This window comes from Sorex araneus, chromosome 3 (assembly GCF_027595985.1).
Source record: "Sorex araneus isolate mSorAra2 chromosome 3, mSorAra2.pri, whole genome shotgun sequence".
In the NCBI taxonomy this organism is placed as follows: Eukaryota; Metazoa; Chordata; class Mammalia; order Eulipotyphla; family Soricidae; genus Sorex; species Sorex araneus.
In genome coordinates this window covers 85,416,080-85,703,703 of record NC_073304.1, presented here as the reverse complement: position 1 = coordinate 85,703,703, position 287,624 = coordinate 85,416,080, and the positions used below count along the sequence as shown (strand labels likewise).

The window sequence follows — 287,624 nt, the reverse complement described above, 5'->3', positions numbered from 1 at the left end:
CTGGGGCTGAGCCCCTTATCATGAGAAGTGCCCAGATTTGAAAGACATTGCCCACATGATCTCTGATCTCAGAATTCTGTCCCAGGGGCCAGACTCCAAGAGATGGAGCATGTGCTTTTCAGGTGAGACCCGCCACCCCACCCATTCCCCACCATCCCTCCATTTTTCATCCCCAGCCCCATGCGGTCCTCCAAGCACTGCCAGGAGCAATGCTAAGCCCAGAGCCAGGAATAGCTCCCAGACCCACACCAAAACACTCTCACACATCTTCAAACAGGTAGGCAGAGCAAGCTGACCCCTGAAGGACCAATATCCCTCTACTGAAGCCCATTGAACCCCTCCACCCTAGGGCGATAGGAAAAAGCCAAAGCATTGCAAACAGGCAGAGAGCCCAGCTGGCGCTTTGCTCTCCGTGCCCCTGTCTTTCCTCATACCACAGCAGGCCCCTCCCGCCCATACACCCACCCTGCACACAGAGGTGTGCCAACTCGGTGCCTAATCAGTTGCCCGTGCTGCGTTTCTTGTGCCCCAGTGTCACTGTTGGTCCCTGTCAGTGCCTTGGAGAATTGGAGTGGGGACAACACCGGGGACCTTCGGCACTCACCTGCCCAGCCTGACAGCATGTATGTTCCCAGGTTCCCTCCACCGACTGCCCACCTTGTGCAACTTGAAGGGTGTCCATGAGCCTGGGGCCTTTGCATGCTCTGAGAGGCAGGGGGGCGCTGGGCAGTGTCAGGGGTCCCCCTCGCCGGCAGGGAGTCCGTAGGAAACCATCGGATGTTGAATGTCTAAGGGAATGTGGTTCGTGGCTGCCACCACCCAGCAGTCGTCCTGGGCAGAGGCCGGGCAGTCCTAGGCCCCTGATAAAAGGTGCTGGTTTTGCACCTGAGTGAGTCCCGGGTTCTGCCCCGTGATTCCATCTTTGAAGTGGAGCAGGTGCCGTGCCTAGTGGCAGCCTCATTCCTGACACATCATTACGTTGGCCAAGTGCCTTTGAGCACCCGGCACAAGTTTCATAGGTGCTACAAACACACGCACGTGTTGGTTTATTCATTATTTTTAGAAGGAATTCTTCTGGGGCTGGTGCAATAATACAGTGGGTAAGGTGCTTGCCCTGGGTTCAATATCTGGTGCCCTATATGGTCCCCCAAACCCACCAGGAATAATCCCTAAAGGCAGGGCCAGGAGTAAGCCCTGAGTATCATAGAGTGTAACCCCCGAACAAACAAAAATAATTTATTTGGGGGGCGTGGGGCACGGAGAGATAGAACAGGGATCAAGGCACTTGTCTTACATGCAATTGACCCCAACGCAAGCAGCACTGGGTATGACCCCCAAACACACACACACAAGAATTCTTGTTCGTTCTGGTGGTGGTGGTAGTGGTGGTGGCGTCTGGGGTCTCACTTGTGTGTTGCAGTGCTTGCACACTAGCAGTGCCCGCAGGGGCACACTTGCTCTGGTGCTGGGCATGTCACTTACAGCTTGACCCCTGAGCCACATCTTCAGAGCCTGACACTGGTTTTCATTTGTTTGTTTGTGGAGGCTACTCAAGAAATGCTACAGAAGTCCAGGACGAGTCCCAACCAATTCTCGGCCACCTGGGTGGGTGATTCAATGCAAAGGCCCAAGAATGTGGTGCTACTCAGGCCTTGTGCTGCTGGAGATCACTCTGATTGTCCTGGGGCCTCTGCGGTGACGCCACAGTGTTCTAGGGACCATATGGAGCAGACCTGGGTCGACCATACGCAATGCATGAGTCTTTTTGTGTGTGTGTGTGACACAGCCAGCAATTCTCACAGCACAGTGGGTAGGGCATTTGCCTTGCATGCTGCTGACCCAAGTTTGATTCCTCTCGGAGAGCCTAGCAAGCTGCCAAGAGTATCCCACCTGCACGGCAGAGCCTGGCAAGCTACCCGTGGCGTATTCGATATGCCAAAAACAGTAACAACAAATCTCACAATGGAGATGTTACTGGTGCCCCCTCAAGCAAATCAATGAACAATGTGATGACAGTGCTACAGTGCTACTCCTGGCTCTACATTGAGGAATTACTCCTGGCAGTGCTCGGAGGACCATAGTGAGTGCCAGGGATCCAACCCGAGTTGGTTGCGTGCAAGGCAAACATCCTGCCTGCTGTACTATAGCTCCAGCCCTATTTTCTTTCTTTTCTTTTCTCTTCTTTTTTCTTTTCTTTTCTTTTCCTTTTTTAAGAACCTAAGATCTACTTTATTTATTTATTTATAACCTTTTTTTTTTTTTTTTGCTTTTTGGGTCACACCTGGCGATGCACTGGGGTTACTCCTGGCTCTGCACTCAGGAATTACCCCTGGCGGTGCTCAGGGGACCATATGGGATGCTGGGATTTGAACCTGGGTCGGCCGCGTGCAAGGCAAACGCCCTACCCGCTGTGCTATCTCTCCAGCCCCTATTTATAACCTTTTAATGGAATCACTGTGAGATAGACCATTACAAAGCTGTTCATAATTGGATTTAAGTCATACAGTATTCCAACACCCATCCGTCCACCAGTGTACATTTCCCAGTACCAGTGTCCTCAGGTTCCCTCCCATCTACCCCCAGCCCCCCACCCCCTGCCTGCCTCTATGGCAGGTGCTTTTCTCTCTCTCTCTCTCTCTCTCTCTCTCTCTCTCTCTCTCTGCTCTCTCTGTTCTTTTCAGCCCTGTTTTCTTTTCTTTTTTCTTTTTTAAACGCATGAGTCTTAACCCTTGTATGGTCTCCTCTCACCCTACTCTGGAACCATTTCAAATATAAGTGGAAAACTGGAACTCAGAGGGTAGCTCAAAGGACTGGAGCTGCATGCTTTGTGTGTGGAAGCCCTGAGTGTCAGCCCCAGTATCTCTGGGGCGTGAACCGCCCAAAATATGTGATAGGAAGACTTCCAATATAACACTTGAGGGGGATGGATTGTCTGGTGAGCCAAACTCAGGGGCGCTGAGCTTCTTGCCTGAGCTCCAGGCCTTGGTTCTGTCTCTAGATATGAACAGCGTGTTGCCAGCCCGACGCAGACCCTTCGCAATCCAGAAATGATGAGATTTTGATATGGCAACACTGAGTCGCGCCTGTCAGTCTGGATTTCTTACACCACGTAGGACTACCTCTCACACTGGCAGTACCCATTTTCTTGGCCAATGGGCATTGGCAGGTGAACGACTCTGCACCTGCATCTACGATGGCAGGAATGCCAGTCTGCAGCAAAGAACTCGACGCTTGAGATCAGCTCCAAAATCGTCGTGGAAGGAAAGAGGGGCCACAAAGGACAGAAGAAAGGGATGAGGTGAATAAGGCGTACCCCCCCCCACACACACACACACCGAGTCTCTCTCTCTCTCAGCTTCTCCTGCAGTTCCCAAGGTCTAGGCTTTCAATGGCAAAATGAGCCTGATTTCCTTCGCTTCCTGGCCTAAGTCTGGGAAGTCAGACTTCTGCAGACTTTCAGGAAACGTGACTTGCTCCCTTCAGTAAAATCCAACCCAGCAATTCCTAGGCCATGGGGAAGGGTCTGGCCCTGGGGCAGGTGGGATTTGAGCCGTGCCGAATGGTGGGGCAGGCTGAGGGGCTGACTGCCTCGCTCAATGCTGGTTATGAGTAGTGCCCCAGCTTGCCAAGGGTCCCGGGACTCCGGGCAGCCGTGTGAGCAATGCTGCCAATGGGCTGCCATTGGCTGGGAGAGTGAACTTGGGGCGGCTGCCCGCCAGCTTCCCTGTGGCAGGGCTCTGCCAACCACTCCCCTCTTCCCTTGAGGAGGGACAAGAAAGGGAGAGATGTGGTGTCGGTTGCTTCGTTTCAGACATCCACGACTCAAAGTGGGAGGTGTAGGGGGGAGGGGACACAGCCACAGGGGCTAGGATCCAAGGAAGTTCTGTGTTCGGGGGCCACAGCTGGCAGTGCTCTCAGCATTTACTGCTGGCTCTGAGCTGAGGGATCATTCCTGATGGGTCTCGGGGGACCATGTAAGATGCCGGGGATCATACCCAGGTTGGCTGCGTGCAAGGCCAGGGCTTCACCGGCTATCCTATGGCTCCCGTCTTCCAAGGAAGCGCTACAGGATAATCCATCCTGGACAGCCCCTCCACGCCAGCTCCTGCTGGCAGTAGCTTTGGCTGCCTGTTCTCACACAGCCAGGACGTTGAGTGGTCCTCAGCTTATTTATTTACTTTTTTTTCTAAAGTCCGGAGTCACCAACAGAAGCTCTCCCCACAGGAAGCCTCGGGGCCTGACACAAAGAGTTAATCACTCCAGGGGTGTCCTATCAGACCCCTGGAACCTGTGTTAGCGCCTTCTCGCTCCCCCTGCCTTTCGCCTCGCCTCAGGACTGCCAATCGCTGGCTCCCGGCGCACAAAGGCTTCTCTGTTTCTGGCCGGGCTGGAGTCACATGCTTCCACTCTTAACCCCAGAGCTTTAAAACTAAACACCCACCCACTTTGGCCCCAGATGACCCTGTTTACGTCTGCCGAGCCAATTCCAAACAGCAACAGTAGTGAAAACTCGGGTCAGCAGAGACTGCTCGACTTTCGGTGTGAGAGAACAAATCTTTACTTAATATGATGTGAAGACTTATAGAAGTTTTGGGAAACGACCGAGAGAAGATTAAAAAAAAAAAAAAAGCAACACCACCAGGAAGCCTGAGTCTGTCCCAACTTCTCTATTTGCTGAAGTGTCTCTTACCAGAGACCCAGGGGCTCAGGATAAAGCTTGCAAGAAACAGAAAATGGTGAGCAAAAGTTTTCATGGCTAAAGGGAAGAATATTCTGGAGTTTCTTATCCTGATGCTACCTTTTATTTTTAACCCTTAAAGAAAAGGATAGTTTCTTACATTGTGAAAAAACAATTTTTTTTTTTAAACTGCAGACTGTTTCTTGGCCCCAAGTCACGGAAGGAAGGAAAGAAAGCTCCCTTCTTCAGAGAAGGGGGGTCATCTGTGAGGCTAAGAAGACACTTGGAGAGGAGACCAGGACCAGGACCGATGCTTTACAAAATTCTGGGTCACAAGGACTTAACTTTCTATTTGTTTTTTTCCCCCCCCTAAAGATTCCTTTTCTTTCAGTCTTGTGTTCACTCATGTTAGCTGTGAAGGAAGTCAGGTTTCCTTTGATTGTTCTTACCCTGATCAAAGTGGTAGAAGTTTAAGGAAAAAAAAAATGCCAGAGCCCCAAAGTGCGGGTAACATGGGAGGCCCGGATTAGGTATTTGTAAACTCTGCAGATAACAGAAATGGGCGAGAGTCTGCTGGCCAGAGGTCCACCCCCAAAGAAGGGAGTGGGGGGTGAAGCCTTACATGCATCAGGGATGAGTTCTCCAGGGAAGTTCTCCAGTCAGGGAAGGGCAGCACCCTGTCACTGTAGGGGTGACCCCAAGAAAATGATGGCTACCTAAGTGGGAAGGACTGCGACCCCGAGAGCAGAGCAGGAAAGGGCGCCGTGCCCGAGTTAGTTAGGCACAGGAAGTGGAAATGACGGCACGTACTTGCTGCTATCCTTGTCCTAGGCAAGCTCAGGAGGTCAGCTTATTGTAAATATATAAAGATAAGTTAAAACAAACAAGCAAAGCAAAAACAGACCATCCCAGAGAGGACATGTGAGCAGGAAGACAGAAGATGTAGTAGCTGTGGTAGAGATAGAGCTGCTCCCAAACTTTTGCATTCGGCCCACGGGACAAGTTCTAAGTAACAAAACAGAAAAAGAGGGATGGGAGAGTAAGTGCAGGGGTTAAGTCAGTTACCTTGCATGCAATCGGTCCTGGTTTGATTCCTGGCACTGCATATATAAATGTGGTCCCCTGAGCATCACCAGAAATGATCGCTGAGCACAGAGTCAGAAGTAAGCCCTGAATACAGCCGAGTGTGGCCCCAAACCAAACCAAACAAGGAAATAAGCAAATAAAACTTCCCCTAGCTTCTTCTTGTTCAATGTGGTGTGTGTGTGTGTGTGTGTGTGTGTGTGTGTGTGTGTGTGTGTGTTGTGTATATGTGTATATAGCTGGAGGTGGAACTCAGGGCCTCAGAGGCCAAAGCTTAGTTCTGGTACTAAGCTTTATCCCTGGCCTTATATTCTCTCTCTCTGTCTCTCTCTCTCTCTCTGTCTCTCTCTCTCTGTCTCTCTCTCTCTCTCTGTCTCTCTCTCCCCCCAACTTTTAAAATTCCTTCCCTATTCTCTTCATTGCAGTCAATGTTGTGAAGACAGGAGTTGCACATACTCCTGGCTGGGGTGTTCGCCAGGGGCTGTATACCAGGTTGGGAGACTCATGGAGGTTTGCTTCCCTTCAGTGGAGTGTGTGCCCATTTGCTTGCTGGGGGTTACACTCTTAGTTTTATTTGTGGTGCTCACTCCCATGCTTTCTGGGGGTTGTGCTACCCAGCAGTGATGCTCAGGAATCTTTCAAACTGTGGCACTCACAGCAGGGGAGGTCATGTCATACCTTTTTTGGTGGTACTTCCAAACAGGTGATTTTGGAAGGCTGGAAATCACTTGCTGTGCCCAGATCACAGACAGCAATGCTGCTGGGATCCTGCTTGGTTCATGTGGGACACTGGGGATTTGCACTCATGACCATGTGCTAGAAAGGTGCATGATCTAAGCCCCTTGTGCTATTCCTCCAGGCCTTCTTTTCTCTTCTTCTACCCATACTTCATATCACTGTTTCAAGAAATTAAAATAAAAAATAGAAAAAGCTAGAACCTTGAAAATTGACTCTGGTGTAACAAGAGAGTCATCAGTCCAGAAGATAAGATTTGAAGTTGGATTAAATTATGAAGAAAAATAAAACTATATGGGAAAGTAATTTGAAATTATAAGACGCTTATAAATAGAAATATGTATATAGACAATACACTGTCACTGTGGTCACTGTAGTCCTGTTGTTCATCGATTTGCTCGAGCGGGCACAAGTAATAACAGGTCTCCATTGTGAGACTTGCTGTTACTGTTTTTAGCATATCAAATACACCACGGTTAGCTTGCCAGGCTCTCCCAGAGGGATGGAGGAATAGAACGCGGGTCGACCGCATGCAAGGCAAACACTCTACCCACTGTGCTATGAGAACAATTGAGAACATACCCAGTGATAAACCCTCAGATATATGGTCAGTTACTTTGTGACAAAGGAGCTGGACTCATGAAATTGAATAGATACAGTCTTTTCAACAAATGGTGTTGGGAAAATTGGAGAGTTACTTGCAAACAAAAAGAAATTGGATCTGAATCTCATACCTTACACATAATTTGATTCAAATTGGATCGCAGAACTTGATAATGTACCAGATTTTATATATTTATTAAGTTTAAGAAACTGGTGTCAGGGATCAAACCCAGATCCTGAAACATGCTAAGTACACGCTCTACTACTAAGTTACATGCCTGGCCTACAAATACTGTATATTTTGTTTTTATTCATTTTACTATTATGTTTGAAGTGCCAGTAATTGAACCCAGGGCTTGTTCATACATGTAAGACAAGTGTTCTACCACCTCAGGCCCTCAGATAAAATATACTTCATTAACTCCTGGTCCTTTGCTCAGGTATCACTCCTGGCAGTGCTCAAAGGACCGTATGAGGTGTCAGAGAGATTGAACTAGGTTTGGCCACATACAAGGTAAGTCCCCTTTGTTATTTTCTGATCCTCCAAATATAGCATATTTTGTTTTATTTAGGGAGGGTGGTTTGGGGCCACACTTGGATATGCTCAAGCATACTCCTGGCTCGATACTCAGGGATTACTTCTAGCAGTGCTTGGAGGGCCGGGGGATCATATGTGATGCTAGGGATGAAATCTGGATCAGCCACTTGCAAGACAGCACATTATCCACTCTCCTATTTCTCTGGGCCTGAAAATATAGTTAAATTTTAAAAATAACTTCTGGTACTAGTCCTCGCTCTACCAATACTTCCATCACTGGCTGTGCCAGAAAAGATGAGGCAAAGAATCACTTCTGAAGAGGAGAGGAAACAACCTTCATAATTACGAAAACATACTGACGTTAGCGGACTTGGGCTGGACAATCTAGATATAAATGGTATTTACATATCAGAGGGTTTCTTAAGGATAAAAGGGCTGATTAGCACCCTATGGCAATGAACCAAGTATTTTCATGCCAGGATCTCTTGGCCAACCTCTTCCAAAATGTTTGTTCGCATGTTTCCCTTTACACTCTTATCAAACACGAGGTTTGTTGATCAATTCTGATTCTCAACTGCCCTTTCTCCTTAGTCCCTTCACAACTATTAGTATTGGTATTATTGTCCAATCTGTTCTCTCTCCTTTGCTGCCCTTCTCATTCCCATGTTTCAGAACTCTGCATGTATTCACAGCGTATAACCATTTAAGTTTTGGCTCATTGTTCTCAGGCTCTATAAATCTCTGTAGCTCTGATGATTTCTTGTTTTGTTTTGTTTTGTTCTGTTTTGGCGGGTTGTGGGGAGGTTTGGCCACACCTGACTGTATTTAGGGACTACTCCTGATTCTATGCTCAGGAGTAACTCTTGGCTGTGCTCTAGGGACCATATGTAGCATCAGGGATTCACATGGGGGTTGGTGGGATGCCAGGTAAGTACCTTACCTCTTGTATTCTCTCTCTTGCTCTCTGATGATTTCTTTAGGAAACATTCTTATAAGTGCAGTTCTTATATGCAGTTCCTCACAACTCCTCTGGGTCAGAGACGTAAGGAACACTAACTACTCTATCAAATAACCCCTCAAAATCTCAAAGGCACAATACAAAAACATTTGTTTCTCCCTCCCACATCTGTACAGGGGGTGCTTGGAGAGTGGCTTTTGCGTGGGGATTCTGAGGTCCAGGTTCCTTCTAGCTAGTTTGCCTTCAGCAGGCACCCTCGAAACCCACTAGTGATGGGGAGTGAGGCGGTGAGAAGGCACGCCTGGAAGTGACACATGCTTCTCCCACTCAATGCTAGTCACACAGCACCATGCAAGGAGCATTGTGGGGAATATGGTCCCTGCCTGAGCTGGGCGGCCTCTCACCAGCGTCAGAGGTCCACCAGAGGTTGCCCAGCTAACCACCTTGGACCACAAAGGAGATATTTCTCAGGATATCTTGATACCCCGATTGCCTGACAGAAGGTTCAGGGGTGGCTCAGGGGCAGTAGATGCCTTGCAGGGATGAGGCCACGAGTGGGATTCCAACCTGCCCAAGTGCCATTCCAGTGGTTTGTGACACAAAATCCTGGGGCCACAATGAAGTGTGACATTTCTGGCCCATTACAACCAAGTATGCAACCTCCAGCAAGCACCACAAACAAGCGTGTGTGACCCGACAAGAACAAGAGAAAGGGCAGGGAAGGGGAAGTAATAAACACCGTCCTTCGGTGTCTGCACCATTTATACTTTTGTTTATAGTTCAGTGAGATCCTATCTGGGACTTGGCAGTTCAAAATGAATAGTATTCATCTAGAACATTTACATTTTGCTAAATTTATAGGTGAAAGGGCACATTACATTGTTTTAGCTTATTCCTTCTTATTTTCTAAGAGTTAGAAATATTTGCATACTTCATTGCTATGACTTCTTCTGTAACTTATTATCTATTTGTGAGAGTGCTTTCTTTTTTCCTTTATTTTGATTATTGGGCCACACCTGGCAGTGCTCAAGGCTTATTCCTAGCTCTGTGCTCAGGGATTACTCCTGGTGGGCTGGGGGCACTGTATGGGATGGGTTCGAACCTGGGTCAGCTGCATGCAAGGCAAGAGCCCTATCGGCTGGATTATAGCTCTGATCCTTGTGAGAGTTCTTTATATATTGGTATTTGTCTTACAAGTTTATTTCACCTGAGTCAAAAATTTTTAACTTAAATTTTTTAAACTTTATTTGTGTGGAGGCCACATCCTCAGGGCTTCCTCCAGGCTTTGTGTTCAGAAATCACTCCTGACAGTATTTGGGGAACCAAATCCAGTGTCAGGGATTGGACCTGGGTTAGCAGTGTGAAAGGCAAATGCCTTACCTGCTGTACTATCTCTCTGATTCCATGTAATGAAATTTTCTAATTTTTAATTTTTGGGGTTTTTAGGTTTTTTTGTTTGTTTTTGGTGCCAGAATGAAACTTAGGGCCTCTTATATGGAAAGTAAGCATTCTAATGTTGAACTATATCCCCAACCCCTCAGCTTTTGGGATTTGTTTTTTGTCGTTGTTTTTGTTTTTTTGCTTTTTGGGTCACACCCGGCAATGCTCAGGGCTTACTCCTGGCTCTGCACTCAGGAATTTCTCCTGGAGGTGCTTGGGGGACCATATGGGATGCTGGGAATCGAACCTGGGTCAGCCGCGTGCAAGGCAAACTCCCTACCTACTGTGCTATTGCTCCAACTCCTTGCTTTTTTTTTTTTTAAAGTAATCAAATCAACTAAGCTTTTCCTTTGTGATTTCTGTTACTTTTATACTTATTAAAATTTTTACATAAAAATATTTCAATAAAAATTCAAACAGTTGGGGCTAGACAGATAGTATAGTTGGCAGGACTTGCACAGATTAGACAGTGGGTTTACCTTGCATGCGACTGATGTTTGATCTCCAACATCCCATATGGGCCTCTGAGCACCACCAGGATTCATTTCTGAATGCAGAGCCAAGAGTCATTCTTGAACCCAGAACCAGGAAGCACCCCTTAGCACCGCTGGGTATGGGTCCAAAACTTAAACAAATATCCTAACATTGACGAATACATTCTTCTAGTTTTTCTTTGGGGCTGGAGAGATAGTTCAAAGGGCTGAGCACATAATTTGCATGGGGCTCACCTCAGCATAGCATGGTCCCTTGAGCACTGCTGGGAGCAACTCCTGAGCACAGAGCCAGGAGTAGCTCCTGAGCACTATCAGATGTGTCTACAAAACCAAGGCAAGTGTCCTACTCCTGAGCCACATCTTTGGCCCCATGGATTGATTCCTGCCCTGCCCTGTGCTTCCTCTCCAAAACACCAGCTTTCAAGACGACCCTCGGGAATGAACCTTCCTTGGTGGAAAAGGGAGAAAGAAAGACGTCAGTTTCTTCAAGAGAGCCCGAGAGAAAGCGGCTCTGTCTGGAAAGGAAGCCAGAAAGGAAGAACAAGTCTCTTTGAGCCTCTCCCCCAGCTGACAGCTGACAGGTCAGGATGCTAACTAAGGGAGTGAGCAGGAAGCCTGGCTCCTTTGAAGGTTTCCCACTCTGCATCAGTCACAGCTTCTGTGGGGGACCCCGAAAACCTGGACCTCCCCCCCCCAGGCCCAACCTTGGGTAGAGAAATGTAGCTGTGTTGAGCTGGTGCTGGCCGGCCCGGACAGGAAAAACTCCAGGTGAGGAATGCAGGCCCTGAGGAGAGGAACTAAGAGTTAAGCAAGGGTGGACAAGGGGTTGTGGGATCCGGAGAGACTGAGCCAGCTGGTGAGGCCCAGTAATGGCCCAGAAGGACAGAGAAGGTCAGTGTTGGCTTTAGGCAGAGGCCCTGGCTGAGCGGTAACAGAGTCTGCCCTATCACGGGATGAGGGAGAACTAGTGCGAAAGAAAATTACGTCGTGCACTCATGGTTGTTAAAAACTCATAAAGAGCTTTAAGACAAGGAGAGCAGAGGATTTGAGCAGTCGGGGGCCCTCGAAGCCTGGGGCCTTGTGTGGCTGCGTAGGCCGCAGGCCTGGAAATCAGATTGGGTGGGAGGTGACCCAGGGCCAGGGGACAGCCAGCTCAGATGCCCGGAGGACGGGTCCAGACCTAGGTATGAAGGCCACTGGAGGACAGTAACTCCCTGTGGGGGGCTTTGGATTAAAACCAAAACAAAACAAAACAAAAGATAGAGGAAAAATATTCTCCTTTAACAACATGTTTTTCACTTGGCCTTCACCTCCCTCAAACCATATAACAAAGGTGACAATTTTATGAGCCAAGTTATGCATAGCACACTTTATGTTCCTAAACGACCTAAATGATTTTTGTAGGTCCTTAAAGAACATTTAAAAAGCAAGTGTAATTGGGGGGGGGGTGTGCAGGGCGGGAGGGAGAACTCTTTATGTTTCTGTTTCTCCATCAAATACCTGTATTTTTTGGCTAAGTCTCCCGTCCCCTCCATTCCTCCCTCATGTCCAAAGTGCTCAGGCATTTCTCATCTTGAATCCAGTTTCCTTCTTACCTGTCACTGGGTTGGCGTTCACAGGTAGGATACCACAGGTCCTTGCTGCTGCCAGAGCAATGTCTGGAGGTAACCCCATGAGCGTTCCAGGCCCCATGCCCACGGCCAGCCCACCCTTAGCAGGACCATCAACATACAGGTCCAGCTCCCTCTGTGGACAGAGTTCACAGGAAAGCGTGACACTGAGTCCTAGCACTGGAGATGGGAAGTAGCAGAGAGTGTTATTAAGAAGACAAACTCAGGTGATATAACACCCAAATGCTCCGTGTGTGTGTGTGTGTGTGTGTGTGTGTGTGTGTGTGTGTGTGTGTGTGAATGCTCTACCACTGAGCCACAATCATTCCTTGGCCCCTGGAGGTCTGTTTCCAACGCCTTTCTTCCAATTCAGAGGCCTTCTCTGAGTAATTCAGAGGGAGGGAGGGATCAGAGCTGCGTCCCAGGATGGGATGTGTCTGTCCAACGTAGCTCTGAAGTTAGAGGGTGGCCAGGCTCTGCCTTCCCTGGTGGCCTTGGGGCGCAGGGACTGTTGCTCTGGCCACAAGGCCAGGGCTTCCTCGCTTCAGTGATGTTTTCTGGACTGCTCAGGAGAGACCTGTACGGACCATTCTTTAAAACTCTTAAACTCTGCCCAGTGGAATGATCTGTCCCCTGGTGTCAGGCCAAATGAGCCAAATGTGTGCTCGGCAGCAAGGCCGTGACCCCACAGCTGTCCTCAGAGTAGTGTGAGGATCCCACTGGAGACGGGGCGCGGAGTGCTGAGACAGTGTGTGTACTAATGAACCGGCCGGGGCGCTACTCTGCCTCGCCGCTGAGGGGGAGAGAGCATTCAGACAGAGTCTGGAAGCTGGAGGTCACTCGAAGAAGCAAAGAATTTCCTTTCCACTCAGCCCTGCTTGTAAGCAGTGACACGAAAGAAGGCTTCTTAGCAGAACGGTTTATGGAGCCCTGGGGTTGGCCCCGGGCCACGTCCCTCCCCCCACTCCCTCTCCTGGGTGGGGTGGGAGGTGGAGCCCAGCCAAATGACCCCCTGCAGAGTTCTGAAGGGACAGCAAAGGAGGGAGCCTGCTTCACCTGCTCTGCCCACGAAGACACCAGCCAAGCTTAGCAACCTCCCGGGTTCTCATTCCTTGCCACTCCCCCCGCCCCCGCCCCCTCCAGGCCCGTGGGGCCACGGAGTGGCGGAACAGGAAGAGCAGGGCCGATCTCCTGGGGACGACCAAAGGTCAGGGCGAGGGGTCTGGGGGCTCAGCAGCTGGCCCTTCCCCGCCGGTGAGGACAGCCGGCTGCAGGAGCCTGGCCAGCGGGGTGGCCACGGACAGACGCCCCGGGGCCGGCCTCATGCCCCGGTGGCTAGGGTGAGTGAATCTGCCAGCTGTGGGCCTGCCCGTGCCAAGTCTGCCCTGGCTTCGTCTAGCCGTAATCGATGCTGGCGCTGGGCCAGGCCCCCTGCCAGCTCTGGTCACACTCGGCTAACACGAGAGGCCCAACCCATTAACTCCTCGCCAAGACCCATTGTCTGGGGCCCCCGCCAGTGGTTTATTTACTCCGGCCTGGCCGGCAGGGCTGGGAGGCTTGGCGGGCGGCCGGGCAGGAGGGCAGTGGGGAGAGGGGCCGAGGGCTGGCTGTGCCCTGTGGGCTGGGCTGACCCGTCCAGAGCCCCGGGGCAAGGCATGCTGGGGAGGGCTGGGTTTGTTTTGTTGGCTTTGCTCTTCTTCTTTTTCAAGCCACATCAAAATTCCCCGTAAAGGCTGAGCTGGACAATGTAACTCCCCAGTTCCTGAAGGGAGCAAGGCCCTGTGGACACTGGATCATAAGGACCACTGAGAGTGGCCTTCAGGAATTTGTTACATCAGCAGCCTCTTGTATATTTTACGGTGCCATTTGAAATACCTCTGTACAAGTTTAAATAGTTTCGTGGGTTTTTTTGTTTGTTTGTTTGTTTTGTTTTTTTGCTTTTTGGGTCATACCTGGCGATGCACAGGGGTTACTCCTGGCTCATGCACTCAGGAATTATTCCTGGCGGTGCTCAGGGGACCATATGGGATGCTGGGAATCGAACCCGGGTTGCTGTGTGCAAGGCAAATGCTCTACCCGCTGTGCTATTTCTCCAGCCCCTTAAATAGTTTTGAAGGGTATCCTTTCTAGCATTGTGTGACTACTGCTATTTTTTCCTCCTCCCTCCCTACATACCTTGATCGTTTATAGATCCATCATGAGGAAAATTCAAAGACAAATGAACATGATGCTTTTATAACTAAAATCTCAAAGTTTATTTTAAATGTTTGATGGGATCTAAATACTTTAGCAATTTGATATCCTCCACTATCAATTGGACTGGAGCGATAGCACAGCAGGTAGGGCGTTTGCTTTGCACACAGCCGACCTGGGTTCGATTCCACCTCCCTTTTGGAGAGCCCGGGAAGCTACCGAGAGTATCCCGCCCGCACGGCAGAGCCTGGCAAGCTACCTGTGGCGTATTCGATATGCCAAAAACAGTAACAACAAATCTCACAATGGCGACGTTACTGGTGCCCGCTCGAGCAAATCGATGAACAGTGGCATGGCAGTGTTACAGTGCTACAGTGCCACTATTTTTTGAGAATAGGGAAACTACAGGGGAGGGAGAGAGCACGGGGTTAGAGATGTGGGCTTGGGGGGGACCTGGCTCCGTCCCCAGCAGTTGGAGGTTCTGAGCAGAATCCAGCCTTGGCACTGAACTATGATTGGGAGTGCCCCCTCTGCCCTCTAAGCAATGCTTGGGAGGACCCCCAAAGTAAATAAAATAGAGATAAATTATTGCTTCCTTATTATGGGAGGAGGGGTGGGCCACACTGGCAGTGCCAGGGACTGCTTCAGGCTCTGTGCTCAGGGATCACTCCTAGCACTGCCAGGGATTGCAGGGGGTCATTCGCATGCAAGGCTAATACCTTAACCCCAGGACTATCTCTCCGAGGCGTGGACATGAATTCTTTCATGGTTGGAAATTCATGTTATCCCTGTCTATAAATGTGTAGCCTCATTCCATGGTGTTTCAGATTTTATCCTCAGGTAATACCTCTTTATCATTTAAAATCATGTATTGAGTAGTTTATCAATAGCATTTGGGGACAAGGGCGGTTTGGGTCATACCTGCAGTGCTCAGAGCTGACTCCTGGCTCTGTGCTTAGGAATCACTCTTGGTGGGGCTCAGGGAACCATATGTGGTGCTGGGGATTGAATCCAGGTGAACCGTGTGCAAGGCAAGTGCCCTACCCACTGTACTATCTCTCTAGCCTCCAAATGTTCAATTCTTTGAATTTCTTCCAAGTTCTATCTTTATGATCAAAATGGTTTTAATGAGTTGCTGACAATTTGATTGATTTCTCCTTCAATTTTGTTGAAAGCAGAAAAATGTGAATCACCTGACTTGCAGAGAGACATACAAGGTCTTTCTCTGTTACTTGGCTCCTTAGCACTCTCCCCAGACCGGGTCAGATCAACATGGAGCAGAGGTGCAGCTTTCTTTGGTAAAGCCCCTTTGTGTCCCACCACAGAAGGCCAAGCCTGGTCTTAAAATGGCACTTTTTAGAAAGGTCCCTTTTAGGAAAGCAAGCATAGGAAATTGAGGACCAGGAAATAGATTATTTTTCAACTCTCTTGATGGAAAGGACGAATAAAGAGAGGCAGTAAAGAGAGGCTTCTAAAATCTCAGGGCTAGGGGCTGGAGCAATAGCACAGCGGGTAGGGTGTTTGCCTTGCACGTGCCGACCTGAGTTTAATTCCCAGCATCCCATATGGTCCCCCAGCACCACCAGGAGTAATTCCTGAGTGTAGAGCCAGGAGTAACCCCTGTACATCACTGGGTGTGACCTGAAAAATAAATAAATAAAATCTCAGGGCTAGGACGAATGGAGACATTACTGAGACTGCTCAAGAAATTTGACAACCAATGGGATGATGATGATGATGATGATGATGATGATGATGATGATGATGATTGATGCACAAGCCTCTGGAGCAGGCCTGGGATTTGATACCCCGATTTTATGACTAAGACTGAAGATTCACTCAAGGGCCAGAAATTAAGTTCTGACTCCTGAACTTAGAAGGATCTTCAAAATTGGTCTGGTGGAAACACACAGACACTTGCACCAAAGCTCTGAGTCTTCACAGCCCTCAGACTACCCTGAATATCCTGATTTGCTTTCCTTTAGGACTCCTCCATCCTAGACCTGCAACCTGGGGTCATTCATTATTATTTATGGAGGCTCCCCTGAACTGAGGGAATAAATGGTTAAAGACTGGAAGAAACCCTTTTCTTGAGAGAGCCATCATTCTATCTCGGGGCCTGAAGACTGGCAAAAAAAATTGAGAGGAGCACACCAAAATATTTGCATATTTATAAATTGTGTGCACATATGCCATGGGCCATTCATCTCTTAGGTAGATGAAACTTCTGGGTTCTTTAAAAAGTAAAGACAAAATTTATTTTGCCTCCTCCCCTGATGGAATGTCTTGTGAAATGATTTTTAATCCATTAATCTAGATTAAAACTGTTCATTCAAGGCTGTTCTCAAAGACCCAGAGAGCATGTGGGGGAAGGGAGGAGAAGTGGCTGGAACTTTGACCTTCTCGAAGGCTGGCGCTCTGGTCCTTCAGCCAATATTTACTAAGTGATGTGCCAGGCACTGTGCTGGCTTCTGAGAACACAACATGACACAATCGCCTGTTGCACAACAGCATGAGTATAGTTCACACTACCAAAGTACACATTTAACGGCGAAGAGAAATTTTTTTGCCGGGGAACCACACCCGGCTGTGCACAGGGGTTACTCCTGGCTCTGAGTTCAGGGATCCCTCCTGGGGGCCACAAGGGGTGCTGGGGATCGAACCTAGGTCAAGCTGCGTGCAAGGCAAGCACCTTATCCGCCGTCCTATCACGCTGGCCCCAGGAAGAGGGAACATTTTAAGACATGTACTTTCTACCACATTCAAAGACAGCCTCTGCTGCTAAGGAGATTGCAGAGTCATGAGGGAAGCGGAGAATTCACTCCTTTGTTTCTCTGGAAACTTGGAATTAATAGAGAACCAAGCACGTTCCAGGTTGTGTGGAAGGGCTGGGGAGAGGCCAAGAAGCGAAGCCCAGGCCAGGCAGGATGAGCAGCAGGTATTACTGGCCACGTGTGGCTGTTTACATTTCAATTAGGCAAAATGAAGCCAAGTAGAAAACGCAGGCCCCAGCCTCGCCAGTCCAAGAGCTCCCAAGCCTCACGCTGCCAGGCTGGAGAGCGAGTTTTACCCTCTTTGCAGACAGATCTAAGGCATCAAAGTGTGGCTGCTGCAAGCAACAGGATGAGCCAGATCAAGCAGGGAACTTGTCAGTTCTGCCCGCTCCTTGGTAGGAGTTTGAAGAAGGTTTTTCCTTTGAGTGGACGCAGCCACATTGTCGGGACAGGCTGGTGAACTAGAGTTCTAGGCCAGAGAGAGATCAGTCAGGAGAGCTGAAGGGTCATGAGAGAAACTGGTCCCTCGCAGTGATGACGGGGGAGCTAAAGTATGGCCAGCGTCTCCTGCTGTCACCTCACTCAAGTACTTGTTATCTTCTTAGCCCAGATCCTTCCTGCAGCCTGAACCAACTATTCCCTTTTAGACCTGGAGATAGCACCCCTTCTCTCCTCCCCAAACCTCTCCATTGTCCTTGATGAGGCTATTTAACATGCATTAAGCACCTAGTACATTTGTGGGGGCCTGAGCTGGAGCAAGAGTATAGCGGGTAGGGTGATTGCCTTGCACCTTGCCTACTGGGTTTGAGCCCTGGCACCCCATATGGTGCTCTAAGCCCACCAGGAGAGATCCTTGAGTGCAGAGCCAGGAGTAAGTCCTGAGCGTAGCTGAGGGTGGTAAAGCACACACAGACACACATGCAGACACAGACACACAGAGATACAGACAGACACAGACACACAGACAGACACACACAAACACACACACACACACACAAAACAAAACCATTTTGTGCTCTTGGGCAGTGGTGGCGAGGCCACAAGGTAGAGCTGGGCTCTTAGACCAAATGCGAGTGGTTCTAACCCCCAGACCACATCAGCCCTACCTCACCTGCCGAAAGACTCACCTTTATCAGCTCAGAGCCATCTGGAGACCCTGCTAGTCCTTCTCCTAACATGTGACTTCTGGAGCTACCTTGAAACATCTTCGTCTCTACCTCCTGCTTCATGTTACACACAAAAGACTCCAGAAAATAATGCCTTGGAGTACTGTCTCAATTATCCAACCTGAGAAATGGTAACACTCACCCTTACCAGCTGACACTGACTTAAAGGTCCAAACAGATGCTCCAGAATATTTCATGAGTCAGGTTGTGATTGACTAGAATTCAATCCCCAGCACTTCATACAGTCTCCTGAGCACTGCCAGGAGTGATCCTTGAGCACGGAGCCAGGAGAAAACCCTGAGTACTGCCAGGTATGGCCCCCAAACAAAAAAATCCAAATAAACAAAATGAGACTGGAAAATAAATAGCCACTTACTGGTATCGCTGAGTCGGTGTCACTGAGGACAGTGATGTGGGCAGGTCTCTGCTCTCTAAGCATCAGAAAACCCGCCTCCTTGGTATGAGCATCTACAGAAAGGGAGATTGTTGCTGGGATTCAGAGCGATGCTTCCTCCGGCATCGGGCCTCAGCTGCCTCTCAGTCCAGACAGTGACTTCTCCTGTGTTCCTTCCTGGGCCTTGTGCAGGGCAGGCTGAAGACTCAGCATGCTGATGCTCCCGGAGGAGGGCAGGGTGAAAAGGACCAGCTTTTTTTTTTTTTAATTAAAATTTAAAAAAAATTATAAGTTAGCTCACAATATTTGATTACATTTAATATCCAAACACCAATCCCACCACCACTACACCTTCCCACCACCAAATTCGGGATGTTTCCATCCCAAGCCTCAAGCCCCGCCCCAAAACACAACCAAAAGAATATATTTTGTATTGTCTGTTATGAAGAACTGCTGAACATGCTTACAAAAAAAGTGTCCATATAGGAAAGAGTGTGAAGGTTGTTCTACTTTGGCACGCGCCATTAAGACATTTTATGGGTATCACTAACATGTTGTTAAAGTTTGGGTGATGTGAGCTTTGATATATACCTATCTGAAAATATGTATATATGCATATATACATATATATCACTTGTATCACTTGTCATCCCATTGATCTTCGATTTGCTCAAGCGGACGCCAGTAACGTCTCCATTTGTCCCTGTCGCATGCTAGTGCAGTCCAATGATATCTGCTTGCTCCAGGCACACGAAGAGCCTCAAATCATTCATTCAGGGATTTGACGAAGAAATCTGACCATCTAGTTGGTGGGCGGCCACGAGGTCTTCTGACGTCCCGTGGAATCCAGTCGGTAAATATATATACATATATATTTTATATATATTTATATATAAATATATATATATATTTCCCTCTATGATTTGTTGCTCACTGCCTGAACCCCATCAAATATGGTGTGGTAATTATGGAGAATGGGCAGGGAGTGTCTTATGATGTATCACGCGGCTGCAAAAGTGGCTGCGCGATCCAGGAATATGTTCACTCATATGTGAGGCTTGGCCCGAGCATGTGGGGAGCATGGCGGCGGTTGGGTAGTGGAGTTCAGCTGCTGGGGCTGGTCCCTTGGGGCGAGGAGGGCTCTCACACGCCCCTTTCTGGTGCACCCTGAGTGAAAACAGCCTGGCTCGGAGTCCGGTGGCATGGCTAAAGGGGTCTCATGTTATGCTCCCTTTCAGGAGAAGCAGCTATGTGATCCGTCGGTGGCTGATGACGAGATTATCTGGCGCCAGGAGGTGGCTTATGGGAGTGGCCCCTGGGTCTCTGGAGACGGGAAAACAGGCAGAGGATCTCTGCTCCGGGTTCGTTGAGCCTAGAGAGAGGACCAGCTTTGAAGGAGTGTCTAGATTCAAATCCTGCATCTTCCCCCCAGCACTGTGTCCTACAATCCTGAGCAAACAACTCATCTGAACTCACTTCCAGAATTTATTTTTTTGCAGGGGTGGGGTGGGGGGAGATGATTGGATCACACCTAGCCATGCTCAGGGCTTACCTCTGGCTCTGCACTTAGGAACTACTCCTGGTGGGCTCGGGGGTGGGGGGGGGGGACCATGCGGGGTGCTAGTGATGGATCCTGGGTCAGCTGTGTATAAGACAACCCTACCCCACTGTACCATGGGCCCCTCACTTCCAGGTTTGAGGGTGACAGTTTTATCTGATTGCTGAAAAAATAAAATGATGGTGAGCCGCTGCTGAATGGTTCAGAGCTGGAGGTTCCAGCTGGGGCGGCAGTGTAGTTCGAGAGTGGTTCAAGTAGCAGAACACCCGTCCTTGCCTGTGTGTAGCCCTGGATTTGAGCCCCGCACCTCATGCCCTCCCACTGGCACCCTGAGGAGTGACCCTGGTAGCCCCTAAGCACTGATGAGTGTGTGGCTCCTATAGCAAAGAGGAGAAAAAAAAATTTTTTTTTTTAATTATGGCTTTTTTTAAAAAAAATCTTTTTTTAAAATTTTATTGAATCACTGTGAGATAGTTACAAGCTTTCATGTTTGGGTTACAATCTCACAGTGATCAAACACCCATCCCTCCACCAGTGCACATTCCCCACCACCAATATCCCGGGTATACTCCCCCTTCTTCACCCTCCCCCTGCCTCCATGGCAGACAATATTCCCCATACTCTCTCTCTACTTTTGGGCATTATGGCTTGCAACACAGACACTAAGAAGTCATCATGTTTGTTCTGTTATCTACTTTCAGCATGCATCTCCCATCCTAGCTGGTTCCTCCAGCCATCATTTTCTTAGTGATCCCTTCTCTGTTCCATCTGCCTTCTCCCCTCCACTCATGAAGCAGTCTTCCAGCTATGGGGCAATCTCCCTGGCCCTTGTATCTACTGTCCTTGGGTGTCAGCCTCATGTGATGTTATTCTATACTCCACAAATGAGTGCAGGCCTTCTATGTCTGTTCCTCTCTTTCTGACTCATTTCACTTAGCATAATATAAAATTCTGGCTTTGTTATTGACTGGGAAACTTTATCTTTTTGTTTGTGTGATTTTTAGGCCAGACCCCACTGTACACAGGGCTTACTCCTGACTGTGCTCAGGATCACTCCCGGCAGTCCTTGGGGAACCATATGGGATGCTGGGATTCAAACCAGGGTTAACCTAACGCAAGGCAACAGAGAATCATTATAGAGACTAATTTATTGATTTGCTTATATATTATTATTATTATTTTTTTCCCAACCTGGCAATGTTGTGGACTACTTCCAGATGAGGGGGTGGGTGGGTGTGGACCATGCAGTGCTGGGGATGGAGCCTGGGGCTTCTGCATCCTTTAGAAGGTCTGTGAGGATGACTTGTCCGTTTAGCGAGTGGTAGGCACAGGGACTGGGGAAAACTTGACTCTTCCATGAGAGACAACAGGCAAGTGGGCTACTTATCACTGTCCCTTCCCTAAGTGTGGCAGGGGAGAAGGTCCTATACTTGCTCTTGTGGAGCCTGAATGAGAATCCACTGAACTCCCCCCATTTTCCATATATCCCTATGTCCCCCCTCCCCCATCTCCCTTCCCATCAAGCTCTTGATTCAGACCTGGTGCTTGCAGGGCCAGCCTTAGGGTTGCTGGAGCTGGTACAAGGTGAGCTGCCCTGTCCGGAGGAGGGTCGGAGGCCCAGGGAGTCTGTCCCTGTTAGTCAGTGACTGTCACTCGTCGCTGTAGGAACCTTTGCCAGTGGCTTCACCTCTGTCCCCAGACTGTTTGGCATGGACGGTACCAGGAATACTCTGGAGTGGGGTGAAGAGCAGGCTTGGGCTCCCTCTTGGCTCTCCTGACACCAGAGACGAGAGAAGCCTTTGCTATGTGGGGGTGGCTTCGGGGACAGGTGTCAAAGGAAGGAGAGCGAGACCACAGTGCAGAGCTGGGGGGACCCGCCTCTCCGACTTCCTGGTCAGAAGACTGGGGCTGAGAGCAGTTCTCTGAGTGCCTGGCCCGCTTTCCATCCGTCACTTCTGCTCTCACTGCTTGCTCTCAACAGTGGGCATCTGGCAAGATTTTCTCTTATGCAACCCCAACATCGGGCCCTCACTGTTGTATACCATCCCAGGCCCCTAGGGCAGGAGATCGCCCCCCACCCAACTCCATGTCAGTAGGAGGCCAATGAGGTTTGATCCCAGAGCACACCATATGTACCAAGTGGACGTGACCCCTAGTCTCCAGGAAAACAAGGGACAGAAGTAAGGGCAGGGGAGGGGAAGGAAGGGGAGAGACAGGGGCAGGAGTGTGTCATTTTGCTCTGCACTCAGCCTCAGGACCTCAGTCAGCCTCGTGGCCCTGGTGTTCACCCGCACAGAGCCCTGTAACCCCCTCATCAGACACAACCCCCAAGTCCTTTCACTTTGTTCTCTGAAACTCTGAAATCTCCCCTAATGCTCAATCTCCTCTCAGAACCTTTCTTCACCGTCAAAACTTCCCTGACCCCCACCAAACACTGCTTCCTGCTTGCTTTTCTGTGGTAACTTCTGACGTTCGCCGAACAAAATGCTTAGTGGTGGGGAGTTTTCCTCCTTTTCATTTTTTTTTTTCCTTTTTGGGTCACACCCGGTGATGCACAGGGGTTTCTCCTGGCTCTGCACTCAGGAATTACTCCTGGCGGTGCTCAGGGGACCATATGAGATGCTGGGAATTGAACCTGGGTCAGCTGCGTGCAAGGCAAACGCCACCCCCACCCCCCCGCTGTGCTATCGCCCCAGCCCCTCCTTTTCATTTTGTGATTTTGGGGCGATATCTGGTGGTGGTCTGTCTATTCCTGGCTCTGTGCACAGGAGTGCTCCCTGATAACTTGGCACTCCTGGGCACCCTTCCTCTGCTCATTTCTCCTGTGCTTAGCTTGTACTAGTATCTTCACTCCTCATCTCTTTGGGTCCTCCACTCCACGGACCTCTTGCCTATTCTTCCATTGGTCTCCTAATCTCCCCTTCCTTCCCAGCTTGAGTTTCTTGTCTGGGTCAAATGTGTTCTTCTGAGGAGCAGAGATCGCTCTATGGGCTGAACACAGGCTTTACATGCCAGAGGCCCAGGTGTGATCCCAGGCTCCACATGGTTCCCCCAGCACTGCCAGATGTGACCCCCAATAGCTCCTGGGCATCACTGGCTATGACAAATTGCCTTTGCACAAGCCCTCCCTTCTCTTGGCCTCTCCCTTTAGTTGACCTTTCCTGCCACACTCTGACCCTATGTAACCCCAATGCCCTGTTTGCTGTGCACCTGCACGGAGGCACTGAATGGTACAGGGTCGGGGGGAAACTTACAGCCATGCTGAGTAAGCCGCACTTTACATTTCTGACCACAAACCTCAAGTGGGCACTCAGCTTGCCCAGTAACCCTGCCGGGTCTCTATCAAACTCACTGCCCGCTTTAGAGATGAGAGTTCCATATCTCCTCTCGTCTCCGGCCCTCAGCAACTCCTCTTTGTTCCCAATGCTCGAATGCTCAGTGCTCACTCATGACCTCACTCCCTATTTCCAAGATGTAATAGATACAATCCCGTCCAAACTACCAGTTGATCCCATCGCAGCATCACCAAAGGTCTGCCTTTCTCTCTCACACTGGACAGTAACTCTAGCATTCCAGGCTCCCCACATTCTTATTGCTCCCTGACCGGTGGCCTTTGCTCTAAGTGAGCCTTCTCCTTATCAGTACCGCATCCCCACCCCACCAGCCAAGTCATTCTCCCAGCATATAAATGTGCAGTGATCTTTCACATTTTAAAAATTTTATTTATTTATATATATATTTTGCTTTTTGGGTAACACCCGGCGATGCACAGGGGTTACTCCTAGCTCTTCACTCAGGAATCACCCTTGGCGGTGCTCAGGGGACCATATGGGAGGATGCTGGGAATTGAACCCGGTCAGCCTCGTGCAAGGCAAGCGCCCTTCCCACTGTGCTATTGCTCCAGCCCCTTAATTTTTTTTTTTAATTCTATTTGGGCCACACCCAGTGATGCTCAGGGGTTACTACTGGCTCTGCACGCAGGGATCACTCCTGGTGGTGCTTGGGGGGAGGGGGGACGTGCTTTGGATCGCACCCGGTTGGTGTGTGCAAGGCAAACGCCCTGCCTGCTGTGCTATCCCTCTGCCACAATCTCTCACATCTTAAAAACAAATTCTCCCACCTGCAGAGATGAGGCCTTGGGTTCGATCCCCAGTACCACAAAACAAACTCACACAAACCCTCCCTGACCTTCTACCCTTTCTGGCTCCTGCTCCATTTCCTGCCTCCCCACATCCCCATCCTCATTCCCCCCTTAACTCATTGCTGCCAAGCCTTTGTCTGCTCCTCTATTGAAACTGCTCTTGCCAAGTTACCGGTGACCTCCTGCTGGCACGTCTGAAGGTCAGTTCCCGTCATCTATCTCAGCCTCTCGGCAGCATTTGCATGGCAGAGAAATTGCTTCCTCCTGGAACTCTGAATTCCCTGCAGTCCGGGACCCCAAGCTGCTCTGGTTCCCTCCCATCGCCGTACAACCTTTCCCAGCCTCCTCACCCTGCCCCCTCTTCCCCACCTCTACAGATCAACATGGTATTTATGGTCTTTCTGATTGGGCACTAGCTGGACCTGTGCCTTATTTGTTTCTCCTTTCTCACCAGGCAGTGTTCAATGACTACTCTTGACTCGGTGCTCAGGAGAAATCCCTGGTCGTTGTTGGTGAGCTAGATATGGTGTTGGGGATTTGAACTGGGGTCAGTGAGATGTAAGGCTACCCCCTCTCCTAGCCTCGCCGACCCACGGGACTTGTGTACTTAAATGCCATCTAGAGGAGCCGAAGAGCTAGTACAGGCATTCAGGCTGACCCTGGTGGGGTCCCTGGTACCACCTAATGGTCCTCCAAGCACCACCAGGAGTCATCCCTAGCTGCAGAGACAGGAATAAGCTCTGAACATCACTGGGAGTAGTTAAAAAACCTAGAAGCAAGCACAAAATCCCAGCATCCTCTCAACCCCGAAAGCTGTCCAGAGGGCTGGAGAGTCTGCCCAAGGGCTGAACCAGGCTTCACAATGGGGGCACAGGGGCTGAGGTGCTTGCCTTGCAAACAGCCGACCCCATTCCCGAGTAGTTCCCTAGCATGCCATGGTCTCCTGAAACCAGCAGGACTGAGTCCAAACCCAGAGCCAGGAGGAATCCCTGAGCACTGCCAGGGGTGGTGCGCCCCCCGTCCCCCTCAAACAAGAAATAAATGCCACGTAAATGTTGAGGGCTAGCAAGAGGGCTCGAAGAACTGCAGCAAGGCTTTGTTGGTGGGTTCAATCCCTGGCACTCTGTACAGTGGTCCACTAAGCACCTCTGGGGCATGACCCTTCCCACCAGGAGTGGCCCCCAAACCCCAAACCCAAAACAAGAAATTCTATCTGAGAGCTGCCATGTGGATTAAAGTGAGTGGAGCAGCAGGTCCTGGCAGACCGGAAGCCCTTCACTGTCCCATGGGCTGTGAATGTGACTCTTAAACTCCCCTCTGTGCCCCAGTGAGAAGGGCCCGTCAGTGGTCATCCGAGAGCCGACCTGAGACAGACTTAACTGTGAAGACTTTACTGGGGAACAGGAGGCAGGGAGTAGGGGGGACAGGGTGAGGTGGAGGAAGAGCGAATCGGGAACAAGCTGGGCCCTCTGTTTGAGAGTGCTTGCATCCTCAGGGCCTTCTGAGAAGCCTCATGGCTTGCTGGAGGAAGGGGTGCAGCTATCCATGGGTTCTGGTCAGGGTCCCCGTGGAATGCCAATTAATGCACCTGCACCTCTGTGTTTGGTGAGATTCCATTCTGCCAGGGAGGTGGGGCAATGGAAGGGGTTTGGGGGCTACACTCAGTCATGCTCAAGGCTAACTCTTGGCTGGATGCTCAGGGATCACTCCTTTTTTTTTTTTCTTTTTGGGTCACACCCAGTGATGCACAGGGGTTATTCCTGGTTTTGCACTCAGGAATTACCCCTGACAGTGCTCAGGGGACCATATGGGATGCTGGGAATCAAACCCAGGTCAGCTGCGTGCAAGGCAAACGCCCTACCCACTGTGCTATTGCTCCAGCCCCCGGTATCACTCCTTTTTTTTTTTTTTTTTTGCTTTTTGGGTCACACCTGGCGATGCACAGGGGTTACTCCTGGCTCTGCACTCAGGAATTACCCCTGACCGTGCTCAGGGGACCATATGGGATGCTGGGATTTGAACCCGGGTCGGCTGCGTGCAAGGCAAACGCCCTACCCGCTGTGCTATCTCTCCAGCCCCATCACTCCTTTTTTAAAAAGGCATTTAGGATATCCATTCTTTCTTTCTTAAAAAATCTTATTATTATTTTTTAATTGAATCACCGTGAGATGTGTTTGCAAAGCTGTTCATGGTCGGATTTCAGTCATACAATGTTCCAATAGCCATCCCTTCACCAGTGTACATTTCCCACCACCAATGTCCTCTGTATCCTCCTGCCATCACTCTACTATTCCTCACCCCTCCCCCCCAACCTGCCTCTATAGCAGGCACTTTTCTCTTTTCTTCTCTCTCTCTCTCTCTCTCTCTCTCTCTCTCTCTCTCTCTCTCTCTCTCTCCTTTTGGGCATTATTATTTGCAGTAGAGATACTGAGAAGCCATCATGTTTGGTACTTTGCCCACATTCAGCACACATCTCCCATCCAGAGCGATCCCTTCTAACCATCACTGTCATAATGGTTCCTTCTCTATCCCAACTACCTTCTCCCCCAGCCCTTGAGGCAGGATTCCAATTGTGGACCAATCCTCTGGTCCTTGTTTCTACTGTCCTTGGGTGTTAGTCTCATGCTGTATATATATATATATATATATATATATATATATATATATGTATATATATATATCCCACAAATGAGTGCAGTCATTCTATGTCTGTCCCCCTCCTTCTCACTTATTTCATTCATCATACTTTCCACATCCATCCATTTATAAGCAAATTTCATGACTTCATTTTTCCTAACAGCTGTATAGTATTCCAAGTGTAGATGTACCAAAGTTTCTTTAACCTATTGCCTGCTCTTGGGCACTCAGGTTGTTTCTAGATTCTGGTTATTGTGAATAGTGTTGCAATGAGCATACAAATGCAGGTGTCATTTCTGCTGTGTGTTTTTGCACTCCTGGGGTATGTTCCCAGAGTGGTATTACTGGGTCATATGGAAGTTCATTTTTCTAGTTTTTTGAGGAATGCCCATATTGTTTTCCAAAAAGGCTGGACCAGTTGGCATTCCCACCAACAGTGAAGGAGAATCCCTTCCCCTCCCCCAATCTGTGCCAGCACTGGTTGTTCTTATCCTTTTTGATGTGTGCCAGTCTCTGTGGTGTAAGGTGATAACGCATTGTGGTTTTGATTTGCATCTCTCAGGGATCACTCCTGGTGGTGCTTAAGGGATCATAGGGGGTGCTGGGGATTCAATCCAGCTCAGCTGCATACAAGGCAACCGCCTTAGCAGGGAGAGCTCTATATCTCTGGTCTTTGTTTTTATTTGGGAGGCACACCCAACAGTGCCCAGGGCTGTTCCTGGCTTAGTGTTTGGGGATCACTCCTGGCAGTGCTCCAAAGAACGTTTGGTGTTAGGGATTGGACTCAGGCCCTCTGTAGATCAAGTGTGTGCTCAGTCCCTTGAGCTGTCTCCCTGACCCCAATACCTCTGCACTCAGTGTCAACGCCCAGTGGAGTTCTCCTTTCCATAGTGTCGGGAGGTGGGAGGCCCATGGAGGGACACATGCCAAGTTATGTTTGTGGGCACTGGCTGAGGCCTCTGCAGAGCTGGGCATGATAGCTGTGGTTGGAAGCAGGAAGGGCTCCGGGATTGCTGAAGCCATGCACAAGAGGAGCCTCATAGAGGTGGGGTCATAGAGACCCCCTCCTAAGAATGCCTGGAGCTACTGTCCGCCTCCTGCCTGGCCATGACTCTGGCCCTGCCAGGGACACATCTTGGAGGCCTGTCCCTTCTCCATCCTACTCTCTCCCTCCAGTCCACTGCACAGCGAGAAACGGTGGTTATCATCGCCCCCTTCCCACACCCAACCCACCACAAGCTCTCCTTTCTTTCTTCGGTTTTTAGGCCACACCCAGCAGTGCTCAGGGGTCACTCCTGGTTCTGCACTTAGGAACTATTCCTGGATGTGCTCAGGGGACCATATGGGGTGCCGGGGATTGAACCCAAGTCTGCCATGTGCAAGGAAAGCACCCTACCTGCCGTACTCTCTCCCCACAAGCTTTCCTTTCAAGAGAGATCCCAACCTGGCATCCCCGTTTATTTCCATCATGAAGTGCCTGGCCCGGACCAAGTAGAACCCGCCCCCCACCCCCCACTTTGACCAACCTGGCACAGGGCCTCCTCCCTCTGCTCTTGCTCCTGTTCTGTCTCCCCCAGCAGCTGAGTGAGAAAGTTACTCCTTCTCCCCATTAAAGCAGACATCCCACAGCTTCCCATGATTATTTTTATAACAGCTTTATTGAAATATAATTCACAAACCATGTCATTTTCCCATTCCGACTGTACGAGTCAATGGTTCTTTAGTGGATGCGCCAGGCTGTGCAGACTTCCCCACAATCTCAGCACCTTTTCATCACTGCCCTGGGGGAAGTCCCAGCGCCTTTAACATTCATTGCCCAGATCCCTCCCACACCCCAGTCCCGGGCTAATCCACTTCAGAGACAAATCTACTCTCTGTCTCTGTGGATTTGATAATTTTGGACATTTTACATAAATAGAATCCTGTGGTATGTATCTTGGTGACCGGTTTCTTTTTTCCTGTTATTCTTCAGCTAAGATCCACTCTTTTAGGATCCCAGTGATAGCCCTGGGATAGACACCTGCCCCACAGGCATGTGGGCTCGGGGTAACCCTCTGCCCTGTTTCTCATGTCGCCCACGATCCAGATCCCTGAGGCATTGCTGTTTGTGAACCCTGGCATCACTGTCACCTTAGTTCAACACAAAGCAAAGAGAAGGGAATGGAGAGGTAAATCAATCAATTGATCCATTGCCACCTGCTTGCTGTGAAGGCCCTTGGACTCTCACCCAAGGCTCACCCACTTATTTCAGCTCCACACCTCATTCTTGTGCCTTCAGGATCTCAACCCCATGTTGTCTTGTGCCTACTCTCCCAGACGTATAAACTATGACATCTGCTCAAGGGGGTCCAGCCAGTGTCCTCTCTTCAGAAAGGACTTCCCTCTTTCCCTCCCCAGCCCCACAATCTCTTCCTCTTCCAGGCTGGCTGTTTACTTACTGACTGACTCTCTTCCTTGACCTCTCCATGAGACAGGAATTGTCCTGTCCACTCGATTCCTGGTCACCTGGAACAGTGCCCACACACAATTGGTGCTGAATACTTGCTTCTTTGATGCCTGGAAAATGCATGTACAAATCCATCTAAGAGTCTCCATGGTTTCTTTTTTGGGGTTACACCCGAGGATGCACAGGGGTTACTCCTGGCTCTGCACTCAGGAATTACCCTGGCGGTGTTCAGGGGACCATAGGGGATGCTGGGAATCGAACCTAGGTTGGCTGCATGCAAGGCAAACACCCTACCCGCTGTGCTATTGCTCCAGCCCTGAGTCTCATGATTTCTTGCACCCTTGAATTAGTGTGACATGCCTTTGGAGCTCTAACTTCATCCCTCCACTGAATGGAAATCCACCATGTCGTAGTTTAGATTCATTTCTGACTCTGCTGGGTGGTGGGGTTCTGAGTCATACAGACCACCGCAAATGCCCCAGCCCACCCCACTCTGCTAAACTGATTTCCCTCTGGCTCTCCTCATGTTGTTTTCCTGTAATAATCCCTTAGTCCCCTAGTGAAAAATATCCCAGGTCTCAGCTATGAAGGTTCCCACAAATGCCAATAAAACCTCATGGTCTGAAGACCCCTGTCTCCACTGTCCAGGCACCCGCCTCCCTTCCCACAACCCCAGTCACAAGCTCCAGGCTTGTGCTCTGCCTGACATTTTTTTTCTTTTTCTTTTTTTGGGTCACACCTGGCTATGCACAGGGGTTACTCCTGGCTTTGCACTCAGGAATTACTCCTGGCGGTGCTCGGGGGACCATATCGGATGCTGGGAATTGAACCCCAGTCAGCCACGTGCAAGGCAAATGCCCTTCCCGCTGTGCTATTGCTCCAGCCCCTCTGCCCAACTTCTTTGACGGAGGTAGATACTGCCTCTGGCCTTTCTCTCAGAAATTCTCAATCCTGATGAAAGAGCAGGCCTCCTCAGACGCTGCTGGTGAGAATGAAAATGGCACAGGCTTTCGGGAGGACAGTTTGTGATACCTGTCTCAATGATAAACCCAAGAACTTGAACCCTGACTAACCCCTGTTCCTTTGAAAGGACACATCTGCTCTGTCTGACAGCAAGAGATTGGAGATGACAAATGGAGACTCACGATCAGGCCATCAATGAAGAACTAGAAGATTCTGAGGCTCTAAGGAAAAATTAGGACAGGCTGGGGAGAAGGGCAAAGGGCCTGCTGCGTCCATTGCTGCCATGGCAGATCCCCTGAGCACCTCTGGGAGTGGCCCCTGATTACCCACTTGTTTGGGTAGCAGTGCTTACGCACATACCAACTGGGGGCCACTCTCTTTAGCTGTCCTATGATGTGCTGTGTGAGCTATGTGCTATGTGCTATGGTGTGGGGCGTAGGGGGTGGGTATGCCAAACAGCTAGCCTTAGGCTCAAACATCTTTTGGCTGTGGTCTTTACAGTGTGAGTGGGGTGGTGGTGGGCTACCCTTGTAATGCTCACACACACATACACACACACACACACACACACACACACACACACACACACACACACACACACACACTGAGCAGGCTGCCGTGTGCTCAGGAGTTGATTGTGACACCCAGGATCACAGATGCCAGGTACAAATATCAGAACAGCCAGGATTATATTTGGCATAGGCACAGCACCGGAGACTGAGTTAATGATCTTATATGTGCAAGGCAAGCACTTTAACTGCTAAACCACTCCTGGCTCCCTTCACTGAGATTTCTGGGTCATTTTTTATATTTGTGCCATGTGACTGTATTACACAACTTAAAATTACTTAAGGGGGCCAGAGAGATAGTACAGAGGGTAAGGTCATTCACATGCATCAGACAACCTGCATTTGATCACTGACATTGCATATGGTCCTCTGAACTCTGCCAGGAGTGATCCCTGAGCACAGAGCCAGGAGTGAGCCCTTAAGCACCACTGGATGTGGCCCCCAAACAAAAAGCAATAAAAAATAAAATTAGCTCAGCTAGGGATTTGGCTCTACGGTAGAGGGCATGCCTTGCAAATAGAAGGGCTTGGGTCTGATCGCCAGGCCCATGCACAAAATAAACCCCCAAAACAAATAAACAAAACACCTCAGTGAAGAAAAAATAATAAAATTATATTGAAATAAATCAGGGTGTTTTTTTTTTGGGGGGGGTGATTATCATCTAACCATTAGAAGATTTTTGTGGCAGTAAAAGTGTGCATAGTCGCAGTTGAGTGTGGAGGGTGAGGGCCTACAGTGTTTCTGGACATCTGTGGTCAATACCAAGAATACCAAGAAATACATGAGTGATTCCTTACTCAGTACTAGGATGAAGTATTGGCGAAAGGGCCCCCTGCATCATCAGAATGTGACAGTCTGCCCAAGGAGGAAGTATCAGGGCTGCCAGAGCTTCCTGGCATGATTCCTGTCTGGTGGAGGGGTCAAGGGAAAAGGGTCAGTCAATAAACAAACGGGGGCCTGGAGTGATAGCACAGCCGGTAGGGTGTTTGTCTTGCATGCGGCCGACCTGGGTTCGATTCCCAGCATCCCACATGGTCCCCCAAGCACCGCCAGGAGTAATTCCTGAGTGCGTGAGCTAGGAGTAACCCCGTGCATCGCCAGGTGTGACCCAAAACACAAAATAAATAAATAAATAAATAAACAAACAAACAAAGGGATCGATGTTTGCCACTGCTGTCTCCTTCCTAGGTTTCCTGGGAGTCTTTCCTTTCTTACATATTTCTTTCTCTCTCTCTCAGTTTCTGTCTCTCTTTCATTTCGGTCTTTGGGATATACCCGAAGATTCTTGGTACCATTTTCCCAGTAGTTCGGGGTTGGGGGGCAAGAACCAAGCACCTGGGCCTGGGGATCAACATTCAGCGAACTCCTGCACGCAAAGAAGGCTCTCTAGCAGCCCCAGCCCTGGAAGTGTCTTGATCCATAGATTCTGGACCGCTATAATGGGCAAATGCTGAATTAATTCGGTGTGATGAACAGCGATGAATGCAGGCACGCGTGAATAAGTCACCCACAGGAGTCAGGATCAGCTTGGGCCGGGCCTTCTCATCTAGGCCCTGTTCTCGGAACTCAAAATTCTCTCTCAGGGCTTTGCCTGCACGCACCTGAGGGCAAACCGTAACCGGCAGCCGGCTCCCGGCCAGAAGGCTCTGCTTGTAGCCACGTGGCACTCCTGTGAGTGGGCCAAGCACAAGTCTGGAGCACACAGTGGACTCCTGGTACCGGCAGGGGAGGTTGGCATCGCTTCTACCCCCTCAGGAGTGTCAGGTTACTCCGGAGCCAAGACTGGCGCTTGCCTGGAACCCACACGCCCGGCCCCTTTGCCACCTTGCAGCTGGCCTCTTCCTGAGGCAGGCGAGAACGGACCGACTTGTGGCTTCTGCCGGGCCCTCTCGCGCTCCCCTGCCCACATCTGACTCAGGAGTTTCTGCAGATGGGTAGCTCTGTTTCCTTTCAGGCCTCCTTTGCCAAACTGCCCTCCCTCTTCCTATCCTGGGTGGGGGAGTTTCTGGAGGGGGAGCTGGACTTTCTCTGCAGACTGGAAGCCACCGAAGCCTTGAGGCACGGGGCCCTCACGGGGAAAGTGTTGAACTGAAGCAATTTGCTCAGAGCTGAAAGTGAGCTAAGCCAGACCCCGGGCCCTGTCACCGCCAGGGCCTGACAGATTCCTACCTTCCCATCGCTCTGTCTCCCGAGCCTTGGCTCCAGACCCGAGCGAACATCCCTAGACTGTGACCTGGGCCAGGACACCTCTTACGGTCCCTGCCCCACGACCCCTGGGAGTCGAATGTCCGCTCCGCAGCTGGGAGCCGGGCAGGGGCTGGGCACTCGGCAGTGGGCTGGAAACCCTTGGGGGTTCTGTTCTGAGCCCAGGAACGGTTCCAGCAGTGCTGCCCTGCTCCGCAGAGTCCCTCGGGCACATGTGTCTGGCCCAGATTACAGCTGGGACATGCCCAGGCGCAGCGGCGTCCTGCCCTTTCCCAAGCTAGACGGGACGTGGAGCGTCCCAGCATGCTCGGCCCCATGGGTTCCGGCCTTCCTGACCGCCAGAGCCGTGGTCCTGCCAAATCTCGCTTCCCTCGTTCCTTCCCGCTCCCTTCTCTCCACCTCTCCACGCCTGTCTTTCAGGAACCTCCCTTCCTGCTGCCTCCAGATTGCCAAACCCGCATGAATAGGCCCACAGCTTCTTCCTGAAGCAAAGCCGGTGAGTGGGAGCCAACCACGGGGGTCCCCCCTGGCCATATTCTAACTGGAACCTTTGCCTCGGGCCGGGTGGGAAGCCCCCGGCCCTGCTCACTGCCCGGGCCACGCCGCCAGGGCGTTCCTGGTGTCAGGTCTGGGTCAGAGGGCAGCAAGTCCCTTCCGTGCCATCCCGGCAGCTGGACCCAGGATGAGGAGCCCCTACCAGGCGCCCCAGCCTCGGGCCTCTCAGGTTCCCGGGGCGGGAGGGGTGCCGAGGAGCCAGCTGCAGCTGTGGGAAACCACACACCGCAGCCTGCAGGTGCAAGGGGCCTGGGGGAAGGGGGGACGATTAACTATTTCTTGGGAGCAGAACTTCCCCATGCCCCCTATTCCCAAACAGCGGGCGGCTTCCCTGAAATCCTGGTCCCTGTGCACGAGCCGGCTGGCTGGCGAGGCACTCACGGAGAATCTGATGCATGCAGGAGGCAGCTGACGATGGCCCCCTCAGCCTCCAGGTCTGCAGAGAGGCCACCACTCAGTCGCCCTGGCCGGCCTCAGAGGCCACAGAGAAACTGTGGGCGGGTGTCCCCATGTCACCTTTCATGTCTGACTACCCATCCCCCCAGTGCGTCCCTGTCCCAAGACACCCGCCTCTCCTCCCACTCTGCCTCTGCGCCTTGAGGGACCCTCAGAGCTGCCTCTGAGGGAAGGAGGCCTGGACTCCTGACAACCACCAGAGTGGAGTCACCAGGGGCTGGAACGCGGAGCTCCTGGGGTTGTTGGAGGGAGTCTAGGGGGAAGAAAATGCTCGCGCCATTCCCAGGAGTGCGCCTTTGGGTCCCGCCCGTGCCCAGCGGTCTGCGGGCACTGCCACCCGCCCGCTGGAAGCCTCCGGCCAGAGTGTTCTTCTGGACTCTGTTTTATCAGCCCACCCCCCACCCCCCGCCTCATTCTTCTCGGTATCACTCAGCCTCTGCTCTCTTGATCTTTCCTGAAAGTGAGAAAGCTGAGTTTCTAGGAGGAACTAAATTCACGTGCCTCGGCGCCCTGCTCGCCCGCCTGCGCCAAGGTTTGGAATGTGTGCATCTTCTGTTGAGCCGGAGGAGCTTGGTCCGGGGAGCAAACACCCACACTCTACTCAGAGAGGCTGGGCTCTCCAGGGGAAGGCACCCAGATATTCACACACGGAGGAGGCCTCGACGATGATGCTGGAGAGAACTCACAATTCACCCCTTTGTATGCTCACAGGTGGCATACATTCAAGGGCAGACAGTCGCTTTGAAGGAAGTCAATGGCTAAGGCAAGATTCCTAGGATCAAACTGAGGAAAGATGAGGGCAGAAGAATGGCAAGTGCCTGTTCTGCAAGCATGAGGTCCGGAGTTTGATCCCCAATGCAACCCACATGATGTGAGGGTGAGGTAGCCGGAGGGAGACCCAGAGGTTCTCCTGTTTGAGATCCCCAGGGCTAAGACAGAACGTGAAAACTTTGGCACGCAACCAGATGTGTACAAGGATCACAACTCAGGTGTGCTTCCCCAACGAGCCGGTATGTATATAAGCACCACAACTGAAGTGTCCGACCATTGGCCAGCCCTAAAACCAGAATGCATACGAGCAAAGTATATGGGCACCAGAACCAATGCATGCACACAACCTCCCAGTCATCATAGCAGCAACAGCCAAAGAGGAATTCTTTAAAAATTATTGAGATAGGGGCTGGAGCAATAGTAGAGCGGGTAGGGCGTTTGCCTTGCACGTGGCCAACCCGGGTTCGATTCCCAGCATCCCATATGGTTCCCTGAGCACCGCCAGGGGTGATTCCTGAGTGCAGAGCCAGGAGTAACCCCTGTGCATTGTCAGGTGTGACTCATAAAGCAAAAAAAAAAAAGATAAAAATTATTGAGATAAAAAAATTATTGAGATAAAAATTATGAGTCATGTGCTGGGGATGTGGCTCAGTGGCAGAGCACTTGTTTTGTCTGTGTGAGACCCTGGGTTCAATTCCCAGCACCACCACCAAAAAATTTTCTATGTGTATGATTCGAAATAAAGGCTAATAATGACTGACCCAAGGGACTTTTGGAGTCAGATCAGGGGGTCACTTCCTACTGGGAAATTAGGGCTGGTTTCCAAAGGAGGCAAACTTCTTGGTTTTGTTTTTCTTTTTATTTTTTTGTCACACCCAGTGATGCACAGGAACTACTCCTGGCTCTGCACTCAGGAATTACTCCTGGCGGTGCTCGGGGGACCATATGGGATGCTGGGAATCCAACCCAGGTAGGCTGTGTGCAAGGCAAAAATGCCCTACCCGCTGTGCTATTGCTCCAACCTCGAAGGCTACCTTTAAGCTGAGTTGGGAGAAAGATGATGAGCGGGACTGTGAGAAGGGGTGATTTGTGGCCTGAGAATCTCATGCTTAGCTTAATCCCACCTCCAGGAGACCAGAGTGCATGGAGATTGGGCTCAACTCCCTGGTCAGTGATTCACTCTATTGCACCTATGGATAAAACCCCATGGAAAAACTGGTCATTCAGGGCTGGAGCATAGTACTACAGCGGGCAGAGCACTTGCCTTACATGTGGCCAGCCCAAGTTGGACCCTCAGCATCCCATACGGCTCCCCAAGTGATTCCTGAGTGCAGAGCCGGGGGTAAGCCCTGGCTTACAAATTGTAGACAAGATCGGGCACGTTCAGGGTGGTATGGCCGTAGACATTGTTTTGGTGGTGGAATATGTGCACTGGTGAAGGGATGGTTGTTTGACCATTGTAAAACTGAGACTTAAGTCTGAAAGCTTTGTAATTTTCCACATGGTGATTCAATAAAAATATTAATTAAAAAAAAAGCATTCAGCAGGAAAAAAAATTGTAGAGATACCAGTCCGCATGGTGGCAGAGGACCAGGGCTGTCCCTCCTCAGACCCCCACCCACCCAGAAGACTGGCTCTCATGCCCACAATTTGCCTCTAGATGCCGTCTTATCACACCTACAGCCCTGGCCCAGAGACTCCCAATTGAATCCCAAAATGAATTAGTGCCATATAGAGATGTCTCTGGAACCCAACCATTTACAATCTAGAAATTTACATTTACAAATGCAGTGTGCGAGCTCTCATGATATTCAAAATGAGCAATGGAAAATAAATTATCTAGCGTCTGCCCCTGGCAGGTAGGCTTGAATGGTGGTGGGGAAATTCAAGCAAAACATAATGCCCCAAATTAGAGAGAGATATTGGGGAAATTGTCTCCCATAGGGGACATGGGTGGTGGAAAATGTGCACCAGTGGAGGGATGAGTGTTCCATCATTGTATGGCTGAATCTCAAACATGAAAGCTTTGTAACTCTTTCTCACGGTGATATAATAAAATAAAAAAGTAATATGGGGTTCATGCCCAATTCAATCAGCTTAATCAATGGCTGAACAAAGAGCAGTATTCCTACATTACTAAAAAGAAAATTGTAGAGATAAAAATTTTGAGTCATGGGCTGGGGATGTGGCTCAGTGGCAGAGTATAGCCACGGATAGCACCCCCAACTAAACCCAAATCAAACCAAACGAAACCAAACTCTCTCAAAACTCTGGACACTGAAACCAGAGAGATGGCTCATAGGCAAGGTGCTTGCCTTGCTTGTGGTTGACCCAGGTTAGATCCCCAGCACCATGTATGATTCCCTGAACCCTCCCAGGAGTGATCCCTGAGTTCAGAGCCAGGAGTAAGCCCTGAGCACCAGATGTGACCCTCCCCACTTTAAAAAAAAAAAAAAAGATCTGGACGATCTGGACACTAAGCACAGAGGGTTTCCTAGTTGGTGAGCACACAGGTGTGCTGGGGTAGACACACCTGAGTACCTCAAGCCCCCAAGCCCCACGCCCACATCCCAGACTCTTCCTGTAGCCAGTTCCCTTTGGCTGTTCCAGAGTTGCTTTATTTGATAATAAAACTCTAATTGTAAGCTGAGTATTATCATTAATAAAGTATGTATTTCGTCAGAAGACCAAAAGGTATATATATTTTTTATACGTATTTTGGTGTCATTTTTTTTCAGGAGGGGGGGCATTTTGGGTCATGCCCAGCCTTCTCCAGGGCTCCTCCTGGTGGGACCACCTGTGGTGCCAGGGCGGCCCATGCACAGGTACCTTAACCCCAGCACCTTCTCTCCCAGGCTCCCTCTCTATATTTGTCTTTCTCCACCGTTCCTGACTCACCACTACCAACCTCTGGAAATTTTCTACGTGTTCAGAGGGATCAGAGTGTTTCTTGTGATGTTAATGAAGTGGCTATAGGAAAGCCCCCAGGCCAGTGACCAGAGAGGTGGAATGTGGAATGAAGCTTTGTAATGAAGCTTCCAGAGAAAGCTTTGTAATGAAGCTTTGTAATGAAGCTTCCAGAGAAAGCAAGAGGGGGCTCTGGAGACCTTTTGACTGGGGACCACTTGGGGACAAACCATACTTTCTAAGAGGTCTCGGCCATTCTGTGCCCCTTCCCCACACCTTGTTCTATGCAGCTTTTCTTTTCTTTCTTTTTTTTTCTTTTTGGGTCACACCCGGCGATGCTCAGGGGCTACTCCTGGCTCTGCACTCAGGAATCACCCCTGGCGGTGCTCAGGGAACCATATGGGATGCTGGGAATTGAACCCGGGTCGGCCGCATGCAAGGCAAACACTCTACCCACTGTACTATCGCTCCAGCCCCTCTATGCAGCTTTTCCATCTGGCTGTTCCTGGGCTACATTCTTTGTAATAAATTAATAATCTAATGAGTAGATGTGTTTCTGAGTGGTGAGCTAGTTGTCAATGGGTTTCCTGAGTTCTGTGAAAAATTAATCGAAGACAGGGATAGTATCCAGGATCCTCAGTGGTGCTGGGGATCAGACCTGGGTAGCGGGTAGGGCATTTGCCTTGCATGCAGCCAACTTGGGTTCGATTCCCAGCATCCCATATGGTCCCCTGAGCACCGCCAGGAGTGATTCCTGAGTGCATGAGCCAGGAGTAACCCCTGTGTATCGCCAGGTGTGACCCAAAAAGCAAAAAAAAAAAAAAAAAAAGATGCAGAGGAAGGCAATGATGGGGTATTGAGTCCTTTTCCTGTGATATCCTATGCCCTCTCCTGAAATAGAGTCAAATAGAGTCAGAACCTAGCTGAGGTCCCCACCCCCTGGGAGTGTCAGAGAGTTGCTTGTGGCTTGCAGCAGCTTCCAAGCCTCACATGGTAGAGGCTGTGTCCCCGACTCCAGCTGTGGACGCAGCACACATTCGGCCAGCTCTGTAAGTCATTCTAGCAAACTATCCAGCCTGAAGGGGGCTACTGGGAACCTTTGAATTTGCAGCCAAGTCAGAAGTGTGGGTGGCCTGGAAACGCCCCCATATCTAGAGCATGACAGTCCTCTTGAGGACCTTGCTCTTTCATTTGTGGGATTGGACTCAAATTCTGGTTTATGTCAGAACTGACATGAGAGCAGTACAAATAGTATAGTAGGCAAGGTACCTGCCTTGCACATGGCTGACCGGGGTTCAATAAATGCCACCCAATGATCCCCTGAGCACCACTAGGAGTGATCCTTTAGCTCAGAGTCAGGAGTTAGCTCTGTGCAATGTCGGGTGTGGCCCCCAAACAAGCAAGACAAGAACTGACACAGAATTAAGTGTAAGACACCAGAGGGTCAGAGATGTGTCAGAATCCACAACCCAGGGGGCCTCTGGTATAACACCCTCTCAAAAACCACGTGCCTCCCCCAACTCCTTCCTGCCACAAATGTCACAGACCGCCCACCTGCTCTGGTCCAGTTGTTCGACATCCTTTCTTGCCTTCAAAGTCCACCTCCTTAGTTGCTGGGCAGCAGCGGTGCCATCCTGCAGCTCTCCCTTACAAATACAAAATGGATCCTGCAGAGCGCAAGTGCTTTGAATAGAGGCTCCTGGTGTTTGGGGGTTAGCGGGTGGATACCTGTGCAAGTCTCCTGAGAAATAAGGAGGCCCTATGTTGGGGTGAGGGAGGCTGTTGGCCAAGCTGAGCAGTCTGTTTGGTTTTTACTTTACTTTATTTTATTTTGCTTTTTGGGTCACACCTGGTGATGCACAGGGATTACTCCTGGCTCTGCACTCAGGAATTATTCCTGGCGGTGCTCAGGGAACCATATGGGATGCTGGGAATCGAACCCGGGTCGGCCACGTGCAAGGAAAATGCCCTGCCCACTGTGCTATCGCTCCAACCCACTGTTTGGGTTTTTTGTTGTGTTTTTTTTTGGTGGGGGGTCACCCATACCTGTTGGTGTTCAGGGTTTACTCCTGGCTCTGCACTCACTTGTAGCAGTGCTCTGGGACTGTGTAGGATGCCAGAGACCAGACCTGGGGTGGCTGAGTGCAAGGCAAGCACCCTACCTTTTGTGCTATTACTTTGCCCCACCGCCCACCCCCAACACGGCCTTTTTTTTTTTTTTTTGCCATAGGGATTACTGGTCTCTGGGCTCTGTACTAAGGGATTACTCTTGGTGGTCTTGGGAGAACCATATGGGTGCCTGGAATTGAATCCGGGTCTGGTGTGTGCAAGGCAAACGCCCTCCCAGCTGTACTGTCTCTCCATCCCCTGGTATTCTTGCAGATGAAACTTTCCCTGCATCTCTCCCCTGCCCTCTTTCCTCTTTGCTGTGACTTGGACAGGGCAGGGGCCACACACGACTCAGATGGCCACTACAGTTGGGGCAGTTTCTGTATTGGTGTGTGTGTTTTTTTGTGTGTGTGTTGGGGGGCATCACACCCGGCAATGCTTAGAGAGTTACTGCTGGCTACTCCTGACCCTGCACTCAGGAATTATTCCTGTCGATGGGGGAGGGGGGGACACACACGACCATACAGGATACGGGATGATGACCTTTGAACCCGGGTCTGCTGCACGCAAGGCAAACGCGCAACTCGCTGCACTGTCACTCTGGCCGGGCTTCTGTATTGTAGCTAGCATCACTCATGCAGGTCAGCAAATGCTCCCGCGCGCATAGGCGCGTGAGTGTGTGCGCATGTGCGTGAGCAACGGGAGCGGGGCAAGCCCACGTGGGCGCTGCCCTGTGCCACATTTGAGAAGTGCCACACATCTGACACCTCCGGTGGGTCCCCCTCTGGCCAGGCCCCTCCTCTCTCGCTTGGCTTCTGCCAGCGCAGGTCTTGGCAGAGCACAGCCCTGCAGGCGAAGGGCCAGCCGACACCAGCACGTCTCTTGTGGCCTGCCTTCCACTCTGCACACTTCACCGCCACTGGACTGCCTCGCAGAGCCTGAGGCAGGCTCAGAGTCTAAATCTCGGGTTCTCCGGGCCTCCCCCCTGTCCCACAGGGAAGATGAGTGGAAGGAGAAGAGGGAAAGTGCAGATGAGGCCAACGCAGAAAGTTTCAGGTGAACCAGAAGACAGATGAGAATCCCAACATCTGCTGCTTTCCCGCCCACAAGGAATTGGTCTGAGATGGGAGCAGAGCTCTGGCTCCATAGCAAACACAGCTCCTGGGATATTGGGACCTTCCTCTGCACCCTCCCATGGGTGCCCTCACCCGCTCACAGCCTCCTCCAGCACATTCCAGGGCCCTGAAAGGTGGCGGCATAGCCACTTATGCCACTGTGGGAATTTAGCTGCCTGGGTCCAATTTTAGCGGGGGTGCTGCTGCAGCAGAACTTGAACCCCTGCTGAGGTAATTTTGGGGAGCAGCTTATGTGAGGAAGAGCACTGGGGTACAGCCTGAGATCTCCCTTTCCTGTCTTACTTCGCAGCACCCCACTTTTTTTCCCCTCTCAAGTGTGTCCCTTCTTCCAGCTTGTATCAAATTGGGAGGTCTGGGCTGTGACAAGGAGAAGCCTCCAAGTATTTGGAAAGACAAAAGTAGAGAGTAAGAGGGAAATTGTCTGCCATAGAGGTAGGGGGAGGGGTGGAAGTGGGGGAGGGATAGTGGGGACATTGGTGGTGGAAAATGTACACTGGTGGAGGGATGAAACGCAAACATGAAAGCTTTCTCACGGTGATTCAATAAAAAACAAAAAAGAAAAAATGATGATACCCCCCCAATAAGTTAACTTTAGAAAAGTATCTGAAAAGATTCTCTCTCTCTCTCTCCCTCTGTCTCTCTTGCTCACTCGCTTGCTCTCTTGCTCTCTCACTCTCTCTCCCAGTCTCTCTGCATGTCTCTCTCTGTCTCTCTCACCCCCCCCACCCCTATGATTTTTGGGCCACACCTGGTGGATCTCAGGATTTACTCCTGACTCTCTGCTCAGTGATCGATCCCGGTAGGGTTCAGGGACCATACATGCTGCCAGAGATTGAACCCAGGTTGCCCATGTGCAAGGTGGGTGCGCAGCCTACCTGCTGTACTATTTCTTCTTATTCTTTTTTTTTTTTTTTTTTTTTTGCCTTTTGGGTCACACCCGGTGATGCACAGGGGTTATTCCTGGCTCATGCACTCAGAAATTACCCCTGGTGGTGCTCAGGGGACCATATGGGATGCTGGGAATTGAACCTGGGTCAGCCGCATGCAAGGCAAACGCCCTACCCACTGTGCTATCGCTCCAGTCCCAAGTACTATTTCTTCTTGCTAGTTGATGGGGAAGCCTCTATCAAACGCCCGCTGGCTGAGGCTTTCCTCAGCTAACAGACTCTCTGCATCATGGGTATCTGGGGAAACAAGACCCCAACTGACTCCGGACCTAAATGAAATTCACTGCTATCTATCCAGACCTCAAATTCACCTCATTTCTTTTCTCTTTTTCTTTTCTGACTTGCAAGGCTATTCCTGCAAGCATGCAGGGATGGCTCCCAGCTGTGCTCAGGCCTCCAGCTCGAAGAGGCTGCTCGCCAGCCCTCCATCTCCTCATTCCTTCCAGGTACCTTGGCCCCAGTTTTGCAGCAACCCCAAAGCTCTCTCGGCACCTCACATCTCACATCTTTACATTGAAAGTCACCCTAGGTCTCCTCCATTCGAACTCCCAAAGAGAAGAAGACTGAAGTCCAGTAGGGGACAGTGGCTTGTCTGAGGGGACAGAGCGATTTAGTGACAGCATCCCGATTAATCTGCTTAAAATATCCAGCCCAGGGGCTGGAGCAATAGCACAGCGGGTAGGGCGTTTGCCTTGCACGCGGCCGACCCGGGTTTGATTCCCAGCATCCCATATGGTCCCCCGAGCACCGCCAGGAGTAATTCCTGAGTGCATGAGCCAGGAGTAACCCCTGTGCATTGCCGGGTGTGACCCAAAAAGCAAAAAAAAAAAAAAAAAATCCAGCCCAGCGTTCTTCCTGTGAAGCCACATCCCTTAGAGTCCCCTCTCAGACCGGAGTTTGAGCCTGGAGGTGGGTCCTATTGCTACTATTATTTCTTCTTGTTTATTTTTATTCAGGCTATGCCCAGTGGAGTTTGGGGGTGCCCAGAGATACCCTGGGTGATGCTGATTCCTGGCATCGCAGACCTGACTCTGGCCTTTGGGACCAGGGGTGATGCAGAGTCCAGGGTGCTCTGGGGCCCTGTGGTGCCAGGGACTGAACTCGGTCCTGGCGCATGCCTCATGCGCTCTCCCATTTCCGAGCTCGCTCGGGTCTGTCTGTTACTAGAGATGACACGGAAGAAGTCACAGGATGAGATCTGAGTGAAGAATCGGTCCCCATCACCCCCCATCCCTCCCACCAGACCTGCGCCAGCAGGGGCCTGTCCAAACCGACCTGGGGAGCAGGTGTGGGCCCTCTGTCCCCAGAGCTTCTCTGGGAAGAACAGTTTGTTCTGCCGGGGTTGCAGCGGGGGTGGAAGGCAGTGACAGACACCAGCGTAGCCCTGGGCCTGCTGCAGCTGCTTCCTGTTGTTAGAGGGCTTGCTACCGCTGCCGCCACCCACCCGCCGGCTGGGCTCCTGGCACACCCACACCCTGCCAAGCTCGCCATGTGCTCACCTGCCGTGCAGGCCGGAGACTTCCATGGTTCTGGAGAGACAGCTCTGTTCAAGGACGTGAGGCCAGGACAGGCACCTTGCAAGCAGGACCGTCCCCAAGGAAGCACGTCCCCTCAGCCCCTGTGCTTTTCCCGCCTGGAAATACTTCCCATCCCCATCTGGAAAAAGCTTCTCCCCACACTCTGGCTTCCTTCCCCCCGCAGCCCCCTTGGACAGTCCAGTCTGAGAACACGGATCCCCACCTTGTGCTGCTTCGTGGTGTGGTTTGACATTTCACCTGGGGTTCTTTTCATCTCCTCTTCAAGGCTTAAAGATCGGAGGTTCTGGGTCCCTCACCACGGCCTCTGACTTCAAACGAACTCCCTCTCTGGGCCCAGCACAGATGAAAAGGCCCCAGACGTGACATCCTCTCCAAACGCCCCAGTGCCGGCGGTCTTGGTTTCTACCTGAGTGTCGGTCGCCCAGCCTGGACGGAGAAGGAAGACAACTTGGACTTCTCTCTCCAGAAATTTCTGCCTGGTAGTCATGTTGCCTCATTACAGGAAGCTGACCCAGGCCTGGTCCCTCTCCAAGCTGGCTTCCAAGTTCCCCTCTGACAAATAGTGGGAGTGTAATGGGGCTGGCCTGCACAGGCCATTTCCTGTTCTACAGAGGATTTCCCCAGTGTGAGTGTTTGTAGGCAGAAGGCGAGGAAAGAGAAGAGAGTGGGCACCACGGGCGCTGCCTCATGCCTAACTCCTGGCATCAGTCACCAATACTCCCAGTGCAGCTCTGCAGAGCTTTCTTTCTTGCTTTTTTCTTGCTTTCTCTCTCTCTCTCTCTCCCTCCTTTCCTCCCTCTCTTTCTCACTATCCCTGCTTCTCTCCCTTCTTCCCTCCCTCCCTCCCTTCCCCCTCTTTCTCTCCTTCCTTTCTTTCTTTCTTTCTTTCTTTCTTTCTTTCTTTCTTTCTTTCTTTCTTTCTTTCTTTCTTTCTTTCTTTCTTTCTTTCTTTCTTTCTTTCTTTCTTTCTTTCTTTCTTTCTTTCTTTCTTTCTTTCTTTCTTTCTTTCTTTCTTTCTTTCTTTCTTTCTTTCTTTCTTTCTTCCCAGGGGATCATATGTGGTACTAGGAGCTGAACCCAGATCAGCTATGTGCAAAGCAACTGCCCTACCCGCTACACTGTATCTCCAGCCCCTCTTCTCTATTTTTTCCTTCTGAGCCACATGCAGCTGTGAACAGGGGCTATTCCTGCCTGGCCCTCAGGAACCATGAGGTGCTGGGAATTGAACCGGAACTTCCTGCATGCACAGCACGTACTCCAACCTGTTGCGTTCTCTCTCCAGCCCAGATTCCTTCGTTCTCTCCCCCAACTCTCAGGCAGAGACCAGCTCATTTTCCTCGGTGGGGGGGGGGGGGAAAGAGGGGGTGGTGGTGTTCTGAGATGGCCCGGGCAGGAGTGGAGTGTGCAGTAACCCAGACTCTCAGCCCAGCACTCTTCCCCCCATTGTGAAATGGCCTTGGCTGGGGGCCAAGCAGGAAGCGCCTCCTATAGCCTCTGATGCTGGGCCTGGAGCCTAGAGTGTGAGACGGGCCCCAGGCTCTCTAGAGGGAGGGCTCAGTAGGGTAACACACCGCCCCCTGCTGGGGGCAGCCTGAGCCTCCCCCTGAGGGTCCCAGCACCCCCGAGGGGGTGGTGGGGATATGCTGTGCTGAAAGGAGCTGCGATGAGTCTGGGCCTGGCTCAGGGTGGTTGGCCTCATTCCGGCACTGCCAAGCTTTGAGGCCTCGGGGAGGTGCCTGCACACCGGGCCTCTCTCCGTGTTCCTGCTTGCGAGTAACTAGAAGGGGAAGAAGATTGGAGACTGGAAAGCTCTCAGGCTGCTGGCTGTTAATGCCGTGGCTCACTGCAGCCGGTGACTCATTGATGTTATTACCAGGGCCTGGCTCTGCGCTGCTGGGGAGCCTGCTCACCGTGTCTGTCTAGGTTTTCCCCGTAAATATCCGCATCTGTGGGTCTCCCCGCACCCTCGGGGATGGATGATGACAGAGGCCAAGAGATGAACAGCGCCCGTTTCTTTGGGGAGTTGGGACACCTGGGCAATTTGTGCAGAAACTCTGGCTCTATAATTTCCTGTCCTTGACTCCGAGGCAGGAAATTTAAAAATTGGGACCCCTAATCATGATGAATAAAGGGGCTCTTCCTCTGCTCGTGAAACCCATCAAAGTGAGAGGAGTAGGGGACAGGGTTCATCCTATCCCAGACGTGCAGTCTAGCAGGGACAGCTGAAGCAAGAGCCAGAGGAGTTTTCTTGGCCTCAGTTTCCCCTTGCACAAGAAAAGGCATGGCAGCCCTCCCCTTGGTGAGCTTCAGTAGGAAGGAAATCATGACTGAGAAGGGGTGAGCTTGCTTTTGGGGTATAGGTTGGGCCATACCTGGGGGTGCTCAGGGGCTACTCCTGGCAGCATGTTCAGGAGTGACCCCCCCAGCAATAATTGGGGGACCATATGCAGTCTCTAGAATTGGCCCCAGCAAGCAATGCAGGCAAGCACCATGTCCCTGTACTCCAGCCCTTGAGAAGGCAAGCTTGCTAAAGACAAGGTAGACTTCATGAGTGTCACCCTCTGCCCTGCATATGCAGGCATGCAGGGCCAGGACTGTCTCCAGGATGCAGTCTGTGGGAAATGCAGTACTCTCTCTCCAGTGCCCTAGTAACCTGAAATTTCACCATGGGTCTTTTCTTTGTTTAACATCATTGGTTTCCTCCAAAAACCAAAATGTCTGTCTAGGGCTTAACCGTTTGTCGTGATCATGCTACCATGGCTTAGCTGAGGGATGCACAGCTCGTTGAGGTTGGTGTGAGTCTGGGGTTCTGAGGGGGCAAGGGAGGCTGGCAGGAGGGTGTTTTGAATGACGGCATATTTGTACTCAGGTCATTGAAGGGGGAAATAATCATGAGACCTGGCCTTTCTCTCAGGCCATCTCACTTATAAAGTGTTTTTCATTTTTCCCCATTTATTGTCATTTATTTCACTTACTGTAGCAGTGCAAGGAAGACGCTCCCTCCAGAGGGGAGGAGATGGAGGTGCAAAGTGCCCGAAGAAGTGACTTTCCTTCAGGGACACAGGGCCTACGCTCTAAGGGTGGAGGCGGGATCTGGGAGACGAATGTGGACAGGAGCATGGGGGTAGGAAAGAGGAAAAGGATGCGTTAAATTCTAGAGGTTTTTTTTTTTTTTTTTCCCCTCTGTCAGAGGCTGACCAGAAAGCTGTGCTGGGCTGTGCCCATTTGCTTTTATCTGCCCCGGAGATGGAGCTGTCTGGGCGCTGCCTGTGAAGTCAGTGGGCCCGGGTTCAAATATCTTCGCAGGGGACCAGAGAGATAGTGCAGCAGGTAAGGCGTTGGCCTGGGGGGTTGAGGCCAGATACCCATACAGTCTCCTGAACCCCACCAGGAGTGACCCCTGAGTGCAGAGGTGGGAATAAACCTGAGAACAGCTGGGTGTGGTTCCCTCCTCCAAATCAAAGCAAGCAACCAAACAAGGCCCCCCAAGTTTGACTTCACTTTTTACTAGTTAGGTGACCCCAGGACTGGAGTGATAGCACAGCAGGTAGGGCGTTTGCCTTGCACGCGGCCGACCGAGGTTCGATTCCTCCATCCCTCTCGGAGATCCTGGCAAGCTACTGAGAGTATCCCGCCTGCACGCAGAGCCTGGCAAGCTCCCCATGTCATATTCGATATGCCAAAAACTTGTAACAACAAGTCTCACAATGGAGACATTACTGGTGCCCGCTCGAGCAAATCTATGAACAACAGGACAACAGTGCTACAGGTGACCTCCGGCTGATCATTCCATCTGAGAGGTGGGATGGAGGGGTGTCTCATGGTCTTCAGGCAAAACAGAATAAAACCTTACAGGATCGTGGAAAGGGGTCCAGGATCCATTTTTAAGGCTTCTATAAGGGAACCAGACACTTTTTATATTCTCCATAAATGTTGGGGGTTGTTTCCAGAAGGGAAAAAAATGTTTCTGAGTTTCTTTCTTTATTTCTTTTTTTTTATAATGTAGGAGCACTGCTATTTATTCATCCATTGATTAAGCTGATTGAATTGGGCACGAACTCCTCTGTTTCTGAGTTTCTTAAGTGAAACTCAGTCGGCTTTCTGAGCCCCACACCTAGAATAGTTCCTGACACCAGCTGTTGCTTATTTTGTCTTTGTAACGGTTGGACAGACGCTAATATTCGCTGCTTAGAAATCTCTAACCTCAGCAGAAGTAATTTTGAAAAATAATGACCGCAACGTTGGATATTCTTGTCTAGGAAACATTTAGGAAGGCAGGGGAGGAGGGGAGGCCGCCCGTGGCTGCGCCGTCCGACAGGGTCAGGGCGTCTCCTGCCGGTCTTCGGGAGAACTGCAGGCAGTGCCCAGAGTGCAGGGAGTGTGACTTTTCTTTCTCCTGGGGCTCAAGAAACTTACCCGGTCCCCCAAAAGGGGAGGCAGTGGAAATGATAGCGATCCAGTTTAAGTCCTTAAGAAATATGGGGAAATTTTAAAAAAATATAGCTATTGGGTGCCTACGAGAGCCTTTACATGGATCATCTCCCTGTCATCTCCCTGAAACTTGTTATTTGGCGGGTGTTTTGCGGGGTCGGGGCGGGGGGTGTGGGGTGGGGGGGAGGGGCGGAGGGGAGAGGGGGAGAGAAGGGGAGAGGGAAGCATGTCGCAGGGGTTACTTCTGGCTCTGAGCTGTGGAATCACTCCTGGTGGTTCTGGGGGTAGGGGGACCACATAGGGTGCCGGGTATCAAACCCAAGACGCTTGCGTTGCAAGGCAAGCACCCTACCCCCTGGACTTCCATTCTGGCCCTCTCCCTGAAACTTGAAAACAGCCCCCTGGGGGCGGGGGGCTGTGCAGATGATTCTGCAAAGAAGAACATTTACTCAAGACACTACACAAAGTGAGGGCCTCTGGGAAACCAACCCCCATGCACCCCCAGACCAGTGCCTCTCCAGGTCACGGGCCTCTTTCCCAATTCAGGGCTTGGTCCTGGGGGCTGGCAGAGGTGGGGCCAGAAGGCTTCAGAATCGGGACTCTAGCCCCGAGCAGCAGCTCTGAGTGCGGGACTGAGGGAAGGAACTGGAGAAGGGGATGTGGCTCAGCATCCTCCTTGGGAACAGGGTCGATGTTGGGGTAGAAGAACCTGGGGTGAGTCCTAGCCCTGGGAGGAAAATAAACAAACAAACAAACAAACAAACAAACAAGTAGCTTTAAGTAACCTGGGAGATTCAGACCAAGCGAGTGTTGTCAACTTCAGGAAAATGCCTCTCTCCCGTTTTGAGACACACCCTGGGCTTCCTCTGGCCTTCTCTAGGGGGGACCCTGTCCACCAGAGATGACCCCCTCTCCTCCCAGAAGGTATCCCGGTCTTAGGACCACACTCCTATCACCGTGAATCCAAATACCCCCAATGCCTTTCCCTACTCTCCTCTACCTCCATCTGTAAAGTCAGCCAGCACACTGAGGTGAAGGGGTAGCTCTCTGCGTACTGTCCAATGCTACATCTGGCAGGGTGGACACAAATCCACGCTTGGCATCCTGACCACGTGCTTCCAGTAAGAACACACCCTACTGGTTCTTAGCCAAATGGCCGAGAAATCCCTGCTGACGAACAGGAAGGGGGAACGGTCAACATCCTTCTCCGGGACAGGCGTGTGACTAGGCACCCCCAGCTCGCTCCCTTCTCCCTAATAGGCTGTGACCTGCACCTTCAGAACAGCCCCGTTTTCCAGATGAAGACACTGAGATGCAAAAGGGACTTCTTAGCTAAGTTTGGAGTAAGCAGAAAGGATCAGCAGGCATCCCCCAGGGGATGCCTTCTACCCCGTTGGCACACCTCATTTGGTCCAAGACTTTCCCCTCCCTTTGCTCTAGTTTGTTCCTCTGTAGGAGGTGGGCAATGGACAGTTCCCGAAGCAAGGGAAGCAATGGGCGTGCAAAGGAGTTCTGTCCTCCAAGTCCCCCTGTGGAAAATTCTATTTTGCTTCTACTTATGAATTCATTTCAATATCCCAGTCTATGCATGTGCGACCTGTGTGCTTTCTCAGGCTTCACCTTCAAACCTAACCTGGTTTCCTAATTAACAAGGTAAGTGGGTTTTGAATATATGTATGTGGGGTGTGTGTGTGTGTGTGTCTGTGTGTGTGTGTGTGTGTGTGTGTGTATGTGCATGTGTGGTGGGTATATATATACCCCACCCCTCTGGTTCTTCTCTAAATAGCATCCGGTAGGTTAACAAAGGGGAAAATCAGGCTCATGACCTGCACAAGAGGGAGGAGCAATGAATGATTGGAGAAAGTTGGAGAAAGGGCTATAAATCTTGAAGTAAGGGACCCAGAGCCTCAGGGAGGAGGCGGGACATCACAGGGTCAGGGGAGTATGACTCTGGGTAAAGAAACTGGATGTAGACTCTGCCTCAGACCTATCTTTCTCTGAGAAAGCTCGTTTCTGAGAGAGCCCTACACCTAGGCATTGTGTATCCTGAGGGCGTGGCAACCATTTCTTCGAGTGCCTCTTAGTTTCACATTCTAAAGCGACGTGCTCTGGACTCAGCCTGCTCTGGAGACCTTAGGGGAAGCCGAGCCTTCTAGCTGAGTCCTTTTATGGGCGCTGATCCCAGAAAGTCATTAATTTTACCCTCATGGGGGGTGATTGGACCACATCCAGGGGGACTCAGGGGCTATTCCTGACTCTGTGTTCAGGGGCTTAAGGGATCGTATGGTGCTGGGATCCAGCTGGGGTCGACTGCATGCAAAGCGAGCAACTTAGCCCCGGTGCTCTCTCTCCAGCCCATTGATTTCACCTTTTCTTCTCTCTCTTATTTATCTATCTATCTATCTATCTATCTATCTATCTATCTATCTATCTATCTGTCTGTCTGTCTGTCTGTCTGTCTGTCTGTCTGTCTATTTATTTATTTATTTATTTATTTTGCTTTTTGGGTCACACCTGGTGATACACAAGGGTTACTCCTGGCTCATGCACTCAGGAATGACTCCTGGTGGTGCTCGGGGGACCATATGGGATGCTGGGAATCGAACCCGGGTCAGCCGCGTGCAAGGCAAACACCCTACTCCTGTGCTATTGCTCCAGCCCCATCTCTCTTTCTCTTTTTTTTTTTTTGCTTTTTGGGTCACACCCGGCGATGCACAGGGGTCACTCCTGGCTCATGCACTCAGGAATCACCCCTGGCGGTGCTCAGGGGACCATATGGGATGCTGGGATTCGAACCCGGGTCGGCCGCGTGCAAGGCAAATGCCCTACCCGCTGTGCTATCACTCCAGCCCCTCTCTTTCTCTTTTTAAATGATCTTTTTATGGGGATCATGTCATACTTGAGAGGCAGTGAAAGCTGAGGAACACCAAAGAAGCTCTGTGTTGTGCTTGCGCCAAAGCTTTTCCTGCAGTCCCAGGATGTGGAAAGGGATCAGGATCCGTTTCCATTTTTTAGCGCTTCGGGAAGAAGCTGCAGGAAGGTGTCTGGCCAAGGGGAGCTGAGACAACAACCCAGTCCCCTGCTTCTAATTTGCCTTTGCCACAAAGGCCAAAAGCCACCAACCTCTATTACACTTTAAAATTATACTTTGATTAATGTTATATCCCCCTGCCCCTCCCGCATATAATTACAAGTTAGAATTTTGGGTGCCTGACAACATTAAAGTTTGACCATGCCATATTTTCATAGGCTCAATTTTATTGTTTACTGAACTTCTTTATTCCTGGCTGATCATGAACAATTTCTTTTTTTCTTGTGAAATTTATTTTCCAGGGCTGGAGAGATAGCACAGCGGGTAAGGCGTTTGCCTTGCACGCGGCCGACCCAGGTTCAAATCCCAGCATCCCATATGGTCCCCTGAGCACAGCCAGGGGTAATTCCTGAGTGCAGAGCCAGGAGTAATCCCTGTGCATCGCCAGGTGTGACCCAAAAAGCAAAAAAAAAAAAAAAAAAAAAAAAAAAAAGAAATTTATTTTCCACATTGAAAAAGTAATTGATTCACTATGTTATTGCCCTGTTTTCTTGTTTAACATTTTTTAAATCTAAATAAAATAAAAAAATTAAAAATTTAATTGGTGGGGAGAGGTTGGGGGCCACCTTCAGGGGTGCTGGAGAGCTGCTTCTGGCTCTGTGTTGTGGGCATCACTCCTAACTCTGCCAGGGACACCATCTCAGCAGGCCTACCCTAAATATTTTAATTGAGCCATGTGTGTGTGTGTGTGTGTGTGTGTGTGTGTGTGTGTGTGTGTGTTTTAGTACTTTCCTCATTTCTCTGAGTGCTTGTTTCGGAGTTATGCCCTGCCAGGCTGAGGGGGCATGTTACTCCTGTCTGATTCCCAATCCCAACTTTTTACTTTTGGTAAATGATACTGGTTTTCCATTCATGATAATGATATTAAATACAATTTTTTATGGATAACATGCTCATGTGTTCAAAATAGCAATCTTGTCTACACAAACATAACATAAGAGTTTTCATAAGAAAGAAAGGAGGGATTATAGCCCACATCCCAGCCAGTGGCCAGGTGCTGTAGCTACAGAATGAATAAAATCCCCTCATGGGCTGGTCTCCTGAGACAAACTCTACCTTATTTGTAAATTTGAACAAAGTAATGGATTAGACTTTCAGGGGAGGGTAAACTAAGGATTATCTCTAGGCTTTGAGGTGAGGCCCATTGTCCCTGTCTATACTGATTGGCCCAGTTTCACTATCATGGGTGACAAGGTAGCAGCCACCCAGGAATCCTCATGTCCACTGTTATATTCTTTCTCTTCCCAAACCACATTTCTGCAAGTCAGAACTAAAGCCAGAACCAGCCTCCCAAATCCCCTCATCCGACATCAGCTGTGCTGGTGGCGTCCTGCAGTGGGTTCCAACTCGGGGTCTGGGGATGCTGGCCCAGTCTTCTGAGCAGCCCTCAGATATGGACAGAGGGCAGAGAATTCAGGCCAGTTCTGACACTATCTACCTGGAGATTCTCTGGGTTAAGGGCTCCGGCTCTAAAGAGGGTCCTCCTCTTCAGCTGCAAAGAGCACCAGACCCAGCTGTTACTGGGGCTTCATGAACTGGTTGTAGATCAGAAGGTCCCACAATCCCCTCTTCTGATTATTCAACCAATTTGCTAGAACAGTTCACTGGATTCAGAAAACCTCTTCACTCCCTCAGTACCAAAGGGCGTGTCTCAGGAAGCACGAACATGAGCAGACTTGAGCTATCGGCTACGGCAAGCCGATGGAAGAGAAGCAGAAGGCAATGTATGGAGACAAGGCTGAAGGCCCCAAACCCTCTCCAGGCTCACTCTTCCCAAGGAGCCACATACTCACCAGCCCAGAACTTGAATCCCTCCTTGAGGGGCTGAGAAAAAGGAAATAGAGGCTGGGGAAATTGTACAATGGGTAGGGCACTCACACAGCAGGTAGGGCAATTTTCTCACATACAGCTGAACTGGGTTCAATCCCCAGCCTAGCATTTGATTCCCTGAGCCCCCTCTAGGAGCTATCTCTGCGTACCCAGCCAAGAGATGCTGGGTGTGGCCCCCAAACAAACAAACAAACAAACAACAACAATAAAAAACAAAAAAAGGAAACTAAAATAGATTGACCTGAAGCCTGCAGTATCAAAGGTGTGACAATCTCTTGCTGGGAGAAACCACCTTGGTCTAATTTGTTCATTAATTATAGCTATATGGTGGTGGTTTTCTAGCATCCACTGATATTACAGGGTTGGGGCTTTATGCTGATAAGGGCCCCAGGGCCCTGTCTGGATAGTGCTTGTCAGTGGACTCATGGGAAACAAGAGTGACAGGTTTCTGAGACCCGAAAGACCATTAAGAGCTCAATCTAGACTTCCTTAATAAAAAATTCCAGCAAAGTAAATTTAAATAATCTTTTTTTTTTTTTTGCGTCACACACAGCGACACACAGGGATTACTACTGGCTCTCCACTCAGGAATTACTCACTCCTTGCAGTGCTCAGGGGACCATATGGGGTGCTGGGAATGGAACCCTGGCTGACTGCGTGCAAGACAGATGCTCTACCCGCTGTGCTATCCCTCCAGCCCCCAAATTTAAATAATCTATATAATGAATTACTTGGTAGAATAAGCGTGAAGGTAGAGAGAAAAATATGTTTCAGTAATATGTTTTTTTTGTAAACATTAGATTCTAATCCTTTATGTATTTTTTGTAGCTTTTCCCAAAGACCTTTCAAAACGGAGATAAAGAGCCTGATATAGACTACAGAGAGATCACTACAATTATTATGCTTAGATAAACCTCATGTTGCTTTTATGCAGGACAAGATTCTTGGAAAAACATTGTTTCTCTCCTTCTTACCGCCAAGGGGGCCGGCTCTGTGGGGATGGGTGGAGCGGGGGAGGGAAGCCCTTCTTAGCTGTCACAGCACTTATGCCCTCTCTGAATATTAGTGTCAACACGGGGGAAGTCTCAAGCAAAGAATCAGTTCCTTACACTTGACAACACTCATTATCTTTTTATTGAGAATTAATGAGCCCCCGGTGGCCTAATGGAAGTCTTGGGGAAACTAAAGTACAGGACACTGAACCAATCTTTTGCCCCTTGTCATCTGGGCTGAAAGCCAAGGTCAACTCTGGACTACATCCTGCACGATAACCCCGAGATGAGAACAGAAACATAACTGAGGTGTTTTGCTAATCTTTATGCACAAGATAGCAGATCTGTCCCTCTGCTCTTTCTCAAGACTGTGTTGCAAGGAGTTATCTTTTGTTTTGCCGCTGATCTGTATTGTATATAAAATATATACAGATAAGGTGACAATTTGTATTGCAACTGTAGCTTCCAGATAACAGTTATCAGAACAAGAAACTAACAGAGACTTATCTCCCTCTTTCCTGTCTCTACCTTATTCTTCTGGCTCTGACTTAAACTTTAACCCTTTTGGGGGGAAAGATTTGGCTTTTGGGTTACACCTAGTTGTGTTCAGGGCTTACTCCTGTCTCTGTGCTCATGGATTGCTTCTGGGGGTGATCAGGGGACTATGTGTAGTGCCAGGGATAGAACTGGGGTCAGACACATGCAAGGCAAATGCCTGACCTCCTGTCCTACTCCCAGCCCTCAAACCCAAGCCTTTTGAGGAAAATGGCAAGACAGAGCCTGTGTGACAGCATCAGACTCAAACTGAAGGGACTCTAAAGCTTGGTGACTGGATTGCCACTCTCGATGGCAGCTTAATCTGTCGTCTGGGTTTCCCTGTTTGAACATCCTCTTTTGGTTTGGAGAAACACATGCACTTTCATATGCCCCAGTCCTGTTGTGTGACAAGGAGCCACAAGTTTGAAAGTTAACATAACTGTTACCATAACCAATCATGTTCCCCCCCCCCCCCCCCCGCCCCCGCCACCAAAGCCTTGTTGACTATTCACAGGTAAAATAGATTAAGCCTAGGCTGGAGTGATAGCACAGCTGGTAGGGCATTTGCCTTGCATGCAGCCGACCAGGGTTCGATTCCCAGCATTCCATATGGTCCCCTGAGCACTGCCAGGAGTAATTTCTGAGTGCAGAGCCAGGAGTAACCCCTGTGCATCGCAAGGTGTGACCCAAAAATAAAAAAAAAAGAAAGAAAAAATAATAGGTTAAGCCAGGATGGAGCAATAGTGCAACAGGGAGGGCACTTGCCTTGCAGGTGGCCAATCCAGGTTCAGTTTCCTGCACCTCGTATGATTCCCTGAGCCCTGCCAAGAGTGATCCCTAAGAGGCTTACTCCTGGCTCTGCGCCGAGGGATCACTTTAGGCAGGGCTTGGGGGAAACATAATGGGGTGTTGGCGATCAAACTGGGTTGGGCTCTAACAAGGCAAGCCTCTTACTCTCTCTCTGCCCTTCTTGCAATATTAATTGATATACATAGTGTGGGTTAAAACTTGGGTAGAGAAAAATTTGGTAGGTTTTTCTTTTCTTTTTTAGGTTAACCTTAAAGGGGGTGGGAGGAGGGAAACAAACTTTTTTTAGTTAACCTTAAGGGGGGTGGGCGGAAATAACAGGGCTTTGGGCTTAAAGCCCTGTGGTGTTCCTGCTAAGACCATCAGACCATCTTTTTTGGGAGTAGGATGGGGGGGCTTTCTGGGTCATACCCAGCAATACTCAGGGGCGACTCCTGGCTCTGCACTCAGGAATTACTCCGATGGTGCTTGGGGGAGCATATGGGGTGCCCTGGATCGAACCTGGATTGGCCATGTGCAAGGCAACCATCCTACCCAATTATCACTCTAGCGCCACCTGCTGAGACCATCTTTTTAAAAATTTTTTTTAAAATTTTATTGAATCACCATGAGATAGTTACAAGCTTTCATGTTTGGGTTACAATCTCACAATGATCAAACACCCATCCCTCCACCAGTGCACATTCCCCACCACCAATATCTCGGGTATACCACCCCTTTCCCACCCTCCCCCTGTCTCTAAGGCAGACAATATTCCCCATACTCTCTCTCTACTTTTGGGCATTATGGCTTGCAACACAGACACTGAGAAGTCATCATGTTTGGTCCATTATCTACTTTTGGCATGCATCTCCCATCCCAACTGGTTCCTCCAGCCATCATTTTCTTAGTGATCCCTTCTCTATTCCATCTGCCTTCTCCCCTCCGCTCATGAAGCAGTCTTCCAGCTATGAGCAATCCCCCTGGCCCTTGTATCTACAGTCCTTGGGTGTCAGTCTCATGTGATGCTACCCCACACTCCACAAGTGAGTGCAGTCCTTCTATGTCTGTCCCTCTCTTTCTGACTCATTTCACTTAGCATGATACTCTCCATGTTTATCCATTTGTAAGCAAATTTCATGACTTCATCTCTCCTAACAGCTGCATAGTATTCCATTGTGTAGATGTACCAAAGTTTCTTTAACTAGTCATCTGTTCTCGGGCATGCGGGTTGTTTCCAGATTCTGGCTATTGTGAACAGTGCTGCAATGAATATATAGGTACAGATGTCATTTCTACTGTGCTCTTTTGAATCCTTGGGATATATTCCCAGAAGTGGTATTGCGGGGTCATGTGGAAGCTCAATTTTAAGATAGATACACTACACAGCGCCGGTAAAGCCTGGCCAGGCATCCACCTGAGAAACACTCCTTGTTTTGTTGGGTTACGCTTGGAAGTGCTCTGGGGCTACTCCTGGATCTATGCTCAGGGATCATACCTGGTGGTGCTGGGTATACAGATAGAACAACAGATGGCTACATGCACGGCCAACATCCTACCCTTTATCTCTCCAGCCCTAAACAACTTGTCTGAGAACTGTGATCTCTTGGCTTACACTGCCTCCCAGCAAGACTATTTCCTGCCTCAGGTTCAAATGCATTCCCCCACTTTTCCATCCAGTTCTTAACTGCCAGGTGCCTGTCTAAAAACAAGTGCCGTCTCTTCTAACTCTTCAAATATACATTGTTCCTCTGTTGAGAATGAAACCCCACATGTCTAGACAGTAAATAAACCTCAATTTGTACGGGGTGGGGGGATGGGAAGCAGCTACACAGAACCCTCTGTTGACTCCTTCCTCCGGGGAGTCCTGAACTTTAACCTCTGAAAAACAAAAGTTCTGCTGTCATCAATGCATCTGTGGTGTTTTATTATAGTGAACAATGGGAACCAGTAATGCTGTCCGGTCCCACACAGTGTGAAAGTGAAGCTTGAGTGACTGTAGGGGCAGTCACTCTAGTGCAGTGACCCTCTGGGAGCATAGGCAGGGACTGGAGACAAGAGCCAGAGGGACCCTCCCAGCGACAATTCTTCGTATTTGGTTGTTGTTTTGTTTCAACAACAATAGCTCATCGTCAGGGGCTACTCCTGACTCTGTGCTGGCGGTTGTTCCCAGGGGTGTTTGGGGAACCCTGTGGTGTTGGGCTTGAGCCCTGGGTTCCTGCATGCCAAGATGGACTCTGGTACATTGAGTCACTGCCCCAGCCTGAACTGTGAGGACTTTGGACTGGAGACTTTGAACTCTCTTCTGGGAATGACAAGCCTGAGTGGTCTAACTCTGAAAAAATATGCTATACTGATGAATTGGGCAGTTACTAATCACAGATCTGTATCATTTGAATTTCATGGTTGCTTGCTATTAGACAGCTATTTTCAAAGGCCAAGGGGTAGACTGTGATATTGTGATTGATAAGAAATATGTATTTGGTGATTCAGATAACCCAATTTTTTCCCTTTTTTGGTGAAATAGTTGATCTTCACACACAGTTGCTTGCTCTCTAGAGCCTTGGAATTTCCTGTGTTCAGAATGGTTTATTATGTTTCTTGTTATATCAATTAAGGTAATTTTTGGATAGAGGGGAGCTGGTTACCAGGGAAACCATGTGATCAGAGGTTGGGACTTGTCCCACTCAGACCTCTGGGGAGAGATGTGAGAGTCTCACGCTGAACCAATCACCAGTGGCCAGTGACTTAATCAGTCATGCCTTGGTAATGATGTTAGGATTGGGTCTGAAAGCTCTTTTCAGATGGTTATTAGGATAATGACAGAAATCAAGATAGCGGTATCCAAATGATAGAGGATGGCTGAGAAATAAATATCACAGTTCATTACTGTTTATTGAATACTCATTAGATGTGCTGTCCATGGTAGCGCTGTCCAACAGAATCTGTGATGATGGAAATTATATATGCACCATTCAAGCCAATAACACATATATTCAGTTCTTATTTTCTTTTTAAACCCAGTTTGGCTGCATGTTAGGCAAGCAACTTACCTGCTGTGCTAACTTCAGCCCCCTGATTTTTTTTCTATAATTACACTTAGATATGTGATGGGCACTTCAGATATTTCAGGAACAATACAAAATTTTCATCTTTTTATAAAACCTTTTATTTCCCAAATCTTTCCTATTTTTAGTAAATGGCACCACCATCTACCTAGTTGCTGGAATAAAAAATATGAGTCATCCCTAATTCCTCCTACTATTCATATCCAATGTATCTTTTTGACTCTAAGATACCCTAATCTGATTCCAAAAGTGGTCGTACCTGAACTTCTACCATAACCTTTGATATACACTAGAAAGATGCCCCCCAACATGTCTATGTCCTAACACCCAAGATCTGTAAGTATGTTCTTATGTGATGTGCATAAAGACATTTGCAGGTAGGATTAACTTTGGATCTTCAGGTGAGACTATTATCCTGAATGATTCAAATGGACACAATATAATCACAGGTCTTTAAAAGAGGTAGGCAGGAGGATTTAAATTACTAGTAGGAGATGTGACATGTGACTAAGAGGCTGCACTGATGAGAGAAATAGACCATGAGCTGAAGAATAAAGGTAAAAGACTTCCACAAAGACAGGGAATAGATTATTTCCCCCTGAAGCTTCCGGATGATATAGAGTCCTAATTTTAGACTTCTGCCATTCAAGTCTATTAAAGAATGAATTCATGTTGTCTTTTTTTTTTTTTTGGTTTTTGGGTCACACCTGGAGATGCACAGGGGTTACTCCTGGCTCTGCACTCAGGAATTACTCCTGGCGGTGCTCAGGGGACCATATGGGATGCTGGGATTTGAACCCGGGTCGGCCGCGTGCAAGGCAAATGCCCTACCCGCTGTGCTATCACTCCAGCCAATCATGTTGTCTTTAAGCTACAAGGGCTATGGCGATTTGTCATAGTAGCTTTTGAGAGTTAATATGATACTCTTAATTGCTTTTGTTACAGCAGAAGTGAAGGAGGGCGGTGCCTCTCTATATATTCCATACAGGTGGTACCTGTAAGAGGCGATCTAACTGGTCTTATCAGGATGATCTGATTGGTTGTTTTGTATAACTGATGGACTGGTATACCTGATAACATTTTATAATTGATGGACTGGAGTGATAGCACATCGGGTAGGGCATTTGTCTTGCATGCAACCCACCCGGGTTCGATTCCTCCATCCCTCTCGGAGAGCCCAGCAAGCTACTGAGAGTATCCCACCCACACGGCAGAGCCTGGCAAGCTCCCCGTGGCATATTCGATATGCCAAAAACAGTAACAACAAGTCTCACAATGGAGACGTTACTGGTGCCTGCTTGAGCAAATCGATGAACAGTGGGACAACAGTGCTATAGTGCTACAGATCAGATGGGTTTTGACACCTTGTTAATATTGGGCATAATCAATCGGAAAACAGGCATATGTAAAGTATATAATCACAGGTTGAGCACAGTTGGCAATTGTGGTTCTGTTAAAGAAATGATTGTGGGGGAGCTGGTAGAGAGAAGCTGCTGCCTTGGGAAGCCACTGAAGGAGCTACTGCTGAAAGGGAGCTACTGGGGTCCCTGGGTTTTGTTTTGTTCCTTCTTTTGTACCTGGCGGTGGTCAGGGCTTACTCCTGGCTCTGTGCCCAGGGATCACTCCTGACAGGGCTCAGGAGACCATATGTGGTGTTAGGGATAGAATCTGGATCGGCCGTGTGCAAGGCAAGCATCCTACCCTCTGTACTATTGCTCTGGCCCCTGGGGTCTCTGTTTTTTTAATCTTTTTAAAATTGAATCACCACGAGATACACAGCTGCTGTTCTTTCACCAGTGCATATTCCCTCCCCTCCACCAATGTCCCCAGTTTCCCTCCTGCTAACCCTTCCTCCCCACCCCTAGTAGCCTGCCTCTGTGGCAGGCATTTTTCTTCTCTCTCTCTCTGCTTTTCTATCTCTGCCTGTCTGTCTCTATGTCTCTGTCTCTGTCTTTCCTTCTGGGTATTATGGTTTGCAATATAGGTGCTGAAAGGTTATTGTGTATATCCCTTTTTTTTTTATTGATTCACCATGTGGAAAGTTACAAAGCTCTCAGGTTTAAGTCTCAGTTATACAATGCTCAAACACCCATCCCTTCACCAGCGCACATATTCCACCACCAAGAATCACGATATGTGTATATCCCTTGCACTTGTTCTTGTCCAGGGTGATCATTTCCAGCTACCATTGTCATAATGGTCCCTTCTCTGTTCTAACTGCCACCCCCCTGCCTTTGTGGCAAGCTTCCAACAGTTTCCTATCTTAAACAGAGTTGCTGTTGATGTTTTGTAGCCTGTAACACTGAAGACAAATAGTGTTTGATGTTCTTACTTGCCATCTTCCAGTACTCAGAAGCTGAATGTTAGCTGTCTTACCCTTCTGCATTGTAATAGTTTACCTAGTATTGCCTATGCCTGAAAAAGTGTCCCAAAATTTTGGAATGTCTTTTGCTTTCTTTTCAAAGTTCTTCCCAGAGGGAATTTGCTCAATCCCACCCTAAAAATATATATATTTTATCACATTCCTTTGTGTCACCCTATTTTATTGTCTCACAACACTATTTCCCTTCCTTCCTTCCTTCCTTCCTTCCTTCCTTCCTTCCTTCCTTCCTTCCTTCCTTCCTTCCTTCCTTCCTTCCTTCCTTCCTTCCTTCCTTCCTTCCTTCTCTTTCTTTCTTTCTTTCTTTCTTTCTTTCTTTCTTTCTTTCTTTCTTTCTTTCTTTCTTTCTTTCTTTCTTTCTTTCTTTCTTTTTTTTTTGCTTTTTTGGGTCACACCCAGCGATGCTCAGGGGTTACTCCTGGCTTTGCACTCAGGAATTACTCCTGGCAGTGCTTGGGGGACCATATGGGATGCCGGGGATTGAACCCGGGTCAGCCGCGTGCAAGGCAGACGCCCTACCCGCTGTGCTATCGCTCCGGCCCCTCTTTCTTTCTTTCTTTCTTTCTTTCTTTCTTTCTTTCTTTCTTTCTTTCTTTCTTTCTTTCTTTCTTTCTTTCTTTCTTTCTTTCTTTCTTTCTTTCTTTCTTTCTTTCTTTCTTTCTTTCTTTCTTTCTTTCCGGTCATATCTGGTGATGCTCAGGGGTTACTCCTGGCTCTACACTCAGGAATTACTTCTGGTAGTGATCAGGGGACCATACAGGATGCCCGGGATCAAATCTGGGTTGGCAGCATGCAGTGCAAACACCCTACCCAATGTACTATCATTTTGGCCCCAATATTTTGTACTTATTCACTCCCTTCTCTCTTAACCCAATGTTCAGGAAACCAGGACAATAGCTTGTCTAACCTTCTTCTATATCCCAACCCCAGTAATTCTGGGGACCTAAAGGCCTTCAGTAAAAACCCATTGCATGGTTGAAGGGTTGACTTTATAAAAGGTCTTGGGTTCAAGTTGGCTATGGGATACTAGGGCCTAGAATCCAGGTCTGCTGACCGAATCCCAAAGTGACAACAAAGGCTGACTCTCATCCCTCCTCAGGGAAGGCTTTTATTGGTGTCCACCTTAGTCAGAGAAAAGGGAGAGTTCAGAGGCCTTCCATGGGAATTTAGGAAAACGATCATGAAAACCACAGTAGTGACAGCTAACGTACACTGAGAACCTTCTCTGTGCCAGGCACTGTTCTAGGTGTTTCATAGAGATTCATTGACTCATCACAACCACACTATGGGTGCCGTTATTGTCCTCACTTTAGTGTTTTTTTGAGGGGGTTGGTCGGGGGACGGTGGGAGGAGGCACACCCTGCTGTGCTTGGAGCTTACTCCAGACTCTGAGCTCAGGGATCACCACAATGAGTCCTTGTAGTGCCGGGGATCCAACCAAGGTAAGCCACCTGCAAGGCAAGCGCCTCAAGCCCTGTTGCTATCTCTGTGACCCAAGAGCCTCACTTTAAAGATGCTGAAGGGAGGCACACTGGACTGCCAGGTATCTGGCCCAATCTAGCTGAATGATACACAACTATCGGTTTCTATCGAATCTTTCGTGCTCGCTCCCTCGCTCACGGTGATTGGGGTGAGTGGATTTCTGGTTGATGAAACTGGGGCAGCCAAGGACCTTCAGGTTCCTCCCCAGCCCCTCCTCCGACAGGCGCGGGAGTCCTGCAGCGCAGGAGCAGGCTGGCCGGCTGCTAGAGAAGGCGGCGGCGGGGATTGGTGGAAACGCGGCCGACCTAGGAGCGGAAGTCCCGCCCACCGTGGGCGGGCCTTCCGGCGGCGAGTGCTGACTGCGGGAGGCCAGCCATGGTGCTGCTGGAGAGCGAGCAGGTGAGGGCGCGGGGGCCGGGCCGAGCGGGAGGCTCTGGGGTCGGACCCGCGGGGACCGGGCGTCGTCTCACCGGCCTGGTCTGTTTCGTTGCAGTTCCTGACGGAGCTGACCAGGCTCTTCCAGAAGTGCCGCTTGTCGGGCAGCGTGTTCATCACCCTGAAGAAGTGTAAGCAGCTGGCGCCCGGCCGGCCTCAGCGACGCGGGGCCGGGGGACCGGACGGGGCCGGGCCGGGTCGGGCCGGGCCGGGGAGACGCCGACGGGGCCGGGCCGAGTCCGGGACAGGGTCTGGGCCCGGGCCGGGGAGACGCCGGACGGGGCCGGGGCCGGAGCCGGGGCAGGGGCAGGGGCAGGGGCAGGGTCAGGGTCAGGGTCAGGGTCAGGGTCTGGGGCCGGGGCCGGGGCCGGGTCTGGGTCTGGGTCTGGGTCTGGGTCTGGGTTTGGGACCGGGACCGGGGCCGGAGCAGGGTCGGGGCGGAGCCGGGGAGACTCTGGACCGTGCCAGGGCGGGGCCGCGGCCGGGGCCGGGGCCGTGCAGGGCCAGGGCCAGGGTCAGGGTCGAGGCCGGGCCGGGGCCAGGGAAACGCCGGACGGGCCCGGGGCCGGGTCTGGATCCGGGGTTAGGTCTAGGGGCTGAGATGTGGTCCGGGCTGGGTCTGGGTCTGAGGCCGGGACTGTTGCTGGCTCTGGGTCTGGATCTGGGGCTGGGGCCGGGATCAGGATCATTTTTGGGGCTGGGACCGGGCCATGTGCTGGGACCCTTTTGGATCTGGGTCTGAGGCCATTGCTGGTACCGGGACTGGGACTTAGGCCAGGGCTGGGACCGGAACCGGAGCTGGGACTAGGACCCGTCCCCGGACCAGGGCTAGAGCCGTGGCCCTGCTGGCTCCACTGCCTAAACCGATCCCCACTGCGGGGGGGGGGGGGGGGGGGCGGGGGAGGCCCAGGCGTGGCTGGGCTTTGATTCTGTGGCCACGCCTCCAGCCCCTGACCTCTGAGTGGGCGTCACCTGCCCCTCCTGGTGTTCCCCTAGTTTGTGAGAGCCAGGGCTTATGGGGATGTAGCTCAGGGAACTGGGTTTCAGGGCCGCTTTGTAGTCTCGTGACCTCTCTCTCAGGTCCACCTGTCAGTGGCGACCACTTTTGACCGGGACAAATTTTCTTTTCACCCACAGACGACGGTCGCACCAAGCCCATCCCAAGAAAGGGGTCCGTGGAGGGGTTTGAGCCCTCCGACAACAAGTGTCTGTTAAGAGCCACCGATGGGAAGAGGAAGATCAGCACCGTGGTGAGTTGGGATTCAACCACCGCAGTTTTGCTGGGGTTGAGTTAAAGACTAGTAGAATCGCAGGCTGGGACGTTTGGGAACCTGGATTTTGACCCAGTTTCCTTGGGAGACAATGGGGTTACATCTCTGTGGCGTGCCTTGAGTAGTGGTGGAATGGTTTGATTCCTACAGATTTTGCAGTGCTGACTGTAACGGGCTCAGCCAACAGTCAACCTCCCTGGAAGAGATTTTTAACCAAAGAAACAAAAACATTTACCCTTCTTAGAAGAACTCTTTGCCTATTCCAGTAGGTCTGACCACAGAGTTTGGTGTAATCGTCAGGTTATTTATTATGTACGAATGAATCAAACCTTGAATGGTGATGGCACCATTCAAGGCATGATGTTGCTCCTTACGTCGTTGGGGTATGGGCCTCTGTTTGCTTGGGACCCTCCACCTTCAGTCCCTCCACCTCCTGCCACTCCACCTCTCATAACCAGGAGGCTCATTTTTTTCCCCCCAGGAGTTTGATTTTTGTTTTTAGATCCCACCTTAAACTGAGATCATGCAGGATTTGTCTTTTTCTGACATTTCTTTTAGCATAATGCCCTCTAGTTCTGTCTGTACTGTCATGAGTGGTAGGATTTCTCGCTTTCCACGGGTGCACAAAATACACGTGCACCATAGCTTCATCCATTCGTCCTTCCACACAAGTTGTTTGTATATCTTGGCCACTGTGCAAAGTGCTGCTATGAGCATGGGGTGCAGATATCTTTTTGAGTTAGTATCTTTGTTTCCTTTGGAGAGTGTCCCAGATTTGGAGTTGATGGATCATATAGTAGTTGTTCTCTTTTTAATTTTTTTGAGGATCCGTCATACTTTTTGCCACAGTGGTAATGTCAATATATATTCCCCCCCCCCCTTTTGGGCCACACTCAGTGGTGCTCAGGGCTTACTCCTGGCAGGGCTGCAGGGACCATATGTAGGGTGTGGGCAGATCAGTGCCAGCTTTGTGCAAGGCAAGTGCCTTACTTGCTGAACTATCTCTCTGGTCCCCTCTTTAGGATTTTCTACATGTAAAATTATGTCATTTGAAAATAGATATTCCCCCGTGCACTGCTAGAAATCCCTGAGCATTTCCAAGTGTGGCCCAAAGGCAAAAACAACCAAAACATTTGGAATTGCACAGATAATATAGGCCTACCCAGATTTGATTGCCAGCACCACTTATGATGCCCTAAGTACTGCCGAGCAGAGCCAGGAATAAACTCTGCGGACTGCCAGGCATGGCACACCAACTCCTTTTTCCCCTAATAAAAACGAAATACTCAGTATGTTGCTCTCCAGGCCCTATTTTGGGATTGGTACCTTCAGTAGTAGAAACTTCAAGAGTAAAATTTAAATGGAGGAAATAGAAGTCATATTTGTTAGTTCACCTGATATTTTTGGAGGTAAAATAAACATATTGGGGACCAGCATCCCATATGGTCTACTGAACACTGCCAGGAGTAACGCCTGTGCATCTCTGGGTGTACAAGGAAAAAAAAAAAGACTGAATTTCAAAATGTCTTTATTATATTGAGGTAGAACCTAATTACTCTTTAATCACATCAGCATAGGATATTCATGAGAGTGAAGGTCATAACTAGCCAATGAGTCTCTTTTTGGTAGTTACCTTGAGAGCACTTTTACAGTAAAGCAAGCTTATGTGGTTTTTAAAGTTGGGTATCATGAAATATGAAAACCTAAGGCTTCTTCAGAGGTAGAATTTTTTTCGATGTTATAGTTGTATTTTGCTTAAGTAGGCTTATACAATGTAGAGGGTAGATTTAAAATAGGATTAGGGATAGGTGAAGAGGGAGTCATTTAAAAGTATCTTACACAAAACGCTGATACTGAAAGTCCTTTGACACCTCCCAGGATCCAGAGGGGGGAACCTCCATGCCATGTGTGGAAGAGCAAGGAGGTGGGAAGAAGAGCTTCTTCGTCCAAGCCCACTTCTGCCTCTGTCCCATCTTGGTGTGGTGCTCATGTGAAAACATGCAGAGCTACTTGCATGTTTCAACAGTGGAGGAAAACGGAATAGGGAAAAATGGCCTTTACAGTACAATTGGGAAGAATTTTTTTTTTTTTCTTTTTGGGTCACACTCGGCAATGCACAGGGGTCACTCCTGGCTCAGCACTCAGGAATTACTCCTGGCAGTACTTGGGGGACCATGTGGGATGCTGGGAATCGAACCCGGGTCTGCCGCATGCAAGGTAAACGCCCTACCCACTGTGCTATTACTCCAGCCCCGGGAAGAAATATTTTTGAGGTCAGGGTGTGAGTATGAGCTTTTCAGTTACACCTGGGCAGATGATTCCTACCTGCGTAGATAATAAGGATGACATTTTTGCCTCCCTTTCCAGGTGAGCTCCAAAGAAGTGAATAAGTTTCAGATGGTGAGTTTCTGGTATTCCTTGTATCTCCTTTCTCCAGGCAAGCAAGATTCAGCATAATATTCAACACTGGGTCCAGACTGACATGAGTAATGCTCTACTATGTTTTAAAATATTTCTTGAATAAAAGTTGGCTGCCTCAATTTTACTTTCAAAACTGATAATGTCTTTAGATTTTGAAGCTGTTTTTGTCTGAGGCTGTAGACATGCTCGGCCTATAGAGTATTTGAATAAAACGGTGGCAACAGTATTTTCCTTTTTCGCTTGTCGAACGAGGTGCGGTGCACTGCGGGCGTGTTCCTCTTTGGGCATTTTTTCGTCCGATGTGGTTTTTGTTGTCAGAAAGGCTTTCTGATTTTGGCTGTCCCAAATCAAGGAAATAATGTAGCTGCTAACCTACTGGAAACTTCCCACTAAGTTTCTGCTCTTTTCCTTTTAGGCTTACTCAAACCTATTGAGAGCTAACATGGACGGTCTGAAGAAGAGGGACAAAAAGAGCAAGAGTAAGAAGAGCAAAGCAGCACAGTGAGGGACCCGGGAGCTCCTGCTTCCCCCAGCCACAGAGTTGCTATTTTTTCCTTTTTTTAACTTTTCACCACATAGTTAGGTATTTGGTTCCCCTATAATAACTGTTCTCATGGAGATTGCATCATTTTGGATGGAAAAACAACTGTATTTACGGGGTAGTTGTAAGAACCCAGTTTATTTTAAGTTGCCAACTGGCCTGTGTTCCATAGTTGTAAATGTCTGAATTATAGTGTAAGGTCTCAGACCATGTGTGTGAACAGCAGTGTATCATTAAACCTGTATTTATCAGCACTGATGGTCTCTGTTCTTTTCCCCACCCTATATTAAGTTTCTGGCAGTGACTACTAATTTTGGAATGATGGGATTCTGAGTAGATATTTTAGCTTGTGTAGGTTATTGTAATTGAAACATGATAATTTTACAAAAAGTTGTGTGCATTTTATGGGCACTATCCTCAGGTGGGTGTATAATTTTATCATCATGGGTCCTTTGACAAATATGAATGAATTCTGGTTAAGCAAACAAAAGAGTTTGGGGTATGTCTATTGCACAATCATAAAAGAATGAAGATTCCAAGTTAATGATATTTGGTTTCTTTTTGTAGTGCCAGGGATCAAACCTAGGTTCTCACACAAGTATAAGTGAGGCTGGTATTCTACCACTGAGCCAGATGCCAGCACAGTGGTCTTTTATGCCCTTTATTTTTAAATTTTGGGGAACTCTGAGACAAATCTGGCCATACTTAGGGGTTATTCTTCGCTCAGTGCTCAGAAGTGTTCCCTGGAGGTATTCAGGGGACTGTAGATGGTACTAGGGTTTGAACTAGAGTCAGGGCCACTGTAGCCTCATGAAGAGCAAGTTCCTGGCCCTCTTCCTGGCCCCCTTGGAAATTTCCTTGTACAGAGTTAGCAGGACTAGTGGCAGAACAAGATTGTTTTTTCTTTCAGTTCCATAACACTTTCAGGGTTTAATCACTTACAATGAAAAGGCAGCAGATATATGAAAGCATTATATTTAAAAAGATAATTTTATAATATATTACACATGAAAAACTGACAAAGCCCAGCTTTGTAGGCAGCTGCTTAGAATGTAGTTAACTTAGAATTCTAATGAATGTACAACATTTCATAGTATCAGCTCCTATCTGAACAGGATTAAAATAGGATTCTGTAGTAGTCATCTCTGTAGCTGTATAGGAATAGCACCGATACCCTGCAAAAGAGAACAGGTAAGCTCAGCATAATTTCTAAAGGACAGAGTACAATTATATTGTTAATTTTAATAGGAACTCAACCCAGAATTGCTGGGGGGACCCAGGCCATCAGGACTAATGATATTGAATGGGCAATGTGGTGCTGGGGATTGAACTTGAGCTTGTAGAGCTAAGCATCCAAGTTACATCCTTCACCCCAAAGGAACCTCTGGCCCTTGTTTCAGGAATCAAACACTGAAACAAGTATGGCAGGCACACACTCTGCCACTGAGTTACATATGCTGACCTCCAAATTATTCATTTTTCTTATTTTGATAGCACCAGGGATTAAACCCAGAGCCTCATGCATGCAAGGCATATAAGCTCTACCGCTGAGCCAGGTCCTTGGCCCTAAATAATTATTTTTAGAATATTGAAAAAACTGTAGAAGTTCTGTTTCATGTAAAACCAGATGCAAGGCTATTCACTAACAAATGATCTAACTGATAAAGTTCTGCTGTGTAAGGCCCACATGAAAAGACCATTGTTCACTTCACAAGGCTTCATTTCTGTCTTTTTCACACGGGGTTGTAAAAGAACCGGAGCACGGAACAAAGCAGTCTCAGCTAGTTTCTTTCATTCAAGCGTTTCTAGTAGAGATCTACAAAACTTAAACTTACAATGGGGACAACAGCGCCAGGACTGCCCCGAGTTACTGACAAGCTCCTTAAAGATCTCACAGTCTGGAGTGAGATTTCCTTGTTGCCAGCTGCAGTTCTGACATAAGGGCCACATTTCAGACAATTAAGTGTTGTTCACTCTCAAACCCCTCCCTGGGTTTTAACCCGTGGGAAGCCTATGATACCTGGCAACTTACTTTTTTTCTACTTTGATGTTAAAAATTTCATCACAGACTAGTTTGAGGTATCTTTGCTTTGGCAGACGTGACAGCAGCTGCTTCACAGTTGTGTTGAATGCCTGTTCATCACCATCCCACTAGGGAAAAAATAGGCATGATTTAAAACAGGACTGTTAACTGGCTTTTTCTGGGTCACGATGAAATACACGCCAATGCTTGTCCCCCTTCAAGTATATCAGGCAGAATGAGAGGGGAGAGCCCATCCTCTCCCTCCTCCCCCCAACTGTTCGTTTGCAGCACTGGTTTTCCTTAAAAAAGACCAGTTTGCCAGAGCCTGGCTAGCAGTGGTGCAGGCTCAGTATGCTAATGTGACTTCAGACTGGTTATTTCTGTCCACTGTTTATTTTGTATGAATCAGAGATAGCGCTTCGGCTGAACATCATTTAAGCAGATCATAAAGTAGTACAATTTGTGGACAGTGGCATACACTTATAAGACAACAGAAAAGCGTAGTACAAGATGTTCCTGGGGCACAGTAGTATTTAATCTGAGGATAGAGAAAAAAAAAATCTTGTCACACAAAAGGGACAAGTTGCTAAATTTCCTGGCATTGCCAGTAATCATTACTAAGAAAATGTCATTTCAGTATTCTGAAAAATTGTCAACAGAGCCTTGGGATATTTACTGGATTTTGGGCCACACTGGGAGGCACTCAGGGACCAATCACTCTTGGGGGACCATCGGGGATGCTGGGGATCAAACCTGGATCAACTGAAGCAAATGGCTAGTGCCTAACGTGCTGTACCATCTGGCCCCGGCTTTCGGATTTTAAGATTAAGGATCTCAAAATACAGAAGAGTTCATCTTACCTCCAAGGACAAAAACTGTAAGATGGTTTCTTTGGGTAGATCCACCTATTGGAAACAGAAATGTCTGTCATGTCCAGGGAAACTGAGGCAGCGCATATTGGCTTGTGACTATGGTGTTACCTAGGATGGGGCAGCGGGAATAGACTGGTAGGGCCTGGCATGGCGGAAGTGGTAATATCTCAGCACTGGGAGCTGATACTTGCAGTATCCACACCTGGCACTGTCAAAGTCCAACATGACATAGTTCAGGCTTAGTGAGGCAAAGGCTGAACCATGAAGCAAACAACACCAGTGTTCTTTCTCTCCCTTCCCCTCTCAGACTCACAGATATGGGGCACACCTAGAGGAACGAGAGGCCTGCATCTCAGTATGGACACCCTGACCTTGATGGAACCGACTTTCAAAGCTGAGACAGAAAGTCAGTGCTCAACATGTTCACCGAGAGCCACTTACAGCCAAAATTTCTATCTCACTGCTTTTCTGATGTAAGTTGGCAAGTGAGGTCTGAAGTCGGGTTTGCACCTGGCAAGAAGAAAACATGAGAATTTAGACATGTCAAAACAGCCATTTTTTTTTTTTTGTCATTTTATTAAAAAAGCCAGAAGACAGTCATAGATGACAAACCCAAACGTTGGAGGGACCCCAAAGAGCTAAGGATTTGCTCTTAATAGACCTCAGAGAGATCAAGGTCTAACATATTTTAATCACAGGAGCAGTGAGACCTACTAAATAATCTGCGTATTTCTTTTTTTTTGATATTCCACCTCATGAAAGCCCAGGGAAATGGTGCATTGCAAGCAGGAGGTTTTGAAGCCTGAATTTACAAAAAGACAAGGTGTCAGCAATAAGTATGGACTGAGATATGGCAGGTGATGGAGCAGGAGAGCGAGGTGAAAAATGTGTTTCTACCCAACATCCCGAGGAATAGGAGCGTTTCTAATGGTAAGGGGCTCTCCTTTTGTGTTTCTGCCGAACAACATTTCAAAATAAATATATTATTCTTAACACTCAGCCGCTTCTCTCGATGCAGGTGTCCTGATGGTGCTTGTTGGCATTCATTGTACTGCTTTCCTGTTCTCCCTCTTGTGGGAATTCCCTTATCGCTGCCTATTTGATCAAATTCTTCAGGAAACATCTCTCCTTGCGAAGCTTCCCCCCCCCTTTTTTTAAAAAAATCAAATCACCATGAGATACAGTTACAAAACCACCTATCTCTCCACCAGTATACATTTCCCACCACCAATACCCCCCTAACCCTGCTGTCCGCCCCCCTGCCCACCTCAATGGCAGGTACTTTGTTTCTGTCTCTGCTCTTTCCCTATTTCTTTCTGTCTCCTCTCTTGCCACCCTTTTCTCTCTCTCTCTCCCTGCCCCCCCAAGGGATTATGGTTGGTAATACGGATACTGAGAGGTCATCGCCATCATGTTTGGTCCTTTACCCACTTTCAGCACATATTTCCCATCCAGAGTGACCCCTTCCAACCATCATTGTCATAATGGTCTCTTAGGAAGTCTATCTTGATCATCTGTGCAAGCACGAGTCTTTCTCTCTCATGGAGACAGCGCACCCATTCTTAGGGAAGTGGAAAGACGTTTCCAAGAAACTCTGTCTTATTACTGTCTCCTGTTTCCTTCCTTCCTCCCTAGCCCACCTTGGAAGCCCAGAGAATGGACCAGTACCTGCATCTCATACCGCCTCCGAGTGCTGGCCGACAGCTTCTCTGGGGCTATCACGCTCACGATGGGAACAACTGTGGCTCCGTGGATTTCAAACAAGCCTGAAACAAAGAATTTCAGAGTTCCTGGCCTTAGCTACTTCTTAGCTTTCTCATAACACTCCAGGGGAGTGCTGGTGATTAGAGGATCCACTCTGGTGTGATTCCAAGTGCTAGATTATGTCTTCTCTTATATATTTTTGTTTTTATGGCCATGCAAGGCCATGCCCAGCACCTGGCTCAGAGGGTTGCTCCTGCCAATACTCCAGAGACTGGCGGATGCGGGTCACCCAGGCCTCCCACATGCAAAGCATGCATGCAGCCCCTTGAGCTTTCTCACCAGCTCCCATGCCTGTTTTCTTTATCCGCAACTGCCTAAGAGGAGCTCAGAACCCCAACATCCTGTGGATTTGCTGCTCTGTCCGGACCACCAGCCTTATCTGGTGGGTGTGGAGATGGTTTTTCTTTTTTTTTGCTTTTTGGGTTACACCCGGCACTGCACAGGGGTTACTCCTGACTCTGCACTCAGGAATCACTCCTGGTGGTGCTCAGGAGACCATATGGGATTCTGGGAATCGAACCCGGGTTGGCTGCATGCAAGGCAAACGCCCTACCCGCTGTGCTATCACTCCAGCCCCAAGGTGGGTGTGGAGATGGGGGTGACAGTGATGAGTCGCCAAGATCTCATGCACCCAGAGCACCTCAATTCCTCTTTTGAATCTTAAATTCCTAAAGTATCTGAAATTGCTAGTGGCAGAAAGGGAATGCTAATGGAAATAAATAAACAAGGGCTACATTCTTTTTTTTTTTTTCTTTTTAGGGCCACTTTCTTTTAAACATCCATTATATCTTCTTGTGGACTGAATTCAGACACTTCTGTTTCAGTCAGGCTGATGGATGGGATCAAAGAAGAGCCTTAATTACTCCACTCTTTGCTCTTGGCTTTTAGGAAAACAAAATGCATGCATGTTGTCTACATACTTGATTTTGCATGCAGGAGGCCTGTGTTCAACTGCCAGCAGGGCACATCCCAGCAGCACCAGTAGTGACTCCGACGGCTCCTGGAGTAGCCCTCTTGGGTGTGGCCCCCAAACCACAACCGAATAAATCTAAAATAAAATCTACATCATGGAGTCAGAGAGACAGTAAAGGGAGTAATTTGCCTTGTCTGGCCAGCTCCAATTCAAACCCTCAGTACCACATATGATTCCAGGAGTGACTCAGAGCACTGAGGCAGGAGTAAACCCTGAGCACTATTGGGTGTGGGACTCCCTTCCCCCAACCTATATATAAACACATACATATATATGTATGTATATACATACATATAATGTATATATATACATATATAATAAATTGAGTTGAAGGAAAATCAAAGCACTTGTGAAAAAAGATCAAGATGTCCCAGGATCAAAAGAGCCACCAAATCCTAGTTATTTTATTATTTTTGAGGAGTTTCACAGCACAGGGTGCAATGAATTGTGTATAAGTTACTTTAAATATACATTTCTGGGCCAGAGAGTAACTCAGAAGGGCTGGAGAGCATGCTTTGCTTACAGGAAACCTGGGTTAGGTCCCTGACATCACGTGGTCCCGAGTACTACTGAGTATGTTCTTAAAAAATAACTATAATAACTATATATATGGGTGTGTGTATATATGTATACATATACATATATATATATAATAAATTGAGTTGAAGGAAGATCAAAGCACTTGTGGAAATAAGATCAAGATGTCCCAGGATCAAAAGAGCCACCAAATATATATACACACACATATACACATATATACGTATTTCAGGCTCTGTTAAGCTGTCTCAAAGGCCAAAGTGCATGCTTTGCATGTGGGGGCTCCAAAAATTAACCCAGGTAGCTCTGGTGCCCCCCACATTCCCTTCCCCAAGTATCACAGGCTGGAGAACCAGGCCTTCAGGCCTGCCCAGAATTCCTGGGAGTGGTCCATGGGCACCAGCTCATTTCCAGGGAGGTCCCCAACCCCAAAGTGTATATATACATACACTTTTATACACACACACACACACACACACACATATACATACAGCATGTGTACATCTCTGATATAACAGTTGGTCACAGCCCTGAGTGCTTAGAGCAAACACCACACACGTAACCCTCCAGCTTTATGTTCAGATTATAATTAGTACCTGAAGCATTAGAAAATGACCCCTTCAGATTTTGTACTGCAAGATTATCGGAAGCTTCTCTAAAAACAAGCAAATAAAAACAATTAAAAAAACCCAGTAATGCAAAAGCAACACAACCGATAGCGAATTATTTTTAAAATTAAATATAAGGATATTTAATAAACGTTGGCTAGTAGGGTAGGAAAAACAACAAAAATTTGCACTTAATTTTGCTTCTGGTCCAGAGCAAGCAAAAATGACAAGGACTGTCATTTCAAGTTAACAAATGTCTGATGACAACGTTATGATTTATTCAGGTGGGTCTGAAATTCTGGCTCAACAGAGGAAGCTAATTTCAATGAGATGTAGCGGGTGTTCCTTCCGCTCCCCTCACAATACGAGGAAATGTCAACAAGAGCCTGTCCCACCTTCGTGATGGCCACAACCTTGGCTCACCCTAGGGAGAATATTTGGTAAATATGGAGAGTCTTTCAAATGCTGTGAATCTTCTTTCAAAGACTATGAATTAATAGCATTGTATCTGGGGAAAACAGGGAACTAATTCAAGGAGGGGTTTGAATCCTTCCTCATTCCCTTTCTCTACCCTCCAACCCCATCCCCCGCCTGCCTTCCTTTTCGTGACTGTGCTGAGGACTTACTCTGGTTCTGCACTCAGAGATTACTCTTGGCAGGGCTTAGGGGATCATATGGGGTGCAGGGGATTGAACTCGTGTCAGGCAAGTGTCCTTCCCTGTCTAGATACCTGCAGCTATTATATTCCTATCATGAATATATGAGATCTTTCTCCAGAATACACCTTGCAAAAATACAAAATACCACCAAAATCCACTGAGTAACAGACCCAGTAAGATAATGGCAGACAGATATTGATTCTTCTTGCCTTTCAAAGTGACGAAACATTTTGTGACATGAAGAACCAACGTTAATAATAGTAAGCTGCCTAGTCATATAGAGGGTGATAGAAGCTGCTGAATTATTCAGAAGCAACAGACGGGTTAAATGAAAGTTATCCAGGGCCAGGGCAATAGTATGGTGGGGCTTAACTTGCATGTGGCCAACCAGGGTTCGATCCCTGGCACCTAACATGGTTCTCCAAGCCCATCAGGAGAGAACCAGGCGGAAGTCCTGAGCACTGCTGGGCATGACCCCAAAACAACAACAACAAAGTTATTCAGGTCTATATTTCCAAAAGAATATCCCCCTTCTTTTGGCAGGTGTGGGAGGTGGGGGTGGAGGGGAATCTTATGCCTTCTAAGCACTGCTTAGGGGGCCCTGGGGCCACTCCTGTAGATACTTGGCCAGCAGGGCTGGGCCACTCAATGGTTGGGCCTGGTGCTGTGATGTTGCTCCAGCCCAGGGGTTCTGGGGGTCACTATGACTATACCTACTGGTGCTGAAAAATAAAACTCAGGGACTCAGCATGCAAAGCATGCATTTGGAATTATGTCTGGGTGCCTCTAACTGTTGTTTTATTTTGGTTTTGTTTGGGGGCCACACCTGGCGATGCTCAGGGGTTCCTCCTGGCTCTGCACTCAGGAATCACTCCTGGTGGTGCTTGGGCAACCATATGGGATTCTGGGAACTGAATCGAGCTCAGCTACATTCAAGGCAAATGCCTTACCCACTTGTACTATCGCTCCAGTCCCTCAAACTGACTTCTCGGTAAGTATACAACTTGTGGGCAAGTTTCCTGATAGTTTGGGGCTTTTGTTACCTGGCACCAGTCCTTTCATCACTGACTTTGTTTCTCAGTTTCTGCATAACATGCTCTACCAGATCAGATTCCAGCACACGTTTTTCTGTTTGCCTTTCCTTCTCAAAAGATTTAACCTTAAAGAGAGAAACAACCATCATTTTTAAGATCTACAGGTTGAATCAGTACCTCAGTCACCCAACTGCACAGTTTAGGCTTATGTCTTTTTTTTTGCTTTTGGGCCATGCATACATACATACTCAGGAGACCATGAAGTACTAGCAATTGAATGTGGAGCTCCTGCATGCCAAGTATACATACTCAGGAGACCATGAAGTACTAGCAATTGAATGTGGAGCTCCTGCATGCCAAGTATACATTTCTGCCCTTCATGCTATCTTCTCAACTCCCAAGCTTTTTGGAGTTAGTTTTTTTTTTTTTACTTTTGCTCCCCAAAGGGTATGTGGCAATGTTTGGCAACATTTTTGGTTATGACAACTGAAAGGGGAGCTACTGGCTTGTCACGGGATGAATAAAGTGGTATTTGGGCCTTTAAAGATGAAAATGGTGCGACTGGCTCACTGTTTAACAGAGACAGAGGCAAGAGTCAGAATAGCTGGGAAAGCCAAACCAATGAACCAACAGGAACAAGATCACATCCACCAGAGATGAATGTGGCATCCTGGAACTAAGACCTCACTGCAGAAGGTCGGCCTGGCAAGGTGGGGACTGTGGGTGTTATTCATTGAAGAGCTGCAAAATGCTATGAGGGGAAAAAAAAAACAACTAAAAGAAACTAAATCCACAGATACAGCTGGAGATTTTAGCACTTTGCTCTATGAATAATAGAATAAGTAGGCAAAAATGATTTTTAAAGAAAGGTAGAGAAGACTTTAGTAAGGAAACTAATATGACCTAACTGATATTTATTACTCATCTAATAGGAGTGTCTAATAAGTATATTATTAACCCTTATGACTTAGGTGTGGACGTGCTTAAGGGGCTACCCCTGGCTCTGAGCTCAGGAGTCAGGAGCGGTTCTGGTGGTATTTGGGGTCCATATGGTGCTGGGGCTTAAGCTCAGGCCTCCTGCACAAAAAGTCTGTGCTCGGTCCTTGAACTCATTTCCCAGCCCCACTCTTTTTTCTCTTTTTCGGTCACACCCAGCGATGCACAGGGGTTACTCCTGGCTTTGCACTCAGGAATTACTCCTGGCAGCTGGGGATCGAACCCAGATCAGCTGCGTGCAAGGCAAACGCCTTATCCGCTGTACTATCGCTCCAGCCTCTCTTCTTTTAAACAAAGAGGCAACAATGATTTGTAACTCACATACCATTAAAAAAAAATAGACTATACTTTCTTAGTGAAATTTGGCCTATAGGCTGTTCATTGTCAATTCCTGACTGAAAATTCCATCTTAAAAAACTAGGGAAAAAAACCCAAAAATACACCCAGAAGTCAGAAAACAATAAAGAACATAAACCAATAAAATAGAAAATGAAAAAAAAAAGAAAGAGAAAAATCTGTAGCATCAGTAACTACTTCTCTGAAAAGACAAAATTTATAAATTTCTCAGCAGTATTAGGGATAAAAGAGAGCATGCTATAACAGATTCACAGAGTATAAAAGGGAATGCTTGAAAACTGAGATGAAGTGAAAATATTCTGGGAAAGAATAACATTGTCTACCAAAACTCATCTAGGAGGAAAGCAGCTACATAAACCACGCTGCTCTTAGGTGTTGTGGTTTTACCTGTGAGTTTGACAAAACATGTGGCTAATATAAAAAAAACTGCACAAAAAAACTTGCAGAAAACAGAAGCAAGGACATGATCCCATTCCATTACAGGGTGCCAGCATTACCATGACGTCATAATCAGACAAAGATATTCTGAGAAAAAGGAAGAAGAAAATGTTGATATAGCTCCCCCTTTGACTATACAAATCAAAGTGGTGAGGATGCACGTTTGCGAGCATTTTTAATGAAAACCGGTAAGAAGCTGCCAGAGGACATGCCTGTCAGCAGGTGTCAGCCCTTGGATTCCGAGTTTCTTGGAAGGATAGAGGAGTAAGAGGTGAAAAGTAGAGGAAAACTCTTGTCATCTCTTTCTCATCTTTTTTTTTTTTTTGGCTTTTTGGGTCACACCTGGCGATGCACAGGGGTTACTCCTAGTTCTTTCAGGAATTACCCCTGGCGGTGCTCAGGGGACCATATGGGTTGCTGGGATTTGAACCCGGGTCGGCGGCGTGCAAGGCAAACGCCCTACCCGCTGTGCTATCACTCCAGCCCCTCTCTCTCTCATCGTAAGGTTAAGATGAAAAAGGATGCCTTCCCCTATGCTCTTCAGATACCTGCTTGCTTCCTATGCCCTGGAGCTCAGGGAGAGAGCAAAGGCGTGGATTCCCACCCACATCCGATGGGGCAATCGAATGGTCCTGGGACAAGCTTTCGAGGGGCTTTACCTTGACGTGGTTTCCTTCTTTGTCGGAGACGAGGGCCACATAGGTGATTTCGTGATGCCGGCAGTACTCTTGCAATTCCTCCTGGGACTGAAACATACACACATACGGCTAGGTGACAGAGTCTGGGGAGCAGCGCCTGGGGGAAGCGCTGCACACAGCAGCATTTCAGGGTGAAATTCTAAACACGCTGACTCCAGGGGCTGTAAATATTAAGCAGAGAATTCAAGGGAGGAGAAAGTCCTCGCTGGCTTTCCTTACTCTCACTATTGTTTGCGGCCATGGACAAGACAACGCGTGGGCAGGACAACAAGGCTTTTGAGAGCTTCACCCTGAATGGAAGGTGCCCCGAATTATACAATATGCAAACGTACACATATGTGCACACATGGACACGCATGCAGTGAAAGGGTCTTCAAGGGAAAGCGAAGATGCACGAAAGGCAGGAAGTGTATGTAGGATGGACCACAGTCACTTTGGGGGCCAGAGAGGTAGTATAGTGGGTAGTGCGTTTGCCTTGCATGTGGCCCACCTAAGTTTGAGTCTTGGCATCCCAGAGGGTCCCCTGAGCCCCCAACGGGAGTGATTCCGGAGCAGAGCCTGGTGCGGCCCCCAAACAAACACATGGACAAGGAGTCTGCTCTGGCTGAGCCATTTGTTGTGAGTCTCAGAATAATTCTGAGATGCAGGAACACCAATGTGGGACAGCAGTGGGAGGGTGGGGAGGGTCCTGTCTCCCTGCTGCACCTCTTCGTGTTCCGGGTACCCTAGAGGACCCCGTGAGCTGCCAGTGCAGCTGATAAAAGTCTGTTCTTGAAGGTGGGGACTCGAGACACTGCTTTCCTCACTGCTCCACCCAGAGCAGTGTCAGGCTTGCGGGGGTGGGGTGGGGGGGAACAGAGGGAGGAGCAGGCCACAAATGGTACACAGGAGGCCTCGGGCCAGTGTGCCAGGCTAGACAGCATCTTCATCCCTACCACAGGGAGCGTGAGGCCTGCCCCGGGAAAGTGACTCTGCAGACAGGGCGCCAGGGGGAGGATAGAGAAGCTGTAGCCCGTGACACACTATGGACCTGGCTGCAAGCAAAGACGAAATCCTGCAGTTTGCTGTGACACGGACAGGACTTGAGGGTGCTGTGCAGGGTGAAGGGGGTGTGAGAAGGACCACACAGAATGAGCTTGCTCAGTCTCTGGAGCGTAAAGAAAAGCCTGGAGGGAATGTAAAACTAGTGGCCAGCGGCAACAGCGTCGGCCTATGGAACGGAGTTTGCTGAAGGGGTGGCAGAGGGCGGACCTGTTGACAGTGGTGGACATTTAATGACTAAATGACCCCTGAGGGGCTGGAGTGATAGCACAGCAGGTAGGGCGTTTGCCTTGCAAGCGTCCAACCCGGGTTCGATTCCCATCAACCCATATGGTCCCCTGAGCACCGCCAGGGGTGACTCCTAAGTGCAGAGCCAGGAGAGTAACCCCAGTGCATCTCAAGGTGTGACCCCCCCCAAGGTGTAGCCCCAGTTAGGAGGCGGCTATGGTATAACAACACTACATGCCTGAAACCACACCCTAAACAGTGCTGGAAATCAGGGCGCCAAAATGAAAACAGAAGCAAATCACACAAATGACAACAAAGTCAAGGATCTTGAGATGGAAGGTCATTCTGGACTGCCCTAGGGGGGTGGGCACTGCATTCACAAGCAACCTGGTAAGAGGGAGATGGGAAGGGTGAGGGAGGAAGAAGACGCTCTGCTCCTGAGTTGGGGCATAGAGGAAGGGACCAGAGAGCCGGGGAGGAGGAGCTGAAAAGAAGAGGAAATGGATTCCCCTCCAGGAGGACCCAGCCTGTCAACACCTGGATTTTAGCATAGTAAAAATTGATTTTGAGCTTCTTTTTAATTTTCTTTTCTTTTTCTTCTTTTTGAGGGGGATAACTTGAGTGGGGGGTCTCATGTTTGGACCGTATCTGGCAGTATTCAAGGGCTACTCCAGCACTGTGTTTGGGGGTCTGTCCCGGCGATGCTCAGAGAACTATGGCCTGTTGGGGAAGAAGTTTGGGTCCCCGGATGGAAAGCCTGCACTTGTGCCCGCTGGGCTATGCCTCTGCCCTCACTCTGGAGTTCTAAACTCCAGAAATACAAGATAATACCACATCTCACTGCATGATCGTTGCCTGCCCATATCATTACATCTTGTTTTAATACTGACACTGTATCACTGTCACTGTCATCGCGCTGCTCATCGATTTGCTTGAGTGGGCACCAGTAACGTCTCCATTATGAGACTTGTTACTGTTTTTGGCATATTGAATACGCCCCGGGGAGCTTGCCAGGCTCTGCCGTGTGGGCCAGATACTCTCGGTAGCTTGCCGGGCTCTCTGAGAGGGGCGGAGGAACTGAACCCTGGTCAGCTGTGTGGAAGGCAAACTCCCTACCACTGTGTTATCTCTCCAGCCCAATACTAACGCAATGATAAAAAAAAAAAAGCTTCACATCTCACTTTTTTTTTGCAAACAAAACAAAACAAAACAAAATCTCACTTTTTTTTTTTTTTGCAAAGAAACAAAACAAAACAAAAGTCCAACTGGCACATAATCCACAATGATTCCTCAGTGAAATGCCATAGGCTTATGCAATTTTAAACTGAGGTTTGTGGTAAATTGCTAGGAGACAAATCAGAAGAGAATAACAAAGTTTCGACAGGAGCAGAGAGAGTGGGAGCTGAGCCTCAGAGCGCTTCCCTGCTGATGTACCCGCCACTCAGGTGCTTGGTGTTGCCTTACCTGCGACCAGTCGTACATGATTTCCGCTGTGATTCCCGCTGTCCAGAGTTTCTGGGTTAAGTTGATGGCTCTGGACATGGACATCTGGCCAACACTGACCACCAGGAGGTCACAAGAGCTTATTGTAACCTGGATGGGAAACAGAGTGGCTGCTTTTAGAGGAGGAAGACGGGGCTGCAGCCCCCGCGGGGAGGCAAAGGTCTCTACTTGGAGAACCCAAAAGATATGACGTAGTGAAAAATGACCTCTACTGTTAATTTTTTTAGTTTGAGGGTACATTCAGTGGTACCCGGGGGTCACTCCTGGCAGTATTTGGGGGACCAGGCAGTTCTAGGGATCACAGCCAGGGCTCCTGCATGTGGAGCATGTGCCCTCTGAGCATCTCCCCGGTACCTAGTCATTTTTGGGGGGGTGGGTTGGGAAACACCCGGCGGTGCTCAGGGCCATTCCTGCTCTGGGCTCAGGAATGACTCCCATAGTGCTCAGGAGCCCTTAGGCAGTACTGGCAGATCCAACAGGGGGTGACAGGATGCAAGGCAAGTGCCTTCGCCCCTGTACTATCTCTCCACCCCCTACAGCCATCTCTTATAGCAGAAATTATGGCAGCTGCCCAAGACCATTAGAATGACATTCTTCTGGGAAAACTAATCTTGCCAGGGGAAACAGAAGGGACAAAGCACTATTTTTAGCTCTATCTGAGGAAAAGGGCCTCTGATGACAACTACAAAAATCTCTCATTTACACAGAGCGTGACAGATGAGTCAAGTGAGGCTAGGGATGGAGGTGGACGGTCTCCCAGGCTCAGGGTGGAAATTCCATGACCGACACCAAGACCTTGTCTGCCATGGCAAAGAAAATCCCCCAACTGCCAGTCTCTAGCTGCTGCGACAGGGACTCCGTGGACCACATGAAAGACACAGCGCCCTGGCGAGCAGCTGCACTCACAGGTTCTTCCATGCTGAGGACGGCGGCAGAGATCTTCTCGATAGCGATGCTGACTCCGATGGCAACAGGAACTGGCCCCAGCGCCTGGGGGCCTCTGAACTGGGGGACCTGTGGGCACACACACAGCTCTGGTTAGGAAATGCAGAAGCCACAGAGAGTATGGGTGTCAACAAGGAGAGGGCACACAATGCTGGCAACTTAGCCACGGGCTCAGTGAGGAGCCATGTGGACACGTGTGAGAAGTAAGCTGGTACATGTAGGGAAGGGAGCTGGACAGCCATGAGCCACGAGCCACGTGGCTGGAATGTTTGAATGAAGGTCACTGTGAATCAATACATCGAATCAGCGCTGGCTGCAAAGATGCCAAATGCAAAAGTGAAGATAACAACAGTTTGAATGACATGTTGATATAGTTTCGTGGGTATACCAAATTAGATGAGACACTGGATCAAAGTTAATTTCATCTGTCTCTTTATAGTCAATATTACTCGACACAATTATGGGTGTTCTGGTTCTGTACCAAAATTCACAATTCTCCCTATTTCTTGTACTAAGGGCAGCGAACAATCTTGGCCACTGGGTGTAAGCCAAGCTGAGATGGAAGTGAAGAGAAGCGGAAAGGCAGGGGGATTAGTGGGTAGGGACCATGCCATATGAAGGGACATGCTCCCTGGGGCGTGGACATGTTCCCAGAGAACCCAGAGAATGGTGGCTGGAGAAATCTGCCCAGAAATGCCAAGAACCAGTGAAAGAGTCTCAAGAAAAGCCTGGTCTCTGGTGAAAGACCAAGAAAGGGGCAACCACGCAGGGCAGAAGACTGTTCGGCATCCAGTGCTGGACAGAGGCTGAGTGCGGTGACACAGTCACCCAATGTATAGAGGCCTCCTAGCAAGTGGCATCCCAGATTAAGTGGGGATACCTGGCCATGTCATCCCACTCCACCCCGCAAGGTAAGCGGGGTCTGGGTTCCAGACTTGCACACTCACGCAGGCAGTAACTCCTCATCCTCCCCATGAAGGATGCCGAAAAGGCTGAGAGCCTCCAGATTCCTCTGTCCCTCTCGGACAGCCCGGCAAGCTACTGAGAATATTCTGCCCGCCCGGCAGAGCCTGGCAAGCCACCCGTGGCATATTCGATATGCCAAAAACAGTAACGACAAGTCTCACAATGGAGACGTTACTGGTGCCCGCTTGAGCAAATTGATGAACAACAGGACAACAGTGTTACAGTGCTGTGAGTCTGAGTGTGCAGAAAAGAATTATTTAAGACCACTGTACTATAAATAAAATAAATGGAAATGAGGTGGGATAACGTAGGGAGGTAACTTTCTATATCATTTAATTTGGTGTTTTTGCTAGAAATTGAGCTTCCAAATGAAACAGCAATACCACTTCTGGAAATATGTCCTGAGGGTGCAAAAAAGCACAGTAGAAAAGACATCTGCACCTGTATGTTCATTGCAGCACTGTTCACAATAGCCAGAATCTGGAAACAACCCGCGTGCCCGAGAACAGATGACTAGTTAAAGAAACCTTGGTACATCTACACAATGAAATACTATGCAGCTGTTAGGAAAGATGAAGTCATGAAATTTATAAATTGCTTATAAGTGGACGGTCATAAAGAGTATCATGCTAAGTGAAATGAGTAAGAAAGAGAGGGACAGACATAGAATGACTGCACACATTTGTGGAATATAAAATATCATAATCTGAGACTAACACCCAAGGACAGTAGAGACAGGTCCAGGAAGATTACTCCATGGTTGGAAGCCATCTTATGAGCTGGGGGAAAAGGAAGCTGAATAGAGAAGGAATCACTAAGTCAATGAAGGTTGGAGGGATCGCTCGGGATGGGAGATGTGTGCTGAAAGTAGATAAAGGACCAAACATGATGGCCTCTGAGTATCTGTATTGCAAACCATAATGTCCCAAAGTAGAGACAGAGTAAGAGGGAAACTGTCTGCCATGGAGGCAGGGGGAGAGGTGGAAAGGGGGTGGGTGGGTTGTGGGGTTGGGATACTGGGGACATTGGTGGTAGAAAATGTGCACTGGTGGAGGGATGGGTGTTCGATCATTGTATGACTGAAATGCAAACATGAAAGTTTTATAAGTGTAGCTCATGGGGATTCAATTAAAAAAAAAAGAAAAAAATGGGCATTTTTATTGTTTTTTGGGGGGTGGGAGGGTAGGTTTTGAGTGACACCTGCAGGTTTTCAGGTGTCACTCCTGGCAGTGCTCAGGGAACCAGGTGCTGGAGTAAACTGGGGCTGGCTGCTTGCAAGGCAAGCACCTTTACCCTTACATGGTCTTTGGCTCCGCCATTCTATGCCATTTGAACCAGAAAATATCAACACAAGCCGATCTCTATGATGAACAAAAAGCTCTGAGTTTGGCTGGCAGTTATGAGGGAATCCACATGCATACTCAATGGTGTATCAAAGTCCTCTGCCTGTTCTCATATGTAGTTATGCCAGGCTTAATCAATGGAGGAAACGGAATGAAGTGTGTATAAGATCTCTCTGTACACCTTTGCAGCTTCCTGTAACCCTTTTATTTATTTATTTATTTTTTTTTGAGGGGGTTGCCATGCCTAGCAGTGCTCAAGGGACCATGTTGTACTGGGGATAGAACCTGGGTCTCCCACATGTAAAGCATGCACTCAGCTCATGGAGCCCTTTTTGACTGAACCTTTATTCTCGGGGGGCAGGGGTGGTGTGTGTGTGTGTGTGTGTGCACGTGTGTGTGTGTGAGACCCAGCAGTGCTCAGGGGCTACTCCTGGCTTTGTGCTCAAGGGTCACTCCTGTGTGTGCTTGGGGATCTTTTGTGACTGGCAAGATGCAAGGCAAGTGCCATCACCTCTATACTCTCTCTCCCACAGAATTCTTTATTTCGAAAGAAGTTAAGGGGCCAGAGGAGAGCCCTGTGGGCAGAGCACCTGTGCCTAAGGGGCACAATGCTGAATTCCCCAGCACGGCCCCACACGCCGAGCACAGCCGTGGTGGTTCTGCCCTCTGTGGTCCCTGGGGCCACAAGCATACCACGACCGAGTGTCTCCGAGCCCTGCAGCTCTGCGGCTGTGACTCGAGTGAGTACTGCCAGTGTGTGAGCACCGCGACCACAGCAACAACCACAAAGGGAGGTGAAGGGCAGAGAGATTTTTGTTCTGGTGTTGGGGCCACACCCAGGGTTGCTGGGGGTCACTCCCATGCGTTCCAGCCCTTTGCGCCATCTCCTTAGCCTTCCCCCGCAGTAACCCAAAAGTGGGAATCATGACAGACTGGGTCACGCGGCATTTCTGTGCCTCGATGAAAGACACACAGGTGCCAGCTTCAGCGGAGTAGCGGTTTGATGCTTCCCCAGGGACGAGAAGCGTCAGAACCGCGAGCTGAGGAAGCTTTGAGACGAGCACAGGACAGACTCATGGGCCGGGGCGCCGCCAGCTCACCAGCAGGTCGTATCTGCCGCCGGCCGCCAGGATCTCCGACACGGCCCTGTGCCTTCGGCGGATGAAGGCCACAAACTGGAAGATGAGGCCGCTGTGCTGCTGCACCTTGTAGACCAGGCCCAGGTTGACCAGGACCTGTGAAGGGGCAAGGTCAGTTAGACACACGGAGGGCACGAGTCTGGCAGAGAGAAACTCGCTACCAGTCCTGGTGTCCCAGGCGCTGACAGCGGGAGGGAGCACTGTCTATGGGGGTGGGGGAGGCATGATGCTTGCAAGGAAATTCCGATCGGAGGCAAACATAATTATAGAGATACTCAGTGTTCCATACTGTGGGAAGCAGAAAAAAAAACAAAAGGAACACAGCTGGCATCAAGGAAGGGTCACCCATTTCCCCTCAGCCTACTGGGCATGCTACAGACTGGGAAAGCCACCACTCCCGTCAGACACCCGTTGCCAAACCTGTAACTTGATGCCAAGTTTCTTCAGCAGGCCGACAACCTCCTCCAGATCTTTCAAGCCGTACTTCACCAGCTGCGCAACGCCAGTCTTCTGTTTCGTCAGCGAATTGATTGTTGGCATTAGGTCGGGCAGTTCTCCCTTCTGCTCAATGAACTTGTAGAGCCGACACAGCTGCCAAGCGAAAGGCACCGTTACCTTCCACACCTGGGAAGACTCACTTTGCACTGGGTTTTGTAACTTTGTTCATTTTTTTTTTTTGGGGGGGGCATACCTGACAATGGTCAGGGGTCACTTCCTGGCTCTACACTCAGGAATCACTCCTGGGAGTGCTTGGGGGCGGGCATAGGGGGATGCAGGGACATGAACCCAGGTTGGCTGCGTGCAAGGCAAACACCCTACCTGTTGTGCTATCTCTCCGCCCTCTGCATTGTGTTCTATATAGATGGGGTTATGAGGGGAAGATAGGAAAGAACTTCTGCACCTCCCAGAGGGGTGATCTAGTGCTCAGGGGTCATTTTGACTTTTCCCACAACCCTGAGGATTATCCTTTTAGTTCTTTGCTCTTCTCTGTTTGCGGGGGGGGGGGGGCACATAGCAGTGCTCAGAGGCTACTTCCTACAGTGTTCTGGAGGACCATGCAGTGCTGGGGACAGAACAGGGGTCAGTGTAAAGCAAGAAAAGACAGTTACCCCCAGACTATCTTTCCAGCTGCCAGCACTCTCCTTTTAATTCAGAAGCTCTGAAGGTACCTTGCAGATGTGCCAGTGAGTTTCTTAAATCAAACACACTGAAGAGTTCACGTTGTCTGTGGCATGAGCAGAGGCTCTGTTACGTACTGTCACACCAGAACCGTTTCTCTTAACCTCCTGCACTCTTACTGCTTTCTGTTACGACAGACAACCTGGGCAGCAGGGAAGCACAGTGCAGCGACTTGTCCCAAGAGGACACAGACGTGGCAGCAACTCCCTCTCCTTCCGGGGCTGTTCCCGGGTCCTTTCTTCCCTTCCATCCTCTTCCCCCTCGATCCCAGATCTCACCAGGAGGGGGCAGTGTTAGCGAGGCTCTATCTGGGGGTCCGGCCCAGGGTCCACACAGCAGGGAAAAAGAAGTAACTCCCCATAGCTGGAAGCCTGCTTCATGAGTGGAGGGGAGAAGGCAGATGGAATAGAGAAGGGATCACTAAGAAAATGATGGCTGGAGGAATCAGTCACAGTGGGAGATGTGTGCTGAAAGCAGATAATGGACCAAACGTGATGACCTCTCAGTGTCTGTGTTGTAAGCCACAATGCCCAAAAGTAGAGAGAGAGTATGGGGAATATTGTCTGCCATGGAGGCAGGGGGAGGGTGGGAGAGGGGGGTTATACCGGGGATATCGGTGGTGGGGAATGTGCACTGGTGAAGGGATGGGTGTTTGATCATTATGTGATTGTAACCCAAACATGAAAGCTTGTAACTATCTCACGGTGATTCAATAAAGGAAGGAAAGAAAGAAAGAAAGAAAGAAAGAAAGAAAGAAAGAAAGAAAGAAAGAAAGAAAGAAAGAAAGAAAGAAAGAAAGAAAGAAAGAAAGAGAGAAAGAGAAATAACTGTGATCATAAAGCCACAAAGAAGATACCTACGAGCTAAAGTGCAGATTACCGAGACATGAAATCACTGCTATGGCCACGTTCCTGGTTCACTCAGCTACACATCGGCACATGAATGAAGCTGAGGCTTCGTAGGGTTGGGCACGACCATCACAAAGCACTTGCATTGTGGGAATGGGGTCACCACAGGTGCTGGATGTCCAGCAGTGCTGCTGCTTGGGTCTGGTGGTACCATTCCTGAGTCCCTCAGTAAGCAGTGCCGGGTGACGGAATTCTAGTCTTGCCCAGGTGAGACGTGTATCCTAACATTTAAGTCATCTCCCGAGACCTCTCCTGTGACTTTCTTTTTTTTTTTTCTTTTTGGATCACACCCAGCGATGCTCAGGGGTCACTCCTGGCTCTGCACTCAGGAATTACCCCTGGCCATGCTCAGGGGACCATATGGGATGCTGGGAATCGAACCCAGGTCGGTCGCGTGCAAGGCAAATGCCCTACCCGCTGTGCTATCACTCCAGCCCCTCTCCTGTGACTTTCTAATTTTTAATTTTTCATTAAAAAAAAAAAAGAAAATTGGAGGCCACACTCAGTGACGCTCAGAAGAACCAGGTCTGTTCATATGCAAGGCAAACTCCTTCCCCCTGTACGAGCTTTCTCATTCCATCACCTAGTGGCTTAACTTTTGATTAATCAATGAGTTAATGTTGGCTTCAGAGCTATAGCTGCTGATGCTCAAGGGTCACTCTGGCTCTGCACTCGGGAATCACTCCTGGTGGGGGGCTCTGGGAAATCAGACTGAATCCGTGTGGGTCATGTGCAGGGCAAGAACCTTACCCATTGTACTATCTCCCCGGCCCCTACTTAGTGGCTTTTTTAAAGGTCAATATGAGCAAAGAAGTTGAATGCAATCTATGTTTTCTTTAACTGACCCTCCCTCCCGCCCCTAACACTATGCCTGCCGTACTGCAGCAGGTGCACAAAAGACCAAGATGACTCCACCTGCATCTAATCATAGTTTAATAGATTCCACATGTGAATTTTGCTGCTTCCTGCCAAATCCCGTCATTATCAGACCAAGGGCTAGAGGGGTTCCGGGAAAGCTAACAACAACAACCCCCCTGACCCAAAACAAAATAAAAAACCACTCTTTTTAGATAAATATTCATAAAAACATACAAGGTCCCTACTGCTGTTCAGTGACTCAATTATGCGTGGGTTCTGGTGCTAACAGTCAGGGAGCAATTTGATGCCTGGAGACAGAATACAATGAACCTATTTACCCTGTGAGATTTATTCACTGCCAGGGCTCGGAGTGACGGTAGGGTGTTTGCCTTGCACACGGCCAGCCCAGGTTTTATCCGGGCCACCCCACATGTTGCTGGCTCCCCAACTCCCCCGAGTTCACCAGAGCCAGGAGTGAGTCCTGAGGACCTCTGGGTGTGGCTCCAAACAAAATCAAACCAAAACCAAAACCAAAAGATTTACTCACTGCCCAAGGGAGCACATGGAGGAGTTGGAAATGTACCAGAACAGCAAGAGCTTTCTCTCAACTCTTAGGTGGTAGGAGGCTGGTGGGGGCTGGGGGGGGGACCCCCAAATGACTCTGCAGTGCTCCGTGCCTCCTCCCAGCGCAGAACATTTCAGAGGAGGACAACGAGTTCCCGCTCTGCCGGGAAGGAGGCTCGACCAGGTGCAGCCTTTTGGCGGGGAGTGGAAGCAACGTGTGCGTGGATGCCCACTCAGGAATGGGCACCCGGAGGCGTTCTTGGTCCTGGACCTGCCTCCTTGTGTCCCCTGATCCCCAAGGTTGCCATGTTACCGATTAACACTCCAGGGAAAAATGGTGCCTAGGAGGTGACAAGCAGCGCTGCCACACAGCAAGAATCTGGGGGGCATTTTCAGGATATCAGAAAATTACAGAGCAGACTGTTACAGCAGCCAGAGAAAATACTCACACTATTAGAAGACAAGGACAGATTACAGAATTTAGCTTCCACTTCTCTCCTCGTCAGCTTCTCCGTCTGATGGAGGAGAAAAGGTAACAGTCAAGGCTCATCGCATTCGGCCCTGAACACGATGCAATTTCTGAGCTCCTTTCGATGAAGCACAGTCTTCTTTTTTGGGGGGACAAGATGTTCCATCAAGGGTGGATTCGTATTGTGACAAAAACCTTCTCCCCGAACGCCTCCCGCCCTTGTGTCCCCGCCAGCTAATTCCCGTAATTACACATAAAACTCTAACTCTGGTGGTTTAAAATAGGAGCAGCCCCGCTGACCGCCGGAGAATGAAAAGAGGGGCGCCGTGCCCCCGCAGAATGGTGTGCTAGCCCCGACAAGGATCAGGCTTCCCGTGGTGGGGGTGGTGGGGGCGGGGAATGTCACTGTCTCAGGTTCCTGACACAGAAGCCTGACGTGGAAAACACAGAAGCCATCCTGTGGCCGTGATGGGAGGCAGGGGTGTGTGTGAGGGCGAGGAAGACTGGAAGCCCCTCTGCTACCCCCTGGGCCCCCTGGGTTCGGCATTACCCTGCATCTGTCACTGCCTCCAGCAGTGCACTTTGAGGGCAGGAAGAAACCTCGCAGAGACACACACTGGGAACCACTAGGCCCCCCGTGTGTCCCTGTGAGATGGAAGGAGGAAACGAAAGCTCGGGGGCTCAGCCCGTTGGCGTCAAGTCCAGCAGGCCGCCGCGGGATTCTCTAGCCTGTTCTGCCTCCACCACCCACCCTGCACGGTGACAAAAGGCCTTGTCGTGGAGTCTCTGGGGTGCCTCTGAAAAAAACGCCTTTCACAGAGTGAACGGCTGTGTGCTCCGTGGATATTCTCCTGGACAAGGATCGGCATGTGCCTCTAAAGATGACACCAATGCCCCTCCCGGCCCTGCGTGTGCAGAGACACGGGCAGCGGGAAGGTGGTGGGAAATGAGGCCCCGGCAGACATCTAAGCTACTCTCCCCTCCAATTCAACCCACCTGAATCCATCAAGAACTTTCCTGAGGAGCCCTGGCAGGCCAGGAGCATTCTTTTTCTTCTTCTCTTTTTATTGTTTTTGTTTTTGAGCCACACCCAGCAGTGCTCAGGGATCACTCCTGGAGAACTTAGGGAATCATTTGGAGTGCCAGGGATTGAACCTGGGCCGACTGCATGCAAAGCAAACGCCCTACCTGCTGTACTAGCTCTCCAGCCCCAAGAAGCATTATTAATATTATTTTTTGTGCTGTTGTTTGTTTCTTGGTTTTTGGGCCACATCCAGCTGTGCTCAGGGACCACTCCTGATGGTGTTGAGGGAGCATATGTGGTGCCAGGGATTGAACCTGGGCTAGCTGTATTCCCTGCTGTCCTCTCTCCAGCCCCCCTCCCCCACCCCGTGTTTTGTTCTTCATCCTAGCACGCCCTTTCATGCTTCTCTAAACCAGGGGGAGTAACAGCACCTGTGGCGGGCTCAGTCCTTTCATGTCAAGAGCTTGGAATGATGCTGGGCTCCGGGACAGGTGGTAGATAATGTAACATGGAGTCAGGGAGAGAGTTCAGGGGTGAGGGCACATGTTCTGCAAGCCCCCAACCGGAGGCCCCTGAGTATGCTGGGACCTTGCATTGAACCACCAAGCCAAGTACCACCAGCAGTGGTCCCAGGGCTCTGTTAGCACCTTTTGGGAGTCCCTTATCCCCCATATTGACTTTTACTTTTGTTTTTTTGGGTCATACCTAGTGGTGCTTGCAGTTGCTTCAGGTTTGGCAACTGCCTTCAGAGGTTCTGCTGGGGGGACGTGTGGTTCAGGGAGCGAACCCTGGGGCTCCCCTATGCAAAGCATGGACTCCTGTCCTCTGAGCATCTCCCTGGCTCATATGTGAGTGGATCTGCTTTCACCAGGGAGCGTGGACAGTGGGGGTGGTTGGAATTACCATGGAGCTTGTGCAGCCCCAGAGATTATTTTTATTTATTATTACTATTATTTTTGCTTTTGGGGTCACACCCAGCAATGCTCAGGGGTTACTCCTGGCTCTGCACTCAGGAATTACTCCTAGCGGTGCTGGGGGACCATATAGGATGCTAGGGATCGAACCCGGGTCGGCTGCATGCAAGGCAAATGCTCTACCAGCTGTGGTATTGCTCTGGCCCCTGGCCCCAGAGATTAAATGCCCACCTTCCCCCTGAGTGCTTTCCAAGCCACTGGGTCATCTTTTCAGGCCCTATCTTGCCACCTCTGAGGGACCCACCTGGAGGATCAGAGAACAAATGCAAGCCTTGAACTTTTAAAGCCACAGTTACAAAGCTGTTCATGATAGCATTTCAGTCATACAATGTTCCAACACTCATCCCTCCACCAGTGTACATTTCCTGCCACCAATCCCCAGATTCCCTCATGCCACATCTCCTCCTCTATGGCAGGCACTTTCTTTCTTTTCTCTCTCTCTGTTTAAAAAAAAAATTCTGATAAACATTGGCACCAATTACTTAAGTAATTTTTTTCTTTTGCCCCATCTAGCAGAGGCAGTGAAGCAATTCAACGAAGCAATTCACCTTATAGATGAAGCAATTCAATCTTTTAAAAACCTTAAGATATTTTACATATCCTCGAGTTCCCCAGCAGCAGGTGGTTTAGAAGAGAAGCTTGACCACTGCTTGCTAACCAGCGGCATACTCAAAGCCATTCAGTTCTTTCACTTTAGAGCGATGAAGAAAGGCATCAAACTCCCAGCTGAGTTTTGTGGCTACACCAGAAGGAAGATGCACTCACACTATGACTATCCTTCAGTCAGGGAAACGAAATGCTTACCACGGCATCATACAGAATCACGTAGACTTGATTGAGCTTATCTTCTGGGATCCCGCAGTGTAAGAGTATCGCTTTCAACAACATGGTGTGGTTCAAGTAAATACTGTAATTTCTTTCCTAGGACACAGGAAGAAAAAAGATTTTCATTATACACACACATTTTTTTTTTCTTTTTGGGTCACACCTGGCTCTGCACAGGGGTTACTCCTGGCTTTGCACTCAGGAATTACTCCTGGCGGTGCTCAGGGGACCATATGGGATGCAAACGCCCTACCCGCTGTGCTATCGCTCCAGCCCCTATACACACACACATTTTAAATCTAGGATCTTACCAATCTACTCTTCAAATATAAAAGGAAGGAATGACCTCTGTTGCCATTGAGCTTCTCTTTTACCATTGCATAGTCTAAGTGCATAATGGAATTTATTAGTTTTTTGGCTTTATTTTTAAAATTAAAGATTTGGGATTTTTTTGGAGGGAGGAGGGGCACACTTGGCAGTGCCCATTAGTTACTCCTGACTCTGCACTCAAAAATCTCTCCTGGTGGTGCTCAGGGAACCATATGGGGTTCAAACCTGAGTTGGCTGCATGCAAGGCAAATGCCCTATGCTGTACTATCATTTGGACTATTTCATTTATATTTTTGGGCCTCAACTGATGGTGACCATGTGGTTCTGGAGATAGAATATGGGTCTCCAACATGCAAAGCATGTGCTCCAACTTCCAAGCCACCTCCCCATCCAGTTATTACCCTATTAAAATAAAAAATACAGTGGGTAGAGCCGCGGCCCTTGCACGCGGCCAACCTGGATTCGATTCCCAACATCCCATATGGTCCCCCAAGCATTGCCAGGAGTAATTCCTGAGTGCATGAGCCAGGAGTAACCCCTGCTCATCGCCAGGTGTGACTCGCCCAAAATAAGCAAACAAATATAAATAAATAAAATGAAAAATGTTTTGACCTTCAGCTATGTCAAAAAAGCCTGGATGAGTTTACACAGATTTCCAAGAGGGAGAGGAGCTGGTTCAGGAATAAGTGACTTATAAGCACTGCTGGTGGGGCTGCTATCTCGGATCTGGTGAATGAATAAGCATTCACTGAGCACTAAGCTTGGTGCAGTGGGGCGTGACAGGGAAGAGGACGGGGTGGGGGGGGGCTGGGGGGCTTGACCCTGGGAGAGACACTGTGTCTCAGCTAAAGTCCTGGAGCGTTAGGACCCACTCGGGGGTTGAAAGCTGCGTGCTGAAAGCAGACTATAGACCGAACATGACGGCCACTCAATACCTCTATTGCAAACCACAACACCCAACAGGAGAGAGAACAAAAGGAAATGCCCTGCTGCAGAGGCAGGGTGCGGGGGTGGGGGTGGTGGGAGGGATACTGGGAACATTGGTGGAGGAGAACGGGCACTGGTGGAGGGATATAAACGAAATGCAAACATGAAAGTTTGTAAGTTTGTAACTGTACTCCACGGTGATTCACTAATAAAAATTAAAAAACAAAACAAAACAAAAAAACAATGCTGGGGGAAAACAAAGCTTCAGAAAAAAAAAAAAAAAAGAAAAAATGCCATCAGGATACTTCAGGACGAAGGGCCCCAGCACGGCTAGGTGAAGAGAGGTGCCACCGGACAAGAGATCACCATGGTGACAGGGGCGGGCGCGAGTGGGCCTGGTGTGCTACGGGAAGGAAGGCTGGAGAGCACAGACTGCTGGGCTGTGGGGAGCGGCCCTCGCTGGCCAGGCCAGGCAGCACGCAAACAGGACGAGGAGAGAAGCTGTAAGGCTAGGAGGTGGAGTGCAGGAGGGAGCCACCTGCCTTCCCAACAGGGTAGGAAGGTGGCAGAGGCACCCTGGGAATCTTAGCCAAATTCCCTGCCTGGGGGAAGAAAGGTGGGAGAGACGGGAACACACTCCTCTCTGCCGAGCAGACGGAACCAAAACCCTTACCGACACGGCCGAGGCCTGAGCCTGAGAGAGGAACCAGAGCCCACCAGGGTCTCAGGGAAGGCTGGGAGTGCTACAGCACTGACACCCCGGCGGACCCTCCCCCCCTCCCCCCCCCCCCCCGCCCTGTCCAGCCCCCATCCCTGTGCCTCTGCAGCTGGGGCAGGAGGAGTCAGAAAGGAACCTGCAGCGCCGGGAACTCCTGGATGATTTCGTAGACGGCGTAGATGACCTCAGCGCTGGGCAGGGCGCTGTTGGTGGAGGCGGTGACGATGTCGAAGGCACACTCCAGGAGCTCCTTGGGGTGAAACCGGTCCAACTTGCGTGGCCTGAACACGCGCTCGATGCAGTATCTGGAGAGAAAAACTCATGTTCCCTCTTGTTGCCTGCAGGAGGCGAATGTGTCTGTGAGACTCTCGAGGGCACTGAAGGACAGATGTGCCCGGAGCAATCTTGCCCTGGGGTGGAGGTTTTATAATGGCCAGATGTTTTATTTATTTATTTATTTACTTATTTATGGGGGGGGGGCGGGGAGCTCACTCCTGGCGGGGCTCCGAGGACCATATGGGGTACTGAGGATCAAACCCGGGTCAATTGTACGTGAGACAAGTGCCTTACCCGCTATACTATCACTCCACCCTCTGAAAAGGGGGGCTTTAAAAATGAGGTGTCTCGGGAATCGGAGTGATAGCACAGTGGGTAGGGCGTTTGCCTTGCACACAGCCGACCTGGGTTCAATCCCTGGCATCCCATATGGTCCCTCAAGCACCGCCAGGAGTAACTGCTGAATGCAAAGCCAAGAGTAACCCCTGAGCATTGCTGGGTTTGACCCAAAAAGCAAAACAAAACAAAACAAAAATTAGGTGTCTCACTGTCCACTGGGCTGGAGTGATAGGACAGCAGTAGGGCGTTTGCCTTACATGTGGCCAACCTGTTCGATTCCTCAGTCCCTCTCAGAGAGCACAGCAAGCTACCGAGGGTATCACGCCCACACGGCAGAGCCTGGCAAGCTCCCTGTGGTGTATTCGATATGCCAAAAACAGTAACAACAAGTCTCACAATGGAGACGTCATTGGTGCCTGCTCGAGCAAATCGATGAGCAATGGGATGACAGTGAGGATGACAGTGATTACACTGTCCACTGTGCTGGTCCCGTCTGTGGAGGGCCTCCTTATTTACGAGGCCTGTGGGGGATGAAGGCTCAGCAAACCTCCTCTCCAGCACTGAGTGCCCAGAGGGCTGTGTGCTCAGCACCCCAGGCTGTCACTCCACTCCTGTCCGAGCAGCTTCTGCTCACTGGCCCGTGCAGAGACAACTGGCCACCTGCCCCTCCAATTCAACTTTAAAAGGAGTCACCTGCGATCAAGCCCAGCAACCATCTGTGAAACACTTTGGCCGCTGAGGGAAAACTTAGACAGCAGAGAACAAGCCGGGGGGGCTTCCGTGTACCCATGCCAGGGCTGTACCCCTCAAAGAGGACCCTGACACCCAGAATCCCTGGGCGGATCCCTCAGCTTGGGCTTTTGGACGGTATTCCAAGCTCAATCCTTCAAACCCATTTATTTTCCCCCAGTAAAGATCACAGAAAACATTTCTCTTGATTTCTTTTCCACATCTGCCACCAACATGAAACCTCTGTTGTATCTATTCATCTATTTATTTAATTTATATTTTAATTAAATTTTTTTTTTGCTTTTTGGGTTACACCCGGTGATGCTCAGGGGCTACTCCTGGCTCTGCATTCAGGAATTACTCACAGTGGTACTCGGGGACCTTATGGGATGCCGGGGATGGAACTTGGGTAGGTCGCATGCAAGGCAAACGCCCTACCTGCTGTACTGTCCCTCCAGCCCCCTTATTATTATTATTGTTATTTATTTTTTTTAATTTGTGGGGCTTCCCAAGCTGTGCTCAGGGGACCATGTAGTGTTCAGGACTGAACTCCGGGCCCCTATGCGCAAGGCCAGGGTTCCAACTAAATCACTACCTCCCATTCCATCCTATTGTATCTCACCGTTTTAAATTCGTTATGTTATTTCTTGCCACATATCTTGCAAAAGGAACCTGGAAAGATAAACCAAAAACAACAACAAAGTTTCAAATGTCAAGATGTGCCAACTACCACACTCCTTTATTTTTATTTACCGGCTTATTTATTTTTAAGTCACACCCAGCAGTTTTCAGGGGCTGCTCCGGGCCCTGAGCTCAGGACTCTGTGCTTGGGAGTTATACCTGTAGGGGCCCAGGGAACTACGTGGTGCCGGGGATCAAACCCAGGCCTCCGCTGTGCAAAGCCCGTGCTCAGCCCTTTGGGTGCTCTCTCTGGCTCCTTCTTCCATACCACATGTCTTTATATAAAGTTCAAAAGTTCACCTTTCAATTTGACTTTCTTTTTTTTTTTTTTTTGCTACATCTGGCTTATGCTCAGAGCTTACTCCTGGCCCTGAGTAGGGGTCACCCCTGACAGGACTTGGGGAACTATATGCAGGGACCCAGATTGGCCGCGTTCAAGGCAAGCACCTTAATCCATTTATTTTCTCTCCAACCCTGAAGTTCACCTTTTTAAAGGGTCCCACTGACTGGAGCACATGTTCTATTAACAAGAGCTCAAGGCTCAATCCTACGACCCCAAGGACCACTGGCGGTCTCCAGGCCAGCAGCACATCCTGGGTGGCCCCCTCAAACTTAATAAAGAGCACAATCCCGCAGGCTGCGGGGGATTTGCTATTGTCTCTTTTACTCCTCAATACTTTCCCCAAGTGCTATAGTCAGCGGAGATGCACTGAGGGGGAAGAGCCACACAGCACTCAGAGGCTGCACGTCCTCTGTGTGTCTGTCTCTCTCCTCCCAGCTCTCTTTGTTTCTCTGACTAAGTCTCTGTCTTTCTCTCCCCCTCCATTCCTGGCAGTGTCGGACACAGAACCAGGGTCTCTGGGCAGCAGCATTTATGAAATGTTTTATTTATTTATTTATGAGCGGCTGCACGACACATCATAAGACACTTCCTACCCATTTTCCATAAAATCATAGAGGGAAATATATACATATATGCCTCTCAGAGAGCCCGGCAAGCTACCGCGAGTATCCCGCCCGCAAGGCAGAACCTGGCAAGCTCCCCGTGGCATATTCGATATGCCAAAAATAGTAACACTAACAGGTCTCATTCCCCTGACCCTGAAAGAGCCTCCAATCATTGGGAAAGATGAGTAAGGAAAGGCTGCTAAAATCTCTGGGCTGGGATGAATGGGATGTTACTGGCGCCCACTCAAGTAAATTGATGAACAATGGGATGACAGTGACAGTGACATTTATTTATTTTTTACTAGGGATTTCTTTTTTCTTTTTGGGTCACACCTGGCGATGCACAGGGGTTACTCCTGGCTCTGCAGTCAGGATTTACTCCTGGTGGTGCTCGAGGGATCATATGGGATGCTGGGAATGAATCCAGGTCAGCCGACTGCAAGGCAAACGCCCTACCCGCTGTGCCATTGCTCTAGTCCTAACATTTTATTTAACACTTCCAGTACACAATTTGCTATTTACATCCACATTGGCCACACATGAACGTACCTATTTCTCTGCCTCTACCTTTCTCTGGATAGTAAATCGAATAATTTTTGCCAGTCTAATGGTTGGAGCTGCGAAACCACTGCTTTGTAGTAGGTGGTCCCTATTTCTGAGACTGAATATCTTCAGAAGTCTTTCAGCCCTGAGCCTTTTCTGGGGACTGCCTCATCAGCTCCTGTGCTCATTGTTTTTACTTGGTAAGAGCCTCCTATTCATCAGGGTGCTGAACCCCTGCCTGTCTTCCACACTTAAGAGTGCCCCAGGTGGACCTATGGACAGCCAGCACAGTCTGCCTGAGTGACAGGGTCGGAGTGCTGCTGTCAAGGGAAGCCCACAGCTCAGAAGCAAGCGCGAGCAACAACGCAGACACCTGCTGCCCCAGGAACTTAACTATCCCGGGAACAGCAATGTGGCTCAGTGGCAGGGCATGTGTCTCATATGCAGGAGGCCCTGGGATCATGCCTAACACTGCAAAAAGGAGAGAGAGGAAGGAAGGAAAGAAGGAAGGAAGGCGGGAAGGAAGGAAAGAAGGAAATAAGGGAGGAGGGAAGGAGGAAGGGAAGAAGGAAAGAAGGAGGGAAGGAAGGAAGGAAGGAGGGAGGGAAGGAAGGGAAGAGGGAGGGAAGGAAGGAAGGGAAGAGGGAGGGAAGGAAGGAAGGGAAGAAGAAAAGGAAGGAAGAAAAGGAGGAAGGAGGGAAAGAAGTAAGGAAAGAGGGAGAGAAGGAAGGAAAGAGGAAGGAGGGAAGGAAGGAAGAAAAGAAGAAAGGAAGGAAAGAAGGAAGGAGGGAAGTTAGTTTTAGATACTAGTATGCTTGGAAGTAAAGGGACAGCTCCCTGTGTTTGTCTGAGTGACTCTGTTCCTCAGTGGACGAGCAAAGTGGGTGTACATAGGCCAGTGGTTGGTGATATGCCAGGGGTGCTAACAAAACCCTCTAGAATGTTGCCTACAAGGAACATTAGACATATATGCCCAGGGGATGTGGCAGCTGGTGGGGTAATCCTCAGACCCAGATGCCACCCCTGTGCCTGCAAAGCCTCACCCGCAGGTCGAAAGGAAGCATCACCAGCATCCCGCTGTGGTCCATGAACAAGGCGGCCTCATTGTGCTCATAGAGTTGCTTGTTTCGGGGCAGCAGGAGTGGGGTGCACAACTGAACAGCTCCTGAACCCCAATGGAAAAACTGCCGGTTAGGTTTTTCTAGGAGGCAACTTCATAAGAACACAAACCTGAGGGCTACGTAGCCTAGTATGAGGACCACAAAACCATCAGTTAATTCTCAGATGAAAACCTCATCCACGGCTCAGTTTGTTACATTTAATCCTATGTATTTTTAATCCTGTCACATTTAATCATATTCTCTTCTTTTCTTTTAGGATTTTGGTACACAGCTGAGGTATTCAGGGTTTTCTCTTGGCTTTGCATTCAGGGATCACTTCTGGCGGGGCTTGGGTCATCATATGGGGTGCCAGGGAACGAACCCAGGTCAGCAGTATGCAAGGTAAATGCCCTAGTCTGTGCTATTGCTCTGGCTCCAATCTTCCTCCCTTCCTCCCTTCCTTCTTTCACTATGAGATATAGTTACGAAGCTTTCATGTTTGAGTTTTCAGTCATCGGAATGCGAACACCCATCCTCCACCAGTGCACATATTCCACCACCAATATCCCCAGTATCCCCCTGCCACTCCCATCCTAATCCTCCTCCTGCTTCAATGGCAGACAATTTCCCCTGTACTCTCTCTCTACTTTTGGGCATGATTGTCTGCAATATAGATAGTGAGAGGCTATTATGTTTGGTCCTTAATCTACTTTCAGCACACATCTCCCATCCCAAAAGATTCCCCAACCATCACTGACTTAGTGAGCCCTTCCTTATTCCAGCTGCCTTCTCCCCCAGTTCATGAGACAGGCTTCTAATCATGGAGCAATCTTCCTGGCCCTTGTATCTACTATCCTTGGGTGTCAGTCTCATCTGATGTTATTTTATCCCAATCACATTTCTGATTTTACAAATCAAGCATATTTCATTTAAATTTTGGTTTTGGGGCCACATCTGACAGTCCTCAGGAACTTAGATCTGTGCTGGGGAGTTACCCCTGGCAGTGCTTGGGGGACCAGATGTGACACCAGGGACCCAAGGTCAGACCCAAGAAAGGGAAACACCTTCCCTCCTTATGCTATCTCTCTGGCCCATCAGCTGCATTCCAGACACATAGCAATATTCAAACCTGCTTCTCCTCCACAAGTGGAGTTATGAAACTTAAGCTTAAGTGTTAGGTGAAAGGGGCTAGAGAGATAGTACGGGGGTCAAGGTCCCTGGCTTCCATAGAGCTGACATCTGTTTGATACTTGGCACTATCCAGTCTCCCAGCATTGCTTTATTTAGCCACGGAGGCATGCCCCAGGTGGCCCGGATGGTCCAGTGCAGCCCAGGGCCCAAAAAGCCCTGCATCCTGGGGCCTCTGCACTGAACCCTTGGCTTGGTTAGCTGAGAATGGAGGGAGAGGCCTGCCGGGCTCCAAACACACCACTTGGGAAGTTCCTCACTCAAGATTTTTACTGGATATCAATTGTTTATGGTTGAATTTGAAAGTAAAATATGGCCTGGCCCGTGAAGCCCTGGGCCTGCTCCCTGGCATCACACACACACACACACACACACACACACACACACACACACACACACACACACACACACACACACCCGCACGCGTGAAATAAAATGAAAGAAAGCGCAACATTACAGAAAGATATGGCTGTATTAGTTAAGGATATTTTCCAATAAGAAGTTAAAAACTCTTTGAGAAGGAATAAAATTTTTTTTTATAAAAAGCACATACCATGTCTTTTAAAGATGCGGACGACGGCTTCACACACGTGGTGCTGTACCTTGGCCGTTCGAATGGAGAAGCTGCCCTAAAACGACCCATTAAAATGTCATCAGCAAGGAAAGTAGACTAGAGACTGAACAGGATGACCACTCAATACCCTTATTTAGAACCACAACACCCAAAAGGAAAGAGAGATATCAAACTGGAATGCCCCACTACAGAGACGGGGTGGGGTGGGGGGGATGGGACTTGGGGGGGTGGGAGGGATACTGGGTTCATGGGTGGTGGAGGGATGGGCTCTTAAACATTGCATGAGGGAAAAACAAGCATGAAAATGTGTGAATCTGTAACTGTACCCTCACTGTGACTCACTAATTAATAAATAAATAAATAAAATTTTTAAAAAAATGTCATCAGCAAGGCCTAACCAAAGATGGGACCGAGGCATGTTCTGTCGAACCATGCTACAGGCACTGCCTGCCCCATTCCCAGATCCTGAGAGCACACGTGACCCCTCAGCTCCTTCTGGAACATGCTCAGGGAGACCAGGCACCTTGCACTGAGCCTTGCTTCAGGCAGGCTGAAGTCTCAGCTCTCAGTCACATTACGAAAGCCTTTCTGAGAGACCGAGCCAAAGACACAGGTCCCCGGGGGGTTCGGGGATCGGAGGGGCAATCACGAAAATAGCCACTGGCTCCGGGCCCCACCGTGGGCTGGGAAGGAGCTGGGCTTCTCTGTTTCACATGTGCCTTTCTGTTCCATGATGATCACTCTAAGAAATGTTATAAGCAACATGCCAGCAAACATGGGGACATAAAAGTCACCTGGAATCCTACAAATAGCTAGTACTGCAGCCGACACTATTGGGTCCCCAATCTATACATCTTTTACAGATCTTCCTGCTCCTTCTTCTGCTGCTTTTTAAAACTCACATGTTAAGAAAAATTTTGTTTGTTTTTAGCCAGACTGAGACTCCTTGCAGTGTTCACGACTCAGGAGGTACCAGAGATCGAACCCAGTCCTCCTATATGCAAAGCAAGCCTGCAGCTCCCCTGAGCTAGCTCTCGGGTCCTCTGGAAAAACAAAAACCAAAACCCAAAAAACTTCTACAGGGTTCACTCCCAGAGTGTTGGGATTTGGAGCTTTGGCCAGCAGCTTTGGGGGCCACTAGGAACACACCAGCAGTCCTCGAGGGTCAGATGAGATGCTGAGTATCGAATTCAGGGTCTTGAACTAGTTCACCTCATCTGTGAGCTATTTTGTTTAGAACAATTTTTGTTTGGTGGGGGGGGGAGGATTGGTACGGGGGAAGACGCCTTTTAGCCATGTTCCTGGGCTATTCCAGCTCTGCTTGGTGGCTGCTCACAGTGGTAGCAGGGATGGAGTCCAGGACACCTTCATGCTAACATGGGGCTCAGTGGATCATATGGAATGCTGGGGATCAAGCCCAGGGCAGCCGATCTCAGGGAGCCTGTGCTGCGGCCCTTAGAGAGATCCCTGAAATGCTTCACATTGGAGTCCCGAGGTGAGTCAGGCATCTGTACGGTTCAAGGGCCTTCTAGGTAATTCTGAGATGCCTTTCCCAGGGGTTAGGAGCTGCTAACTGTGTGATAAGATCAAAGTTGGACAGAAGTTTGGGGCGCTGGTTAGCTGGGTCAGGGCTCAGTACCTAAAACTCTTCATCTCTAGGGTGCATTGAGATGGGGACGGTTTAGGAACCCTTCAAGTAGATGAGGAAGAGTGGGGCCTGGGAGTCAGAGTGATAATGCGGCAGCTAAGGTTCTTGCCTTGCACGCGGCCAATCTGCGTTCGATTGTTGGCATCCCATATGATCTCCCCAAGCACTACGAGGAGTAATTCCTGGGTGCAGAGCCAGGAGGGACCCCTGAGCATCACTGGGTGTGACCCCCAAGCAAACAAACACCAGCAACAAAAGAGGCCTTTCCCAGAACAATGCACATGATCCTATTTTGCATATACAGACCTCAAGGATTTATGGTGGCGGACCTGGGCGGGCATTACAGTGTGAGGGTGGAGGGCCTCCGTCAGGCAAGCACGTGATCACAAGTTCAATCATCAGCATCCTACATATGCTCTGTGACTCCCAGCACGGCAACTGGTTTCTGGCCACACTGCAACCAGTGGTGTGTGAGCACCACAAATAGGGAAACACCTCCCCAGCAAGCACCACAACTGAAAAGGTGTGTAAGGGCCAAGGAGAGGAAGTGTGACCTCTGGCAAGCACTTGTGTGAGCACCACGACCCCAACTCTCCACGAAGTGCTACTGAGACAGCCCCATCAATGAGCGTGCAAGCACCACAGCTCAAAAATGTGCAGGTACCTCCCTCGGGCAGGTGTGTGGGAGACCCCCAGGGATCACACCCACCAAGGGAAGGGGGAGGCGGGATACAAAAAAAAAGAACTTCAAGGGGCCAGAGAGCTAGCACAGCAAGTAGGGAGCTGGCCTGGCTTGGTGGCTGACCCAGGCTTGATCCCCAGCATCCGGTATGATCCGCTGAGCCCTCTAGGAGTGACCCCTGAGTGCCCCCAGGTGTGGCCCCCAAACCAAAATGACAACAGGAACTTCTGGCGGCACTGCAGGGACCCACAGGAAGTAAGGGACCGACTGACTCCTCCCCCGGGGCCAGGCCAAACTGTCCCTCCCAGCGCGGCCCGGGCGCACCTTCAGGATGTCACTGTCGTAGGTGTAGTCGATGGCAGGCGAGACGCGCTGGGAGAAGATGTGGGCCATCATGGTGCGGTAGGCCTTGCCGTCGGCGTTGGCCAGGGTGAGCTGCAGCACCTCGTGCAGCTCCGACTCCTCCATCTGCGGCGGCGGCAGCAGCTCACTCTTCAGCAGCTCCGTGGCCGTGGGCCGCTGGGCTGGGTCGTGGTTCAGCAGCCAAGAGATGACAGATTTCTGGAACAAAACCCAGGGTATGCTGGAGATGGGGGTACGGCGGTGGGAGTTGGGGACCCTCTTGGAAAGCCAGGTAGGATGCTATGTGGTGCGGGGCAAAGACAAGACACCGCACTTCCTGCACTCTGCTGGAGCACTTGAGGGGGAATTTTGTTTTTCTTTCTTGCGCGCGCTCGTGTGCATGTGTGCATGTGTGTGTGTGTGTGTGTGTGTGTGTGTGTGTGCGCGCGCGTGCACACTTTTTGGGTCACACCCGGCAATGCTCGGAGGTTACTCCTGGCTCTGCACTCAGAAATTACTCCTAGTGGTGCTCGGGGGACCATGTAGAATGCTGGGGATTGAACCTGGCTCAGCTGTGTGCAAGGCAAATGCCCTGCCCACTATACTATTGCTCCAGCCCCTGAGTTGGAATTTCTGAAAGTCTCTGCCTACGGCGCTCTCCCCAGTAGGTGATTAGGGCCAGGGTTCTGTGGGTAGTGGTCCTTTAGATACCTGGCTGTCATCAAAAAAGTCTTCAGTCAACCATGACTGAAAGGCAGAACATAGCCCTTACACACACCCACACACACACCCACACACAAGATCCCCCCCCCCACCTCGTATCAGCACAGCATGGAGGGAGTCTGGAAGATGGCTCAGTGGCTAGTGTGCTGGTCTGGCCAGTGCCAGGCCCCAAATTCCAACCCTGAGCCGCCCCGCCATTGGGAATCCTGGAAGATGGCCCCTGACATACTCTCCATTGTAGGCTATGTGCTCAACCCTGGGTGCGGCCAGATGTGTGAAGGCCACTGACAGCCCCGTGATCTAGGATATTGGAGAGAAGGGGAAAGAAGAAAGAAAGACATAAACTAGTTTTATTTATTTTTTATTATTGGCGGGCAAGGGAGGGAGGCCATGGGGCCATGCCCAGTGGTGCTTTGGGACTATGGCTCTGTGCTGGGGGTCCCTCTCAGCCCTAAACGGGACTTAGAGTGGTACAGGGAATCTAACCAGAGTCAGTCACATGTAGTCCAGTATCTAAGCCTCTGTACTCTCTCTCTGGCCCAAAGTATATATATATATATATATATATATATATATATATATATATATATATATTTTTTTTTTTTTTGCCTTTTGGATCACAGCCAGCGATGCTCAGGGGTCACTCCTGGCGGTGCTCGGGGGACCATATGGGATGCTGAGAATCGAACCCGGATCGGCTGTGTTCAAGGCAAATGCCCTACCCGCTGTGCTATCACTCCAGCCTCACCCAAATAATTTTTTAAAAGTGATGGGGTCACACGTGACAGTGCTCAGGTGACCGAGGCATCAAACCTGGGGCCTGGCACATACAAAGCAAAGGCTCAAGTTTTGTTTTGTGTTCTGAGCCACTCCTGGTGGTGCTCAGGGACCACGACTCTGCCTCAGTGCTCTGGGACCATGCAGTGCTGGATACGGCCTCCAGAACCCCCCCACATGCGCAGTGTGTGCTCCGGCCCGAGAGACATCTCTCTGCTCTGAAAATTAAAAAATATTCCTTTTTCTTTTTCCCTGGTGCTATTTCCTTGAATTCTCTTGATTTATGTTATTCATTATAGCTCCACAGTTACCTCATTAAGCAGGGAAGTATTTAGAGACAGTTTAAACATCAGAAAGATTCCATAATGATTCCTTAATTTTCCTGTTTATAAAACTAATTTTAAGGATCTAGGGGAACATTTAAATTACACAACTGTATGTGGAAACTGCCAAGGAGGAAACCCAGGGTTTCACAGATGCAAGGCCCCTGCTCTACTCCTGACACACACAGACACATGAATGCACACATGCATGCACACATCAGCCTCTTAGGGATATTTGAGACCAAAAAAATCTTAAGTTTCCAGGTAAACCACATAAGGTATTTCCTAACCATACATCTTTAATCTACTCTCTCTTGTCCCATAACCTTTTTTTTTTTTTTGCTTTTTGGGTCACACCCAGTGATGCACAGGGGTTACTCCTGGCTCTACACTCAGGAATTATTCCTGGCAGTGCTGGGGGACCATATGGGATGCTGGGAATCCAACCCGGGTTGGCTGTGTGCAAGGCAAACACCCAACCTGCTGTGCTATCACTCCAGGCCCCATAACCCCTGTTTTATTTTTTAAATTTCTGATTTTCTGGGCCACATCCAACAGTGTTACTGCTGACAGGGTTTACTGCTGGCTTTGCACTCAGAGATCACTCCTAACAGTGCTCTGTGTACTGCCGGGGATCAAATCAGGGATGGACACATGCAAGGCAAGTACCTTAACTTTGTATGTCTTGCTGGCCCCGAGAGAAATAGTTTAAGGAATAAATTTTTGTTCCTTAGAGGATTTTTTGTTCCTAAGAGGATTAACAACAGAAAACTTCACTAAGATAAACCACCAGCACTAAGGGAAAAAAGCATATCAGACTCCAAAACACACATTCACAATCATTCACCTCATGTTGGTCAGATGCTGATACTAACGCCTCCATTTGTGGCATAAAGGAGAAATGACTGATAATGTAACATCAGATCGTCCTTTCCCCTTTCATAACCAAAGCCTGCTTTAACCACAGAGGTGGGGAAATCATAGCTTTAAATTCTACTTTTCATAAAGTTACTGGCTTTAAGACAGGGAAGAGGGACCTTTTATCTGCCCCAGGCCATTTAGCTATTTATAACATTATTTGTAAATCATTACATACAGCCAATGAGGTCACAGGCAGCCCCAAGAAGTACACATGTGTCTTGTCATGTACCAGGTCCAGATCACATGTTCCACAGGTTTTATAAAATCCAGAAGTTCCCTAATCCTGATCTAAGACAAGCTGTGAAGGAATTCTCTCTCTTCCCCTCTCTTTTCTAAATCAAGGGCCCAAATAGCACTTCAGAAACACAATGAGTCACATAAGAGAATTCTGCGGTACTAATGTTTGCTAGGTGGTCACACCCAGGGACTGCCCCCGGCGCCGTGTAATCCCACTAACAGCCAACAGCCAGAGACTATAAAACCAAGTTCCTGGAAGCGCTTTGTGGCCGTGGGACATCTTTTAGCCTAGTTCTCTCTCTGGAAGAACCTGGCAAGCTACCTAGAGTTTCCTGCCCACATGAGAGAGCCTCGCAAACTCCCCATGGTGTGTTCGTATGCCAAAACCACTAACAATGATGGATCTCATTCCCCTAACCCTGAAAGAGCCTCCAATGCGGCACTATTGGAAAGGATGAGTCAAGAGAGGCTTCTAAAATCTCAGGGCTAGGATGAATGGAGATGTTAGTGAGACCGCTTGAGAAATTTGACGATCAATGGGATGATGATGATGATGATGATGATGATGATGATGATGAATGTTTTAAGGTGGTCGTAGGCAATTGGAGGTGGGGGGTTGGCCCATATCAAGCAGTGCTAGGGGCTTACTCCTTTCTGACCACAGCGACCAGTGCTGGCAGTGCTTGTGGGGACCTTATGAGGTGCCAGTGACGAAACATATTGCTTACAAGGGCAAGTGCCTTCTCTCCTGTCCAGCTATCTCTTTGATCTTGCCCTTGGTATTTTCATGATGTATTTCTTTTTTAAAAAATTGATTAATTTTACAGAGCTGTTCATGATTGGATTTCAGTCATACAGTATTCAAACATCCTGGTATATTTCAAACCTATTAACATGTTACTGTGATTCATCTTTTCATATTCCTCCCATTTTATTTCCAGGAAATAGGAGGATACGTGGCAGAAACATTACTAATTGAAAATGAATAAAAACAGTAATTAAAACCCAAGAGTAACAACACAGTAATTAAAGCCACAGAAAATTACCTGCTTTGTATGCTCTCCATCATCGAAGTCTTCTGGAAACTTGGGCGAAGTTGGCTGAAAGAATATTATATTCAAATCAGTGAGTATTTGGCAGACTGCCACCATGAAAGTCTTTCTTCCCCAGAGATAAGAAAATCAAATACAGAAACAAAATTTGCTAACAAGGGAAGACTGAAGGGAACAATGTCTTCTTGTTTCTCCTGGGGGTCGGGCGGGGATGGAGGGGGTTCTAGGCGGGGAATGGGCACTAGCTGGCAGTGCGCGGGGGCTCTTCCTGGCTCTGTGCTCAGGAGTGGCCCCTGGCAGTGCTCAGGAGACCCCCGGCTGTACTGGGACTGCCCAGGTCAGTCACCTCTCCAGCTAGCGCCCACCTCTGTACTCTTATTGTTTTTGAGAAACCCAAGTACGTGTTTGTGGTCTTGTTTATTTTGTTTCGCTCATGTTCTGATGTTTTCTTTGTGCTGCTGGGGATCAAACCCAGGGCCTCATATCTCACAAAGTGAGGCATGCGCTCTGCCCGGGAGCTCTGTCCCAGGCCCAAATGTGAATTGTAGCGGAAGGGAGGGCACTTTAGCAAGCACACGATCCACTAAGTGCACTTGAAAGCCAAAGCATGGCAGTCCCTTTCCTTACTCCGACTTTCCTGGATAGGCAGTAAAAGAATCAAAAGTAGGTGGCGGGTCTGGCTCAAAGTGAGAGAGAACATGCCGAGTGTGTGTGAGGCCCCCCGGTTCAAACCCTGGCACCACCTGGTCCTCCCAAGTACTACTGAGGAGTTCCCCAAAACCGAATCAAAATGACTACTGGGGGTGGTTGTTATTAGAAAAAAAAAAGTTTTTCCCCCTTAAGATTATACGTAACAGGCTGGAGCAATAGCACAGTGGGTAGGGCATTTGCTTTGCACGCAGCTGATCCGGGTTCGATTCCCAGCATCCCATACGGTCCCCTGAGCACCACCAGGGGTAATTCTTGAGTGCAGAGCCAGGAGTAACCCCTGTGCATCACCAGGTATGATCCCCCCAAAAAAAGCAAAAAAGAAAATTATAAGTAATTTCTCAGGATAATATTCTCTCTCTCCCCCCTCTCCCTCCCTCCCTCTCCTCCACTCTCTCCCTCCCTCTCCCTTTCTCCCTCCCTCCTTCTCTCTCTGCCTCCTCACCCTCTTCTCTGTCTCTGTCTCTCTGTCTCTCTCTCCTCTCTCGCTGTTTTTGGGCCACAGCCAGTCAAACTCAAGAGCTACTCTGGGCTCTGTGCTTGGGGGACCGTAAGGTCCTGGGCCTGGAACCTGGACCTCCTGCATGCGAAGCATCTGCTCTGCCCATTGGGCTCCCTCTCTAGACCCTGGACTAATTTCTAAGTGTAACGATACTCTAGAAATTTCTCCAAGTAGGATTCTAAAAATAAAACTGGGGAAACTTCATCATTGGAGGTGTAAAGGCAGAGGTGGATTTTCATTTACTAAAGAGATAACTCCCGCCCCCAACCCACCCTGCCCCCAGACAAGCGGTAGTAAGATCACCTCCTGTGTGTGACGAAGACAGGGCAACAACCTGCACTGAATTCTGACACTCGCACCAAGACTGTCTGATACGTACATCTCTGAGTTGGTTGAGAACAAAGATCCTCTCTGAGGCCGTGACCATGGGGTGGTAGGACATCTCAAAGAAGATGATTCCCAAGCTGAACAGATCCACTTTCTGCGAAGGAGGAAGAGCTGTGTTTAGTGGAGTGTGGGGAAAGCGTGACTTATAGGGGAATTTTAGGATGCACACTGCGGCTGGAATAAAATCTCTGTATGTGAAAGACAGGCTTCACTATGAAAAAAAAAACTGGTTTGTTTTAAAAAATGGTCAGTATGGGGTCTGGAGAGATAGTACAGCAGGTAGGGCACTTGCCTTGCACGTGACTGACCCAGATTCAACCCCCGGCACTCCATGTGGTCCCCAGAGCCCTGCCGGAAGTGATTCCTGAGCACAGAGCTGGGAGTTACTCCTGAGCATCATTGGGTGTGGCCCCAAAACAAAAACCAAACACAATGAAAGACTGGTATTAACACAAATGGGCATTTTCTCTTTAGGTGTTGATAAAACACTTGGCATTACTTCTGGGAGAACTGTGACTGGCTGCGTTAAAGACATGGAGCCAGGTTACTAGTGCCGAATGCTGAGAAGGAGAGCCAAAGAGGAGAGCCAAAAGGTGGCTGAGGGGCCGGAGTGATAGCACAGCGGGTAGGGCGTTAGCCTTGCACGCGGCTGACCTGGGTTCGGTCCCCGGCATCCCATATGGTCCCCCAAGCACCACCAGGAGTAATTCTGGAGTGCAGAGCCAGGAGTAATCCCTGAGCATCGCTGGGTGTGACCCAAAAAGCAAAAACAAAACAAAAACCAAAAGGTGTCTGAAACACTTGCTCTGTATCCATTGCTAATGGTGCGCAGGGGACCTTATTGTGCTGAAGATCTGAGTCCCGCCTTCACAGGGAAAGCACATGCTCCACCTGTCTCCCTGGCCCTTTGATTTGCAGCTCTTTGTTCTATTTTGGGTTTGTTTTTTGGACTTACTCAGCGGTGCTCACTCTTGGTAGGGCTTGGGGGTCCCCTATGTGATGCTGGGGAACCAACCCAGGTTGGCCACGTGCGAGGCAAGTACCCTAACCCTTGTGCTGTCTCTGAGGCCCAAGGATTCATTTAGTGAGGAACGGCCAAGCCGGAGAGGCGAGCAGAGCCTGCTGGAAGATTCATTCCACGCTTCCACGCTGCCGTCAGGAAATTCATGCATTGCCCTGTGCCCCCATGGGGCAGTCGGGAAACGGTGCCAGCGCAGCAGCAACTGCCCAGGCCTGCAGTCAGCCTGGGGGCAAACTGCCCGGCCAATACACTTCATCAGTGTTTTACAGTTTAGCTCCGGGTTCCTGCCGGCGTGGGTGCACCTGGTCTCACGGGGGTAATTCCATTGGTGAGCTGCTGCTGACGTTCACATACACCTCCCACCCTGGCCCGCCCGCTCAATTCAAGTCTTGCGTCTCTGAGAGTCTGCTACACATCTAATCCAGTTTCTCCCCAGGCACTTAAAATTTAACCCACTCCCAGTAGGATTCCTCCTTCTGTGTCTTTCCTCGTGTCTCCCAACTACTTTCCTGGCTCACACATGCACGCCATGTGCTTTGGTCCCCTGAGCTATATCTCCTTGGCCCTCCTTTTTTTTTTTAATAGTTTTTCCTCATCACATGTTTCACCCACCAATACATATACTCCCTGAAGGCTGGAATAAGGCACCCGCCTTATTTGATTTCCTTGTTCCCTGCATTCCTAGAGCTTGGCTCCAGCCTGAGTTAGTTCAAATGTTTGGATAGTCGAAGGGATTGTAAGTCCCCTGCTAGAACACTCTGGGCTCTGGTCCCTGTGCTTGGGCCCTGCGTGTCCTGTTGGGCGTACTTTCTCAACATGCGTGTGGGCACACGAAAGGTGAAATGGCCAGGGTTCCTCTTCTCCACTGATCTGAACCCGCAGCTGTGTTCTGGATGACCCTTCTCCCGCCATGCGCCCCCTTTACCTGGTTGTACGAAGATCTGGTGCTTCCTTGGACCTCTGGGCTTACGTACAAAGCGGTTCCAACCATGCCAGTCAAATGCCCTGTGGAAGGCAAGTGTGACAGCTTTCCAGGAGCAGAAGACAAGGAAACAAGGCCAACATGGGGGCAAGCAGAAAACAGGTTTCTTGAACGAGACAGGGTCCATTCCCAGGGGACAGTAGTGTGCATCTCTCCAGGCAGAGTCCCCAGGTCTTGCATGGCCAACCAGAACCTCTCAGGGGCTGCAGGAGGGGTAGAGGCCCACAGGGGGCCTGATCGACCCAGGTCTTGAGGGGAACCACAATGCTACATGGGGTCAGAGCAGCAATTATTCCAACTGTAAGTTTCAGTTTCTCAGAATCCTGAGCAGCAGAGTGAAAGGAACAAAAACTAAAGTGCTTTCATAACTTGAGCCATGACAAATTTAGAATTAAGTACTTCCTGAATCGGAAAGATGGTACAGCAGACAGGGCGTTTGCCTCGCACACAGCTGACCTGGGTTCAATCCCTGGCATCCCATATGGTCCCCTGAGCACTGCAAGGAGTGATTCCCTGAGCACCACCAGGTATGGCGCCAAACAGAAAACAACAAAGAGAAATCTTTCCAAATAAAAACACAGGTGTCAGATTCAAATATTTTATGCTGGAATAAATAGCAGTACTCCTACATTAAAAAAATATTTTACACTAATATATACCACAAAATGATTAATATTATGAATGCTTATATGTTTGCTGGACGAGAAGAGGAGAAACACACTCATGGGATTCTGTCCATAGGTGTTTTGTCCTGCTGAAAGAGAATCTGTCCTAGAAGCATTATTCCCTGAGGGAAAGAAACTTTTTTTTTTTTTAATTAGTGAATCACCATGAGACAAAGTTACAGACTTACAAGTTTTCATGCTTACGTTTCAGTCATACAATGATCTCCTCTACCAGTGCCCACAGAGGCGGGCTGGGGTGAAGGTGACAGGGTGGGGGTGGTGGGAGGGATGCTGGGACCATTGGTGCTGAGGGAAAGAACTTTAACCCTATTGATTGTGACCACACCTCTGTGTAAGGCCCAACACCCCCATGCTGTGGGGATTTAACTAGGCTGTAAGAGTGGGTTAGGGAGAGATCAAGAGCCGGGAGAGAAGCAGAGAGAGAGACAGAAGTAAATGGCAACTGATCAATCAACCAACTTGGCCCTTGTTTCCTCCTCAGTCTGCCCCATGGCCCGGGCCGCTCGGGCTGGGCGAGCGGCCTGGGACTGACCCCCTGAACACCCGGGGGCGGCCGATGGGGAGAGCCGCCGGGTCACCCCCTGGCAGATGTTTTTTACATATACCTAAACACTTCCTAAGGGAGTCTGCTTATGTTAAATGCTATATTTTCCCTAATTTTGTGTGAAATCTACTAAGCAGTGCTCAGAAGGTTTGGGGACCTCTCCTGGGAATACTCAGGACCACTCAGGGAACTCCAGGGCTATGCCTGGTAATGATTAGGAGATTATGTGGCATCGGGAATCAAACCAGGTTTGACTGCGTGCAATGCATGAGCCCTAAACTCATACTCTCTCCCTGCTGAGTGAAGCGTCCTGACCATGAAGAAAATATGCAGTAACAGTAGTGGGAGGACACTTCTGGAGGGAATATATGTGTTTACAGCACAGAGGACAATGTTGGAGATCATATCCAGTACCTGGAGAGAGCTTTCTTCATGCATGAAGAAAAAGAAAGGAAAAAGCAAAGGCATTTTGGGCCTGTGTTGAAAACCTTAGTTAAACACACACTCTCCTGGATTTACCTGAAGGGTCGGACTTAATCAGGTGCTCCGTGGCGTCATCTTGTTTGCCGTCAGCCTGAAAGTACAAGGGAGCCAAACTGCAAATTACAATGCTGTCTATTCCACAGGCACAACGCGCTCATTTCTAACCAGACAATAAAGAAGGGCTACACAGAGAACTGAATAATGATGAGAATGTGGATTTTGAGCTTTGAATATTTAAGCTTCAACACTGAGTAAGCTGAAAATACAGGACAGGCTGGGAACGATGACATCCAGAAGGAAAAGAAAGGGTCACCCACGGCAGAGCTCTCTGTCACAGAAACCCCAACCCGGGGAACCAATTTTTGTTCATACCCCAAATGTCAAGACAGAACCAGTTTACTAAAAACACAATAACTGAGAACTGCAGCTTTGCTTTTTTTATTTTGCTTTGTTCTCATTCACCTCACTTCTATTTGTCATAGTATTTGAAGTCATGAAAATGTGAGGGTCGTATGGTCAACATTCAGAGAACAGACTAATTCACTGGCAGGACTATTCCCACCCCACTAATACTTAATGACATTTGAGGTGTTTACCAAAAAAAATACCCCTAAGTTCTGGTGAAAAAGTCCACTAAGCAAAAAGGAGCAGGAGAGCACTAGAGTACTATCTGGGATAAAGTTCTCCCCCGCATCCTATCTCGGGTACTTTTCTGAACAGCCAGTAGTGTTGATTTGGGGTACCCTGATAGCAAATCAACAAAGAAACACTGGATTTGCTTCTTAGCCTTGTGGGACTTGCTCTGGGCCTGATGGGGGGGTCCAGTCACCAAGCCCACTGCCCCATCTGTTCCCACCAGCCTCTGAGCCTCGCCTCTCTGCGCAGGTCTCTGTGTAGACCCGCCCACCACACCCAGCTGGGCCCTGGATGGCCAAGCTTGTGACATCACTCGGGGGGCTCCTATGCCCAGCGCCCCTTGCAGAGCCAGCAGCCTGGACGTGTCCTGAGCGCCCAGCACGAGACAACTCTGGGGAGCAGCTGCTAGTACAGGATGCTTGTGCCAGAGAACCCATTTGCCTGAGGTCATGCCAAAGTGGCAGAGCTGTCACACCTGGTTCCAGTCCAGGTCAAGGGGTGTCCGGGACTGGGTGCTAAAGCTGACCTAACTAGGCCACAGTCAGTCCTCCAGGTGCCAAGTTCAGGGGATCAATATCTCCGTACAGATCATCCTGTTGTTCCTGTCTGGATCCCATTGTGCCTGGCTTTTTTTTTTTTCCTTTTTGAGGGGTGAGGGGCAGGCGGGGAAGAGGAGAGGGGATTTGGGCTGCACCCCGTGGTGCTCAGGGCTCACTCCTGGCTCGGTACTCCAGGGACCTGGGGATGGAACCCGCCTTGTTGGCTGCACGTAAGGCAAAGAACCCGACTCGCTGTCTCTTTACTGTCTCTGGCTGCTGGGTCATACTCTGATCGGTCCCCTTTCATTTCCTCTCTCCCTAACCTTCTAATTTAGACCCTGTGCTGGTTCTTGCAACAATCAAAATCCCATATTTTTCCTCTTAGCATGACCATCCTTAGCATGAACTGCACTGACTAAAGATTTTGACACGTAGGCACATGGGATGGTATGATTCTTTCTCTGTCACTCAGGGCCTGCCACCTGCCTGGCTCCTGTCCTTCCAGCATTCTCTCACTGCACATGTACACTTTGTCATTTGGAGCTGTCAAGTAACATGCTGGCCTGCAAATAATCCTATCAACCCACCACAGGGCCTTTGCTCATGCTGTTCTTTCTGAAATCTCCAGCTCCTGTCAGCATCTTGCCACCAGCTCATCCTGCTGGACTCCCACCTATTCATTGAGGCTGAATCAAAATGCTATTTCTTTATCAATCTTTTTTCATCCTCATAACCATGTGCAGAATTTCTCGTGGCATCACTATTTCTCTCGCTTTCTACTAGTTTAGCTTTGTATGTTAACTGCCTCCATTAAATTCTGAATACACTGTCCAATGCTGGTTTTCCCGATGGTTATGTGATTTTGAGCCTTATTCCCATTCACAAATTAAAATCTTTCAAGTAAAAACCACCTTATGCCCATTCACACATTAAAATATTTCAAGTACAAACCACCTTGCCCAGTGCCCAGCATAACTGATCAAAGCACCAAATAGCTACAAGTATTTATATGGATCAGACTTAAACATTGCCCACAGATGAACGATCTTTGTTTTTGTTTCAGGACCATACCCCGGGGTGCTGGGAGGGGGAGGTCACCGGTGGGGAGTTTGCTCTTGGCAGTGTTCAGGGGATCAAACTTGTGGTTCCAGGGACTGAACCTAATGCTTCTGCATGCTAGCGCTAGCCCCAGTCCAACAAGCCACTAATTTTATGCCCCTCAAGTGATGACACTGGCTAAAATGCATTCGCAATTTCCACACTTCAGAGATGATTTACAGTCCCATCAGACCCGCCTCATTTCCTGGGGATTACAAGGCAGAATTCAGTGAACTCATTACAAAGCCTTCTAATGCCTTTGGGATTACCATGTGAGTCCATTGTCAGAATCAGTCTTACTGAAAAATACTCACAGCAAAGGCTAGGTGATCTGTCGCCAGACCGAAATCGCCAATTTTCACATGGTCGTCAGAATCCAAAAAAATGTTGACAGGCTTCAGATCACGGTGAATCATTCCCTGATGGGAAGGAGCACAAGAAACCAATGACCATTTCTGAAATGATGTCTCCTAGTCAGAAAGGCCAACCTAGTGAGAAAAATGAAGGAGCTTTTCTCCCACAAGCCACACTGGGCCATGCTGGTGGGCCTCCGAGATGCCTCCCACATATTCGGCAATAACTGATGCCCGCTCCCAGCCCATCTGCTGCTGGTTCCCATCAGGTCAAATCCAGGTGGCTCCCATGCCCCTCTAACCCCAGGTTCACAATTTTGCTACTGAATCACAGAACCATTCCTTAGCTCACAGGGTGTTTGTCCCATGCCTAGGAAATGCTTGGCTTCCTTCACTCATCTGAATTAGATCAACATCTACAAGTGCCAGATTATGCATCAGGCCTTACAGAGTGAACTCTAAGTCCTCAGCCCTATACTCCCAGTGAACACTTGGACACTTTTCTCCCCTTCCTAATGGCATTTGCATAATCCTGCTATTCCAGGTGTCATTCGGGGATACCTAATGGAATGAAGTATTTTACTGTCTGATCTCTTTTGCCTATACATGAAGGTATATCTTGACTTCCTCAAAACCCAAGAAGACTCTCTTGAACATGGATTTTGTTATATACTTGTCTCTGCTGGTCTTGCTGGGTAAGGTACGGTGAAGAGCATCCAACAGATGACCAGAGGAAGGAGCAAATTAGACCAAGAGATGAGCATGGAGAGTTTTGTCTTGGGAGAGCAGGCTGAGAGGACAGTAATAGGGTTCTAATGGTCCTCATTACAGCTCATTTTCACTTCCAACCTTGCACATTATGTTTCCACAGAGCCATTTATAAACTTGCCATGTGCAAATCACACTCCTGGCTTTTTAGTATGAATGTAGTATAGCATAAACATTTTCAGGTTAAAGAAAATTGAGGCAAAGGGAAAACATATTTACACTGGCTAATGCATTAGATAATTCCATTTGTAAAATGAAAGCAGTGCTTCATTTTACTCTATCTTGACGCTGGGCCCATCAGCGGTTACAATGTAATGGTGATTTCTCCTTCTCGTTTCAAAATGCCATTTTATACCCCTGGCAAGCTCTGTCAGAGTCCCATTTCCATCTTTTCCTAATTCTGCCACGTTTCTACTAAGACCCAAATAAAGTGCCCTGGATCCATCACACTGTCCCTTTTTCATAAACCCCTCAAGGGTTTCCTCTTATATTCCACACACGTTCAGATGACCTCCCAGGGCTGGGCAGCCTTTTCCATAGAAGGCCAGAGAGCAAAATATTTTGGGCTTGAAAGGCCACACACGGTCCCGGCCACCATCCCTCCAAAGGGACAACTATGACAGTGTAACAGCCAGAGGCCACGTGGAAGCAAACATTTCCCGGTAAGGTCAAAAGCCTGCTGTCTTCAATAAAAATGTACAGATGGGGATGGGGCTTTCGTAGAACTTTCATGCACTGTGTTATTCTTTGGTTCTCCACAACCATTTGAAATTGTAAAGGTGGCTGTCAGTCACAGACCCCAGGCATGGGCAGGAGAGGGGTGTGACCTGTCCGAGCCTTCCCTGTCTGCTCTGGACTTTCCAAAGCGGGGCTGTTCCCTTCCCTCTAAGGACAGACGTCAGTATTTTCCGAACTCTCCTTCTGATTTGCTCCCGTCTACACTGACAGACACTGCTTCCTTTTGCCTTACATGTTTATGCAAACCTAAGTTCAGAGACAGGGCGCAGGGTTTACTTTCTCGTGGATGTAGGCTAATCCATCCAGAATCTCTCGGAAAAGCCTCCAGAGTCGGACAGTGTCCTGGTACAGTCCCTGGTCAATGGTGTCGCGCAGGGTGCTCTTCTCACAGTACTCCATCTAGGGGTGAGGACACACAAGCGGGGAGGGGCGGGGAGGGGGAACAGTTAGAGTCAGCAAGAGTGGACCTGAACCCATTTCCCAACATGCTATGCATTTCTGTTATGTGCTGAGGTCATCAGAGTATGGGTGGGGAGGTGGCAGGGGAACGGATGGGATGGACACAACCCTGCAGTGCCAAAGATTGAGCCAAAACATGTTCTCCGGTCCTTTGAACCATGTCCTCTGCCCTGCCATGAGTTCCTCCCTCCCTACCTCCCTCCCTTCCCTCCCCTCTCTCTTTTTCTTTTCTTTTCTTTCTTTCTTCTTTCTTTCTCCCTTTCTCTCTCTCTCTGTCTCCCCCCCTCCTCCCCCCTCCCTTCCCTCCCTCCTTCCTTTCTTCCTTCCTTGAGGGAAGGAGTGGGCTTTTGGACCACACCTAATGGTGCTCAGAGGCTATTGCTGGCTCCGTGTTTGGGACTCTCACAGTGTTTGGAGGGACATATGGGGTGCTGGGTGGCTGAACTGGGATCAGCTGCATGCAAAGCCAGCACCTTACCCCTGGGCTACCTTTCCATCTCTGCCGTGGGCTTTTAAATAGTGCTGGGAAGAATTTGAAGTTGCTTGTTGTCTTGATAGTTTCGGGAATCAATCCCAGGGTTTCACACCATCAAGGCAAGTGCTCTACCAGTGAGTTATATCTGTGACCTCAAGATTTAATTACTTCAAGACATAAGAACAATCCTTTCATGCTCAGAATAACCAGTCACAAATTCGGACCCGCCCTTCAGGCTACATGATGAGCCTAACTTCCGCACCTCAAGCCAGAGGGGATTCACAAGGGAGCAGGGGCACAGCATGCCGAGAAGCGCATGAGCCTCTCACTGACCAGATCCCTGGCCCTGAGGCATGTGGACAGGTCAAAGCCTGGGGCTGCCTTCATTGGGAATGGTCTGTCTGGGCACTAGTTCCCCCAGAGCCCAGTCCTAATTCAGCATACGTGGGCGCATGCATACACACCGCCCCTCACTGGTGGAGACTCAGCTTGTTTGGACAAAGAGGGAGCTTCTGTATACACACAGCATTATGGAGCTCAGCAATATGGTGTCAATGACCGCATTAGGTACAATCTTCTTTATTCATAAGCCATTGCGTCACTTTTATTTAACGGAGAGGTGGGGAGCCAGGGGCACACAATGCTGAAGAACTATGCCCAACCTCAGACAAGTATCAGGTCCATTCAGGACGGAACACACATGGCCTGAACCCAGTGTTTGGGACCATGGCCAAAGCTGTTGTGGTCTCCAGCTTGGGAAATGGCAGGCACAGAGTTCAAGGCCAGGGAGAAGGGGCCTCCCCAGAGGAATCCAGTTCATTTGTGCAGGTGCCACTGAGCACTGTCCTGCCCCCATCGCCAGAAACACATCCCCTCTCAGCTGTGGGGGGTAGCCAAGGCCTCACCTGGATGTACAGGTAGTGCACCGCCCCCGTGGTCCCCGACGGCTCACTTTCCAGCTGACTACTCTTTCCATTGCAGCTTCCGTCCTAGGCCCAGAGGAACACAGGAGAAATCAAGAGGGAGCAGGACTTAAACAAAGGCATCACTTTCACCAAGTTACGGGTGCTCTCCCCCAGCCCCAACATGCCCGTCTGCTGCCTCAGAGGGAAGGACAGTGAGCAGACAGAGCCTCTTTGGGGAGAGATTGACAGCATGTAAAAGGCTATTTGCAAGATGTTGCTGGAAAGGAGAATGGGGAAAACTGGTAAGTATTAAAGGGATGCATTCTTGGGGCTGGAGTGATAGCACAGCGGGTAGGGTGTTTGCCTTGCACGCGGCCGACCTGGGTTCGAATCCCAGCATCCCATATGGTCCCCTGAGCACCGCCAGGAGTAATTCCTGAGTGCAGAGCCAGGAGTAACCCCTGTGCATCGCCGGGTGTGACCCAAGAAGCAAAATAAATAAATAAATAAATAAATAAATAAATAAATAAATAAAGGGATGCATTCTTTAGCCATTAATATTGTCCTATGGGGAAAAGGGCAGGAAGCAGGCAGGCTAACATATATATATGTGTATATATATATATGTATGTATATATATACATATATATATACACACACATATATATTTTAATTATCACTGTCCCTGTCATCTCGTTGCTCATCAATTTGCTCTAGCGGGCACTAGTAATGTCTCCATTGTGAGACTTGTTACTGTTTTTGGCATATCGAATACGCCACAGGTAGCTTGCCAGGCTCTGCTGTGTGGGCGAGATACTCTCGGTAGCTTCCCGAACTCTCCAAGAGGAGTGGAGGAATCTAACCCGGGTTGGCCGCGTGCAAGGCAAACACCCTACCCATTGTGCTATCACTATATTATATTTAAATATGAGAGCGGGACAGGTTCTAGGGGCTGCTCAGGGATCACTCTTTTTTTTTTTTTTTTTTTTTGCTTTTTTGGGTCACACCTGGCGATGCACAGGGGTTACTCCACTCAGGAATTACTCCTGGTGGTGCTCAGGGGACCATATGGGATGCTGGGATTTGAACCCAGGTCGGCAAACGCCCTACCTGCTGTGCTATCGCTCCAGCCCCTCTCAGGGATCACTCTTGACGGGACTTAGAGGATCCATGTGTAGTACTGGAGATTGAATCTGGGTTGGTTTCATTCAAGGCAAGTGCTCTACCCACAGTACTGTCTCCCCAGAACCATACTTCTTGTTTTGGGGTCACACCTAGTGGTACTCAGGGATCATTCCTAACAGGGCTCAGGGAACCATATGGGATGCCAGGGATTGAACTCAGACTGGCCACATGCAAGGCAAATGCCCTCGCTGCTGTACTATGGCTCCGACCCCTGTTTTTCTCCTTTTCAATGGTACATATACCTTCTATTTTTTTTTTTTAAATATACTCATTTATTGGACTGGAGTGATACCACAGGGGGTAGGGCATTTGCCTTGCATGTAGCCAAACCAGGTTCAATTCCTCTGTCCTTCTTGGAGAGCCCAGCAAGCTACGAGAGTATCCTGCCTGCACGGCAGAGCCTGGCAAGCTACCCATGGTGTATTCAATATGCCAAAAACAGTAACAAATCTCACAATGGAGACCTTACTGATGCTTGCTCAAGCAAATCGATGAACAATGGGACGACATTGCTACAGTGCAGTGCATATTTAAATATGTTATATAGCTATATATTTAAATATAATATGAATTTAAAATGTTAAATGTTTTAAAATGTTAAATATTAAAAAATTTAAATATATTTACCATATTATACTATATTTAAATATATTAAATATATATAACATATTTCCTTCAAGAAAAAACAAAAGCAAAAGCTCAAGAAACAACCAGATTCTACTCCTGAATCATCTATCTTCTCTGGGAGATTATCTGCCAAGGACAGTTAATCTCTCGGAGGCTTTGTTCCATTAATTAGAATGCCTGCAGGATATTACCCATAACTGGGCAAAATCAGGAGTGAGAATTGGTGCCCCTGTGATAATAAAATGGACAACTCATGCTTAAGCTAAAGGTTGCAGCTTAGCTTACGTTATTTATTTTTATTTGGGACATACTTGGTTGTACTCAGAGCTTACTTCTGGTTTTCTGCTCAGGGGACCAGACGTGGTGCCGGGGAGATAGACTCTGGGGTTGGCTGCATGCAAGGCAAGCACCCTATACACTGTCCTATGTCTCCGCTCCTTATGTTATTTTCATGGCTAAGTATAAAGCATAATTTTTATTGTTTTGTTTTGGGGCCACAGCTGGTGGTGTTCAGGGGCAACTCCTAGCTCAGTGCTTGGGGGGAGGTCGTTCCTGGTTATACTTGGACAATGTGTTGGGGGTTGAACCCAGGAAGTTGAGCCATCTCTCCAACTTAAACTTTTACATTTCAGTAGAGGAATTTATGGTGATTTTATTAATTTATTTTACATTTTGGAGACAAACACTGGTAGTGCTCAGGGGCCACGCCTGGCAGTGCCTGGGGGGACCATACACGGTGCTGGGAAACAGGGCCATTGACATATTTTTGGTCTTTTTGGGTCACACCCAGGAATGCTCAGGGGTTACCTCTAGCTCTGCACTCAGGAATTACTTACTCCTGGTTTTGCTGGGGGACCATATGGAATGCCAGGGATTGAACCTGAGCCGACTGTGTACAAGGCAGATGCCCTACCTGCTGTACTAACACTCCAGCCCCCAAATCAGTATTTTAGTAAGCTTTATTCTTCAACATTCCTTTATTTTACCTTTCCTTTATCGTTGCTATAGATAGAATAGGGGGTTCCCCCACACCTGCTGAGGGTGCTGCAGAGACTATGCACTATTCTTGTGGCATCAGGGATTGCAAATGGAGTGCAGGGTTGTGTGGGGCTGTGCCAGGGATGGAGCTGGAGGTCCCACACCCACAAGATAGGTGCTCTACCACCCAGCCATCTCCAGGCCCTAGCTCTTCATTTCTTCGTGCAGTGCCAAGGATTCAATCGCATGCTTCATATATTCAAGATATGTGTCTACTTCTGAGTGCTATTCCCAGTGCCCCATTTTTGGGGGGACTTCTAAGCAGTGCTCAGAAGGATCAGGACCCTTCTGGTGATTCTTGCTCAATTGGGCTGGCGGTTCAATGAGAGGGTGCGAGGATGCAGTGCTGCTAGGGACTCCCTGGTTTACTCCAGGGGCACACAGGGGCCTCCTGGATTGTACCCTGTGATGCTCAGGGGACCAGGAGGTGACAGGGACCGAGTCAGAGTAAGCAGCATGCAAGGCATTGCCTTAACTCATACCATCTCCAATTCCCCTTCAGACCCCTAACGGAACTACTTGTCTATCTACTTGTAGACATTTCTTTACCTAATTCAGTGCATCCTTATAACTGGTTGTAAGAAAATGTTTATTCCTGGTAATAAATTCATCGTATTCAACCTCTCTCTGCAGCAACAACCGACAGGGACCCCAGTAGACCAAGAGCTTTACCCTTGGGGCCGAGGAGAGAGCCTAAGAGTTTGAGGGCATACTTTGCGTGCTGGAGGTCCAGTCTGATGCCCAGTACCACACTGGGAATAACCACAGAGCCAGGGGTAGGGCCTGAGCACTGTGAGGTGTGGACCAAAACCCCAAAGTCAAAATGCTTTATCTTGAACTCTACCAAAGGCATCTGTAAAGCCGGGGACAGGAAGACACAAATTAAGTGAGGACCAAGGCCCAGAGCAAAGTTATGTTGAACAATGTTCAAGCCATGATCCACACAAAGAAACGTATTTACCATTATACCTCGAGCTCATTTCATGAGACACAAGTTGCCATGCCGAGCTCTGCGTGTGTGATGCGCTCAGATGTTCTCTACTCATCTCTCTAGAGCAGGCTTCAAAAGGGGAGTAACAGCGCCCCCTAGGGGGTGGGGTGGGAAGGAGTGGCGCAGCCCTGGGTGGATTGGGGAAGCCCTTCCTATCTTTCAATTAAGAAGGTAATTTTAAGGGGCCAGAGCGATAGCACAGCGGGTAGGGCGTTTGCCTTGCACGCGGCCGACCCGGGTTCAATCCCCGGCATCCCATGTGGTCCCCCAAGCATCGCCAGGAGTAATTCCTGAGTGCAAAGCCAGGAGTAACCCCTGAGCATCGCTGGGTGTGACCCAAAAAGAAAAAAAAAAAAAGAAGGTAATTTTAGGGGCTAGAGTGATAGCATAGCGGGTAGGGCGTTTGCCTTGCATGTGGCCGACCCGGGTTCGATTCCCAGCATCCCATATGGTCCCCTGAGCACTGCCAGGGGTAATTCCTGAGTGCAGAGTCAGGAATGACCCCTGTTCCTCGCCGGGTATGACCCAAAAAGAGAGAAAAAAAAAAAAAGAAAGTAATTTTACTGGGGAAGTGATCAATAATTTTTCCCTCTGAAAAAGGGGCAGTAGGCCGAATAAGTTAGGGAACCTCCACTGGCAATAAAAATAGCACTGGTTCTGACCCTCGAAATTGATTTCATAGTTCACTAGAGGCTGACTCACAGTGTTAGAAGAGGTTGGTTTATGAAAACGTTGGCAAGTTGGGATTAAATGATAGGAGAGGGAACTAGGCAATGCTCAGGCTCTAGGCTGATTAGTTATTTGCATCTAGACTGATCAGGCTCCAGACTGATCAGCTAATTTGCATCTAATCCTACGTGGGTCTTAAATTCCTTCTATGAGGAGACATGTACTGACTCTGTAAGTAAATTAAGGCCTGAAAGTACATGGGAGCAAATGTGTTACATGATCATGCATGAAAGCTGATGGTGCCCACCTTCGCTCCTTATCAGATGTAAGGAGCTTTATAACATCAGTTTTATTTACATACCCACGATGGTTAAAATGTAAAATTTCTTCTCACATATTTACCTGATTCTGACTTTTACTGTTCTCATCTTCATTGTCAAAGATGATATCACTTTCAGAATCGGAAGCAGGTCTAAAAGAGAATCATCATCATCATTACTGCTGTTGTTGTTTGGGAGCTTGCCTTATCCATGAGCACCACCACGAGTACTTTTTATTTTAACTGGGCAAACCGTTTTGACCAATCCCTTTTCCAAGGCTTGGGCTTGGTGCGGACTGAATCAGGGGCACTCCTGGGCAGCCGGATGTGTGCACTTACAGGAAGGACTGTGAGAAGACCCCACTGTGCTCGTCCTCGTCGTCGTCGTCGTCGTCCTCGTCGCTGCTGGAGCCGACGCCGGCGGTGGCGGGGAAGCGGGCGCTGGCTGAGCGCTCGGCCGAGGTGCTCCACTCTACGGAGCTGCTGAGGATGGGCGGCGGCGCGGCGGCCTCCACGCTGTCCGTGGTGTCCTGGTCCAGCGGGAGCCGCAGCGGAGCCGGCCCTTCGGGCGCCTGGGGCCCCGAGCCCGGGGGACCCGTGGGCCGCTCGTGCCGCTCGATCCAGGCGTTGTAGTAGCGCACGATGTTTTCATGGTGCAGGCGCGACAGCAGGGTCACCTCGCCCTTGATCCTGCGGAAGTGCCGGCTGGCGGGGTTGATGGGGATGCGCTTGACCGCGTAGCAGCAGCCATCCAGCTTGTTCTGCACCTGCCGCAGGAAAGGACCCGGTTGGCGTGGTCAGCATGCAGGAGCCTGCCCCCACGGGCACTGCTGACTCATCTGGCAGTGCTCGGGGATTGCTCCTGGCTCTGTGCTCAGGGATCACCAGGTTCAAGGGTCCATTTGGGGTTCTGGGTATCAAAACCAGGACCCCTGCACGCAAGGATGTGGAGCATGGCAACAAGCGCCAGAGCAGATAAGATCTGTCCCTGCATAGCACCCAGTAGGGAGCGTCTGGGCACATTTTACAAGCATCAGGCATCCGGCCTTGAGTCTCACTTTCCCCCCAAGAGTCATTCTTTTTTTTTTTTTTTTTTGCTTTTTGAGTCACACCCAAAAACCCGGGATGCACAAGGGTTACTCCTGGCTCTGCACTCAGGAATTACCCCTGGCGGTGCTCAGGGGACCATATGAGATGCTGGGAATAGAACCCGGGTTGGCCGCATGCAAGGCAAATGCCCTACCCGCTGTGCTATCGCTCCAGCCCCACCAGGAGTCATTCTTAACTAACCCTAACAGGGATTGGGTCAGGGCAAAGCAGAAGTGGAAAGGTGATCGGTCAGCAATGCTAAATTTTAAGTGATTGGACATCCTCTTAAGCCAAGACCCTCTATAAAATATGTGTGTATCTGGCAACAAAGTAAGCAGCCATCACCTGTCTCCCCTCTACTCCTGATCCCCCTCCCCGCCCAGACCTGGTATGCAACGTGCCTGGGCATGTTGGGTTGTTGGATAAAAACTGTTCTCCCACACAAGGGAAGCGCCCCACCCGCTGTACTATGGCTGTGGATCCCCACCACAGCCGCAGCCTTCTAAGGAGAATCAAGAGCCCAGAGCCAGGAGCCCGAAATTCTCAAGCTGGAGAGGGTTTTAACTGCGAACAACTTTGAAGACATCTTAATCCAAACTAGATGTTTTTAGTTTTCCTGGGGAAAATATTCTCCATTTGAATTTGGGGAGGTTGGGGGCTGGAGCGTAGCACAGCGGGTAGAGGGTTTGCCTTGCACGCTGCGGACCCAAGTTCAGTTCCCAGCATCCCATATGGCCCAGAGCACCGCAAGGAGTAATTCCTTAGTGCAGAGCCAGAAATAACCCCTGAACATTGCTGGGTGTGGCCCCCCCCCAAAAAAAGCAAAATAAATAAATAAATTTGGGGGGAGGGTGTACTTGGGGGCCATACCTGGCTGTACTGAGGGGTCCTGGCTCTGGGCTCAGGGATCACTCCCAACGATGCTTGGGGGTTCAAGGGAAGATGTCCCATATTATCCCTCTGACCCTTTTCATTTTTTTTTTTTTTTGGACGGGACCTCCCTGGCAAGTACTTGGGGACCTCCAAACCCACAGCTGAGTGCTGGAAGTGGTTGTGAGGTGGGGTGCCAGGGATGGAATCTGGGCTTTCATGTGTACCCTGGCCCCTTGAGCTATGTCCTGGGACCCCCTCCCCTGCTGTGCTCCCCTCTTTAATCAACGATGCTGGCAATTTTATCCCAAGTTCCTCAATATTAGGTCAGCTAACTAACATTCTAAGTGGTGGGAACCACTTAGAAAATTCCATAAATTCTGAAAAACTATTACCTTACCCATAAAACGGCAATTTTACCACTTCTCTTATTTCTACAGTGATTAGATGGAAGGATGAAATGAAATGAGGTAGGTAAATCTTCTGCATCAAGACTTCATAGAAAAAGGTACTCAGTAAATAATCAATTTTGTTAGCAATTCTTAGGCTTGAATTATTTTTATTATTTTAGTGTTTATTTTAGTGTTATTTTGGTTTTAATACTTATCCCTAAGAATTGAAGCATAAGTATTAGGATAAGTATATAAAATAAAATAGTTTGGAGCTCAGTAAGCTTAAAGACAGGAAATGTCAAAGGCGAAGCTCCACATCCCACAGAGAAACATATCCTGGGTTTCACCATGCATTGGCTGACTGGAGTAAATCTGATTTTTGTTTTAATCTTTCTTTTTAAATTTGATTTTTTGTTTTGGGGCAATACCCAGTAGTACTCAGGGGATCATAAGTGGTGCTGGGGACAGATTCTGGGTCAGCTGTGTGCAAGGCAAGAGGCAAGAACCTTAATTCTTGCACTATCTTTGTCCCCCGACTGTTGTAAATATGATAAAGTTTTGTTCATTGAAACATACCAGTCCCAACCACGCAGGTCAAATTAAGTGATGAAATGTCAACTTGGCCATGGACAGAAAAAGAAGTTGGTTGATAAGACTGACAAAATGTAATATAAAATTGACACAAATAGGGACAAGGGGAATAGGGCAGTTAGGAGAGAGAAGAGACCACTGTGACAATGACAGTAGGAAATGATCACTCTGTACAAGAACTGAGTACTAAAATTAGGTTACGGGATACTCATGATAACCTTACAGCTTACAGTACCTGTATTGTAAACATAGTGACGAGAGAGAGAGAGAGAGAGAGAGAGACAGAGAGAGACAGAGAGAGAGACAGAGAGAAAGGGAGGAAGGGAGGGAGGGAGGGAAAGGGAGGGAGAGAGATGTATCTGCCACTGAGGCAGACTGGGGGTGGCTGGAAGAGGGAACTGAGGACATTGGTGTGGTGGGAAATATACACTGGTGAAGGGATGGGTGTTAGAACATTGTATGCGTAAAATCCAGTCATGAACAATGAAAAACTTTGTAACTGTTTATCTCAGGGTGATTCAGTAAAAAAAAAAAAAGAAAAAAAAATTTTTTAAGTAGTATAAAATGGAATTTTCCATAACCTGTTCTGTGTATGCAAACAGTGGCATGCACACATGCTTTTTCTGGGTCAAAACAGACTCGGTTCTGAATGCTGGTTTCACCTTTGAGTAGATTTCAAAACTTCAGGCTAATCAATTTCCTTGAATCTCAATCCCATATGTGGAAAATGGGAAAAACACTTGTTTTATGGTAATGCTATGAGATTGAAACTGGGGACCTCTCACGCACAACTGAAATACAGAACGTGCTCCAAGAAATCAGAGCTTTGATTTACTGCCAAATTAATGCAGTCGAGGATGCTAGGAAGTCTTGGCATTATTTTTCAAACTTTTGTCTCAGGACATGTCACACATGCTAAGAATGATGGACAGGTGTGGAGAATGCTACACTGCAAACTCCCAGGAATTCCTTAAAATGGAAGTGTGAGTCAATAATAATGGGCCCAGCAGCTAACAAAATGCCAGATCAGACGTGGGCATGAAGGCTGTGGGGCTCTCAAAGGGAGAAAACTATCTCTCTCGCCCTTTCCATTTTACTTTTTTTTTTTTTCGGAGGGCCAGAGAGATAGGAGAGAGGGCAGGGCACTTGGCCTGCACCTGGCCAAACCTGGGTTCAATCCCTGGTATCCCCATCTAGGCCCTGAGCACAGAGCCAGGAGTAAGCTCTAAGCACTCCTGGGTGTGGTCCCAAAACCAAAGTCTGCAGAAATGGAACCCAGGTGACTCTGGAAGGGGTGCAGACAGCGCTACTGTCTCTCACCTTGATGACGGCTCCAAAAGCCCCTTTGCCGAGAAGTTGTAATTCTTCAAACTCATTGAAATACCGGGAGAATTGTCTCTGGGTGTCACTGAGGAAGGCGGCACTGGGCAGCTGGTTGCTGGGGATAACGGTCTCCACGTAATCTTGTCCCCCAGAATCTGAGAGGGAACAAAAGGCCAGAGGCAAACGAGGGTTCAGAGAGGAGAGAGAGAGAGGAATAGCTGCTACATCAACTACGAGGGAGGCAGGTCTGCGGGAGGATCTTTCACCTGGCAGACCCTTTGACATTTTTCCTTACTGGCTTTGGCCCCAAGCAGTTAGAAATACACCAACTGCTGCAGGTTTACAGCTGGGGTCCCAAGATGTTGAGTAAGGAAATAAGTGACCAATCAAGCCAGGACCCAAACCCAGATCTCTTCACGTGTTCCTTAATCTGCTACTTGAGTAGCAGCCAGGAAATCTGGTCAAGTGGCAGAAGGCAGGACAAAAGAGTTACAGAACCATGAAAAGGGCAACCCCAGTGACACTCCTCGCAGCAGAGACTAGCAAAAACCAGTTTCCTGCACACAGTGCACATGGCATGAATAGATTTCGGGACAGCTTGACATGAAATGAAATAAATAATCCACACAGAAAGGTCTAGTTTTAGGTTTAAGAGCACTTTCAAAACGATCAATGGCCAACTTAATACCTCCACTGCAAACCACAACACCCAAAAGGAGAGAGAGAACAAAAGGGAATGCCCTGCCACAGAGGCAGGGTGGGATGGGGAAAGGACGGGGAGGGGGTGGTGGGAGGGATGCTGGGACCATTGGTGGTAGAAAATGGGCACTGGTGGAGGGATGGGCACTCGACCATTATATGACTGAAACGCAAGTACGAAAGTTTTTAAGTCTGTAACTGTACCTCACAGTGATTCACTAATAAAAAGTTTAAAGAAACAAAAAACAAAACAAAACCAAAAAAACGATCAATGGCCAGAACTACAGAGATGGTACAGCATGCAGGGTGTTTGCCTTGCATGCAGCTATCCCAGGTTCGATTCCTGGCAGCACATACATCTCCCAGAGCCCTACCAGGAGTGATCCCTGAGTGCAGAGCCAGGAGTAAGCCCAGAGCACTGCTGGGTGTGCATACCCCCACTCCCTAAAGACAGAAAAACAAGCAAAAAACCCCAAACAAAACCAAAACGATTGCTTGCCAGGAGGGCAGCAAAAAAAAAAAGAGTGGTAACAGACTTACCATCAGGACTTTGTTCCAGGAAAGGCATTTTGGGCTGAGGATTTATGAAGCTGTGTTTCAATAACTGCTGAGGACTCCACCTTTCCTTGTCATCCAAGCAAACACACCTCAGTGGGAGGGAAGAAGGAACTTTAGCAATTGAAATAAATGCTAAGCTAGCAGGACTAAAAAAAAATGTTTTCTAAATAATTTTTAAAATTTAAAAATTAGGGCACTGTGATCTGCATAGTTGTTCATAGCGCAGGTGTTCCATGTGCCAACATCCATCCCACCACCAGCGTCCACTTCCTTGGTCAATGTCCATAGGTTCCCTCCCAGCCTCCAGCCTGCTCCCTTGACAGGCACATTTTAACGCTGGTCATTGTGGTTTGGTTATCATGCTTACAGGACTGTTGGCTTTGTAGTTTAGGGACATACCGATACCAGGCCATGCCCTTTCCTGCTATGACTGAAATATAGCCAATATGCCAAGAGCCCTGGCCTGGCCCCTATCCCTTTTCCTCCCCCCAATCACTCAGTTACTTTCTGTCTTTTTCTCTATCCTTCTCCTTTCTATAATCTATGGTCAAGAGTAATCTGTAAGATTCTATCCACTGTCTTTTTGTTGTTGTTGCTTTTTGGGTCATACCCAGTGATGCACAGGGGTTACTCCTGGCTCATACACTCAGGAATTACTCCTGGAGGTGCTCAGGGAACCCTATGGGATGCTGGGAATCGAACACAGGTCGGCCGCGTGCAAGGTAAATACCCTACCCGCTGTGCTATCATTCCAGCCCTATCACTATATTTCTTTAAATGCTATTTTGGCCACCTTCAGCATCAGGGTGCAACTAAATAAATATTTTTAAATGTCTTTGCATTTAAGAGAAATCATTAAATGAGGACTTAGAAATCTTCAGGTGCATATAAACTTGAAGGAGAGAATAAAGACTCAGTTGTGGCCCACTGCTATCGTATGTCTATAGCCGTCTGCTTGCATTTTATGTACAAGTAGAAACGGTCTTATTTAAAATCAAGTGCAGCCTGCTCAGGTCCTGATGTACTTGGACCACGCCACAGGTTACCCTTGGTGATGCTCTGGTACCGTGTGGTGTCAGGACAAAACCAAGTTGGGCTTACGTGTGCTCTAACCTTTGCAGTCTCTCCCTATCCCCTAAATGCATGTTAATTTAATAAAATATAGAATGCTATATTGTTTAGTAATAGAAACCTAATCTTTATAGTGTGGTCCAAAGTTATATAAAATTTGTGATAGCATCAACTGAGATTATTCAATCTAAAAATTAATTCCTCTCTATATTTATTTTCGGTATTAAACCTCTTTAGCTGTGATACTGAGCCTATATCTTGTATCTTTCTCATCTTTGATTCATTTGTTTTTAATCAAGGCCACCATAACTATTATATCATCCGTAGTTTCACTCTATAATAAATGATCTGTTAATAAAAAAGTAAATAAAATCAAATCAAGTGCAGCTGCTTGCATTTTTGTAAGGGGAAGACAATGACAGGGAGTGACAGTATGAATCAGGTCAAATGGTAGCTGGGAATAAGAAAAGTAATGTAAAGTGTAAAAGCAAAAGAAATGCAGGGGGTGGACAGAGAGAATAAAAGCTGATGGCAGGGAAAAAAGAAATCCAGCGAGAAGCGAGGCAGAACAGCAGAAAGGGGAGGAAGCCGTCCTGGAGAGCTGGACAAAGACATGTCTGAAAAACCCAGACTGCTGGCCCCGTCCTGTTCAGTCAAGAAATGGAGAGAACCAGGGTATGGCTTGGACCGAGAACAAAGGGAGGGCGAAACTGGAACACACCAAATCAATTGAAGGACTTGGACAAAGTCTTTTGGCCTAAGAAAAACCTCTTGGCAAGAATTGTCTCAAAATGGATTAAAATGCCTCTTTAATGAAACATTCACTGACAATTTACACAGGTACAGAAAATCCTCTGAGGTGGTGTGGTGAATCCCACACATCCAGAGATTCTATCTTATTAATTACAAATAATAATGTAGCACTGTAGCACTGCTGTCCGGTTGTTCATCAATTTGCTCGAATGGGCACCAGTAACGTCTCCATTGTGAGACTTGTTACTGCTTTTGGCATATCGAATATGCCATGGGTAGCTTGCCAGGTTCTGCCATGCGGGTAGGATACTCTCGGTAGCTTGCTGGGCTCTCCAAGAGGGACAAAGGAATCAAACTTGGGTTGGCTGCATGCAAGGTAAATGCCCTACCCACTGTGCTATTGCTCCAGAATAATAATAATAATAATAATAATAATAATAATAATAATAGCAGGTGGGAGAATAGATGAGGATCTATAAAGAATCATTTTTTTTTGCGGGGGAGGGGCAGTCATACCCAGGGGTTACTCCTGGCTCATGCACTCAGGAATTACTACTGGTAGTGCTTGGGGGAACATATGGGATGCTGGAGATTGAACCCGGGTTGGCCGCATGCAAGCAAACATCCTACATGCTGTACTATTGCTCCAGCCCCAAGAATTATTTTTAAAGGGCTAGAAAAGAAATGTCATTCAGGTCTGGAGCAATAGAATAGTGGGTAGGGCATTTTCCTTGCAGGCAGCCGATCTAGGTTCGATTCCCAGCATCCCATATGGTCCCCTGAGCACCGCAAGAAGTAATTCCTCATATAAACCTGCGAACTTTGTAACTTTCCACATGGTGATTTAATAAAAAGTTTAAAAAAAAAAAAGTAATTCCTGAGTGCATGAGCCAGGAGTAACCCCTGTGCATCGCTGGGTGTGACCCATAAAGCAAATAAAAAAAAAAAGGAAAGAAAATAAATGTCATTCATTCATTAAAACAAAAATCCTTTAGGGGGCTGGAGCAATAATAAAAGGAATAAACTGAATACGGTGCTTGCTTCGCATGTGACTGGCCTGGGTTAATCCCCAACTTCCCATACGGACCCCTGAGCACAGAGCCAGAGTAGGCCCTGGTCTAATCCCCCACCAAGGGGCAGAACTGCACTCCTAAAGATGATTTCTAAACAGGGGCCCTTGCTTTAACCCCTCAGGAATCAACAGCAAAAGCAGAGCAGGTTTTCTGTAACATACAGGGCATCTCTCCCCAGAACAAGTGCTTTTGAATTCCTAGAATATACCAGGCAGTTTCCAAAAAGTAGCTTGAAAACCTTTATTTTGTTTTTGGGCCACACCCAGTGATGTTCAGGAGTTACTCCTGCCTCTGCACATGGGAATCACTCCTGATGGGGCTCGGGGATATGAGATGCCAGGGATTAAAGCTGGGTGGCCACATGTAGGATGTACCCAGTATACTATTGCTCCAGGGCTCTGAAAAGCTATTCTCTTTTTTTTTTTTTTCCTGCTTTTGGGGTCACACCTGGCGATGCACCGGGGTTACTCCTGGCGGTGCTCGGGAGACCATATGGGATGCTGGGAATCGAACCCGGGTCGGCAGCGTGCAAGGCAAATGCCCTACCTGCTGTGCTATCGCTCCAGCCCCTGAAAAGCTATTCTTGAGTCCAAGAAGGGAGTTAAGGAAATGATAAACACGGCAAGAGACCACCACATTTAAACCACAGAAAGGATGGGAAGAATGAACCCGAATCCTGTTACTGCTTCCAGCTGTCACAATCCCTCCCCACAAGCACCTGCACACTAGGCACGACCAAAAAAACAGGAGTCAAGTGCGACTAGAGAGGAGACCTCACCGACACTCACTTCTTGAGAAAATCTTGAAAGTCCGCAGGCAGGTCGTGAGGGATGACCACGGGGTATTCCCCACACTCCTGTCCTTGGCTGAGGGTGAGCAGCAGCAGGCCGAGGCGCCACACGTCCCCTTTCTTGCCCGTTTTGTAAGGCAGGGCGCTGTCACTAAACCGCACGCGGGTTTGCTGGAAGACGTCTTCCTTGCAAATGTCCGCGAGGCGCTTAGAGATGCTGTAGTCTGTGATCTTGATGGTGCCCTCTGCGTCCACCAAGACGCTGGAGGTACTCAGGACCTTGTGAACCACAGAGTTGCTGTGCAAATAGTCCAGGCCTGACAAAAGCTGAGCCGCGTACTTGCGTAGCTGGTGCATGGGGACGGGGCCTGCGTGCTGCAGGTGTGTAGCCAGGGAGACCCCGTTGACGTGCTCCACTAGGATGTCCACCACGATGGAGCTGTCCTGCTCTTTGAGATTCATGGCAAAGTAGCGCAGCACATTGGGATGGCTCAGTTTTACCAGGGAGTTGAATTCTGTTTCTGTCCCTTGAATCTGGAGGGAGAGGGAGAGGGAGAGGGAGAGGGAGAGGGAGAGGGAGAGGGAGAGGGAGAGGGAGAGGGAGAGGGAGAAAGGGAAGGAAGGAAGGAAGGAAGGAAGGAAGGAAGGAAGGAAGGAAGGAAGGAAGGAAGGAAGGAAGGAAGGAAGGAAGGAAGGAAGGAAGGAAGGAAGGAACAGTGAGAGAGAATAATAAAACACACAGAAGACACATTAGCTAGTGTTTCACATTGGAAGTAGTTAAAAAAACAACAACATAGTTTTAGGGGGAAAAAAAGAGTATATACTGAATTGAATCTTAAGCCACACGGTTAAAATGTAAGAGATCATAAAGGCGGCAAGGGGCCAGAGTGACAGTACAGCAGGTAGCGTGTTTGCCTTGCATGTGGCTGACCCGAGTTCTATCCCTGGTATCCTGTATGGTCCCTGGAGCACTGCCAGGAGTGATCCTTGACAGCAGAGCTAGGAGTAATCTCTGAACACTGCTAGGAATGCCCCCCAAATAAATGAAAATCAAAAAGTGGCAAAAATTAAATTTCTTCTCAACACTTTATTTGGGGGTGCAGGGGCGATCTCCCCGCAGAATTTCGGGGAGAATATCTCCCTTTGAACTATCTTATCTCTCTACCTCTCAACTTCTTTTATTGTAAAACCCAGTATTCAGGGGCCAGGGAAAGAGCTCACAGGGCTAGAACACATGCTTTGCACATGGGAGCCCCAGATCTGAAACCTGGCACCATATGGTCTTCCTGCCATACCCCCTACCCTAAGCAGAAGCACAGCCAGGAGATGCTCCTGAGCACTGTTCCAAGAGCACCCCATCCCAGAAACTCTGGGTGTGGTCCCCAAAACAAACCAAAAACCTACTGTGCAAGCAATGTAAATAAGACGTGAGGCTTTAAAAGCTGTTTCTTATACCCTGGGCATTGGGAAATGGAAAAGAAGGTATTATTTCGGGAGGAACCTGAGTATGGAGAGGGCTAGCCGGGAGGCTTGGACAACGTAGAGCTGGGGGTCAAACTTAGGGCCTCTGCATGCCAAGCACACACTCCAGCCCTTTGAGCCATCTCTCCGGGCCAGAAACATTTATAAAAGAAATTCAGAACCTAGGAATTCAACTGCCTCTGTGGTACTCGTTTCCTTTTGTTTCAGCTTTGGTTTGGGGCCCGCACTTGGCAATGCTCAGGGCTTACATCTGGGTCTGTGCTCAGCGATCACTCCTGGTGGTGTTTTCAGGGGACCGTATGGGGGGCCAGGGGGCTACCTCGGATCCAACCCAGGTCCGTAGCTTGCCAGGCCAGGATTTTCCCTGCTGTGCCCTCTCTCCACCCTCTCTATGGTACTTTTACTTTTTCTTTACCTTTTTGTTTCCTTTTTCTTCTTTTTTCTCTTAGAGGCGGTCTCCCAAGCAGTGCGCAGTCTCAGGACCACCCTGGGGGTGCTGGGGAGACCACGGTGTTCTGGGAATCGAGCCCAGGCCTTTTCAGGAGAGACATGTGCTCCAGCTGTCTTAGTTTCCTATAGCCCTGGCCCCTTTAATTTTTCAATTTTATTTTGGAGGTAGCACTGGTTTACGAACACTGTGTTTCTGGAGGGCAAGTTTACACCTCTTTAAATTTATGTTACCATACCACACCGATACCCATCACTGAAGTACCAAAAGCCCTGCGTCACACTCCACTGGACCCTAAAACCTGGTCCTTGGCTCCCAAATTACTCCTCCCTCTGGCAAATTCAGGACTGTGGTCAGAATCCAAGGACTGTATGGATTTGACCTGTTCTTTTGCCTGAAAACATTCATTTAAAAATAAGTTGGATTTTTTTCTGATTATGAAGACTCCATCAAAACTTTAATGAGCACTAACACAAAAGAAAATGTCCCCAAATGATCTTTGTCACCACCCAAAGCTAATTATTAGGATATCGGTGTTCTTAGCTTTTCTCTCCTATTGTAAACACACACATTTTCCTACGCACAATGCTTTACCTGCTGTTTTGTAGCCTAATTATTTTATAACATTGCAGAGTACAATATTAGATGTTCTCCCTAAACTCAGTATTGCAAATTAACTTTAAAGAAATAATAAAAAAAGTACAATTTGGGTTTTTTTTTCCTTTTCTTTTTGGGTCACACTTGGCGATGCACAGGGGGTTACTGCACTCATGCACAGGGGCTCATGCACTCAGGAATCACTCCTGGCAGTGCTCGGGGGACAATATGGGATGCCAGGAATTGAATCCGGGTTGGCTGTGTTCAAGGCAAACAGCCTACCCACTGTGCTATCATTCCAACCCCCCAAAAATATAATTTGAAGTCCTGTTTAGTTCGAGTTTGAGCGATGACTAATAACCTCATAATAAAGACTGAGAAAAGAGATTTAGAAGGCAATGGCAAAGGTTTAGAACCATGTTATAGAAATTTGACAGAGACAGCAGGGGGCTAAGAAAACAGTGGTAAACAGGGGCTGGGATATGTTCAAGGGGTAGAATCTGCCTAGCCTGAATAAGACCTGGGTTAAAGCTCTGTACCAAATGCCCCACTCCCCCCCAACATAGCGCTGGTGGGCCCTGAGCACCACTGGGGTTGGTCCCTGTATAAACGAACATAACCGAAAGGAAGGCACTGGCCCCCCACCTCCCAGCAGCCAAAGAGCCCTCAGGTCAATCTGAATGACCCTGTGAGCCCTCCAAAGCAGAGCTGTCCCGTGTGCGATCTCCTGCAATTTACCCAGGCTTTCGCCCAGAGAGCTAACTTAGTGGCTTACCTGCTTCCGGCACTTATCAATCTTCTCTTTTTCTTGGCTCGTTAGGAAAGAACCCATTTGTTTCTGCCACTGAAGCACCCACTCGTACAACAGGACAAAGCCTCCCGTGGCTGTCTCCAAAGCATTGTAAACCAATTTTCCAAGCTGGTCATCACTGCCTGCCCATTAAAAAGAAAATATAATGAAACCTCACTGTATATTATCTGCGAGGATAACAAAAAAAGGAGAAACATAGTGCCTTTCTTAAAGTTGGCACACAGAAAACACAATTTTGTGCAATACTTGGTGTTTCTGGTGAATTTTTAATGTTCAAAAATATAGTCCAAGCTTCTGATACTGATTAGTACAAAGAGAAAAGAAGAGGATCAACAATGAGGCCCTCGAAGCACACCAGTGCTTCTTCTCACTGGCCACTGTTCACAGTGTTACCACTACCCAGGTCGGCTCTGATGGGGACAGTCACTTCACACAGCCACACAACAATCACGTGAGAGAGGGAATGGCAACAGGAATTTGCCATTCCTGTTGTATTCTTAGTTTTTCTTTCCTATTGTAAATACACACATTTTCCTACACACAATGCTTTACCTGCTGTTTTGTAGCCTCTTTATTTTATAACATTGCAGAAAACAATGTTAGATGTTCTCCCAAACTCAAGACAATTCCATCAACACCGGTGAGAGTGCATAACGAGGGCACATTTCATTAATTAGGACATTTGTATACACCAATGATTTTATAAACACAAAAAAATGTGAATGTTCTCTGTAAACCCAAGCTGGCTGATGATTTCAAGGCTAAGAACCAGAAGTGACATTTAACACTGAAAGCTAAAGAGATTTATATACATGTGGCTTCTATTTGTGCCTGAAAAATCCAGATTTCTCTAACATGAAAAAGTTTCTTAAAACATATTTTCCATTAAAGACAAAAATTTTTTTAAATCACAAAAAAAATTGGATGTGGAGAAAATAAGTACAATTGTAATTCTGTGGGTGATATTTTCTCCACATCCAATTTTTTTTTGTGCACTGACAGTGGAGAAAATATCACCCACAGAATTACGATTGTGCTTTCTTTCTTTCTCTTCCAGTTCCCTCTGCCCTATTCCCCCCTAATTTAACAAATAATCGCACAGATGCTGGATTTCTCTCCCTTGACACTATTACATCTTTGTTGCTGTTGCTTTTGACCACACTCTGCAGTGCTCAGGGCCTACTCCTAGTTCTGGGCTTGGAAATGGCTCCTGGGGGTACTCAGGCTCCTGGGGCTGGGGGCTAAACCTGGGCCTCCCACATGCAAAGCATGCTCTCTGTCTTTTGCGCTATGTCTCTAGCTCGATGTTACTGATACTTTCAGACTGGAAACGCTTGTTGAAAGGATTGTCTAATGACTTTACCTTGCTTGGCCATATCCCAGGCCTCTACCCAGTAGGTCCCTATAGCACATGACCTTGGTCTTGACTACAAAGAAAAAAAAATGTCTTAGGACACCAAGTGTCCGGCTGTGCATTAAATCACCCCCAGTTGAGAGTCATTGATACAAAGTATTCTCCATCTCTTAGTGAGTATAGTTTTTGCACAATACTGCATTATCTTCACAATGAGGAAACTTCTGGAGAGATAAGGCCACACCCAGTGGTACTCAGGGCTTACTCCTGGCTCTGTGCTCAAGGATCACTCCTGGTGGGGCTTGGGGGACCATATCTGATGCCAGGAAACAAACCGGGGTTGGCTGCATGCAAGGCAAGAGCTATAATCCCTGTACTATCTCTCTAACCCCATTTAAAAAAGTTTAAAGAAATAATATTTACGGTTTCTCTTTAAAGATTGAAAGGTAACCTATACAGAAGAAAACATGTTCTCAGTAAAAATACTTTGAGAAGTACTTTAGAGAACTGGTTTACCTAAGTTTTCTTTTTTTTTTTTTTTGCCCTCCCCCAACCCAAGCTCAGGTCAGGGAGAATCACTTGGTGACTCTCAGGCCACTGGACTAGATGGTTGAGTGTCATCAGGAAAGGATGCAATGCTACGGAATATTAGGGCACTGTGGGGGTGCTTGGGGGCCGCCAGGTACACACTTAGTGATGCTCGGGGGGCCACAGGGTACCTGGGATGGAAACTAACCCTTGTACTAGCCCCTCACCTAGACTGATCTGAGAATCACTTTTTTTTTTTTGCTTTTTGGGTCACACCTGGCTATGCACAGGGGTTACTCCTGGCTCTGCACTCAGGAATCACTCCTGGCGGTGCTCAGGGGACCATATGGGATGCTGGGAATCGAACCTGGGTCGGCCGCGTGCAAGGCAAACGCCCTACCCGCTGTGCTATTGCTCCAGCCCGAGAATCATTTTTTAAGCTACAGAAATTCAGACAGTTTAAGACATTTGGACTAAAATGATTTCTTATGCTAGTTTTGAGTAACTCCTGCCATTCTCTGACCAAGGGTTTGGAAAACACCTGATGTTTGAAACTTGGACAAGCAAAGGAAAAACCTCTGAGGGGGGACAGGCTGGAGACGGGAGCCGGGAGCCGGGAGCCTTCATGCTGCCCAGATGGAATCTGTTGTTATTCACACCAAGTCTCATCAAATGTGTGAGTGACATTGCGAAGTATCTAACAATCCTGATTTCCCTATTGGGTCTTAATTACTCTTAATGAGCATTAAAAAAATAATAATTCTAGGGACTGAAGCAATAGCATAGCGGGTGGGGCACTTGCCTTGCACCTGGCCAACCCAGGTTTGATTCCCAGCATCCCATAGGGTCCCCCGAGCATTGCTAGGAGTAATTCCTGAGTGCAGAGCCAGGAGTAACCCCTAAGCACCGCCGGTTGTGACCCAGAAAGAAAAAAACATATTCTAATATAGCTCTCATTAGTCACTTGTGTGTGACGAGGCTCACAGAAGGAACAACAACACACAGCACTGAACTGGAAGGAAAACTGGGTCAGCAAGAAAACGCTGCTCGGGACATGCTTACATGCCCCACAGCAGTTACTTCTACTATAGTCTCCACAGCGCTGCAGTCATGTTTACAGAGAAGCTCCCCATTCTCTGCTTCTGACAGCTTGAACTGGGAAGGCCAGTGTTGGCTGATTGCTGAGAAAAACGTTCCAGAGAGAATTCAAACTGATTTCAGGGCTGGGGATGTGGCCAGGCAGCAGAACATATGCTGCGTCTGTGTGAGGCTCTGGGTACCAGCCATGAAAACAAATAAATAGGAAATGAAGATATATTTCGAAGACATCTAGACTCCAGTGGGGGAAATGAAATCAATAAATTTATATTTATATATATAAATGTATTTTATCTAAACTGAGCTCAGGGAGGTAGTTCAAATGACAGGGCAGAGGCTGAGCCCCAAGACTGATCCCAGGCACCGCATGAACCACCCCTCCCCGCCCCGCCCCCCCAGCACTGCTGCTGTAGCTCTGGGTGGCTCCTAAGCTCTGGGCAGAATAGTTCATATATGTATGTCTCCCTGTCACTGTCACTGTCATCCCGTTGCTCATCGATTTGCTCGAGCGGGCACCAGTAACATCTCCATGTGAGACTTCTTGTTACTGTTTTTGGCATATTGAATACGCCATGGGTAGCTTGCCTCTAATAAAATTTGTTCATTATAAACTACTTTTATTATAAGAGTGGTTTATATTATGGTCACTATGCCATTTTTATATATAATTTATATAATAGAAAAAAATAACATGGTGATATTACTGAAAAACAGAAAGCAAAAACCATCTCAAAGTGCAAATGCTTTGAATAAGATTATTCGAATAAGATTATTCATTAAAGTGAATCTACCTAATGGTGAGAATAAGAGACCTGGTTAAGGTAATGAACTTGCATTCATTTGCCTTCCTGATTTCCACCCCCCGACCATTAAAAGCAGTGAATTTTGGGCTTCCAGTTCATGCATTTGAAATGCCTCATGAGTCAAGGCCAGTCTCAGGTTTAAAGCCAATCATGACTGCTTAGGTCTTGAACCTGCCCGAAATGTTGCTTCATCTGAGCAGCACAAGCTCTGTGCCTTATGTGCTGCATCTGGTATGCTCTGGGCTGCTCTCAGCCAGCCAAGGTTAAGTGTTCAGTTCACAGACAACTCAGATATTTGATTTTTGCCGCCCTCCACCTTCCCGTGCCCGCTTTCCAGAAACGTCCTGTTTTTCTGCATCTTTATAAAGAGGAAGGAAAAAAAGACAGCAAAAAGAAAACTTTTTTTTTTTTTTTTTTGCTTTTTGGATCACACCTGGCGATGCACAGGGGTTATTCCTGGCTCTGCACTCAGGGGACCATATGGGATGCTGGGAATCGAACCCGGGTTGGCCGTGTACAAGGCAAATGCCCTACCCGCTGTGCTATTGCTCCAGCCCCAGAAAACTCATTTTTAATCATCTTGTTAGCTCTGATAGAACAGTCATGGTATCGAAAATTAAACTTCATTGTCAAATTCAGAATATGCAAGGGCTTCTACATTGATTAGCCACTATACCTGTATGGCTGATGAAAGATAATTTATGCTTTGGGCGAAGGAACCAGATATTAAAAACTGGATTTCGATATAAACAATTCAAATCCCCAACTGCTCAACCAGCTTCACTTCAAATAGCCATCAGTAGAGAAACTGCTGAATTACACAAACCAGGCTGGGGAAATAGTTCAAAGGGATGGGGGTACACGCTATGCATGTGAGGGGCCCAGGTTTGATCCCCGGCACTGAGAGTAGGCCCTGAGCACCAAGCTGGGAGTAGCCCCAGGCATCCCTTAGTGTGGTTTCCAAATAAACACACTGGCAAATAAGAAACTCAGAGAGTGATTTCAGCTTCTTTTTCTCAAGGCCACACCTGGTAGTGCTCAGGGGCCAAGATCACTCCTATAGAGTGTGGGGAGGGAGAGGGTGAAGGGGAGGGGGAGCGGGGAGCATGCCTGCCAAAGATCAAACTCTGGGGCTTACATGTGCTCTACCACAATCTCTGCAACTCAAATAAAGTGGCTTTCCTTGTCAGGTAGAGATACACCAAGCAAAATAATGTTAAATAAACAGGTTGTTTTTTGGGCTCCTTTTTTCTTTGGTAGTGGTGGTGGTGGTGGGGTTCACATCTGTACTCAGGGCTTACTCCTGGGTCTGTGCTCAGAGATCACTCCTGGTGGGGCTCAGGGGACCATGTGGGGTGCCAGGGATTGAATCTGGGTTGGGTAAATGCAAGGTAAGTGTCCTGTCTGCTGTACTATCTCTCTGGCCCTGCAAACAGATCTCAAACTAAGAAAATGGGACTTGGTACTCAGAGACCTTGGGAACAAAAGCTCATTTTGTTACATCTATTTCATCCTTGAAAGATGGCACATGATGCAAAACTTTACCAAGTCAAGATATTTCTTTTTCTTTTTGCCACACCCAGTGGTGCTCAGTGATGACTCCTGGCGGGTCTCAAAGGACCATAAGGGATGCCAGGGAGCGAGCTCAGGTGTGGTGTGTACAAAGCAAGAGCTATACACACTGTACTATCTCTCTGGCCTTCCCAAGTCAGAGTGTCCCAACAATGCTCAATGCAAAATGGTAAATGAGTTACAAAGACAAGCTTCAAATTTTCTCCTGTTAATCACATTTCGAATAAACTATATTTTTATTTCCATCTTTCAGAAGGGGAAAAAAAAAACCCATGTTTTCTTCTTCTGGTCCTTAGGAACAGGAGCTGGAATGACTGATTATTGGGTTACTCATCTTTGGAAGGCACTGGTCCACACGCCGCCCACTCAGCCTGCTCCTTCACATAACTGTTTGTCAAGAGAACAGTTCAAATGAAGGGAGCTGGTTTACTCACCAATACACTTCCCTTTGTGTACCAGGAGTGGGTCTGGACCACCCACGGAGAAATACAGGATTTCACAAGAGCCAGGAGAATCTTCACCACTACAGAGAGAATACTGACGGTCTCGCCTTCAAAACAAATTCGAACAATTTTTTTTTTAACTTTAGATGCATAGAGAAATTTGTTTATTTACTTAATTTTAACTTTTTTGAATCATTGTGAGATAGACCATTACAAAGCTGTTCGTGATTGGGTTTCAGTCATATAATGTTCCAATACCTGTCCCTTCACCGGTGTACATTTCCCACCATCAATATCCCCAGTTTCTCTTCTGTCACTACTTCCACACAAGCCTGCTCTATGGCAGTATGGTAGGCATCTCTCTCTCTCTCTCCCCCCACTCCCTCTCCCCTCTCCTCCTCCCTCTCTCTCTCTCCTCCTCTCCCTCCCTCTCCCTCTCTCTATCTCTCTCCCCCTCCCCCTCCCCCTTTTGGGCATTACAGTTTGTAATTCAGATACTGAAAGGTGATCATGTTTACCCTTTACCTCTTTCAGCACTCAGATGCTGTCTAGGATTTCCAACTATCACGGTCACAATGGTCCCCTCTCTATCCTAACTTGAGGCAAGCTTCCATCTGAGGACTAGTCCCCCTGGCCCTTGCACAGAGAAATGTATTGCCCCTCAATGTTCCACCCTATTCCTTGTGACCCACCTCTCCTAGGAACTGGGTTAAAGGCACTATGGAAACATTACTCAATCCCCACTGAGGCATCCACACGAATGCCACAAACTCTAGATCTGTGCTGCCCGCTACAGAGCCACCAGCCACATATAGTTACTTAAATTTAAGCTCAATTTCCGCCCCCCCCCCCCGAACCCTTGGGGGCCAGAGAGTGAGTTCAACAGACCAGACCAAGTGCATGCTTGTATGTGGGAGGTCTGGGTTCAAGCACCTCCGTGAGTGACCCTGGACCCTCGAACATTGCTGTGTGTGACCCCAAAACAAAGCAAAAGTGCTTTCTTCTGGGCCAGAGATGCAGTGTAAGGGCCTGTTCTGCACGCACAAGGCCCCGAGTTCAAACCCCAGCCCCACACAGAGGAAACCTTCCTTCTTCAGCTGCAGGAGCCACGCTGATGTACTCAGCAGATGTGGCTGCTGGTCAGTCCCAGATGACACACACACAGAACTGCCCCATCAGCAGAAGGTGCCGCAGCAGCTCCTCAGCTCGGTTCCACAGGCTCCCCCAGCCCAGCCCTCCTGAGCACTGCATAGTGGAAGGCAACGGAAAGGGGGGGCAAGCGCTCCGCCAGTGCCGGGACTCCAGTGGGCCCCAACTGCTGAGCCCACCCAGTCTGTGACGAATACTCCCCGCCCCCCGCCATGGCCTCTCTCCAGCTCTCAAGTACCAACCTCTCCTTCTCTACCTCCCTTTCCTAATGTTTTAAAACTCTCTAATAGAGAAGCAATAGCTGGGAAGCTAGCTCATTGGGCAAACAACAATGACAACAATAATAACACTGTAGCACTGTCGTCCCATTGTTTATCTATTTGCTTGAGTGGGCACCAGCAACATCTCCATTGTGAGACTCATTACTGTTTCTGGCATATATAATACAACACAGGTAGCTTGCCAGGCTTTGCCATGCGGGCGGGATACTCTCGGTAGCTTGCCAGGTTCTCCAAGAGGGGCGGAGGAATTGAACCTGGGTCAGCCGTGTGCAAGGCAAACACCCTACCCGCTGTGCTATTGCTCCAGTCAAATGTGCTACATATAATAATAGCACTGTAGCACTGTCATCCCATTGTTCATCGATTTGCTTGAGTAGGCACCAGTAGTGTCTCCATTGTGAGACTTGTTATTACTGTTTTTGGCATATCAAATATGCCATGGGATGGCTTCGAGGCTGGCCTCACGTTCCGGGGAAAGGGCAACTCAGAGAAGCGATCACCAACTACATTGTAGTCGAAGGCCATGTGGGGGAAGGGAGTTGCGGGCTGAATGAGGGCTAGAGACTGAGCACAGCGGCCACTCAACACCTTTATTGCAAACCACAAGAGCTAATTAGAGAGAGAGAACAGAAGGGAATGCCCTGCCACAGTGGCAGGGTGGGGTGGGGGGAGATGGGATTGGGGAGGATGGGAGGGAGGCTGGGTTTACTGGTGGTGGAGAATGGGCACTGGTGAAGGCATGGGTTCCCGAACTTTGTATGAGGGAAGTATAAGCACAAAAGTGTATAAATCTGTAACTGTACCCTCACGGTGATTCTCTAATTAAATATAAATAAATTTTTAAAAAAATTAAAAAAAAATAAAATAAAATTTCTAAGCTTGTGGTAATTTTTAAGCTAGCAATAGAACACTAATATTTGTTATTATAGATTTGTTACTACAGTTAGACAACTGTACAGTTAGATAACTGTACAGTTTCAACAACTGTGGGTATAACCAGGCACAGACTGAAAATATATACTGTAGAGCTAGACTTTCAATTGTTGTATAAGTCCTGAACACGTATAGACTTTTCAGAATTTTCTTCTTGCTATTATGACCTAGACAATACAATTTAACACCTGTTTACATAATGCTTAGAGCATACTAGGTATTTTACATATCTAAGTGTGACCTAATATATACTTGAAGATATTTACAGGTTGCATGCAAAACTTATATAAAGGACTTGGGCATTCTCAGATTTTGGTAGCTACAGGGTTCTGAAACCAATGCCTCATTGATAGGAACGTATGTCTGCTGCATTTACAGTGCTTTTATAAGAAGCATGCTGATCAAAAATCAGAAGACTTGCCCTACCATTTAAGTTGTTTGTTTCTGCATAAACTAGCACTGTAAATATACAATCTTGGAAATGCGTTATCAATTTTAAAAATTTATCCTGAAATTTTCTAAATGTTATGAAACTATGATGCATCGAGCTCTAGTTAATAAAGTAAATAGGCTAACGTGCTGGTTAGGGTGGCCTAACTAGTAACAAATCTACAATAACAATAACAATAATAATAATAATAATAAATCAGGGGTGGCACTGCAGGGAAGCACACTTAAAGGCCTTCATGAGGCGCATGGACAGATCTCGAGGAAGCAGTCCTTGGATCTTAATCATGCGCTTCACTTCTCGGCTGTCACCAAGAAGTGAGAAACGGAGCCCACACTTCCCACTGGTGGGAGTTCTTTGTCCCAGACGTTAGTCTGGGAGAAACTAAAAGCTTATGACACATTCTCCACAGTTTCTTCTGCCCTTGCTCCTGGTCACTTAGTCCTGGAGGTCCCGGCTAGCCCTCGACCAGCTCCGCCCCCCGCACCCCCCCGCCGCTGGAGCCTGTAAGCTGCTCCCCCTTCTGTATTGTTACCCCCTCGATCCTGCGCCCCCAACTCCTCTTCCTCTCGTCCTTTGGCTTCCCACGTCCACCCTGCTCTCTCCACTTTTGCTCCAACTTTCTCCTTGGGCCGGTCGCTGAAACCCCACCTTCCTTGGCCCTTTTCCCTTGGCTGGTGGTGGAGTCATTCATTCCCATCCCCCTTCGGCCAAACACACGCCAGTCTCCCTGGGCTCCTCCATGGCTCATCCTAACCGATCTCCGAGCAGCGGCCTCTCCTAGGCCCCCCTCGGTCACCACCAACATCCCCCAGCACGCAGGTGAGTGGTCTCTCTGCCTCCCATCCTGCACCGGTTCCCCACTCCAGCCCCCACACACTCGGCTCACAAGACCTATCCCGAGTGGAGTCTCTGACACACAGACGGTGTGTCCACATGCTCCAGACACCAGCGAATGATGGACGTGTTGTAGTTCTCTGTTTAAATGTCTACTTCTCAAGTTACCCTCCGGCCAGCGACACACTGGAATTTACGGAGGAAGTAATAAAAGCAAAGATCTGAAATGATGCGGTCGGCATATTCACATACGACCTAACTGGGCATCAGCACCTCCCAATCAGCTCTGTTCCTTCCCACGTATGGTGGGAGCAGTCAATTTTGTCTAGATCATGAGCACTGGCAATGCTCAGCGCTTACTTCTGGTTCTGTGCTCAGGAGTTACTCCTAAAAGTGCTCAGGGGACCATAACTGGTGCTGGGGATCAAACCCACGTTGGCTGTGGTAGGGCAAGCTCCTTACCTACTTACTGCTTTGGTCCCTCCTACCCACTATTTCTATGCTTCCGCAGAGAAAAGTGGAAAAGACTGGAACAACTCAGGGGGGCAAGAGCTGCCTTAGGTGCAACATGGGGACTCTGTTTTCTCACCTAAAGAACGTAGGGCTTCACACATGCAAGTCCCATCCCCAGGCCCCAGGCTACTTTCTCTATTGTGTACCAAACATTATCTGACAATTTCTTGTTTGCCTCTGGACAGTCTCCTTCAACTAGGAAACAAGGCCCATGAAACAGAATCCTTCTTGATCTTTCTACGGAACCCCCAGGACTAAGCATGATGTTGGGAACTTAGTAAGTGCTCATTAAGGCGTCGAATGAGTGAATGAAGGTGTAAGACTCTACATGCTATTGCTTTCAATTACTGTCGGTTCATAAAATGTCCAATGAGGAGATCATTTGTGCTGTTTTTACTAACTCAAAGAATAAAATCAAATACTTAATTTCCTTTGACAGCCTAGACCAACAGATGGTAAGGAAGAAAAAGGATGTAGAAGGAGGACTGTCTTGGGGCCTGGGGTGCAGTCACTGGTATGGTATTGCCTTGCATGTATAAGACCCTGGGTTCTGTTCCCACCATCACATGGTTCCCCGCACCACCAGGAGTGACCTCCACCAGGTGCAGCCCAAAAATCAGAAAAGAAAATGTGAGATCACATATCACAAGAGACAAGAATTAAGGAGTTCTAGGCTATATTGTAAAGAAGGATGAATTATAAAACTAGTTTTAAGATACGTGGAGTGTGTTCAAACATGAAAACAATGTTTTACACTGTGAATAGGTTTACTTCTACAGACTTAGTTAATACTCTTGCCTGAAAGTGCCATTAAGGTTTTTTTGTTTGTTTGTTTGTTTTTTGCTTTTTGGGTCACACCCAGTGATGCTCAGGGGTTACTCCTGGCGTGCCTGGGGGACCATATGGGATGCTGGGAATCGAACCCGGGTCGGCCACATGCAAGGCAAACGCCCTACCTGCTGTGCTATTCCTCCAGCCCTGTAGTGCCATTAAGTTTTACTACACATTATTTACTTAGGTTTTTTTTGATCCACTGGTGCCAGCTGCCGGCTAAGCCAGTGCCCAACCTGCTGCATTATCTTACCAGCCCTCTAAATCATTTTAATTCTTCTCCACCTCTCTTTCCTCCAGCTCAGAAACACCAGCAGCTTACCGCGCCCTTCCTGAGGAGCTGGTCCGATGTTTGCCATTTCCTGCCAGGTCAGGGGAGCCCCCATGCAGACTGGCAGCGAGCTTGTGTGCCCCCAGATCTCTCCGACAGGTGTGATCTAGGTTTGACAAACTAGCAATTTCCAAACGTTCCTAGAAAAAGGAAAACTGAATTTAGATGTAAGTCACAAGTGAAAGGTGATTATGAACTATAAATTCAGTACAAAGGGAAAATATTACTTTAATGAGAGACTTACAAATGAAATAAAGTTGAACACCACTGTAGCACTGCCATCCCGTTGTTCATCGATTTGCTCAAGCGGGCACCAGTAACGTCTCCATCGTGAGACTTGTTACTGTTTTTGGCATATCGAATACCGCCATGGGTAGCTTGACAGGCTCTGCCATGTGGGCAGGATATTCTCGGTAGCTTGCCGGCTCTCCGAGAGGGACAGAGGAATCAAAATCAAACTCGTCAGCCGAGTGCAAGGCAAACGCCCTATCCGCTGTGCTATTGCTCTAGTCCAAAGTTGAACACCACTTTAAAAAAAATACTCAAATATGTAGCTGTCCAAGAACTGAAGGCCATGTTATAGTTCTAAGATAACATGAATTCTATCCATGAGAATGCTTAAATTATTGGAATAGGGACCGAAATCAGATCTCAAGGGTCTAGAGTATGAGACCCTTGTATGAGGCCCTGAGTTCAATCCTGGTACCACATGGGCCGCCACCCCACCCCAGTCCCAGCCAGGTGTGGCCAGGGGCCCCAAGCGTCACTGTCTCACTGGGATTGAGCACTGAATCATCAGGCTGTGACCAGTGGACCACCCATTGCTGGGGTGTGGCCCCTAAGAAAGATCACAGAATAGGTGTGCAAAGTGCGAAGAGCACAAGGAGATAAGCAGAAGGAAGTGGCTTTAGAGAGAGAGAGAGAGAGAGAGAGAGAGAGAGAGAGAGAGAGAGAGAGAGAGAGAGAGAGAGAGGACAGACACAGAGAGCAAGGAAAGCAGAGGGGGTGGGGGAAGAAAGAGCAGAGAGGTTGAGAGGACACAGACTGGATGACCGAGGATTATTCAGGGGACTCATGTCCCTCCCATTCGCACACAGGAGGACAGACTCTGAGGAGGGAGGGAGGGAGGGAGGGAGGGAGAGAGAGAAAGAGAGAGAAAGAGAGAGAGAGAGAGAAGTGTCACAGCCAGTGTCAGTGTCACCTGCCAAGGTGACAAAGCTGGGTGGTAGAAGTGTCACAGCCAGTGACACCTGCCAAGGTGACAAAGCTGGGAGGTAGAAAGGTCAAACTTGCAGCCAGGTGCTGCTTATTTATATGCTAGTGCCACTTCCTGTGATGTCCCATCAGTTCCCTAAGGTGCCACCAATCCATGAGTGAGAAAGAGGAACATTCTCTCTGCATCTTTCAAAACATATATAACTTCCTCCCCCCACCCCGACTGAGCTGGACTCAGAATAAAATATTACAACAACCTTAAAAAAAAATACTCTCTTGTTTATCCATTCCCATCACTGAGTGAAATGCACGGACCCATATGTTTTCTTTCCATTCACTCCTAATAGGAACAAATAGTCTTTTTTTTCCCCCCCTAAGTGTTAGGGTTCCAGGGGTTCAGGCATGTGGCTCAGTAGCAGAGCACCTGCCTTACAGGCATGTGCCAGGGTTTGGATCCCCAGAACCCGCCCACATGCTGAGTGGTCTCCTGGAAGCCCAGGGCTCACTGGTGTGACAAGACTGACACTGCACCATAACCAAAGTGCACTTCAGCTGAAGTGGGCAGCCTTCAGCAAGCACGCAGTCCTGGGCTTCACAACAATGACGAAGGGGAAGGGAAAGGGGAAGAAAGAACTACAGGGGCTGGAGAGATAGTGCAGAGGGTGGGGCGCTTGCCTTGCAGGCCGCCAACTCCAGTTCAATTCCAGGCACAACATAAGGTCCCCTGAGCACTGTCAGGAGTGATCCCTGAGCAAAGAGTCAGGAGTAAGCCTGAATCACAGCTGGGTGTAGCCTCGACCCACCTCCCACGCTTGCCAAAAAAAAAAAAAATTTGGTTTGGGTTAATGATCCAAGCCCTCAAGGTATTTATTCACTTGATAAATGATTGTGGTCACATAAGCTTAATCATCAGGTAATACACAATTCTAAACTTCGCTTCCTATCTGGGGGAATCTAAGCTGCACAGTGAATGAGATTTGGGGGGAATTTGTAATGCTTCAGTACTGACAGTAATGCAGGAGGGAATATATTTTCAGTAATAAAAAAACTTTATGGTCCGCAACTATTTTATTACGGCACACTTGTTTACAGTACCTGCTTGGCCATTTCTTTCCTCTTTTTCTCTTCTTTGATCTCTTCTTTCCGTCTCTCAATCTCATGAAGGATTTCACGTTGCTGAAATGAATCACAGCCCCCATCAAATGCCAGCCTCTGATCCCCGTACAACAAGTCAAGTCAGAATAACGGAAACCTCTAAGAATTTCAGCAACTCAGACAGCCCAGCCTTCCTAAGACGTCTCCCAAAGACAGAGGAAACAGAAGGCCCAGTTACGTCAGTTTTGCCTGGAGCTCTGAGGCCTCATTCCCATTTAAATCCAGTCCAAGAGTGCGCTGCTGGTGCGCCCCCTCCCTCTCACTCCTCTTGCTTCCAGGGGGAATTCTCCCCATGGCTGGCAGCTTGCTCCTCCCCAGCACTTAGCCGTGTGTCTGTGACATGTGCTGCTGAACCGGCCTCGGTTCACCCCAGCCCACGGCCCTCTGGCCTACAGCTGCAATCTCCAAATCTGCATTATCACTTTTAGAAGTACTTTGATCTCCTCTACTTGTCGACGGATATCTCTTGCTCAAATGGTTCTGATTTAGGTAGTAGTTTATTTCTAAGTGGTTGGAAAAAAAAAAGGAACCGCAGAGACAGTGTTAATGCAAGAACACAACGAACAAAATAAAATGGAAAAAAAGGCAAATAGAATCTAGAGTAAGAAACTAAGAAAAGCAGGAAAAACAAAGGTCTAGCAGTAATGGTAACAAATAATAAAATTTACAGGAAGCAAATGAAAGAAGCTTTTTCAGGAAAGAAAAAATGGTTTATGGTTTTCACAAAGGGGCTGGGAGATAGCATAGTGGACGGGGTACAGGAGGACCCGGGCTCCATCCCTAGCACCGCAGGGTCTATACAGAACTGATCAGGCTCTAGCACTGAACTATCCTACCTGGTTGGTGCCACTCCTGGGAGCTCCCAAACACTGCTCAGAGGCCCCCAGAACAAACACATGTAAAAACTGGAGGACTGAAGAGATTGTGCAGCATGTAAGGCTCTAGCCTTGCACATGGGTGGCCTGGACTGATCTCTGGAACCCTATATGGCCCCCTGGACCCTGCCAGGCATGATCCTTGAGTACAGAGCCGGATGGAGGCCCCGAGCACCACCAAGTGTGGCCCCAAAACAAAACTGGAAAAACATTCCTGGTGGGAAGTCTGACCATTCTCTTGGTGTCGCACTTACTAAATGAAAATGTAAGTTCTGGTGCAATTTCAGTCAAAACCCAAGAGGGTTTGTTTGCTTGATTTTTTTTTTTTTATATTTTATTGAATCACTGCGAGATAGTTATAAGCTTTCATGTTTGGGTTACAATCTCACAATGATCAAACACCCATCCCTCCACCAGTGCACATTCCCCACCACCAATATCTCGGGTATAACCCCCCTTTCCCACCTGTTTGCTTGATTTTGAGAGAGCAATTTACAATTCATTGATAAGAATAAATGGGTTAGAATGAGAAAAAACAATGGAAGACAAAGGGACAGAGGTTAGAGCTTGACTTTTCAGATAGTCAAACATTGAAGAGATAGAACAATTCAGAATATGGCAGAGACTCTGGGAAAAAAAAAAAAAACCCACACGAATTGACAAAATGAGTAATTTGTGCACCAGACTTAGTATATAGGAGAAGTAACAATAGGGGAAGAAGAGATAGTGTAGCGGATAGGGCATTTGAGGCATTTGCCTTGCAGGTGGCTGACCTGGGTTCAATCCCTGGCATCCCATCTGGTCCTCTGAGTACCACCAGGAGTAATTCCTGAGTGCAGAGCCAGGAGTAACCTCTGAGCATCACCAGATATGGCCAAAAACAAACAAACAAACAAACAAAACAAAAATGAAGTAACAACAATATAACTAAGGGACCAGGGACATAGCTCAGTGGTAGAGCACTTGTTTTGTACATATGAAGCTCTGGGTTCAATACCAAGCACCATAAGAAAAATGAAATTAAAATATATACGTTAAGCTGGGGAGACAGCTGAAAGGGTAGGAGCACATGCCTGGCATGTGCAAAGCTCTGAGCGTGATCCCCAGTACCTCCATACCCCCCTTAGCCCAGGCCTGCACAGATGCACCGGGGGGGGGGGGGGGCCAGAGCCACTGGAGGGTTCCCTCCTCTCTCCTACTCCTCCATACATTTAAAAAATAATTCAGAAGTGTATATTCTCATAATCACCTTTATGGAGGGAGTGGAAACAAGGATGGGGATTGAGCCTGGAGTCTCACATATGCAAGGAACCCAGTAAGTACTCAACTGCTGAGCTACTCTTCAGCCCTAGGAGAATACATTCTTATGCTAAAAGATCAAAGATAAACAAAACACTACTGGTTAGTGAACATAAAATATTTCCATCTCTGGTTTTGTGTCTCAGCTGGACCTGCCATACTGGCCCCACAGAGGGGAGAGACCTAGAAATTCCCGCACAGGTTCACAAACGCAGGAAGACACGAGACGCCTGGTGCAAGAAAGTCTTTCCAAGCTTCCAACTGGTAGGTCAGAGAAGAGGACCACCATGACAATGACAGTGGGAAATGATCGCTCCTTGTGACAACCCCCATTCTTGTTTCTGGACAAGAACTGAGTGGTGAAAGCAGGTAAAGGGATATACATGATAACCTGTATGACTAAACCCCAATAACGAACAATTATGTAACCATGTGTCTCACGGCGATATAGTAAAAAAAAAATTTTTTTTTAAATTTTTTTAAAGAAGAAAAGAGATTCTTCCCAGCCCCAGGGGCTGCCCTGGGTTGGTTGCAGGGTCGTGCTCAGAGTATTTCCCTCTCTCAGGGCTTCCTCTCACAAGAATCTGCATTTCCTTTATCAAAGACCCAGCAGAAACCGCAGAGACCTGAGTACAGCTGAGACGAACGAGGAGCGTGATCTCGATAAAAACACGCTGAGGGACTCTCAGCACCTGCACCACCAGAGCCCGCCTCACAAAGGGTCAGGATGCAAGGAGGGCCACGTGTGCCCGCGGTGACGGAAGGGCTCACCTCCTCCTCTTCTCTCCGCTGGGCCTCCAGCCGCCTCCGCTGCTCCTCCTGCGCCCGCCGCTCCAGCATTTCCTCGTGGAAGGACTTGGGAGGGGGCTTGTTATGCTCGCTGAGGAACGTCTGCACGTGGTAGGCCAGCTCAAATATCATCACCTGCAGAGGGAGGCAAAAACCATCCACAAATGGCCGCGTCCGGGAAGTCACCAGCAGGACGAGAGGAAAGCCTGCGGGGGGGCCAGTGATGATGCTTTCTCCCCCCAGGTTCTGAGTCAGGTGCCCAATGCAGTTGTAGCAGGAAACGGCTTGACAGCAGTCATCCTGTGCATGTGGCTCTCAAGACCAATCTCGACCTCGCTAGACCAAAAGCTACACTTGCCCTTTGTAGTTCTATCCAACTTTCTGATATTTTTGGTACAATGAACTGATAAAATTTTTTTTTTTTTGCTTTTTGGGTCACACCAGGTGATGCACAGAAGTCACTCCTGGCTCATGCACTCAGGAATTACTCCTTGAGGTGCTCAGGGGACATATGGGATGCTGAGAATCGAACCCGGGTCAACCGCGTGCAAGGCAAACACCCTACCCACTGTGCTATCGTCCAGCCCCGAACTGATAAAATTTTTAAGGCTGCATGAAAGTAAAAGCTAGCTTTCCAAGGAGATAACTTGTGTACAAAATGACAGTTGAACAAAGGATCATTCTTGCTAATAGAGGAGGCTTTTTGGGTCACACCTGGCGATGCACAGGGGTTACTCCTGGCTCATGCACTCAGGAATTACTCCTGGCAGTGCTCAGGGGACCAGATGGAATGCTGGGAATCGAACCCTGGTTGCCTCGTGCAAGGCAAATGCCCTACCCGCTGTGCTATCGCGTCAGCCCCAATAGAGGAGTTTTTATCTGTTGGTATAATATCTTGGAAATATCCTACTAGGGGTACATGGGCAAATAGTTAGAGATCTCATTATCTCTTTTCTAGTAATGGGCTAGTAGGAGGCTGATCAAATCAATACTTAGAGCAGTTTCATTTCCACTTAGGGAAGTATTCATAGGTAGTACCAGAAAAAAAAATCAAGCTTTCCTTTTGAGTATCACATTCTTCTACTCTCAGGTGGCATAAATTGTACCTGGGTTAATGAATCAGTAGGTTGTTTCTCACAAATCAAAAAACCCCTAACTGTTGTAAGGAGGAATTCATACATTTGCCTTTAGTTACACTGCAGGCTGTACTGCTTGCTGAAGTCTTCAATTTACAAATTATTTACATGATAAAAGGAGCTTATGTTCAAAACATATAAAGAACTCATACACCTAAACAACGGAATGACACAAAACAAAACGACACAAAACAAAACGCCCAATAATTTTATCTTAAAAAGGTAGATCTGAATATTTTTTTCCAAAAAAGATAGAGATGGCCATAAAGACAGACATCACTAAGCTCAGAGAAAAGCAACTCAAAAGCACAATGAGGCATCACATGCCTTTGAATGGCTTTTGCCATAAAGATAAGAAACAACTTCTGCTGATGAGAACATGGCAAAAAACGGAACTCTGGTGTACTGCTGCTGGGGATATACATTCATGCTGTTACCATAGAAAAACAGTACAGAAACTCTTCAAAAAAATTAAAAATAGGGCTGAGGGATGTTGTTTAAGGGGTAGAGCACATGCACTGCATGAGTGAAGTCTGGGCTACCAGACGGCCCGAGCACTGCTGGGTGGGGTCCTGATGAGTGCTCCTAAGCACTAGGTCTGACCCAAGTACCACCACACACAAATATTAAAAATGGAGGACTGGAGATGCCAAAGTGGGTAGGGTGTTTGCGCTGCATGTGGTCAACTCAGATTTGATTCCCAGCACCCCAAAAGGTCCCTGAGCATCTCCAGGAGTGATCCCTGAGTTCAGAGCCAGGAGTAAGTCCTGACCACCACCAGGTGAGGTCCATAAACAAATGAAACACAAAAAGTATGCACTGTAGCACTGTCTTCCCGTTGTTCATCTGTTTGCTCGAGCGGGCACCAGTGAGACTTGTTACTGTTTTTGGCATATCGAATACACCACAGGTAGCTTGCCAAGCTCTGCTATGCGGGCGGGATACTCTCGGTAGCTTGCCGGGCTCTCCGAGAGGGACGGAAGAATCAAACCCGGGTTGACTGTGTGCAAGGCAAATGCCCTACACGCTGTGCTATCACTCCAGTCCAACACAAAGGAAAGGAAAAGAAAAATGCAGTAATGTTCTGCCCTGTAAAGTCACTGAGTCCTGCCCTCCTAAGAGAGTTATGCCACTCAAGAGACTCTGATGCAGAGGATTCAGGAAGAATTAATACTGCAGTGAGTGTAGATGCACAGATATAGAGGAAACGTGAAATGAACAAAATGTGTGGCTAATTAACAAGAAAGAAAACATTTTAATGAAGAAAGGGTAGAGGTGGTGAAAAGTCTGTTTAAAAATTGCTTGTCATGGGCTGGAGAGATAGCACAGCGGGTAGGGCGTTTGCCTTGCACGCGGTCGACCCGGGTTCAAATCCCAGCATCCCATATGGTCCCCTGAGCACCGCCAGGGATAATTCCTGAGTGCAGAGCTAGGAGTAACCCCTGTGCATCGCCAGGTGTGACCCAAAAAAGCAAAAAAAAAACAAAAACAAAAAAAATTGCTTGTCATAGGGCTGGAGAGATAGTACAGAGGGTAAAGGGCTTGCCTTGCATACGGTCAACCTGGGTTTGATCCCCAGCATCCCATATGGTCCCCTGAGCCCGCCGGGAGTAATTTCTGAGTGTAGCGTCAGGTGTAACCCCTGAGCATCGTCAGGAGTGGACCCCTCCATCAAAACCAAAACAAAACAACCTCCCAAAACCAAAATTTGCTTGTCTGAAGACATTTTCCAACTTAAAGGTTCCAGAGTCAAGATCAGATGGTGATGCTCAGATGTGAACAGGCAGGTCCCAAAGACGGCACATGAATGCCACCACCTAGAACACCCTACAGTTTTTTCATTCATAATGACAAATTCTGTAACTTAAAACAACATCAATAGTAATGTTCCCTTTTGTATGTTTCACTAAGAAATAACATATTCAATATAAGCAAGAGACGGGGATATGATGGGGGTCTGGATCTCAGGCTCTGCATCCTCGGGACCCTGCTTCAAGCCCCGTTACTACATGGTACCTTGAACACCACAGGGAGTGGCCTCCAAGCGCTGGGCTTGGAATAACCCCAAAACAACAACCAAAATTAAAAACAAACAAACAGGAAAAAAGACTCAACAGTTTAGCAGAAAATGAGACTTGAAGGGGTCAGGATGTGGCTCAGTGATAGGGTACCTTCCTTGCATATAAAAAGCATATGCATATTATCATATGATCAGGCCGAGTATCCAACAGGCCTGATCCCTGGCACTGTACTTTAAAAAAAATTAGATTTGAGGTGTAATGGAAAAGCCTTTGTGCCCAAGGAAAGGTAGGTGATAGATGTGTTTTTATATATACATATTAAAAATTTTTTTTTCCATTTATTTGTTTTTGTTTGGAGGCCACACCCAGAGGTGCTCAGGATTTAATTCTGGCTCTGCATTCAGGGAACACTTTTGGTAGGTTCAGGGATCCGTATGGGGTGCAGGGGATCGTACCTGGTTGGCAACATGTAAGGCAAATGCCCTACTTGCTGTATAGATGCTCTGGCCCCATAATATTTGTGGGTGGGTGGGTCACAACTGATTGGATTCCGGGCTTCGTCCTGGCTCTGAGCTCAGGGATCACTCTGTGTGGTGTATGTGATGGTGGTGGTGATGGTGGTAGTGCTGGTGGTGGTGGTGGTGGTGTGTGTGGGGAGGGTGTTGCACCTCAGGAAGCCATATGGGAGACCCAGGATTGAACCCTGGTTGGCTGTGTGCAGGGCAAGTGCCTTTCCAGTCTATTATCTTTCCTCCAGCCTCAAACATGAGATTTTTGACTATCTTAATCGCCACAAAATCAATCTTACCTCTCCACAATGTTTTTCGGCCACTTCTTCTAGGCGAGATTTTAACAAATTAACACTTTCATTGGACAGACCTTTGGCATTCTTTAACTCTATTTCGGGGACCCTGAGGAAGGAAAAACCAAAAAATACACAAAAAGGTAAATTACACCACAAAGTATAGTTTGCCTTTGCTAAGCCTCAGACATTGGGCCTGAGGATTTCATTCAGGCCCCATCTGCAAATCTTTCTATACCTTCAACAGCATTTCAGCTATACCTCAGTTCCTCTGTTGTCATGGCACCGGAGTAGGTCATCTCAGTCTGTGGGGTGAGGTGGATTGGCCAATGGCTTTACCAGGTGACCAGACTGACTATCACTCCATCTAGTACCTCCCATCTCCCCATTTCTGATTTCAGGTCTACAATCTGATTAGAATGTACCAACATCAACTGCTATCGCCTAAAAAAACACAAACCAAAAAACCCACTCCAAAGATAGTATAAGGGTTAGGCTGCTTGCTTTGCCTACAGCTGATCCAGGCTCAATCCCCGGCGCCACTTATGGGCCCCCGAGCGCTGCGCTGGCAGCAGCAATCCTTGAGCACAGAGTCAGAAGTAAACCCTGAGCACCACTGGGTGTGCCCCAATTGCCACCAATTCTGTGAATGATAATACATGACCTTGGCTTATACTTCAACAACAACAAACCCACTGATAGCTCGGCAAGAGTGCAAATGCTCTGTGTAAGTTCTGGTACTCTAAGCATCAAGCAAAACAAAAAAAAAAAAACAAAAAAACAGGCAAGATGAGGCAGCTCTCCAGCGAGTATCCCACATCACACTGTATCCCACACACCCGGGCTGTGAATGAGAAAGAAAGGCACACCCACCCACTCACTACAGGCCCAGTTATATGCTTGGCAAATATGCTGGTCTAAGGATGCTGAATCATACTCCTCTTTTCTGATCGAGCTCAACTACAAGTGAATATTCTCTATCTAAAAAGTGTAGAGTCCGGAGATGGGCGGATTCTAAAGGGTTAAAGCACTTGCTGTGCCTCTCACATGTCACCCTCATAGAATGACTACACTCATTTTGGAGTATAGAATAACATCACATGAGGCTGACACCCAAGGACAGTAGAAACAAGGACCAGGAGAATTGGTCCACAGTTGGAAGCCTGCCTCAAGTGCTGGGGTCTCGAGAAGACACTAGGAATAGAGAAAGGACCACTATGACAAAGAGAGTTGGAAATGGTCACTCTGGATAACTGTGTGCTGAAAATATGTAAAGGAACACACATGATAACCTCTCTGTGTCTGTATTGCAAATCATAATGCCCAAAAGGGGAGAGAGAGAAAACGAAGGAAAGTGCCTGCCATAGAGGCAGGATGGGGGTGTAGGGGTGTGGTGGGAGTGAAACTGGGAATACTGATGGTGGGAAACCTACACTCTGGAGAGATAGATGTTGAAAAACTATATGACTGAAACCTGACTATTAACAGCCTTGTAACTATGTATCTCACAGTCATTCAATTAAACAAAACAAAATAAATAAAAATAAATAATAAAAAAATTAAAACCAGCATAGAGGGGCCTTCAACAGTCATCCATGGCTCAGTCTCGAGTTCTCATATCCTGAGTTTATAAAGAATTAGGCAAAGAAACTTATTTTATGAGAAAAAGCACAACATGCCATAGAGTCTTAAAGAGTCCATATATAATCCCGCCAACACAGAATTCTCTCTCTCACAGTGGCATCAAGGACTATTTTTCAGGAAAAAAGTCAAACTTTCTTGCATCACATCATCTTAAAGGTATAGGAATATTCCCCCAAATCAAGTCTAACATAATCATTTAAAAGATTAAAGGGGGGCGGGCTGGAGTTGATAGCACAGCAGGTAGGGCGTTTGCCTTGCAAGCGGCCGACCCAGGTTCTATCCCAGCATCCCATATGGTCCCCTGAGTACCGCCAGGAGGAATTTCTGAGTGCAGAGTCAGGAGTAACCCCTGAGCATCGCCAGGTGTGACCCAAAAAGCAAAAAAAAAAAAAAAAAAAAAGATGAAAGGGAAACCAGAGATAACACAGGGTCACAGACAATTACCTTAGCAACAGACATAGCTATGAAATTTATCTTGTATTAAGTCTGTTGTATAGTTTAATATAATCAGTACAGATACCAGTTTATGCTCCGAGACAATTGTTTGCATCCTCTGATGTGTTACCTTTGTGTCTGTTCCTGAGGTAGTTGTCTGCAATATGGGTGAAAGAAAATTAAATTTTAAACGGCTAGAGAGAGTGTATAGCAGGTAAGGTACTTGCCTTGCACACAGCTGACCAAGGTTCTACCTGGCATCCCATATGGTCCCTTTCACACCTCCAAGGATTGATCTCTGGGTACAGAGCCAAGAGCCAGCCCTAAGCACTGCCAGGTGTACCCCAACCACCCCTCTCCCCCGCCCCCCAAAAAAAGGGATGAGAGACAAGAAGGAGAAAATGCCATTCATTCAACCTGTTTCTATGCTGGCTAAACAGAGGACTGAAATTGCATCACAGCCTTTTACAAATGTACTCACACATCTGGATAGGTTGGCGGGCATTTAACCCTCAGGTCTACTTTCACATATACTTCTTCACCAGTCAGGCCCTGAGGGTACAGAACTAAATTGATTTCAGGGGGCTTTTTCACCTAAAAGACATCAAGAAAAAAAATTGTTTTTCCTCTGGAGAGTTGGTTATGAACAATTAAGATAACACTAGAGGGGAGGGAGGGGAAAGAACAGCTGTGGGGCTGGGGGCAGGAGCGGGGAGACAAGGGTGGAGGGGAGTGAACCCTGGTGGAGAATATGGTGTGCATGAAACCCGATTATTAACAATCACAAACCATGATGCCTAAAATTAAAGAATCATTTTAACTCAAAAGTTCCATTTTTTAAAAAATTTATTATTGTATTGAATCACCATGTGGAAAGTTACAAAGCTTTCAGGTTTAAGTCTCAGTTATACAATGCTCGAACACCCATCCCTTCACCAGTGCACATATTCCACCACCAAGAATCACAGTATACCTCCCACCTTCCCTCACCTCCCCTGCCCCCCACCCCGCATGTGTAACTGGTAAATTTCACTTTACTTTCAAAAAGTTCCATTTTTTAAATAATATATGCAATTATGTTTTCCTAAAACAAGGTTTAAAGATAAAGTCTCTGCCAGAGAGTGTTTTTTTTTTCCAAATTACCGAAGGACAAAAATGTCCCAAGTGGCCACCATTCATTCAATGTTAGCAAGCACCACCTGTCTCCTGGGGCTTGTTCTAGAGATGGTGTGGAGGGAGGGCCAGGGGTCACTCTAGATGGGTGTGAACCCAAAGTGTTATAAACCCAAAGTGTTATAGACCCCAGCAATGTCTTTCAAACATTTGATACCTGTAGATTGGCACCCCGTCTGAAGGCCAGTATGTGAAGGGGGCCAAGCCAGGTTTGATCCCTTGCACCACACAGTCTCTGAGCACTGCCAGGAGTGATCCTTGAGCATAGAACCAGGAATAAGTGCTGAGCCGGGTGTGGCCTGATCACACCTCCAAAAAACCCACAAAAAAACAAAAACCCGGGGCTGGAGCGATAGCACAGCGGGTAGGGCGTTTGCCTTGCACGCAGCCGACCCGGGTTCTAATCCCAGCATCCCATATGGTCCCCTGAGCACCGCCAGGGGTAATTCCTGAGTGAAGAGCCAGGAGTAACCCCTGTGCATCGCCGGGTGTGACCCAAAAACAAACAAACAAAAAAAAAAACAAAACAAAAAAAAAAAAAAACCCAAACCCCCACGGAGCTAGAATACAAACTTTTTTTGATAGTGATGAGTGCTGTAAGGAAAATAAATTAAAAAACATAGTGGGGGTGAAAATCCCAGCAATGCATGGTCCACTGGGCACTACAAAGGCTCATCCCCTGAACACTGAACCAGGAATAGCTCTTGAACACTCTTGGATCTGGCCCCAAGACCTCTCCCTCCCCCTCATTAAAAAAAAAAAAAAAAAAATATATATATATATATATATATATATATGGTGCAAGGGGAGAAAATGCAGAAACTGCTACTCAAACAACAAACACTGGGAATTATGCTGTTAATAATCACAGTTTCCCTGGTATACTATATTGGACTGAAGTGATAGCACAGCGGGTAGAGCGTTTGCCTTGCACATAGCCAACCGGGTTTGATTCCTCCGTTCCTCTCAGAGAGCCTGGCAAGCTACAGAGAGTATCCCACCCGCACGGAAGAGCCTGGCAAGCTCCCCGTGGCATATTCAATATGCCAAAAACAGTAACAACAAGTCTCACAATGGAGACGTTACTGGTGCCCGCTTGAGCAAATCGATGAGCAACGGGATGACAGTGATACAGTGCTACTATATTCTTCCAAAGACTTTAGAGGCATGTTTGTATGTTTGCACATACTAACACCAAGAAAATAATCTCCAAAGACTGCAGGGTCACAGAAGAAACAAACAATGAAAACAGCTTAAAAAGCGTTAACCCAGGCACCAGGAAAAACGAAGTCATGAAATTCACTTATAAATGGATAGACATGAAGAACATCATTCTGAGCGAAATGAGTCAGAAGGAGAGGGACAGACAAAGAATGACTGCACTCATTTATGGGACACAAAGAAACATATCCCATATGTCTGATACATATCTCATAATATGAAACTATATTTGAAACATATCTCATAATATGAGACTAATACCCAAAGACGATAGAAACAAGGTTCAGGAGGATTGGTCCACAGTTGGTAGTCTGCCTCAAGTGCTGGGGAAGAAGGTCGTTGGGATAAAGAAGGGACCACTATGACAAAGAGAGTTGGAAATGATCACTCTGGATAAGAACTGTGTGCTGAAAGTAGGTAAAGGAGCAAACATGATAACCTCTCAGTATCTGTATTGCAAAACATAAGGCCCAAAAGGAGGTGGGGAGGGAGAGAAAGGGACAAAGGGAGAGGGGGAGAGGGAGAGAAGGAGAGAGGGGAAGAGGGGGGGGAGAGAGAGACACAGAGAGAGAGAGAGAGAGAGAGAGAGAGAGAGAGAAGTGCTTGCCATAGGCTAGGGTGAGGGAGGGAGGGGAGTGGCAGGAGAGAAACTGGGGACATTGGTGGTGGGAAATGTACACTGATGAAGGGATGGGTGCTGAAACACTGTCTGACTGAAATCCAATCATGAACAGCTTTGTAACTGTATCTCAAGGTGATTCAAATAATTTTTAAAAATCTAAAAGAATTAAAATAAAAAAAAAACCTCAACCCAAGTTATGACGTAAACTAGTGTTTCTCAACCTCTTTTTCAACCAGTTTCCATCTGAACCTGTTTTCTTCTTGTGGCTTTCCTGTCTGTCTTACCAGGCGGCCCCCTGATCTCACGCAGTGCCCTCCTCCCCTATTTACATGATTTTCACCTGTGGCCCCTTTAGAATATCATGTGGCCCTTGGGGCGGGGGGGGGGGGTCATATGGCTCCCAGTTGAGAAATGTTGATCTAAATGACACGTGACTATCACAGCATAAATTGTGAGAACTTCAAGAGGTAGCTGGGTGTGGCACTAATACTTGAAATTTTTGTCCCATCTCCCAGTTAAGTTTGGCCAAAATGGTGAAGTGTTAAACAAGTGAAGAGGCGGTCGCTTCCAACAGCCGCTGCCATGATGGCTCATGCACCAGCCCTGCTCTACCGATTCATTACTCCATTACTCCAAGGAGATGCAAGCCAAGCAGCTAAAATTCATGGACACACTTGTCCCTGCAGCTGAAAACTCTGAGAAGTACCGGCCCTGTCAAAGCCCTGCTAGTTATACCCACACCCTACCAGTGTAGCCACGCCAAGGGCTCAATTCCACTGCACACGAATGTTCTCTAAAAAATAATTTCAGGTACCTGAGTTTCCAGGCTGAGAACTCTGGTGTCTTCTGAGTCAGGCTGGTCAGCCTTCCCCATCCCTATGCTTCCAGAGGCCCTGGAAGCTATGCCCACTTCCCACAGCTGCCACCATGCAACCCATTGGTCCAGACCAAAGATCTTGAAGTCTCTGGACTGTGTGGCTTCATATGTGGCTGCATAATACCTCCTAATTCCTCAATACTGAAATTACAGTAGGAGCACACCAAATTAGATGAGAAAGTAACATTGAAGCCAACTAAACCCAACAAACAAAAATAACGAAGGCTCTAACAAACAGCTTACTAAATTCTTGGACAAGAACTTAACCCTGTGATGAGATGTAACAATTCTGACATTTAAAGAACTTGATTTTTAAAAATACTTATTGACTGTAATATTGGAGCTTTGTTATCTAATCAATTTCAACTCTAGAATTGTATCAGCAGTTGTGACTTTTGTCTATATTAAGATAAATAAAGAATTTTTTAAAAGTGAAAAAGGCAACTGGCCCCAAACACTTGCATCACCAGAGCACTGTAGCACTATCATCGACTTGCTCAAGTGGGCACCAGTAATATTTCCATTGTGAGACTTGTTACTGTTTTTGGTACATTAACTACGCCACGAGTAGCTTGACAGGCTCTAGCGTGCGGGCGGGATACTCTCTGCAGCTTGAGAGTATCTCTCTCCAAAAGGGATTGAGGAATCGAACCCAGGTCAGCAGTGTGCAAGGCAAATACCCTACCTGCTATGCTATTGCTCCAGTCCATCATCAGAGCAAGATTTAAGAAATACCTTAGGGACCCTCTGCGCCTAAAGACTTTGACTCCAAAGATGTAACACATCCGGGCATCCAGCGCAGCACCCGAGAGCGATGCACTGGGACACCAAACTGGGCTACAACTCGGTGCTGCTGGGGGTGGATTTTTTTTTCCTCCCCACCCTGTCTTCCTGCATGGAAAGCGGCGGGCTGGCGGCACCATGTGGCAGGCGCCATCTTCTGATTCCAGACCCACAGGTATTCGGATTTTACTTTGGGGGCTCCCAGGAACTCATGGGAAGGGGGCATAACCGGCACACCCTCGGCCCAGATAAACCCGGAGCCGCTGAGCGCGAATCGGACCCTCTGCGCCTAAAGACTTTGAATTCAGAGACTTCTTACAGCAATGCACTGGGACTGTGAGCGGGGCTATGTAATTTCTGGCAGAATTTTCCCTGGACTTTATACAGAAATCCAAAACCGCGCGGACGCAGCAGCGTCCGCGCGACTTAACATTTATAATTGTCAGCAATGTGAAATGGTTCCATTTGAACAGGTCTGACTTGGGGGGAAACTCCAAATAATAATAGTAAGTTTTTGTTGAAAATACTGAAGGTTTTTAATGTAGCAGCCACCTCTGGACTGTGAACTAAGCAAAAGCCCCACGCTGGCCGACGTGGCGTGGCGTACACCATACTATGAGGCGCAGGAAGGGGGATGAGGGGGAAAAAGAAAAAAAAAAGGGAAAAGGTAAAAGAAAGAAAAAAGAGAGAGAGAGAGAGTTATGTCAACTATAGTGAGTTTTGTGTTGAATTATGGAATGTAATCAAGGTAAAGAAAAAATGAAGTGAAATTCATTAGTTATACAGTAGGGGGTAGGAGGTGGGGGTGGGGGGTATACTGGGGTTTCTGGTGGTGGAATATGGGCACTGGTGAAGGGATGGGTGTTTGAATATTGTATAACTGACATATAAACCTGAGAACTTTGTAACTTTCCACATGGTGATTTAATAAAAATTAAAAAAAAAAAAGAAATACCTTAATAGCAGTTTCAACCCCTCAGGATTATGAAAACATAACTCCAAGCATCCCAGAATATATTTTTTGAAAATAAAAATGGGGGGACATGGAGAGATAGTATAGCAAGTAAGGTACTTGGTATGTTTGGCCTTGGGTATGTTTGGCCTGGATTTGATTCCCAGAAGCATATATATATTCCCTCAAGCTCTGAGCACAGATCAAGGAGCCGCCTGAACACTGACAAATGTGGTCCCCAAGCAAAAATAAATATTAGACTAAAATAAAAATTAAAACGAGGAACCAGAGAGATAGCTCAAAAATCTGGATCACACTCCTGGCATGTATGAGGCCTGCCCCAAGTTTGATCCCCAACTCCACCCCTTCCCTCGCCACCAGCACCTCTTGTGTTGGTGGTGCTGGTCCCCAAGCACCTCAGGGTGAGCAGAGTCAGAGCAGCTGAACTGCATCATGTGGCCCAGCGCTGAGCCATCAGCCTGAGGAAAGAAAGACAGGAAGAACAGAATGCAGCCTAGTGCTCAGGCCCCTGCCTTGCATGTGTGAAGACCTGGGTTCAATTCCTGCACCCAGACCCAGACCCAGACCCAGACTCACACACACACACACACACACACACACACACACACACACACACACACACAAACTCAGAATATAGTGCTTTCAAAAACTCAGAATATAGTGCTTTCAAAAGGGAATGCCCTGCCACAGAGGCGGGGTGGGGTGGAGGGGACGGGGTGAGGGTGGTGGGAGGGATGCTGGGCACTGGTAGAGGGATGGGTACTCGATCATTGTATGACTCAAATGAAGCATGAAAGGTTGTAAGTCTGTAACTGTACCTCATGATGATTCACTAATAAAAAATTTATTTAAAAAAATATATATAATGCTTTCAGAGACAAGAACAGAATATCTGCCAGGTGGTTTTTTCTTTTTCCAAAACTAAATCTCCTCTCAACAAACCAAACATCAGTTCATATTAGGGCACTGGAGAAATCTTAGAGCTGACGAGCACTTGGCTAAAATCTATTTAATAATGAAGATGTACAGTAGGGCCTCCTTCCTGCCTTTAGAAGAAAAATGATCACTAGAATCCAGAGCTGATTAAAATCTTGACTTAACCTGCACAAGGAAATGAGTTCCTAGAATATTTTCAGGCAGATAAACATAAAGGAAGGGGCAACAAAAAAATGTTGAGCATAAAAGAAAAGGATAACACAAGGGAGAATGTGTCAGTTTCTCTCTCTCTCTCGCTCTCTTTTTATATATATATATATATATATACACATATATACATATATATACACACACATACACTCTCTCCTCTCTCTTTCTCTCTATACATATGTATATATACATATATATACACTCACATATAATTACACATACACACATAAATATCTTTACTTTTCATTTCTTCTTTTTTCTTCTTTAGGTTTTGGGTTGCACGCTGTGGTGCTCAGGGCTTACTCCTGACTCTCCACTCAGTTTTCTCTCCTGGCAGAGCTGGGGAACTGTATACGGTGACAGTGATGGAACCCGGGTTGGCCATGTGGAAGGCAAGTGCCCTACCCACAATACAACTCCAGTCCCCAAAATATATAAATTCTTGCTTGAGAATTGCTTTGTTTTGAAGAGTGAAAAGGCAAATAATATGAAAGCAGCACAGTAAGGAATAACGAAGAGAAAAATCACACGCTGCTTTAATGTGACATGAGTTACACTTGCTCCCGGTGGTGCTCAGGGCTTCCAATGGCTCTGCACTCAAGGGTCACTCCTGGCAGACTCGGGGGATCATATGGGGTGCTGGGGATTGAACCTGGGTCTGGAGCATGCAAGGCAAGCACCTTCTCTGCTGTACTATCTCCCCAGCAACTACATGTGCTTCTTACTGGGATCACAAAGTTGGACACTGTTATGAAAGAGCCCAACAGATCCACAAGAAAACAGTCATGCAAACTCATTTCTAAAACGGGGAGAACTGATGCTTATTTAGAACCTGTACACACCTTCTCCAGATGGAACCCTGGCGACACTGAGCAGCAACTAACACGGCTCCAGGATTTGGGACTGGGACACATCCCATTAGCGGCCGCGCGACCTTTTCTAAAACCTGAAAACATACAATCTTTTAATGAAAACTAATTATCAAATGCCTCCTTATTAGGGTTATCTTGTTTGGGGATATAACTCCCACAGCAATAGTGAGTTTTGTGTTGAAATATGGAACGTAATCAAGGTGAAGAGAAAATAAAGTGAAATTCATCAGTTATACAGTTGGGGTGGGGGGCGGGGAGTATACCCGGGATTTTGGTGGTGGAATATGGGCACTGGTGAAGGGATGGTGTTTGAATACTGTATAACTGAGACATAAACCTGAGAACTCTGTAACTTTCCACATGGTGATAAAATTTTTTAAAAAATAAAAATTAAAAAAAAAGATAATTATAAGGTAAAAAGCACTAGCTTTTTAAGAAACAAAACTCAGGGACCTAAAAGTCAGAGGTAAAAGTATTTGTCTTGCTTACACCTGACCCCTGTTGGATCCCTGGTACCACAGATGATCCCTTAAGTACTGCCAGGAGTGATCCTTGAGCACAGAGTCAGGAGTAAGCCCTGAGCACTGTAGGGTGTGACCAAGCCTGCTACCTCCAAAATGAGCAGAGCAGGGAAGTTTTTACTTGATAAAGTCCACAGGTACCATAAGATTAAAAAATAAATCACTTGACTATATTAGTGATGGACATAATGCAATATATAGACTTTGACCTGAAGTCTATATTATAAAGGTACTTCAGTAATGAATAAAGGGGGAAAAAAGGAAAAATTAAAATGAAACACAATAAAATATTAGGGAACAAATGATTACTTAGAAAAGTGCAATAGACAATGTATTTCTCTTGTGTCTGACTGAAAATCAAGCTTAGTACTATTCTAAGAAGAAAAAGTTTGAAAACTGCACATGGTGAGAAGCAAATATTTGTAACATATGATCCCAAAGATAATTTTTTTTAGGCGGGAGAAGGGAAGGAACTCTCAAGTGGTGTTCACGGAGCACTCAGTCAATTGGGCCAGTGGCTCAGTGACAGGACCAGAGAACTCGGTACTGCTCGGGGAGCACCCAGGCACCCTGGCAGTGCTGCAGCCTCTAGGGCCACACCCAATGGTGTCCAGGAGGCTATCTGGTGCTGGGGATAGAATCCCTCACCACTGTACTATCTCCCAGCCCCAAGACCAACTCTATGAACATATGAACAGCTCTGATGAATAAGAAGTATAAACAACAAAGTGGGAAAAATGAACCAAAGAGTAAGAGCCATAGTTTACAGCATATGAAATAAATCCATGTTTTTCAGGGTAATCTATATAATGAGTAACTGCGCTGCACTGCATTGTCGTCCAGTGAGCCTGGCAAGCTACCCGTTGGTGTATTCAATCTGCCAAAAAACAGTAACAACAAGTCTCACAATGGAGATGTGACTGGTGCCCGCTGGAGCAAATGAATAACTAAAGAAATAAAATGTTTCATCTATCTACAAGCAAAGATGAAAAGATCTGCTGCATAAAATGCAACTCTGTAGGAAGAAAAATCCTCTAATATGTTGAAGAAGGGTGGAAAGGGGGTCTAGGGACAGAAGCAACAGCTCCTAAATTAGAAATGAGCAGGCCCTTGCTGATCTGGAAAATTAGCCAAGATAATTCAGTTAACAGTAAATTTGCAGGGACCAGGGTGAGAGCTCAAAAGGTAAAGCACATGCTTTGCATGCACAAGGCCCGGAGTTTGATCCCCAACACTGAATGGCCTCCCACATACCACTACTGTGGTAGCTTGTTGGTCCCAGCACTGATGGCTAGAGTACAGAAAACATCAGGCCTGCATTAACGGGCTGAATTGTGTCTCAGCACCACACTGTCCCCATCTGGGGAGGTCTTAAATAAATAAATACATAGCACTGCACTGTCGTCCCGTTGTTTATCGATTTGCTCGAGCGGGCACCAGTAACGTCTCCATTGTGAGACTTGTTACTGTTTTTGGCATATCAAATATGCCATGGGTAGCTTGCCAGGCTCTGCCATGCAGGCGAGATACTCTCTGTAGCTTGCTGGGCTCTCCGAGAGGGACAGAGGAATCGAACCCGGGTCAGCCGCGTGCAAGGCAAACGTCCTACCTACTAAATACATAATAAATTATGTATTTATTTGCTCCAGCCCAAATAAATACATAAAACAATTAATTTATAATCCTGAAGTAATTTATATTTGAAATTAGTAGTCTCTAGACAATTTACTATGTAAAACAACTTTTAGCATGCGCCCCTCCCCCCATGTTTTAGTCATTCCTGTAAGTGTTACTGAATTGAAATGTAAACTAGAACACATCTCCCTCCAAAAGACATTTTTAAAACAAATTTTTTTAAAAATCTGTAAGCTTATGCAGGCCAATAGATTCTGCCTAGAATTAATTGGCAGCTAATTTAGCCTGAAGTAACACAAGGCTATTGATAGTCCTAATTATGCATTCATTCTGAAAATTTTGCATATTCATGGACAGAACTGCTGTGCTTGCTTGGGGATGCTGCTCCAGAATGCCTGCCGGGTGGGTGCTAGGGGAGGTACAGAACGTGGCATGCACATGGAAGAGAATGCAAACACTTCTGAACTCCGAGACCCATCAGGACTGGGATAGAGGACTGTGGGCCTGCATAACCCTTCCCTGAAGACTGGCAAGGAGCAGGTCATAATAAACTTATCCATCTGTTCCTCTGTAAGATGATTCATCTTTATTACTACTAATTATTGGCCTGTGGGACCTAAGAAAATGTTGTAGCTATTGTCTCGTTACAGGACAGACTACACATAGCTATTTGGTGATCAAGTCTATAAATTCTGGGATTGGTAGCCCCACACATGGCAGTTTCTTTTTCTTAGCATTTTTCTGCATCACACCTGATAACTAAGGTAGTAGAAAGTAAATAAACTGGTTGTACAGGGCAAGAGCTTTGCTTTGAGTTCACCTCACACAGGGTGATTCCTCTGCAGGTTGCTTACTCGGCCTACTTCCTGGTTCTCTTGGTTTAGGAGCAGAACACCTGAAAGTTATTCTTTCATTTGAAGCATATGTACAGGGGATGTTTACATTTGGACTATCTCGGCTTTCAAGCAACTCCTGAAGTCAAGCGCTAGAAAAGTAAGCTCCTTGGAGGTGGTGGGGATTGTCTGGGCTCTGTTCACAAGGCTCAGAATATAAATATTTAATGAAGGAAGATGCACGAAGAGAAGGCCAAAAGCTGTGACCGCTCCAAAAAAAGCCCATTTAAGGGGAAGATCCTGGACGTGTAGATAAGGCTGATGTGAAATGGCAGAGAAGGTACCACCTTTAAATGACAACAGTAAGAGACATAATGGCTGGATCAACTTTTGGAAGATGGGGGGTGTGGGGAGAGACACTTGGTCAGCAGTTTTAAAAATGCCTTAACTTACTTCCAGTTAGAAGGGTAAACAATGTCTTCAACCGAGTGCCGTTTTAAAAGGTCTAGCCACAGTCCCTACTTCCTCTCCTTTCCAGCTAAAACCACTTTCATTGCCTTGGAGGAAAGTAAGGATGAAAGTTCCTGCAGATGGGACAGCTCAGTGAGGATGCTTGGGGGCGTCAGGTAGGGTTGCGGTGATTTACAGTTTTGTGCAATTGTTTGAGGGCATCAATACGGTCCGTGCACGCTCACAAAAGGTTCTCAGAACAAAGTTGTAATGCACCGTTGTATCAGACGCCAGGGCTTTCAGTGGGCAAGGCAAGCAAGACTGGAAGGAAGTAAGGCTGCTGCTAAGAGATGTCTGGTAATGACCAGCAGGGCCCTATAAGCGGGGGCCCTGTACTGGCGACACAGATAGGTGCAAGAGATTTGGGCCCAGGTGGGGAGGTTCTGAAGACCCGCTTAGGGGGTGCGAGTGCACGCACCAAGAGTGAGCGTGGTTTGAATCAGACGGATGAGAAGAACTGCAGAATCCTAAACAGGGTTGCCAGCTGGGCGGCAGCTGCTGGGCCGGGCCTGCCCGGGGAAGGTCCGGCGGCGGGAAGGCTGGGCCGCAAAAACACCAGCCCCTGCCGGACAAGCCACGTTCCTACCGATTCACACGCGTCCGGTCGCAGGTCCTGGAAGTCTGCCCCGTAGATGGCCTCCAGGGCCTGCAGCTCGTGGTCCTGGCGTTGCGGGTAGCTCTCCGGCTGTTCGTCTCGGCCGCGCCCGCGGGCCCCACGGCCCCCAGCCATGGCTGCGCGGGCGAGCAAGGCCAGGGTCTCTTACCAGTTATTGGAGAAGTCTGTGCATGCTCGGTGCCCGGGACCAGCCCAGGGACCGGTCTCTCCGCCAGGGGCGGGGCCACGACTGGACCTAGCGCCTGGGGCGGGCTTGTGGGCGGGTCTCTACGCTCGGGGCGTGCCGGATAGGCGGAGCGCCGTAGCGGTAGCCGTGTGGGCGGGGCTCCGTGTGGGCGGGGCTTACGGGGCTGACTCGGGTCGGGGGCGGAGTTCGGCTCTGGAGTTCGGCGCCTGGCGGGCCGCAGCTTTGCGGGGCACTGCTCAGGCAGCTCCTGGGGCCCGTAGTAATAACGAAGCCGTTAGGTTCCTGTGGGAGATGTGATGAATCAGGATGAAATTCACAGCGCAAAAAAGCATGGCAAACTCTAATACTGAAGTGCCTTCTGAATTTGCTCTCTCGATTTGCATTTCCCTAATTATCAATGATGTTGAGCATTTTTTTTTAACGTTTTGTTTGTTTTGGGGGGCACACTGTGCTCAGAGCTCACGCCTGGGTCTGTTAGTCAGAGAACACTCCTGGACCATATGGGATGTCAGGGAATGGAACCCAGGTCAGCTGAGTGCAAGGCAAGCACCCTACCTGCTGTATTATCACTTATGTCCCAGGTTGAACATCTTTTCAGCTGTTCATATATCTTGTATATGTTCAGATCTTGTTGCCCAATTTTACACAGTTGTAAAAAAAAGGTGTTGAAAAAAAAGTGTTGTTTTCTTACTACTGAATTTTAAAAATTCTTTATATGTACTGTATGATGTAAATCCTTTACCGGTGTGTGATTGACAAAGTTTTCCTTCCAGTGATGACAGTATTTTACAGAGAATGATCCACATTCTCTGAAGTTTAGTGTATCTGTTTTTTCTTTTAAGTATCATTTTTTGTCCCCTCCTAAAAATATCTGCATAATCTAAGGCCATAAAGATTTCCCCTATGCTTTCTTCTAGCAGTGTCACAGTTTTTGATTTATATTTAGGTATGTTATCTAGTTGGCATATCAACAATGAAATATCATCACAATGGAATACTGTTCAGCAATCAATAAACTAATACTTCCCAGATGAATTTCAACATAACTATGTGAAGTAAAAAAGTCAGATGAAAGGAACTTATTATAACAGTCCATTTATATAAAATTCTTTCAAAAAACAGATTTAGGGGGTATGAGAGATCATAGAGAGGTTAAGGCACTTGCCTTACACACAGCCCACCTGGGTTTGATCCAGACACCACATATGGTACCTCAAGCACCCCCTGGTGTAACCCTGAGCACTGCTAGGTGTGATCCCAAAACTATATGTACATACCAAAAAGCAAATTTAGTAGTAGAAGATAAGAGATTGCCCAGGGTAGAGAGGGCAAGGATGATTCAAAGAGAGGAATTCCAGACAGATAAGAAGAGACTCTTGGGGTTATATATATTTATGATCTCCACTGTGATGACAATATCACTCATATCTGCATATATCAAAACTTATCAAACTATATAACTTGAATGCATTTAATTTATTGTATGCTAATTATGATAAAAAGAAAAGGTATTTTTTGTTTTATTTTATGCATTTAATAGTGGTTTGTTTGAACCAGGTTCCAAAAAAGGTTTCTAGAATGCATTGAGTTGTCTCAACTTAGCAGGTTGGAGAAGTGCAAATTGTGCATTTCAAGATTGTTTGGCTCCTAAGAGAGACAAACCTCTGGTCCCTTGGAGCACTCATCTGGATAAGAGTGTCTTTGTATAATGGGTCCACAAACTATCTGTGAAGAGACTTCAAGATTTCCTTATTATTCTAATCTCCCTAAACACTGAGATCAGTTCTTCAGAGAAGATTTTTGCTATTTCACACCTTCCTTGCTCTCCAGAGTATATCTCTGGTGTTGTTTACCTTCAGGCTCCTAGAGAAAACTCCCTGGTTAGTTGGTTGGAAAAAAAATTCCATTTCCTTTCATTTCTGAAGGCTATTTCACTGGATATAGAGAACTGGGTCCACTGTTGTTGTTTTAAGCATTTGAAAAGTAATGTGACATTGTGTTTTGTTTGCTTTTTTTGCCAACATGGTTTCAATGAGAAATCGTCTATCATTCACATTGGTTTTCCCCTGTTATGTAAATCTTTTACTATGTGTGTGTTTAGAAATTTAATTATAATATATATTTTGTTTGTTTAGGATTTCCTTAGTTTCTTGTATCTCTTGGCTTATGATTTTTGCCAAATATGAGATTTTTTAGCATTATTTCTTTGAATACGTTCTTTTTAAAATTATTTGGGCTGGAGTGATAGCATCGCGGGTCTGGCGTTTACCTTGCACAGATGACCCGGGTTCGATTTCCAGCATCTCATATGGTCCCCCAAGCACCTCCAGGAGTAATTCCTGAGTGCATGAGCCAGGAGTAACCCCTGTGCATTGTTGGGTGTGACCCATATTTATTTATTTGTTTGTTTGTTTGTTTATTTATTGAATCACCATGAGATACAGTTACAAAGCTTTCATGATTGAGTTTCAGTCATACAATGATGGAACACCCATCCCTCCACCAGTGTACATTTTCCATCACCAAGGTCCCCAGTATCCCTCTCCTGTGCCCCAACTTCCACCACCGTCCCACCCCTCCCCCTGCCTCTGTGGCAGACAATTTCCCTCTTACCCTCTCTCTACTTTTGGGCAACTTTGAATACATTCTTATTTCACCCTTCTTTCTCATCTAAGAGGTAAAAGTATTTACTTGTTCTTGCAGCTCTTGCAGGCTGGCAGCTAGAAGCAGGATGGGCAATATGGTTCCTGCTACTCAAGAAAGTTTGAAATAAAAATTATTTAGTAACTGTTATACCACTTTGTGGAGAGGCGTATGCTTTTATGCAAATATGCATACAAATGAGTCTTATCCTTTAATTTGGGATTTAGTATGTACTTTTGTCCAAAGCAATGCCATTTAATTTTAAGTCAGATTATGAGTCATAGTATTTTATGGTACTTCTTATCTTTCAGCACAGAAGGTATTACTATTTTGATAATAAATTCATTTAGAGTTGATCTTTGATAACTAAGCTCTCCAAAATAATTTGTATTCCTTTTGTTTGTTTACTCGGGCTATATCCAGTTGTATTCAGGGGTTACTGCAAAATCATTGCTCAGGTTAATTCCCAGCCATGCCCAGGGAAATACGCAGTGCCAAAGGTTGAACCCAGATTCCTCGCAAAGCATATGTTGATCCCATTGATCTATCTCTCTGACACTCACATTTATTCTTTCACACCCTGCCACAGATACTTGGCTCTGTGCTCAGGTAACACTCCTGGCAGTGCTCCAGGGACCATATGGAGTGCTGGGAGTTGAACCTGGGTCAACCATGTATTAGGTAAGCCTCCTACCTGCTGTACTATCTCTGCAGCTCAACAAATTTATTTATTTATTTATTTGCTAGGCAAGCATCTTACTTGCTGTGCTCTCTCTCAAGCTCCAGATTTTCAATTTTATAGCAATGTGTCCATTTTATCTAGATTATACAATTTTTGGGGGGTGGAAGAGCAGTTCTTGGAGCACACCTGGTGGTATAGGTTATAAAATGCACATGCCTCGAATATTCTATCCTTGTACCCACGGGTCCCTAAACCCTACCCCAACAAAACTAGCACTGTAGGGTGTAGCTCCAGTGGTCACTGAGCACTACACTCAGCCAGGCCCATGGAGTAAGCTTGGGGGGTATGCCTTGTATGTATGAGGCTCTGGGTTTGACCCCTGTGACCACGCATTCATATACATATCCTAAATAAAATTTTAATTAGTTTATTTATTTATTTTTGCTTTTTGGGTCACACCTGACAATGCACAGGTGATACTCCTGGCTCTACACTCAGGAATTACTCCTGGCGGTGCTTGGGGGACCATATGGGATGCTTGGGATCGAATCCAGGTTGGCCACATGCAAAACAAATGCCGTACCCTCTGTACTATTGCTCCAGGCCTGTACATACATACATATATATGTATATATATGCATGTATAAATTTAAAGTCCCAGCTCAATACTTTCCATTCTCCAGAAATAAAGTCTATACTGTAATCTGTATCAGCCAGTTTTTCATTAAAAAATGTTTTTGTTTCTATTTTGATGTTGCTCAGGGGCTAGTCCTGGCTCTTTGCTCCATCCCAGGGATCAGACACAGGGGTCCCACATGCAAAGTGTGCAATCAGCTCTTGGAGCCAGAACCAGGGCTCAGTTTCCATAACTTGCATCTTCCAGGATAGTTTGGGTTTTTCTCTGATAATGAGTAATTCCCCAAATCTTGGTGGCTTAGTACAGTAAACATTTGTTTGGGCTGAAGAGATAGTACAGTGGATAAGGCACTTTTATTGCACGGGCCTGACCCGGGTTTGGACATCAGCATCCTATATGATCCCTGGACAGCACTGCCAGGAGTAATTCCTGACTGCAGAACAAGGAGTAACCCTTGAGCATCACCAGGTGTGAACCCAAAACTAAAAGGTCTATTATTTTTTTCTTTTTTGGTCACACCCAGTGATGCTCAGGGGTTAATCCTGGTTCTGCACTCAGGAATCACTCCTGGCGGTACTTGGGGGACCATATGGAGTGCTGGGGATCGAACCCGGGTCGGCCGCATGCAAGGCAATCGCCCTACCTGCTATGCTATCACTCCGTACCCCTAAAAGGTCTATTCCTATATGAAATTTGTTGTGGTCAGGGTGACTCTCCAGAGTGCCTGCTCTCACCCTTTCCATTTATATAAGTAATTAATCTAGTAATATATAATATCAGTATTTCAGCTCTTCCAGCTCAACACGAGCCCTTTTACATTCATAGTGGCAAGGCTGCAGAGACTTCCTAATCGCTAACAGCCTTTCACTGCTGCAGTCCAGAAGTGATTGGTCACTTCTGTGCATGTATCGTTACTAGTGGCAGTCACACGAGAAAAATAGTCTGCTGAGTATCTGGAAAAAGAGGAGAATGAGATATCAGTGAACTCAACTGCAGTCTGTGGAATAACCGTCATTATCTATCTCTTATATATAGGCACAGGAATAGCCATCTGGAAGAAGTGCCTATTCCAGATGGCGAGCCAGGGCCATTAGGGTCCTTCTTTCCTAAGCATTCTGGTTAGACTTTTTAACACAATATATTCCCATTTCTCTAGCTTTTCTTCTTTTTTCACCTTTGTTCAAAGGCCATACTGGGCATGTGAAGTGTTGGTAGGGAACAGGAGAGAGGAGGAGGAGGAAACCTTCAATGATGAAAGGGAATAATAAAAGGAAAATAAAATCCATAGGTTCCAGCCCACTTCTCCACAACCACCTAGGTCTTTGCAATTATTTGATGTCCTGTTCCATCTCTTTCCTCCACCCAAGCCCCTTTCTGCTTTTCAATAAATGCCTGAGAAATTTTGGATCTGAGAATTATGAACACAAGTGGTTGCTATATTCTACAGGTAGAGAAGTACTTGTTATTAGAACCTACCTATGCATTCTGTCCATTGCTATACCTTTGGCATGTTAGACCAAAAAAGAGAGAGAGAGAGATTTTTTCCTTCCAGTTATATTTGTTTCACTTCCTCCTGCCATCAACTGTGGGTCTTAGAAGGACTGACTGAAGCCAGAATTCCAAGAAATGACCTCAGGCCTAAAAGAGTGGGAACCGGGGGTGATGATTATGAGAGCTGGTGTCTGAGGACCATAGTGGCCCCTAGGCTGAGGGTGTGGAAGCAGAGGAAGTAGGTCAGTTATTCCTCTTGAATCTACAGATTTTCAAACATTAGCATGGGCCTTCTGATCAGAGAGCGAGGGAGAGAGAGAGAGAGAGAGAGAGAGAGAGAGAGAGAGAGAGAGAGAGAGAGAGAGAAGGGGAGCGTGGTGGGGAGGGAGGGAGAGGGAGAGGGCAGAGGGAGAGATTTCTATTTTATCAAGTAGATTTATCACAAGGAATTGGCTCATGCAATTAAGAAGTCTAAGCCTCAAGGTCTGCAGTCAATAACTGAAGACCAGGTAGGTTGATGGTACAGCTCCAATTCCAGCCCTAAGATCAGAGAAGCAGGAGTGCAGGTCCAGTCTGAAAGCTGGCAGGTAGCTGGAGTGATAGCACAGCAAGTAGGGTGTTTGCCTTGCATGTGACTGGCTGCATCCCATATGGCCCCTCGAGCACCGAGCACCGCCAGGAGTAATTCCTGAATGCATAAGGCAGGAGTAACCCCTGTGCGACACTGGGTGTGACCCAATAAGAAAAAAAAATGAAAGCTGGCAGCTTGAAACCCAGGAAGAGTCAATAATTCCATTTGAGGCCAAAGGTGGGGAAAAGCTGGTGCCCTGGCAGGAAGGCTGTCAGCCAGAGGCAATCCTGTCTTAGTCTTTTGTGTTTTAGCTAGATGTTCAATTAATGGGATGAGGCCCACCCACATTAAGGAAAGAATTCTGCTTTACTCAGTCCACAGATTCAAATGTTAATCTCATCCAAAAATCTCAAAAGCTGAGGCTGGAGAGATAGCACAGCAGGTAAATTGCTTGCCTTGCGCGAATCTGACCCAGGTTCGACCCCCCGTATGGTCCCGAGTCCCACCAGGAGTGATTCCTGAGCACAGCCAGGTATGGCCCTCCAAACAATAAAAAATCTCAGACACACCCAGAATAATGTGTAGCCAAACAGTCAGTCAGGCATCCTGTTGCCAAATCAGTTGATTTATACAAAGTTTTGTACCTATTTTTCGATACTTAGAAGGACTGGAATGATAACACAGCAGATAGGGCGTTTGCCTTGCACACAACTGACCCGGGTTCGATTCTTCCATCCCTCTCGGAGAGCCCGGCAAGCTACCAAGAGTATCCTGCCCGCATGGCAGAGACTGGCAAGCTACTTATGGCGTATTCGATATGCCAAAAACAGTAACAACAAGTCTCACAATGGAGACATTATTGGGGCCTGCTCGAGCAAATCGATGAGCAATGGGATGACAGTGCTACAGTCTAGAAGAAGGAAAATCTTTCAGCAAGTCTCAGTTAAATTAAGGAGCCCATGAGTGAGGAGGAAAGAGGTGAGAATTTGTTCTTTATACTACCGTGTACATGCCTCCCCAGTCTAGTGCCTTAGCGGCTGTAAATGAATTAATGGTAGCACAGGAGCAGAATAATTCTAGATGCTGTGTAGGCAGAAGGAGACACACCTTTAGGGAGATTGGTATGAGGCTCACTCACATCTAAAGGATCACCACAGACTGAGTGAGACTTTAATCCCCAGGGTCTTTCATCCCCACTTCAGTGGGTTTGGGAATGTTATTGATACACTTATTACTTCTCTAAGGAAATGGAACCTGAGTGCTGAAGAAGGATTTTAAACACTTCAGGAACTCTGAGAATATCGAGTGTTGGTTTTTAGGTTTTGGTCAGACCCAACTCAGCGACTCCTCCTAGCTCATTGCTCAGGGGTCAATCTTAGCAGTGCTCAAGGAACCATGTGGTGCAAGGCATCAAGCTTGGGCCTCCTGCATGCACAGAATGTGCTACAGCGCTCTAAGTTATCCCTGTGTTCCCAAAAAAGTGCTTTTAGTTTAGGAAAAAACCTTCTTATACTACTCATCATAGGAAAGGTATGTCTGGATAATTTTCTTGTAATATCATTAACTGAGCCAGTAGATTGCCTTTTAAATTTTTTTTTTACTCCATTTCCTATTGTCCCATATCACCAGTGCTGCTCCAGAAAGTCTGGGTAAAAATTAGCTAGAACATAAACACACAGGCTGATGGCCCAATTGCCTGCCTTCAGTTATGGCTGTGCATCTGACTGCAGCCAGGTGCTAACTCTGGCCGACTCATATCTGTAGACACCTGCACAGAAATGGAAACATCTGTAATTTATTTATTTATTTTCAAATTTCTTCAGGTCTATTGGGGGGGAACATATCTGAGACTGTACCTTTTGACGGATCTTATTGGCAAAGAAAAATAGATTTTCCTTAAATAACTGCAGTAATTCCACACATTCCCACTATGACTTTCTTCCCATGCAGAGGTGTGGCCTATGTCTTCTTAATTGTGGGGGCTTTATGATGGCCTTACTAAACATAGTACACCTGATTACAGAGCCAGAAGTGTCCCTTTGCAGAGCTGCAATTGGTCTGAACCCTGCTCCACAAATTAAAATGAAAATAGTGTAATCAGTAATCTCACCCCCCTTTTGTTTCCAAAATATGCAAAATAGGGGATGTAGCTGAGAGGCAGAGAATTTGCTTTGCCCCTATGGGGCCATGGGTTTGATTTTGAACACCACAACCCCCCGAACACCTCAAGGTTTAAACTGCTTAACAGACAGAATTGGGCTTCTCAGGGGAAGGGATAGCTCAGTAGCAAAGTGAAGCCAAGAGTTAGATCTGTAGCCTTGCCCTGCATGCATGTCCAACTCCCAGTACCTCAGCTGAAGAGTTTGAGCACAGCAAACAGATGTGTGGACCTCCTATCATGAGAACACAGGGACAGGGGAATGCACTTTCAAAAAATGCCTAGAATTGAGTTGTTAGTGAATGTAATGTAATACATATGTGGGGCTGGAGCAATAGCACAGTGGGTAGGGCATTTGCCTTACATGCAGCCGACCCAGATTCAATCCCCAGCATCCCATATGGTCGCCTGAGCATCGCCAGGAGTAATTCCTGAGTGCAGAGCTGGGAGTAACCCCTGTGCATTGCCGGGTGTGAGACAAAAAGAAAAAAAAAAGTAATACCTATGTGTTGATTTTTCACTGACACACACCTGAAAGTATATCATAGAACACGACTTCAATAAGAAAGGAAATATGATTATTTACAAAAGATTGCTATGTCCAGATATTGTGAGAATCCAAATATGGATATAACACATATTTTTAATAGTCGCAAAGATGTTTCTGGTTTGCTTTTGTTTGGACCTCAGGCCAGGGGAGCTCAGAGAACTGGCTTTGCTAGTGTCATTGATTCAGGGGCCATGCAGTGCCAGTATGGACTCCTGCATGCAACGCATGTATCCAGTCCGAGGTCTGGCCCAATAGTAGTAAAAACTTTAGGGCACTAGAAGTGGCCACACTTGAACAGGGTCATCCTCTACATAAGTAGTCACTGCAACTTCAATCTCTTTTTCAGAGCTACTGTGCATTCGGATCAGCGAGGCTACCAAAGCCTTCTCCTACATTCTTCACAGGGCAAAAAACTAGCGCTGGGGCACATGCCAGGTATGAATTAGACCAGGAGCTCCATGCCATCCTGGGCTTCCTCTTGGCACACCCTCCTCCCGCCCAGCGCTTAAGGGCCAGGGGGAGCAGCAGCTGACCCTCGGCCCATCGCAGGGTCCGTTTCCATAAAGCCCAGCAAACACAATGTTTTAAAAAGTTGATTTTTATGAATGTTGTCTTGGTTTTCAGATGTGTATATGCTTTAGGGGCGCAATACGGATACCACACCCGCCCACCACCAAAGTGCCCCTGTCCAGGGGTCCCCTTTTGGCCCTTATTTTCTGGCTTTCCAACGACAAGCACAATCTTGAGGCGTGCTTTCCTCTTCTGTTCTCTGGTCTCTTTCCCCAGCTCCTTCCTTTCTTTGGCTTTTGGGCCACCCCTGGCGATGCTGAGGGGTTTTACTCCTGGCGAGCTCAGGTGGTTCCCTGAAAGCACCCGGGTCCACCACGTGCAAGGCAGCCGCCCTTACACACCGGACCCTGCCTCGGGCCCCGTCCCCAGCTCCTTTCTGCTGCAGAACATGCTCCTCCTTCATCGGACTTTTCTTTTGGGCCGGTGGAACTCGCTGCCTCCCCAGCTCTTCAGCCCTGGGTTAAGCCCGTGCACCGGGTGGGAATGAGACCCCAGGAGGACCCGGGTAACCCGGGCACAGGTGCCTGAATTCCACCCCCAGTCCCCCAGCTCCAGCCAGAAGCCTGGACGCTCAGCTCCCGGGCCTGGTGGCCACGTCCTGTCCTTAACCCCAGGCAGCCCGGGCTCAGGGAAGCGATCGCTCAGTGAACGGGGAAAAGACAGCCCAGGAGGAACCGAAGAAGCGGCCCCAGGCCACACTCGGATTCCCCACACGCGTCTGCCACGCGCAGCCGCCGCCGCCGCGCGCGGGGCCAGCAAGATGGCGCCGTCCCCGCGGCAGCCCCGGCGTGGCGGGGAGGGGGGGGCGGGGCCTCGCGTCACGTGACCCCGCGGCCCGGGGCGCTGCCCCCGCCCCCTCGCTGCCCCAGAGTGCGCGAGGAGCTGGGCTGCTGCGCGGACCGTACCCCTGCCCCAGTCGGGCGCCCGCCCTCCCCCGCCCCCTCCCCCGCCGCCGAGAGTGGGGGCCGAGCCCGGAAAGGGGCCGCTGAGAAGTGCAGAGCCTCTTGGGCCACGGCACCGGGGACACTCTGCGAGCCTGGGCTGAAGATCCGAGTCCACCCCCCGCGAGGGACTGGGTCCGAGTTGCCCGAGCGGGCATCCTGGTGGTGGTGGTGGGGCGGGGGCGACCAAGTGTGGAGGGCGAGATTCTGGGCATTCCGTCGCGGACTTCGGAGTTCCCTCGGGGCTCGCCCCTCTTGACCTGGACATCGCACTGGCAGCCCCCGTGCAAAGCAGCTGCAGCCCTCGTTGTCCTGTCCCGCCTAAGGAGCGGGGGCGGCGTCGGTCGGCCCGAGGTTGGGGGCGGGGGGACCCGAGCCGGGCTGGCGTGACCCCTCGAGGGGCGGAGAGGCCGAGGTGGCCGTGGGCAGCGGGAGCGGAGAGCGCCCTCCTGCGCCAGGCAGCGCCTCCTCGCGTGTCTCCGTCTCTGTCGAGTGGGCTTGGCCGCGCTGACCCCCCGCGGGAGGCGGGACGGACGACGCCCGGCGGGTCCCTGGCCGCGCCGCCTTCATGTGGCCGCTGACGGGGACCCAGGAGGGATCGGGCATGGGGCGCAGCCGCCGCGCCCTCCTCCCTGCCCGCCTGGCAGGCGCCGGCGATGTGGAGACGTGAAGGGGGGACCGGCCCGCTGCCCCGGTGTCTCCAGGAGGCCCCCCCACCCCACCCATCCCACCCACCCCACCGCGCCCTGAGCCATCGGTGCCCCCGCGTCCGGCCGGCCGGCCCGCGGAGCCGCAGCGCCAGCCTGGCCATGGGGCAGAACGGCAGCTGGAGCTCCCGGAACGCCAGCGAGGCGCTGCTCAACGCGTCTGGCGCCGAGGCTGCGGGCGCCAACCGGAGCGCGCTCGGGGGGCTCGGGGAGGCGCCGCTGTACCGCCAGTTCACCACCACGGCGCAGGTCGTCATCTTCATCGGCTCGCTGCTCGGTAAGCCGCGCGCGGGCTGCAGGGGGCCCGGCACCGCGGTTTGCAAACACGCGCGGGTAAACTGCGGCGAAGTTAAAAGCAGGGACCGTTGCCCGAGAGCCGAGAGCGAGCTGGAAGCAGAAGAGTTGCGGGAAGGGTTTTTTTTTTTTTTTTGGCCACCCCCATCCCGGCCGGCCCGGTCTTAGCCTCCCCAGGTGGGGAGGTGGTCGTCGCGGGGTTGGGCACCCCTCCCCCGCCACCTCCCCATCCCCTGGCACTCACTTAGCCGTAGTTCTTGTTTACCCTGAGCAAGCAGCGGAGCCCATGTGGGAATTGGTTGATCATGACTGATGCTCCCACCCAATCTCTGCATCTAGGATCGTTTTATTTATTTATTATTTTTGAACGAACCTGATTTTGTGCGGGTGTTTTTGACTCGCTTCTTCGGAGCACCGGTCTGCTGGTACTACAGCCGTGTGGAGTTAAACCCTTAAACCCTCTTTTGCCTTCAGAGCTCTCTCTCTGAAAATAAAAGTCCGAGGAAAAGGAAGCCTGACCCCCTTCTCTACTTATATTTTTTGTTTGAATTGCATGGTAAAGATAGGATGAACACACGACAGATTTCTGTGTACTTGCCCAGGAGAGGAAAGATCAGCGGAATGAAATGAGCAGCGCTTATTTAAAATGCTCACGAGTGTCAGAATTCCCTGTCCTTTTGGTAGCTGCTCTTTAATGGGTTCGTTCGGACCTCCTTGAGGCTTGTTGAGCGTATTTCTTATGATAAATATGTGATTCTCTTCAAATGTAAAAATTCTCTGATGTTCTATGTATAAGACTGCTGGAAGACTGATGAAATGTGACTGGCAAAAGCAGACAAAGTTTCAAAGCAAGAATAGGTTTTACTAGATGCTTGTGAATTTCCACGAGAACCAAATAACTGACATCAACTACTGAAGAATCCGAGAAATATTTGAAATTCACGTTTGAGATTTCTCTTACTTGTCCTTATCCCCTTCTACTCCCCTCTCCCCCCCACTTCTCTTGTTGTGATACTTGATCTTTCAGTTTTTGTTAGGAGAGCGTTTTCAGTAAAAGACAGAAATATGGCTATGTCTAGATGTATGAGGGTGTGTGTTTTGTTTTGTGTGATTTGGCCACACCCTCCGGTGCTGATGTGGGTGGGGCAGAGGTGTGAGTGCGCGTCTATTGAGGACCCTGTTGTGACAGAAGCTGAACCTGGCATAGCTCTTAACCTCTCTGCTCTCTCCCTCTGCCCTCCAAGATGCGTTTTATGAGTGATTTGTTAAATGTACATAAACAAAGCAACAGCTTGTGTCCTAAATCCTTTCAAACTTCATTTGACAATTTACTGAAGAGCTACTAATTACCAGGCACAGAGCATTTACATTATTGGAAGTTAAATTTCAGTATTGTTACGCTTGTTTCAGATATAGATTATTGAGGAGGCAGTAGACTGGTCATATTTTTATTTCTGCATTTGTGAATGCCTTGAAAGAGAAGATTAATTTTTTCTTCATCTTTGCCTTCCTTGTCTTAGGGGGGACATATTCTGTTTTCTCCCCCACTAACTAGGACCCTCCTAAGGGAGAAATCTATATGCTCCCTTTTTATTTTAATTTTTTCTTTTTTGGGTCACACCGGGCAATGCACAAGGGTTACTCCTGACTGTGCACTCAGTAATTACTCCTGGCGGTGCTCCGGAGGACCATATGGGATGCTGATAATGGAACCAGGGTTGGTCATGTGCAAGGCAAACGCCCTACCCACTATGCTAATGCTCCAGCTCCTGATCCCTTTTATTTTTAGAAAAAGCATAAATGTGGGCAAATTTCTAGAAAATAAAGATGAGGAAACTTATGCAAAAGGGTTTTCTGATTTCTTTAAAATTTAGCAGGGTTGGGGCTGGAGCAATAGCACAGTGGGTAGGGCGTTTGCCTTGCAACTGGTCGACCTGGGTTTGATTCCCAGCATCCCATATGGTCCCCTGAGCACCGCCAGAAATAATTCCTGAATGCAGAATGCAGGGCCAGGAGTAACACCTGTGCATTTCTGGGTGTGACCCAAAAAGAAAAAAAAAGTTAAAAAAATTTAGTGGGTCATGAAGTTGTCCTATGTACATGTTACTCACTTAAGGTAATATTGATTCATTATTCTCCAACCAATTTGACCCATCCAAACACTCCCCCTGTGGCGTTTGGGACTCAGAGCTTTCAAGTTATGTGTAGTAAGTTGCTAAGGGGAAGAAATGAGAGAAGCATAGTTTTATGAATACTCAAAACAGGACATTCAGATTAGGAGTATAAGAAAAGGGTTTACTAAAGATGAGTCTGTATTTATTAAAAGTAAGTAGTGATGGAATGTATCTAGTTTAGTATGTGACATCAATTTAATCCATTTGTTCTCTCTATGTCCAACATAGACAACTGAGTTTTGAAGTTTACTCTTTTGGGGGGTACGGGACACACCCAGCAATGCTCTTGGCTCTGTGTTCAGAGATCACTCCTGGCAAGGCTTAGGGGACCGTATGGCACGCTGGGTATCAAACCCGGGGCTACGTGCCAGGCAAGCAACCTACCTACCTGGAGACAAGTACTCACTCCAGCCCCTAAGTTTACTCTTTAAACAATTTTAAATATAACCCACATATTCTCAAGAACTTTTTATTGAATTTTTCCAGAAACCCACTGTTATATGAGAATGCTTTTTTTTTTTTGGAGTCACACCCGGCAATGCATAGGAGTCACTCCTGGCTCTGCACTCAGGAATCATCCCTGGCGGTGCTCAGGGGACGTTATGGGATGCTGGGAATCGAACCTGGGTTGGCCGCATTCAAGACAAATGCCCTACCTGCTGTGCTACTGCTCCAGCCCCCAATATATGAAAATGATTCTTACCTACTGTTGATGTCTTGCAATTCTTTTTGAAAACTCTTTAATCCCTTACACTAAAAAATCTCAACAATTTGGAATAACAATTATTTCCATCACAGGGAATATTATTTGCTCTGTTGAAAAATGAACTTAAGAGTTATATATGGTACAGTTTAAATATTACATGAGGATTTTGTGTAAACTAGTGCTTTTTCAGCCATTTCCCCCCATGATCTGGGAATAGTTTCTGATAGGCTATAGATCTTCAAAGAGAGTTCAGTATTTTAGATTCCATTTCACTAAATATATTGCACACACAGTATTTAGTAGTGGATGGTATGGAATCAAAGAACTTTTCTTTTTTCAAAGTAGAATCGTTTCCAAAAAGTGCTTTGAATATAACTTTTCTGGATTGATCTTTTTTCTTTCTCTACTCTCCTTGGATTCACTATCCAAGTGCTTGGAGTGCTGAATACTTCTTTGATGTTTGGCTTGAAAAGATGGGGGGGCCAGGGAGATAGCTCAGCGAGCTTCTCTGGATGATTTGTGTGCAGGAGATCTGGGCTTGAGCTCTGGCACGACAAGATCCTCCCAAGCAACCCCAGAGCACTGATCTGGGCACTCCAGAAGGTGGCCCCCAAACACAACAGTTATGTAAAGGTCAGTGGTTATGATCTAGTGTATTTTTTTCTTTTTCGTTTTCTTGGAGGGTGGAGTCTCCTAAGCAGTGCTCATGGAACCCAGGAGTCCTCCTGTTTATACCTGGTGAGTCGTGCTGGATGGGTCAATGATTGGGCTTTGCAGTGCTGTGTTCCTCCAGGGCCGACAGTCATGCTGGGGATAGGGAAGTTATGTGGTGTTGGGGATAGGACAGGACCTGCTTCTCTGACTACAGAGCCCCATACCTTATTGGGCCCCTGGTGTATTTTTTTTTCTCATCTGGTCACACATCTGTGCTTATTATCACCGGCAGGCATTTAGGAGATTCTTAAACATTTGCTCATTTACTTGCTTATTTTTGGCTGGGGGTGGGGTTTAGGCCACACCAGGCATATTGGGGGATACTCCCAGCTCTGTGTTCATAGTTTGCTTCTGGTGGTGGTTTAGGGAGTTAGGCTGTGCCTAAGATTCAGATTCTTTAAGCCCTATGTGCTCTCTCTTACCATTTATTTTTCAAAAAGGAAAATAGAAAAAAGGAAGCAAATTAACACTCTGGGCAGCAATCAAGAAGAGTCTATCCTACCCTAAAACTTGTTTGTTTTTGGATCAGAACATTTTATTGGAGGTCTTCGGGGACGTATCAAAAGCTGATATCCTGGACTGGCCCAGTTCATGGCAGTACAACTTCAGAAAGAATGCCTATCCTGAAACTTATTTAAACATAGAGGATTCCTTCTCCTGCTTGTCAAAGCACCATGTGTTTAGTTCTCATTCTGAAGTGCTCTTCACTTTTCATACCAATGATCTCTATAGTGAACTAGCATGAAGTTGATAGCCTCCAGTAAAGACTTGGCCTGTTTGTGATCTGTTATCTCAAACTTGTTGTTGAAGTATTCATTTCAAAAGAAAGGTAGGTCCCTTCTCTGACAATGACTGGAAATGATCACTCTGGACAAGACTTGAGTGCTGAGAGTAGGTAACAGGATATACAGGATAACCTGTCAGTACCTATATTGCAAACCATGATGCCTAGGGGGGTGGGGGATGGGAGTGGTGGTGGGAGGGAAACTGGGGACATTGGTGTTGGGAAATGTACACTGGTGAAGGGATGGGTATTGGACCATCCTTTGACTGGCATGCAATCATGAGCAACTTTGTAACTGTGTATTTCACAGTGATTCAATTTAAAAAATTGAAACAAAACAAAATATGAAAGGTAAAAAACTAATTTGTTCAATCTTTTTTCATGGATACTATGGATAACCACCACTGGATACCAGTAGTGTTTGTGTACTTTTTTTTTTTTTTTTTTTGGTTACACCCGGCGATGCACAGGGGTTACTCCTGGTTCTTCACTCAGGAATTACCCCTGGCGGTGCTCAGGGAACCATATGGGATGCTGGGATTAGAACCCGGGTCGGCCGCGTGCAAGGCAAACGCCCTACCCGCTGTGCTATCGCTCCAGCCCCTGTACTTTTTTTGGGTGGCTGGGGCGGGGGAGGGTGGTGCTGAGGATTGAGACCTCTCGTCTTTTGCATAGGAAGCATGCACTTACCTCTGAGTTATGTCTCCCGCCTATTCGTGTTTTTATACTAATTAAAGTTATCCAAATAATAGTTGTACAATTCTAAGAGTCCCTTAGTTAAACGTTTTATAGAAACAATAATGGCTTGTGCCTATAACTCATAATTATACAGGACGGTTTTTAGTGAGCCATAATTATAGCTAATAATATTGTAACAGCACCATTCTTATTCTACTTGCTCTTGTTTTTGTATGCCTGGAAGCCTCATAGACTGTAAAGAATAAGTTATCCTGAATGAACCTCAGGAGTTTGCAAAAATGAGGTCAATAGTACCAGCCTGGGTGGGTGAACTCTTAATGTACTGAATGGGATTGCCTCACAATGTTTTTTTTTTTTTGGGGGGTGTCGCTTCCCCCAAAAGGTAACCCCTCCCCACAAAAGTCACTTTGGAACTTGGGAGATAGCTTACAAGATGCAGCACATTCCTAACATATGTGAGGCCTGAGTTTGATCCCCAATACTGCACACTGTCTGCTCTTACCCCCACCCCCAGCACTGTCAGATGCAGTCCTGCGGACCCCTGCACACCTCTGGGAGTGGCACTGCTGATCCCCAAGCACCACTGGGCCAGATATGACTGACAGTGGCCCTAGCCCTCAGCACTGCCAGGAGTGACCCACATAAAACAAAAGTATCACTGAGATAAAAGTATTGTCTTACACAGTTCACCAATTACAGCATGCATTTTAAGGGGTGTTGGGTGTATTCACAGAGTTGTGCAAATGTTTGCCACTTTTAAATTCCAGAACAGTTGATCACCCAGAAAATAACCAAGTATTCAAGCAGCTGAATCTCAATGGATTTGCCTCATTTGGACATTACTCCATACATATTACTATTTTGTATTACTCTGTACATATTACTTCATGTGTATGGAGTAACACAATGGATGGTTCTTTGTAATTGGCTTCTTTCACTTGGTGTTATGTTTTCAGTGTTCATTTATATTACAGCATATTCTCTATTTTTTATTACTGGTTACTATTCCATATATATGAAATGTAAAAATGTCACTTTTTAAATCTATTTATTAGTTGTTGGCCTTTGTGCTTTATATAATTATTGGCTGATAGTGAATAGTACTATACCATACATGTAAACATAATATTCTAAATTCTCTGGACATATAGTAGCACTGGAATTTCTGGGTCATGTGGAAATTGTTTATCTTTTTAAGGAGCTTTTTATAAAACTACCTTTATGGAATACCACTTTTCACAAAACTGGCTTCATCTTTTTACATTCCAACATTGTTATTTGTCATCTTCCTCCTCTTCCACTTTCTCCTGCTCCTTTCTTCTTTCTTCTTCATTTTTGGGCCACTCCCAGTGGTGCTCAGGACTTGCTCCTGGGTTTGTGCTTAGGGATCATCCCTGGTGCTGCTGAAGATTGAACTAGAGTCAACCACCTGCAAGGCAAGGAAAATACTCTAACTTCTGAACTATCTCTCTGGCTCCTTATTTGTCTTTTTTTCAAAAATGGGCCAAAGCTGCAGAGCTACTACAGGAGTTAAGGCATTTGCCTTCACATGGCTCATCCCAGTTTGAACCCTGGTACTTTATAAGGTCCCCTGAGCACCACCAGCAGTAGCCCTGAGCAATTCCAGCTATGGTCTTCCTTCCTATCCCCCTAAAAAAATGCCAAACTCATCAGTGCTAAGGGATAGATAGACCATATATGATGACACTTGGGGATTGTGGAGTGCCAGGCACGAGCTTAGAGTCCTGTGCATGCTAAGCCATGCCCTGTCTTTTTAATTTTTGACAATACTTTTTTAATCACTGCGAATTACGGAGTTACCAAGTTACTTATTATTAAGTTTCAGGCTTACACAATTCCAACTCTAATCCCTTCACCACTGTCCACTTCCCTCCACCAATGTCCCCGGTTTCCCTCCAGTCCTTGTGTTACTTGTATGAATTTATCCCCCGACCTCCAGTTTGGTGGCAGGCTTTCTACTGAAGAACAGTTTTCCTGCTCTTTGTTTCAATGGCCTCTTGGGTTTTGTTACTTCTTTATATAGTTTCTTTATATTCCACATAGTCTACTGATGTTGAGTGATATCTCATTGTGGTTTTGATTTGTATTTTTCCGACGACCAATATATTAAACATCCTTTCATGCCCTTAATGACCATATGCACAGGTTTTTTTTTGGGGGGATAAGGGAAATAATTCTTTTTCAGGCAGACCAGACCTAGTGTTTGGATATGTCTCTTTAATGTGTGTCTGTTTTTGGCTGACAGAAATGGATTATGGAGTTCTCCACCACCCTCTAAATGCCCCTCCTGTGTGTCATTATGTACTCATTTTGCATAATGCCTCCATCTGGTCGGGGTGTTAGTTTTATTTCTACATCAAACTGGCCAGTTTATGAGGAATAAAATTTATTGCACGGTATTTGGTTGTTTTCAGAATCAATGGGAGAGTCTGGGAATCTAGCCTGGATGCCACAGTGCTGGATGCTGAAGAAATCAATACGATCCTACGGCTGGTTCTAGCAGATGAACCATTATGTGATGGGAGGAGTTCGATGCTAGACCCTAGGTGCAGCTGGCCCAGAAGCAGTGACGAGGTCTGTCACATCTCTGCGCTTACAAGGAAAATCAATGAATGCTCCTGCCACCACCTCCCCTGAAGCTTGTCCACTTCCCTCGGGAGTGTCTGCAGCGCAGCTCTTAGATCCTAAGCCTGCAGCCTAACTGTGGGGTTGTCAGAAAAGAACTTGCAGCTTTCCAGCTGTTACAGTAGCGAGTGACAGATGGTGGAGAGAGGATCGAATGAGTAGTTAGTGCCTCAAACCCGGGGTCTGTGACTTTCCATTTCAGGTGGTTCCTTGTGGAACTCCTCCCTCACTGCCCCTCCCAGCACTCCCCAAGGCTGAAGCTCATTCTGGGGAGCATGGATAGGGGTTTGACCTAAACCTTGTTGGCCCCAGGCTCCCAGTTCTGTGTCCTTAGTGAGTGGTTCATGGATGTGTGTGGGATCTGAGTGATTGCCGTGCAGAGGTAGGTAGAGAAGCTTTGTCTCAAAGGGGCCCCTGAGCAGGGCCAGGGAGCCAGGCTATCTGCTTTGGAGAGAAGGAGTTCAGAGGTGCAGAGGTGAGGAGGGGAGGAGAGTGTGGAAAAGAAACAGCTGTGATGAACCCATTTGAGTCCCTGCAGGTTCTCTGACTGTATTTTCAAATAATATGAAACAGAAAAATTCTCTTTATAAAGAAAAACCTGTGTGATCCAGGTTCCTATCATGTTTAGCAGTGTCCTGTGTATCTGTGGTGTTTTGCTCACTGTGTGTGTGTGTGTGTGTGTGTGTGTGTGTGTGTGTGTGTGCCCTCTACATGGCAAAACAAGTCGAGGGATGATGAGCAGCTCATGAGCACGGTCTCACCGCCAGGCAATGCCTGGTGCAGGGGAAGTCTGATGTGCAGTACAGATTGTGACTGAAATTCAGAGCTGTGGGAATTTTGCCAAACTAGAATTGGGCTGGTTAAGTGGAGAGATGCTCGTGATCACTAAGAGGATGTAAGTCTGGCAGCAAGAAAGGGCTGGGCCAACAGGTCATATTTAGACCCAGGAATAGAAAAGAGGTGGGAAGCCAGGCGATGCTGGTCAAAGGCCCATGTGTGTGCAGAGGCCACAGTTCACAGGAAATTCAGTTGAATTGGGGAATATTGCCTCACCTGTCCTGCATCAGCTAATAAATAGTTACTGGTTATTTTCCAGTCAAGCATGCTTAAAAGTAAACTCAGTAGTTATTTATACATAAAAAGTTGTTGATAGTTAATCGATGCACAAATTATAACACGAAAAATCAGGCTGTGTTAGAAAAGGGAACTGCTGCTGGTGTTAGCACTCCTGGGGAGAGAAATGAACACCCCAGTCTCAGGCCATCAGTAGGTTTTTTTTTTTTCCTTTATGGGTCACACCCAAGATGCACAGGGGTTATTCCTGTCTCTGGACTCAGGAACTATTCCTGGTGGTGCTCGGGGGACCATATGGGATGCTGGGAATCAAACCCGGGTTGGCTGCGTGCAAGGCAAACGCCCTCCTGCCCGTTGTGCTATTACTCCAGCCCCCCATCAGCAGGTTTATAAGAGCCAGGTAGTGACTGGGGAAGACTGGGGGTGAGTCTGGAAACTTTGGCCCTTCTATAGTTGTGGGGTGTCGGGTACAAAGTCCCAGCTATCAGGCGTCCAGTGTATGGCTCAGAATGGAGTTGCTCAGTTTTTTGCTTCAGATCTCACTGTGTCCAGCTCTCAGAGGTCAAAGCAGAACATTTTGGTGATGAAATGCTTGGATGAAATGCTTGGGTCCTCAGCAGATTTGAGCCCGGGGCATGGCGAGAGTGGAAGCTTTGTCAGCACCAGGTCCGGGCCAATATCCTTCCACCTGTCCACCTGGGAAGCTTGGTGATAGGCATGAGACTCCTGAATAAGGTCTAAAAACAATAATATTTTGACTTTAATGAAGTGATGAGTTGAATTGTACTCTTCGTCCCTCCGAATGCGTAGTACCCCCAGACCTCCCCGTGTGACCTTATTTGGAAATCAGGTTGTTACACATATAATTATTCACAAGGGGATTTGCGTAAAATAGGGTAAACCCTTAATTCAATCTGACTGGTGGCTTTTAAGAAGGCCACGTGAAGACTTGGATACAGAGGGAGAACATTATGTGATGAGGTCTGAGGTTGGAGTTTTGCAAATCAAGGCGCACCCAGGTCTGTGGGCACGGTCCCAGAAACTAATAAGGTAAGAGGTAAGAGAAGATTCTCCTCTAGGTTCTATAGGTATGTGACCTTGTCAACATTTTGATTTCAGACTTCTGCTTCCATAACCATGAGACAGACAACACTTTCCTGTTCTCAGCCACCCAGGTTGAGGTTTATAGTTAGTGTAGATTTAGTAAATTAATATAGCAAAGCAGCTAGCAAATACTAGGCTGGGAACCCTGATATTTTTGCACAAGTGAGTGCAGTGAATTTTACAGATGAGTCAAAGCATCTTCACAGATTGACGATGAATCAGTACAATAAATGCTGACCCTCACTTGTTCCTTTTAGGGATATAAGGGATCTCAAAAAAAAATAAACCTTTAGTTTGAGTTAATTGTTGATTTGTATGCAGATGAAAGAAACACTATATCGGGGGTGCTGTGTACCCATTATCCGCTGCCCCCCAAGAGGGTGTTGGTGTTATGTGGGTGTGTTGGATATGGCATAATCACCATGGTATTGTCAAGGCACAGAGCATCTCTATTCTCTTGTCCTTCAGGCTTAATAAGGGGATTTCAACAACTACTTCCTTGACTTTGGGTTTCTCAGGTGGAAGCCACTCACAATTTCTTGTGAACTTGATTGTAAGGCACACAAATCAAGGTGTCTGAGTGAGCTCCTTGAAGCCTTCTTAGAGGAAACCCATCAGAGGAAAGATGAGAATCTACTGCACTGTGTGCCTGGGTGGATAAGACACAGCATCAACCCATAGCTTTTCCCCCACGAGGGTTCAAGTGTTAAAGCTATTTGACCATTTGGATCTTGATGTCATGTCTTACTCTGGAATATCATTACCTGTTAAATCTAGATGCCATGGTAGCATTTTCTAATTTCAATGACCAAATAGTGCATTAATTAGAAATACTTTTAAAAATGAGGTAACATGGTTTACAATAGTATAGTATTGTGCTTTGATATGCCGTGTATCACATATTTGATATACCACACCTACTGCCTAATACCAATAGCCCTCCTGTAAGTAGGTTTTTCATCCATCCCTCCCTCCTCTCCCCTGCTTGCCCCCTTTTCCATGGCAAACAGTTCTCTTGGCAGTCTTCAGGTTTGTCTTCTTGGCCATTGTTTGTTCCCTTGCTTTGTTTCTTTATATTCTATGTCTGTGTGAGATCATCTGGAATTTCTCTCTCTTGGTTTATTTTATTATTTTATTAACTTGACACCCTTTGGTCAATCCAACTAGTAAACAAAAGGCAAGGTTTCATCCTTCCTAATAGCTGAGTAGTATCGCATTGCTTATCCACTCCTCTGTTGGTGGGCATTTGCATTGTTTTCAGACCTTGGCTGTTGTCAATAGTGTTGCAGTGAATGCAAGTTTGCACTTATCTTTTCAAAATAGTGATTTTTGTGTTCTTGGGATAGATGTTAAGTGTAATTCCCGGATCATACATAGCTTTATTTAGAAATCCCATTTTTTGGACTGAAAATTCGTGAAGCAAAATTTTGTTCAAAGTTTCTACCTCCTCATTGACATCAGAAACTGCTTTTGCTGGACACATTTTGGAGCCAGCTTGTAGACTTAAAGGGCTCATCATTATCAACTTCCAAACTGTGTGAGCCAGGGCTGAGTCTGTTTTTTTTTTTTTCTTTTTGGGTCACACCTGACGATGCACAGGGGTTACTCCTGGCTTTGCACTCAGAAATTACTCCCCGAGGTGCTCGGGGGACCATATGGATGCTGGGAATTGAACCTGGGTCGGCCGTGTGCAAGGCAAATGCCGTACCGCTGTGCTATCGTTCCAGCCCTGGACTGAGTCTTTTTAAAACTTGTATATGACCATGGTCACTGCATTTTCACCCACAAACAACCATCTTGATTTCTTATTTTTTGGGTAGAAAAGTTGAATAATGGCAGTAAATAACAGCACTTAATAACTCCCTTCAGATGATCTCTATAGAAAGCCTAAGGTAATTTTGGGCTGGAGCAATAGCACAGCTGGTAGGGCACTTGCCTTGCATGCGGCCAACCCAGGTTCGATTTCTCCGCCCCTCTTGGAGAGCCCAGCAAGCTACTGAGAGTATTGCGCCCGCACGGCAGAGCATGGCAAACTACCCGTGGCGTATTTGATATGCCAAAAATAGCAACAAGAAATCTCACAATGGAGACGTTACTGGTGCCCGCTTGAGCAACGGGGTGACAGTGACAGTGGCAGTCACAAGGTAATAGTAAAAGAAGTAATTTCAGAATATTGTGCCTTCTCTAGACAAAATTCCAAATAACTTATTACTTGTTCTAAATAAAGAGGTTGAGAGATTAAACTTTATTTCTTGTATTAAGAGTGACTTTGTATTTTCAGAGAGAGAATATTTGAGGGCACCTCTGTCTTATCTTTTGTAGGTTATATGATATTTGTTCCCTGGTTCCTGGGCATCCCTGTGGGGGTTCATTTGCACCTTTAATTACAGCTACTTTTTGTTGGGACTTCCTGTGTAGTTTCTTTGGACAAGAAACACTTCTAAAGGTTGCTAAATGGAAAGGAAAGAATAACCCTATGAAGTCAACCTGAGTGTGAATTTAATTTCCAGGAACACAGAGTTCAAGCGGGCCTCAAGCAGAGACAAAATAATCAAATTTTGGTTTCCAGATCCTTTCATTGATTGATGAAAATAGCACCTTTTGTGTTTGCCTTGTTGTTTCCGTGGCCTTCTTCCAAGGCTACAAGTCGGAAGCAGTGGTGATTCTGCACGTTGTCAGAAGTCCTAAAATGAAGCTTTTTACTTCTGGTGGGACCAGGGGCTGGAGGGCTAACTGCCTATTTCTCTATAGAACGCTGCTATTGTTAAGCGTGGATGGGACTTTTCTCTGAAGGCCCAAATCTTTCTTTCTTGTTTCAATGAGCTCTGACTTCAGGATGACGCTAGATTCTTAGGAGAGTGAACTGGTCCTGCGGTGCAGTGAGGGGCAGTCCCTGGAAAAAACTTCGCCTCTCTTTCTGATTGTAATTGTGAGAGTTTCTTAAACCTAACGTGCATGAGAACATCTAGTTAAAAATGCAGATAAGAAGGGAATAGGAATTTAATTTGGGCTTACTGGTATCAGTTTCACCCGTTTTTGATTAGCTAGTGACTCAAAAGTTCTGAAGGTAACATGGAAAGAAATCAGAGGCTCTTATGAGTGGGCCTTTTTTCCGGAACCGACTTAGCTCAAAATTTATGAATAAGATTCTCTAAATTCCTACTCCTACCAATGCCAATCATCTTCTTCTCTTTCCACACCTTTAGATGCTAATTGTAATAATTTCTGATAGAAAGGTACTTTTCCTTTTACTCCCCTCCTCTTTTTTCTCTTTTTGAGAAAAGAGAAACGCACCCAGAAGTTTTCAGAGGCCACTCCTAATGGTGTTGAGGGACCATGTGGTGCTGGGGTTTGAACTGGGGTTGGCCACATGCATGGTCAATACCCTAACTCTCATGGAGGGTCCCTTTCATAGTCTTTCATAAAATAGTGGGAGTGGGTAGGTTATCTGACAACTCATTCAATTATTATTATTATTACTTTCTTTTTGGGTCACACCTGGCTTTGCATGGGGGTTACTCCTGGTTTTGCACTCAGGAATTACTCCTGGCGGTGCCTAGGGGACATATGGGATGCTGGGAATCGAACCTGGGTCGGCCACGTGCAAGGCAAACGCCCTACCCACTATGCTATCGCTGCAGCTGCTATTATTATTATTTTGCCTTTTAGGTCACACCCAGTGATGCTCAGGGGTTACTCCTGGCTCTGCACTCAGGAATTACTCTTGGCAGTGCTTGGGGGACCATATGGGATGCCAGGGATTGAACCCGGGTTGACTGCTTACAAGGCAAACACCCTACCTACTGTACTATTGCTCTGGCACCTCATTCAATTATTTTAAAGATGATTGATCTTTGTCTTCCACCCTAGTATCTCAGTAAGATCAGGCAGAATAATTGGCTGCCATAACCATGATAATAGTACTTTCTGAAGCAACATAACTTGGAAGAAAAAAATCATCCTTCTACTTGTTTTTGCAAAACAATTTTACAAAATTTTACAAAATTATGAACTTTTAGGGCCAAAGTGATAGTATAGGGGTTAAAACACCCTGCATGGGCCTCTACCCTTGCCCCCTTATGGTCCCCAGAGTACCTCCAAGAACAAGCCCTGAGCATAGCCAGTTATGCCCCCAAAACTCAAACAAAATGAAACACAAACTTTTATTGAGGCTGAAATATAAAGTGTAGACAATATGCACCATCTGATGGGAACTCATCATATTTAGAACCTAGTATTTTGGGACTTTCACTTCAGCCTTTTCCATTATGTTGTGGTCCATCTTCTTGCTACCTTAGTAAATTCCTAATGAAATCCCACCCATTTGTCTTCAATTCAGGCTTCACAGTATCCTTGAAATTCTTCTCTTTTCTTTTTTTTTCATAATGTAAAAGCACTGCTATTTATTCAGCCATTGATTAAGCTGATTGAATTGGGCATGAACTCCATATTACTTTTTTTCCCCCCTCCATATTACTTTTTTAAAAAAATTTTTTGATTTTATAAATTAGTTCACATTGTTTTATTGCATTCAATATTCAAACACCAGTCCCACCACCATTGCACCTTCTCATCACCAAATTCAGGATGTTTCCACCCCAAACCCCAATCCCTGTCCCAAAACACAACCGAAATAATATATTTCATATTATTTGTTATGAAGAACTGCTGAACATGCTTACAAAAAGTGTTCATATAGGAAACAGTGTGAAGATTGTTCTATTTTGGCAGAAGCCATAAGACAGCCTATAGGATATCACTAACATGTTGTTAAAGTTTGGGTGATGTGAGCTTTGGTATATATAATCTGAAAATATGTATATATGCATATATATATTTTTTCCTCTATGATTTGTTGCCTACCATCTGAACCCCATCAAATGTGGTGTGGTAATTATGGAGACTGGGTAGGGAGTGTCTTATGATGTGGCATGATCCAGGAGTATGTTTATTCATATGTGAGGCTCGGCCCAAGCGTGTGGGGAGCTGCCTTGAGCGTGGCAGTGGTTGGGTTGTGGAGGTTTTTGGCTGCTGGAGTTGGGTCCCTGGGGGGTGGGGAGGGCTCTTACCCACCCCTCTCTGGGGCACCCTGGTGAAGACAGCCTGGCATGGGGTCAGGACATTCTGCAGCACTCTCTTTCAGGAATTTTAGCTTATAGTCCCTGGGTCTTGGCCATTGATGAGATTACATGGCGCCAGGGGCAGTTTGTGGGTGTGACTGCCAAGCTACTGGAAAACTGGGAACCTGGGGGGAGGAGGCTCAGTCCTGATCCAAGTGGGCCTGGAGCTCTCAGTCATGGGTTCCCACCTACCTCTGCACTATAGGCCCTAACTGCATCTTTTGATCTCTTTTGAGATTTATGGATCTCTGAAATAAGGCCAATAAATGAGCTTATATAGCTGATCGAGAGGTGGTTTGTGGGTGTGTCTCCCACATATCTAACTTTTGTTCGTTTAATTCCTTGGTAAACTTGGCCACAAGTTGTTGGGGTCTGGTCAAAGGCACAACACAATTTTGGGTTATCTGGAAGTCTGAAGGCACCATCAGGTTGCTGATGCACTCACCCCACAGGTACAGGTTGACCTGCTGGCAGCACCGTACCCCCCATATCCTTGAAATTCTTTAAACTTAATGTGCTCTCCAGTTATCCAATCTGAATGCAGTAGCAATCCCAAGCTGTAAAACCAAGTCTTTCTTCAAAGAGCCACAAGCAGTGAAAATATATGGACATACATAATATAGTATAGGGTTATTTTCCAGCTTGGCACAAAAGAAAATGAAGGGAACAAGTGGGTGATCAGAAGGACCAATTTAAGGGCTATTTAGCTTGGGGAGAATTGTGACTGATTTAGCTCACAAATCTCCTATTAGAATAAGAACAACCAAGTAGCATGTGGGCAGCTTTAAAGGTACATTCCTTTTCAATGTGGTTTGCTAATTAGACCCTCTTATTGTTAATCTCAGGCATCTTTAATTTTGACTCAGAAACCTTTGTGTACTCTCACATTATAGATTGCAAAAGGCAGTTTAAACCTGCAACCCTCTTTTAATCTTAAAATAAGACTAGTATTGTTGGAGAATTTGTCATGTAGGTTGAAATGAACTCACATATTCTGGTGACTTCGTAATAATGTCAGTGCATTGATGCATTGAATTTAGTGTCTACTAAACTCTCAAGCCCTTATTTATTTTTCCCTTATAGTGTAAGGGGTTCAACCCAGGGATTCACATCAGCAAAGGCAAAAGATACTTGCAGCTGTATCCCCCACCCTTGTTTTATGTTCTGCTGTTTTGCTTCTTCACTTTTGTCTCTGTTCAATTTAGAAGTCAGAATAGCACTTTACTTTTATAATCATTTTTATTTCCTGAAACTTAAGAAGTTTAGGCCCTTGTTTCAACGTGTTAAATTTTTTGTGGGGTGGGGAGGGTTTGGGCCATACCCAATGCTAGGGGTCACTCCACACAGTGCTCAGGGGCCCATGCAGTGGCAGGGATCGAACCTGGGCAAAGCCTGTTCCCCTGCCCAATGAGCCATCTCCCTGGCTTTCAGCCTATTAATAGTTATAGGGGATGATCCTGATTATGTTATGTAACTTAACTCCTCTCAGTGATAATAACAATGTATCTCTTGTATCACCATATAGAGTATTAATTTTAAAAAGTGCTGATGGGGCTGGGGAGATAGTTCAGTGGGTGAGGTGCTTGCCTTGCACACAGCTGATCTAGGTTAAATCCCCAGCACACCATGTGGTCTTGGAGTGATCCCTGAGCAAAGATATAGGAGTGACTCCTGAGTACTTCTGGCTATGGCCTAAAGATAAAACAAAACAGAAGTAAAGTGCTAAAGGGTTTATGGAGAGATTCATGGTCTTCATGGTAGGTATCTACAAATCTAAGTACATTTTAGTGTATACGTACAAAGTTTTGGGGAACAATTGGTAAACCAATTATGAATGCACTGAATAGAACTATAAACCAGTTCCTATTTCCTTTTATTATTTCACTGTATCACTATCATCTCGTTGCTCTTCGATTTGCTCGAGTGGGCACCAATAACACTTCCATTGTGAGACTTGTTGTTACTGTTTTTGGCATAGCGAATACGCCACGGGTAGCTTGCCAGGCTCTGCTGTGGGGGCGGGATACTCTTGGTAGCTTGCCAGCCTCCCCCAAAGGGATGGAGGAATCGAACCTGGGTCAGCTGTGTGCAAGGCAAATGCCCTACTTGCTGTGTTCTTACTCCAGCCCCTTTTATTATTTATAAAACAACTTTGAGACATCTTATTCCATGCTTTATTGAAACTACATAGACTGTGTCCACTAAATCTCCTAGGTTGACTGACAAAGAAAAATAAAGAGAAGCTGATGCGATTTATTTTCAGTGCATCCATGCTGACTTCCATCCCTGGGATTGAAGTCAGGGATTCTAAGTCACTTAGTAAAGTCTCAGTATTCTTTTATGGATCAGGGATTGATTCCAGGGATTCTAAGTCACTTAGTAAAGTCTCAGTATTCTTTTATGGGTCAGGCCACTTCTGACTGTGCTCATGGTTTACTACTGCCTCTGTGCTCAGGGGTCACTCCTGGTGATGCTTAAGGGACCATATGTAGTGCCTGGGACTGAGCCAGGTTCCCTTGTATACAAGGTCTTATCTACTAAACTTCAACTCCAAACATGCTTCCCTCTCACCCCGCCCCCCTCCCCCCATAGTGCTCAGGGTTTTCTTCTGGCTCTATGCTCAGGGATCACTCCTCGCTGGCTTGGGGGACCATATAGGATGATAGGGATCACAGCTGGGTTGGCTGCACACAGGGCAAGCATCTTACTTTACCTGCTCTACTATCTCTTTGGCTCTCCCCTCATCTTTTTTTTTTTTTTTTTGCTTTTTGAGTCACACCCGGCAATGCACAGGGGTTACTCCTGGCTCTGCACTCAGGAATTACCCCTGGCGGTGCTCAGGGGACCATATGGGATGCTGGGATTCGAACCCGGGTCGGCCGCGTGCAAGACAAACGCCCTACCCGTTGTGCTATCGCTCCAGCCCCTCTTTTTTTTTTTTTAGGTTAGATTTAACCATAGTTTTATCAGTGAAGAGCAAAAGAATATTTTCAGAGTAGTTACTGTGTGACTTTGAGTATTCACTGACATTATAAACTCATGAAAATGAAGCAATAAAACAATAGTTTTATCAACTGAGAATATTTTCTCTAATGTACTCTTCAGAGACAGACAGGACCGAATGGTAATGTCTTTAGGTGATAACTCAGAATGTTGACAACTGTTTACAAGATCCACCCTTAGGAACGGAATGACAGATGTGGGGGTCACTTTCTGCTTAGAAGGTGGCCTCATAAAAACCACTAAAATTAATAGAGGCGTCTTGATGAGTAACTGGGAATGAGCTGCCTGGAAAGAGGAGACATAGAGGCCTTGATGGATTAGCTGATGATTCAAGCCCAGAGGCTCAGGACTGACAGTAAATTAAGTCAAAAGAAAGTCGGCTGTGGAAAAAATAAAATTTGAAAATAAAATTTGAACACATTTATCATTGCTCTGGGCCTGATATCTAAGGCAACAGATGCAATTTGCTGTCAGCTGTGTGGTTGCTATGGCTCTTGCAGATAGAAGCTCCACCACAGTGAAGGTGGAGGTTGAGGGGCTAATAGGCATTAAACTTTGTTTGTGAAATGGCCTTAGATGTGTGTATTTCAGAGATATCTCAATATTTCATGCACAATAGATATTCTGAAAATGTGTGCAGAATGAATATGAAACACATAAATATTCAACATTAAACGAAGGAAATATCATTGCCTTTATTAAACTTTTGTTTATCATATGGGTAAGTGTTTGTTGGGTCCTAGCTGTAGAGAATGGCACAAAAAAAAGAATGAGACTTGTCAGTTTTTTTTTTTAAATGAATAGAGTGTGTGCTGATAGAATTTTCTTTTTCCCAGGGATATGGGAATTATTTGTTGGTGAATTATTTTCTAGCTGAACCGCCTGCAGTGAGAACCTGGTCTCTTCTCACTGACTTCCTGGCCCATCTACCTGGGGAATGACTCTTTAGGTTTATGTTACCTTTCAGCACATAATAGCACAAAATATTTATTTTTACTCAGCCCTATTTGTGGTGTGTTGTGCCAGAAAATCAAGAAACCACAAACAGAAATAGAGACAATTTTTTTTTTCAGATTTTGGGTGATGCTCAGGGGTTACCTTTCACCAGTGTACCTTTCCCACCACCAATGTCCCCATTCCTACCATCCCTACCCCCAATACTTTCTCCCAAGTCTGTCTCTGTGACAAGCACTTTTCCCTCTCTCTCCCTCTCCATCTCCCTCTGCCTCTCCCCTACCCTAACTCGCATTCCTTTTAGGCATTGTGGTTTGCAATACAGGTACTGAAAGATTATCATGTATGTTACTTTTTTCTCTTTCCAGCACTCAGTTCCTGTTCAGATTGATCATTTCTATCATTGTCATAGTGGCCCCTACTATGTCCTAACTGCCCTCCCCACCCCCCACCCCCCACCTGTGGCAAGCTTCCAGCCATGGACCAGCCCTCCAGACCCTCATTGAAGAGTACTTTTCAACTGAAAAAAAAAATCTTTGTTCAGTTATTTTTCCATTGAGATAGTTTCCTTGTCTTCTTGGGAGTATTGTAAAGTTATGCTTGCACTTTTAAGTTGCTGTTTCGTTTTCATTTTGGGGGTCAGACCTGGCTGTACCAGGACTTATGCCTGGCTCTGTACTCTGAGATAAGTCCTGGAGGATATATGTGGTTCTGGGGATCAAACTTCTGTGAGCCCCCTTGCAACACAAGCAGTGCTCTCTCTCCAACCTTGTTTACATATTTAAAACAATAGTTGCCATACTCAGGGATGCTTGCCTGGCCATGGCTAACTGAAGGGTTCGGTGCTAGGACCTGCCACTACTTGGGGGTCACTAGAACTGCACCCAGTGTGATGAGAGAGGAGGCACCAAGCTCAGAGGGCCATGTGGTCCTGGGGATTAAAAGCATAAGTCCTGAGCACAGCCAGGTCTGACCCCCAAAATGAAAACAAAACAGCAACTTAAAAGTACAAGCATCACTTATAATGCCCAAAAGTAGAAAGAGAGTATGGGGAATATTGTCTGCCATAGAGGCAGGGGGAGGGTGGGAAAGGGGGGGGTACCGGGGATATTGGTGGTGGGGAATGTGCACTGGTGGAGGGATGGGTGTTTGATCATTGTGAGATTGTAACCCAAACATGAAAGCTTCTAACTATCTCATGGTGATTCAGTAAAATTTAAAAAATTTTTTTAAAAAAGTACAAGCATCACTGTGTTAGCCTGAGCCCATGGAAAGTAAGTGGTGAGACAGAGAGTAGCTCCTTGTAGTATCAAGTCCATTTTCTATGTGGCTCGCATGTTCTGGGTACTGGGAATGTAGGAGTGAAGCGGACTTATTGGAGCTCACCTCCCCGTGCAAGGTAGAGGTTTCCAGTTTCCACTTCTTGGGGCTGTAGTGTTCTCATACTTGAGGACAATTTGAGCAAGGTTCTATAACACTTTATTAAATGAGAAAAATGGCATCAGCTTATTTTCATTTTCCTCATTATAAAACAGGGGTTGTGGAGGTGGATGTCCGATTTCTTTCTGGAATTGTCTCCTCATCTTAAGTCTCAGAGACCCTTGTAATCCAGCAGCATTGGCAGTATTCTGTAGGAATGGGAATTGAAGAGTGGAGAAGAAAAGGATCTTGCTTGGAGATTCAGTCCCCTGAGTAATCCTGAGGAGTTGACTGTTTATTGGCCATTTCCTATCTCAAATGTCAATGAGCTAGAAATTTGCCGAATGGACAAGCTTTTTTCAACTGCAATCAGGTCAAGGAGTCTTGAAGTCTGCATCCTCAAGAAGGGTCAGAGAGAGGTTGGTGAGACTACTTATGGCAGAGCTCAAAGAGAAGGCAGGCATTCATGCTCCTTTGGAAGAAGATTTGAATCCTCAGTGAAGGACCGCAGATCTTCCATATTGAAAATTGCTGAGCCATCTCACTAATAGATGGAGTGATTGGAAGGTAAGAGATTTTCTGTTAAGGTCAGGTCTGCTGAAACACAAAAGCTTTAGATAAGTAAGATAGAAAGAAAGGTAACAAACTGTTTCTTTTTTAAATTTTTTAATTAGTGAATCACCATGAGGTACAGTTACAGACATACAAACTTTTGTGCTTGCATTTCAGTCATACAATGATTGAGTACCCATCCCTCCACCAGTGCCCATCCTCCACCACCAATGGTCTCAGCATCCCTCCCACCATCCCCACCCGTCCCCTCCACCCCACCCCACCCCACCCCACCCCACCCTGCCTCTGTGACAGGGCATTCCCTTTTGCTCTCTCTCTCCTTTTGGGTGTTGTGGTTTGCAATAAAAGTATTGAGTGGCCATCGTGTTCAGTCTATTGTCTACTTTCAGCCCTCATCTCCCATTCTGAGCAGGGCCTGAAAGGTGACAAACTTTAAAAGCAAAATCTTTTGATAAGCCAAAATAAAAGATAAGTGACAAGCTTTTTTTTTTTTTTCCAAAATCTGTTTGATGCTGTGTAAGTCCTGTTGTGGGTTGCAGGGCTCCCCAGGGCTCCTGCCCCGTGCTGTTTGCACCTGTTGGGTGAGTGATTCATCTGTACATTATCTCATGCTGTCACCACCTCAGAGTCATCATTTAGTGAAGGTGGATTGTGAACCATTTACCTCTCGCAGTGATTGTCTGCAATGTGCATGATTCCATTCCTGCCTGGTGTTAATCTCCCTTTAGAAGCAAGGGCATTCATACGCATTGTGATGCTTTGGAATTTAGTTGATTGTGCTACTTTTGGCTCCATGAAGATAACTCAAGTCCTTTTCTAATACAAGGATTTGAACATGCCTTCTAGATGCTTGGGAGTGTCCAGAGTATCTCCCAAGTCTGGGTTTTGGACTCCCAATGTCACAATCACCTTTTAGTGCTCCTTTAAAGCTGTTATTCCAGGGGCTGGAGAGACAGCACAGCGGGTAGGGCGTTTGCCTTGCACAAGGCCGACCCGGGTTCAAATCCCAGCATCCCATACGGTCCCCTGAGCACGGCCAGGGGTAATTCCTGAGTGCAGAGCCAGGAGTAACCCCTGTGCATCGCCGGGTGTGACCCAAAAAGCAAAATAAATAAATAAATAAATAAATAAATAAATAAATAAATAAATAAAGCTGTTATTCCAGTGGTGCACGTTAAGCTTAGAAGCCATTGTCTCTGCAGTGAGACTTAGGATATTGAGTTTTCAATCAGTTCTTTTAGGTGATCCATAAGCATAATGAAGCATAAGAAGCACTTGTGTAAGGGACTGGAGTGATAGCACAGCGGGTAGGGTGTTTGCCTTGCACGCAGCTGACCCGGGTTCAATTCCCAGCATCCCATATGGTCCCCTGAGCACCGCCAGGGGTAGTTCCTGAGTGCCGAGCCAGGAGTGACCCCTGTGCATCGCCAGGTGTGACCCAAAAAGAAAAAAAAAAAAAGAAGCACTTGTGTAGATTCACAGACTGTTAGGAGGTAACCTCAGAATTTCCCTGGGTTTCAACCTGTTGATCTATCAGAGGTTGTTTCCTAACAGTTTATGCCTCTAAACAAGTGTTTCTTAGACTTGAGTGTAAAAACAGATGCAACCAGCCTGGCCTTGCAGTTAAGCTTGGGAAAGGTGGGGCCAGAGAGATTGTATGGGGGTGAAGGTGCTTACCCTGCACGTTGATAACCATGGTTAGATCCCCCAGCACTGCGCATGTGATCCCTGAGCACCTCTGTGTCTGACCCAAATTCCCCTCCCCCCTCCTCCCTCAAATAATTACCCTAGCATTTGCTGGGTCGGTAAGGACAAAACCACTTCACAAGGTTCACTATTATGCGACCTGCTAACAGGTCCAGGTCAGTTAACCATAACAGCTGAAAGTAAACATAAATGTTTCATCTTCAGGTGCCAATCTTTAGTCCTGCTTCTATTTACATTATGAAACCTTGACATTTACATGGTACTGGACAAAAAGAAAATCAGTCTGCGTAAACGCTTTTGTGCCTTGACTCACACTCTCTCTCCTAGTATTTATGTGCAAGGACTGTTTCAGAACATTCAGCTCAGGAATGTTTCAAATACCAATTGGCCTTATCTGAAGATGTTTCTGGCCACCAGGACCCCTGCCGAGCGAAGACCAACAATCTTTAGTCCAATGCTCTCATTTTACGGTTAGGAAAATCAATGGGGAGGACAGAGCGATGTACAGGGAAATCAGCCTCCAGGTCTTCTTTTAAAAAGTTATTTAACATTTGCATTTTATTATTTCTTGGTATTTAAAATTGAGATAACATTGGTTTACAAAACTATGTTCATTTTAGGGTACAATTTCACATCTCCAAAATGTTCTGTTACCAAACCACAGTCACTCCCCAAACACCAATATTCCTCCTCTCCTTTTCATCCGCCTCTGGAAAGCCCAGAGGGAGGCTATGCTTCTGCCCTAGGGTCTTCTAGGTGAGTAATCTTTCCTTGCCTGGGCTCCCTACCCCCGGGAGGGATGCATTCCTGTCAGATTTTTTTTTAGTCTCACAGTTCGTGGGAGATGACTTTGAATATACCCATGTCTCACGGCATAAGTTCTCTGGTGCTTCCTCGTGAAAGCCAGAAGATGATTTGTACTGCCTGTTCAATCTGAGATTTGGAGAAAGTGGGTCTTCCTCTGTGTGTGTGTTCTACGGTGAGGAGAGGCCTTGTGAAAGAACCTAGGTCAGGAGACACCCCTGGTGCCTCTGAGGGCAGGTGTGTTGTAATAACCAAATCCGGTGATAATTGTGCCACAGTTAATTAATTAGAAAACTTGTCTCTAATTTACTTTGGAGAAAACTTTTGTCTCTAATTTACTAGGGGTGGTGTTTCAATTAATGCACTGGAGCAACTTGCCTCTGAGCAAGGAGGTAAGAGATAAATTTAGTTTTGATTTGATATATCAAGTTCTTCGTAGCCCCCTTTTTCCTGACTTGCTTTGAAGACCATTCTTTCTAGTTGTAGAAAGGACCCCACACACTTTTTTTTTCCTTGTGGAATCAGTAGTAAAAACATTCACAACAAACAAAGCTAGAAAAAAGCGTCAGAGAATGCAGATGAGCCAGTGAATCAACCTTGTTTTCAAACAGGATTATTACCAGAGTTGTGTTTTCTAGAATGTGCTTGATTGTTCTGGGGAGCAGGGTAACCTAAATCTGTCCTATAGATTAAGTTTGAAAGGAAAAGATGGTGAATATCACCTTGAAACTTGTTGTCTGGTCTTCCCAAAGACTCTCTGGTACATACTCTTCATGTTCACTATACTATAGCACTGTCATCCCATTGTTCATCGATTTGCTCAAGTGGGCACCAGTAACGTCTCCCTTGTGAGACTTGTTGTTACTGTTTTTGGCATATTGAATAAGCCATGGGGAGCTTGCCAGGCTCTGCCGTGTGGGTGGGATACTCTCGGTAGCTTGTTGGGCTCTCCGAGAGGGGCGGAGGAATCGAACCCATGTCGGCTTCATGCAAGGCAAATGCCCTACCCACTGTGCTATCGCTCCAGTCCTTCATGTTCACTATAACAGAAAAATCAAGTACCTACATCACTGATATTTACCATTTGAAGCTACAAAGCTGCTTTTTCCTGATGTTGATCTGTGTGGAACAGGAAAGCGTTAGTCTTACTCCTCATGTGTGATTGTGCTTGACAGCGGGGGTACTTCTAGAGGACAATCAGTCTAGTTCTCCCATTTCTTAGCGGCACATGCTGAGAAAATAAACATTTGGCAGCTGTGATTTGATTATATTTACATTTTAAGTTATTCTCTACAACATTAGATTAAAATTAGGAGGCTCATCGTCATGTACCATCCTTTTTGGTGAATAAAGCAGTGGATATTTGGGTATAAGGTAAATGTTTTATTTGTCCACACCCTCTTTCGTTGTAAAAAGAGTTATTTCTTTAGTTGTGATCCTTATGCACCTTTTCCAGTTTATGTTATAACTTAGAAAATAAATATTAAACAAAAAATTTCTTTTGTATTGGATTTTTGATAAGAGACAGACTCACAAGTTTTATTTTTAAACTTTTTATTTATTTTTTGGTTTTGGGGCCAAGTGCTTAGGGATCACTTCTAATGGTGCTCCGGGGACCATGAAGGTGCCAGGATCAAACCTCAGTTGATCTTATGCAAAGCAAATGCCCTACCAGCTATCGCTCTGGCCCCAGTTTCATTTTGTTTTGGGGCCACACCCAGCGTGTTTTCAGCTTACTCCTGTTTCTAGGCTCTGAGATCATTCCTGGTAGAGCTCCTGGGAGCATCTCAGGTATCGAACCTGGGTCAGTCATGTTCAAGGCAAGTGTCCTACCCACTGTACTATCTCCTCAGCCTCATGAATTCTTTAATATAATTTTTATTTCACATGAGGAAAGCAACTTGGAGTAATGTTTCAGTCGTTTTGGTCTAGTTTTCCCATTCATGACAGAATGAACCAGCCTGATACTGCAAAGCATTTTCTACTTGTTTTGGGAAACTGAAGATATATAAAGAAACGTTACTGTAAAAATTCTGAAATTCATTTTGAAAATTATATGAAAGTTTTGTCTTCTTGAAGCCATGCTTTGATAAATGTTTATAACAAAAGCATCTTTAGGAATGGAATAATTGGGGGCAAGAGAGATAGCGCAGTGCACTGGAATGTATGCTTAGCATGAAAGAGGCCAGGTTTGATAACTGGTCCCGCAACCAGTCAGCCTTCTCTGTCATTCTGATCATTTTTGTCTCATTCCCATCTTTGGTATAAAGCTAAGCTTTACAAGCTAAAGAGACTTGCAGTTGTTTCATAGCTAAAGGCAAGAAGTATTTGTAATGGAAGAAAACATTTCTGTTTGATTTTGTGGACTCACCTCTTTCATGAAATGCTACAGGTGCAGTGGGAAGAGCTTGGGAGGTCTGGCTTAAGTATCCCGGTGACCTAGTTCTTAGATGTGTTAATTTGATACAGAGCTATGATACTGAGCAAACTGTGCTCTATATACATTGAAAATGAGAAAAGCATCTGCTCACACTTGAAGAGGACCTTTGCTGTGTGTATAGTAGTATACAGTTGAGCTTGGGTGGGTCTGGGTGAACACAATTGTTCAGAGATATGTTTACTTGAACATACCATTGTGAAGGGGAGAGAAGATAAACCTACTTTCTATGCTTTTATTCTCCATCTTTTCATGTTTCCTGGCAACAGGAACTTTGATAAAAGAGAACTTTGCAAGCCTAATGAGAACAACAAACTAAAGAATGAAAGAACAAAGAATATAAATAACCCTGAGAACCAACATGAATTTCTGCAAGGTGTTCTCATCACGGTTAGATACAGTAACCGGGTTTTCTTCTGAGACTTTCAATTGTTCTATTAAGGAAAATCAGGTGAACTAAGGCAGCATAGCTAAGGGAGCTAAGTTCTAACACTGAGAAGATGATTCCGTTTTGTAAGTTGATGAATTAGCCTCTCCTGCTCTTTGTCTCTGGTTCTGAAACCACCACAGGGGACACAGGGACTGTAGCTCACTTTTCATGGAATATCTTTTTGGCCACCACAGTGATTTCCCATCATAGTGTTAGCTAAGAAAAAAAAGCTAATTTGCATGAGATATTGGCTAGATACTTCTATAGTAATAGCAATAGAAATTAAAATATAATTATGATATAATGCTTATAAGCATCTATAAAATATAATCTAGAAATATATAAATATAGCATAACGTACGTCTGGCCTTTGTACAACTGGTAGAATACCATTTTGTGAACTTCATTTCACAGTGATCTGATATTATAGGAGTTCATGAAACTCAGTTTTATTGAATTTGAAATCTTTTGCACTTGAATATTTCAATATTGAGCACTGAAAATATTATTTTATGAGTGGCTCAATTTTGCTTGTGAGTTAATATGTATTTTTTCATGGATGTCTCTTACATGTTAGTTTTAAGTTATCTGAAAGTTATTTGTTCATCTAGCATATATTCTACGAAGAGAAATCTTACCAGGCCGGTTATGATATCATTGTAAGGAAACAACAAGACATTGACATTAATGTTGTGATTATAGCCTAAAATGTTTTTTAGAAATGGTTGCTTTTACTTTTACCAGGCTCAAAAATGACATAATATCCACCCATATTTATGAAGTTTAAAACCCCTGGCAGAGCAGATATCTCTCTGGACTTAGTTACTAAAATACTAAATTACAGAAACCCAAAACTGAGAGGCCACTAAGTGTGGTCACTCGACCTCATACTTCTTCATCCTCAGCAATGGAAAACAAATTATCTAATGCTTCCTTTTCAGCAGGTCTGACTTTAGGGGAGAGACTCTCCAAACAATAATAGTGAGTTTTGTTGAAATATTGTATACAATCAAAGTGAAAGTAAAGTGAAATTTATTAGTTACACAGGCGGGGGGGGGCTTAGGGTGGGGGGGCTAGGGGCGAGGGGGGGTTTGGGGTGTGGGGGGGCGGGGTGGAGCTATACTGGGATACTTGGTGGTGGAATATGAGCACTGGTGAAGGGATGGGTATTCGAGCATTGTATAACTGAGATTTAAACCTGAAAACTTTGTAACTTTGTAACTTTCCACAATAAAAAATTAAAAAAAAAAAAAAACCCTGGCAGAAACTAAGTGAAGCTCCTAGCAAACAAGTGAGTCTAATCTGCCAGCCACCGACAGATGGCGATATTGATTGGACACCGGTATACCTTTCCGGTTAGTCTATTGACTCATGTTTACTGCCCTTGGGCTTCATTTGGAAGAGTTTGATGAGTAATAACCTCATGTAATGCCCGTGGAAGCAGTAAGAAATATAAGAAGTATTCTATTCGTCCAATTATTATAGTCTATTAAGATAATAAAGACTATAAAAGATAAAGAAATAGTGATGAATTCTGAAAAACTTTGATAATTCATTTGACCCCAGGATATTTATTTCTTAAGGACAAATTGCTAATTCTGTAAAACATGAAAATTAATAACCTTATACACTTAACAGTATATAGGCAGAATTATAGAAAAGTTATTAAGGAAATGGAAGAACTTTAAAATTTATTATCCAGGAAGGGGTCAATCAGTTATTAAAAAATTGATGTCAGTTTGCCTAATATAAATTTTGGAATAGATGAGAAGGCTTGATATGATGAAGATGGATGGTTTTGAAGACTTTCTGACTATTCCCATCAACAGATCATCTATGTGAGGAGACATTGGTGAATTCCTAACATGATCCCTGGGGATAGTTAGCTCTTGGAGAAGAGTCAACTACTTAAGAAAGCAGGGGTTGGGGCTGGAGCAATAGTACATCGGGTAGGGCGTTTGCCTTGCACGTAGCCAACCCGGGTTCGATTCCCAGTATACCATATGGTCCTCTGAGCACCACCAGGCGTGATTCCTGAGTGCAGAGCCAGGAGTAACCCCTGTGCATTGTATGGGGTATGACCCATAAAGCAAAAAAAAAAAAAGCAAAAAAAGCAGGGGTTGTTATTTACCACCACGGATAAATGTTTTGGGAAAAGAAGAATTATAAGTGAAAGAAGTGACTGGCGAAAATTTTATAGTATCACTCACCCTGGGCTGGAGTGATAGTACAGTAGATGGGGAGCTTGCCTTGCTTGCAGCCAACCCAGATTCAAACCGTAGTACCCCAGGTGATCCCCCAAGCCAGTCAAGAGTGATCCCTGAATGCAGAGCCAGGAGTAAGCCCTGAACACAGCTGAGTGTGGTCCATAAAAAAGAAAAAAGAAAAAAAAAGCAACAAAAATACAGTATCACTCACCTGTTGGGTGTAAGCACATTTTAGTGGCTACAAACTTAAGCATTTTATTTTTGGTTTTTGGGCCACACCCAGCTGTGCTCAGGGCTTACTCCTGGTTCTGCTCTCAAGGATCATTCTTAGCAGGCTTGGGGGACTGTATGGGGTTCCAGGGATCGAACCTGGATTGGTCCTGTGCAAGCCCAGCCCCCTACCTGCTCTACTGTCTCAGCAGCTCCAAACTTAAACCTTTTAACTTGGGACTTAGAAACCACCTCTGGGAGACTTAAAATATACAGTCAATTTTGAGTTCCGGTTAGATTTTAGAAAACAGATGGCTAGTAGACATTCACTGATCTCATATTACTCATTAATTGTAACTTGTAATTCTGGCCTGGAAGATCTTTAATTGAAATCACTAAGAAGGCAAATTTTATCTGTTTGAATTTTACCATCTGGCTTTGCATATTCATGCTTGTTGATAAAAATGTGGTTGATGAACATATTGGCCAAAAGGAGGACCCGAAAGAAGATACAATAGAAAGTAAATGACCTGAATGACAGTCACAAGGATTGACTGGAGGTAGGTAGTTGAGGTGCAGGTCCTGGTTGAAGTGGCAGTGAAGCCTAATAAATTTGGTTTGAAGGCTAAACAACCACTGATCGTCCTTTAGTGAGAACTATAGCATGTGGGTGGTTCATTTCTCATAGAATGAAGTGCTAATGTATAAGCCAGGGTCATCCACAAGAGTCTTCAGAGTCATACATAACTGCAGTTGCATCAGACTGTGTGGGAGTTTTCAGTCCTGGACTTTGTTTTTGTAGACACTCTCGCCTGCTGATGCTTGTGCCAGATCTTTCAATCACTTTCAGCGTCTCTCTCTCTCTCTCTCTCTTCGTTTCAAATTTGGTGTATGTTCTACCTCTAAAGTATCTCTCAGTGATTCTGCCCCTGAATTATCTTGTATGACCCCTACTGCTTGCTGCCCTTGTCCAGACCTTATTACCTGGATCTAATGAAGTTAAAGGAAAGGCTCAGGAGTCAAACCTAAATGGGGAATTGGTTTTGCCATTGCCAGCTTCTTGGCTAGGTTACTTCTTTAACACTCATCACTCTTGATCTGAAAATGGAGTTGGTACTGGTATCTTGTGGGGTCATGAGGTTGTCTTGACATGTAAAGGAGATGATGAAAGGGTGCTGGGGAAATAGTACAATGGGTAGGGTGTTTGCCTTACACATGGCTGACCCAGGTTTGATCCCTGGCATCCCATATGGTCTCCCAGCACCACCAGGAGTAATTCCTGAGAACAAAGCCAGGAGTAATCCCTGAGTATTGCCGGGTGTGACCCCAAAAAACAAAAAATAAATACTATTGGGCTTTGTGTTGATAGCCACCATAACCTGCATCCTTATAAAGCATTCCTAATTCATTTTCATTTGTCCGATCTTTAGCTTCTGTATATCATTTTTCCTACTCTTGTCCATTATTATTGTTTTTTTTTTTTTGGTTTTTGGGTCACACCTGGCGATGCACAGGGGTTACTCCTGGCTCTCCACTCAGGAATTACTCCTGGCAGTGCTCAGGGGACCATATGGGATGCTGGGATTTGAACCCGGGTCGGCTGCGTGCAAGGCAAACGTCCTACCCGCTATGCTATCACTCCAGCCCCTCTTGTCCATTATTTACTCAAAGTACCTTTTCAATTCTGTTGCTCTTAGGATTCAGCATCAACAGACATAATAGCAGTAGCAACAATAGTAGACAATACAAAATAATAAAAGTCCTGTTGTGGCATTTTATTATATATACGAACTGTGTCTCATATGGCCTCTTAGGGTTGGGTTTCATCCTGCATTGCCTACTTCATGTCCTGTTGTGACCTGTTGTCAACCTCTGCTTACCCCTTTCATACTTGTCACCTGTTTTGTGTATTATGAACATCTAGCCTTTTCTCTGCCTTTCCCTGCATCTCAGTTCAACTCAGAAGGGACATATCATCTGTCCTTATCTCACTTTCCAAGGTTCATCAAGTCAGAATTCATACTTCCTCCTTTCTTCCACAGTGTTCTTTCTTACTTAATTCATTTTCTTTTATTGCCCTAAAAGAATTTGCTGAGCTGTTTCCATGCTGCCGCCACCATCACATTCTCACCTTGGGAATATGAGAGACTTGTTTTCGGAATGGTTATATCCTCCATTGAGCCTCACCCAGTGGGTTGCATATTTGCAAGTGTTCAGGAAGTAGATGCTGAGTTAGGTAAAATAATTATAGCTTCATCAGCCCTTGCACATTTGACAGCATTCTCATTTGCAGTGCTAGCTAATCCCGGGCTTATTTCTGAGTATATTTCCATTTTCGATTTTGGGTCACTCAGTAGGGATCTGTACATTGCATAGTGTTTATGTTAGATGAATGTACATACTCTACTTTTTTTTGGTGGTGGTGGTGGGGTGTAAATAAGGGCACCCCAGTGTAATTGAGGGGTCAGGGAGTAGAAGGGATGATACTTGGCCAGTGATACTGGCTGGATGTTTTGGTGCTTCAGTCCTCAGATGCATGCTGCTTGAGCGACCTGTGCTGGGGAGTGCTCAGGGAGCCATGATATGTGGGTGTTAAACTCAGGGCCTCGTGCATGCCTGGCATATACTGTAATCCTTTGAGCTGTCTCTCTTGCCCTAAGTGCTTTATATCTAAAGCAAAAAAGGTTACATTTCTAGGTAGTTAGATTTTTTTCTGATGTTGGGAAATCATGCACAAAAAAAAGACACCATGTCACCAGGAACTATACATTTGAATGGGTTATAGAAAAGAGTTTGTGCGTATACTCGTGGGTTGAAAGGAGAGAACTTTGAGTTTAATCAGAAAGACTCAGAGACTTTGAAGCACTTATTTATGTAATAGTGAAAAACCCACACTGAGTATTAGGGAAGGTGCCAGGAAGTTCAGGTGAAATTGAGAGAGGTTCTGTTAGCATGTGGTGGGCAGTGCCTGTTGATTACTAATAGTGTTATTTAGGGCCGTGGGTCCATATTGTGGGAGGGAGGCTCTTTTACAGTTCTTGCTATAGTTCTTGCTGGACTGGAGCGATAGCACAGTGGATAGGGCATTCGCCTTGCACGTGGCTGACCTGAGTTTGATTCCTCCGTCCCTTTCGGAGAGCCCGGCAAGCTACCGAGAGTATCCCACCCTCATGACAGAGCCTGGCAAGCTACCCGTGGCATATTCAATATGCCAAAAACAGTAACAAGTCTCACAATGGAGCTGTTACTGGTGCCCGCTTGAGCAAGTTGATGAATACTGGGATGACAGTGCTACAGTGCTGCAGAAATATTTTTCAATGAGATTACATTAGCTCTCTACTTTGTATGTGAAGAAATGGAAGGATATTAACAGGTAATGGTTTATTTGTCCCAACTTTTTCTTTTTGAATTTCTCTGCTCTTTGATACAGGCTAGCTGGTTCTTCTGTTCAGGATCTTACTGGGCTGCAGTCTCTTCTGATGCTTGGGGTCCTCATCTAAGCTTGGTCAGGTTGTTAGAAGAATTCATTTTCTAGAAGCTCTAGAACAGAGTACCCCATTTGTTTGCTTGCTGTCACCTAAGGGTCACTTTACTGGGGGAGAGTTGGGCCATACCCTGCAGTATTCATGGAATAACCCTGGTTCCTAGCATTAGTTGGGGGGACAAGATAAGGTGTGTGTGGGGGGGTTAAAACAAGGAAGACTTTATGTAAGGCAAATGCCATAACCCCTGCACTATCTCTGGTCCCCACTCTTAGTTCTTAGAGGACACTGTCAAATTATTAGTGATTTGGTTCTCGCATGACAGCGCAGCTGGCTGCTTTCAAGGTCATCAGGAGGATCTCAGTCCAGTCAGCTTTGAGAACTCACACGTATTATGAGATGTAATCAAGGAGCAATATCCGTCATACATCACCGCTCTGCACCCAAGCTTCAGGGTAGAGTTATACAGGGTATAATATACCAGGGTGTGCAAGGTTGTGTTATTTTAGAATTGTTTGATCCACTCCACACCATTCTCCATTTGCCTCCTAATTTGCTGTCCTGATTGTTGAGGTAAGTTGAGAGGTGTTTTTAATAAAGTACTGGAATTTATCATTTTTCCCTTTTTCTGTTTTCTTGTTTGGGGGCCATACTCAGCAGTGCTCAGGGCTTACGCCTGGCTCAGTGCTCAGGGATCACTCCTGGTGGACTCAGGGGCCATATGGGATTCTTGGGGTAGAACCTGGGTTGGCCACATGCTAGGTAAACACCCTATCTGCTGTATTGTCACTCCGCCCTTCTGAAATTTACCTTTTTTTCCCGAGTCAGATTAGATTCATGGTTGTTTCTGAAATGGTGTGCCTCCCTTCAATGGCTCTCTTAGAAGGAATAAAAGTGGATGGAGTTAACGTCTGTTCGTCTGTTCGCAGTGAAACCTCCACCTCTCCACCCCAACATCCACATCCTAATCTTTGAAGCCTGTTTAGGGTACTACTTTACATGAGAAAAGGGATTTTATAGGCATGATTAAGACTTTTGAGGGATTATCTGGGTGGGATCCAAATGTAATCACAATCTAGGAAGTCAGAGGAAAACCTAACTTCAAGCTGGGCATGTAGCAATGGAAATAGTAAGCTGGAATGATTTAACAAAAGACTTATGGACCCCCCAACAGCAGGCAACCTCCAGAGTCTAGAAAAGCAAGGAAATAAACATGGCCTGGAGCTTCCGAAGGATCTAGCTCTGCCAACAGCAGTGCAACTGATTTTGGATTCTGGCCTCCAGAACTGTGAGAAAATAAATTTGTGATGTTTTGAGCCATGAGATTATAACCATTTGTAATTGCAGTTCTAAGAAATTTATATTCCCTTATAACGGCACAAAATTCTAGATGTACTAGTAGAATAGCATATTCATATTTGTTTCCACATCTATGATTTTTTTCTCCCTCTCCTTTCCTTTTCCTTCCTCCTTCTCTCTTCTCCTCCCCCCACCCCCTTCTTTCCCTTCTTCTTCTCCCTCCCATAATGTACTGGAGTACATAGAGACAATGCACATATGCACAGAAGCTGGAGACAAAGTTGGGACATGTGATGGAGAAATATCTAAGATGCAAATGCAGTTGTGTTGAAAGATCAGTATTGTGCTGTTACAGGGAGGCAATAAGCTTTTGCTTTTTTTTTTTTTTTTTTTGGTCACACCCGGCAATGCACAGGGGTCATTCCTGGCTCATGCACTCAGGAATTACCCCTGGCGGTGCTCAGGGGACCGTATGGGATGCTGGGATTCAAACCCGGGTTGGCCGAGTGCAAGGCAAACGCCCTACCCTCTGTGCTATCGCTCCAGCCCCGGCAATAAGCTTTTGAATAAGAGTTTATTGTGATAAAAGAAATAGTACTACAAGAAAGGAATTAAAGAGGGGGAAAGGGTCAAGTAAATTAAGATAAGGGAAAACAGTTTGACCTTGCAGACTTGTTTTGTAAACAGCTTGTGACAAGTGCTTGTATTCAGAGGACTAATGGCTCCAGGCTGGATCTTTGGGAGCCCAGAGAGCTGCCAGAGGCTGACATCATGACAACTGTTTCCTCTCCAGGGCTCAGAGGGCTGTCATGTGCACACTGTGCCAGTCTCACACAGCTTCAGCTGCTCGGCGCCCGTGACTCCAGATTCAAGGATCTCTTGGACCTTTTAAACATTTTTTTTTTTGGACTTTCTAAACATTTTTATAGGGAAAAGATACCTAATATTTTTATTTTATTTTATTTTTTTTGCTTTTTGGGTCACACCCGGCGATGCACAGGGGTCACTCCTGGCTCTGCACTCAGGAACCACCCCTGGCGGTGCTCAGGGGACCATATGGGATGCTGGGAATCGAATCCGGGTCGGCTGCGTGCAAGGCAAATGCCCTACCTGCTGTGCTATGGCTCCAGCCCCGAGATAGCTAATATTTTTAATTTCACTAAATCTAGTTCCTTTCCCCCAAATTTCACCAACCCATAATAGAGCACTATTTAAAGTAAAAAAATTAGATCTTAAAACTGTAAAAAAAAAAAATGCTTACCAAAGGCTTTAAAACAATTTTTTTTTTAACTTGCTAAAGTAAACAGACATGTGAGATGAAGGTTAATGCTGCCTCTTGAAGAAAATGCTGAAGATGTAGATAAACTGGGCTTTTGGGATGTGAGAGGGCTCAGAAAATGGTCTGTAGGGGCTCAACTGTAGTTTTGAAGAACTCTTGATTAGCAAGCTCATTCCCCGTTTCCAGTGTTCACTGCCCTCTGGTGAAGCCACACCTGCTACCTGGCCATGTTGTGAAGGTCAGGTGTCCCAAGAGAGGAACCTGAACATCATGATCCCTTTTGCTCTGTGCTGTGTGGCATTAAACACTCTCTAGCTTGCCCCTGGGTTTAACATGAGAGCAGACAAGCTGATTGCTTACTGAAATTTTGGTCTAGCCCTGCCTTTAATTGTGACCACTGGGTTGATGGATTTATATTAGTACTCATTAAGAATGGTCAGTCTCCATAAAGCTTCTCTCTTGAGACCCTATAAAAGTCACTATAGCACTGTCGTCCCATTGTTCATTGATTTGCTTGAACGGGCACCAGTAACATCTCCACTGTGAGACTTGTTACTGTTTTTGGCATATCAAATAGCCACAGGTAGCTTGCCAGGCTCTGCCATGCAGGCAGATTACTCTTGGTAGCTTGCCGGGCTCTCCGAGAGGGATGGAGGATTTGAATCCAGGTTGGCCGCTATTGCTCTATAAAAGTTTAATAAAAAAAAAAACTCCTGCGTTGCCCACATTCTCCACCAAAAAAAAAAAAACCTCCTGCAAGTGTTTGGGGATAGTAGTTAAAGTTAACTTGAGCCTGCAATCTTCCTCTGCCTTGATATGATGTCCTTGCCTGCCCTACCAGATGCTAAGTTCTTGTTTTGTTGTTAACAAAAATAGGACAGATCGAGTGGTTCCATTACAGATATGTATTACTTACAGTTTTGGAGGTCGAGAAGTCCAAGGTCAAAGTGCTGGCATCTGAGCTTTTTGGCAAGCTCTCTTTTTTGGGCTTGTGGTTGTGTGTGGCGCTGGTCAGTGCTTGCCCGCTGAGAGAGCTTCTCTTCCTCTCGCTTCTCGACCACTGAGCCCGCTGTTGGCTCCAGTGCACACAGCATCTCTAAATCCATTCTGGTCTCCTAATACCCTCACACCAGGGCCTCATTGTATAGATTTGGAGGGGGAACATGCGCAAACCTTCAGTCCATTACACTTAGCTACCTGACAGCTGGCGAAGAAACACCCAAAACGTTTTGAAAATGGTATTTTAGGCCCTGTGGTTTACAGTACTGTTGCTGGTCAGGCTACATGCAGAACAGTTCAGCGCTGCCCCCTCTGCCAGTGTCCACTTTCCTTTACGGTTGTCTTGATGTCCCCACCCCTGCCCCCCACTTTCACAATTCCCCACTTCCCTCCCCTGTGCTAAGCTTCCTGCTGAGAACTAGTTCTCAGTTTCTGTTGCCTTCAGATGTTTATTTCCTACTATGTTTCTTTATATCCCACACATGAAGAGAACACTCTGGTCGTTCCTTCTCCTTCTGACTAATTTCTCGCAGCTTAATACTCTCTGGATCTATCTTTGTAGCTGCAAATGGTGTGATTTCATCGTTTCTTACAGCAAACTAGTAGTCATATGTAAACCACAGTTTCCTTATCCAATCACCAATTCTTAGATATTTGGGTTTTTTCCAGAGTCTGGCTGTTATGAGTTGTGCTGCATTGAACATAAAACTGCAGATGTCTTTTCTGATTGGAGAGTTTGGACCCTTGGGGTAGATGAACTTCTTGAAATGAAGTTGCTGATTATATGTCATCGTAGGTCAATTCCTGTGGTTTTTTTTTTCTTTTTTTGGGTCACACCCGGCGACAGGGGTTGCTTCTGGCTCTGTACTCAGGAATTACTCCTGGTGTTGCTCAGGGGACCATGTGGGATGCTGGGAATTGAACCCGGGTCGGCAGCGTGCAAGGCAAATACCCTATTTGCTGTGCTATTGCTACAGCCCCAATTCCTAGTTTTTTGAGGTGTTCATACTCTTTTCCAAAAAGGGCTGGGCCAGTGAAACACCTAAATTGTTAATTCCTATGTTGATGCCATTTGTGAATTTTGCTAAAATCCTCTGATCCCCAAATTTTGCTCTGCTTTTATTCATAAGCTCCCCTGCAATCACAGTCAGATATTCATTTGGCCCCTGAGTGGTAGACATTTTGTTGTTGTTTCCCATATTTTGTTGTTACAAATAATATGGTAATGAATAGCTTTAAGATATTCTTTTCTATTTCCAGAAATCATCTTAACGGATTTGCTGTTGGGTCAAAGGATAAAGTATATATAATTTTGTTAGATGTTGCCAATGCATAAGTAAGCTCGATAGATGCGTTTTCCATCGTTTAAAATATTTTGAATTCCTGCCAGCAGAATTGCCTCTTTTATGGTAGAGCACATGTCATCAGTGTGATAGATAAGAAATGACATCATGGCCAGGGAGATGGCCTCCAGGGCTCCAGCACACCCTTGCATTTGCAGGCCAAGTTCAGTCCTCTGCGTCTCACTCCCCCAGTCTAGCACATTGAGATGTGGGGGGGGGGGCCCTGTGCAGGGACTTTGCAGCTGCACCTCACCAGCCCCTCAGTCTCTCACAGATGACCTGTGTGTATTCCTGGGAGGGGCCTGAGCACCAGAGCACTGCTGGGGAGCAGCTCACCCAAAACAAATAATGAAAAGGTAGCAGGATATAGTGTTAATTTCTGATTGTGAGCTTAAGCATTTCCCAGATGTATTTCTTTACCTTTGAGTGTCTGCCAATTTTTTTTTTTTTGGATGGGGGATGGAAATATATTTTGGCCTTTTTCCTTTTCAGTTTTCAATACCTCCTTTCAGCATTAGGCAGGTTAGTGTTTTTTTTCTGTGGTGGGGGGGGGTTCATGAGGTTGGGTGAGGGGTATGTTCTAGGGACCTCACACATGCGGGGCAGGTACGGTACACTGCCACTGAGCCACATCCCCAGCCAACAGGGATGTTTTCTCACAACTTCTGATTTGTTTTCTTGACTTACATCTTTTTCTTTTTGTCATAAGGATGCTCTCTTTTGAACTTTATACATAGTCACATTTATGGATTATGTTTCTGAATTTTGAATCATTAGAAAAGCGTTTTCCTGTCCTATGAAAAGGACTGAAATCTACTTTTTTTAAAATTAAAATTTTTTAAAAAATTGAGTCATAGTGAGAAACATAGTTACAAAGCTGTTCATGATCAGGTTTCAGTCATACTATGATCCAACACTCCACCAGTGTACATTTCCCACCACCAATGACCTAATTCCCCGCCTCCTAGCAACCCCCAACAAACCCTCCTCCCCACCTGGCAGGCACTTTCCTTCTCTCTCTCTCTCTCTCCCCCTTCCCCCCTCTCTCCTCTCTCTGTCTGGGCACTATAGGAAAAGGACTGAAATGTTATGAAAGAAACCCACCAGCTTTTCTTCTTAGTATGTGCATGTTTTCAGTTTTCACATTTAAATCTGATGTTAGTGTATGGTATATTTGGAAAGATACGGTATATTTGGTATATGGTATATTTGAAAAGATCTTTTCAAATGACTTCTAGCTCATCCAGCCCTGTTAGTAAAAGCTCCCTTTTGCCCTGTGATTTGTAATGTCGTCTTTATGACATAAATTCCCAAGTGTACTTTGCATATTTTTTGACATTCTGTTTCATTATAATTTTTCCATTCATATTTAGTTCCATGGCCTTTATTTTGGTGGGTGGGGGTGAGTGGGAGGTCTCCTGTGTGGTGCTCAGGAGTCCCAGGGGCTGCTCCCAGCGATCCTTGGTTCCTTGCCAGGCTTGCTGCAAGGATCTTTCGGTGCCAGGAATTACCTGGGCCACCCTAGTGTGCTGGCATGTGTGTGTGTTGTGGGAAGGGGGTAGGAGTCGGGCTGAGGGCTCCAGGTCTGCCTCTAGAACTGCCTGGGGGTCCATGTGGCACTGGGGATAGAATAGTGGTAGAGTCTATCCCAACCAAGGCACATGCCCTGACAACCCCCTGCCCCACCTGCCGCCCCGTTCTTTCTCTCCAGCCCATTATTTTCATAGCGGTAATAAAAAGAGTTTTCATGGGTTGTTCTAGTGGTAGTAATGATACTTCCCCCACATGGCTCTTTTTCAGAGTTTTCCCCTAGCTCTTCGAGATTTTTTTGTTTTTTTGTTTTTTGTTTTTCGTTTTTGGGTCACACCAGGCAATGCACAGGGGTTCTCCTGGCTCTGCACTCAGGAATAACTCCTGGAGGTGCTTGGGGAACCATGTGGGATGCTGAGAATCGAACCCAGGTCAGTTGCGTGCAAGGCAAATACCCTACCCACTGTGCTATCACTCCAGCCCCCAAGAGATTATTCATTTTTTAACTTTTAATTATTAAATCAGTGTGCCAGATTCCAGAATGAAACCTACATGTTGGTTTTGTTCTTAGATCCATGTCAAATTTATACACGAGCTTGGGAGAGGCGATCTCTCCATAATGCTCAATTGTCATAGAATAAGCAATGGCTCTTTGCTCAGGTGTGTTCATGTTTGGGTTCAAAGTTTTCAGGAATCCCTGAAAAAGAAATTTTTTTTTTCGGGGGGGGGAGGGCTGGTGTTTTGGGCTACGCCTGGTGGTGCTCACTCAGGTCTTATTCCCGACTCTTGGTTCAGGGGCCAGTACTGCAGTGCTTGGGCCGGCTTCCGGCACGTCAAGTGTCTATCCCAGGACTATCTCACCTCCATCCCTGAAAGTCTCAAGACATCACAGCAGCCTTTTAATGAAGAAAAGTATTAGCATTTTAGACTTCTTTTTTTCCCCACATCAAGAGTAATCAGAGATACAGGAAACCTAATTCAAACAGGGTAACATTTATTAACTTGATGATCATAAAATAATTTCAACGCCTCTATTTATACGGAATAAACATAAACAAATGTGAATGACTTTCCCACAGCATCTGCTCTGTCTACTGGTGGACCAGATGGGCTATTTCTAGAGTTGTTGCAGATTAGTGACTTGTGGCTAATTGTAGTGGTTCATTGACTTTTGGCAGAGATTCTTAAAATCTGTGATTTTCGCTCTGGTGGTTTGATTTCTACGCACCCGGTCACATGTTAGAAGACTCATCAACAAGCCCCCTTCTCTAGGGGCCGGAGGGTTCAGGTATTCAGATGCAAGCCTTGACTTCAGCAAATCCTGAGTCTTACAGGGGGCATCCCTGGAGGCCCCCAGCACCACCGGGCCTGAGCAGCCGCCCTGGCAATGAACTTGTCATCTTGGGAGGGTTTGCTCTGGTTACCTATTTCTCTTCGAATTGAGTTTGCACATTTTTTATTTTATGAGAAATTGCTGAATTTAAGCACTGGAAGCTGTACAGATAATGGCTAACTGAAGCCTCTTCAGTGGGAATTGATTTTCTGTGTGCACCCCATTTATCTCTTTCTGAAAAGGCCAAGAATGTTAAAAGGGCACTGTCAGTCTTAAAGATGGAAGTGGGAGAGAGAGAGGCTGAGTTTTCTTTCACAAAGCCTTATAAAAATCACTATTTCTTAATTGTGTTGACTTTAAAATGTAGCTTTATTGTTCAATTACTAGGCCACTCTTCATACTATCTGCAGAGTAACTCTGTACTGTGGAGTTCCTGAAAATTTTGCCAGGGCTACATTTTGTCATGGTTAATGAACCTGGGTCACTTTCAGGATTGTGTAGAATTGTTTTCCTTAAATAAGGAGAATGGATGTATTTTTCTTGACTTCATTCAGTCATAGTTTGCTGGAACAATGAAATTTCTGGGGTATCTTAAGGATTTGGGCTGGAGTGATAGCACAGCAAGTAGGGCGTTTGCCTTGCACTTGGCTGACCTGGGTTCGATTCCTCTGTCCCTCTCGGAAAGCCCGGCAAGCTAACAAGAGTATCCCACCCACACGGCAGAGCTTGGTAAGCTACCCGTGGCGTATTCAATATGCCAGAAACAGTAACAATAAGTCTCACAATGGAGATGTTACTGGTGCCCGCTCAAGCAAATTGATGAGCAATGGGATGACAGTGATACAGTGATTTTAAGGATTTATAGGCACCATGGTACATGGACTGCTTGCAGTCAGGAATAGATTCTGAACTCAGCACCTTCCTGAGTAAAGTTTCTCTTCATCAGGATGACCGGTGCTGCTTGTTTCACCTGGTTCTTGCTTTCTAAGTGGAGTCTTTTAGTCGGTGTCCCACAGGCCATGGCACTGCAGTAAAGAGAATTCATCTTCAGAAGGGTCTTCAGCATTGGAAAAAAATCATATGATTGCACAAGATATGTAATTGTGTAAAATTATATAAGAAAGCGGTAACTTTCTTTTGGTCAGCAGGTCCTTGTGACTCAGGGGAGCGCCATTCTGAAACTGCTCTCAGCTTGCGGGTCCCCGTTAGCATCTCCAGTCGTGCGAGGTCACACCTATGTTTCCAGCCCTAGGGTCTCTTACTTGCCCAGAATTGGCCAACTAGTTGTGGTGTAGTCAGTGACTGGGAAATGATTTTTATTTGTCTGTTGCAGGGGCCACACCTGGTGGTACCCAGGACGTACTTCTGGCTAGATGCTTGAAGGCCCTTTTTTCCAGTACCCAGGGGATCATCTGGTGCTGGGGGTTGGACCTGGGCCCTCAGTCTACAGACCCCTGGCCCTTTGGGCCATCTCTCCAACCCCTGGAAAATGGTTTTATTTTATTTATTTTCCTGCTTCCTACTCACTCTGCACCCCTAGAAAATGGATTTTAAATCGAGTCATTTTCTAACAGACATTTCAGAATTGCAAATCAAAGTAAGCATGGACTCTGGTAGGAAGAATACCAGATTTGGGGGCTAGAGAGATAGTACAGGAGGTAAGGCACTTGCCTTGCAAGCTGCTGCTTCTGGCTGGCCCTGGTGTGATCCCTTGCACCACATGTGATCTACTGAGAACCATCAGGAGTTATTCTTGAGCACAGAGCCAAGAATACCCATAGAACAATGCCCAGTGCCCAGTGTGACTTGTACCTTCTCCCCCCCTGCCCCCCCATAAAAAAAAAACAACAACAACCAAAAAACCCACCAAACCAAAAACCACCAGATTGGGGAATATTTGTTGCTGACTCTCTGTGAGACATAAGCAGGCCATTTAACTTTCCTGGGTTTGTTTTGCTCTTAGACATTGGAGCAATCATCTTTGATTCTGTTCTCATTGCACGAAACAGAGATAGTTGAAAGGGAAAAGCAGTTTTTTGTGTTTGTTTTTTTTGTTAGTTTGTTTGGGGGCCATGCCTGGTGATGCTCAGGGGTTACTACTGGCTCTGCACTCAAGAATCATTCCTGGCTGTGCTCAGGGGACCATATGGGGTTCCAAGGATCAAACTCCGGTTGGCTGTTTGTGAATGAAGTGCCCTACCTGCTATACTCTCCAGCCCCAAAGGAAGAGTATTAGAAATGTTCGAGGTAGGAGAGGAAAATGTGACTGTTTTCCTCAATCGGGGCTGTGCTAGAGTTCTGATTCCTAGCTAAGAATACTCTCCTACTACATGCGGATAAAGCATATCTCCTTATGCATTGTTATTGATGGCATGTGCTGTTTCTGCTTCTTGGTTACTGTGAATACTGTTTCAATGAACATGGGAACACAGATATCACTGGATATCATATAAATGCACTCAAATTTTTATTATCACTTGGTTTATATGAATATATTAGTGCCAGTGTTTATGGTATTGATGTACAAAATTACTGCACCGAACTGCCCATCACTCTCCACCGTGGTCTCTCTGTCACCTTTAGTCTGGTCCTTATTGTCTCTCACCCTTCCCTATTGTTTTTTTTTTTTTTGCTTTTTGGGTCACACCCAGCGATGCTCAGGGGTTACTCCTGGCTTTGCACTCAGGAATTACTCCTGGCAGTGCTTGGGGGACCATATGGGATGCCGGGGATCGAACCCGGGTCGGCCGCGTGCAAGGCAAACGCCCTACCCGCTGTGCTATCGCTCCGGCCCCCCCTATTGTTTTTTGATATAATCAGAAGTGAGATTTCAGAATCATATGGTACTTTGAATTTTTATATTTTGAGAAATGTTCATGCTGTTTTCCATACTTGCTATCCTAGTTTACATTTCCAGTATGCTAAGATTCCTTTTCTCCGTATTTGGAAATATAGTACTTTTCTCTTTGATGAGAACCTGGGATAGATTTTTTAGAAATACATACACCAAGTTTCTCTCTCACCAAGTCAAGAGAGAATAAGAGGGAAATTGTCTGCCATAGAGGCAGGAAAGGGGTGGGAAGATGGGAGAGGGTACTGGGGACATCGGTGGTGGAAAATGTACACTGGTGGAGGCATGGGTGTTTGATCATTGTATGTCTAAAACTCAAATGTGAAAGCTTTGTAATGTATCTCATGGTGATTCAATGAAATAAATTTAAAAAACTTAAAAAATGATGGGCTTAGGTGTAAGCAATGACATATAGAGTTGCTTTTGCAACCATTTGACTGCTAGTAGTTGCCTAGAGAGCAGTGAGAAGAATTTTGATGTCTTTTTTGAGGAGCGGTGGTGGATGGATCCCAAGCAAGTGCTCAGGGGGACCCAAGCAGTGCTTCTCACGGTATTTTGACTGGCTGTGTGGGCCAGACACTGCCATGGTAGTGGTCAGCAATGGGATACTATTCGGCCAGGGCCCAGTGGTGTTGGGGCCAGCAGAAGTGTTGGGGTCATTACCTGGTGTTGCCGGGAGCAGGCACACAAGTGCTAGGAGTCGAATTTGGATCTTGCACGTGCAAGTCGTGTGCCTCTGTTCCAGGAGCTATTTCTCTGGTTTGGATTCTCAGTCTCGTCTTGGGTTTAGAGGGAAACTGGCTTTGAAAGATTTTCAGTGTTGGCCGTGGGCGGGAGGAGGAGTGGTGGTATATATGCTGATGTATGTTCTAGGGCCATTTGGAAGCCGCTCTCAAACAAGGCACCATTGCCCTTGTGATTCATTTCCCTGCTTCTCATAATCTGCTCAAGCAACCTCATCAGCCTCTTTTCTGGGCCAGCAGGAAACACTCGACCAGAATAACAGCATGAAATAAACGCTTAAGTAGGTGCCTTCCTTCAGCCTCTATCAGTAGATTATTGTTGCCTGGTGGGTTGATCTGATTACAGGACCTTAGGATCCCCCTGGGCTGTAATGCCAGAGAAGGCTGCGCAGTGGCAGATAGCAGCCAAAGGAGCAATTAAATCAAAAGTCTAATTAAGAGACAAAACTGAAAACACTCTTGAGGTCTTGGTCTTTAGTCACCATGACACTTTAGAAACAAAACATATCTATGTTTAGGCCAGAGAGGAGAGGGTTAGTTAAGGAGCTTGCTCTGTACTCAGCTGACCCCATTTTGATCCCCAGCTCCACGTATGATTTCCTGAAAACTTTTTAGGAGAGATCCCTGAGCACAGAGCTAGGAGTAAGCCCTGGGCATGATTCGATGTGATTCTCCCCCCCCCCGCCCTCCACTTCCCATCCAGAATCAAAAATAAATGGGACATCCTTAAGTCAAAAGAGATCATTGAGTTAAAATACAACATTAAAAAAAAAAAGTGTTGCTCTTAAGTCTGTGTTCTGAGAAAACCATTTCAGGATGCAAAATTGCAGTTTCTATGACAACATGGAGGGGGAGGGGGCTGCCCACTGACTCCTGTTCCTAAGGAAAGAAAGGACTGATGTTTGTGTTTGGGAACCCAGCATCACCTGAGAGAAAAAGCAGCTGTCCTCAGAGGACGTGAAATTCTTTAACACCCCCTCCTCGCCCTGCATGGTGATTTACCTTTTGCTTTAGGTCTTTTAATTCCTCTGGGTGAGGACTGGGGCTCTCCTGAAGTGCTCAGGGGACCCAAGTGCTCTTCCTGGTGATGCGTGGTATTTCCAGGACGGCAGTGTAGTGCTTCTCAGCTTCCAGTGGTATTCAGGGCCATTCCGGCGATGCTGGAGGACCATGCTGTGTCAGGAGTCAAACTTTGGGCTCTGCCCACCAACCTTTAAGCTCTCTCCAACCCCTCCTTCCAGTTCTTTTTTTTTTTTTTTGCTTTTTGGGTCACACCTGGCGATGCACAGGGGTTACTTCTGGCTCTGCACTCAGGAATCACCCCTGGCAGTGCTCAGAGGATCATATGGGATGCTGGGAATCGAACCCGGGTCGGCTGCGTGCAAGGTAAATGCCCTACCCGCTGTGCTATGGCTCCAGCCCCCCTTCCAGTTCTTTTTAAGTAAGCAAAACATTTATGATCTGGAAGGTGCAAAACTCCTGAAAAACAGCATGGTTTTCATGGAAAGTGTATTTTAGGTAGACAGTTAACCTGAAATAATTTTGTTTTCAATATCAGGGCGAGAATTGTGTTTGCTCTATTATTCATATTCTTTTTTTCCCTTCTTCTTCTTCTTCTTTTTTTTTTTTTGCTTTATGGATCACACCTGATGATGCACAGGGGTTACTCCTGGCTCTGCGCTCAGGAATTACTCCTGGCGGTGCTTGGGGGATCATATGGGATGCTGGGAATCGAACCCAAGTCGGCCGTGTGCAAGGCAAATGCCCTACCCGCTGTTCTATCACTCCAGCCCCTAGTATTCAAATTCTTGAAGAAATAATGGATTATTAGCTGGGCCCCAAGCTCCCTAAGTCAGTCTGTCTCCTCTTCTTCAGTTTGTTTTATAGATAATGTCCAGGCTTTTATATTCTACTTGCTGGGAGGAATAGGGAAAAGTACCTTTCTGTTGTCTATTAAAGGTCCAACATGAATTTTTTTAATAAAAAGAAATTAAATTCTGTTCCTTTCTTCTCAACTCCCCACTACCCCCAAACTTCCTTGGTATGCAAACCCAAGGTGCACTGTGGCTTACAAGGTACAGTCTTCCATGCACACCGTGTCACTTGCCACATGCCTTTCTCTACTTTGCTCATGTCAATACAGGCACTGGGGCTTTTGAAAATTTATTTTCACAACAAATATATGAAATATCTGTTATACCCCCAGAAAACTAGTCTCAGCATGGTGTTAGGGCCTGGTCTGACACCAGGTCCCTTTGTTCCATAGCTAACATTGTTTTTGTTTCTGTGATGAAACACAAGCTCAGTCCTGCTTCAGGGACTTGGAGCTTTTAGAACCTCCTTTCCCAAGCTCCTTTCTGTCTGCTGTAATCTAAGATCATATATCTCCCATTTCTGCAGGAAGTAGGGGTTTCGCACTGTGGTAAAGTTCTGTACTGGTATCACTAGACAAGGTTACACAATCTTGAAGTTGAGATTTTTTTCCGACTGATTAAACCCAGGCCTTGAGTCTGGGTGGGACATCAATCATGTTCCTGAAGCTTTCAGGAGGATTTCTGTGCATTGCCAGGGCCAAAGCACCTAAAATATTAGTAGCATCTCCTCCCGTAATTCTGTCAGTGCTGTCCCTCTTCATTTATCTTCTTTATTTCATAACTTGTTTTTCTGCTAGTGGCTAGTTCTTATTTAGTAGGTAAAATGAATTTCATGGTCATTGATGGGACACTGAGATTCTAACTTGTAAGAATTTGGTTTCTGCCTCCATGACATTGAAGCTAAAAGCATCTTTAAGGATGACACACCCACTGACCAAGCAAGTGGAAACAAACATAAAAAAGTGGGACTACATTAAACTAAGAAGCTTTGGCACCTCAAAAGAAACAGTGACCAAAATACAGCGAGAGCCCATGGAATGGGAAAGAATAGTTACCCAAAACCCATCTGATAAGGGGTTAATATCCAGGATAAATAAGACACTGGTAGAATTGTACAAGGAAAAATCCTCCTACCCCATCAAAAATGGGAAGAAGAAATGAAAAGATGCTTCCTCAAAAAAGAAATACAAATGGCTAAAAAGCACATGAAAAAGGGCTTTACATCGTAATCATCGGGGAGATGTAAATCAAAACAACAATGAGATAACATCTCACACCACAGAGACTAGCACACATCAAAAAGAACAAGAACAATCAGTGCTGGCGTAGATGTGGAACTCTATTTCATTGTTGGTGGGAATGTTGACTTTAGTACAGTCTTTTAGAAAACAGTATGGACATTCCTTCACAAACTAGAAATTGAGCTTCCATATGACCCGGCAATACCATTCTGTGAATATATCCCGAGGGTGCAAAAAAGCACAATAGTAAGGACACCTGCACCCATATGTTCATTGCAGCGCTGTTCATGATAACCAGAATCTTAAACAACCCACATGCTCAAGACTGGTTAAAGAAACTTTGTTACATCTACACAATGGAATACTATGCAGCTGTTAGGAAAGATGAAGTCATGAAATTTGGTTATAAGTGGATGGTCATGTAGAGTATCATGTTAAGTGAAATGAGACAGACATAGAATGACTGCATTTATTTGTGGAATATAAAATAACATAATATGAGACATACACTCAAGGACAGTAGACACAATATTGCAGAAATATTGCTCCATAGTTGGGACCCTGCCTTATAAATTGGGGGAGAAGACAGCTGGACTAGAGAAGGGATCACTAAGTCAGTGATGGAGGGAGGAATCGTTCGGGATGGGAGATGTGTGCTGAAAGTAGATAAAGGACCAACCAAACGTGATAGCCTCTCAGTATCTATATTTCAAACCACAAAGCCCCAAAGTAGAGAGAGAGAAGAGTATGGGGGAAATTGTCTGCCCTAGAGGCAGGAGGAAGGTTGGGATGGAAGGGGGGATACTGGGGACATTGGTGATAGAAAATGTGCACTGGTGGAGGGATGGATGTTTGATCATTGTATGACTAAAACTCAAATGTGAAAGCTTTGTAACTATCTCATGGTGATTCAATTAAAAAAAAAGAGAGAGAGAGTTGGATTTCTGCTCCAAATGCTGAGCTTTGGTTAGACTTCAGAGATTATGAGTTCTTTTTACTTGCAGAATTTCTTCTCCTCAGAGAAGAAATGCAAACTTTTGTATTTGAGGTCTGCAAGGAGTTATCTCCCTGATGCTGGTGGCACATGCTCTGAGGTGCTGCCTTTAAAATATTGGGTTTAAAATGGAGAGAAGCTGGGTGACAAACTCATCACTGTGTTCTTGGGATTTTCCTTGCTTCATTCTGCAAATACTTTCAGTTCTGGAGGGCTGGTCACCATAGGAGAATCTGAAAGTCATGTCCATACTTTTTTTCTGGTTGGATCTGGGAAGGAAAAAACTTCAGAGGGCATTGATTTGGTTTGAGATGATTGCTGGGCTATCCAGGTTTTGGTCTTCAACACTGGGGATCTGTTGGGATATGTTTGCCTTAAGTCAGCAGACCAGGGAAAAGGGTTAACATCTTCTGAGGTAAGGCCTACATATCTTACAGGTTCATGCTCCAACTGTTGGGATATGTTTGCCTTAAGTCAGCAGACCAGGGAAAAGGGTTAACATCTTCTGAGGTAAGGCCTACATATCTTACAGGTTCATGCTCCAACTGTTGGGATATGTTTGCCTTAAGTCAGCAGACCAGGGAAAAGGGTGAACATCTTCTGAGGTAAGGACTACATATCTTACAGGTTCATGCTCCAAATTCTGATTTGTTTTCTGTCAGTGGAGGGTAGGATGCCTATAGGCTTTTCCATTGGCTTCATAAGAACAATTTGCAAGACTGTTCTATTTATTGCCTCCTTGATATGTCTGTTGAGAACACTGTCTAAGTGTAGTTTAGATACAGGTATAGGTGACTAGCTCACCTGACAGCTGTATAATGTGGGTTGAAATTAATTACACATTTTATTTCCCCAAATATGTTCTGAAATTATCTTTTCCAAGATGATCTAGGGACTTGTTAAATACAGATTCTTAGACCCAACTTTATAGACGATGAAATCTGGGTTTTGGTGGAGGTACAGAAAACTACATTTTATGAATATTACATGTAATATTCATGAATGCTACATGTAATATTCATGAACCACTCTTCTATTACTTTCAGCTGTTAGGTACTATCCAGGGAATATTGGGGAAATTTGAATCGGATTTTACTTCTTACCAGATGAGTCCTGCAAGCTACTATTAGTAATTTGTGGAGCTTTATGATATATTAACATTATGCTAAGTATGGAATGTGGTATTAAGACTGAGGTCAGATATGGGGCTGGAGCCATAGCACAGTGGGTAGGGCGTTTGCCTTGCACACGGCCGACCTGGATTCGATTCCCAGCATCCCATATGGTCTCCTGAGCACCACCAGGAGTAATTCCTGAGTGCAAAGCCAGGAGTAAACCCTGTGCATCGCCAGGTGTGACCCAAAAAGAAAAAAAAAAGACTGATGGAGAAGAGCAATAGTAGTAAATCATCCTGACCTATTACTGATGCTCTCCTCTCTACTTCTAGTGATGGGAAGAGAATTCTCTCTTTCAGTGGGAAGGGACAGAATAGTATCTTCACAGTGGCCTAGCTGCTTTTGCTCTAAGCCTTACTGGCTTCTCTGAGACCGAAGGGAGAATTCAATAAGGGAAATGAGTCCAGGTCACAATAAACAAGAAGATTGCATTGTCCACCTTGTATTCTGAAGGAAGGCTAGGTTCCCCGGAGATTGGGAAGCTTTTTTTGCTAAAGTCAGCTTCCCTTGCCCACCTTTCCCACTTGCTGCAATCAGATGTCGAGTGTTTTAGAAATCATACTACTCTAGAGAGACATTTGTTGCAATAAAAAAATCCAGAGAACATCTTAGCCGAGAAGTTGGCTTTCCTTTCTACCTCAGACAGAGCCATGTGTGTATAGGTAATCATGTTTTACACTAGGGAGGGGGGGAAGAGAGAGAGAGAGAAAGAGAGAGAGATAGAGAGAGAGAGAGAGAAAGAAAGAGAGAGAGAGCTATTTATCTGTCAGTTGCTATGTTCAAATTAGTGGGAGTGAAGAATGCAATTCTGGTGGTACTTGTTTGAGTTACCGTAACAGACTGGTCTGGGATTCTTTAGAAAGATCTTTTTCATCTTGGTTCTTGGAGCTGAAGAGTATAAATTTTAAGTCTGTAGCTGTGACTCTGGTTTGAGTCCTAGCATCACCTATGATGGTCCCCTTACTACCCAGCACTGTCAGGTGTGTGCCCCTCCCCCACTCTGGATTTTATAAGTAGTAATATTTTGGAGCTTTGATGTCCTCTAATTCAAAATAAAAGATGTTTTGAAGAGCTTTTCTTTAATAAACTTTTAAGGTTTCCAGTAGCAGAAGAGACCAAATTCTTTTTTTTTTAAAATTTATTTTTAATTAGTGAATCACCATGAGGGTACAGTTACAGATTTATACACTTTTGTGCTCATGTTTCCCTCATACAAAGTTCGAGAACCCATCCCTTCACCAGTGCCCATTTTCCACCACCGGTAAACCCAGCATCCCTCCTACCCTCCCCAATCCTATCTCCCCCCACCCCACCCTGCCACTGTGGCAGGGTATTCCCTTTTGTTCTCTCTCTCTAATTAGGTGTTGTGGTTCGCAATAGAGGTGTTGAGTGGCCACTGTGTTCAATCTCTAGCCCACATTCAGCCCGCATCACCCTTCCCCCGCATGGCCTCTGACCGCATTATACTTGGTGATCCCTTCTCTGAGTTGCCCTCTCCCCAGAATTTGAGGCCAGCCTCCAAACCATGGAGTCAACCTCCTGGTACTTATTTCTACTATTAGAAGAGACCAAATTCTTTAATGCATATTTTTTATTATAAATTTGTAGATGTTACATTAATGTGTACAAATCCATGTGCTTTATTTTGAGGGATTACTTTATGTTCATCATTTTATTGTGTTTGCTAATATATTATGTTGGCTAACACATTTTCCAGAAATGTATCTTATTTATATCCCAAAGTATCAATGGCAATATATATTCCTCAGACTTAAGTTTTCTAGACACCTAGTGGCAAATGGTCTTATGAACATGTAATTTGGGGAAATGCTATTAATTTAAAAATTCACAAAAATTATTAGCTTAATATGTTCTTAGAGAGTTCTGGAATAAAGAAACCCTAGATGGGTTTCTTAACTTCAACTCTTTGAAACCAGTACTTGAGTCATACAATGTTTCAAATTTCTATTGGAAATCTTACTATAGTAATTTTTTTTTAAAAAAAAGAAAGATCTTTTTCAGTTGGTGTTAACTTTCATGGTGACTGTGCTGTATAGGAGGAGGTAGAGGGACACCAGGCTTCTCTCTTTGAGGGTGGCCTTCTAAGTAGTGTTCGGGGATCACAAGGGCCACTACCAGTGATAGTAGGCTCACCAGGTTATACTTGACCTCAGTGGTTCTGGATGCCACAAGGGCAGTACCCAGTGGTGCTTGGGGCCTCTAGGACTACACCTGGCTGTTCTCATGGACCATGCAATTCTGGATATTGAATCCAGGGCCTGAGCACACAAGACTTGTGTCCCTGAGCCCTGTGCTATCCCCCAAGCCCCAATAGTAGGGCTCTTACTATTCAAAATTGAGTTGAATCTACAAGTTGATCTAACAATGACTCAGTTAAAATGGATGGGACCAAGGATATGACTCAGTGGTAGAGCACACAGCTCACCTGTCTGAAACTCTGAATTTGAGCCCTTGACTAAGCAATAACAACAAAAGTTGGAAGCTACAAAGTATAATTCTTCTTGATTGTCTTATCCTTGTAAATACATATAAGGGAGTTCATTTGTGTTCCCCGCCATTTGCATGGCATTAGCAAGTTCTTCAAACTATTGTTTTCCAATTAAAAAATTTTTAATTTATTGAATCACCATGAGATACCAAGTTATGAAGTTGTTCTTGAGTTTCAGTCATGCAATGTCTGAGGCCCCATTTTTTCACCAGTGTCCACTTTGCTCTACCAGTGTCCCCAGTTTCTCTCCCACCCCCCAGCCTGCCTCTTTGGCAGACACTTTTCTTTCTTCTTTCTTCATATTAGGCACTGTACTTTGAAATAATGCTACTGAAAGTATATAATGCAAATCACTTTCTCTCCTTTCAGCACTCAGTTCTTGTTCATAATGATCACTTCCTAGTCTCATTAACATAGTGTTTCCTTCTCTAACTCTCTTTCCCTCATTTTGGCAAGCATATTACTAAGAAAGAGTCCTCTGGGATTTGATTCTGTTGTTTTTGAGTTTTATTTTTGTACTATGTTTCTTCGTCTATCACAAGTGCACAAGTGTGTGTGATCATTCTGTGTCTATTCTAGGGCACATGAGTTGTCTCAGGTTTAGGCTTACACTTTTCTTTTTTTAATATTCAAAGGAGATATTTCACATAAGCTCTCAAAAGTCTGGAGGCCCGGATAATGGCCCCATTAATTTTTCTTCCATTTCAACAATTTGGATTGGATTCCACAGTCACTGGTTCTTTTTTATTTCATCATTACTATTATATTATTATGTTGAGTTTTGAGGCCATGCCTGGCGGTCCTGGCTCTGCACTCAGGGGTCATTTATTGACAGAATTCAGGGGATTATATGTGGTGCTTATTTACTTCGCTCCCCAAATTTTTAAAACTTTGTCTATTTCTTCTCCCTGTATTTAGGACACTGGCTAAAGTTTCTCATTAAGTATCCGATTTATTTTTCTTGAACAAAATGGTTTGAATAGGGGCTATGGGTACGCAGTCCTGCTAATAAGGGCTGATGGGAGTTTTAATATCACATGGTGAGTCAGCTGAGAAGGGTGTCAGTTCACACAGTGCAGCGGAAACAACAACATGGAAGGCATGCCTACTTAGTACAAATATGTTCTAGAAGTGTGGGGATCAGGCAAGTGGGGGCTTTGACGGCCTCTTCCACCTCAGAACAGCAGACAAGTATGCAGGGTGATTTCACAGTGTTGCTCCACTTCACTTGGGTCAGAAATAAATGACCTCCGATAAAATAGCTCCAACAGGGTCAGAGAAGTGTACATAGACTAAGGCATATGCCGAGAGGATGCAGGACCCTGGGTCAATTCACAGCACCACATGGTCCCTGTAGCAATGCTGGGGTAGCTTCTGGAGACCCCCAGCACTGCCGGGGTAGCCCTAGCATCCCTAGCACAGCAGGACCTGATCTATACTGCATCTTTGTGCCCCTCTATTGAATTGCTAGCCTGGTTGGCTGAGATTTACCAAAGGGACCTCCCAAGCCTCCTGAGAACACGTGGGAGACCTCCCCCATAAAGAAAAAAATAGTTTCATAATGACTAGGTATCACATTATGTCATTATTTAAGGTAGTGAGAACTTTCTGAAATGAAAATACATATTTGTCTCTGATATTTATTATATGTATTGATTGATGGACTGGAACGATAGCACAGCAGGTAGGGTATTCTCCTTGCATGCGGCTGACCCGGGTTTGATTCCTCTATCCCTCTTGGAGAGCCCGGCAAGCTACCAAGAGTATCCCGCCTGCATGGCAGAGCCTGGCAAGCTACCCGTGGTGTATTTGATATGCCAAAAACAGTAACAAGTCTCACAATGGAGATGTCACTGGTGCCCGCTCAAGCAAGTCGATGAACAACGGGACGACAGTGCTACGGTGCTATATTGATTGATAAATAAAAGATGAATAAATTGATTATTGCATCAAGTGTTACATATATTACCTACAAGCACAAACTAGCTCACATCAAATAGATTAAAAACCTGCCGAGTCATGAACAGACTATTTTCCGAAAAGTTGTTTGATAGTTTCTACCTGCTTGGGTTACACTAAGCAACTCCTGTGCCCAGCAGGTATTGGATGAGAAGCTCAGCAGGAGAGCTGGAGTCTGGGCTGCTCATTAAACTTCTCTTTGATGTCACCTAGAAAGTGCTTTGGGTGTGCCTTATGTAGGGACTAGTTGACAGGAAGGATCTTGTTGTTTTCCTTACTTATCCATTTTTACACTTATTAACTGTTTCTCTGATATTTATTTGAAAATATTCTGGTTATTGTTGGGCTGGGATAACTGTATCCTTTCCCCAAACAGAACAAAGGCAAAACTTTACCTGAACATGTGGATAATTCAAAGGTGTTTATGTGTCTTTCACCACTAAGAAAGAAAATTACAGACCAATATCCCTGATGAACACCGATGCGAAGATCCTCAACAAAATACTAGCAAATAGGATCCAACAACTCATCAAAAAGATCATACATCACGACCAAGTGGGATTCATCCCGGGGATGCAAGGATGTTTTAACATTCGGAAATCAATCAACATAATCCACCATATCAACAAAAGTAAAGATAAAAACCATATGATCATATCAATAGATGCAGAGAAAGCATTTGACAAGATCCAACATCCTTTCATGATGAAAACCCTCGCCAAAATGGGGTTTGGAGGAACTTTCCTCAAGATAGTTGAAGCCATCTATCACAAGCCTATGGCAAGCATTATCCTCAACGGGGAAAAACTAAGGGACTTTCCTCTGAGATCAGGCACAAGACAAGGATGCCCACTCTCACCACTCCTCTTCAATATAGTACTGGAAGTACTTGCGATAGCTATTAGACAAGAAAAAGAGATTAAGAGCATTCAGATAGGAAAGGAAGAAATCAAACTCTCACTATTTGCAGACGATATGATACTATATCTAGAGAAGCCTAAAGCCTCTATCAAGAAACTCTTAGAAACAATAGACTTATACAGTAAAGTTGCAGGCTACAAAATCAATACCCAAAAATCCATGGCCTTCATATACGCAAACAATGAGGCAGAGGAAAGGGACATGAAAAAAGCAATCCCATTCACAATCGTGCCCCAGAAAATCAAGTACCTTGGAATCAGCTTAACCAAGGAAGTAAAAGACCTTTACAAAGAAAACTACAAAACGCTACTCCATGAAATCAAAGAGGACATGAGGAAATGGAAACATATACCCTGCTCGTGGATAGGGAGAATCAATGTTGTCAAAATGGCAATACTCCCCAAAGCATTATACAGATTCAACCCATGACATTCTTCAAATAAATGGACCAAACAATCCTAAAATTCATATGGAACAACAAACATCCAAGGATAGCTAAAACAATTCTTGGGAAAAAGACGATGGGAGGCATCACCCTCCCTAACCTTTCACTTTACTACAAAGCAGTAACAATTAAAACAGCATGGTACTGGAACAAAGGCAGAGCTGTAGACCATTGGAATAGGGTGGAATATCCCTACACACAATCCCAAATGTATGATCATCTAATCTTTGATAAGGGAGCAAGAGATGTGAAGTGGAGTAAGGAAAGCCTCTTTAACAAATGGTGCTGGCACAACTGGACAACCACATGCAAAAAAATGGGCTTAGACCTTGACCTGACACCATGCACAAAAGTCACATCAAAGTGGATTAAAGACCTCAACATTAGACCACAAACCATAAGGTACATTGAAGACAAGGTCGGCAAAACCCTCCACGATATTGAAGATAAAGGTATCTTCAAAGGTGACACAGAACTAAGCAATCTTGTAAAAACAGAGATCAACAAATGGGACTACATTAAACTAAAAAGCTTCTGCACCGCAAAAGATACAGTGACCAGAATCCAAAGACTATCCACAGAATGGGAAAGGATATTTACACAATACCCATCAGATAAGGGGTTGATATCAATGGTATATAAAGCACTGGTTGAACTCTATATGAAGAAAACATCCAACCCCATAAAAAAATGGGGCGAAGAAATGAACAGAAACTTTACCAAGGAAGAAATACGAATGGCCAAAGGGCACATGAAAAAGTGCTCTACATCACTAATCATCAGAGAGATGCAGATCAAAACAACCACGAGATACCACCTCACACCACAGAGACTAGCACACATCCAAAAGAACAAAAGCAACTGCTGTTGGAGAGGATGTGGGGAGAAAGGGACCCTTCTACACTGCTGGTGGGAATGCCAACTGGTTCAGCCCTTCTGGAAAACAATATGGATGATTCTCAAAAAATTAGATATTGGGGGCTGGAGTGATAGCATAGTGGGTAGGGCGTTTGCCTTGCACGCGGCCGACCCGGGTTCAAATCCCAGCATCCCATATGGTCCCCTGAGCACCGCCAGGAGAAATTCCTGAGTGCAGAGTCAGGAGTAACCCCTGTGCATCGCCAGGTGTGACCCAAAAACCAAAAAAAAAAAAACACAACAACAACAACAACAACAACAACAAAATTAGATATTGAGCTCCCATTTGACCCAGCAATACCACTGCTGGGAATATATCCCAGAGAGACAAAAAAAGTATAATTGAAACGACATCTGCACATGTATGTTTATCGCAGCACTGTTTACAATAGCCAGAATCTGGAAAAAACCCGAATGCCCTAGAATGGATGACTGGTTGAGGAAACTTTGGTACATCTATACAATGGAATACTATGCAGCTGTTAGAAAAAAGGAGGTCATGAATTTTGTATTTAAGTGGATCAGCATGAAAAGTTTCATGCTAAGTGAAATGAGTCAGAAAGAGAGAGACAGACATAGAAAGATTGCACTCATCTATGGTATATAGAATAACAAAGTGGGAGACTAACACCCAAGAATTGTAGAAATAAGTACCAGGAGGTTGACTCCATGGCTTGGAAGCTGGCCTCACATTCTGGGGAAAGGGCAACTCAGAGAAGGGATCACCAACTATAATGTAGTCGAAGGCCATGTGGGGGAAGGGAGTTTCGGGCTGAATGAGGGCTAGAGACTGAGCACAGTGGCCACTCAACACCTTTTATTGCAAACCACAACAGCTAATTAGAGAGAGAGAACAGAAGGGGATGCCCTGCCACAGTGGCAGGGTGGGGTGGGGGGAGATAGGATTGGGGAGGGTGGGAGGGATGCTGGGTTTACTGGTGGTGGAAAATGGGCACTGGTGAAGGGATGGGTTCTCGAACTTTGTATGAGGGAAGCATAAGCACAAAAGTGTATAAATCTGTAACTGTACCCTCACGGTGATTCACTAATTAAAAATAAATAAATTAAAAAACAAACAAACAAAAAAACCAAAGGTGTTTATGTGTCTTTGAGTGTACAAAATATAGAAATTTCTCTCTGTGTGTGTTTGCTTCCTTCCCTTAGCTCTCCCACTTTTCCTCCCCCTCCCTCCTTCCTTCCTCCCTTACCTCTTTTTCCCCTCTCTCCCTCTTTTACAGTATCCTTATACATTTTACAAAAAAGAAGGACCCTCTGAAGGATCTGCTCAAAGTGAAAAAGAAAATTACACTGATAGGGACTATATTAGCTTTAGCTATATGGAAAGCTTTTAGCTTTCTATAATAATGGAAAGCTTAATTTTTAGATGGGTACGTGACTACCCTAGATGAAGACAACGTCCATAGCAACTAGTGCAATCATGTGATCAGTGCCAAGTATCATGTGATAACTTCCTGGAATTTTTTAAAAAGGTAGTTGATACACGCTTACCCTATCCCCGTTGTCTGAAAATATTGAGGTGTTCAGTGGGATTTGGTTGTCTCCTTTGGACTGTAAGGATGGGGGCCCTGCACTTGTGATGGTGGAATGGTGTGTAAGAAAAATGTTGATTATTTTGTGAACTCATAACCAGCTCTGACTGTCAGTGGGGTTTTTTTTTTAATGAGACCAAAAGACATTTTCGTCTTGCTTAAGCTATTAGTCAAATTTCATCTTCTTTTTATTCTTTCTTTTCTTTTTCTTTCATTTTTTGGTGACATTCAGAAGTACACAGTCTTTTTCTAGCTCTTGCTTTAGGGACCATGTGTAGTGGGAATCAAACCCAGGTCTCCTCCATGCAGACCATGTGTTAAACCTGCTGAGCTATCTTCCTGGCCCCTTTGGTCTTAAGTAATACAATAACACCAGCCTTCTGGAAGGGAGATTTAAACCTGTCCCAAAAGCTTATTATAGGGCATAATGACAAAATGGACTGGAGATTTCTGTCACAGAACCTGCGTACCTGAGATTTTCAACAGATTCATTCCTGGATGAGGCTGGTCCTGAGCCTATGGAGTCTAGCCATGAGCATGGTGGTGTTTTGACTATGGCAGTTTTTGGCTGCCTGGGCTCTTTTTGCGTGGGTGGTGGACTCACCCGCCCCCCTCCGGGGTGCCCTGGGTATGAGACTCAGCATGGCATGGGGTTCAGAGGCATGTCTGCGGCTTGTTGATCTCTTTTGAGATTTACTTATAAGTGCCAAGGATTTTTTTTTTTTGTGTGGATTATAACTAAACTCCTTTTAGCAAGGTACTTAAGTGGCTTGCTAAGCTGTGAAAGGAAAACAGAGAATTTACTCATACTTAAACACCTGGGGAAGTGAACTTTTTTGGTGTATGTAAGAGGAGGGAAACGAGAGAACTTCAAAGTAAGAACACTTGGTCTGTTTGATTTCCCTCCTCTTTTATGGCTTCCTGGGGTGCAGAAGGTTTATTGCCATCAAGAGACAATGTCAGATTACTGCCGTGCATTTAATGAAGGCTCTTCCCTGAGATGCCAGGCATATTTCTGTGCCAGCTGTCTTATATTCTGACTTATTCAAGACACCAAAACAGTCACTTAATAAAATCAAACTTTCAGGGAAATGTAATTGAATAAATATTAGGACTGCCCTCATGCCTGTGTCCCCTGCCTCCCAGGCACACACTGATCTTTTTTTTTTTTTTTTAAATGTCAGGGCTGGAGCGATAGCACAGCGAGTAGGGCATTTGCCTTGCACGTGGCCAACTTAGGTTCGATTCCCAGCATCCCATATGGTCCCCTGAGCACTGCCAGGGGTAATTCCTGAGTGCAGAGCCAGAAGTAACCCCTGTGCATCACCGGGTGTGACTCCAAAAAAAGCAAAAGAAAAGAGGCATCCTAATTGAAATATTATTCACTTTCTATACATTGTTAGCTCTTGAGTGTGAATTTTATCATGCTTAGCATATTTACAGTGTTGCAAGCCATCACCACACTTTTAGAACATTTCCATCACCCCCAAAATACCAATATCTTTATTTTCTTCCATTCTCCCTGCTTTATCCCCAAATCTTAGCCCTTGGCAATCACTAATCTACTTTCTGTCTCTAAGAACTTGCCTGTTATGGATGAATATAGAATGCAATATGTGGTCTGGTAACCATTTTCTTCATGTAGTATGTGTGTATAAACAGATACCTACATCTACATATGTATCAAGGTTCATGAATATTGTGTCATGTTTCTATCAGAATTTCATTCCTTTTTATGACTATTTCACTGTACAGATAGACCACATTTTCTCTGTTTGGTCATCAGTTGGTAAACTTTGTGGTTGCTTCTACTTTGGGGCTATTATGAAAACTGCTGCTGTTGACGTTTATTTACATTCTTATGTGCTCTCATTTTTCTGATTTCTATACCTTGGAGTAGATGCTATTCAGAATGTGCTGGGCAGCATGGTTTCCTGCCCAGAGAAAGAGCGAGAATATAGAATGGTCAACTTTGTCTTTGAAGGGGATATTTTAAATTCTTCACGCTGAAGTTCTAAATCTAGATTTTCAAGTTTTTAGGTAAGGTGGGGGCGGTGTTAATAAAGTCAAAGCAGTAAGTGAATACATTTTATAACAAAGTGGCAACAAATTATTTATTATATACATTGGTCTTAAGTAGGTATTCATGTTTTAATTTTTGACCAAAGTATTTCAAGTAACTTATGTGTTTATGTCCTCTCTGGGTCCTGCGATGTTACCTTTTCCTTGCAGCCCCACTCCACCGGCTTCCTAGGGCATTTGGTTGTGCTCAGATGCCAGTTTCCTGCTTGCAGCACTCACCTGCACCTTTGGGATTTTTTCTGACTTCCTAACTTTCTTACTCAAAACTTTGCATTCGGGGCTGGAGCAATAGCACAGTGGGTAGGGTGTTTGCCTTGCATGCAGCTGACCTGGGTTCAATTCCCAGCATCCCATATGGTCCCCCGAGCACTGCCAGGAGTAATTCCTGAGTTCAGAGCCAAGAGTAACCCCTGTGCATGTGTGACCCAAAAAGAAAAACAAAAAAGTTTGCATTCACAGAGCCATTGCACCAGACTCGGATTGGTTTCCGACAACCCATCTTTCTTCCTTGTTGTATGAGGGACCGCATTGCCAGGAGGAACCAGGTTTTGGAGTCTGCCTGCCTGGGGTTGAATTTTGCAGCACTATTGCTTCTTATTTCGTTAACTTTAGGCAAATCACTTAACTACTCACTGCCTCCAGTTCCTTGTCTGTAAAATGGGTTCTAATAAATCTCACATGCTGCACGGAAAGACCTAGACAATAGGTAGTAAGTGCTCAGCAAACACTGGCGTGATTCTTCCCAGCATTAGCACGCTCTCGGTCTTTACATCTCTTTAGCCCGAGTGAACAAGTTTATAGGCAGTGGAGAGGCAGTTTTGCTTGATCATGATCCCTGCCAAAGACCCTCTGCCATCAGGTACAAGCAGTAGTGTTCATGGTGCATGCCAGTGTCTTTTATATTCCTTATCGACTCTCTCCTGGTTATTCTTTTATCCTTCTTTAATTGTTAAGGCAGGTGTTTTCATCTTATTGGAGCAGGGGGAAATCACACTTTTCTGATGACTTGTCCTATTCCCTGAATTAATTATAAGAAACCATGTCTAACACTTTCGATCTCTGTCCAACTCAGTCTGTGGACGCTTGGTTGAGCTCCCATTTGCCCGCCTTTCCAGCAGGTGGTGAGCTACTGGGGGCCTTGTGTTCAGGCTGAGAGAAGCATGAAGGAGCCTGGAGCCACTTGCCGAGTGGTACAGGCCTCGGGCAGAGAGGAGGTGCTAATGGCCCTTGGCAACTCCTCCACAGCAGTGAATCATTCTTTTATGGTTCTCTTTCTCTGGTAAGGTGTCCCTGCACTGTCACACAGTCCAGAAGCCCAGGGCCTTTCCCCTTCCCTCCTGACACCTCCTGATCCTGCTTCAGGGTGTCCCTGTCAGCTTGCTGTCATGGCAGGAAAGCAATCAAACTCCATCCTTTCTGGCCAAAGACCAACGCCAGGAATTGGTTTTTGTGTTTCAACAATAGACTCTTGGAAATAGAAAAATAATAAAGAGTTGTGTGTAAACAAAAATGTTTTCCCTTCCATTTAGTTTGTAAACAAATTAAATTATAGACATTTGTTATCCCATTTCCCAAATGTGCTTTACTTTATAAGATCGTTCTATTTCCTTGTTGTCTTCTATTTCTTTTAACAACAGCTAATGGTTTTTCATGTATAAGTCTCTTTGTTAAGTTGATTTCTAGGCAGTTAGTTCTTTTTGCTGGAGTTGTGAATAGGATTGTTTCCTTGATTTTTTTTCCCTACTTAGTTGTTTGCATATGGATGTGGAATAGTTTTTGTATACTAATTATACTTTTGTATACTGATTTTGTATAGTCTGCAACTTTATTGTCTATTGATTATCATTTTTTTTTTTTGTGAGGTCTTCAGGATAAGTATTCAGGATACTCGTTTGCCATTCTTACATTGTTCACTAAAATTTCTGCTGGGAAAGGACTCTCGGTGACTTTCCACCAGGGCCACTCCATTTACCTGCATCATTTTTTATACATTATTGGGACTGGAGTGATAGCACAATGGGTAGGGCATTTGCCTTGCACACGGCCGACCTGGGTTCAATTCCTCCATCCCTCTCGGAGAGCCCGGCAAGCTACTGAGAGTATCCTGCCCACATGGCAGAACCTGGCAAGCTACCCGGCATATTTGATATGCCAAAAACAGTAACAAGAAGTCTCACAATGGAGAGGTTACTGGTGCCTGCTCAAGCGAATTGATGAGCAATGGGATGACAGTGATACCATGATCTTGTCTCAACTTATCATCCTTGTTTTACAGAAGAAATAATGAGAGAATCAGTGTTATGTGTTCAAGTGAAAAGACCAAACAACTGCTTAAAGCAACCACTCTTATTCTCTCACATTTTATAGGTCAGGAATTCAAGAGTGGCTTCATTGGGTCTTTCTAGCTCAGGGTCTCATGTTGTTACAGCTTGGCTGTTCGCCAGAGCTGTGGTCCTCTGAAGTCCAGTGCTTAAATGTGGTAAAGGAGCCACCCAGTTGATGCACTCCAGAACCTCAGTTCCTTAGCACATGGATCTTGTCATGGGAATGATTGAATTTCCCCAAGAAGTATCAGCTGGCTCTCTCTAGAGCTGCTGATTCAGGGAGACAAAGATGTAAATGGTATTTTTAAAAATAGTCTACCCTTGAAAGTCTCACTGTCATTTCTGTTTTTTTCTATCATTCAAACAAGTTGGCCCCATTCATGTGGCTGAGCTTACCAGTAGCATAATTCCAGGAGGCAGAAAACTTACTCTCCTGCAGGTTATTTACCATAGGAAACTTGGACATTGATTTTATTATTATTATTATTATTATTATTATTATAGTGCATATCGAATACTCCACAGGTAGCTTGCCAGGCTCTGCTGTGCAGGAGGGACACTCTCAGTAGCTTGCCGGGCTCTCCGAGAGGGACGGAGGAATCAATATGCCCAAAACAGTAACAACAAGTCTCACAATGGAGACATTACTGGTGCCTGCTCGAGTAAATCGATGAACAACAGGATGACAGTGCTACAGCGCTATTATAATGTAGGAGCACTGCTATTTATACAGCCATTGATGAAGCTGATTGAATTGGGCATGAACTCCACATTACTTTTTTTTAATTTTTTTTTTTTTTTTTTTTGCTTTTTTGGGTTACACCCAGCAATGCACAGGGGTCACTCCTGGCTCATGCATTCAGGAATCACCCCTGGCGGTGCTCAGGGGACCATATGGGATGCTGGGATTTGAACCCAGGTCGGCCGCATGCAAGGCAAATGCCCTACCCGCTGTGCTAATTTTTTAATTTTATAAGTTAGTTCACAATTTTTTTTTCTTTTTGGGTCACACCTGGCGATGCACAGGAGTCACTCCTGGCTCTGCATTCAAGAATTACCCCTGGCGGTGCTCAGGGGACCATATGGGATGCTGGAAATCGAACCCGGGTTGGCCGCGTGCAAGGCAAACGCCCTACCTATTGTGATATTGCTCCATCCCCACAATGTTTGATTACATTCAATATTCAAACACCAAATTCCACCACCATTACACCTTCCCACCACCAAATTCGGGTGTTCCCAACCCAAACCCCAATCCCTGTCCCAAAACACAGCTGAAATAATATATTTCATATTGTCTGTTCTGAAGAACTGCTGAACATGCTTACAAAAAGAGTATTCATATAGGAAACAGTGTGAAGATTGTTCTATTTAGCCAGGAGCCATTAAGACATTCTATAGGATATCACTCACATGTTGTTAACATGTTTGGGTGATGTGAGCTTTGGTATATATATATATATGTATATATATATATATGAAAATATGTATATATGCATATATATATATATATTTCCCTCCATGATTTGTTGCCTGCTATCCGAACCCCATCAAATGTGGTGTGGTAATTCTGGGGAATGGGTAGGGAGTGTGTTTTATGATGTGTTGTGCAGCCGCAGAAGTGGATGTGTGGTCCAGGAGTGTGTTTACTCATATGTGAGTCTTGGCCTAAGCGCGTGGGGAGAGGCCTTAAGCGTGGTGGTGGTTGGGTTGTGGAGGTTTTTGGCTGCAGGAGCTGGGTCTCTTGGGGGAGGGAGGCTCTCACCCACCCCCCTCTGGGGCGCCCCAGTGAAGACAGCCTGGCTTGGGGTCAGGACATTCTGTGGTGCTCTCTTTTGGGAGTTTTAGTTTATAGTCCCTGGGTCTTGGCCATTGATGAAATTACATGGCGCCAGGGGCAGTTTGTGGGTGTGACTGCCAAGCTACTGGAAAACTGGGGACCTAGGGGTAGGAGGCCCAGTCCTGATCCAAGTGGGTCTGGAGCTCTCAGTCATGGGTTCCTGCCTACCTCTGCACTACAGGCTCTAACTGCATCTTTTGATCTCTTTTTGAGATTTAGCTGATCCAGAGGTGGTTTGTGGGTGTGTCTCCCACATACCTAACTTTTGTCCATTTAGTTTCTTGGTAAAGTTGGCCCCAGGTTGTTGGGGTCTGGCCAAAGGCACAGCACAATTTTGGGGTATCAGGAAGTCTGAAGGCACCATCAGACTGCTGATGCACTCACCCCACAGGTACAGGTTGACCTACTGGCGGCACCATACCCCCATGGTCATTGCTTTAATAGCACAAATGGTTTTTCCTTGCCAAAAACTTGCATCATTGTACCTGAAAACAAAGGAAACTGTAGATGACTCTTCTGGATTTCTTTCATCCATATAAGTATCTGAGGTATACTTGGTATTGTGGATTGCCATCTTATTTGAGAATGTTAGAGTTTTCCAGTAGAAAAAAACAACTAAAATGTTGCAGTATGTTAACTGGGGCTGGAAGTCAATGGTAGAGCATTTGCCTTGCAGGTGTGAGGTCCTGAGTTTGATTCCAAAAATAAAAAAAATAGTACAGAAGCTGGAGACATAGCTCAATGGACTGCGCAGATGCTTTGCATGTGAGAAGCCTGAGTTTGATCTCCAGCACTGTGTGGTCACTGAGCATTGCTGATAGTGACCCCTGAACACAGCATAGAGCGGGCAGTGGGCCCTGAGGATTGCTGGATTTGGCCCACTCTCCCTAACCCCCAACACACACACAAAATGTTGCAGCATGTCATCAATTCCTTTTTCGTTGCATATATCTTCCACTTATTTCCTTACTTGGGGGTAAGAGTGAAATTTCTTGGCTACTTGTTATCCGGTGTTCTACTTTCAGCTGTGATATTTGCATGCTTAATCCTTTATCATAATAATGTCAGAGATGAGACTGTGAAAAGTGGGGCTTAATGAAAATGAGTAGATTTTATATTTTCTCTCCCTTCACATTGAATCGGTGACATTGATTACGCTGTGGAAGCCAGTAATTTACAGACCCACAAAGTGGAAAATCAATATCTTCCAGGATAGAAACTTCTTCCCCCTGCCTCTTATTTTATAATGAGAAAACAAAAGGTCACATCTCCTCATTGATTTTGTGCTTTAAACAAGCTAATAGCATTTCATGCTGATTTTATTTTGAACCAGCAGGAAAATTACATGGTAAATAACTCGGTGCTATTCAGATCAACTAATGTTAGAGGAAAATGTGGAAATTGGAAGCTGATTATTCATATAATGCTAACATATCAGAACGATGTGTCTCTGTTTGTGTCACTGCGGTCACAGAAATCATGTATCCCGGATTCTCAGAACATGATTACAAAGCCAGAAAACCTTTTGTTCTGTTCTCAGTAGTGTGACTAATGAAGATGGGGCACAGTCAGCCTCGTTGCCATAAAGAGCCTCCTGCAGAAACATACACAATTAAAGGATTTGGCGTGGAAAGATCACTAGAAATGGATTTTTTTTCCTCTATGATTTTTGTTCGAGATTTTTTTGTTTGTTTGTTTTTTGCCCTCTGGTTTCTTTCTATTCTCTGATGCCACTGGTGGGAGACAAACGAGGGGAAGAGAGGGGTAGGGTTTGCTTTCCAAAAGGTATTGTTTCTCCCACCGACAGACACTTCAGTGTGGGTCCTTTGTGGCTCCATAAAGGCCCTTGAGGTCGGTTCTTGCTTCACACCAACCATGTCCCAAGTTCAGGTCTACATAGAGGCGGGCTCCGTTCACAAGCTTCTTGCCTACTGCCAGTGCGCCAGTCTATCGTTCCCCTTACTGTGTCCCACTCCCTCTTTCCTCCCGGTTCTTAGTATTTTGTCAAAGTATTTACTCCTTTTTTTTCATATGTCATTAGTTGACCCTAGTTAGTTGGGCTGTTGGCTGTAACTTGTTTCTTTAAAACCTCTTCTGTTGGGCTTCCAGGGCTGCCCTCACTTTTAGATCCACCAGTTCTAGCCTTTCTCTTCTGGGCTGGTCCCTTGTCCTGGGTTCGACTACTGCCAGCTCTCGTCTCCCCAGCTGTCCTTGTTCTTCCAGCTTCTCATTCCACAAATACCCTCCTGCAGTGGCCCTTCTCTTTACAGATAGGAGAGGATGTGTTGAAGGAAACACAGAACAAAGCCAAACTCTGCCAAAGGGGACGAGTACTGAAAATAAGATGAAAGAGAGGGGCATTCCTTGTTCTTCACTCTCCATCCTCTTCCTGCCCATCTCTCTTCCCAAACTCAGCTGGAGAAAAGGAAGTGAAACTTTTTTTTTTTTGCGTTTTGGGTCACACCCAGCGATGCTCAGGGGTTACTCCTGGCTTTGCACTCAGGAATTACTCCTGGCGGTGCTTGGGGGACCATATGGGATGCCGGGGATCGAACCCGGGTCGGCCGCGTGCAAGGCAAATGCCCTACCTGCTGTGCTATCACTCCGGCCCCTGAAACTTTATTTTATGCATTTTACTTCTTCGGGGTTTGGGAGCCACGCAGGGTGGTGCTTCTGGGGCTACTCCCATCTCTGGGAATCATGCAATACCAGAAATTGAACCTGGGTCAGTTGCATCCAAGTGAACCCCTGTACTATTGCTCTCACTGGACAAAGGATTGAAAATTGTAATGTGTAAAGCCATTGTCAGATTGTGTCAGATTATTAGCAGTAAGAGACTCCTATGATTAAAATCTTCTTCTACCTCACATCATCTGTGCTGGGTCCCTGTGGACTGAAACAGAATTGGGTCACTTTCCTTTCTTATGTTGTGCCCAAGTTTCAGATCCCCAACTGTGGAGAGACTAAGTTCCACACATGATAATGCAAAAGCAAAGGAACTTTATTACTAGCCTGGGCCAGCACTGGCCCAAGCGAGGGTCCAAGTCTCATCCAACACAGTGGAGTCTTGACAAGGACCTTGACTCCAAATCCCAAGCAGTTTATATAGGGTTCTGTCAAGAATCGGTTTACATACCAATCTATTTTTAGCACTGCCCTATTACAACAGTGGTCAGCAGTTAGAAGGCAGGTACCAGTAACGGTTTGGGATTCTTTCCAAGAAGGGTTTGGCAACACCTCATGACTGACCAGATCCAACTGCCCAGTTTCTTATCTAGGTGAATTACTCAATTGGGAGTTTACCAGAAACTGCAAGTCCTGCTTTGGGGAAGCAGAAACTGAGGCCTAGTTGAGACTTAATGTTAGCTATAGCTTGTCATGGCATAGGTTTTGCCCTCACACTTAGTCCCTTATTTATTTTACTCTTGTGTTCTTTGGAACTATTTCTAACATAAATTTACCTGTCAGAAAGGGTTTTACTTATTTATTTTTCAGTTTGCTTGTTTGTTTTTGGACCACAGGCAGTGATGCTCAGGGATTACTCCTGGCTCTGCACTTAGAATTCCTCCTGGTGGTGCTCGGGGGACCATATGGGATGTTGGGGATTGAACCTGGGTTTGCTGCATGTAAGGCAGGCATCCTAACCACTGTACTTTCGCACAACTTTCCCTTTCAGGTTGCTTAATTATGTCTCGGGAACCAAGGGAGTAAAACAGAGAGTATTTGAGTATTTGTTATATAACCGCTAGACTAATTAGTGAATATATAATTAGCACAGTGTCATGTATCATTGTTGAATGCTTTTTCCCAAGCTGTGCTGATGTTGTGTGCTGGCAGTGGAGGGATAGTAAGCATTCAGTTTGTTGATCAAAGGCAGTTGCCATTGATAGATGTGCCTATGAAACAAATTACTCAAAAGTAAATCAGTTTCCATAAAATAATATCAAACTTCAAGTTTTAATTTGTTCATTTGGGTATTTATGAACTCATATATAAATTTGTGATTGATGCTAATGGGTATCAATAGAATTTCCAATGGAAGTTCACGTTTTTATATCTCTATGTGTCAGGGGATCTCCCAAGCAGTGAGGGGCCACTCCTGGTGCTACTGGGCCAACTGACGGGCTCAGTGTGAGGGCACAAGGATGTGGTATTGTCTCAGCCCTGCAGTGCTGGGACTACTGGGGCATCCTGGCAGTGCTTGAGGCCCTCTAGGACCATACCTGGTCATGCTTGGTATCTTCCAGGCTGCAACTGGAAGGCTGCAGTCAGGTGTCTATCTGGAGTCAGGCATGAGTTATGCTAGGCATGAGTTAAACTCTGTTCTTGTTAGACTTCATGATCTTTCCATGTCTTAGGGGAGAAATAATCTCTCTAGTGAAAATGTAGTATAGGGGCTGGAGTGATAGCACAGCAGGTAGGGCATTGCACGCGGTCGACCCGGGTTTGATTCCCAGCATCCCATATGGTTTCCTGAGCACCACCAGGAGTGATTCCTGAGTGCAAAGCTAGGAGTAACCCCTGGGCCCGGTGTGACCCAAAAATTAAAAAAAAGAAAAAAGAAAATGTAGTATAAATGGTGAAAAAATATGCCTGCAAGACTATAGAAGTAATTTAACATGTAGCCAAGGATTTCTTAGAGATCTTTATGGGATTGACATAGTAGATATTTAGAGCTGTGAACTCCTTCTCCTCCACTCAATCACAAATGACTTTGGATTGAGATGGCGGGGGAGCAAGCTTAATAACAGAGTTAAATACCTTCTTTCCTCCCTTTTCTCTGGAAACTTTCTCTCGATGTCTCTTAGGTAGAAGTGGAGTCTGTGTGTATTAAAGGGTTTCGGTTGGTCAGATAAGATATGGCCAGTGACACTGAGACTCTTGCCATAACTACTTAGAGAATAATACACCTTTCAGGGGACCTAATAGACACAATGGGCAAGATCAGGGAACAAAGTACCTTGAGAAGTTGTTTATCTAGGATAAAAAAATTGAAAAAAAAAAACCCGAAAGAAGGGAATTCATCAGTATCAGACTCTGTCCTTTTCTTTCTCCTTCTACCTTCCCTCCTCTCCCCCTCCCCCTCTGCTGCCCTCCTTCCCCTCCCCTTCCTTCCCTTCCCCTTCTCATGGGCCACTCATAGCAGTGCTCAGGGCTTACTCCTGCTCAGGGATCACTCCTGGCGGCCTTGGGGAACCATATGGGGTGTTGGGGGTCGAATTGCACGCAAGGCACGTGTCCTGCCCTGCTAGACTATCTCCCTGATTCCTCTTTGTGGTCTTCTTTTCCTTTATTTTACTTCTCTTCTGGGGTCACCGTGACTGAGGCCATACTTGGCTGTGGTGCTTGCACCCTTAGGTTGCTCGCCCACACTAGCGTGATGGATGGAGCGTTCAGTCCTTTGCTGCAGTGTGAGGGAGCAAGGCAGGTGCTCCCCCACTGAGCTACAGCCCTGGCCCCCCATCCCCACCCTGTGCCTGCCTCTGCAAAGCATGTGAACGTCTGAGTGACTAGAGGGGCTTTGAGGCTTCCATTAAAAGGAAAAAGCCTCAGGTGGTTAGATCACTGGGTTTAAAAACAAATCTTGATTGTGCTCTATAGTTTAGCGACCTCTTATAGTACTTTTGCTGCTAAAACATATCCATTTGTCGAAGGTTCATCTAAAATTCTTTCTGTGATACAGCAGGAGATGACTGGAAGTAGCTATTGTAGGAGTCTCTTTATATATTCTAATATATTATAAAAATGAACCCTTTAAATAATCCATCTGAATTATTCATTGGGAATCAGTATTCTAAGGAGGGGATAGGCCAGGGAGATTGGAGGCATGTATTTCATAAGATGCTATTCATTCAAGGTAATTATTCAAAATTTACCATGAATTCTAATAAACTTTCTACAGAGCTTTTCCCTTTTAATTCAGTTTCTGCTTAATATGAACCTCCTGTGTCATTTCAGGAAAACCTGTGGAATCAAATTAATTGTAACTGAAGTAACAGTTTTCTCATTCAAATAGAGATCAGCTTCAACAGAACTGGGCAAATACCAGATTGTTTAATCACAAGTTAAGGCAAATTGATACTTCATTAGAGAAGAAGTGGCTCAAATATTGAAACAGGGAGAAAGAGCAAATTGTATTGAGAGCCACGAGGCACAGTCTCTCCCAGATTTTCTTATCACATTCTCATTGGTGGCCATAATTCTTCTGATACCAATAGCAGGAGAGCTACTATTACTTAGCCAATGCTGACACTTTGGGCCACTTAGAAATTGAACTGCATATTTTTGCAAAATTTGAATTAGGTAGATAAAATAGAACATTTCCCCCCCCCACCCAACCTACTTAATTTTTTTATTACTAGTTTTCAATCACTCCTGCTCCAGCCTTACGCATGAAGGAACCACCAGAGAAACCCAGGTGTGCACGACCCAGGGCTGAGATCTCCAAGGCTGCTCGGATGGTACTGGGCCTCTTCCACCCAGATCCCCCATTTTCCAGTATCTAGGCAGTCACACCGGAAACTGCCCCCCCCACCTATAATCCCATCAACAGTCAACATCCAGAGACTATAAAACCAAGCTCCTGGAAGTGACATCTGAAAGCCTAGTTCTCCCTCTTGGAGAACCTGACAAGCTGCCAAGGGTTTATTGCCTGCACGGGAGAGCCTGACAAGCTTCCCATGGTGTATTCATATCCCAAATACAGTAACAGATATATACATCCCTCTCAGAGAGCCTGGCAAGCTACCGAGAGTATCCCGCCTGCATGGCAGAGCCTGGCAAGCTACCTGTGGCGTATTCAGTATGCAAAAACAGTAATGATAGGTCTCATTCTCCTGACTCTGAAAGAGCCTCCAATCGCTGGGAAAGACAAGTAAGGAGAGGCTGCTCCATGCTCAGGGCATGGGGGCCAGAGTGATAGCACAGCGGGTAGGGCGTTTGCCTTGCATATGGCCAACCTGGATTCTATCCCCAGCATCCCATATGGTCCCCCGAGCACCACCAGGAGTAATTCCTGAGTACAAAGCCAGGAGTAACCCCTGAGCATCGCTGGGTATGACCCAAAAAGAAAAAAAAAATCTCAGGGCTGAGTGTAATAGAGATGTTACTGGTGCCTGCTCGAGTAAATCAACGAACAATGGGATGACAGTGATACAGTGATTTTTTAAAAATTGAATCACAGTGAGATATACAGTTACAGAGTTGTCCATGATTAGGTTTCAGTTATATAATGTTCCAACACTCGTTCCTTCACCAGTGTACATTTTCCACCACCAGTGTCCCCAGGTTCTCTCCTGCATCCCTACCCCACTGCCTGCCTCTGTGGCAGACACTTCTCTCTCTCTTTCTCTCTCTCTCTCTCTCTCTCTGTCTCTCTCTCTCTCTCTCACTCCTTGAAGATAGAACATTGTTAACTACTTAAAATTTCCCTGGGAAGTTTACATGAGTCAGCTTTTGAGTATTGGTGTTCCCTATCCCAAGGTTCAATAGACCTTAATGGTGTCTTTTTGGTTTTACCTTATTTATTTTTTAAACATTAAATATAAATAAAATGTTAATTCATTATTGTGAATGTATAAAACCCCTTAGTAGGATAGGAGTAAATAGACCTTTCTTAATCTAGTAAAAGGGCAACTATAAGTGCCATGAGTATATGCCATACTCCAAAACAAGTGCTGAGTTTGTCTTGCCTTTTAAAGAAGCTCCTTTAATGTTTTTGCGAGACTGGTTTTGTTTCAATTTTGGTATAGGTGCTGCCAAAGTGAACACTTTGCGAGACTGGTTTCAAGGCTAAGAATTCCTTAAGCTGGTACCTGTTTTTGAAGCTCTGTATATGAACAAAATCTCACTGGAAAGAGTATTCGTGGTGACTTATTCGCTTTAATGGGTTTTTGCACTGTATCTCTCCATTCTCATCTGGCTCATAAAGTCTCATTTGATAGATCTGCTGTGAATCTTAAGGACTTTCCTTTGTATATAAGTTTCTTTTTAATCATGAATTTTGTCATTCTGAACACGGTATGTCTTCAAGTCTTCCTATTTGAGTCTGTTTCCCCTTCAGGCTTCTTGGATCTCAACTCTGGAAAATTCTTGTCTATGATTTATTTAACTTGTTTTTTCATTGAATTTTCCTTCCTGTTCTTCAGGGATTTTGGTAATTTTTATACCATTCCTCTTGAACTCATCCTGTCGTTCTCTGGTATGTGCTTCATTTCTTTTTAGGCTTTTTTCACCCTTTGTTGTTTTCTAGCAGTTTCTTCCATTTCATCTTGGAACATCTCAAACTTTTCCTCAGCTTCTGCTATTCTGCTGATGTAGAATATAGAGCTTGAGAACTGTTTCATAAAGTATGTTGAATTGTCTTTGACATGACTTGAAAAGTCAAGGAATGGTAATTAAATGCTATTGATATTATGACAAAAATAACCAAATATACACCTTTATTTTTCTGATGTATATATTTTTGAGAAAAAAATGTGTGTGCATATTCATGTGCCTACAAATACATATATATGTGTGCATGTATGTTGGATGATACAAGACATTGAATGAGGTTACTCTTTATACTTCAAAATAATTCAGATTTAGACTTTTTTTTTGTTTTTGTTTTATTTATTTTTTAATTGAGTCACCGTGAGAACAGTTACAGGGCTTTTAGGATTGAGTCTCAGTCATACAATGATCAAACACCTATCCCTTCAGCAGTGCACATGTTCCACCACCAATAACCCCAGCATACCCCCCTCCCACTCCCCCTCTGCCTCTGTGGCAGATGATTTTCACTTTGCTCTTTTCTTACTTTGATTACATTACATTTTCACTTTACTCTTTCCTTACTTTGATTACATTTATCAAAAAATTACATTTTTTGATAAAAACTCACTATCACTATTTGGAATTTTCCCCCCAACAATCAGACCTGTTGGAATGGCATCATTAGATTGTGTGTTTTCTATTGTTGGTAACAAAGAGCTTATGATGCTGCACGGTCGTAAAAGCGGCCGCCCAGATTTGGAATTCTGGTATTAAGTCCAGAGGTATTTCTTCGAGCAGCCACTGCATTCCGAGATTGGTTTCTGTGGCGCAGGAATCATGACTGTTCAGGAGCGGAGGAACCGTACATGGGTGACCGCTCGGGGTCTCATTTGGGCAGAAGGCAGGGCTGGTTCTGCCTCTCCCATCACAAGATTCCCCATACATCCCGTCCCACCAATGCAAACTCCTACCTCTCTGTCCAGTTGGTTCTGATCGGTGGCGGTCACCATGCTGTCCAGGGGGGAAAGGCCAAGGGACAGAAACCCTTCCCCTCTCAGGGCTGCACGGGGCCATAGCTTAGTTATGAGTCCAGGAGTATATCTGCCAGCAGCTGCTGCATCCTGAGATTGGTTTCTGTTCCTCCGGGATAATGGACACTCAGGGGTGGCGGAGCCATTCCTGAGCATATATTTTGTATATCAGGAAAGGTCGTGCGATTTGGAGATGTCCCAGTCCTGCATACCGGAGCTGTGTTAGTAGAAGCTCAGTGTTGCCAGGGCTCCATCTGGGGAAGGCGTGCCAGCTGTACCTTCCCCGTCTGGCACCCCGGTGTTGTTGGCCCGATCTGGGGTCCAGAGCTATCTCCGGCTGGCAGTGCCTTCTGGAACGGCTTGATTCTTTGTCAGGTTTAGACTTTAATCTATTTTAAGAAAGAGAGAGGTGACTTAGAGGGTGGAAAGAACCTACGCTTCTTTGTTGTTGTTGTTGTTGTTGTTGTTGTTGTTGTTGTTTGGCCTACCTATGGCTGTCCTCAGAGCTTACTCCTGGCTCTGCACGCAGGAATCACTCCTGGTGGTGTTCCGAGGATGGGATGCTGGGGATTGAAAGGTTGGCTTCATGCAAGGAAGGTGTCCTACCTGCTCTACTATCTCTTTGACCCTGGGTTCAGTTCTTAGTTGCAAAAGGATTTAAGCTCCAGATGCCACCCAGAGTTTTATAAATTAATGGATAGAAAATGTGCAAATAGAAAATAGCAGACTCAAGTTTTTGAGTATTTCATTAAAAACAAATTTTTTATTTTATAAATGTGGTTATACTAATATTAGCACTTAGGATTCTAACAAACCATATTTAGTGCTCTCAAATTTTTATAATACATATACTGTTAAAGTATGATCTGAAAAACCAATTAGAAGCATGCATGATAGGGGCTGAAGAGATAGTACAGCAGATAGAGCATTTGCCTTGCACATGACTGACCCAAGTTCAATCCCCGGCACCCCATATGGTCCCCTGAGCCTGCCAGGAGTGATCCCTCAATACAAAGCCAGGAGTAGGCTCTGATCACCACTGGGTATGGCCTACCCCCTTCACCCCCTCAAATAACAGCTACAATAATAACAACAACCCATGTGTAATATAATAGGAAGGGAGAGGGGAGGGAGAGGGAAAATGGAATATGAGAGTAGCTTTGCACTGCACTGTCGTCCTGTTGTTCATCAATTTACTCGAGTGGGCACCAGTAACGTCTCCCTTGTGAGACTTGTTGTTACTGTTTTTGGCATATTGAATACACCACGGCTAGCTTGCTAGGCTCTGCTGTGCAGGCATGATACTCTCGGTAGAAATTGACGGGGTCTCTGAGAGGGATGGAGGAATCAACCCAGGTGGGTCACATGCAAGGCAAATGCCTGTGTTGATGAAAATTATTTCTTAAAAATATGCTACATGCATGAGAAACCTGGCCCATAGACTGTTTTTTCATCTACATTCTTTGCAATGAATTTTCCTGCTTATTTTGTAACTAAAAATGTTTGATTCTACATAACCTATAAAGCAATGAAAATAAGCAGTAATGAGAGAAAAGTCTTAATATATTACACAGAATTGTCTTTATGGAAACCCCCCCTGGTAAACTAGATGCTTCTGATTTTGTTACTGAAGAAACTGGGCTACATACACTTTCTGGCCAGAAACATTAGATACTAAATCAGTTTTAGATGGTCACTCTTTTAAGTCTTACACATAAACAAGTGAGGAAAGATGCTTTAGTTGTAATTTGTGTTTCAGTGGAAAAGAGATGAGGGAAAAATATTCTCCAAATTCACAGCATCTTAAATTCATCATTATTTCTCAGCCTATCACTTGCTGGCAGAGAAACTTGGGAGGACCTGATACGGTGGCATTAATATAAATGGCTTTTACTTGGAATAACTCTGTGTATTCACACATTGTTCACTGCGGGTTTCATGTCACTGTGTATGACAAGTTTGATAAGGAGTTTCTAGGAAGCCACTTGCTTCATACTCAAATACTTGAACTGTTTCTTTCCACCTTGTCTGGCAGATAGACAGGTAGCTGTAGAATGTTGTGTTCCAAGAGAGACTTGACAAGAAGTTGCATCAGCATCTGAGGACTGATGCATGCTTGACCTCAACCCTCGAGCTTGCTCTCCTCTTCGCTGGCTCCCTCACTCTCTTCTGAGTGAGAGGAGCTGTGGGCTCACTGATTGGAGGGTGTTCTCTGAAACACACAGAGGAGAGAGAAGTCTTGGGTCATGACTGGTTGGCCTGAAGGATCTGACTCTCTGCCCCAGTAGAAGCTCCAGCAATTCACTAGGCTGCCTGCATACCTGGAGACTCAGGCCCTCGGAGACTCAGGTGAACAAGTAGATCATTTTTTCTAGAAAGGATATTTCTCAAACTGTTTGTGTGAGTGTGTGTGTGTGTGGTATATATAGTAAATATAGATTCCCATTCTATACCAATGGATCGTGATTCAGGAATTCTGATAGAGTAATTCTAGATGTTCAGTGAGGTTTAGGAATTGTTGACTTAGGATATCCTCACTTGAGGATATTCTACAAAAGGGATTATCTTACCACATGCCCTTTATTCTTTGCTTCCTTATTTTACATATTTATTTATTCAGTAGATATTCATTGAATGCCTCTCCTCTGCCAGACATAGATGTAGGCTGGGAAGTGAAGTTAAAACAGCAGACAAAACTGACATGTTTTTTTGTCTTCAGGAGCTAGAGAGGAAGCTGGTAAATTAATATCTAACACAAGGACTGTGATGGCAATAGTAGAGATTATTGGAGGGAGTCACATTAAGCATTTAAAAAGAAATAAGTAGAGAAATTCACGTTTCAGCCAAGACCTGTGAACCTGTGTGTTTCAAGAGCAGAAAACCTGATAAGAGTGACTGGCGCCCAGCTGGCCGTGGAAGAGAGGAGTAAGGCTTCACAGGCAGGCGCAGGTCATGCTGACTCTTTGGTATTATGGGGAGTGGGGGGCAGATAGAGATAGGCAGGGCCATCAGATGTGCAGTTGGAAATAGTCTGGAGTTAAGAGGGAAAACCTAGTTTAGAATGTGAATATGTTTGTGTGGGGGTGAGGGGATCATCAGCATTTCCACAGAGAACCATCCAATGGGCAATCTGACCTGGGAAGGACTAGAGCGAGAGTAGAGGGAAGGGCAAAGTTTGGAGAATGAGTAGTGAGTAGCAGCACTGGCGTGGGAGAGGAGGGAAAGGGGGGGAAACTAAAATGACTGAATGGCGCCAAGTCATTCCTCATGTTGAGTTCTCCACCCAGGTACACATAGCTGCTGCATTCGGAGATGTTCGTTCCATTAAGAGCAAATGGAACGTCAGGGACTAGTTCATTTTTTATAAACATCGTTTTGTTGAGATTCAGCACAGCCCAACCTTTCCATACTCGTGATCAAAGTGGACCAGCATTTGTGCCGCTTGGCTAATGTTTGGTGTTATGAGAACAATGTCATCAGTGAAGTGGAAGTGGTGTAGTTGCCGACCGTCTATCTTCACTCCCATTCCTTCCCATTCCAGTCGTCACATGATGTTCTCGGGGGTGGCACTGAAGAGTTTCGGTGAAATGGTATCCACCTGCCAAACCCCTCTCTTTACTTCAATGATCACTTCCTTGTAGAATGGGGAGATCCTGGTGGTGAATCTGTAAAACAGCTCTCAGAGGATCTTGATGTACTGAGTTTGAACGCCCTGTTTGGCTAGGGCTTCGATGACCCCTTCAGTCTCAACAGAATTGAAGGCCTTCTTTAAATCAATGAACGTTAGACAGAGCGGCATCTTGAACTCTCACGAAACTTCAATGAGTTTGGTCACTGTGTGGATATGGTTGATCATCCTTTTCAGAACCCGCCTTGCTCTCATGGTTGTCCTTCGTCTAGTGTTCTGCCTATTCTATTCAGGATGACTCAAGTGAGCAACTTGTAGACAACGGACAGCAGGCAGATTGGGTGATAGTTGCTGATGTCATGAATGTCTCCCTTCTTGTACAACAGAACGGTCCTGCTAGACTGTGGGGTCCCATCCTGTCCCACAGGGAGGACCCCTCGTGGGGCTAAGGAGGGGACGTAACCGAATGAACAGACGCAGAGCCAGAAGGAGGAGGAGGAGAGAGAGAGAGTTTATTCACAGCAGTTACAATACTTATACCTCTTGGTGGGAGGGGGTGGTATGCATGCTTGGACCCCCACAGGAACAATAGTAAAATGTTGATCAGGCATGGCCGTTGGCTAGTGAGACAAGTGGTGAAATGATAAGATCACAGGAATCCCAAGCAGCCTCCGCTTGACTAGACGATAAGAGCCAAGCTCTGTAAGATGGCTCCCTACATCTCCCCCTGTTTTGTTTTAAATTAAATGTGGTCAGGGGAGGCATTGTCCGGTATCCCTTGTGACACAAACAGGAAAGCATGAAAGTACACATCTCAAGGGGGGAGATGCGGGCGACACATGTGCTCAGCCACATGGCACAAGCAGCACATGGGCTCAGGCAGCATATGCGCGCGCTTCCTTTGTTCAAGGTGTCTTTTATAGGGTCTCTTCAACCTGCCCCCACGTGGGGGCTTCTTCTCGGGTAAAAGTCCGTTGCTAAGGAGGTTACCAGGGAGGTTGGGAGTGGTGATGGTCTTCTTTAGAAAGTCTTATCAGGTCTGTTTTCTGTATCCACAGGGTGGGTCAGTCTCAGGATTCTCCTTCCTGGAGACTTTATTAATCTGTTTCATTGCCAAGGGCCTTTCCCTATCTACCTGCCTACAACATATTCCTCCCTAGAGATTTCACCACCTTAAATCTTTAAGGGGAAAATGGTCGGTGATCCATCTTCTGAAGCTGCTTCATGCTGACAGAGGGGCGCAGACCCTGCCTGCACAAGGGGTGAAACCTCAAGCTACCTTAGTTTTAGTGGGCCCCAGGCAATGAACTGGTTGGGTTCCTGAAGTTATCTGAAAGAAAAGATCAGATCAATTAGACTGAGGGATGGCACTTTGAAATGATTAGACTCTGGAGATGTGGAAGGTCCTTTCTGACCTAGTAAGGACAAAATAGTTTGCTGTCTTAGGAAACATAAGAGTTAAAGCAACAGAAACCAAAGCAACATAATGCCACACCCATTTCTGTCATAAAAACAATGGAAAAGAATAACTGCTCCACCCATGGTTGATAGAAAATGACTTCCTATGTCCAGAGTTTTCTAGTGGCCTAGAAGCACCAAGCCACTTCTCAGGTTGGAAAAGCTACCCATCCACTGAAGCTATCAATTGGAACCAATAGATATTTATACCTTGAATGAGTGTTTGATCATTTGCATGATGTCAAGCTGCCAATCCTCTCCTTGGTAAATTCGTTGATGCTGAACAAGTGTTAGGAAAGGAAGCCCAGAATTTCCACTAGGTTCATTAATGAAACAGAAAGCACAGTACTGAGTTCCTTCCCATGAAAGATGGCTTTCAGACTAGTGATAGCAAGTTCAACATTGAGTCCCAAAGACTAGGCTGCTTACTTTACAGTCAGCAAAACACATTTTACCTGAATTACCCAGAAGGAATACCTTTTAGGTCAAGATTAGAATACATTTACTAGATCACTCTGTAGAATTTGAATCTGATTCTTTAAAAGGCAAGTTACAGAAACATGGTTTTCTCTCCACCTTCATTTTAAAATTTGCCTGATGGCTTAACAAATCTGACTTGTTCTTTTGCATAAACACAGCAAGATTGGGTGGTATGCATGCTTGGACCCCCACAGGAACAATAGTAAAATGTTGATCAGGCATGGCCGTTGGCTAGTGAGACAAGTGGTGAAATGATAAGATCACAGGAATCCCAAGCAGCCTCTGCTTGACTAGACGATAAGAGCCAAGCTCTGTAAGATGGCTCCCTACACTAGACCTCAATATAAATAAAAATAACAATAAACCAACACTATCTGCGAAGCATGATAAAGTGAACAGACTAGACCAAGGCAGCCTGCGTATATGTATATGCATGTGCATCCTTAGTATTTCTGTGAAAGGAAATGGGTGTTGAATGAAGTCAGCCAGGAGGAGAAGGACAGATACAGAATAACTTCTCTCACATGACATAAAGGAACATAATGAGGGAATAACCAGAGAAAGGCAACGAAACCTGAGGACAGACCTAGAGCTGAGCTTACTGTGGTGGGGAGACAGCATGGTGGCAAGGGAGCCCAGTTTGGTGGATAGGTGGAGGGCAGACATTGAGACAGTGGTGAAGAGAAGCAGACACTCTGGTGGAGGACGGCGATTTGGAATGCTGTGTGAAACCTTCACTGTCGCTGTTACTATCATCCCCTTGTTCATCGATTTGCTCGAACGGGTGCCCAGTAACGTCTCCATTCGTCCTAGCCCTGAGATTTTAGCAGCCTCTCTTTACTCGTCCTTCCCAGCAGTGCCGCATTGGAGGCTCTTTCAGGGTCAGGGGAATGAGACCCAACACTGTTACTGTTTTTGTCATATTGAACACGCCCCGGGGAGCTTGCCAAGCTCTGCCATGTGGGCAGGAAACTCACGGTAGCTTACTATTATCAATTTTGTAAATCACAGTAAAAAAATGAAATTTAAAAATAAAATTAAATATTCAATATTAAAAAAGAAGAGGAGGAAACAGGAGACTGTAGATTTAGAGAAGCCACCAGAGGAGACGATGCAGGAAGAGCCAGTTCATGTGTCATGGCTGAAAGATGATGAATAGCACAGTCCAGTCCCGTAGCTACGAGCTGGGAGCACTGGAGAGGTGACCAGTGCAAATCAAAACTGTGCTGTGAGTACAAAAGAAAGTGAAGGTCACACTATGGATATCCAAATGAATGCAAGGTTTTGTACCCCCTTTTTAAAATATGTACAGCAACCCTCAAAGCTTTAGTATAGAAGTACAGATGAAATAGATCTCATTAATACAAGTAAGGATTACTTTGAAATATCTGAGATATAGTGGGTTAAATTAAATATAACATTCAAATTTTACTTGCTTTTTTTGTTTTTAAAAAATAATTAATTGTACCTGGGGTTCATTTCCTGTTTGTGCTACAGTGCTTGGCAACATGGAGGTAGTCTGCAAACTTGATAACAGTAACAGCATGAGATTAAGTCATGGCTGGCAAATTGCTTATACTCAAATGAAATTGTACTACATTATAACTTATATAATAATTATGGTTTATTATGCTTGAAATTATGTAAAACCACTAAAAATTATGCTAGGCATTTAGAAATATATGTGATTTAATCATTTCATTAAGCCTATAAGATCTGTTTAAATGAATTGTATTATTTTAATTATTTATTTTTTATTTTTTCTTTATAATTAATTTTTTTAGAGCATTACCAAACTGTTCATGATTGGATTTTAATCATACAGTTTTCCAACACCCATCCCTGCACCAGTGTACATTTCCTAGCACCAGTGTCCCCAAGTTCCCTCCCATCACCCCCCACTCCCCACCCTCTTGCCTGCTATTTGGGCAGGCACTTTTCTTCTTCTTATTCCTCCTCCTCCTCCTTTTTCTCCTCCTCCTCCTCCTCCTCCTCCTCCTCCTCCTCCTCCTCCTCCTCCCTCTCCTCCTCCCCTTCCCCCCCTTGCCCCCTTCTCTCCCTTCTCCCTCTCCCTCCCTCCCTCCCTCCCTCCCTCCCTCCCTCCCTCCCTCCCTCCCTCCCTCCCTCCCTCCCTCCCTCCCTCCCTCCCTCCGTGTCTCTCTCTCTCTCTCTCTCTCTCTCCTTTTGGGCGTTGTGATTTGCAGTATTTATACTGAAAGGTTTAAAATCAGCCCTCAAATGTAATTTTTATATTTTTAAGCTGTATTTTCATTATTGCGTTTTTGTCTTTTAAATATTTTTCTTTTAACTGAGATTCTTTCTTTTTTCATATCTGGCCAGGAAACTTCATGGTGTTATGGTCAACGTGCCGCACAACCGTGTTCAAATCTGTCACCAACAGGTTCATTAAAAACCTGACGTGCGCCGGGATCTGTGCCAGCCTGGTCTGCGTGCCCTTCGACATCATCCTCAGCACCAGCCCTCACTGTTGCTGGTGGATCTACACCGTGCTCTTCTGCAGGGTCGTCAAATTCTTGCACAAAGTCTTCTGTTCTGTGACTATCCTCAGCTTCCCTGTTATAGCCTTGGACAGGTGAGGGCAGATCATCACGGGCTAGAGGTGTATTCTTTATTAAAGAGTATTAAACAATTTGCATTCACGAAGCAAATGGTGAGTAGTTTGTGGAACAAGTTTGTAGAACTCTGGAACACAAGTTCCACAGACTGTCAATTTGAGTTTGTGTTCAGCAGCAGAAGAATTAATGTCTGAAAGAATCTCACGAAAGGCTGGTTAGTTTAGCGTCAGCTATGGGCAATAGGTCTATTGAGCAAAGACAGGACACAGGAGTGGGGATAGGGTTAACAGCATAAGGATGCCCGAGGGGAGACCCTAGACCAGGATGCAGCTTCAGCTTGGTTGGAGTTGGTGATTTTTTGATCCAGGATGGATAAAGTTCTGGAAAAACAGGGGGCACAATTCAGTGGTTACTTAACAGATGATTAGACCGTCCCGTTCAAACCTGCCATAGAATACCTGGATCTTTTTCAAGGATTTATTTCCAGAGCTTTGATTGTTATGGTTGTTTTCTCTTTTTATCCATTTGGTTTTTCCCCCTATTTTGGGGGGGTGGCTCTCAGGCAGTGCTCAGTGGCTGCACCTGGTGATTTGGGCAACCAGACTAGAGAGTTTGGTGCTCTGGCCAGGTAATGCAATGCTACTTGAGCTGGGGCCCCCTGGGTCAGCCTAGTGATGCTCAGAGGGTTCTAGGGTTACCCCCAAGGTGTGCTCAGTTACCTCTGGTGCTGCGGTGCACACTGAGAGTGTTTTGTCCTGAAAAGCTTTACTTTGTTTGTTTGTAGTGCCAGGGCCCAACCTGGGCCTCACACATGTGATGTATGTGCTCAATCATGTCACATCCTGACTCCTGAAAGGGTTTTTTTTCTTCTTCTTTTCTTTATAAGCTTTATTAAGATATTGGCACCTCAATAAATTCACTTATTTTAAATATGTCAGTAAATATTGGTATGTTTAAGGACCTGTGCATCCATCCCTGCAACTGAGCTTTAAAATGTCTGAAAGAATCTCATAAAAGGCTGCTTGATTTAGCAGCAGCTGTTAATGGAAATGAAATCATTGTCACTGTCATCCCGTTGCTCATCGATTTGCTCGAGCGGGCACCAGTAACGTCTCCATTTGAGACTTGTTGTTACTGTTTTTGGCATATCGAATATGCCATGGGGAGCTTGCCAGGCTCTGCCATGTGTGCGGGATACTCTTGGTAGCTTGCCGGGCTCTGTGAGAGGGGCAGAGGAATCGAACCCAGGTCGACCACGTGCAAGGCAAACACCCTACCGCTGTGCTGTCGCTCCAGCCCGGAAATAAAATATATGAAATATTTCCTTCAGTCTGAAAAGAAGCTCATGCTTATTTCTAGAGTTATAGTCATTCCCCCCTCCCAGCCCCATGCTCTAGGCAATGACACCTGCTGGAGGTGGTGGTTTGTTTTGTTTTTTACCTTTTGTGTACAGGCAATCATGTGATATGGGATTTCTTGGGCCTGGCTTCTCTCACTCAACATAGTGTCTTTGAGATTCATCCATATCATAGTCTACATCAGGATTTCACTTCTTTTGTTGCTAAATTATCTTTCATTGTATGGCTATAAACATTTTTTTTGTTTATCCATTTATTTGTTGATGTACATTTGAGTTGTTTCCACTTCTAGCTATTGTGAATAATACTATTGTGAATCCTACATGTTTTTCAGCGATAATAATCAACAAGTGTAGGAACACATTTTTTTCTGAACAGTTTGCTATTATGCCTCGAAGCATTGCTGCAATCCCCATGGATTATCTTGGGCCCTTTGCTCAGATAAGAACATATGCAAACAGTTTTCTTTCCAGTGAGGATGTCTCTCAAATTTTTTCCACCTTAAAAAGGAGATAAGATCTTTAGTAGAAGAACAAGACTGGCATATTCCTCATTTATTACTGAATTGCAGGCTACTTGCAAGCACCAGTCATGGCTTGGATGGAGACAAAGGAAAGACAGTCCTTCCTCACTACTTTCTCAGACACTTGTCATGGCACTGAGTCAGCAGGCTAATTGGGAGACCACCTACACTTTCTGCATCATTTTTTAAAATTGTGCACACAAAAAAACTCCTAATGAATTGTGTGCATCTATCTCCATCTCTTTCCCAGTGCATAATGGAAGCAGAAATTATTAGGAGATTGGGTTTGTTGTCTGTCAGTTAGCAGATGGGAGCTGGAGACAGTGCACCCTTGGGCATGTATTGTGTGTGGGGTCTCACTGGACTTACAGAGTTGTGGTTAGGAAAGTTTATATTCAGAAGGAAAAGTGAGAGCATGAATAACTTATGCTTTTCTTTCTTTCTTTTTTTCCCCCTCCCAGAAAAAGATCTAGAGCACATTTCACCGCACTGCGCCCATCTATGATCAGCCATGATCGTGTTGTGTTTGCATCGTGTCTCCCTCAGCCCGGAACATTCTCCCCCAGCTTGTCCCCTGCCAGCCTCGGTCACAGTGCCATCTTCTCTAGACATTTCCCAGGTGCTTCCCTTCTGTCCCTGCAGCCTGCTCCTCTGCGGGAGCCTTCATCTCTGCGTTCACAGTTGCTCCTTTGCACGCCTCCTTTCCTGCTGCGCTTCAACACATTCCTATGCATCTTTTCTTTTTGAAAAATTTTTTTTTTTAAATTTTTGTTTTTTATATTTTTATAAATTTGTTTTTGTTTTGGGCCATACTTGGCCATGCCCAGGGCTTCCTTCTGATTTTGTGCTTGGGGATTACTCCGAGTGGGTTTGGGGGACCATCTGGGGGTGCTGGGGATCGAACCTAGGTCATCTGAGTGTAAGGCAAGTGCCCTGCTGGCTGTACTATCTCTCTGGCACCCTGCTGTGCATCTTTGCAGCTTAGTAACCTAGCACAGTACTGTGAGTTATGAGAAGACAAAAGAATACATGCTTTCTCATGCACATTTGATCATCATCCGAGGCTTCCTTATGTGCCTGGAATTTCCTAAGCATTGAGAACATTAAAGGTGTTGGTTGTTGCATTAATGGAGATAACTTCTGGGGTCCCAGGATGTAGCTTGGTGGAAGAACATGTGCTTAGCATGGCCTTAATTGGGCCCCCAGCAGTAGCAGCAGCAGCACCCACCACCACCAAGGATAACTTGGGGGAATCTGAGGTTGAGGATTGGTTACCAAGGAAACCTACAGGCATTGAGGGCATTCTCAAAGAGAGGAACTGGAGGACGAGTCTAGTTGCTGATGGCCATTGATTTAATTCAAAGAAAGGGGCTTCAGAGAGCTTTCACCCTGGGAACCCGATGCTTTCACATGTCCCCTTGGCAGCCCCATCCTCCTTGAGGACAGAAGCTCCTTCGTTTGGGCTGCGTGTTTCTCTTCTCTGGCGCTCAGTATTCTTAGTGTTCTTCAGGAGCAAGCTGGGTGCCCGAGTTCTGTGAGCCATTCTGACAAACTAACCCAGCCTCCTGTGCTGGCACCTGCAGTCTGAGGGCCAGGTAGTGTTCTCGAGTCTGTAGGAAGTTGGTCAGGAGCCCAGGGAATAGCCAGAGCTTGCAGCCCGCATCTCAAAGGAGGGTGGTCTGGGGAGGTTGGCCTCTTTCCCTGTGGAATCCCGTGCTGCCTCTGGGTAGACAGTGTTAAAACTGAGCCCAACTCTCTGGCACCCTCCTGTGTCCAAGAAGGGTGGATATGGGGAGGCCTCCAGGCGCTCAGATTACTTAATGTGCATGGAGTAAGGGCTACTCCAGCCTTAGGTGCCTGCAGAGGCGTGGTGAAGCTAAAGGGAAGCGGCCCCCCCAGATCTGGTGGCTGTTGGCAGAGAGAGCCCAGGTCTGAAGAATTACTCAGTTCCCTCAATCATTAAAACTTTGAAAGTTTTGGAATCCTGAGAAGGTGGCTACAGAACAATCAAAGCTTGAAGAAAAAAAGAAATTTAACAACAATGTCTAATTGAGTGGGCATTTCAGGCTTTTGAGTGATTATGGAGGCAACAATGGCCACTGAGCAGACAAAAATCTTTTGTTTTCCTTTGGGGATCCCCAAACAGTGCTCAGGAGGCCCAGAGGCCACACCTGGCAGTGCCTGAGGAACCGTGTGGTACAGGGTTCAGATTTGTGTCCAGACACATGTGCCTGGACTGCTGTACCTGGCGTCTAAGTAGCATAATTTTTTTGATTTTGTATTGTAGAGGACTGAGTAGTACCTAAACACCATACTCAGTGGTGTTTAGGAGTCACAGTGATGTCCAGGGGAACATATGGTGCTAGGGATTGAACCCGGGCCTCCCACTTGCAAAGCATTTACTCCAAATGCTTGTCCCTGGCTTGAGCTGACATGTTTTTTTGACAACCAAATTGATTTGGGGATGGGTCTTATCAGAAAGCATGAATCTTCCAGACAGTCTTGCTAAGCTGCTGCCAATGTGAGAGGGGCCAAGCCTGAACTGTGTGGCATGTGTTTGTTTCAAAATGTCTGTAGACAGTCTTTGTTAGTGGCTTTGACAATTTTCCTAGAGCTTCTCTAGCTCATGTAAATAAAAAGTTGTTTTTTTAAACAAACTCCTCTTTGTTGAAAAATAGATGGTTGTACAGCGAGGGAGCTATCCTTGATAGTGAGGGTGTTTGGGGGATTTAATCCTGGTGGCAGCAATACACTGCTATGGATAGGTATGATGGCTTGTTTTCCTGAGAAAGAGCCGTGACAGTTCGATGAAGACGAGGCTTTTTCTGCTCACTTGGAAAGCTGCTTCTTTCCAGTCTAGTGATTTCCTCACTGAGTGGCCAAGTCCTCAGAACTCAAGGTAAGGCTTTCAGATTCCTCTGGTGGTTCCCTCTGTCTTGGGAGTAGTAAAAGAACTTGATTCTTTGACTTACTCTCTCTTACGCTGCTGATGTTGACTCCGCTCATTTATGGAGTGTCTTTTTCCAGGAAACGGATTCTGTTTGTGCATTTTTCAGGTACTACTCAGTCCTCTATCCTCTGGAGAGAAAGATATCAGATGCCAAGTCACGTGAATTGGTGATGTATATCTGGGCCCACGCGGTGGTGGCCAGCGTCCCTGTGTTTGCCGTGACCAATGTGGCCGACATCTATGCCATGTCCACTTGCACAGAAGCCTGGAGCAACTCCTTGGGCCACCTGGTGTACGTTCTCATCTATAACATCACGACTGTCATCGTGCCCGTGGCCCTGGTGTTCCTCTTCTTGATCCTGATCCGCCGGGCCCTGAGCGCCAGCCAGAAGAAGAAGGTCATCATTGCCGCGCTGCGGACCCCCCAGAACACCATCTCCATACCCTACGCATCCCAGCGGGAGGCTGAGCTGCATGCCACCCTGCTCTCTATGGTGATGGTCTTCATCTTGTGTAGCGTGCCCTATGCCACCCTGGTGGTCTACCAGACTGTTCTCAACGTCCCCGACACGTCCGTGTTCTTGCTGCTCACTGCCATTTGGCTGCCCAAAGTCTCTCTGCTGGCCAACCCTGTGCTCTTTCTGACCGTGAACAAGTCTGTCCGGAAGTGCTTGGTCGGGACCTTGGTGCAACTGCACCACCGCTACAGTCGCCGGAACGTGGTGAGCACGGGCAGTGGGGCGGCCGATGCCAGCCTGGAGCCCAGCATGCGCTCGGGAAGCCAGCTCCTGGAGATGTTCCACATCGGGCAGCAGCAGATCTTTAAGCCCACTGAGGATGAGGAGGAGAGTGACACCAAACACACGGGCGAGGCGGAGCTCCAGGCTAAGGGGGTGGTGGCCACAGGCCTGGAGGGGGAACTGGGCTCACAGTTTGCCACCCTTGCACCACCCCCAGGCACAGTGGATCAGGCAGCCCTGGCAGGCCCCCTGGAACTCGAGGCATTCCCCGACAAATACTCCCTGCAGTTTGGCTTTGGGCCTTTTGAGTTGCCTCCTCAGTGGCTCTCGGAGACCCGAAACAGCAAGAAGCGGCTGCTTCCACCTCTGGGCAACACCCCTGAAGAGCTGATCCAGACAAAGATGCCCAAGGTAGGCAGGGTGGAGCGGAAGATGAGCAGAAACAACAGAGTGAGCATTTTCCCCAAGGTGGATTCCTAGCCGGAGAGTCAGTTGCTGGAAGCTGCCAGCAAGGTTCCAGACGACCCCAGAACACCTCCTGTTCTGCACCCTTCCCCTGGCTCCACGATTTCCACAATCTCATTGCAGCCCTGAGGGGTCGCCTCCTTCTCTGCAGGCCAAAAGTCTTTGAATGAAAGGGAAGTCTGTACAGAATCCAAATGTCCTCTTTCTTCAGGGAGTGTTAATTTATTTCTCTCCATGATCCATGTCCTAAGTAAAGTTCGCATATCTCTTTGCAAAGATGACAGGGGGGCAAGGGAAATGGGTTTGGGGTGGGCAGTCCTGGGACCCCTTTATCTCCCTGGGCCCAGCCCACAGCCTGGCAGTAGCCATCTAAGGGGCTCTGCAGATGGTTGGCATATGCTGTGGGAGTTTTAGAAAGAAGATGCCTGTTCGGTGGACTTACACAGGACAATATTAAAATGTTTTATATTGATCTCTGTTTGGGGGCAGGAGGGGGAGGACTTGCCCTTTGACCTTTTTTTCTCTGGAAGTCTCAATCAGTTTTTCCAATGCTCTTATCCCTGTCACCAGAGTATGAATAAGGAAGGTCTGCTAGCCCCCCCTGACAGACATGCCAGTTGATGTGCCTTTATTGAGGGAGGGAACTTGTCCTTGATTAAGATTTCTGTCCTGCCACTCCCGGGCATCGCTGAGCCCCCTGAGAGATGCCTGCACCCCACCTGTGGTGGATGTTGGTTGGAAAACACCACAAGCTCTTTACTGTCTTTATCCCTAGTGTTTTATCAACCAGTGAAAGAGAAGCTTAGAGGCCGAGCAGGAAAAATGAGAACTGTCCACCCTAGTCTTTCCTTGCACTTATCTCATGAGAAAGACATGTTGGGAGTAAAGTATATTGAAAAACTTGCTACCTTGTGCACACTTGAAATTGATAACTAAACAGTATGCAAAGTCAGTGAATACTGGGCCCTCTGGAAACGTTAAGCCAAAAATACTTGGTTAGGAAAGGGACGTCTGCACAGAAGAATGGGAAAAGCTGAGGAAGTTGCCTCCCTGCGGAGGGACCCCGGAACCCAGGGGTGGCCAGTCTCCCATTCAGCCCCTTCCTGCCACTGCAGCTCTGCCCGAAGGAATAGAACTGGGAGAAAGACTTAACATTGCGAAATGCCAGCCCAACTGAGTCCAGGTGAACTGGCCACTTCTTCCTGTTCCACAAAGTTTTGCCATGAACCAGAGAGTCTAGAAGGGATGGGACAGTGTCCTCAACCGAATAGCCCCCTGTGGCTCTCTCCAAAGACGCCACCTCCTGGTGGATTTCTCTGGGAAGAACACAAAACAAAGACACCACTTTGCTTTAAGGAGCGCAAATCAAATGCCGAGTCTGCTCTTCTCTCCAGAGTGTTGTGTTCTCCTTAGTGGTGTGTAGGGGAGCCCATCCAGTGCCTTGAGCAAGCTTGAAGGGAAGTGGTCCTTCTGGTGGGCACCACTCCATAGCCCAAAGGCAGTGGGCCTCGCGTCCGTCCCATCTTCTTGCCACTGTCCAGGCCCCCTGGGGAAGCTCACAGGGATAGGGAGTTTCCTCTGCCTTTTCTTCTGAGTCTGGTACCCTGTGATGCCCGAGTGTGTGCCCGGAAGCTCCCTGCGAAGGAGCCCTTTCCTCTTTGTGTTGTTTCTGCCCAAAGTGTTCCATACTCACCACAAAGCAGGGGGCTGCCCCCTGTGCATGCCACTGTAGCCCCCTCACCCTGATAGAATTGTGGCCCTTCGGGCTTAGCTACCAGAGCCTTTACAGCCGTGACAACTTTCATTGAGGGAAATTCTCATCTGTCAAAAAATCGTGTTTCCATTTCCAAGAGTCTATCAAATGTAATTCTATTTGTGTCATTTGAATATAGATATTCACAATTTAATAAATTCTGCTGAGGTAGAATTTGTAGGTATTAATGTATGTCTGAACAGATGGTTGGCTTCTAACAGATCATTTGCCAGGTATATTTCTATACTCTTTGAAGAAATACATTTTAATAAAAAAAAAATTGAAAAGCAGTTTCTGAACTAAATAAAATAGAGTTGTATGAGTTTTCTTTTTTTTTTTTTCCTGGCCTTTGTTCCCCTTCCAAGCAGCCTGAATCTCTTCCTAGACTATCTGGTTTTATATTAATGAAGAAAACTCCATGGAGCTGGAGCGATAGTACTGTGGGTAGGATGCTTGCTTTACATAAGGCTGGCCTTGAGTTTGATCTGTGACAGCCCATATAACCCCCTGAGCACTGAGTGAGGAGTAACCCTTGAGCATCACAGGGTCCAGCCCAAAAACAAAAACAACAACTGTTGGAATATAGCTCCTAAATATTTTAGGCCTAACATTGGTTTGTCCTTTCTCCCTTGCCACAGGGAGCTTAGGTTTATCAGGTTACACCCATCACAGTGCTCCTGAGTCACTCCCATTCCTTTGTCTGTAACCTCTTCTCTGTGCACTTTTCCCCAGCCAGTTAATCACCTTTTTCCCGTAATCACTGTAATACTGTCATGTCCATCTCGTTGTTCATCAATTACTCGAGCTGGTGCCAGTAACGTCTCCATTTGTCCCAGTCCTGGGATTTTAGCAATCTCTCCTTACTCAATTTCCCTCTAATCAGACTCTGTTAACTTGTAAGGTCAAATCCTTCTAGGACACTGAACTTGTATTATAAGTTAATATTGCCTTTCTCCTCTCCTTATATCTTTTGAATAGTTTACTTTAAAGCAATGTCCTTTATGTAGGAACAAAGGAAGACAGTTAATATTATGCTTCTGTAACTTGAGAGTAAATTGTCTCCAAACAATCCGCACTCCAGGGCATCTGCTTCCTCGACTTATGCCTCAGTTGCCCTTAGTTCCTAGCACCCCAAAAGCAGAGTCCTGATGAGGGACTGTGTGGACCCAGGGCCAGTTGTGAGCTACCCTGGCATAGAAATAGGCCAGGCCAAAGCGCCACGATACTCAACCATAAGTTGAGAGCATGGTCATGGACAAATGCCGTCATGATCCAAAAGTAACAACAAGATTAGGACCCTGCTAGGGATAGGAAAGACTAATTTGGCCTGAGCATGGTAGTCTGAGATCAAGATGACCCCAGGAGAGCAATTCTATAAGCTTAATGTATCTCTTATTTTGTCCATACAAAATGATTAATATTATGAATGTTTATATGTTTGTTGGACAAGGAGAGGAGAAAAACACCCATGGGATTCTGCTCTTGGGCAAGTCATCCTGCTGTAAGAGAATCTGTCCTAGAAGAAGCTTCCTCTGAGGGAAGGACTTTACCTCTGTTGATTGTATGACCACACCTACATGTAATCATTACCCCTACCCCTCATGCTTTGGGATTTAACTAGACTGTAAGTGTGGGCTGGGGGAGGAGAAGGAGATGAAGTGAGAGCCAGAAGGAGAATAAAGGGGGATCCAGAAAGAGAATGAAGTAGCACGGGAGAGGAAGAAGCAGGAGGAGAATCAGAGGAGAAAGGAGATGGGTATGGAATAAACTGCAACTGACACCAACCAGCCTGGCCCTCATTTCCCATTTCCTCCTTCGTCCTTCCTTCATCATCGACCTCCCCAGAGTGGGGGAAGTTGAGTGAGACTACCAAATGCAGGCGGCCAGGCGGTGAGGGGGGACGGGGGGAAGGGGGAGAGAGCTGCCTCGTGAGGCCCCTTGTATTTTATTTAGTAAACACACAAACAACAACAAACATATTCTACAGAGTGATTGTTTATGATTTCTGATAAAGATGTGATAATGGATTGTGTGTCCCTAATTTTACTCATCCCTGAAATGTCATAAAACTCCATTATTTTAATGGATTAAAAATAAAGGCCATAAAATTCTACGGAGTAGGAGAAAGGGAAGCATTCTGAATGCAGGTGAGCCTCTAATGGCAACACATTTTAATAATTTTTTTGTTTTAATTTTTTTTTCTTTTCGGGTCACACCCAGCGATGCACAGGGCTTACTCCTGGCTCTGCACTCAGGAATTACTCCTGGCAGTGCTCAGGGGACCATATGGAATGCTGGGATTTGAACCCGGATCGGCCATGTGCAAGGCAAACGCCCTACCCGCTATGCTATCACTTCAGCCCCTGTTTTAATTTTTTAAAAAGAAATTTCCCAGTTATTTTTTTTCTTTCTTTCTTTTTTTTTTTTTTTTTTTTTTTTGCTTTTTGGGTCACACCCAGCGATGCACAGGGGTTACTCCTGGCTTTGCATTCAGGAATTACTCCTGGCAGTGCTTAGGGGACCATATGGGATGCCGGGGATCGAACCCGGGTTGGCCGCGTGCAAGGCAAACGCCCTACCCGCTGTGCTATCGCTCCAGCCCAAGAAATTTCCCAGTTATTTTATTATTTTATTTTTAAGTTTTTAAAAGTTTTTTTTATTGAATCAGTGTGAGATCCTTACAAAGCTGTTCATGATTGAATTTCAGTCGTACAGTATTCCAACACCCATCCCTCCACTAGTGTACGTTTCCCAGCACCAGTGTCTTCAGGTTCCCTCCCATCATCCCCAACCCTTCACACCCTGCCTGCCTCTATGGCAGGTGCTTTTCTTCTTCCTCTCTCTCTCTCTCTCTCTCTCTCTCTCTCTCTCTCTCTCTCTCTCTCTCTCTATCCCTCCTTTTCGGCATCATGGTTTGCAATATTGATACTAAAGGTTATCAAAAATATCCCTTACCTATTTTTAACCCTCAGATCTTGTCCAGTGAGGCAACACATTTTAGAAGCTGGGAGGCAGATGGACAATGGAAACCAACAAGAGGACTTAAGAAATCCCCAAGGGTTTGTCATTGTTGAATACTGTCCACTTTTTTTTTTTTTTGTCTCTCTGTATTCCGTAGATGAGTGAGAGCATCTGGTCATTTATTACCCCTTCCTTAACTTTTATTCAAGATAGAACAGAATTACCAGTGGTGAGGGGAAAACCTTTAGTTTGAAAGGTCATAGCAAGATAAACACACAGGAAATAACTGTTTATGGACATATCTCTGCAGTAGAGCAACTGCCTAGCCTGTGGGAGGGCCTATGTTTTAGCACCACCGAAAGGAAAAGATCCTGCAAGTCTTCAAAGCAAACATTAAAAGACTGAATAGAGGGCCCAAGGACAGTTTACAGGGGCTGGAGTGTCCTTTGCATGCAGGATCCCCTGGTTCTATCCTTAGCATTTTGTGGCTCCCCACGCCCTGACGCTGCCAGGTATGTTCCCACTACCCCCACAAATAGAATCAAACTTTTGAGATTGACAAACATGACGGCATAAGTAAAAACCGTTTAGAAGGTAAGTTGGGGAAAGATCCCAGACTGTACTTAAAAAAAGATAGAGAAAGGAAATGTCAGATTAGGAATTGACTCTAGGGCCTAAACTCCAGAAGGCCCAGCATCCAAATAATAGGAATTATAGAAAAAGAGGCAAAATGGAGAAGAAATCATCGATGAAATAATTCAAGATTATTTTCCGGAAGCACACAGTCTTCTAATAGCCTTGTTCTTCCTCTTAGAGAACCTGACAAGCTACCAAGTGTCTGTTGCCCGCACAGGAGAGCCTTGCAAGCTCCCCATGGTGTATTCATATCCCAAACACAGTAACAGATATATACATACCTCTCCGAGAGCCCGGCAAGCTAGCAAGAGTATCCCGCCCACACGGCAGAGACCAGCAAGCTACCCGTGGCATATTCAATATGCCAAATACAGTAACTATAGGTCTCATCCCCCTGACCCTAAAAGAGCCTCCAGTCATGGGAAAGATGCGTTAAAAAGAGGCTGCTAAAATCTCAGTGCTGAGTGTAATAGAGACGTTACTGGTACCTGCTAGAGTAAATCGACAAACAATAGGATGATAGTGACAGTGACAATGGCTTAAAACTGACGAATGAACATTTTTGTATTGCAAAGTTTCACTATCAACCAGTGGATAAAAAAAAAAAGTATCTGCCATTGTAAAGTTTAAAAACACCGGCAATATGGAAAGACTCGACAATCAGAGAGTGAAAAAAAGCATCACATACGAAAGATCAGAATGGTCTGGGAGCTTCTCACCAACACTTAGGAGTGAAGAGAATAGAATCAAACCTTCAATATACTGAAGCAAGCCCATTTCCAGTGTAGAATCTGTATTCATCCAAGATAGGTGATATATGAAGATATTTTCTGTGTACAAATCCCCAGAAATCTACCTTTTGGATACTTTTCCTAAAAGCTACTGGGGGGCGATATTCTCTAAAACAAAAAGATAGCCAAGGAGAGGGGGGGTGCCAGAAAGTGTGTGGCATTTGACAGTGTCATGGTGAAGGGCGAGCTTAAGGTGACAGCTTCACCAGGTATATAGGTCAGCAGTCTACACGGAGCACGAGAGACATATGCTGAAGGTGAGCGTTTCTTCTGCCCTTGACTTGTTTAAGCCGATGTTGTGCTCCAACAAAATGAGACTGTGAACCACAAAAGGGAAGCCTTTGAAGTTTGGTTTGAACGCAGGGAACTCACTCAGGATAGAGGTCAAAGAAACACTGAGGACAGAGTAGAAGGGAATCCAGGGATGATGTGTAGCAGGAAGCTAAAGTGATCACTCTAGAGAAAAGGAGGATGACTTGCCTGCATCAGCAGGAAAGAATCCAGGAAAAGAGTGATTGACAGGTTACTGTTGTGGGTCTGGTGCCCAGAGAGGCCTCTGAGAGATGTAGAAAGAATTAAAAATGAGTACAAGGAGAGCGAAATGAATTAACCTCAAGACAAGTAAAAGGTAAGAAAGGAAAGATAGTAATAAACTTGATTTTTAGTGATAGGTAGTGTTTTCACGGCATTTTTTTTTCCTTTTGGGTCACACCGGCATTGCACAAGGGTTACTCCTGGCTCTGCACTCAGAAATTACTCCTGGTGGTGCTTAGGGGACAATATGGGATGCTGGGAATCAAACCCAGGTCGGCTGCGTGCAAGGCAAACACCCTACCTGCTGTGCTATCGCTCCAGCCCCGCTTTCATGGCATATTAATGTAGATACTGAATGTTGATTTTGTAGAACGTTGTGATGACATTAGGAAGATAAAGGAGAAGAAATAGAGGGGTGATTGAGTATCTCCCCTGGCCTGACAGGATGCAGTCAAATTATGTCCAAGGTGGATGATGTAAAAGGATACACATATTATTTAGAAATAGGAGATGTGTGAATGTCAAAAGACACAGGTAAAATTATTGCTTCTCCCTGTGACTTTTTATTTTGTTTTAATCTCTTTAAAATATTTTTAATATGCACATATAGATAAAAATACAAATTAACTTTATTTATTTATTTTTTCAAATTAACTTTAAAGGACTAAGTTTTTCAATGCACCACCAGATTAAAACTTATGCATTAGGAGAAGGAATTGAGAAAATAAGGCAAATTAGTTTTCAGAGTAACCAATGGCTTTTGCTTAAATGTCATTGGTTTATTCAGGTAATTCCTTTGCTTTGACAGAATTTTCTCCCATCTCTCAATAACCAAGAAGAAAAAACTGTATCAAAGAACTTTAAAGAAGTACAGGGCTGGAGGAAGGGCCCTTGCCTTGCACATGGCTGACCCGGGTTCCATCCCTGGCATCCTATATGGTTCCCTGAGCACAACAAGAGTAATTTCTGAGCTCAGAGCCAGGAGTAACCCCTGAGCATCACCAAAACCAAAACCCACTTTTATCCCTGGCACCACATACGGTCACCTAAGAACCACCAGGAGTCGTTTCTGAGCACAGACAGGAACAACCCTGGAGTGAGGGAAGGAAGGCAAAAAGGGAGGGATTGAAGAGAGGAGAGGGGAGATGAGGGAAACCCAAGGGAAGGAAAAAGAGAATTTTTGCTACTTTTGGAGAGTTTTTTGCTTTTCCTTTGACCATACCGCAAGACTGGAAACTATTCCCAGCTCTGCGGGACCATTTGAGGGACCATGTGGTGCCAGGAATCAAGCCCAGGACTTCAAAATATGAAGCATATACTTCAGTCCATTGAACTGTCTCCCCAACCTTATTGCTGCTCTTTAAGTTTAATCATACTACTTTGCTTCAGAAATTAATTTAGAATTCACCCATTTCAGATAAATATGTATTAAAATATTGAGCTTGATGAATTAAAGTGTTCTGGAATATAGAATTATGTTCTCATCTACTTAAAAAATCAAAAGTGAATGCGTTATAATTAACTTCATTGTTAGAATATTATTTAGATTTAATTAATTAAAATTTATAATATACTGCCTTAAATGTATTCCCTAGGTAGCCTTTGGCTTCTCCTTGCCTGCGTTGTATTAATAGCTGATGTTTCGCTGGAGGATATTAAAGTAGAGCCCACAGACTTTCTGTAGGAAATGATAGGATCTCTGTCCTGCAGATGGGGAAATGAGAGGCCCAGATGGCCACATCATACTCGTGAAAGATGAAGCAAGTTAGAGACAGAGCTAAAAATGGCCCAGAAGGCATGCAGCCTTCGTTTTCACACGGCACCCTCTAAAGTACTTCTGATCATTATCATCTATTGTTATCACGATTATTTTTTGAGCACTCACTTGGCACATATTATCAAACTGTCCTGGGGACTGGATTAACATACTTAATGCCTGGCAGCTGTTTTACTTCAATATCAGTTCCCACATTTCTGTCGGCCCCACGATCCCCCCATTTCCTCGTGGAGACATTTAGCTTAGAGCAAATGTTGCTAATGGCAGGCAGAGGTTGAGATTACTGGGTTGAGAGCACTCACAGATATTGTCTTCTACGACTGCTGTCCTCTCTCTTTTTCTTTTATTTCAGCACTGAATTTACCGTCACTCTTAGTTTAATTTAAGAGTCATTGGCCATCAAATCACTTTCAATTATTGCATGCATTCTCCCAGAGACAAGTAATATATTTCCCTGCAAGTACATGCACTATTAATAAGATTCTTCCATGCATAACAGTAAATATCACTGGATTTAAGATGTGCTATTAACCTTCAGTATTAATATTGCAAACCACAATGCCCAAAAGCAGAGAGAGAGAGAGAGAGAGAGAGAGAGAGAGAGAGAGAGAGAGAGAGAGAGAAGAAAAGCATCTGCCATAGAGGCAGGCAAGGGGGTGGGGGGTAGGGGGGGATGGGAGGGAACCTGGGGACACTGGTGCTGGGAAATGTACACTGGTGGAGGGATGGGTGCTGGAATACTGTATGACTGAAATTTAATCATGAGTGGCTTTGTAATGCTCTAAAAAATAATTAAAAATTTTAAAAAGGCATGCTATTATAACAGGGTAGAGTAGAGTGCATTCAAAATAGGTCCCTGTGCTCTAGGCAGGTTAACAGAGGAGAAAACCAACTAGTGAGCAAACCAGCTTGTTATTGGTGCTGACCAGAAGTGCTGAAGCAAAGTGAAAAAGGTATTTCATTGAGAGTCTGCAATGGTTTGGTTCAGTGAAGGGTAAGTTTTTTATTTAAATGCAGGAAATTCCTTTCTCTGTTAAAAAAAAGTCAATTTATTCAATAGAATCATGGCACTTAGAATTTGAAGGATCTTAAACTGATTAGGTACCACCCTTATAGTTTAACATGGTGAAATTAACACTGAGGAGATCAAAACACGGCACCAGAATTCATGATTTTAAAAAATGCCTGATCTACAGCAAGAATATAGCACTGCTTTAAATGCTTTTTCGTGTAGTTAAGCAACAGTAAATTTAGCAAGTAAAAAAGATAAATAGAAACTAAGGCCTTCCATTTCCTTTTTGCTGGTTTGTAAGAATAGGTAGTAACTACTGGGGCCAGGAAGATGACACAGAGGGCTGGAGTACATGCTTGATATGTGGAACTCCTGAATTTGTCCCTAGTACCACATGGCTCGTCGGCCCGATGGGCAGAATCTCAATGAGATTGGTGCCCAGGCTCCCTGAGTACCACTTGAGGGGGCCTCTCCCTCACCAGAGAAAGGAAGAAAGAAGGAAAAGAAGAAAGAAAGGAAGAAAGAAAGAAAGAAAGAAAGAAAGAAAGAAAGAAAGAAAGAAAGAAAGAAAGAAAGAAAGAAAAAAAGAAAGAAAGAAAGAAAGAAAAGAGACGGAAAAGAAAGGAAAGAATGAAACCCCCCAAACTCTGTATACTTTTGTCTTTTTGTGGGCCACACCCAACTGTGTTTTCTGGTTCTCTGCTCAGGGAATACGCCTGGTGGTGCTTGGGGAGACCATTTGCGGTGCCAGAGATTGAACCCAGTGTGCAAGGCCAGGGCCTTAACCCATGTATGCTCTCTCTGGTCTTTGTTTTCATTTTTGTGTGACACATTGTGATGCTCAGGGCTTACTCCTGGTTCTGTGCTCAGTGAGTGATCCTGACAGTGCTCAGGAACCATGTAGGGTGCTGAGGATCAAACCCGGGTCTGATGTGTACAGGGCAAACACCCTGCCCCTGTACTATCTCTCCAGCCTCTTCTGGACATCTTTACCTAAGAAACACTAAGAAGGTAAGAAGGAGGTAAGAAATTGAAAGAAGTTCGATGACAAGTCCCTGCTCTAGTCAGGATCACAGAGCACGGAGACGCAACTGGGGAAATGCCAAAAAAGTACACTTTCCCAGCAGCAGCTTGTTTGAGGATTTGACTCAGAATAGTGGCCAATTAATGGTAGACAAATGAATATGTGAATGTTAGCATAATTTGAGGTCGAGGTAACAATCTTTAGACTTATAACAAGTAATAGTTGGCCATTTTCACCCAAACCCTCCATCACCAATAGCAATATATGCTAGATTCAGTGAGCACTTAGTGGATGACTAAATCTCACTTTAGTGGATCACAGGTGTGAATGGAACCTGATAATTCACCATCTTCTTTTCATCCTCCATCAAATCCAAGGATGCTCTTGTTTGTGTTAGAAGTTACTGATTTTATGAACAATTTCTTTTTCTTTTTTTTTCTTTTTGCTTTTTGGGTCACACCTGGCGATGCACAGGGGCTACTCCAGGCTCTGCACTCAGGAATTACTCCTGGTGGTGCTCAGAGGACCATATGGGATGCTGGGAATAGAACCTGGGTCGGCCGTGTGCAAGGCAAACATCCTACCCGCTGTGCTATCACTCCAGCCCCTTTATGAACAATTTCAAGGGAATATTTAATATAGATCCTCAAGAATATTTTAACTGGAATACGAGGGATAACTCAGTGGCTTAGAGTACCTGCGTTGCAAGTTTAAGGCCAAGAGTTCAATTCTCGGAGCTGCTGTGAGCGCTAAGTGGGGTCCCAACAGCTGTGCTTTCTGTTTGTGCTTGGAAGTTCTGCCCTTTGAGATCCCTGGCATAACAAGTCATTTCTAGCCAGGGGTGTTTGAGCGACACAAGTAAAGGGTGCTGCCCCTGGTGAGAACCACTATCTACACGTTCTTTGAGCACCATGACCAGGAAGTGTGACCTTGCTGAATGAGTGCGTGAGCACCAGAACTGAAGGAGTGTGACGTCTAGGGAGCATCACCAGCAGCACAGAAAGAGTGAGCACTACAGCTGAGTGAGTGTGTGCCCGCCTTGGCCCCACAGCAGTGGTAAAGCAAGGGGAAGTGGTGCGGAGAATATTTTCTTGTTCTTTTTGAAGAAACCACAGAAAAGCACTAAAGAGTTTACGTTCCCAAGGGCTGGAGAAATAGTTTTTTGTTTGTTTGTTTGTTTGTTTTTTTAAATTTTTAAAATTTTTATTATATCACCATGTGGAAAGTTACAAAGTTTTCAGGTTTATGTCTCAGTTATACAATATTCAAACACCATCCCTTCACCAGTGCCCCTATTCCACCACCAAAATCCCCAGTATACCCCCCGCCACAGCCCCCCCCAACTGTGTAACTGATGAATTTCACTTCATTTTCTCTCTACCTTGATTACATTCCATATTGCAAAACAAAACTCACTATTGTTGTTGGAGTTTCCCCCCAAGGAAGACAGCTCTACTAAGGAAGCATTTGATAATTGGTTTGTCATTAAAAGATTGTATGTTTTCAGTTTTTAGAAAAGGTCGCGCGGCCGCGTCAGCGGTTCCAGTCCCGCAACCCGGAGCCGTGTTAGTTGCTTCTCAGTGTCACCAGGGCTCCATCCGGAGAAGGTGTGCCAGCTGTACCTCCTCCGTCTGGATCCCTGGTGTTGTTGGCCCGGATTCGGGTCCGGAGCATTTCTAGGGCTGGAGAAATAGTACAGGAGGTAAGACCCTTGCTTTGCAGGTATATTAACCACAAGCCGAGTTGAAATCTCCAGCACCACATACTATCCGATGAGCACCGCCAGGGAGGGGTCACTCCTGAGCTCAGAGGGGCTCAAACTCTTCTCCCAGCCCATTCCCCCCAAAAAACCAAGATTTATGTTTCATTATTTAGTTGTGGGCTGGTAAACTGAAGACTGGACGAGTGAAGAGAGTTTGTTCTTCCAGAGCCATCATTAGAAGGAGACAACCCCATTGTCATAAAACCAAAACCAATTTGGGCAAAAAAAGTAGGGCACCCCTTTCTCTCTCTCTCTCTCTCTCTCTCTCTCTCTCTCTCTCTCTCTCTCTCTCTCTCTCTCTCTTTTTGTGGTCACACCCGGTGATGCACAGGGGTTAGTTACTCCTGGCTTTGCACTCAGTAACTACTCCTGGTGGTACTGGGGGACTGTATAGGATTCTGAGGGTGCAAACCCAGGTCAGCTGCATCCGAGGCAAACACCCTACGCCCTGTACTATCACTCCAGCCCTCAAAATAGAGCACTCCTAATTGTGCTGTGGCCAAATAATTCTTTGGCAAGGGGCAAGATAACTGGCAGCTACCACTGCCTGTTGTAAACACCACTTCTCACTGCCTTGGGTACTGAGCAAGTGTCCTTTATGCTGGTGAAAAATATTGCTGTAGTTCAGGCAGGGACGCAGATGCTGAGTCTGATTAACTAAGATGATCCCAGAGTCTCAAAGCTGAAAGTAAACAGAAACCTTTCTCCAGCTCTAATCACAGAAACTGAAATTGAGAGCTGTTACAAGACTGCGCCTGTCTCGGCTCTTAGTGGAGACTGCATGAGAAGCCAGTGGTACCGAATTGAGAGTAGTTTCTGTAGGAGTTACAGGAATATAAGACATCCTCAATGTTCTGCCTAATTAGGATATTAATTGCAGTTTGTTTGCTGGGAAGAAATGAAGAGAAAATAACCCAGCTTTTGTTAAATTGGGAGTTTGAATGATCAGGAAGAAAAAGATTTAAGGGGCCAGAGATAGGACAGGGGAAGGTGCTTGCCTTACACAGAGTGGACCTGGGTTCTATCCCCAGCTTCACATACAGTCCCCCGAGGACCATATTTGTAGCTCTGGTGGTCCTTGAGCACCCAATTGTCAGACCCGAAGAACAGTGCAGGAAGTGGCCCTTTAAAAATAAAAAAGAGTCTTAATTAGCAATGTAAGGATGCAGTGATCAGGGCTTTGTACAAGCGAGATCTGTGCTGGATGTATCTTTTGGACATTTGTATTTCTCCCTTGCAGAATTTTCATTTCTTCTCCTCATTTTCAAAAATTTTCTTATTCTTTTACTTGATTATTGACTTGACAGTGCAAGGAATCAAGCCCAGGACCTTGCACAAACAAGCCAAGTTCTCTAACTCTGAACTTCATCCCTGGCCCCATATTTATTTACTTTATTGACATGTAACTGATATGTTAGTTTCATGTATACAATGTAATGATCAATAAGTTTAGTCAACATTGATCACTATATATAATCACAGTTTTTTTCCTTGTGATGAGAACTCATATTTACATTAACATTTAGCAACTTTATTTATTTATTTATTATTTATTGAATCACTGTGAAAGCAGTTGCAAAGTTCTCGGGTTTAAAACTCGGTCATCACTATATCACTGTCACTGTCATCCCCTTGCTCATCGATTTGCTTGAGCGGGTACCAGTAATGTCTCCATTGTGAGACTTGTTACTGTTTTTGGCATATCCAATACGCCACAGGGAGCTTGCCAGGCTCTACTGTGCTGGTGGGATACTCTGGTTGCTTGCTGGGCTCTCCGAGAGGGACAGAGGAATCGAGTGCCCTACGCACCGTGCTATGTCCAGTGAAATCCCACAGCTTCTCTTCCACCATGATTGGCAGCAGTGCCTTTCATTCCTCAGGTGGAGGGGAGACGCCAGGAGTGGAACATGGGGACCGCAGCTGTCGCCCAGCTAGTTTCTGGAAGCTTCTGCCAACTCTTTGATTTCTTTACAGGGACAGAATTGCCTCAGGCCTCCGAACTTTGGAGTCTGCAATATAATGAGAGAGCTAAGCAGTCTGTTAGTGTGATAGAATTCTTGGAGGAAAGAAGAAAAACATTTCTCCCTTTCTGGTGAGAATGACTCACTCCGTCACTCCAAAGGGCCTATCTTTTGAGAACAGAACTGAGATAAGAACAACAAAAAATAATGATCTCTCTGGATGTTAGAAGCTAGTTTCATTTTCTTTTATTTGCTTTACTGGAAAAAAAAAGCAAGCCTCAATAGCTTTCCATAAACTTATAGCTACATTGCATGCCTATGTGTGCGCACGTGGTCTGATTTTTATGCATCTCCAGTTCCCTGTGTTTTTCTTTTCTATACTGATAATGCGGCACCATTGGGAAGGACGAGTAGAGAGAGACTTCTGAAATTTCAGGACTAGGATGAATGGAGACCTGACAGACCACTCGAGAAAATTGACGATGAACGGGATGATGATGATGATGATGATGATGATGATGATGATGGTAATGATACTGATACTGATACCGATATTCTTATCACTTGAACAAATTCTACACAGTTGCATGGACTCACTCCTTTCACTTAAAAAATTCAGAGGGTGGGGCAGGAATGACAATACAGCAGGTATGACACTTGCCTTGCACACGGCTAACCCTGATTCCATCCCCAGCATCCCATATGGTCCCCAAGCACCACAGGAGTAATTCCTGAGTGCAGAACCATGAGTAAACCCTGACCATTGCCAGGTGTGGCTCAAGAACAAGCAAAAAAATTCAGAGTCTTATTCATGATGTGTTTGTCGCATTAGTCTTTGAGAAGTAGCAAGTTTTCCTCCCTGACTTTTCAAATCCTCTGTCAGGCTCCGAACTTTGTGTGACTTTCTGCATTAGCCAGACAGGAAGGAAGGAAAGAGTTCAGAATCCAGGGGGTTCCCAGGGAGCAGTTTTCAGTGTTTGGGTTTATTTATTACAAAGAATGCGCTGAATGTCTGTCCATGGCCCATGTTACACATTTTCCTGACGAGCAGAACATCAACCCCATTACTCTTTATCCTTTGAAACATAAACTTGAAGTTGGCTTCCTTTCAGAGTGGGGTCCTCACTGACCATTGCACCGTGGGGTCTGCTTGAGCCATTGCTTTTTAGAGCACTCTCATGGTTCTGCTGACCCAGAATCACCAAGGAGCTTGCTAAAATGCAGATTTCTGGGTTGGACCAGACCCACTGTGTTAGGGAATCTGAACTAAAACCAAGACTTGAAATGACAACTTACATGATCTATTTTTTAAAAAATACATTTTATTTTAGTCACCATGATTTATGCTCGAGTAAATCAATGAACAATGTGGGATGACAGTGATGACTTACAATACTATTAAATTGACAGGGTTTTCTGTCTACAATATTTTAACACCAAATACTCTGCCAGCATCTGTTTTCTTCCACCAGTGTCTCAGGGTCCCTGACCCCCACCCCAGCAACCCACTTCCCTGCCAAGGTAATCTCAGTTCCTTAGAATACTACCTAGGTTCTATTGCCATTGGGCATTTGTGATTCCTTTACTTTGCTTCTTTATATCAAGATCCAGATCGAGTCACCTTCAATGATTTAATGCTGATAGCCAAGCCAGGGAAAGCAAAGATGAACAAATGGGACTACATCAAAAAGAGAAGTGTCTGCACCACAAAAGGAATAATGACCAGAATGAAAAGACACCCCACAGACTGGGAGAAAGTATTTGAAATGATCTTTATAGACAACAGAATCTGCGGCCCCTCTTTTAGCAAATTTATTTCTCACTTTCAAGTATTTAAGACATACTTCCAAAAATACTTTAAAAAAACACACACACCAAACTTATCATTCAAGTAAATTTTACTTTGACTGAAAATAGAATGGTCTGTTCCAGAACCTGTTTTGAATTTTTTAAAGCTTTATTTACTTCCTTCTTCATGTCTTTCATGACACGAATGAGGCGGTGGCCAATCAGGAACCCTTGGGAGCCAGGGCCATCTGTGCGAAGGAGGTAAGTGAAGTTAAACCTAGATTCCCTTAAAGTCTTCACATTTCAAAATCCACACACATATGAATTTTTTAGGGGTAGGGGGCCTCTTAAGTGGTGCTCAGAAGGTGCAAAGACCACTCAAGGTGGTATTTGGCAATCTGTTCAGTGTTACCACCCATGCAACATCCTTTCTCCCTACATCCTCACCAAAACCTGCTGTTTCCAAGGTTTTAATTCTCACTGTTCTCAGGTTTTGATTTGCATTTTCATAATAGTGACGTTGAACATTTTTTTCGTGTGTCTTTGGACCATCTGTTTGTCTTTGGATAAGTGTCTATTCAAGTCTCCACTTGCTTTCTATATATATCCCTTTGAGTGGGGCTGACAATACAGCAGGTAGGGCACTTACTATATTTGTCACTGTTGCTGTCATCCCATTGCTCATCAATTTGCTTGAGCGGGCACCAGTAACGTGTCCATAGTGAGACTTGCTGTTACTGTTTTTGGCATATTGAATATGCCACGGGTAGCTTGCCAGGCTCTGCCGTGTGGGTGAGATACTCTCGGTAGCTTGCCAGGCTGTCTGAGAGGGGCAGAGGAATCGAACCCGGGTAAGGCAAACACCCTACCACTGTGCTATCGCTTTAGCCCTACTATATATATATATATATATTATATATTTTACTATATATATATATTCTGTGTGTGGGTGTTTATTTTTCTGTTGTTAAGGGTCTTTTGGTTTTGTTTTAAAACATATTTTGGTTATATGATATTCAAATATCTTCTTTCAAAGTGTAATACCTATGTTTTCATCCATGAGCTTTGTGGTTTTGGGTTTAAAATCAAGTCTAATTCATTTTGAGTTCATTTTATGTGTTGTGATAACTAGTGGTCCAGTTTTCCCAGCACCGTTGTTGAAGAGGTTTTCCTTTCTCCATTGTATCATCATAGCTTCTTTGTCAATTTAATTTTCGGTCTGGAGAGATAGTACAGCAGATAGATCATTTGCCTTGCATGTCCTGCCACCCCGTAGGGTCGCCTGAGTACTTTCAGGAGTGATGTATGAGCACAGAGTCAGGAGTGAGCCCTGAGCACTGCTGGGTGTGGCCCACAATGAAAAATTAAATGTTCATATTTTGGGGTGAGGAGGTAGTTGAGGGTCAGTGGCACATGCCTTACTTAGGGAAGGACCTGAGTTCAATCCCTGGAAAGCCTTGGCACCATGTCTGTAACCTCTGTGGCCCTAGTGGCCCCCAGTACTCTGGAGCACTGTTGATGGGAATGTAAATTTGCATAGTCTCTGTGGAAAATGGTGTGGTGACTCCTCAACAAACTGAACAGGACCAAAGACATGGTTGAATGAGTACATTCCCTGCAAGTGGGATCCTCCGAACACTCTTGGGAGCAGCTCCTTAGCACAGAGCTCAGGTGTCCCCAAGTCAAAGAACAAACAACAACAACAACAACAACAGCAACACGCAAACAAACAGAAAGTGAGAACTTAGATAATCCAGCAATACCACTCTAGGTAACTTGGGAGAAACACTCATTGGAATGACAGCTCAGCCTGTAGGTTCAATGTTGTACTAGTCACCAAACATGGGATCAGGCTAGACGCCCATCTGCAGATGGCTGATAGAGAAGTTGTGATCTTTACAGTCAGTGGATGACAGCCCAGTTTCATTAAGAAAGATACAATTGTATCTTTTGCAACAATATGAATGGAACTTGAAATTATGATGGTAAGTTAATTAAGTTGGACAGCGTAAGACAATTACTGGATGGTTCCACCCATATATGGGCTATACATAATCAAATATACACTAATTCAAGACCCCAAAAACAAAACAAAATAAAGACTGTGAAAATGATGGTGGTGGTTGCCTGGGGGCATTGGGGGGAGGGAGGAATGGACAGGACGTGGGAGGGGGGATCTCTCTCTGATAGGGTGGCAGGAGGTCTTTGGTGGTGATGTGGTGAGGTGAGGGTGGAATCATATTACTGTGCTTTGTCATATTACATAGCATGTTGGTGCTGTGAACCAACAGTGGACGCAAAATAAATTTTAAAAAACTGAAAAGAAGGCTGAATCACTCTTGTCACTTGTCAGAAGATTAGTTACAATAATACTACTGATACCGGAAGGGGAGGTAAGGACTCGAGCATGCAGAAATGCTTTCTAGATCCGGGAGCTGTGTGGGTGTGGCCAATTTCCAAGTGTGCCCTAATCATTTAGATACTTCAAATTCTGTATGTTAAAATGAATGAATTCAGTGGTTTCTTGAATCACACCTAAAATCCAAGGGAAGGGCTCCTGAAAGTTTTGTCTTTAATGGAAGATAATCAGCACCATCTAGTGGATACAAAATACAACTCTTTTCTTGAATTTATTTTGAGGAGGTGATGAGAGCTAACTTTGGAATTTGGGTGAGAATACCAATAGCAGCTCTAATCCCTGAATAACCTTGGAAGAATTACTTAACCCCTTTGCATTCTGAGTCTTAGCTATAAATCTGGATAATAATAATGCTGCTTCATAAGATATTATGAAGTCATTTAAAGTTATACATAAGGCATGTCCTAACTAGTGTTAGGCTCTTTCCCCCTCCCCCTACTATTCAGGCTTTACTTCTAGCTCTCAGGGATCACTCCTGAAGATGCACAAGGGACCATATATGGTGCTGGGGATTAACTAGTCAGCTGTATGCAAGGTAAACTCCTTAATCCTTGTACTGTGTCTCTGGGTCCAGTAAGTATTAGTTTTTGAGAAGCTCTTGATTAGTTGTTAGTCTTAGAGTCACATGTGGTTACTATCTAGGGTCACACGTTTTTAACAGCCTGTCAGAAAAAGTGACTGTTATCTCACTTGTAGATTCTGGTATGAGGCATCATGAGGTTCCTCCCCTACTATGCTGCTGCATTTGGCTGAAACTTATGGTGAGAAAAAGGAAATTGGGACAACAAAGCCAGAGTGGTGGGTGGAGCCCAGATGGATGCCAATGTGGGCTTTCTCTCATTCACTTAAATCTGACTCCGCTCAGAAGACAAATGTCAAGAACAGAGAGAGACTGAAAACAAAAAGTGAAAACCAGCTCTGAAACCATGGTTGCCATATGTCACCAACATGGCATGAGACCAGGGAAATTTGAGCTGAAATTATCCTCACTCTTTGTGAATTATTGTGAAAGTCCCAATACTTCTCGGGAACATGTTAGGGATTTTTGAACACAGTGCTTCTGAAAAC

At 46.3% G+C, this 287,624-nt stretch overlaps 3 protein-coding genes across 5 annotated transcripts; 2 read left to right on the top strand and 1 right to left on the bottom strand.

The window, feature by feature from the left end:
• The first annotated feature begins 62,513 nt into the window (after positions 1-62,513).
• Positions 62,514-67,123, top strand: SRP14 (signal recognition particle 14). The gene is made up of 5 exons (XM_004609563.2): positions 62,514-62,600; positions 62,695-62,767; positions 63,774-63,886; positions 66,275-66,307; positions 66,744-67,123. The coding sequence occupies exons 1-5, from the start codon at positions 62,577-62,579 to the stop codon at positions 66,831-66,833; spliced, it is 333 nt and encodes a 110-aa protein (XP_004609620.1). The 5' UTR covers positions 62,514-62,576; the 3' UTR covers positions 66,834-67,123.
• A 707-nt stretch (positions 67,124-67,830) lies between these two features.
• EIF2AK4 (eukaryotic translation initiation factor 2 alpha kinase 4) lies at positions 67,831-170,026 on the bottom strand. 3 transcript variants are annotated; one of them, XM_004609562.2, is made up of 39 exons: positions 169,757-170,026; positions 158,486-158,598; positions 155,932-156,034; positions 151,949-152,101; positions 148,944-149,024; positions 146,625-146,773; positions 141,302-141,417; positions 135,477-135,634; positions 132,173-132,708; positions 128,470-128,576; positions 127,228-127,385; positions 123,305-123,732; positions 123,049-123,118; positions 118,137-118,220; positions 116,574-116,696; positions 114,753-114,857; positions 112,202-112,256; positions 110,396-110,475; positions 108,442-108,543; positions 106,847-106,900; positions 102,802-103,038; positions 100,127-100,202; positions 98,329-98,450; positions 95,736-95,785; positions 93,906-94,074; positions 91,774-91,890; positions 88,952-89,017; positions 85,414-85,584; positions 84,955-85,089; positions 81,507-81,614; positions 80,562-80,690; positions 77,790-77,876; positions 75,349-75,464; positions 73,635-73,693; positions 71,433-71,530; positions 70,206-70,274; positions 69,753-69,797; positions 68,902-69,020; positions 67,831-68,044 (listed from the first exon to the last, which is right to left on the bottom strand). In XM_004609562.2, the coding sequence occupies exons 1-39, from the start codon at positions 169,898-169,900 to the stop codon at positions 67,987-67,989; spliced, it is 4,950 nt and encodes a 1,649-aa protein (XP_004609619.2). In that variant the 5' UTR covers positions 169,901-170,026; the 3' UTR covers positions 67,831-67,986. The 3 variants fall into 3 exon arrangements, 2 of the variants coding, with proteins under 2 accessions (XP_004609619.2, XP_054988416.1); XM_055132441.1 differs by lacking the exon at positions 169,757-170,026 and adding an exon at positions 169,114-169,142; XR_008629295.1 differs by lacking the exons at positions 67,831-68,044; positions 68,902-69,020; positions 69,753-69,797; positions 73,635-73,693 and having other exon boundaries at positions 70,225-70,274.
• Positions 170,027-180,162: 10,136 nt separating this feature from the next.
• Positions 180,163-270,194, top strand: GPR176 (G protein-coupled receptor 176). Its single transcript, XM_055130728.1, has 3 exons — positions 180,163-181,200; positions 261,867-262,119; positions 267,040-270,194. The coding sequence occupies exons 1-3, from the start codon at positions 180,873-180,875 to the stop codon at positions 268,151-268,153; spliced, it is 1,695 nt and encodes a 564-aa protein (XP_054986703.1). The 5' UTR covers positions 180,163-180,872; the 3' UTR covers positions 268,154-270,194.
• Positions 270,195-287,624: the final 17,430 nt, after the last annotated feature.

What these genes read in the sequence shown, in the direction of transcription:
- SRP14 (XM_004609563.2), top strand. Translation starts at nt 62,577, where the DNA reads ATGGTGCTGCTGGAGAGCGAGCAG. An exon ending in GTTCATCACCCTGAAGAAGT is followed by an intron (nt 62,768 to 63,773) that starts GTAAGCAGCTGG and finishes TTTCACCCACAG; the next exon opens with ACGACGGTCGCACCAAGCCC. An exon ending in AGAGGAAGATCAGCACCGTG is followed by an intron (nt 63,887 to 66,274) that starts GTGAGTTGGGAT and finishes CTCCCTTTCCAG; the next exon opens with GTGAGCTCCAAAGAAGTGAA.
- GPR176 (XM_055130728.1), top strand. Translation starts at nt 180,873, where the DNA reads ATGTGGAGACGTGAAGGGGGGACCGGCCCGCTGCCCCGGTGTCTCCAG. An exon ending in CTTCATCGGCTCGCTGCTCG is followed by an intron (nt 181,201 to 261,866) that starts GTAAGCCGCGCG and finishes ATATCTGGCCAG; the next exon opens with GAAACTTCATGGTGTTATGG. An exon ending in CCTGTTATAGCCTTGGACAG is followed by an intron (nt 262,120 to 267,039) that starts GTGAGGGCAGAT and finishes TGCATTTTTCAG; the next exon opens with GTACTACTCAGTCCTCTATC.
- EIF2AK4 (XM_004609562.2), bottom strand. Translation starts at nt 169,900, where the DNA reads ATGGCTGGGGGCCGTGGGGCCCGCGGGCGCGGCCGAGACGAACAGCCG. An exon ending in CCGAAAAACATTGTGGAGAG is followed by an intron (nt 152,102 to 155,931) that starts GTAAGATTGATT and finishes CTCCCTCTGCAG; the next exon opens with GTGATGATATTTGAGCTGGC. An exon ending in TCATGTACGACTGGTCGCAG is followed by an intron (nt 77,877 to 80,561) that starts GTAAGGCAACAC and finishes TGTATGTTTCAG; the next exon opens with TCCCAGGAGGAATTGCAAGA.